The 221,851-nt window shown below is 34.7% G+C and overlaps 4 protein-coding genes and 42 non-coding genes across 46 annotated transcripts; 2 read left to right on the forward strand and 44 right to left on the reverse strand.

Annotated features, from left to right (window-relative positions):
- Positions 1–204: 204 nt before the first annotated feature.
- On the reverse strand, positions 205–1,977 carry LOC137393462 (potassium voltage-gated channel subfamily A member 1-like). The gene has a single exon (XM_068080031.1). It carries the CDS (start codon positions 1,975–1,977, stop codon positions 331–333), a length of 1,647 nt encoding a protein of 548 aa, XP_067936132.1. The 3' UTR covers positions 205–330.
- Positions 1,978–4,683: 2,706 nt separating this feature from the next.
- LOC137405924 (U1 small nuclear ribonucleoprotein 70 kDa-like) lies at positions 4,684–34,199 on the forward strand. The gene is made up of 11 exons (XM_068092750.1): positions 4,684–4,793; positions 14,730–14,884; positions 15,944–16,006; positions 16,906–16,960; positions 20,496–20,560; positions 20,729–20,791; positions 22,242–22,323; positions 25,286–25,387; positions 28,050–28,223; positions 28,350–28,501; positions 33,795–34,199. The coding sequence occupies exons 2-11, from the start codon at positions 14,741–14,743 to the stop codon at positions 33,933–33,935; spliced, it is 1,041 nt and encodes a 346-aa protein (XP_067948851.1). The 5' UTR covers positions 4,684–4,793; positions 14,730–14,740; the 3' UTR covers positions 33,936–34,199.
- A 31-nt stretch (positions 34,200–34,230) lies between these two features.
- Positions 34,231–35,969, reverse strand: LOC137406787 (ropporin-1-like protein). The gene is made up of 6 exons (XM_068093632.1): positions 35,910–35,969; positions 35,644–35,785; positions 35,398–35,521; positions 35,011–35,172; positions 34,733–34,908; positions 34,231–34,366 (listed from the first exon to the last, which is right to left on the reverse strand). Exons 2-6 carry the CDS (start codon positions 35,775–35,777, stop codon positions 34,300–34,302), a joined length of 663 nt encoding a protein of 220 aa, XP_067949733.1. The 5' UTR covers positions 35,778–35,785; positions 35,910–35,969; the 3' UTR covers positions 34,231–34,299.
- Positions 35,970–55,217: 19,248 nt separating this feature from the next.
- Positions 55,218–119,925, forward strand: LOC137397177 (vacuolar protein sorting-associated protein 41 homolog). The gene is made up of 22 exons (XM_068083468.1): positions 55,218–55,307; positions 55,798–55,917; positions 56,738–56,896; positions 58,536–58,664; positions 61,020–61,148; positions 61,995–62,068; positions 63,437–63,585; positions 65,700–65,800; positions 67,069–67,201; positions 67,615–67,730; positions 69,418–69,618; positions 73,520–73,612; positions 73,989–74,179; positions 106,242–106,380; positions 107,204–107,254; positions 109,773–109,965; positions 111,483–111,623; positions 113,373–113,509; positions 113,814–113,913; positions 116,703–116,747; positions 116,848–116,927; positions 119,716–119,925. Exons 1-22 carry the CDS (start codon positions 55,275–55,277, stop codon positions 119,767–119,769), a joined length of 2,568 nt encoding a protein of 855 aa, XP_067939569.1. The 5' UTR covers positions 55,218–55,274; the 3' UTR covers positions 119,770–119,925.
- Positions 119,926–122,965: 3,040 nt separating this feature from the next.
- On the reverse strand, positions 122,966–123,049 carry Trnal-cag (transfer RNA leucine (anticodon CAG)). Its single transcript has one exon. It is a non-coding gene; the product is annotated as a tRNA-Leu (tRNA).
- Positions 123,050–125,710: 2,661 nt separating this feature from the next.
- Trnal-cag (transfer RNA leucine (anticodon CAG)) lies at positions 125,711–125,794 on the reverse strand. Its single transcript has one exon. It is a non-coding gene; the product is annotated as a tRNA-Leu (tRNA).
- Positions 125,795–126,490: 696 nt separating this feature from the next.
- On the reverse strand, positions 126,491–126,574 carry Trnal-cag (transfer RNA leucine (anticodon CAG)). The gene has a single exon. It is a non-coding gene; the product is annotated as a tRNA-Leu (tRNA).
- A 1,878-nt stretch (positions 126,575–128,452) lies between these two features.
- Positions 128,453–128,536, reverse strand: Trnal-cag (transfer RNA leucine (anticodon CAG)). The gene has a single exon. It is a non-coding gene; the product is annotated as a tRNA-Leu (tRNA).
- Positions 128,537–129,231: 695 nt separating this feature from the next.
- Trnal-cag (transfer RNA leucine (anticodon CAG)) lies at positions 129,232–129,315 on the reverse strand. Its single transcript has one exon. It is a non-coding gene; the product is annotated as a tRNA-Leu (tRNA).
- Positions 129,316–130,010: 695 nt separating this feature from the next.
- Trnal-cag (transfer RNA leucine (anticodon CAG)) lies at positions 130,011–130,094 on the reverse strand. The gene has a single exon. It is a non-coding gene; the product is annotated as a tRNA-Leu (tRNA).
- A 691-nt stretch (positions 130,095–130,785) lies between these two features.
- Positions 130,786–130,869, reverse strand: Trnal-cag (transfer RNA leucine (anticodon CAG)). The gene has a single exon. It is a non-coding gene; the product is annotated as a tRNA-Leu (tRNA).
- Positions 130,870–131,564: 695 nt separating this feature from the next.
- Positions 131,565–131,648, reverse strand: Trnal-cag (transfer RNA leucine (anticodon CAG)). The gene has a single exon. It is a non-coding gene; the product is annotated as a tRNA-Leu (tRNA).
- Positions 131,649–132,338: 690 nt separating this feature from the next.
- Positions 132,339–132,422, reverse strand: Trnal-cag (transfer RNA leucine (anticodon CAG)). Its single transcript has one exon. It is a non-coding gene; the product is annotated as a tRNA-Leu (tRNA).
- Positions 132,423–133,876: 1,454 nt separating this feature from the next.
- Trnal-cag (transfer RNA leucine (anticodon CAG)) lies at positions 133,877–133,960 on the reverse strand. The gene has a single exon. It is a non-coding gene; the product is annotated as a tRNA-Leu (tRNA).
- A 682-nt stretch (positions 133,961–134,642) lies between these two features.
- Positions 134,643–134,726, reverse strand: Trnal-cag (transfer RNA leucine (anticodon CAG)). The gene has a single exon. It is a non-coding gene; the product is annotated as a tRNA-Leu (tRNA).
- A 692-nt stretch (positions 134,727–135,418) lies between these two features.
- Trnal-cag (transfer RNA leucine (anticodon CAG)) lies at positions 135,419–135,502 on the reverse strand. The gene has a single exon. It is a non-coding gene; the product is annotated as a tRNA-Leu (tRNA).
- A 695-nt stretch (positions 135,503–136,197) lies between these two features.
- Trnal-cag (transfer RNA leucine (anticodon CAG)) lies at positions 136,198–136,281 on the reverse strand. The gene has a single exon. It is a non-coding gene; the product is annotated as a tRNA-Leu (tRNA).
- Positions 136,282–136,976: 695 nt separating this feature from the next.
- Positions 136,977–137,060, reverse strand: Trnal-cag (transfer RNA leucine (anticodon CAG)). The gene has a single exon. It is a non-coding gene; the product is annotated as a tRNA-Leu (tRNA).
- Positions 137,061–137,751: 691 nt separating this feature from the next.
- Positions 137,752–137,835, reverse strand: Trnal-cag (transfer RNA leucine (anticodon CAG)). Its single transcript has one exon. It is a non-coding gene; the product is annotated as a tRNA-Leu (tRNA).
- A 695-nt stretch (positions 137,836–138,530) lies between these two features.
- Positions 138,531–138,614, reverse strand: Trnal-cag (transfer RNA leucine (anticodon CAG)). The gene has a single exon. It is a non-coding gene; the product is annotated as a tRNA-Leu (tRNA).
- Positions 138,615–140,841: 2,227 nt separating this feature from the next.
- On the reverse strand, positions 140,842–140,925 carry Trnal-cag (transfer RNA leucine (anticodon CAG)). The gene has a single exon. It is a non-coding gene; the product is annotated as a tRNA-Leu (tRNA).
- A 695-nt stretch (positions 140,926–141,620) lies between these two features.
- Trnal-cag (transfer RNA leucine (anticodon CAG)) lies at positions 141,621–141,704 on the reverse strand. The gene has a single exon. It is a non-coding gene; the product is annotated as a tRNA-Leu (tRNA).
- Positions 141,705–142,395: 691 nt separating this feature from the next.
- Positions 142,396–142,479, reverse strand: Trnal-cag (transfer RNA leucine (anticodon CAG)). The gene has a single exon. It is a non-coding gene; the product is annotated as a tRNA-Leu (tRNA).
- Positions 142,480–143,174: 695 nt separating this feature from the next.
- Positions 143,175–143,258, reverse strand: Trnal-cag (transfer RNA leucine (anticodon CAG)). The gene has a single exon. It is a non-coding gene; the product is annotated as a tRNA-Leu (tRNA).
- A 3,773-nt stretch (positions 143,259–147,031) lies between these two features.
- Trnal-cag (transfer RNA leucine (anticodon CAG)) lies at positions 147,032–147,115 on the reverse strand. Its single transcript has one exon. It is a non-coding gene; the product is annotated as a tRNA-Leu (tRNA).
- Positions 147,116–148,576: 1,461 nt separating this feature from the next.
- On the reverse strand, positions 148,577–148,660 carry Trnal-cag (transfer RNA leucine (anticodon CAG)). The gene has a single exon. It is a non-coding gene; the product is annotated as a tRNA-Leu (tRNA).
- A 692-nt stretch (positions 148,661–149,352) lies between these two features.
- On the reverse strand, positions 149,353–149,436 carry Trnal-cag (transfer RNA leucine (anticodon CAG)). The gene has a single exon. It is a non-coding gene; the product is annotated as a tRNA-Leu (tRNA).
- A 695-nt stretch (positions 149,437–150,131) lies between these two features.
- On the reverse strand, positions 150,132–150,215 carry Trnal-cag (transfer RNA leucine (anticodon CAG)). Its single transcript has one exon. It is a non-coding gene; the product is annotated as a tRNA-Leu (tRNA).
- Positions 150,216–150,910: 695 nt separating this feature from the next.
- Trnal-cag (transfer RNA leucine (anticodon CAG)) lies at positions 150,911–150,995 on the reverse strand. Its single transcript has one exon. It is a non-coding gene; the product is annotated as a tRNA-Leu (tRNA).
- A 1,829-nt stretch (positions 150,996–152,824) lies between these two features.
- Positions 152,825–152,908, reverse strand: Trnal-cag (transfer RNA leucine (anticodon CAG)). Its single transcript has one exon. It is a non-coding gene; the product is annotated as a tRNA-Leu (tRNA).
- Positions 152,909–153,600: 692 nt separating this feature from the next.
- Positions 153,601–153,684, reverse strand: Trnal-cag (transfer RNA leucine (anticodon CAG)). Its single transcript has one exon. It is a non-coding gene; the product is annotated as a tRNA-Leu (tRNA).
- A 692-nt stretch (positions 153,685–154,376) lies between these two features.
- Trnal-cag (transfer RNA leucine (anticodon CAG)) lies at positions 154,377–154,460 on the reverse strand. Its single transcript has one exon. It is a non-coding gene; the product is annotated as a tRNA-Leu (tRNA).
- A 692-nt stretch (positions 154,461–155,152) lies between these two features.
- On the reverse strand, positions 155,153–155,236 carry Trnal-cag (transfer RNA leucine (anticodon CAG)). The gene has a single exon. It is a non-coding gene; the product is annotated as a tRNA-Leu (tRNA).
- A 1,846-nt stretch (positions 155,237–157,082) lies between these two features.
- On the reverse strand, positions 157,083–157,166 carry Trnal-cag (transfer RNA leucine (anticodon CAG)). The gene has a single exon. It is a non-coding gene; the product is annotated as a tRNA-Leu (tRNA).
- A 600-nt stretch (positions 157,167–157,766) lies between these two features.
- Positions 157,767–157,850, reverse strand: Trnal-cag (transfer RNA leucine (anticodon CAG)). The gene has a single exon. It is a non-coding gene; the product is annotated as a tRNA-Leu (tRNA).
- Positions 157,851–158,542: 692 nt separating this feature from the next.
- Trnal-cag (transfer RNA leucine (anticodon CAG)) lies at positions 158,543–158,626 on the reverse strand. The gene has a single exon. It is a non-coding gene; the product is annotated as a tRNA-Leu (tRNA).
- A 694-nt stretch (positions 158,627–159,320) lies between these two features.
- On the reverse strand, positions 159,321–159,404 carry Trnal-cag (transfer RNA leucine (anticodon CAG)). Its single transcript has one exon. It is a non-coding gene; the product is annotated as a tRNA-Leu (tRNA).
- A 695-nt stretch (positions 159,405–160,099) lies between these two features.
- Positions 160,100–160,183, reverse strand: Trnal-cag (transfer RNA leucine (anticodon CAG)). The gene has a single exon. It is a non-coding gene; the product is annotated as a tRNA-Leu (tRNA).
- Positions 160,184–161,651: 1,468 nt separating this feature from the next.
- On the reverse strand, positions 161,652–161,735 carry Trnal-cag (transfer RNA leucine (anticodon CAG)). The gene has a single exon. It is a non-coding gene; the product is annotated as a tRNA-Leu (tRNA).
- A 2,551-nt stretch (positions 161,736–164,286) lies between these two features.
- On the reverse strand, positions 164,287–164,370 carry Trnal-cag (transfer RNA leucine (anticodon CAG)). Its single transcript has one exon. It is a non-coding gene; the product is annotated as a tRNA-Leu (tRNA).
- A 695-nt stretch (positions 164,371–165,065) lies between these two features.
- Trnal-cag (transfer RNA leucine (anticodon CAG)) lies at positions 165,066–165,149 on the reverse strand. The gene has a single exon. It is a non-coding gene; the product is annotated as a tRNA-Leu (tRNA).
- Positions 165,150–166,631: 1,482 nt separating this feature from the next.
- On the reverse strand, positions 166,632–166,715 carry Trnal-cag (transfer RNA leucine (anticodon CAG)). The gene has a single exon. It is a non-coding gene; the product is annotated as a tRNA-Leu (tRNA).
- Positions 166,716–168,210: 1,495 nt separating this feature from the next.
- On the reverse strand, positions 168,211–168,294 carry Trnal-cag (transfer RNA leucine (anticodon CAG)). Its single transcript has one exon. It is a non-coding gene; the product is annotated as a tRNA-Leu (tRNA).
- Positions 168,295–168,988: 694 nt separating this feature from the next.
- Positions 168,989–169,072, reverse strand: Trnal-cag (transfer RNA leucine (anticodon CAG)). The gene has a single exon. It is a non-coding gene; the product is annotated as a tRNA-Leu (tRNA).
- Positions 169,073–172,882: 3,810 nt separating this feature from the next.
- Positions 172,883–172,966, reverse strand: Trnal-cag (transfer RNA leucine (anticodon CAG)). Its single transcript has one exon. It is a non-coding gene; the product is annotated as a tRNA-Leu (tRNA).
- A 2,617-nt stretch (positions 172,967–175,583) lies between these two features.
- Trnal-cag (transfer RNA leucine (anticodon CAG)) lies at positions 175,584–175,667 on the reverse strand. Its single transcript has one exon. It is a non-coding gene; the product is annotated as a tRNA-Leu (tRNA).
- Positions 175,668–221,851: the final 46,184 nt, after the last annotated feature.

Consider the following 221,851-nt stretch of genomic DNA (forward strand, 5'->3'; position numbering starts at 1 on the left):
TCCATGAATTGTTAGCCCATAATCAAAGGGACCGTTTGTGTTTACACCTCGTCGACCTCTAGCCGATATTCTGCAAGCCTTCATTTTGCGCGATGCCGTTTTTACGAAGAGTAACTTCCTTAGCTTAGCATTTGGAAAATGCAGTAAAGTATGGTGGAAGTATGCAAAAGTAGCTATTCCTTTTGCGAATAGAGATTCTAGTATTCCTACAACTTACAATCAAATTGTTAGTATAAATAGGCCTGTAGCTACGGTCCAAACTATTATAAGCATACAATGTTTTGCTATACATCTGTCTCCAAGCCGTTGCTTCGTCTATCTAATGTTTTGTTATACATCAGTCTCCAAACTATTTACTGAATTCGCTTGTCGCCGGTTTACACTGCTGTTGTGATTCTGCATTATGAAAAGTTGATTATGTTCATCTCTTCGCAAAGGTATAGTAGCGTGGTCGTCATCATCGTGGTCATGCACCGAATGCACCGATGAGGAGGATGCTGCAGATTTACTGGAGAAGTTTGGGCAGGCAGGCATAGGTTGAGCGGCTGGCTTGTCATCGCTATCCGTTTCACGATGATAGAAATAATTGAAGTTAGACACGATAACTGGTACAGGAAGAGCGATCATCAAGACACCTGATACGGCGCAGAATGATCCTACCAGCTTACCCCAAGGCGTAGTAGGGCGCATATCACCATAGCCAACTGTAGTCATTGTTACTACTGCCCACCAAAATGCGTCTGGAATACTTTTGAAGTAAGTTTCTCTGCTGTCTGCTTCGGCAAAGTAAACAGCGCTTGAGAATAAGACAACACCTATGATGAGGAAGAATATCAGCAGCCCCAATTCTCGTAAACTCGCCTTCAGAGTCTGCCCAAGAATTTGTAGACCTTTTGAATGGCGGGAAAGTTTAAATATCCTAAAGACACGAACCAGTCGTATGACTCTTAAGATGGCTAATGACATGGCTTGATTGCTGCTGGTTGCTTTCTGGTCATCGGCGATCACTGTGCCTAGCGTGATGAAATACGGCACAATAGCCATAATGTCTATCAAATTCATAATATTTTTGAAAAATCCAAGTTTTCCTGGACTAGATGCAAATCTGATAAGCAATTCGGAAGTAAACCAGATAATGCAAGCAGTCTCTATTGCAAAAAAAGGTTCTTTGAAATTGGGTACATCGTCCTCGAGTATCGTTTCTCGAAATACTGTAGTGTTGACATCAATGTCGGTTTTGTTAACAACTTTATAATGTTTGAACTCAGGCAAGGTTTCAAGGCAGAATGTGACGATGGACAGGAGGATGATAACTACGCTTAAAATTGCTATGCATCTCGCAGCCATTGAGCTTTCTGGGTACTCAAACAGCAACCATATTTGCTTTTGAAAGTTGTTTCCCGGCAAAACTCTTTCTTCTTCTTTGATAAAGCCTTCGTCTTCTCGAAACTTTTCGATCGCAGTTTCTCCTAATTCATAAAATTTTATTTCTTCTAAAAATACATCTAATGGTACGTTCACTGGTCTCCTGAGCTTGCCGCAGCTCTGATAATAGTATAGGATAGCATCAAAGCTCATTCTGTTCCTGTCGAAAAAGTACTCATTTCTAAGTGGATCATAGTATCTGTCTCGTTTATCGGCATTGCCTAACAAAGTCTCTGGAAATTGCCGAAGAGTTTTAAGTTGTGTCTCGTACCGAAGTCCACTTACGTTGATTACCATACGTTCCTGTCGACCTTGTATATATTTGAGTCCTGCATTGTCATGTTCCTCGTCTGGAAGCCTGGTAAGGGACCTGGAATGAGAGATAGTGATATAGCTGTTATTTGCCTGCTCTTTTGAATTCTGCTTTGCTTTATCAATCTTGTGATGAACGCTTCTCGGCGTTGCATATCCGACCCTGTGTGAGCGAGGTCCGACATCATCTACACTTTTCTCTACTCCGTATCCTGCCATGGACGATTCAATAACCTGCATATTTCCCCCGTTACTACCGATTTACATGACAATATGTTGCTGACTTTACTATGAAACCAGCTCCGTTGCCAGCTGGCAGCAACTGCCTGCAAGACCAACAAGTGGACTCTAATTAATCCTCATAACTTGTACTAGAAGCGAAGATTATGAGCGAATGAGCTCACCGCAGCGGCGCTAGAGCAGCGATAGAGAGCGCGGTTCATTGTGCCAATCAAACAGTCGAGCAACAATGGATTTTTCTTTACAGCTGATAATGTTATGCATTAAGCAAAGGAATTCTGCCGTCTACAGCTGCTGTGGGTTGCTGAATGGATTATTAGCTGTATCTCATAGACTTAAGCTAAGCAATCAATCGCAGCATTTGACAGCGGCTTGACAGCAGCATCACGTCACATAAAATTGAATGTGTTAATCTCTTCTATCATCTTGTGGATATAAGTTAAAAGCAGCCTCTCATAATCTTATTGTTCTAAAAAGTCTAAATGCCCTTCAGATATTTCACATACTTGGTATAGCTCAAACGCTAAAGAACCACAGCCAATATGAACTCAAGAAATTTTAACTACAAAATTTTGATACTTTGGAAAACAAAAATATTTTGTTTGTTGGAGGCGCATGGTCTGGTGTGACACAGCAATACTATGACTAATTTCAATGAACTACGAAAAACCAGGAAGTTGCATATTAAAGGGACAAGTGTAAAATTAGAGTTGAAAAAATTTATAAATTGCATTTGTAAATGCAAGAATTATGGCTAATCGTACTTTATAAAGAACACTTTGAGTAAAATATTTTTCTTGATGTTTTAACATAGTCATATATCTATATGTACATAGATATATATAGTCATACATCTAGAACTAAACTGAAGGTCATCATTAAAAGCTTATGTTCTTTATGTATGATCTGATTTGCATGAAGTTAACAGACTAGCAGTATATTCACATATCTTATCGAGCGAATAGCAGTGATAGTTTTTAGGGCTAAACAATAACCGCCAAACCAAAGAATTAATTTGTTATTTTGACTTTAGCTGTAGTGACTCACATAGGTGATTCTACCTTTCCATATTCTACTCTATAAAAGCATCTTTGTTCTTTTGTTCAATAAGAGAAAGGCGCTAAAATTTAAATATAATTTAAAAGTTCTTCAGCGAGAATCTTTATTGCCACAATTTGGTAGGAGTTATGTAAAGCTTTTACTGTCATGAAGTAAACTTGGACCAGCAAGGAAATTTTTAGAACTGATTAAAATGCAACTGCGTGATTTTCTTAGCCGTTTCTCAGCATGGCGACTGCAATAGTATCTTAGCTATGCAGTGTAGACGATACTGCTATGACAAATGATACAGCGCTGCCAAGATGCTATCTATTATACTAAGAAATAGATAGTTACCATCCATCTGCTGCCCTAATTATCAGCCCATTGCCATTACTGCAATCTTGCGTAATCAATTCTAATTAGCCATTTGCTCCAAGGTGTCAGCACCGGCTGACGCAAAATTCGCATGACGAAATGTTCTACTTTAATAAAATTCATCACTTTGGTGCTTATTTGGCTTTCAAAATTTCACTTAGCCGATACTCTCCAATTGTGTTTAAACTAAACTAAATCTGTTATCTTATGTATGCAATACTATGTTTTGTATTTGATGTTATTTTGAACTGTGTCACAAAATTGCTTTTAATTTTTTCTTAAACTAGCGTTCTACAATCCAGCTAAAAATAAAGTACATGTACATAGTTGCCCATAAAAAGGTTGCTACAATTGGGATTTTGGGCTACGTTTGGGATTTGATTCTTCAACAATAAAAAATTCAGACCATATTTCACCTTGTTTTGCTCAAATTATTTGTCTTTACATTTCCTTCTTAGAGCTGCTGCTCTATTCACGACTAACTGCTTTTTAAGCATTTTTTTGTTTAAAATAACTGATGACATGTTTACTTAAAATTGTCATGCAACCCTTTCTTAGTGTAGAAAGCAAAGACCTATTAATAATTTTTTCTACGCTCAAGACTCCATAAACTCCCTAAGCTTCTCTAATGGTGTGAAAAGTCATAAAAAGTCAAAGGACAATAAACTGTTTTGTTAAATTTGAAATTGATCAACTTATATTTTTCGTGAATGCTAAAAGTAGACATTTTGAGCAAACACTCAATGCAAAAGTAAATATTCCTTGATTAGTGAAAACGCTGAGTTAGCTAACAGATTTGGCACTGTGTAGGCACTGGTAAGCTCAAATTTAATCGAATTTTAACTGAACTAACTCAATTTTACAAAATACACAACCTCATGCTCCTAAAAGACAAGTGCATTTCCAATAGAAGATAACTCCCTTTCTTGTTAACACTACACCATCTCGAGTTTAAAAACGAGTAGACAACTTTTAACCGCGTGGAAATGCTTTTTTGCAGATAAAAAAAAGTTTCAAATATTTTTATGACAGTGGTTTTGAAAATTACAAGTTTTCAGAAAAAATATTTACGTGAATTTCTAATTAAATGTATTTAATAACAAAAGCCTTCATTTGACAAAATATATATACATATACATAATAGAAATATAATTATAGATTATTTTTATTTTTGCCTGCCAATAGAGACGCAAATAATATTATATTTTATGTTAATATTATTTCAATAAAGAGTAACTAACATATACATGTACACCCTATGTACGCACATTCATGCGCGCAGTCTGTATTATCGCGGATAAACATCCTACAGGCGATTACGCGTACTTAAAGATGGCTCGCGGTAATCTTTAGAATCGATGTGCCAGTAGTCCTGACAATAAATTTAAAAGTTCTCAAAGGTCTGACAATATTAAATGCCATGTATCTTGTAATAGTTCTTTTATATTTTTTGTGTTTGAAGAACCGTAGTAATAAACGCTTGTCGGCACATCTATGCCCTTTGGTACAGGTTTTTTTATTTACGCCGACTTTTATTTTAAGTGTTTTTGCGGTTGCCTGGTTCTTTTGTAACCAATACCTTTTGATAAACACTGTTCTTTATTTATGCTTGAGGCTAGGGCTGTTCTGTATTTTTGTATTTTACATGAGCTGGTATGAAAAACTATAATTCTTACCTATTAATATATAACGTGAGTGTTTAATGTCGGTCGCTACATGGTTTTAAAGCGTTAAGCAACTACATTTGAAGGTAACTGTAAACATACATTTCATTATGTGTAAGGTTGCCGCTTTTAGATACACCTATGAATTGTCCTGCATTTTACATTTCAGAATGATTTTCTTTAGTGTTATAGCCATTTTTATCCGTATTATCTGAAGTTACCAAATTTTTTATTCACATTAAATGGTCACACTGGTGCATTTTGTTATTTTTAGCTTTTCATGTTTTTAATAGATTAAGGAATATCTAGCACGGCACAGTGCTTCATCAGCCATGTTATCATATCAAAGCAATATGGAAAACACGGATATAGACCAACATGATGCAGATTTTACTAATAAACACCAACACATACATGTTAAACCTCATGCTGTTGATAGTAATAAGCGTGCTTGCTCTTATTGACTCAAATTTGATCAAATGGCGATAGTTTAATGAAACTTCTTTTGTTTGAGTTCAAGATATGAGTTGTTGTAAATAATCAGCAAATTTGAGCATATTCATACACATTAAATCAATTAACCTAAACATAAAAGTTGACTTGCAACAAAATTCGCATTGCAGTTATTTAGTATCAAAAGATTCACCATGTCTTACTCTGCTGTGTTGTAGGTGCAAAATATATGGAAATGTGATTACAAGCTCCTAAAAGCTTAAAACGAACAGTTAATCGCCGCCATCACGAAACCGCCGTAGATGGAAATCAGTTTATTTCTCTGACGTTGTCATTACATTTGGTTATTGTTTTGTCACGTGATGTTCTCACATAAACTGAAAGGCCAATAAAAGGCTCAAAATAAAACTTCTCACAGCACTAGTTTATGACCACTTCTGGTTTTACCGAAGAGCCCTTACTAAATATAGATGCTCGCTACTTTACAGTTTTGTTTCGGCTTGGTCTAATTGTTTAGTCGTAATCTGGTCATGTGACCCATACTTCCTGTCGAACAGCACGAATAATTTCTGCATTATTTTTCGACTGTCACAGGTGACCAACAGGCTCGTCATGTTTATCAGAGAATGATATGTACTCCTTCGAGCTAAAGTTAAAAAAATTAAACAAATTTTCACTGTAGGCTTTAGGATATCAGTGCTGAAAGTGGCAGCATTACAACGACGATGAAATAGACGCGTAAGAACAAGAGACATAGTTTTATTGAATGCGTGAAGTATATTTGTGAAAATATTTTGACGAATGAGGTTGCATGAAAGTGTAAACAGAAGCCATCTTGTACAACTACGTCCCACTTGAGCCGTTTTGAAAAGAGAATCAAACTACGGCGGTCTCGTGATGGCAGCGATTAACTGTTCGCTTTTGAGTTTTTAAGAGCTTGCAGTCACATTTCCACATATTTTGCACCTACAACACAGCAGAGTAAAACATGGTGAATCTTTTGAGACCGAATAACTGTAAAGTGAATTTTGTTGCAAGTCACCCTTTGAGAAATTTAGTTGTTTTCTCGTTATAGCCCAGTTGCAATGTTGTTTTTGTGTTAGAATACATGCAAACATTAATCATGTGCTATTTTTAGTGTAGCTGAAAATTATGAAATTTGGATGTGATATTTTTGTAATTATTCAAGCATTATTTTCATTGAAAACTTAATAATTAGGTATAAGTAGTTATTAACTTGGCTAAATTGTAAAATATTGCCATAGTTATTAGAGGTGGAACGAGACACGAGACATCTCGAGTATCGACCTGTCTCGTATCGGTCTCGTCTCGACCTAACTATTACCAAACTTGAGACAGGAAATAGAACTAAAGCGCCTGCGCACGGCTGTATAAACATGGCTTTCGCGGTAACAAAAATTCCATATATTGTAATGGATTGCGGGCAACTGCCTTTAAACTTATACCAGGTTCGTTACTACCTGTTGTTATTGATTGAGTTGGCCGCCGAGTCTAATCATGTAGTCCGGACAACGGCTCTGTTAATATATTCCAGTCCGGTTGTGTGTCCTTAAAACAGATACCGGGTCGTATCCAATTACCCTCCAGATAATTCGATTTAATAAATAAGACTTGCGGGTAAAATATCTGTATTTTATCGTATCATGTCCAAACACCATTTGTGCCCTTCATAAAATTCGGTCCTCTTTTGTATACTACCAATTGTGGGTAAAACCTTCCCGTACATGGAGGAACAAACTAAAGGCCGTGTCGACCATAGTCCGTGTTCGGGTAACAATGACATTATCGTTAGTTCAATATAAGAATATATACAGTAATTCATATAATTGCATGAGTACTAGTGCTGGGCACGGGTAGTAATACTCGTTGAACTCGTGGGTTTATCTTCTCTTGAGTATCGGGTAATAGAGATTTCGGGTATTCCGGTCCTTCGGGTTCGGGTTTTGACTTTCGAGTTCGGGTTTTGGTACACGGATCCGTCGGGTAGTGTTGACAAAAACTCGGTCTATTGCACCCTGCGCTCTTAGTCTGGGACCACAGGGCATTTCTGTGTCATTTTTGCTAAGGAGGCATGACAATGGGGTTTAACGAGTCTTTAATTTAATGGATAGAATAAAATATATCATACCTTATTTACTATGCCTACTAGAAATATTGTAGTCAAGCAGTGATTACTTGTCATTAAAAGGTGAGAAGAAATACTTACATCAAGTTTTATTTGCGCAATTAGCCAAATCGGCTTCATAAACAAATCTATGCCATTTTTAATACGGCGCGTATTCGCTACCACCGATAACACATAGGTCCTTAGTCTGTTTCCTCTATCGCCTTGTTAGAAACAGCTATCAGCGTTGATAGTAGCAGTGAAAGTTTAATAACTCTGTTTAAATTGATTACCACAACTAGCTATTATGGATTACATAATTCATTATAACCAAGTTTTACTAAGCCAACAAGCCTTACTAACGGACAAAGCCGATAATGTAAAGTTTTTTATGATGTTTGGAGCACCATCTACAAAAAGTCAGAGAGGTACATAGAACATGCTTAAGTATTAAGCTACCATAGACCCTATCTTCTGCCACCTGTTGACACGAAAATTCCCTGTAGCCCCAGACTATCTTGACTGTTTAACAATCCACCTGTTAACGCGGCGAGTACGAATGTCAGTCAATGAAAACTGAAAAATGATAAATAAATAAAAAAGAAATATAATTGCTTTGTAAATTTGAAGATATATCTGTTTAGAAAATTTAAACATAAAATCCATATCAACAAACCCGATACCCGAAAAACCCGTAGGCAAAGAAATACCCGAGCCTAGCACTACTAGCTACCCGATACTCGAAAAACCCGAACAAAAGGGGACGGGTCTAAACTCGTTGACCAAGAAGTACTCGTGCCCAGCACTAATGAGTACAATTTAAATATAATTCACATACTGCAGTTAATACACAAACAAAACTTAAAACAAATGTACATGTACAAAGCAATATGTTTATAATAATTAGTATCAATCAAGCTCAAAATTATTAGAAATATATAACTTCGCTATTTTAGAGGTGTTTGTGTCACTTGTTTACAAAAATTACATTCATATCGCAATTAAAATGTTGTATTTAAATCGTTTACACCAGGTGAAAATTCAATTTAAAAAGAGGTTTATCAATTTTATATATTGAGTACGCTATTCCTTGTGTAGTGAAATCATCGCCAAATGCACATTATTTTACTTTCTCGTGTCTCGAGTCTCGAATTTTTACAAGACAGTGTCTCGAGTCTCGTCTCGAATTTTAAAAACCTGTCTCATTCCACCTCTAATAGCTATGTAATGTTGCTTGTAAAGACAAACTGTCTTAATTTCCTAGCCTTGTTTATTTGAGAAATTAGGTTAAATAACAAAATGTCCATGATTATCCTTGGAGTAGGGTTAGTTTTTGTGACTGATATTAGGCTATTTTAAACACACTTCTAACCAAGTCTTCATTAAACAAGTGATTTGGTAATAATGTTTGACACATAGTGTAAAGTTTGCATGTGGACCTGGTTGACCACTCAACTATTATAATATTAGTACCGTAAATCCTCATGCTCAAGCCGCGCGGCTTGTGCTCAAAAACAGATGACTCACGAAAGAAAAAATAATCCTCCCACAAGCCGCATGTGCCCACAGACCGCGGCTAATGACAGGTTTTGTCGTCCTTGACCCCTTCAGACGCGAGAGTGTTGAGACGGGTTTCGCTATACCCCTGTCCTCTTGAAAAAGAAAACAGGCTGCATCAGTACACGTGAAAATAATTTTCTTTTACTTCCAAGTTCAAATTAAAATTCCTTAACCCTTGCATCAAGAACTTACTTGACATGTCTCAGCTAGATTTTTATTGCGTTGTTAGAGTGTTTCACGTTTATGAAAAGATGTCGGTCAAGAATGAAAAGGTGTTAATAACCTATGACTGGTGAGTTAAACATGAGCGATAAATTCTTCTTTAGTCTTAAGTATTCCATAAACATGACCTTGAAAATAAACGAGTAGGTCGCCAAATCCCTGCACATAAAAGTGTATCATGACTGTGATTCTATGGTTATAGCGCGAAACTGGGCAGAAACCGCATTTATCGAGAAGTCGCCCTGAGCCCCACGTAAGTTTTAAAAACTTGGCTTTAGCCGCGGCCTATGACCTTGAACCAGAAGCCTCGCCCAATGTCAAGCCGCGCGGCTTGAGCATAAGGACAAACAATCTTGCTCTCGAAGGGATCAAGGACGACTAAACCTCAATCAGTCATTAGCCGCAGTCTGTAGGCATACGCGGTTTGTTGGAGGATTATTTTTTCTTTCGTGAGCCATTTGTTTTTGAGCACAAGCCGCGCGGCTTGAGCATGAGGACCTACGGTAGTAAACTAAATTTATTTAAGTTAGATTCAGCGTTTATATCACACCTCTTCTAAAATAAAAACTTTCCACATAGTACATTGTAATGTTATATTATCTTGGGCCTGCAGATCATAACCACAAAATGCACTAAAGTCATTGTAGGTACCTATAGTTACTAAGGTCAACATAGTATTTTGGTTATATTTTCAATGATGAGGATTTTACCATTTTTACCAAAAAATGATTGCATTAGATAATGACTACGGGTTTCTATACCACTCTATGTACGTCTATAGCCCACGATCTTAGTCTACATGCCAATTTTTGCATGCCAACACTGAAACGAACTAAAATCATATAATTGTATACCAAATAATTTTTGATTGTAATCGTAACGAAATAGACTATATTTAGCCATTACTTGCTAATGATTTCACATTTACATTTGAACACCTTTACATTTTTGTTTTTCCTTCCAATTTATTTCAACGAAACACTTGTTTCAAGCTATGAAATTTTAAATCTACACTTGTTTGAAAACCTTTACAGTTGTTTTATTTATTTTTAATTTAGTTGTCCTGCACAAAACCTTTTTCTCATGATATGATGTTTCAAAGTTACAGTTGTTTGACAAAGTTTGAAAACCGTTATGGTTGTTTTTATTTTCTCTCTTAATTTATTTCGACTATGCAAAACACTTGTCTCATGGTATGTAGTTTGAAAGTTAGAATGGCAAATGTTATTATATGTTAAATACAAATCAATTTTCTGTTCAAAGACTTTTTTATTACCCGCGCAACGCCGGGTAGCAAAGATAGTTTTTATATATATATAGTATAGTAGCACAGCTAGTATATATATATATATATATATATATATATATATATATATATATACACTAGCTGTGCTACCTGGCATTGCCCGGGTACTAAAACATTCTTGTCATTTCTTGGGACAGAAAATTGATTTGTATTTAACATATAACAACATTTGCCTTTCTAACTTTCTCACTACATATCATGAGAGAATTGTTTTGTGTAGTTGAAATAAATTGAAAGAGAAAATAAAAACAACTGTAGAGGTTTTCAAACTTTGTCAAATAACTGTAACTTTCAAACTTCATATCATGAGGTAAAGGTTTTGTCCAGGACAACTAAATTAAAAGAAAATAAAACTACTGTAAAGGTTTTCAAACCACTGTAAATTTGAAATTTCATAACTTTTAGTGATGTATATCTTTTAATAACAGTAGAATAACGATAAAACAGTGGAACCTCGGTTCTCGAACATAATCCGTTTCAGGTTGTTAGAAAACCTAGTTGTTCACGATCCGAAACGATTTTTCCCCTTATAATAAATGTATGTAAATTTTAATTCGTTGCAAGGCGAGAAAACAACTTTTGTAAAGTATTTTACATTTTACACCATAAACTGTACTGTATACCGCATACTATAAATAAAAATGAGTAGATATAGATCGTGTTTAATTTTAATAAAAGGTTTTCTATTTATGATGATGGAAAAAGAAAACAAAAGTAAACATTTCGTATGTTTTGCTCTTAAAACACCAGAAACACTAAAGGGTAAGATACAATAACAGAAATTGATAATGAAACAGCAAAAAATGCAACACATCAGTTACATAAAAAATCGTAGGAAAAATAAATTATAACCAGCTTTGGCACGTTTACTTCACATCTTTGAAAGAGAATCCTCCTCCAAAACAATTCAGGGTAACTCGACGGGAGGGGTTATCTCCCTAGCAAATATCTTCGGTAAAGGTGACGTCGTCCCAGATGGTTCCTCCCTTTTTGTAAAGAATTTATGAAGCGTAAATTGCTTCTTTGTTTCTTAACGAATGTTTGCATGCCGTTTTCGGAGGTATTCTAATTCCTATGCGCATGTTCTGGTTTGGTCAAGATCCGATACGAACAAAAATCTCAAATTCTTTGGATGGAAACCAAGTTGGTCGAGAACCAAAGCGTCCAAAAGCCGAGGTTCCACTGTATATAATCAGTACACAAATCGCCAAAATTTAAGTTCAAGATAAAGTATTGTCGATATTGTAGAGCCGAATAAATTAGTCCTAACAGAAAAAGACGCAGAAGCATCGCGTTGCATTTACTTAGGTCCCAAAATATTTCTGAACAGGAGCATCGTAACTCGTGGATGCATGGCCAAAATAATTAACACGGGCGTGGTGTATTTGGTATATGAAAATGTATGAGAGCACTATGCCGTTGTAGCTCAGTGGTAGAGCGTCTGGAAAAGAAACATGTCAATTTTTGTCGTGAGTTCAAATCCGTCAGAATGCGGAATTTCAATATAGAGATTTTAATAACTATAGACGGAATGCATACAGACATACTTTATATACAACATACTTTATATACAACGTAATTTATATATAGACATATATATATATATATATACACTCAAATTCGCCAATAATGTTTAAATGGACAAGCGATGACCTAATATATCCTGTAAGTATAAGAAAGTTCATTTCTTCTCGACATGAACATGCGCCACTTCCATAGTTAGCTATCAATTATTGTTTTGTTGTAGAACACTATCCTGTATGCAAACTGAGAACTAAGCAATTATATGCAGTATCACCTCTGTTTTATGAATAGCTTTGTAACGTTTTAGTTCCTTCTAACTACAGTAGACGTTCCTATAACGTATACCTCCTATAATGTATACCCCTGTAATGTATACCTCCTATAACATATACCTCCAATAACGTATACCTCCTATAATGTGTACCTCTTATAACGTCTACCTCCTATAACGTAGACCTCCTATAATGTATATCTCCTATAACGTATACTTCCCATAACGTAAACCTCCTATAACGTGTACCTCCTATTACGTATACCTCCTATAACGTATACCTCCTATAACGTATATCTCCTATAACGTATACCTCCTATAATGTATACCTCCTATAACGTATACCTCCTATAACCTATACTTCCCATAACGTATACCTCCTATAACGTATACCGCCTATAACTTATACGTCCTATAACCTAAATTCCAGATAACGTAAAAAAATCATGTGAAGTATTTGCTTCATACTACACAAATAATTCCATATAATGTAAAATGTAAAGTCAGGTAAGTTCTCAAATTTGATTTGAAATTTAATCTATTTCGCCACACTTGCAAAAAAGAAAAAATGACGTGCGTATAGCATTCTAGCTATTAGAACAAATTCAAGACATTCTAATTCGTCGGGATAGTTTTGGGGACAAAACGGAGAATAAGTAGCTGAGCAATTGTTCATAAATACTTAACCCTTTGAACCCTAACCGTTCTTGTCAGTGTGTGTCAGTAACCCTGGGCAATTTGTCAGATGATCCGAAGTTTGTAAACTTTTATTAAATATAACTAAATATGCTCATAATAAAATGACATTTGGCAAAACACTAGTAAAAATTCATACGATTTTAAAAACTCGTAAAAACATTTGCGGTGGTATCATATCCATCAAGCACACGTTCTTCATCATTTCATGACTCAAAATGAACTGGAAAATTATGGTTAGTGTCATAAAATTCTTCATTGGCATTACAATAATCAATGACCTACCAACGAACAAGTCGCATTGATTTTTTTTCGTAATATTATTGTAATATTTGTTGTTGTAACGAAGGAAGTAGACAAAGATATTTGAAAACTTACAAATGGAAGCGAAATTTTTGGTCTAACATCCTGTGCAAGAATTAATTTGATTGGTTTACGATGTTACTTGGAAACAGCTTCTGTAAACAAAGCCATGTGAATACCGGTATTCTGGTCGCGAGGGTTTCTGACACACCTTACACAATGTCGGGATACCGGCCAATAGGGTTCCAAGGTGAAAAGGCAGTCGATTGGTACAAGTGATCGATCCATCAATCTGAATGTCACAAGTTTAAGTATCATCAAAATTTATCTGTTATTCTAACCTTGACCTCCTAAATACAGTACCGCTTTTTTATAGTTGAAGTATTTTGTCGTTTTGCTTTATTGTAGACACACAAAATATTTGTTATTAGATTTACTTTGCAGAATAAACTTTGCTGTTTAAAAAGAAAAAAGAAAATCGCGAATGAAAGTTTAAGATGGGCCCTCTCCATCAAATTATTGTAAAATTACAGTAATCATGGTCAATAAATATTCAGTGAGATTGATCAGGAAAATATTGTTGATGCAAGCTCATAATACTGCAGTTAAGTTACAACCAACAAATTAAAAAAGTTGAGTCAGGTTTTCCCTTTTTGTCTGGCCAAATGGGTGAGTTTGGAAAGATTTTGGATCGGATTAGGCAATTTACATGTATTTTATTGTTCTTATAATGTAAAATCCCTGTAGGGTAAACGGTCCTGGAACGAATTATTTACGTTGTAGGAGCGCCTACTGTATTGCCTTTCATCTTTTGTTATAAAAATAATGACAACTTAGCAAGTGTTACTCAGCAATTATTTACCAACATATTAGAGACAAAACTTTATAGCTGTTGCCTTTGTTCCAGGAAATGGTCAAAGTAGTCCAAGATAGTCCTAATGAAGAAACATTGTAACGTTCCTATGGCTAAAGCTTCAATCCTTGATTGAAGCTTTAGCCTTAAAGCTTTTGTAAAAGTTCCTAGAGCCATCAAACTCTTTATTGGCTATTATAGCTCATTGATATCAACTGATATCTTAAAGCAACATCCTCCCTGCATAGCTGGCCGATCAAAAGTTTAGAGCATCCCTAAAAGGGTAAACATATTATCCTTTGGAGCTTTGCGAAATGCAGATCTGTTGCTAAGTATTCATGCACATTATTATATTGTAGTGTAGCGCACGATGACGCAGTTCCTTCCACCAAACCTGCTTGCTCTATTTGCTCCGAGGGATGCTATACCATACCTACCCCCTGTTGCCAAATTACCACATGAGAAGAATAACCCCGGGTACACAGGTGTGGCGCAGTTCATGACAGACTTTGAGGTTCGTACAATTGCAATATGTCATACTGCTAATATAGCACTTCTCTTATGCCTTGCATAATTGGACTGTCATTCACAGGTGCTCATTTTCAACGTATTTTTTGTAATGGATTTGGGGCATAAAAATATTAGATAGTTTCCGTTAGTTGTATTTATGATTAGTATGTTAGAAACCAAACATCTCGATGTACAATAGTATTAATACATACGCTCATCGGAAAGGAAATTTCGAAAAGGATATTTCGGAAAGGACGTAAAATATTATTTCAGTGTTTTAGATTTATTTAAAATCTTAGTTTGTGTAGACGATAGTTATGTAATAGTGATGAGTTAACTTGATCAACTTTCATTTGTTCCATTGTTGCTGATCATGGTTGTTATATGTACTTGAAGTTTAAAAATGATTATAAATAGCAGACACCCACCATGTGTTGTAAAAATAGCTGTAATCCACAACATTTATGACTCTTGAGAACATGCTCACCTCTTGACGCTTGCTATCTCACCTGTCATCTATTTTCATTCTAATTCCACTCCCCGTTGGCGATACGTTCCTTTGGTCATAATTCTCTCTTTCTGATTTCTCTTTCCCCATCTCATCCATAGCCATAGCAGACTTGCTCCACCTGTTTCTAAGAAGCCTGCTGAGTTGTCGCTGTTGGTTCTGCAAAAACATAACCGCTGTGCTACTGCTTCTCCTCTCTTGCTGCCTTCGGATCTTTTTGCCAGTCAATTTTCTCTCATGCATAAATGCTTGCTTTGCCTCCAGATCTCGTAGTCGCATCATTCCTGCGTTTAGCTGAATTTGTCTGGCATTACATGTATCGACAGCAACTGACAGAGTAAGTTGTGTGTGGCAGCAACCAGCACTATTACTGCGTCTCTCAGACTCTTCATATTCCTCTGCTTGTCTGCATTTGTTTATTTATAAGTGAACTATAAACTCGTTCACCTTTGTTGGTTACAGATCTGTGCTTGTGCGCAAGGGAGGTATCTTAGAAGTTAAGTGCTGTGTAAGTAGCAGCTGTTAATTGGCTTACTGCAACTTTTTCTCTTATAGGATCCGAAGGAAACACCAGCACCTACTCGAAGTGAAACTAAAGATGAGAAGAAAGACCGCTTGGTATGAGCCATATCACGCTAGTTAGTGCAAACGCCTCCGATTTGTTGTTGAGGATCAGTGATTCCAGCAAAACCAAAAGGGTTTTGGCTTTGATCGAACTGTTGTCAGCTGTGTGCTGAGAAAGCAAATGGTGTTGTGTCGAATGTTAGAAATTGTTAGTTGCCGTTTTTCAAACTAAAACTAGAGCTCTAGTCTATCATAACACAAAACTGAACGAAAGCCGATTAGTCTGATTTTTATATGTTCTCTACTATTATTATAACTGGTGCGCTGGCAGTCCCATGCACTGCGCAAGATCGTCATGTGTAATAAGTATGTGCACAGTTATTCTTAGATGAGGAAAGGTGATGCAGTGGTAGTGGGCCTAGTTTTGAATCGGTATGTCCATGTTCGATTCCTGTGCGATTGAATCTTTTTTTCTAATGTTCTAATCTCGGCTTCAGACTGTTGGACAGACAGACACAGCTCGTATTATAGTAAAGACTAACTGTGAGATTAATAGCGTAACCATTGAAGCTTGTGAGTTCCTATTTCGCTAATATGATCCAATTGTCTTGCTGTTTGGGTCTTTCCTTTGCATTAGTATTGCAGTAGCATTGAAGCCATTTGAATATGTTTTAAAATGAGAATATAAATTAATTTTTATAAACACCTCATATAGGCTGCTCATTTTATACCAAGTTTATACCCAAGTTGAATTGAACATTTCGTAGCATAAAATTAACCTCAACTTTGATGTTATGAGCCTTGCTCTGTTCTCAAATAAATTGGAACACCAGCCAAATTCTTATTGGTCGGTAAAATGGTTACTTCACTCTTTGGTGACCATTAGCGTATGTTTTGAAAAGTACTTATGTGTGCATCCATTACATCTAATTTCACTTTTGTTTCTGTTTTAGAGGAGGGAAAAGGCAGAGCAGATTCTATATAAATTAGAGCAAGACCTCGCCTTATGTAAGTCACAGTTGAAGACATGCCTGTTCTGGTTATATTTATCCTTCAAATTCGAGGTTGTCTGGTCTTGTCGTGTGTTAAAGATGTGGTTGCGTCAAATTTGAGTTGCTTTTAAAAGAAAGTATTTTTCTTTGTCTATCAATTGATATGTTGTTTGTTGTGTTAGGCGATCTCATTGCCAAGATATTTGAAGATTAAAATCGAAAAGATTCGATCGCGATAAAAATGCTCAGGCCAAAAAACATGCCCAGACTTGCCCAAAATGATGTAACGGGTTATACAACCTGTCTCTATCTCTTGTATGCACATCGGCTATTGCGATAAAAGTCTAGTCCTACGCCGCTCTATTGGCATATATTTTATCTTGTATTTGGTCGTGTTGGCTAGAATAAAATTTTAAATTCAGCTACAAATACATTATTACCAATGTCTCAAAGGCTTCAAACAAGGAAAATTAAAAACTAGTCATATTAGCTTCTTCTAAATGCTGTGTAAACATCTTTGTACCGACTACCATATCACCATATCTACCGGTCTATGTTAATGCTGTCAAGCAAACTATGTAGAATAAGGTCTTTGTATCGGCACATTTCCATCGCTACCCACACTAACGATATGCAGCCTCCTAAAAGCTCCGCCCACATTATGCCCGTCGCCTATCCTGGGGTGGGGCTGTATATCATTGCCCACACCGAAAACTAGTTTCTTACTACCATAAGTAAAATAAGCAAACTACATCTTTGAAAGGAAAGTGACGAAACCAACTACATCCCTAAAAGTCATGTACTTTATATAGTCGACTGCCAACGTTATCGAGTCATTATTAGTTTCAATGTGTAGAAAAAAATTCACTGGTCTCATTTGATTAGTTGATTCAAGTGCTAAACAAATGGTCGAGCTATGCAAAAGTGCCTGTCCATGCAGTTCTGATTGCACTTTATAAATCCATCTATCAGAAAGGATTTCAGCACAGGTGTCAACAGGGCTATGATATATTCAATGTTCTGCAAATCATGTTTTGCATTATCTTCAACAATGTTATTTTATTATATAATTTTTACAAGCAAAAAATTTTCATTTCGGCATAAAGCTTTTATTAAAAATATCCATCAAGTTGTGGCTACTCACATAGTTTCAGCTGATACAATAAGACAAATTCATCTACTGCAGCAAACTCAAAAAAACAAAACATGATTTATGCAGCACACATTCAAGTCTCTCTTTTCCATTTATGGCAGTTTCCACACTGACAGAGCTGCTTTTGCTGGTGGGACTACATAAACATCCTGTAATCAGTAAAGCAAATGCAATAAATATATGTTATTCATAGATATGTCATTCTAACGCGTATCTACTGAAGCTTTCAAATTGGGAGTTAGATAGATTGCGAGTGTAATTTTAAAAACGAGTAAATGTTTAACAAAGCATAAGTACGCCAAGCCAATGGTTCGAAGCTTTGGTTCTGGAAGTTAAAGATTTGCATTGATCAATCGATTTTCTTCACTTTCTACAAGTGAGAAGTGAGCATCTAAAGTCAAATCATAAATCTAATTTACAAGATGAAACTGCCACAGAAAATTTGAAGCAATTATAGCTCGGTGAAGCAATAAAAAATTATAAAACGGTGATTGGTGATGGCAAGAAGTTATAATTTTATTAATTAGTACATGTATTAATGAGTACTAAAATATTACCTTTAGTATATTCATCAATCTAAGCCATTGTATTGCTAGATGCTATGGATTAAAAAGAAGCCGTCAAGAACTCACTGTACATACGTATCTTGCATGCGCAGGAAATTACATTATAACCAGAGATGCCCCGATTCTAATTTCACCAGCCGATTCAGATACCGATTCGATATACCGATTCTTATTGAAAAATAATTCGATTCAGATACTGATTCAGATCTTTTAGGTTCCATAGATAATTATTAATTTTATTATGCAAATATAAATATAATGCAAAGAAAATATAAATATTGATGTATTATTTGTTTGTATTTATGAAAAAAAGACATGCATGTATATACATTCACATACTGCCATACCGTGCATCTAGTAACAAAACAGTCCATGGTTCTTGAAATCTGTTATTAGTTTATTACTAATGGTAATTAATGTTAGTGGTACAGCTTTATTTGTGATAATTAAGTCTTCTACTGCTGAACGAACTGCTGCGCCTGCACTGTTTAGAGCAAATAACTATTTCGTTTAATTACCGTTAGTGATTCAATTATCTCAGTGCGACGTCTTTATCTTCTATCACTATCGATGTAGCCAGTAGTACCGAAGGTTCACTTGCCACAGATGATGGAGGTCAGGCTAAATACCGATAAGCCACTGAGGTTATTTTATGCGATACAAACGATACATCATATAGTCAGGATCAAGTGAGAGATAGATAACTTTATGCATCAGCTGCTCAAATTACTTTCGTAATGCTAGTAAATAGAAACATTACACCGCATTCTTGTTTCTCATGATTGCTCTTTTGTTCGTGATTGGCTGCAATAAATCAATCGCTGTAATTGGGAAATACAGCACTTTGTGATTACGTCCTGACTAAAGCCAAAATATTCCTCAGCTGTGTGAATGTTTATTAGGCTATAGACATGAAATAGACTGTGTGACAGGCTCGGAATTCATTAGGTAAAAAGAAGGAACTTGCAGCTGATGATTTGTTATTAGTGTAGCAGGCTAAAATGCGGTTTTCTGCTAAATGGTTGACCTGTAAAAATTATTTGAAGTTTCCGATTTTTTAAGAAAAGATCGGCCGATACCGATTCAGATACTTAACACCCATATTGGCACCGATACCGATTCCGATATTAGAATCGGGGCAACTCTAATTATAACCTCAAACAGGGAAATATAATCTGAATGTAAACTCAACAGTATATCTACTTATAGGAGACTCAAAGTAAAAGATAAATTTACCTCCATTCTCCTATCTTCCTCCGTAGCACTTTAACCACCTGATGCTCAGAAAACTCGGAGTCACCTTCGCAGTAACTTTACAGCAATTTTTACAATTCTGTTGTTCGTCAATAAAACGTGTCGATCGAGTAATTCATTAAAGTAACGATGTTAATTAATTTTAGTAAATATCGATGTCCATGCGATTTAATAATATAGTAAAATCCCTAAATTTGAGATAACAGACAACGCGTTTTACGAGTGATAACATTTATTACGACCTATATAAAAATTTCGTGCGGATGATTGGCTAATGAAGCGACCTTATATTTTTCGCTCGTGGACTCTTTTCAGATGTATCACTAGTTACGTCACGAATGAAGCACCCGCTGGAATGTGAGCTTTTTAAAATATGGCCTCATTCAAACGCATATATCTCTGGACAGGATTGGTCTACAAAGACAAAAATGACATCAAATTGTAGCTGATGTTTTAGCCTTTTTTTGGTATTAATTTCATTAAATCTACCTTTTTGACGCAACCACATCTTTAAACCACTAAATAGACTATCCACCCATTCTGTAGCTTCTTTTTATAGAGCACTTTATTTGTTTTAGGGGACCCTCATGCTAATGTGTCTCTCACTGAGGATGCCTTCAAGACACTTTTTGTATCTCGAATTGTAAGTATTCCTTTCTGTATCTGTCTAGACATCCTATGTCCTATAACCTATTTGCCTTACATCTCTTCTACCTTTCGTCTCTTGGCTTGATTTAACTTGTTTATCGGTGCTGTCTACGCTTGGTTAGCGCTCAATACCTTGCTACACGCATCAAATTGTGTCTTTCAGAATTACGATACAAGCGAGTCTAAACTACGAAGGGAGTTTGAAGTTTATGGACCCATTAAATCTGTAAGTTGATATCTCTTGCTAGATTACCATCTTAATGTATATCTACTAGTGCACGGGGCGGGATCGCTAAACATATTATGGAAATGTTTACTTTTCCATATCCATAAACATAAATATTTCCATAATTTTATGGAAATGGATATATAAATTTTATTTTAGAAATATGGGAATGTCATGGAAATGGAAATAATAGGGAAAAGACTTATGGAAATGTTATGGAAATGGAAATAATATGGAAATGTTATGGAAATGTTATGGAAATGAATGATGGAAATGAAAATAATATGAAAATGAATTATGGAAATAATATGGAAATGAATTCTGGAAATGTTATGGAAATGGAAATAACATAGAAATGAATTATGAAAATGTTATCAAAATGGAAATAATATGGAAATCATATATGGAAATAGTATGGAAATGGAAATAATATGGAAACGGATTATGGAAATGAAAATTATATGGGAATCAATTATGGAAATGAATTATGGAAATGGAAGCAAATTAAGAAAATGAAACTTGTAACATACACGTAATCCAAGATATAAACAGAGGCAAGTTATACTGGCTAATACGTCTATATAGGTGTGTATTCAAACGAAATAATATTTAAAGTGCTAAGTGTATACATATTTAATATGTATACACTTAGCACTTTAAATATTTTTGCTAAACATATTATGGAAATGTTTACTTTTTCATATACATTTCCATAAACATAAATATTTCCATACTTTTATGGAAAGAGACTTGGAAATTTTATTTTAGAAATATGGAAATGTCATGGAAATAATAGGGAAAAGAATTATGGAAATGGAAATAATATGGAAATGAAATAGGGAAATGTTATGGAAATAATATGGAAATGAAATAGGTAAATGTTATGGAAATGGAAATAATATGGAAATGAATTATGGAAATGTTATGGAAATGGAAATAATATGGAAACGAATTATGGAAATGTTATGGGAATGGAACTAATATGGAAATTAATTATGGAAATGGAATAATATGGAAATTAATTACGGAAATGGAAATAATATGGGAATGAAATAGGGAAATGTTATGGAAATGGAAATAATATGGAAATTATTTATGGAAATGGAAATTGTGACATACACGCAATCCCTGGCACGGGCAGTCCTGTGCGCAATTAAAAATGGCAATTGTAATGAGTATTTGCACATTTTTTACATAATATGGCAAGGTGGCTGTGTGGCACAGTGCTTAGCGCGGGCTGTTTACAATATCAGTGGTCGTAAGTTCAATTTCAGTGTAAGTTGGTTATTTTTCTAATGCTTTTAGCCAGTCTTTGGACGGATACGGCTCTTATTATAGTAAAGATTGGACCACTATTGAGTATTGTCACACTCACACTAGAATTGGTTGCCTTTGTATTTTGTTATAATTTAAATTAACTCGTTTGGGTAATGTGACTTTATATTGACAGATAAGGATGATACACGATGTGGACACAAGTAAACCACGCGGTTATGCTTTCATAGAATATGAGCAAGAACGAGATATGCACTGTAAGTCTCCTTGTCTTGCCATCTTGCTCTTTGGGTTACGAGTTCGCTAATCTATGATAACAAGGGTTGTTTTTTTATTCGTTTTCTTTCCCTGCTCTCAAAATTTGATTCCATGACTCCTGGCGCTGCTCTGTATGTGAGGCTGAGAGTATTCTGGTAACGCAATATACTCATCAGTATTCCTAACCTTTTGTTTATATTCATCAATTTCCCCATAAGTACTGCTTTATTCAATAGCATTAACGAACTAGCGAACTAGCTCAGTTTGTTTGTATGTTATCATGCTCCTCCGCATGCAAGTACAGCTTCTGGTGTAATGATGTAAAGTGGCTCAGGTTAAAAAATTTTTATTTCAAAAGAACAGTTCAGTGATATCTTTGATTAGATCATAACTGAATTATGTTTGCCTACATGACATGCTCTTTGTCCAAAGTTCCTTGGACAAGGAACTTTGGACAAAGAGGACTTTGACAAGGACTTTGACAACTCTTGCCAAATGCACTATCTGCTGCCGATGCGAGGATTAGTGTAAGCCCACATCCTCGGAATTTAAGTGTTCTAGTTAGCTGAGAATGGGTATTACTGGCAAACATTTGAAGGTGAACTAACTTAGAATGTGAGTTATAAGAGTGGCAAATGTTTGAAATGTTATGCGACATTCTTTGCTAGGATTTGCCATTCAGAGTAAACCTGAATTTTTGAGCAATACGAAGCTAAGACTGATGTTGGTGTAGTAATAAGGTATCAGAAATAGACGTATGCTGCTTGACTTAGCTTTAGTAATCACATAGAGGGCGATAGCTGCGCATGTGTCAATGTACCAGGTAGTTTTAAAATGGTTCTACAAAAAATAATTTCAAGTTGATGCGTACTTCTCTGCTCATAATTACCTTCAGAAATTCATAGTATCTCTGCTCTCACTTTTAATTTATTAAATATGTGCTTGAAAAAAATCTTCAATTGTTTTCGCACACTTGTTATTCCACGTTATTAAGTGTAGGTCAGGAACATGAAAAAAATCTCACAAATATTTTTATGTTTTATGCTGAAATCGTGTGTCAATATTTTTTTAACGTAGGCCACTGTGGCGTAAAATGGATGTTTATTTCCTTTGACATGCATTCACTAAGGGTATGTTAACATTGCAACATTTTATTAATTTTAAAAATTCATATTACTGTTACATTTTAATGGGTGGTTGTATGACAAAACTGGCCTGTTGCAGTATAAAGAGGTGACCATATGGTAACTGAACTGACACTGTCTATGACTCCATATCCACATTGATGCAATGGGAAGTTTGTGATAAATTGTTGCACAAAATTGAAATGAAGAGAATTCTTAGTGACCAAACAGTAATATGGAAAGTACGATTTAAAGTGTGATTTTCTGTATTTCCACCTTCGCTGAATTAACAGAGTAAATAAATCATTAATAAAGAAAGGAATACATTGAGAGTTTGATTCACAAATACTAGATTGTTTTATCAAACTTGTTGGATGCTGCCTGACGGAATCGAATTGGACATAACTGAAACAGTTTGGCAGAAAGTTTCTTTGTTTAGGTTGTAGCAGCTCCTCTCTGAACCCAGTTTTTGCCTTAGCTGCTGTGTGGCCACTTTTTAAACCTGATTAGAAAATTATGAAGCACCGCATGACAGTCAGTTGCGGTTGTGAATATCGGTCGGTACAGGTTTGTAATAGACAACTTTTTGATGTCTCTTTACAACGTTAACTCATTTCATTAAACTTTTTTGTTTTTAATGAAACAAAAAAGTTTCATATTTTTTTGTTTCATTAAAAACAAAAAAGACATGACATGCTCATGTCTTTTTTGTTTTTAATGAAACAAAATTTAACTATGCTTTCTGGTTTAATGTTTTTTAGGATTTGCAACTTTTTTCAAGCTTTTAGTTAGAAAAAAACCCATCTGTAAGGGACCTTGGCTCAACTGTTTTTAACCACAAAACAAAGATGGTAACAGATTTTAGTACGAGTAGTAGAGGATTGGGCATTGTGTTGATCTGTAGATGGAGGTCTGGCTTAAGACTGCCAGTACTAACTTGGTCTTTTTGTTTTACTGCAGAACTGTCCATCTGGCGAGCGTGCCTGGACGCAGGCACTGCTCTCTCCTGCTCGAATCCCATTGTAAAACTACTAGACAATTCATGATGCTCACTGTTGCTAGGTTTGTATGTGGTTGGTAAGACATGCAATGCTGCCACATTACAACATTGCCATTTTTATATTTTATATATTCGACATAAAGAAATTAAAAAGAACTGAATTGAAGCAAGCAAGTTTTCTTGACAAAAGTTTTAGGGGAGAGTGCGCTTATTTGACGGATATTACTGCAGCGCACCCGTTTGTCTGCGCTAAGTTTATAGATCAAAGATCAACTGCCAGTAACTGGGTGAAATATATTCTTTTACTCTTAAGTTCCATGAATTAATGTTTCATCCCAAACCCAAATTCACTTGAAGTATTTTTCTGGCAGAACTCTAGTGTGGCAATTCATCTTTTTATGCAGCAGATATAATTAATATTCAGGAGTTGCAAAACAAACCGTTTTTGAATTTGATCTTTTGATTAGACTTAGGCTAAACGTTCGGGTAAGTCGGGTAAGTAGTTAGAGGAGTCCTCTAGCCTACTGACTGACAGGCGGATTGAGCAAGTGGATTGAAACTGTACAACTGTAAGTTGGAGACTATAATAAATTGTTGAAAATTATATCACCACCGTGTTCAGATGGCTTATGAGGGCGAGACAATTCTCTCTCTCCCTTCACATTTCTCTTGTTGATCTGTAGCGGTCTCGCTGGATCACCCGATGCTGCCTACAGGACAGTGTAAATTTGCGACCTCTGAACAAGGCATTGAGTAAATGATAAGGTTTGGATGACGGAAACTGTCCTGGGGGCATCGCCAACCTGGTGGATTTTTGACACTGATTGGTATTTGTAGCCGCCTACAAGCATGCGGATGGTAAAAAGATTGATGGCAGACGAGTTTTAGTGGATGTTGAGCGAGCAAGGACTGTGAAGGGCTGGAGACCACGACGTCTAGGTTTGTGTCGTATTAATTTAAACTGAGCTGACTTCCTTTTTGTCACAGTGGTCACCTCACGCTAGCCATTCTTTTTAACCTCTATTTAATGGTTTGGCTATTAAATTATGTGACAAGCGAGTGATTCCAGTACTTAGTCTTTATATATGAATCTCAGTGTTTGTCATTCATTAGTCCAGCGTTAGTGACAAAGTGATAGCAAAGAGAAATCACCTTCGCACTGGCTTTGAGGTCACAACACTCAAATGGCAGGTCTACTAACAGACGCACGTAACCACAAAGCTAAGCCGTTCTTCTCGTCCCCATCGCTCTTACTATATACTGTATATCTTTTTCACAATTGCACACACTAAATGTGCATTTTTATTATTAATTGATATTACCTTTTGCGTTTGTTTTACTTTTTAAAAAATTTTAAAAGCCATTTCAAAATTCATTACGTATTTTTTATTTGTAATTTTCAAATATGACAGTTCAATTTGGAATGTCTTATTACCAGCTCCAGTTTCTGGTTCCTCCTCGTGGCGATTGCTAAAAACTATTAAATTGTTAACTTGCGCATCGACTGTTCTATTATCTTGAATAGGAATTGCATCTACATTCTATCTCCGTTCAGTCAGACAAAGCATCCGATCAAAACAGTCTCATATCTCATTCTCACGTTTGTACCAGTATAATAACAGGTACCAGTATAATAACAGGTACCAGTATAATAACAGGTACCAGTATAATAACAGGTACCAGTATAATAACAGGTACCAGTATAATAAGAGGTACCAGTATAATAAGAGGTACCAGTATAATAACAGGTACCAGTATAATAAGAGGTACCAGTATAATAAGAGGTACCAGTATAATAACAGGTACCAGTATAATAACAGGTACCAGTATAATAACAGGTACCAGTATAATAAAAGGTACCAGTATAATAAGAGGTACCAGTATAATAACAGGTACCAAGATCGTCGTATTTAAAGGTTGATGGAGATAGCTTTGGTTACTACGGTAACCTTGTTGTACACACACTTTTATGGAATCATTGTTATGATTAATTCAACATATTCTTTTTCTTGGTTGGTAATAATTGTATCAGTGTCAAATCATTTTTCATTGTAATCATTGTACTGATTGTAGCAAAACAGACTATCTAGCCATTACTTGCTAATTATTTCACATTTAAAACCCTTTACAGTTGTTTTATTTATTTTTTTGATTTATTTGCACTGCACAAAACACTTCATGATATGTTTAAAAGTTAGAATGGTAAATGTTGTATATGTTAAATAAAAATAAATTTTCTGTCCAGCGACTTTTTTATTACCCGTGCAATGCTAGGTATTCATCTAGTCTTTTATGAAAGCAACTCATTGTGTGAGTGAATAACTTGCATATATTGCTGTTACTAGAAGCTGTCAAATCACATTTCGGCATCTCAACATCATGAACGCAAATAGTGCAAAAGAGCCATACGATTAAAAACTGATTCTGCTACAATCAAGGCTTCAACCGTTACCACACTTGGACTTTTCTTGCCTAGGTGTATATTATTATATTTGAGCTATTGCACTGTTTTAGGGATATAATTGATGCAAAAACTGAATGGTTGATTCTTGCACTACCGTAAGCCGATGTATCGGCTTTTCAATAGGGTTTCACTTTTCTTTTTATCACGAAGCCCACACATTAGCTAGATCAATCAAATTTTGTCTCCAACGGCACAACTTTGTTGCCAATCGTGTACAACCAATCGAAAATCTTTTTGCTAAGCAATTCCATTTCTAATTATTTTTCAAGACAGAAAAACCAAATCGCTATTGTCATGGCAATAAAAAAATTCACCGCGTTCTTTCAATGCGAAGACAACGTCAGATATTTTTCGAGAGTGGGATTTACAAAACAATTTTATACTTATCTTGTAGAGGATTTTGTTCTGAATAAGAAGCATTTTACAGTAAAACAATATCTGCATTAATTCTCGAGGCATTGCATAAATACTATCGGGTATATCGAATTTTTGAAAATCCATTTGAACTAATTTGGTCAGAATAGCGATTTTAGCGCAGTAGCGGAAGAGTTCAAACTTTCTGTTAAGTTGCATATTTTGTACAAATATCAAAGATTCTTACCATAACTTTTGGAAATTTCATGGGTAAAGACAGTCGGAATGTTTTGAAATTTATTTGAGAACAATTTCTAGCAGTATGAATGAGATGACAGATCTTTAGATTTCACAATTGTTACCTTTGCAGGTATTATAAACAAATGTCCCCACATTTTGTTTTGACCAAAAAAATTAATACTGCTGGAATGTTAGCGAGTTGCTCAGAGCTGTTACGGAATAAAATATTTGAGGCTTTTATGCCATTTAGTCATATTCAATTTAGTATTTTAGGTTATCATATCTTTTTGTTATTTGTAACCCGTTGTTAATGTATGGTGTCGATAACTGTCCACTGACATACTTTGATAGTCGCTGTGTCCAAAGTATTAAATTTACGTTTTTATTTTTAGCCTGGCAGTTGATGTACGGTACTTTATGCATGTTAAAAATTTTGAATTTCCTAGTTATAAGTCAAATATAAAAAAAGCCTATTTTTGTTCTTTTTTCTTATAGTTCATTTCAAACTCATTTAATGACTGCTCTTTTGTGGTTGGGTTCTAGGTGGTGGTCTGGGCTCGAGCAGAAAAAGTCGTGATGAAGAGTCGAAGGATGATGCAACTGGTCCGGCGAGAAGAGAACGCTCGAGATCGAGAGAGAGAAGGCGCAAGTCAAGAAGTCCGGTTAGACGCAGATCTCGAAGTCGCGAGAGGAAGAGAAGCAAGGAAAGAGACACAGGTATGCTATTACTACTTTGCAGAAATGGGTGTACTGGTGTTTGGATGCATATAATAGAATTGTGCGGGACAAATGCAATCCAAGCGACTAGTTTATTATTGTCTTTGTGGTACTTCACTCTTCTAGAACGCAGACGGAGTCGCTCGAGAGAGAGGAAAAGGGTGAGGAGAAGCAGGTCTAGGGACCGACGGCGAAGCAGATCAAAAGACAGAAAAAGAAGTCGGCGTTCAAGGTCGAAGGAGCGTCGCAGGGATGATGTTAAAATTAAAACAGAAAAGGTAAGTTACCGTACCCTCTCATGTATTCATCCTCGGTTCTGTAGCATGCCAGTCACTCTTAGCATTTCCAATTGATTTGTCAGTTTAGTACTCCAGAGATGCAACTGTTCCAATTGACTTGTCAGTTTAGCACTCCAGAGATGCAACTGTTCCAATTGACTTGTCAGTTTAGCACTCCAGAGATGCAACTGTTCCAATTGACATGTCAGTTTAGTACTCCAGAGATGCAACTGTTCCAATTGACATGTCAGTTTAGTACTACAGAGATGCAACTGTTCCAATTGACATGTCAGTTTAGCACTCCAGAGATGCAACTGTTCCAATTGACATGTCAGTTTAGCACTCCAGAGATGCAACTGTTCCAATTGACATGTCAGTTTAGTACTCCAGAGATGCAACTGTTCCAATTGACTTGTCAGTTTAGTACTCCAGAGATGCAACTGTTCCAATTGACATGTCAGTCTAGCACTCCAGAGATGCAACTGTTAGGCAAATGCAAGAGCAATGTGCATTCATGTAAAATGTACATTATCAATTTTGTCCCCTGATATGTGGGTTAACCATGTAACTACAGTATTTTTGGTAAACGTGTTTTAGTCGATCATTTATACTTGCAATGAAAACAATATGTAGTATGGGCCAAACCTTTATGGCACTGCAAAAGCTGTATATTTTTATCTGGAGCAGAATCTTCGTTATGCTGAAAATTGTTGATTGACAACCAAGTTGCTCAGATAAGATCAAATGATTCAATTGTATATGTCAAGAATAGTTAATGGATGTCATTTCAACAAGCGTTGCTAATTCGCAAGTTAAAAATTGCCTGCAAGATCTTCTCTTTGCTTATAGCAATCCTTCGTGTTTTTCGTGACGTCATTTTATCGTTGTCGGCCATCTTTATAGACAATTTCATTGTCAAAAACACGAAGCTTTTGCAATGAATTTTTGAAAACGATGCTTTTGTTTACAATTTTTTTATTTTAGTATCAAAACAACACCAAAAAGTATTAAATGAAGGAATAATGATCGTTTTCTACAAATATTTCGGCTTTTTCGTGAATGAGCGCATGTGCAAACGGCTTGATGACGTCAAAAAAACGATGGATTGTGAAAAAATTGACAACTATTTAGTCATCGCTATAGGATAGTTATAGTGAACAAAGGCATAGATGATGATTTTCATATATCTATGATTAAACACAACAAAAACAAATACACCATGTCCACCTTATGTAACCGGTAAAAGACTGCATCACCTCAAGTTGTAAAAATTGATAATAATAATAAGATAGCGCAACTCCACAAACCATTCTGTGACGTAACAGTACAGTAATACTTCAACTTACGAGTGCTCCAACGTACCAGAAACTTGAGATACGAGCCAGCTTTTAAACAAGTTTTAGCACTAACATACGAGCCATGTTTGAGATACGAGCACGTGAGTCAGTTGCCAAGTATGCCGGAGGTGTTTTATGAGAACAGCATCACTCTGTATTTTTCCACTGCTCAGATTATACTTTTGTACCGTGTTTTTGTGCGTGATTTTTAGTGCAGAATTATGTGAATTAAAAGTACAGTGCGTAGACCGAAAGTTTGCCAGTAAAATGAAAGATGAAATGCAAAGAACAAGCAAATGATAACAATTGATATTAAACAGAAAATTATTGAAAAATATGCGAAATGTGTATGCGTGATTGAGCTAGCTCAGCAATATGACAGAAATACATCCACAATTATCAAACAGAAGGATTATATTCAGGGCACTTATTTAGTTCGCAAAAAGACTAACCATAGTTTCTAAACGGCGCAGCGATCTTCACGACCGCTGATGGAAAGACTGCTCAGGCATTGGATAAAAGATAAACAATTGGCCGGTGACAGCGTAACTGAACGATGCTATATGAAAAGGCCAGTGCTATCTATCAAAACTATAAACATTCGGACAAGTTGACTAGTGGTCGTACATTAACCGTTTGTGACGACACCTGTGTTCGTCTTAATCACAACATGTTGAAAGGGCGACAAAGGCAAACGTTCTCAGATAGGTTTATCTTAAAATGGCCGGCTAGTCGTGAAAGCGAAACAAACGAAAATTAGTTAACCAGCGAGAAACTTCTAACTATGAACGCCGAAGAGATTTTAATTACGTTAAGTTAAAAATGACAGTTTGCTTTTAGGTTTGCTTCTAAGTTTGTTTTTTAAAACTGATAAAATCCAAATTTATCAAAGTCAACTGTTGTAATGAAGGATAACTCTCTATATAACTCTCTAGGATATCTCCCTCTCTGGCAAATGCTAGCGTTAGCTGCTATTGTATGTATTTAATTTTACATTTTAATTAATCACATTTCCTTGCATTATTTTTTATTTGTTGCTTTTTAAAAGTTTGTTGTAAGTTAGGACAATAACCAACATGTTCTTTCCGTTACAATATCTTGTTTTGCGTGTTTTATTTGCATTTTTAGAGTATGAAAACTAGTCAATATATATTTAATTCTATATAAAAATAAATTGCACCAACACGCGAGTAAATTAACATACGAGCTCAGTCTCGGAACGCATTAAGCTCGTAAGTAGAAGTATGACTGTATAGGCCTATAGGGTGTGATGATCCTACCTGACAGCTGGCCTGCACACCAGTCAGGTTCTAGGCTGATAGTGCATAGGGATTCCTGAGCATATTCTCCAATTATTTTATTGAATTAGAAGCGATGTATTATGCTCAGTTAACCACCCCTTTCACATCTACTAACGAAAAAATAGCTTTCAGCTCTTTATTATAAAATCACTTAACTTTCAAGTTTGTATTTTTACTAGGCGAATTACTAGGCATTGCACGGGTAATAGAATATTTAACTAACCTAATTGAGTAACTTACCTGGAAAGCTTTATCTTTACTAAAAAATACCTGCTGGGCAAATTTACCCAAATACATTTTTGGGCCAGCTTAGTAATCGTTACACGTAACAGTCGACAGTGCTAGTTATTAACTCCATGCAAATGCTTCAAGCGTCAGTATCTAAACCAATGCAATGACTATTTGCCCACTAAAATCATTGTATTCCATGTAGCTTATTGGTTAAGTTCGCTGCTCTAGATATGGAGGTCTCGAGATCAGATACAGTGATGTGCGTATTGTCCATTGCTAGGATTTGATTGCTATAACTGGACACAGTGTTGCACAAAAAGATAAACACCGAGATTTATGTATATAAAGATTATTATTGGTTGATATGTTTAATTTTATTCAGAGCAACCAATTTTAACTAAGGTAATAATGTAACAGTCACAGCAGCACTTATGGAAAGCCAGTTATACAGAATAAAAAAGAAGATCGACTCTTTTCGTGTAAGATGGATTGGTCACTCCTGCAGTTTTAAACTGTCCAAACGCATCAATAATAATTGTATTGCAATTACCTATTAATGCATTGTAATCACACTATCTTACTTGGTTTTGATTGTAACCAAATGTACACTAAATGCATCACTGAAAGTCTTCATGAAGTATGGTCTTTGATTAGCTGTGAAGGCTTTTAATCACTTTCTGTTAACATTTTATGTCATTTATTCTAGTAGTGTATGGTTGATATTTATTTTGTGCTACTGAAATACCCTAGGACACTTATATTTCGCTAGTATTTAGTTTCGTGAGTAGCTCACAGAGTAAAATTTCGAAGCAACTTAATTTCGCAGCTCTGATGAGTGCGAAAATATAGTGATGTGAAAATAAATGCAGTGGAACAAACATAATTATATTCCTCAGGTTCGGTTCACCGATAAAAAAATTCAATTTGCGACTAGTTTGTAATTGTGAACCGCAGGTAGAATGGTGTGGGCAAGGTCGATAATGCAATTTGATCGCTTGCTGCCATTTGTTTCTTGGACTATCAACAGGCCAGTTTTCACCGGGGCAGCTGGCCGGCTGAGCCGCCCCAACTTTTTTGGAATTTTTTACGGTAAGTACAGTCCAACTCGAAAAACTCGCCCTCAGATAAAATGTAACATTTCATCTCAAACACAAGGTCAACTCAAACGGATTTGTTTGGTCAGTTCCAACGCAATGATAAATTCCTTCAGATAACTCGACCTCAACATCCTTTATTCGAAAAGTTATTTGCCCAACGGCCATGGACGCGGTTTTTATCGCTGTAGAATGTCACTTCATTCCAAGCCATAGAGACAAACATCATCTTCTAGTAGTTCTTAGGCATCATTATTATCATCATCAGAGGCAAAATATTTTTGTTAACGACTTTTATAAAGGTTTGCAAAAGATTCAGTTTTATCAATCACCCGCTTGGCCGTGTCCCATCGAAAGCGTAAAAGCCTCCGAATGAACTTAAAATAAAATCCGCAAAATTGATCTTTGTTAAAACGCTCAAAAGGAAAAGATGTTTTTTTCTGAGCGTATTAACTGCGGTCATGTTATGCCTATTTTAATTTAAAAACGTCTCGTCAGTCACATCACTTAAAACAAAACAAATCTAAAAAAATTACAAGTTATTGAAGAGGTGTCAGTGGTGAATCCAAACCTTTCCAGAGCCATGCTGCTTGTGTAGTACTGCGAGTGTCAGTGCATGTGTCTTATTTTCTTTCAACACACGGTGCTCACTGCATTGATTGATGTCCCCAGCAAACGATAACGCTAACTAATGCATGAGCATTGACATCAAATTCCTATCATTATAAATCATTCCTAATGGGAAAATAATCCTAAATAATTGCAAAATAATAACGTAATAAATTTTGACAGTCAAATTATTTTGTCGTTTTATATTTTAACGATGCTATAGTGGTCGTTTTTAACGTTAAAATAAATGTCGTTATAAAATTCAATTATACAGTATCAATGAACAAAGCTATTTAGTTTCGCTTTTTCGCTCTTTTGTTATGATAGTTTAGTTTCGCACATGAAACTTTCGCGAGAGGATGACACCGCGAAAACGCGAAAGTTAGATGCCGCGAATACATAAGTGTCCTAGGGTATGCGTAATCTGGCAAGGTTGCTTAATGATCTCCATAGTAGTTTACTGATTGTATGATAATGATCATCAATAGTTAGTAGATGTCTTTTTTAACCGTGTAATGATACTCATGAACTTTCATGTTTGCTAGATTTGTCAAATATGCGCCTGAGGTGTGGTATAATATTGCCAGGAATTACATGCATGTAAAATTTATAAAAGTTATGCACAGTCAGCGGTCATGTTTGCTAGCCGCCTAGCGGTCCTAAATGGGTAATTATTTAGAGTTGGTGGCTTATTTATTCATAATATACGTGTTCTATGTAGCTGGATGATGGCTTTCCACCTGTTTCTGACAATGGAGTAGGCGCTCCCATCATGGCCGAAGGTGAAGCGCAGCGGCTGACAGAATACCCAGCACCGGAAGCGATAAAAACTGAGGACCAATTGGCTAATGGTGACAACTAATGACACACATTTGATGCTGGTCTAGATGTATATAGTCTACTAGAGCACTACATTTCCCTGGTAGCATGGTTTAGTCAGTGTTGTAACCATGGCTCATTTGAGTATGATGTAAAAATTTTCATATATTTCATACATGGTTTGCAATAGCATGTTGTGGAGCAAGGATGATACACACAGTATTACAGCTGTACAATATTTTGCATCTCGCTTGCATCTTGAATGCTAACTTGAATATGAATAAAATTGTAAATATGACACTTGTGATAGTAGCAAGGCGTTATGAATTAGCTTGGTTGAATGTCTGTCATAAGGGCTTCCTCCATTTGAACTGTGCTAACACTGGCCTCTCTCAACCAAATCTGTGTCAGTTGAGCTTGGGGCAGTCTGAACTGAGAAAGTTCCTTGGCTGCACAAACCCATCCTGCTTGTCCCTGTCAAACCGAAATAGCTATGCAGTTTAACTCTTTAAAGAAACCACCAGTATTGGTCATGTTGTGATTCCAATAAATAAAGTTCGCTTGGGGAGTAAAGGCTATCTCAAAAAATAATTCAAGCTGGTAAATCGGTACAAGCTGACAAAAATTTCTGGTAAGCATCTGTATGATTCACATCATGAAACCAATATCTAATGTTTGAGATGTGATGTAATGTTGAGATGTGTCCACAAAGTCATTTGTCCAGAAACAGGTTATCATGCTTCAAGTCCTCGACACTCAACCTTTTCTCAGAGCCAATCGTTTAATCAAAGCACACTGGGAAGCATTGCTTGTAGACAACCTATTCTCTGTTATACTTACACATCATACTGGAGGTGTGATATAACTGACTGTATGTGATCTGCTGATATCTCGCCATCTATTTGGGCTAAATATGAATAGAGATCCTTAAAGAGCTGAAAGTGGATCCTTGCTGCTCCACCCTCTGGGTCAGCTGTCAATACTTCACAGATGGTTTTCATAGTTCCAGTCAGATTCTACCAGCAAAGATGAAAATGATACAAAACTCTGTTATAGTGTTGATACTATTTTTTGTGTAGTCTCTTGAGAATTCATTTGTTTGGTTGGTTATGACTTACATCGTTTAAAGCAGAGGCAGCGAGTGAGAAAAATTTTAACCATTCTGTGTCTCCACTGAAGGCGCCTATCCGAACCAAATCGTCGAGCTTTTCCTGTGGTAAAGCTAGTGCTTTCCATTTATCTTCAATCAGTTCTACTGGAATGACTTTCTTGGGTCCAAGCTGTAAAATATTGTTAATCTTCATAGCATGGCCAATGTGTTGGTATCCAGATGCTACATCTTTGGTCAGAAAAGCCTACATACAATTGCCTTAGGCTTCTACTTAACTGCAAAACCAGTTCACAGTTCTGAAGATCAATGTAGTAATATAATCTAGTGATTATGCTAATAATAGTCATTTAATTACGCCATCAATATAATTGCGTGTGTAACAAATTTGGTATACCTGCTTGTGCAACACCTTGAGGAGACCAGGTGTGAGACCAGTGTCGGTTTTTTGTGTAGCAACTGGCATTTCTAGTCTTTCTTTTACTGGTGGAGTTTCACCATTGGCCATTGCTCGAAAATATCTATAATCATTGGCATATGCAGTATGTACACGAACTACCAGTAGCTTGCATTACATGTTCGAAGAGATCGTGATTTTAGCGCAGAAAATACGTTGTCAAATACTCATTGTGTTTGTACTTACGCAGCTGACCAAGCAAGAACATCTTTTGGCTGAGTTCTTATAGCAGCTTTCGTAAACTGTTTGAGTATGTCAGGAAGCTCTGGTGGAATGTTTATTTGTTGTGAGCAGTAGTACGGTTCGTCCAAATGAGGCATCTTTATATCTGCAGCAGACAACATAATGGCGAATACTTTTGTCGTAGTCTACATTCATTATACAAAATTAAATTGAAATAGCAATCATTAGTTCTGCGTAAAAGCAAATATCAAATAAGGTAAGGTACCTACCTTGTAACTACTAAACCAAGGTGCTGTAAGAAAAATCCTCGACACTACAACAGACAAATGATCGCCGTTACTATAACGACAGTTTTGACGCACGCAGTTTCGAATTAATAAACTAAATAATTTATACATTCACTTTTAGATTGTTGCAATAGAATAAATAATAATTTAAATAAATAAAAGTTAAAAATTTAAATTTTATTTAACGCACCGTCAAGGCTATGTCTAACACAGGGTATAGAAACAACAGCATTGTTTCTGCCTCAAATAACGAACTGGCGCCATTTTGATGTGCGTTTAAAAAGCGTGTACACCTGAGTTTACGACTATGAGAATTTAGACAATGACGTCATAGCTAGTTAACCGTGGCGGCGAAAATGCTACGCCTCCAAATGAGAACATATTATTGAGACATCAACTTTGACCCTCCAAAACCCACTTTAAAAAGTAGCTAGGGTTACGTAACCACAACAATTCCACTTCTTCAATCTTTATGCTGTTGTTGACTGCCTTATATTGGGAGTTTTCCTTTCTTAGATGTTTAAAAAAGATAACTCCAAAATTGTATACCGAATAATTGTTAAAATCCGTTTTTTGAATAAATAAATTGCAAACATTTTGAGAACTACTTTGACCTAATAAGTTGTAGATGTCTCAAACCTCTTGCTTTGGCTACACTAAAAAATTGCAGCAGAAATAGTAATCAAGTATTATTTTAATAATTGATAAATTAAAATGTTAATCTCACAATTTTAAAAGTATGATAGAAAAAACTGAGACATCTTCTACTTATTTGACTATGGAACTTTTAGTGCTGGTGGTACATCAATCAAATTTATGATATAGTATACAAGTGCAATGTACAATATCCAATTTACAAATATTTTGCATATTTACTAGCAAAACCAAAAACTCAGTTTTCAGATACAGACGCACATCTAAAAAATACATACAAAATATGCATAAAGTCATAAAACATAAAAAAATGTAATAATCTAATTACCAAGGCAAATATAGTGAATCTACAATACAGACATTAACAAAGCAAATGTACAATACTAAAATGACGAAATTGCAGAACTCTGTTCACCAGATCACGCATAGCCATGGATTTTGAATCCATGTGTGTGTGAATTTTTCCCACAGCAGACTTGGTCTTTTTTTTACAATAAATGTAAAGCTTAAGTCGTAGGAATTTCTTAGGACTGCTCGCTAATTTCTTAGGGCTGCTCCTGTCTCAAAGCTTGCGTGTGTCAACTTGTTCAACGAAAAGTCCGTCAGTGAACCTTGGGTTTCATCTAGTGCTGGAGCCCAAGGTCTGAAGATTTTTCTACGGACTCGAACGCCGGGAAAACCTATTCGCAGTGCTCCTTCGCAATACTTTTTTCTAACAATGTGCAAGACCACCTCTCTAAGGGCTGCAACAGGTTCCTTTAGTGTTGTTATCATGCAGCAATCTGTACACGATTCAATGGCCTTCAACGCCTAGCCAGACATATAATAAAGATAAGATTTCTCCACCATGATAAGCTCATTGACTGGCTCACCCCTTAGCACTCAGATTCGTCAAGATTTTCATCGTTATCATCTTGCTGGCTAAGCACTAAGGTTAAATAGTCAGCCAGATAACTAGAGTCGTCTTTGTCATATGAAGAATGAGTATAAGTTTTCAAGTACTGACTAGTGGCCACAATCTTTAGCAGCCGACGGAATTCTACCGGTGATGGTGTTGGAGTCTTTAATCCCAGTGTTCTAAAGAGATTTTCAAGGCAGTCCTGAGTAAGTCTGCCTGTCATAAGACATTGCTTGTCAGTAGATAAAACCTCATCTTTTAACTCCAGAACTGCTTGGGTGCAAAGCAGTATATGGTACCTGCTTGGAAAGGCTTCCATCTTCCATCTCCTCTAGTCATCAACTTTACTTTGTTCTGGACATCCTTAAGAAAAGAGATGATCTCCAGATACTTGAGGATGTTGAACTTTGTGAGACGATTCCAGCATGTCTACTTGCCATCAAATCAAACCATTTGTTAAACATGGCCACAGATGCAAAGGTGTAGGATTAGCTGTAGGAAAATTAGCTGTAAAAATGAGCTCTGAATGCATAATATCTTGCTCAACCAATGTAGTTAACCCACAAGCCACACTGTTGAAAATGACATAGTTAGCGCTGGATACCTTCATCTTGTGAGAAGTGACCAAACATTCCTTACGAAGCTTTGGAGCAACGTTGGAACACTTTTCTCATCTAGTTCGGCTAGTTTATTGATGGGTTTAGAACTAACAACTTGCCCATCAAAAATAATGCCTTTTCTAAGCAGAGCTGGCGTCAGGTTCTTGATAATGTGTGGAACATCATCTAGGAAGTAAAGTTTCTTATGACTCACTACCGGATGGGTGCATGAAGCGACTGTTTCGGCTTGTGTGCTAACTATTCGGAAAGTCCTCCACATCGCCCTATTAGCACTACCCATGTCCGAAGTGACTGAGATTACATGTAGGCGAATTTCATGTGCTCTCTTTATAATTGATATTGTAATATCATGGAAGACCTGTTCCTTCACACTAGCACCTGTAGCATAGCAAATTGATTTTATTACCTCATTTGGCAAAAGATAGAAAATGCATTACATTCATGAATGAATGAAACATTATATTTAGATTTTCATATGATGAATTTATTTTGTCATAGAACAGTACAAAGGTTCTTTTACAAAATTTTTTTTTTTTACATAAAACCTCAAAAGGTTGTAATCAGAAATCTATTGACAACCATGTCGCGTGTATGGTCTAGATGGAACAATCAACTGTTACACTCACTTCTACACCAGTGAAGATTCTTCTACCAAAAAATTCTTTCAAATAGAGTAGCATTCGTGCCCTGAGCAAACAAACTACTGCTGCGGCAGTAGTTTGTTTGTTCCACTAACATTCCACTACTGCGACAAAATGCTAAAGATGATATTTAAAGCAGAGAGGAAAGCCAGCAGTAAACATTCTGAACAACTAGCTGTAAAAGCTGGAACATTATAAAGCTGGAACATTATAAAGCTGGAACATTATAAAGCCGGAACATTATAAAGCCGGAAAATTATAAAGCCGGAACATTTTAAAGCCGGAACATTATAAAGCCGGAACATTATAAAGCCGGAACATTATAAAGCCGGAACATTATAAAGCCGGAACATTATAAAGCCGGAACATTATAAAGCCGGAACATTATAAAGCCGGAACATTATAAAGCCGGAACATTATAAAGCCGGAACATTATAAAGCCGGAACATTATAAAGCCGGAACATTATAAAGCCGGAACATTATAAAGCCGGAACATTATAAAGCCGGAACATTATAAAGCCGGAACATTATAAAGCCGGAACATTATAAAGCCGGAACATTATAAAGCCGGAACATTATAAAGCCGGAACATTATAAAGCCGGAACATTATAAAGCCGGAACATTATAAAGCCGGAACATTATAAAGCCGGAACATTATAAAGCCGGAACATTATAAAGCCGGAACATTATAAAGCCGGAACATTATAAAGCCGGAACATTATAAAGCCGGAACATTATAAAGCCGGAACATTATAAAGCCGGAACATTATAAAGCCGGAACATTATAAAGCCGGAACATTATAAAGCCGGAACATTATAAAGCCGGAACATTATAAAGCCGGAACATTATAAAGCCGGAACATTATAAAGCCGGAACATTATAAAGCCGGAACATTATAAAGCCGGAACATTATAAAGCCGGAACATTATAAAGCCGGAACATTATAAAGCCGGAACATTATAAAGCCGGAACATTATAAAGCCGGAACATTATAAAGCCGGAACATTATAAAGCCGGAACATTATAAAGCCGGAACATTATAAAGCCGGAACATTATAAAGCCGGAACATTATAAAGCCGGAACATTATAAAGCCGGAACATTATAAAGCCGGAACATTATAAAGCCGGAAAATTATAAAGCCGGAACATTTTAAAGCCGGAACATTATAAAGCCGGAACATTATAAAGCCGGAACATTATAAAGCCGGAACATTATAAAGCCGGAACATTATAAAGCCGGAACATTATAAAGCCGGAACATTATAAAGCCGGAACATTATAAAGCCGGAACATTATAAAGCCGGAACATTATAAAGCCGGAACATTATAAAGCCGGAACATTATAAAGCCGGAACATTATAAAGCCGGAACATTATAAAGCCGGAACATTATAAAGCCGGAACATTATAAAGCCGGAACATTATAAAGCCGGAACATTATAAAGCCGGAACATTATAAAGCCGGAACATTATAAAGCCGGAACATTATAAAGCCGGAACATTATAAAGCCGGAACATTATAAAGCCGGAACATTATAAAGCCGGAACATTATAAAGCCGGAACATTATAAAGCCGGAACATTATAAAGCCGGAACATTATAAAGCCGGAACATTATAAAGCCGGAACATTATAAAGCCGGAACATTATAAAGCCGGAACATTATAAAGCCGCAACATTATAAAGCCGGAACATTATAAAGCCGGAACATTATAAAGCCGGAACATTATAAAGCCGGAACATTATAAAGCCGGAACATTATAAAGCCGGAACATTATAAAGCCGGAACATTATAAAGCCGGAACATTATAAAGCCGGAACATTATAAAGCCGGAACATTATAAAGCCGGAACATTATAAAGCCGGAACATTATAAAGCCGGAACATTATAAAGCCGGAACATTATAAAGCCGGAACATTATAAAGCCGGAACATTATAAAGCCGGAACATTATAAAGCCGGAACATTATAAAGCCGGAACATTATAAAGCCGGAACATTATAAAGCCGGAACATTATAAAGCCGGAACATTATAAAGCCGGAACATTATAAAGCCGGAACATTATAAAGCCGGAACATTATAAAGCCGGAACATTATAAAGCCGGAACATTATAAAGCCGGAACATTATAAAGCCGGAACATTATAAAGCCGGAACATTATAAAGCCGGAACATTATAAAGCCGGAACATTATAAAGCCGGAACATTATAAAGCCGGAACATTATAAAGCCGGAACATTATAAAGCCGGAACATTATAAAGCCGGAACATTATAAAGCCGGAACATTATAAAGCCGGAACATTATAAAGCCGGAACATTATAAAGCCGGAACATTATAAAGCCGGAACATTATAAAGCCGGAACATTATAAAGCCGGAACATTATAAAGCCGGAACATTATAAAGCCGGAACATTATAAAGCCGGAACATTATAAAGCCGGAACATTATAAAGCCGGAACAATATAAAGCCGGAACATTATAAAGCCGGAACATTATAAAGCCGGAACATTATAAAGCCGGAACATTATAAAGCCGGAACATTATAAAGCCGGAACATTATAAAGCCGGAACATTATAAAGCCGGAACATTATAAAGCCGGAACATTATAAAGCCGGAACATTATAAAGCCGGAACATTATAAAGCCGGAACATTATAAAGCCGGAACAATACAAACTAAAACTGGTTTTATTACAAAAAGCAGCTTCAACAAGTTATAACCTGTATAATAGTAAGCAACTGTTTGCTTGCATCGTTCACATAAACCAGAGAGTATAAAAACTAGTGCCATAGTAGCTGGAATATGAGGATGGTCAGGCAAATAGACATAACTGACAATTGACCCTGATGCCCTCTCATATTCTAGAACAGTTTTAATGCTCATCTCATCTAGCCGTGAGATAACATGTTTTGTTGCGATCATTCATTGCATCCTGTGAAACATTTGCTTGGTAATGTACCATCAAGCTAGTCACTCTTCAAAATAATGTCATTCTGAGCTCCTGCTAAACAGTATGATAATAATCTATATTTTGCCAGATTATGTCTAGAATGTTCATCATACTGAAAACATCTGACAGTGTGCCTGGAGTAAACTGTATTGTAGCTAGTCTACTGAGTGTCCTTTCACTGGGGAAAGGGAGACCTTGGTGCCGTAGAGCCCCGTAGTCTGATCCACACCTAAGTGCATTGCTTTCTGTATAGTTTTATCTGACCAGGGCACGCCCTTTGTTGACTTCCTAAAAATAAATTCACTTTCAAATATGAGCAAGTGTACAAACAGAAAAATGTTTTTACAACTTTGCAATCAAAAGAAAGTTTTTTATTTTCCAAGTAATAAAGATTAATTACCAAACCAGTAAGCTATAAAACATTGATTGTATTTTTTGACACAAAATATATTACATTGCAGTTAACAGCAATTAACTAGCCCAATTATTTCTTTTAGAGCCGCTATAGGTAATCACAAAGAGCAGTCGTAATCCCTGGTGCAACCTTACAGCTAACAAAAATCACTATATTGTTTGGCCATGTAACTAAAGCAGAAAAGAATAATGCAAAAGTGCCTAGGCAATCGAATACAATATAACAACCTATGTCTATACTTTACACTACCTTTCTAAAGCCTTTAACTGGTCAGCATTAAAGATGTTCATTATTTCACTTTGTAGCTGGTCATTTCGCTGCTGTCGTTTTTTGTATGCTCTCTGAAGTTGCGTGTCACAGAACAGAAATATAATTTGAAAGTTTTAAGTCGAATGCAATAAACAAAGTTCTGCTCATACAATATACCACTGTAAATCACTCAAATTTAAAACTCTACAAATATTACACGACAAGCATTGGGTGTAAATTATTTAGTAAAATTAGATTGCTTGATTCAGATACAAGTTAAAATCAAACATTTTGTGTAACTCCTTATTGTCAATGCAATGTTATATATTACTCCTCTCATCTCTTCTTTATATCAATGATGATAAATTTTAGCATTGTTGGAGTTTGTAAGTTTCAAATCTCCTAAAACATCATTTAAATCTCAAGCTATTTAATTATATGATTAACAAACTTACGGAATCATAGTTACTTTTAAGGCTGTCATGAGAACCATGGCTAGTAGTTGTGTCATGAGAACTGTTTCAAAGAATTGGCTCGTGTAGGTGGCTGCCACTGTTAGTACTGGAAAAGACATCTGCAAAGCAACTTATAACATAGGCCACAAATACCTTATTGATGTTACAGCGCTCCATAGCATTACATTAAGCCACGACGTGTTAATCCGAGCTATGCATATAGGCTATACAATGCCATTAAAATTTAGTGAATGTAATAAATAATTGACTACTAGGAAATACTTACTCATAGATATGGAGCTATGGTCGATATGCAGGGCTACAGATGTACTCCCACTCTCATCGCCAGCTACAGGCACTTGTTCTGTAATGACAACATGGAAACCTTTAAGCACTTTAAACTTATACCTATAAACTCAACTAGTAAAGAGGGTGAAATTGCCAATTGGATATTTCAATATTGCAAAAGGGTCTAACATGTTTTCGTCTTGTCATTCAACAGCTTCATCATGTTACAGCAAATTAAACTAAGCAGGAACAATGTTATTACGATTACCAAATGAATTCACTAAATCAAAGTGCGCTCTTCTCTTTGGCTGTGATTTTGCAGGTGCAAAATTAAACACTGTAGAAAATGCATCTTTCTTCAAGATTTTTATGCCTCTCACTTCTGAATAGCAGTTATCAGTAAAGTGCGCCTTGAATAAAAATCAAATCAGAGATATACATTTACAGTAACATTAACAGAAGTAATACTTACATCTTTTCATAACAATAGATCTATCTAGAAAAGTTCGCACAATGTGCTGGAAATATAGCACTGCACAAGGATGATAAACCTAACCAACCCAGAAGCAAACAAACCAGTTGAAGTGGCGCAATGGGTGATGACATGAGTTGCTTACAAAGACTAAGATTTCCTCCAAACTTATGAACTTTTAGTCCTGTAGAAGATTCCTTTACACTAAGCGACAGCTTCTACTTTTACTAGCAGCGTTATTGTTAAGACTCATTAAATAGGTGGTCTTTTGTACTTAGTACTTTATACTAAACTTAATCTCTTTATAAAATGTTACAACTTACTGAGCCACAGTTTGTCCCCTTTATCATAGTTGAAAGAGGAGAGACGTTTCGTATTTACCAGCCATTGGTTCCGTAGTAAGTCAGTCTTTGGTTCCGTAGTAAGTCAGTCTTTGGTTCCGTAGTAAGTCAACCATTGGTTCCGTAGTAAGTCAGCCATTGGTTCCGTAGTAAGTCGGTCTTTGAGAACGATGGAATGCAAACCCTGAGCCTCGATTAGTGCAAAGACATGCTGCACAATTGCTTGGCAATAAAACCAATTTAAAAAGGTCAGCAAGATGTGAATTAAATGTAGAATTTTTAGGGGAACATTGAAGTAAACCTTTGCAGGCCTGTAGTAGTAGATTGTTGTTTGCTTGGTGGGATTGGAGGTGAAGAGAGCAGCATTTCATGACTTTAAAAAAAACTGACACAACATTTTAAGTATACCTACATGTAAGTCTATGTTAAAATTAATAATAATTTGAAACTCGCTGCTGCACAACCAGCCTTTGGAAAAATAAACTCTTGAATGTTGGTGCATGCATGATGTATTGTTAAACTTCTCTTCCTTTTTCACTTCCCATGAAAATTGAATTTTGAAAGGTAATGTGTGATCCTCTACATAAACAGCAAACTCAGATCCATAACCAACCATGGGCCTCCATCTAAATCATTGCAACAGTAGTATTATAAAACTCATGATTGAAGTGATTTCCAAGGTTACTACTACTGTACAATTTGTGTACAACAATGACTAATCATATACGCCTAGCTCATAATCAATATGCTGTGAATCTTGGTAATGATTCTATAAAAAAAGTGAAACTTTGTTGAAAAGGACAAAGTAGTGATGTATCATAAAATTGTATTGCTTATATTCAGGCTGCAAACCTACTTTTTTGATCAGGACCAACATAAATTCTCATCAACTTCTTTCCATCATGTGAAGTTCCAGCGCAGGCAGGCTGTATGCTTAAACAATACAAGTTAATCTATTTAAGTAATTTTACCTGCAGCTTAATAGAATTTAGACTTCTTTGCTAGTTTAGACTGATATAAAAGTCCTCCGGTCAATATTTTTCTTTTTAACACTGGTTCTAAGCTTCAAAAAGTGTAAAAGAAATTCAGCTCAATGCAAACGTATGTAAATTTTGTAAAACGATGTTTACACGATTGTCTAAGCTTTTTTATGTTCTACTCAGATTTACACCAGGCTGATTTATCGGAGTTGTTTCAACTCCAAAAGTTGGAACCGCTTCTAGCCTGTTTACGATTTGAAATACATTTTACAGAGCTACGGCTTTTGGTTTGGATATTAGCAGACGCCTGTACATATATCCATACAAAATTGTATTTAAGTCTTATTTAAGCCGTCGTATAAAACAGATATTCATAACATGGTTAATGTTCTCAACACATTGAAACCCAAATTCAGTAAACTACCATGTCATAATCAACGGTCAATGTCCAACTAGAATTCCAATTGTAGCAAAATGATAGGAACAAACGCTAAATACTCTGTCAAAAGCCAACTGATTTTGCTACAAAATAAAAGTTCCGTTTTGTGAAAAACGTGTGGATTATTTACAGTTTCAACCAACAAAATCACTGAAAACAATATGAAAGAGATTTGGTCATTGCGGAAGTTTTCAAATCTATAATAATATTCTGTTTTACCTTTGAAAATGAGTTTTATGTGTAAAAAACTTGCTGGCACAAATATGAAAAAAAGTTTTCATCTCTAAAACTACAGAACAATTAATTATGTATTGTTGGCGTTTCGAAGTATTTGGCCTGCAGGCTCGATAGCTAGGTAGAAGGACAAGTCAAGGCGCCTGAAAGAGTCTACGTCACTAAAGCTGGGCAGCGCTTACAGAAGTGGTACTTATCTACTGACTTGAAACAGCAAGATGTTGGGGCTTCTGCATTTTCGAACAACAATTCGTCTTTTGAAAGCTTTTCAGGAATGTGGAGATATTCGGTTGTGCTCGACACAGTTTGTGCACCAAGCAAATGTCTTTAGATCAACCCTAATAAGTGCCATTCATTCGTTTGTTGGATATAATGACGATAGCATATATGGGTGCATTCATAACATTGAAAAGTCCTGTGTTTGTGGACTGAGAAGTCACAGAGTTTGCAATGCAAATTGCGAAAGTTCTTGAGTTTTGAAAGTTAACTCAGTAGACGACACGCCGTGAAAAAATTAAATTACTAGGAAGTCAAGTCATCCAATAAAACAAATATAAGCTCTAAGGCACACCTGAAAAACATACCAATGATATTCGCTATTTCAAGAGTCTAGCAGCCAAAATAAAGAAAGTAAATAACATTCTTTATCTTGCTTATATTTGTTATTGCTTTACTTTTTTTATTTTTGTATTTTGTGCCACTATAATTACAGTTTTCATTTTTTTTAAATAAACTTGCAATAACCTCGACGATGTACAAGATTTATTTCTTTTTGTTAACCACATTTCTGTTTAAGCAACCAGCACCAATAAAGCATCACTCATAGTACAGCAATGATGCGCTTGATAGTTGCAAAGATTACTGCACTGTATCATGTAACAATGATTATCTGACAATCTGTTTATCAGGCATCTAAGATTAAAGATGATGCAGCCGTGACATGTAGAGAGAGAATTTGACAAAGAACTATGACAATGTTACGATTTAAGAAACAAGAAAACTAACAATGCCCAAAATTTTATTTTGATGAAGGTAACACAACTGTTTGTATTTTATGCAACAATATTAATACAAATTAATGCAAAAATATTTTACACAATTACACAACGATTTTGTACAAACCACCGGAATCTCTATTGACTAAATCTTTTATCTTCTTCCTCCTGGCTCATAATCAATATCTTGACTTTTTGGACAACTAATTATAGACTTTTGTGAGAGAAGACATTAATTTTAAAAAACGTAAAAAAGTGCATGAAGCAAGGTAAAACAATGCAAAAGTTTTAGCACTGTAATACAAACTGTAATATACACGGCTATACATCCTCAATAACACCCTTGAATGATTAAGTAATCACCCAACTTCTTGAATAATAGAAAATAATATGCATGCACTGATTTGGCCATTAGGAAGTTCTAGAATAGCTAAAGTAGGTAAAATACTTTTTATCAGGCTAGCAAGATTTTAACCATTTGCACATGTGTCACACTCTCCTGTAGGCTTTGTACAAAAGCTCGCAAATCTCTGAGGCAATGCTTTCTAGAAGACAGTAGAGGATGCCGCTTTATCAATAGAACAATATCAGCTTATAAACTTAGTCTGGAGAATTGATTTTTTACAAAGTTCAGTCCAGCTTACACTTCTAGCTAACATAGCGAAAAGTTCACATAAAGCTGTGCGGAATGTTACAATTGTAATGGTTGAGTAGACAATTCCAAGTTTCTTTGACACCTCCTTGGATGCATAACTGTACTTTCATTTTTAAGCTAATGGCAATGAAATACAAAGCATATCACAAATACATAACAGATCACGCAGTCTAGTCACGTGGAAGTTGCTTAGGTTTTGCACTAGTTTATATTTATAGAGGAAATAATATTATAAATATGCTATTTACATGTAGTTGTCCTTTCTACACAAAAAATTAGAGAATGGTAACCAGTAGACTCAATCCGAGTCAACAGACAAATGCTAGCTGCTCTGCCTATAAGTGGAAAACTGAAACGTAGCGAGACTAAACTTGTTGGACAAGAACTCGTGTCTGACGCTAATTCAGTAGGAAGAGTATAGTTCCTCTTGATAAAGTTTTGTTTCTGGTCACAACGGTTCGTTAGTTGACTCGTTGTTCCTAGTTGTTATATATACCTGTATATCACCGCAAAACGTGAGCTGAATTGAAATTCACTGTTACTAATCTTTTCTTATGGTGTTAATTGATTGTTGTTTCTTATAGCGGACACTATTCTTGTTACGGCGATTTTTAATTTTAGAAAGAATTGTTTGAAAATTAAACCAAAAATGTGTGCTTGGCTCCATGTATTGGGCTCAACAATAAGTTTAACAGGTTTCTGAAAGTAAACGAGCTCCCTTTATTTTGTAACACAAAACTACTATGTACTACCTATTAAAGTAGTTAACAACATAGTACAAAACAGTAGTAGGTGTAAAACAATACAAAGTATGTGATAACTATTCACATTTTTGTTTCAACACACAAAAGCAACATTTTGTAATGTAAAAAGACTATGTGATACTCATTAGTAACAGTTGGCGTGCAACAGAACAGAGTATGTGATATATGTTCACTGTATGTGTACAATGCAAAGTAGGTGGTACTTGTAACAATTGACAGTAGATCTACAACACAGAGTATGTGATACCTGTTCACAATGGATGTGCATGCACAACACAGAGTATGTAATCACCCTTTACAGTAGACATACAACACAATGGAAACTTATTATCAGTGGGTATTCGAGACAGAGTATATGTAATCTGTTTCAACAAGAAGACAAGCATAAAAGTATGGATTAGAGAGAACGACGAGAAATCCGCCAACTGAAATGAAAACATGTACTTCAAGCACCTGTCCTTGTTAATATGGGGTTACAGAAATAATCATCAGTTAATTTGTTAGTGAAAAGGTGATGATATCTGTTGGAGAGTTATACATCTCCGGTAGTACCACTTCTCGCAAGTATTGCACTGAACCATGGATATGCTATTCTATGATATTCATTCTCAAGCTGATACTTGTTGTATGGCCAGTGACACGCAGTAAACCTACAACAAACCAGGCGCACAATCTGTGAACTGCACCAAATAATCTCTTCATCCATGTGTTTCCAAATGGATGTCATTGTGAGGCATTCAACATGCACACAATGGAAAAAAACTGAGGAAAAGCCAACTTGTTAACAGAAATCTAGCCTCTTACAGTAAAGAAGTAGTAAGGGAAAATCTTTCAAAATAAATAATTCTTTCAGTCTCCAGTTGTGTTTTATAAAATGTGCCACCTTGACCAATGGCTGTGCTTATGTCAGCAAAAGCGTGCTGTAATTATTCACTATGATTCATTCAATACTGTCTTACCTCTTCACTGATGGAAAATTTTAGATCCTATTGGAAAATCGACGTTTCCGGTTACAATAATATTTAGCCGGCTCGCTGAAAATCGAAAAACCCAAACTGATGTTGTTTGCATGTTTGCACTGAAGTCTCATTCATCTACATGTAGTACTGTCTAATAGTCTCCTACTATATCCAATTCTACCATCCAACTAAATATTTCCAGTATCCATAAATGTTTATACTCTTGACCATAGGACTCGTTAGCTTTGGTAGAAAGTGAAAGGTAGAAGAGAAAGATGTAAGGTGAGTACAATTTCAGGTCCGTATTTCGTAATGAGGGCGACTCAGTCGCCCTGCCGCCCTAGGGAATACGGGCCTATGCAGGGAAGGTGCATCACTAGTTCATAATCATTGTCAACACAACACGTAGTATCTATATAACAATGACAGCACAATAAATCAGCGAGTCAAACAGGAAACTCACTCAATCGGAAACATCGATTTTCCAATAGGATCAATAATTTTCTTTCACTGATAGTGTAGGCTCTGGTCTGCCTGACCTTTGGCCTATGAACTCCTGAAAGCAAATTCAAATCAGATAGCTATAAATTATATCATCAACAGAAGGTTGCATTCTCTTTTACCTCACAACAAACTACTCTCTCAAACTGTTTGATAATGTCTCTGAACATTTAAAAATGTGCTCAATTAGTATAGGAGGAATTTTAGGATAAAACTGATTGCCTACAAGTTTTCTGCGCGCTTCCTTTAGGAGATATGATAATAAATGTAGATCCCACATAAGTCAAATATTTCCTTAAACAATAACACTATCAACTGATTGATTGTTGTATTAAGCATACCATATCAAGCTGTAGTTTTTCTCAGCTGATTGCTGAGAATGCATGATGACAGCTGATTGCTGTCTTGCATGCAGCAGCAAGTATTTTGTGTGCAACAATGTTAACTGGTCACTTCTGTGATGCAGCAATTCCATCACGCCCAATCCACTCGAGTTCAATCCATTTTTGAGTATCATTGCCAGCTGGCTAAGAAATTTACGCTTTATTATCCTCGTTGGATGATTTTTGAAAAATGAATACTAAATTAACGGATCTTGGTCTATCTTGGTCACCAAAGCAAGGCTTTCCCCAAACTTTCATAAATTTTCAAGCTTTGAATGAAAAAATGGCAACATGCTGGATATGCAGGTAATATCAGCATGGTATGAAGTTATTGGGTGATTTAAAGCTTGCTTTGTAGGAGTGGTTGGGTTGTGAAAGTCGCCGTTTTCGTAGTGTTAAGACTCATGGTTGGTTCTCCATTTTCTCTGTTGACATTTATTCCTACCGTTCTGATGCTTGCAGCCGCACTCTATCACCTCAAGGCCTAGGCCAAAATTTCCCTTTTTCCGCAGACTTCAAGCTTTCTTGCAACTTTGTCAAACAATTTTTAAACTTCATCATGAGGAAAATGTTGCGTGCAGGTCGAATATATTCAAAAAAAAATTATAGAAGGGTCTAGATGTAAATGTGAAATAATTAGCAAGCATGTAATAGCTAAATTAAATCCGTTTTGCTACGATTACAATATAATATGATTCGGCAATGATACAATTAATACAAACTGAGAAAACAAAATAAAAATGGTGAATATGTTGAAGTAATGACAATTCTTGATTAGAAGTGCGTGTGTATAAAACAGGTTAGTGTTTCACCAGCAGCTATCCAACAAAACGGAGACAATATACTTGTCCGCGTAAGAAGAATTGGCCTTAACCCCAGATATAGTGAGTGAACCTTACGAAAAATATTTCTTAACAGGGGCATCGTAACGCATGGCCGCATTAGTAAAATAATCAGCAAGCGCTATGGCTATACCTATATAGCTGGACGCACCTACACACCATCGGTTAGAAATAGATAGATACTCACTGTCACTGCTATCATTGCCCAATAAATAATCATGAGAAGGTCATTGATCTACAATTTGTGAAACCAACGGAGCTGTAATGCATCTGATCATTGTGAAGAACGAATGGCTATAAAAATGTGTTTTCGCAAAGCGAAACTAAGGTCAGTATGGGATGCAAACTTGTTTTCCATTGGCTCAACGCAAACAAATGATTGTTTCCTTTCGATTAAGTGGAGACACGATAGGCTAATTGTATAACTACTCACCAATCAAAAACGTCTCGTACTAAGTCTAAAAAGCCACTCCATTTCCGCAACCTTTTTCTTTCATAGGTATGTACAGCGTGTTAAGATTTATAGGGTCGGCCTACTGCGCAGTAGGCTTAAATGCGGCGGTATACAGTGACAATTTCCCATTCCAATGTAGAATTAATTCCTTAGCCTACAAATATTGTAACACCATTCAATGTTTCACAATAAAACCCAGCAAGATATTATACATGTTGTACACCCCTGCACAAAAATATAAATACCCAAAAGCCTAACAACTATCATACCTTCCCAGTTGGGTGCATTCTGAGATTTGAGATTTCATTGAAACGGACTTCAGAGACCTCCTCAATCTTAGGCTGTTTGGCAGTTTGCAATGAATTGAGTGCTTTACAGTGCGACTGATATTCATTGGTATTTTCTGTGACCTGCAAAAATAGAATAGAACAGTTTTTTAATTGTAAGATAGCCTGCACGGTACAGTGACATGAATATTACATACATCAACAAAAATGTTTTCTATTTCTAACAGCGGCAGGTCTAATGCAAAAAGTGAGCTGACCTATTTACATTTCCTAGGGAAATCCTAAGAGATAATATTACAAATCTTACTAGCAGACAAATTAAAAACCTTCTATGGCTAGCAAACCTGTTATGGGTCTCTCTTATTTAAAAAACCATTATAAACACTCACTTCGTGTTCCGGGTAACACACCATCCTTCTAACACAGTGTTGCAGAACAAATCATCTTCACTGGAGTTTGACATATATATATATGTTTTGTGGATGGATGTTCAGATAGTTCTTTTTGCAGAAAATAACATGATAGCATTTTTTGTATTAATTTTGCATTAATACATTGTGCATTAATCTTTAAGTTGTTTTGCTAGATAGACTTCTGATAGAATGTTGGAAGAATAGGTTTAGTTTTATTCTCAACTAGCTGTACTACACGCCGTTGCCCGGGTAATAAAAAAGTCTTTGGATAGAAAATTGATTTGTATTTAACATATAACAACATTTGCCATTCTAACTTTCAAACTACATATCATGAAAAAAAGTGTTTTGTGTAGTTTTGTTTGTGTTCTTTCACAAACCTTTTTCCATTTTTCTTATCTTTTCTATTCAATGTAAGTCTTCTTCTTCCCACTAATCGCATCCACTCGTGTGCAGAAGCCTTATTGTGATATCCTATAGAACTAGAGATTGGGGACAATAGTTTTTAGCAAACCTTTAGATTGCCAGATGGTGTTAGTGACGAGTATACAAGTGGTTAGAGACTGTAAAATAAGACAATATGTTTTAAGCATGCAGTTCGATGAAAGAAGAAGTTTTTCTTAGTCCCTGTATTTGTATGGGATTTAATTCCACCTACACGAGTAGATGTTGTGATGGTGATGGTATGCCTCACAATGCTGCACAGAAAATTCAGTATCCACTGAAACAGATTTACTTAGAATTTTTTCCCTAACTGTTATGTCAGTAAGTCTGCGACGCCATTCAAGAGAAGGCCAGTCATCTATATCCATTTGATCAGTGATTTTATCATACTTTCTTTTGCGGAAGGCCCAACAATATGCTTTACGGTTTATCGTTTCAAGTTGTTTTATATGCTTTTGAATGTATGACGACCACATTACTGAGCTGTATTCAACAATGGGATCGTAAAATAGGCAACAGATTTTGTTTTAGTAGCAGCTGATTTCAAGGATCGCATGAGCATGTGGAGTGTGCTATTGGCTTTAGCACAAACATGGTTAATGTGAAAGTCTGGTTTGAGCTGATCACAATGCCCAAGTATGTAAAACTTCAGATTTGAGACAAATTTGATTTATATAGTATTTGCAAGCTAATGTAGATTCATTGGAGATTCGCATAGATTGGCATTTACTAGAATTGAAACTCATTTGCCAGTCATTAGCCCAAGAAACAAGACTGCTTAGATCAGTCTGAAGAGCAAGACTACCACTGTTGTTTCGTATTATTCTGTACAGTAGTGCATCATCAGCAAATAAACTAAGCTGACTATCCTTGGATGTTGAGCTAGGCAAATCGTTAATAAATATAAGAAAAAGTAGGGGTTGTTGAAAACCAGAGATGTTGTAATTTACAACATCTCTAGATTTCAATGAGTGACAGAAGAAACTGTTGTATTAGTCAGTCAGAGTAGTATTTGTTTCTTCTTCATCACTAGAGCAAGCAATTATGACTGCAGTTCCTGAATAATAAATACCGGTATATGAGTTTCGTTTTACATACTGGAACTTGTTATGCCCACTCAGTGTTGTAATATTATTTACTTACCTACATAGAAACTTTAATAACATGACAGGCTTTCTTCACCGGCTTTCCTCAATCATTTACAACTTGTAAATGATTAACCACTGCTTTCACCTCGTCGAAAGATGATACTCTCGCAACCGTCACCTTGCTAAAATAAAATATATTTTTGATTAGGAGAGGAATAATTTGCCGATATAAAAAGTGACTTATGTATGCATGTATACAGGTCTATACGTTAATCTTTCAAATAAAGGCTTAGCAAAAACACGTTTAATTTTCATAATATTGGTACCTAATGAATGTTGGTTTAGTTTAGTATTAGTTTACAGATATGTACTGTACTTACACGGGAGTTACACAGTAACTTACACCAATAATATACAGCCCCCCAGGGGCTGTATGATATGATGATATAATGATATACAGGGGGCTCTATATCATCGCTTACACGCACTACTCATGCGAATATTTTATATTTCCCGGCAAACAGTGAGTCAACTAACGAACCGTTGTAACGAGAACGAATATTTTGCAAAAGGAACTACAGTACGTACATGTACAAGACTCTTCCCTTATTTATTTTTCGAGCGCACTGCATCAAGGCTAACTTTTTATCTGTTAAAACGCGACTCGCTAGTGGTATTGTATCACATGGTTTAGCTCACATTCTGTAAGCCCAACAAAAAGGAACTGCTTTTGCGTCGTCGGTATTCCCCTTTCAAAAAACTCGTAGGCTAGTTAGAAAAGATTCCGAAGAATAGTTAAAAAACTGAATAAAATATACCAAAAAAACATTAAACTGGAATTTCCATTCTACAGAATCATAAGAAACTACATGAGACAGTAATAAATAAATAAATATGGTTGACTGTTAAGATAGCAAAATGTTTTATTTGAAATCTAAACTTCAGTGAGTAGCTTTGATTGTTATTTTTTGAAGTGAGGATAGAACTGCAAAAAGACATTTATTATTTGTTGAAGATTAAATTATTGTAAAACTGCATCAGCTTTTGTCGATGTTCGGACCAACCTTTGTCTAGATTCGAACCAACCTCTGTCGAGATTGGGACTTGTCTAGGTTCGGACTTGTCGATGTTGGGACTGTTTCCCAACGTTACTATAAATGCTAACGAGTACGTTATTTTTAACACGAGTGATAAATAATCATTAGGTTTTAATAATCCATAAACAGCTGTAATACTACTATTGAAACAGCTTGGATTTTAGCAAAACCACACTGGCCCATTTCAATATTGTATTATGTATATATACAGCAAACTTGATTAGGATTAATGCCTCTTGAAAAAAGAAATTATGTCGACTGTTGCATATCTTACATCTTGTACTTTAGAGTTTTTGGAATCTACTTATTTATACTACGATTAGGTACTAGGTAGGTGGAAAGATTTTTCACTGGCAACAGTTAGACATACTGTTACGCTCCGAAAGTAAGCTAAGCGAGTTGAATCCAATAACTGAAAAATGTGCTAGCAAAATGATATCGCAATTGTTGAGATGTTTTAAAAAAAAGAACAAGGAATTGATAAGGATAAAAATATAGTTCAATAGAGGTTGACACAGTTTTTGTACACTTTATGAAGTATTATGTGCATTTATTTACCTTATAGGCAAATTTTTTAAAAGATTCGTAGTTTTAGATTTTGTGACGTTCTAGTGACTGAATTGGCAAGTGTTTAAGTTTTCATTATATTTCAGACGAGAATGTCACAAAAGATCATTAAAGTTGTGCTAATCATATAGGAACATTTCGTCAGTATAGTTGTAGGAGTGTGAGTGCTTCATCCGCCTGATGCCATGTTTAATCTTTCAGATGAGAGACAGCTGACCAATGGTAACTCTTGTGTGCAGATATTAGTTTCAGGTGGAGATGGCAAAAGAAGAACTTACAACCCCTTCATTGGTAGGTCGTAAAAATTGTAACTCTCCTTGCTAAAGTAACAGGCAGCATTGTTTGCATTAGCAAGGCCTCTGTAAGTGATTTATCTTTGTATAAGGCTTTACGATTTCCTATGTTGATCACTTTTTCTTGCCAAATCAAATGAGAAACAATGTGCACCTCATAATCAACTCTGTCACGCTTGCACACGCTGACTGTGTTATTATTGTAGTTATAATCATTATTATACTGTTGTTCTATTAAAAAAGGACACCTTATCGCTGATATAGATGCCTGAATTACTGAGCGATTGACTTTTGGTAGAGAATGGTCCTTATTGAACGTCAAAACTAGCACTAAATGTGGTGGAGCTAATATCGCTGTAACTTTTTTATTAGGCAGTGTGTTGCTGTCAGCTTATCTCGGTGCACAAAACATACTAAGTAATTGTACATTATATCAAAGCAACTCTAGTAAAATATTATTGGGCAGCGCTTACTGTATCTTATTTCAGACTGGTGATGCTGGTGTTGAAGAAGAAGTAGAGCCTTTGCTCAAGTACAATCGTCTTGCTAACGACTTGAAGAAGGTGTTGAAGGAGATTCCAGCTAGTTGCCTCGCTGTGCACCCCAAGGTTAGTCCATGCTTTAACTTATGTAATGTATTGATTTGGTTAGTTTGTAGGCCTGTTCCGTGATGTCATACCTTTAACCTGATCCTCCCACTTTGATGTCTGGTAGAACTTTATCAGCTTTATTTTGACTTGTTTTTCAAACCTCACTAAACTGTTGGTTGGAGACGCTGTCATATTTTATTCATAACATGCACTAGGCTGCCAGCCACCTTTAGTTGTGTTTTACGTTATTTCTTTTGTCCATTTAGTGCGGTATGTGTTACTTGAACTTGAAGGATATGTTTTTATTTCACTAGCCAGCACTCATTTTTTCTCTCACATGTTTGGGAACTGTTGATGTGCATATAGAAAACTGCTGAGCACAGTTTGTATTTACATGCAACTGTTTTTATCTATGAAACAATTCTCGGGTAATTGTTGAAAAAGGTTAGATGGTTAACAACACCATTAACATAGGAAATAGACATTGAACTTGCTAGGCTTGTAAATTGTGACCTTGGCTACAAGAAAGGTTTGTCTTCCTATTTGTTATGTTTCGTGATGTAACGTCACGACAGTCGTCTGGTTAAGTTTTCTACATAGTGTAAATTCTGGAATGCAATTGGCACAGGCATTGCCCATAGTATGAATGAGTGTGGTTTTGTTTCCCCATGACTAGCTCTTCGCTTTAGGATGATATTTCAGCTAGTCTTTTTGAATAAAAGTGACTGAAACAGTAAAATGGTTTTAAACTGTTTAACGTAGATATTTAAACACAGACTGTTTAAGAAGTTGCTAAAATCCTGCAAATTGAAAATCATCAGTAAGTAATTCGTTGCAGTTCCTCGCCATCGGCAGTCATGAAGGCACCATCCATATCTTTGACCATGAAGGAAACTGCGTTACGGACAAACTCTTCACCTCCCACACCGCTACTGTCAATCAGATCTGTGTGGATGCTGAAGGAGAGTACATCGCAAGCTGTGCTGATGATGGAAAGGTTACTTTCTGTCTTCTTTGTAGCTACAAAGTTAACGGATTAACCCTTTCACCGCTGTATAAATCGGTCGCAACTTTTGTATCAAATTACATTTTTAGGCTTTTGGAAGTACCATTTTTCACTTGATATTAAAGTTGATTGAACTCGAGCTTTAAACTATTTCAAATTTAATCTGTCTCAACCTAAGACATTTTCAAATCTTGCATTAGTTCTATTTTACTCTCTTGCAAGTCAGTTAGCACGCTGATAATCTAATTACAAAACGTATTTAACTGTCATGAGTAATCAATAAACACGGCTGCAATACAAAAGTGGTTTTTGTAATTCTTAATCCTCCAAATTTCAATTACAAATCATGATAAAATATTAACCAATTATTATTATTTTATTATTACTATTATTGCTATGAAATTGCAAAGAAATTGACTCGGGATAAATCTCAGAGTATTAGTAAGTTTTAATGACTTATTCATTCTCTGGGAAAAATATGCTAAACCAAATGATCGACATAAGATCCAAGGCATCATTTGTATTCGTTATTAGTGATCGATTAAAAGATTGTCTAGTCATAAAAATCCTGTTTTTATAGGAGAAAATCTTCATCTAAAACTTTATGTTTTCCATTTGTCAAGTTTCTGGGGCTGTTTATGAAGAATGTTACCAGTGTAAGTTGAACGTCGACTGAATGTAGTGAAACCAATAAAATGATTTTTTAAGCGATAATATTCGAAAGCCTTGCCAAATTTAAACAACGGCAAAAAATTGGGGTCCAGATTGTTAATTAGCAATGCTAAAGCTTTGCATCGCGATTGGAGTAGCTAACTTTATCGATTAAATGGGATTTTTTAAAAGCAACTGCAACCACATGTGGCCTGTTGCTTTAAGAATGCAACAGTGAATAGTTCAAACTTTCAGTGGAGAATTCGGAAGTCAGAGCACTGCTGCACAATGGCATCATGCAGGCTTAGAAACAGTTTCAGCAGGTCGTTTTGTTTCTCTCCTTTGTAAATTTAGCTGGTATCTTTATAAATGTCTGTGAAGGTGATCTGCAATAATCAGATATTCAGAATCGCTGTGTTTCCGTGCTTTAAAAATATTATTTATTGGTGCCATTATTCCTTTGAAGATGTAATTATAGGCGGTTTACTTGGTCAATGAAGACCATAGATAACCATCTTTGATAAATGTTATATGTAGCAGAACTTAATAAGGTATTTTACAGGATTATTAATCTATGTTGTTGGGTCATTGCTAATGCTCTACAAACTCAAGGACTATTTTAAGGTTGTTTACATTGAAAAGTTTTGTAACAATAAAGCTGTAATGGAAAAGGTTTAACAGTTTTTGGTTTAAAAGTTACAACTATTTTAGTTTATTTTTATGTTAGTGAACTGCCAATTTATTAAAAAAACTGCAATAAACATAATTACATTGATATGAAAGAAACATGAGTATTGAATACAAACTGGGTATCGCTCTTGGCAGGTGAAGTCTTGCAGGTTTCAGCAAAGTATTTTTCATAGATTGGTTTTCCGAAGGAAAAAAATTTAAAATCACGCTTCGAATGTTCAAATCTCCATAGTTTTGCGCTGTTTCCAGACATCAAACTAATCTTTATGACTTATCACTGTTGTTTTAGACTGTGATCAACGGCTTGTATAGTCATGAGCATGAACAAGTTATAGAGTTTGATCGACCTGTGAAGGCAGTGGCAATAAACCCTCAATACAGCCGACATGCCAAACAGTTCGTGACCGGAGATGACAAGGTATGTAAAGCATTACCATTCATAAACAAGAACTTTGACGAGTGATACATAATGCTAGGTTTCCATGAATCAGTCTGGACCATCCATAGACATGCCGGATGAGTGACACTCAGCCTGGTCCATAGGCAAAAGGAAGTACAATGGACCCCCCCGGCATATAACATTAGTTCGTGTTGGTGTTGGCGACAATATCATATGGAAGGGCATAAAGACCTATAGTAGTTATCTAATGCACCCCTCCTGGTGAAAATATCAAAATCTTTTAACTTATATGAAAAACTACATATTGAAAACTTCTAACAAAATAGTATAGTAACCTTAGTAACTACAGTACCCATTTAGTGGTTATGATGTGCGATAAAATGTAACATTACTATGCACATTACTGTATGGAGTTTTTACCTTTAAGACAGATGAAGTCGCTAACTATAGTGTGAGAGAGACTTGACAACAATGCATTTGGTACACTAGACTTTTGTAATGCTACACAACATAACATAAACTTTGAAGTTAACTAAAGTGAATTTAGCTCACTAAACACACACTTAAAGCTAAGTTTTAATCTTTTACTAAACTTGACTTAAATTTATCATCATCTTAATTCTTGGTACCATGTATAGGGCGCATTGGATATTTGACCTAAAAACAATGGTAAAACTGTGTATAAGACGCATCCTAATTTTAGTCCTAAATTTTCATTAATTTTTAAAGAAACGGTGGGGTTTCACATAAATCTTCGTGAAATCATTGGATGAATGTCAAATGATTTCACAAAATTATTCGACATTCATCCAATGATTTCACGAAGATTCGTGAAATCATTGAATGAATGATTTCTCGTGAAATCATTGAATGAATGATTTCATGTCGAATAATTGGTGACAGCGAAGGATGCTGGTGTTAGACGCCTTCCGATGCCATACATCCAACCATGTCAAATCAAAATTGAAACGGCACTATACAGACTTCGTCGTCATCATCGGCGGCATGACCAGTATTCTGCAACTGATAGATGTCGTTGTCAATAAGCCATTCAAAGCAGCATTAAAGCAGAAATGGGCCGAATGGATGATTATTGGTGAGCATACTTTCACCAAGGGCGGCAACATGAGGAACGTCGACATGCCTACGATCTGCCAATGGATAGTAGACGCCTGGAAAGAATTGCCAATCAAGACCGTGGTGAAGGGATTCAAAAAACGTTCTATCAACAACATGTTAGATGGCACAGGAGACGATATTCTTTGGATGCACGACCCAGAAAACGATGATGACGACGAAAGGGAGGAAGAGATGGGCTATCATGATGATTGCATAACACAACAGAAGTGGCCTGCTTTGTTGAATGAGGATAGCCACGACGAGGATAAATATTGATAAACATTCGGAGTTTGAAATTTTTATAATAAATTTTTGATATTATGATAAATGCATAATTTTTATAATAAAAGTATCTATGGATAAGACCCACCTGGGTTTTTAAGTTAACTTAAAAAAGAAGCGTCCTATGCGCGGGTATATACGGTACCTATCTGTTTCTGATTTGGCGCTCTTCGCTTTCACTATAACTTTAAGCCGACCTTATTGAAACTGTTTTCAAATTAATTTGACAATAAAGACCGAGTGATGCTGCTCAAATTTGAATTTCGGAGAGACATTGCTGTTGATGCTATATGATGGGGAAAATGCAGTAACAAGGGGCTGAAAAAACTGTATTTTACTTGGTAAGGGTAAAAACCTTAAGGCGTCTCTGCCTTAAGGTTTTTTAACTATAAGGCAGGGACGCTGTAACCTGGGCTTCGTTGTTATTACTAGTCACACTGTATAGCAGCTTGTAATAATAATTGACATTCACTAAGTAATGACATGTAATGACAGTGACACTCAGCATGGTGACAAGACATGATACTGTAAGTGACATTGAATATACAGTTATTTGCAATGATGTTACATAAGTGACAATCAAAATACAATTATTTACGATGACTAGACAGCCTTTTTATTGCAATTGTTATGTCATTGTTTTAGCGAGTCCAAAAGTGGGACATTCTATTTATAGCATTGGTTTTCAAATTGCCTTAGGGTGCTCAATTTTAGGCCATATTGGGTATTATTTGCAATTACAGTTCCATTACAGTCTTCTTAGAGGTCTACCCATAATAGCTAAAACTTTTTATCTTTTTTTTTTAATGCAGCCCAAAATTTCCAGTAGAGGCCGAAAGTTACTAATGGATGGCACTAATATGGGCACTAATGATGGGGAGACAATCCAATATCTGAGAAAAAATTATTTCAGTAGCTTATATTGACAGTTGTTTATGTGAGAGTTCGCTCAGTAACTTGCTTGTGTTGTAGCTGATAATCTCAACAAAGACCATGGGACTGTTTGGGAAGAGCCTGAAGCGCACATGTCTTCACCAAGGAGAAGGTTTAATCAACTGTATCAAGTGGAGCTCGACATTTATTGCTTGGGCCAATACTCTGGTACTTTCCCTCTGTTTTTCTTTGGCCAAATAACTGTCAACATTTGAATGCTGTCTTTACGATTGGTAAATCTTCATGAGCTGATATTGAAACAGTTCTTGTGCTTTACTAGGTTAGATGACATTTCTATTGTTGACCCTAGTAATGTGACCCTAGTAGGAGAGTTGTCTGCTCTCGGTAAGTTACCGTATTAACACCAGTGGATTTGCAAAATTCCGGTAAATGTACTTAAACCTTTTTTGACTATCACTACAACTTTTATTGCTGTCATTTTTAAACACATTTTCTATTAACCTAGCTTGGGTAAAGCTCTTAAATTTTGTCTTTTAAAATTTGCACTGCGAAGCAATAACTCCCCAAGACAAATATAAAAAGGTATGGGCCTAGGAACCCTTGCTATAGATGCACACAATGGATAAGGTCAACTCAGGCTTTCATCAACCCTGAAAAACAGCTGAGTTTTAAGAAATATTTAAAATGTGATACAGAAAGGGTTTTTAAACAGATTCTTGGCTTTACAAAACAATCAGTATTAGCGCATAGGCCTTGTGGATTATAAGCCATGATACTCGACTCACTGTGAAATTACATAAATATTTTCTAATGGTTTGTTTTATCAAAAACTGTATAAAAGTTACCCATTAAAGATAAAGGTGAAGCTAGTGTTTGTTTTCATTTTCATGAGTATGTCTTTAAATGTGAATAATTACACTATCCTGTATGGTTATGGTTTTAATCAACAGAAAAAATTATCTGAACTTCGTATTAATGTGTGAATTTTGTTAAGCTTTATACATCCCAGTATGATGTGTATTGTTTAGCTTGTATGTTTTGTTTGCTCTCTAGGGAGTGAAGGTGTATGACACGACATCACAACAACGAATTACATCCATAAAGTTCAGCTTCCCTCCTGAAGCGAAGTGAGATAATAGATTCTCTCTAACACCTGCTACATGTATATTATCTCTAACACCTGTTACATATACCGTAAAACATCTATTTGAACGCCACCTTTATTTGAACGCCACCTTTATTTGAACGCCACCTTTATTTGAACGCCACCTTTATTTGAACGCCACCTTTATTTGAACGCCACCTTTATTTGAATGCCACCTTTATTTGAACGCTACCTTTATTTGAATGCCACCTCTAATAGAACGCCACTATGGAAGTTTGAAAAATACAATGCCACCCTTGAGGGCTATCTCTATTTGCTCGCCACTATGACATTCTTTGATTTTTACGAAATCATAATAGAAAGTGATTAGTAGAAAGGTATCCACAAAATAGTGTTAATCTCGATTTGGTTACATCAATAAAAATTAATTTTGTTGTTGTTGCTGTAGTGGTTGCGATGATTTTTGTGACAGTGTACCTGAGAAAATCGATCGTCACAGTCATCAGAACTACACTCTGATTCGAAGTCACTTAGGTCTATATAGTATCCATCATTTTCAAATTCGTCCCTAATATGGTTTGCAATCTAACATAAAGACTTTAAAGTATTTTGATGAATGATGAGAATATATTTCAAGAACACTGTACGACGTAATAGCAGCCATTGTTATGGGGCATTCGAACTTCAAGTATTAAAAACGCCTTTAAAAGTTATAAACGTAATTTCTGTTTTCTAACTCCAAAGCTTTAAGGTTTGTTCTTTAAATCTGAAAGCAACACCATTGAAATACTTAATAACAGCACCACGCTAATATGTTATAATCAAAGTAGTTCCTTGCTTCCTTGCTTAACTCGATTGGATACTTCGACGTATATGAAGAATGGTTTAGGAAAGTGCTGAAGCTGACGGCATTAATGTTGATCCGCCTAAAAGAGATTGTAAAATATAGGTCACATTAGCATCGCTTCACTCATAAAATTGTTAAATTTTTCTTCCCAAAATTCTCATGAGCTACTTGAAAGATACAGTACCACCCTTTATTTGAACGCCACATCTAATTAAATGCCACTGCAAGAGAAAGGTTGAAACATCGAGTGCCATGGCGTTCAAATAGAGGTTTTATGGTATGTTCTCCTTAGTACCTATTTGTGAATTCATACCACCGAGTAAACCCTTACATAGGGGAACAAAAGTAGAACTTTTTGTTATATAGAAAGGTAATTCTGTCTTCAAAAATGATATAATACGGTATAATAAATCATCATCATCAATGTTTCACTTATTTTTCATTTCCTGTCTCCTGCAGGACGGCATCCAGTCCTGTCACTGTTTTGGTTTTACTAATGCTGACAGCTTTTATTGACATCACATTTTAATGATGATAATTTAGGCAACGACCAGACCTGTATAAGTGCAGCATGTGCTGGCGGGATGAGTCGACACTTCTGATTGGCTATGGCAATGAGGTGAGGGTGTGTGAAATAAAGACACGGTACACACCGGATGCAAGAGACTTGCCATCTAAATATGCCCAGATTAGTGAGTACATGAATACTCTTTTCCTATACGTTTGAATTGATTTGTACCTGTACAGTTAAGGATCTATATAGTATAGCTGTACAATTGAGAATCTATATAGTATAGCTGTACAGTTGAGAATCTATATAGTATAGCTGTACAGTTGAGAATCTATATAGTATATCTGTACAGTTGAGATTCTATATAGTATATCTGTACAGTTGAGAATCTATATAGTATAGCTGTACAGTTTTGAATAGTTCCTCAGATCATGCTATTTGTACGATGTGATTACATTATAATGAAAATTAATAACAAAAATGCTTCAATTATTTGTATATTTATATTTATTTACATTATAGGGAATTTATGTTATAAAAACAGTAAAATACATGTAAATTGCCTAATCCGTTCTAAGATTTTTTCAAACTCACCCCTTTGGCCATGTAAAAAAGAAAAACTTTACTTAACTCTTTTAAATTGTGGACTGTACCGTAACTGCAGTATTATTAGTTTGCATCGACAACTTTTCTCCTTTTTATGATCAATTTTACTGGTTTTATAGACCATGGTTGCGGTTATTTCACAAGTGGATGGGGACTACACATTTTCACGGCCATTTACAACAATTTTATTATTTTTTCTAAATTTTTTGTACATCTAAAATAAGGCAAAACAACAAAACCTTTTTACTATAAAAAGCAGTTCTGCCTTCTCGTCGTTTATCTGTATCCAGGGGGTCAAGGTTAAGGTAATAGATAACATTCGATGACACTCCAACTCATGACATTCAGATTCGTAGACTGATGCTGTAACACCTGCACCCATCGATTGCCTTTGTATTTAGGAACAATTGCGCAGCTATCCTATTCTTCTTTTTGTCGATACATTTAGTGATCTATTACGACGAACTAGAATGTCGCGAAAGTTATATATAATAGATATAACGCTATACGCTCAGTGTTTTTTTCCGCAAGTGCGGTGAGATAAACTAACATTCAAATCAAATTTGAAAACCCGCCCGACTTGACACATCACTTTGTGTTTATTTTTTATGTAGTACGAAGCAATAACTTTACATAAATTTTCTACGTTATCTGGAATTTACGTTATAGGAAGTATATGTTATAGGAGGTATACATTTTAGGAGGTATATGTTATAGGAGGTATACATTATAAGAGGTATACGTTTTAGGAGGTATACGTTTTAGGAGGTATACGTTATAGGAGGTATACGTTATAGGAGGTATACATTATAAGAGGTATATGTTTTAGGAGGTATACGTTATAGGAGGTATACGTTATAGGAGGTATATGTTTTAGGAGGTATATGTTTTAGGAGGTATATGTTATAGGAGGTATACGTTATAGGAGCGTCTACTATACTGTTACATGTAGTTGACGAAATGCAGCTTTAATAGTTATTTTTAATTTCCCAAAGACATCTTTAGTGTAGTTACCACAGTAGTTACCAGGTGTTATAATAACAGCATGCTTGCAGAACAAATAGAAACGCATGAGACACTGATCTATGCCTTGTGTTCACGTGACACTCGTACATGCCTTGTGTTCATGTGACACTTACCCATGCCTTGTGTTCATGAGATACTCATACATGCCATGTGTTCACGAGACACTCACCCATGCCTTGTGTTCATAAGACAGTCACCTATACCTTGTGTTCATGGGACACACACCCATGCCAATATTCAAATTCGCCATTTTCTCAACTTATTGAATTACCTTCAAATGGTATCTAATTTTTGATATGTTTTAATATATTTCACATTTGTTCTCTATTCGTATGTTAACTCATTTGATGAGTGACATTTAAGAGCTGTTATAACCTTCACGGCTGTAAACTGCTGTCTTCAGTACAATTGTTAAAAGTGCTCTAGAATGTTCTGTTGACATGATGAAGGTAGTGGAAGTATACCAGAGCTGTTAACTCCCACCTATTCCCATTTTATGTCTGAGACAATTTAACAATCCACTTTTTAATTGTGCCAGCCTCTGTCACACCTGCCACTCGTGCTCTTGGTATCCCTATACGCTTTAGATACCGAGGGATTTGATTACAGCTCCATTTGCTCGCAAAGGTATTTTTAGTTTATGTTATATGATGTGTTTTGCAGCGGCCATGTTTAAAACAGATTACTTCATCGCTGGCATTGGACCCGCTTCAGATGGTAACTTAGTCCTCTTGTCCTACAGCGAATCAGAAGTGAAAGTAGAGGTAATGCTGCCTGCATCCTTTATGAGATTATTAGACTGTTTCATCCTTCTGTGTAGTTGTAAACTCTATTCCTCGAGAATGTTTTGGCTCTCTACACAGCACATTCTGCAACATCAGACTTAATGTATGTCTTCAGCTTTGAGATAAATACATTTATCTCTGAAGTCTAGTGCTTTGTTTCCAATAATTATAAGCAACTGTTGAAAAACAACAAAGCAGGAGTTTTGTGTCAACTAAAAATAGAAAAATTGACTTTTGCAAAAAAGAAATCATGGCCTTTGTTTAACATCATGAGTGCTTGTTTGATTAGAGCTGGACATCAATCTATTATAAACATGTCCTTAAATTCTGTTGTGTGTTGACATTATTAAATTGCACGAGTAATCTTTGAGATATGAGCCATATCTCGATGGCCACCATATGGCTAAGAAAGAGGCTGCTTTTGAAAACAGCATCTTTTGGTCCTTCCTTTCAAATCAGGTTGAAAAAAGCTTTTAAAAGGTATGCTAAAAGTTATAGTGAACGCAAGACAAAAAGCGTCAAACCTTAACCAGTTAATGAAAAATTAAGACGATAAAATTAAAGAAAGTTTTGTAAAAGATTAAAACCCAGTATTAAGTGTGTGTTCAGTAAACTAAATTCATTTAAATTAAATTCAAAGTTTCTGTTACGTAATATCACAAAAGTTTAGTGTAGTGAATGTGTTGCTGTCAAGTCTCTCATACCGATGTTAGCCACTACTCTGTCTCGAAGGTAAAAATCTACAGCGGTGTATATAGTAATTTTACATTTTATTGCAGATTTTAACAGCTAAATAAGTATTTGTAAACTTGGTTAGCATAGGTACTGTATTACAACAAGTACAAACACATTTTTTAGCCAATATATTCTGTTTTATATGGTTTTTTCATAGTGTTGTAATGGATTAATTTGTATTTAGTTATTTTATATAGTAAATAGTGCTTTGAGACATGAGTAAATTGACATATGAGTTTAGTCCCAGAACGCATTAGGCTTGTATGTTGAGGTATGACTGTATCAACTTCATTTTATTGCGAAGTTGCAGCACACAGGCAGCTTCTTTTTTTTCAGTGTAAAACAATTAATTGCGAAATAACGTTTTAGGAACTTTTTGCTTGTTAGTCTTTTCTTTCTTATGACAATTGAATGCAGACTTATTCAAGCATGGTTGTGGCTCCCGTGATGTCCTTGGCTGTTACTGCTATAAAGCTGAGTCGGGCAATTAAATACTATTTTGCTTTTTTCAGGGTAAGCGAATAGTAAACCCTCGGCCTCACGTTCGCTTGGTCCAACCTTGCATGGACTATTGTGTGGAGAAATCTAACGATGCTCTTGATGTTCGTAACTATGAGATGTATGGATGCAATCTGTATGCCTTGGGTAAGTTTATCGCTTGTCCTTGAAGTGGGGTATTGAGTCTGTACATATTGGTACATACATATATGTGACTTGAAATAAATATAAATGCGCGTGCTGTGATCATATCTGTACAGATTGTTATCTTCAGCCATTAAAAAATGAAATGCTCAGAATTTAGCCTATATAATCATTCAAAAACGTAATTTGACAGCTCGCCGGTTTACATATTTGAAAAAAGGACAAAATGAGGACTAATTTAATATATAATTTAGAACTATTAAATATATTTACGAGGAGTAACAATGTTATAAAGGAAAAATTTAGTTTTCTAACAGAGGGGTGGAGTTTACTTTGCACACCGCTGTAGGCTTCATGGTTTGCTTTGGCAAATTTTTGCAATTCATGAGGTTAGCCTAAGTTACCCACCTTTGTAGAATGGGTCCCAGGAGAGAATTGTTTCTTTGTGGTTAGCCCCAAAGACGTCATTGCTGCCAAGCCAAGAACGGAAGAAGACCACATCAACTGGTTGGTTGAGCGCAACAAATTTGAGGTATCGCTTCACTTGACAAACATTCAAACTGAAAAGCTAACCACAAACTAGTTTTTTGGTCTCTATTACATTTTTGTTTGTATTATCAGTAGATTACGGCGTTACACTCTTTTTAACACAAAGTTTTTGTGTATAGCAGTGTTCCTGAACAAATAACAAATTTGTGACAGTGCATTGCTTGAGATGGGCCAAAAATGCCATAAACCGGAGGCTAATTCACATGATGATATTATTGGTTATGTGAGATTTCTATCCCAATAGTGTGAGATGCTGTGATTCTTTTACATGTCACACTTCACACTGTTCCTCACTAAACATGACATTTTATCTGTGATCTGTGAGAAATTGCTATAGAATCTTAGTTTCCTGGTCCTATTTTAGAGTTTTTTCTGAATTAAAAATTTGCAAATGCTGTCACTTGTGAACCAAAAGAATTTTTTCTCTGTAGAACACGTTTGATACAGTTCTAGAGTACATTAGATACAGTTATAGAGTATGTTAGACACAGTTATAGAGTACGTTAGATACAGCTATAGAGTACATTACGCACAGTTATAGAGTATGTTAGATACAGTTATAGAGTATGTTAGATACAGTTATAGAGTATGTTAGATACAGTTATAGAGTATGTTAGATACAGTTATAGAGTATGTTAGATACAGTTATAGAGTACGTTAGACAAAGTTATAGAGTATGTTAGATACAGTTATAGAGTATGTTAGATACAGTTATAGAGTATGTTATATACAGTTATAGAGTATGTTATATACAGTTATAGAGTATGTTAGATACAGTTATAGAGTATGTTATATACAGTTATAGAGTATGTTATATACAGTTATAGAGTACGTTAGATACAGATATAGAGTATGTTAGATACAGTTATAGAGTATGTTAGATACAGTTCTGGAGTATGTTAGATACAGCTATAGAGTATGTTAGATACAGTTATAGAGTATGTTAGACACAGTTCTGGAGTATGTTAGATACAGCTATAGAGTATGTTAGATACAGTTATAGAGTATGTTAGATACAGTTCTGGAGTATGTTAGATACAGTTATAGAGTATGTTAGATACAGTTATAGAGTATGTTAGATACAGTTATGGAGTATGTTAGATACAGTTCTGGAGTATGTTAGCTACAGCTATAGAGTATGTTACATACAGTTATAGAGTATGTTAGGCACAGTTATAGCGTATGTTAGATACAGTTATAGAGTATGTTAGATACAGTTCTGGAGTATGTTAGATACAGTTATAGAGTATGTTAGATACAGTTATAGAGTATGTTAGATGAAGTTCTAGAGTATGTTAGATACAGCTATAGAGTATGTTAGATACAGTTATAGAGTATGTTAGATACAGTTATAGAGTATGTTACATACAGTTATAGTATGTTAGGCACAGTTATAGAGTACGTTAGATACAGTTATATAGTATGTTAGATACAGTTATAGAGTATGTTAGATACAATTATAGAGTACGTTAGGCACAGTTATAGAGTACGTTAGGCACAGTTATAGAGTATGTCAGACACAATAATCGGTATGGAGATTCTTAATAGGTTCATTAAAACTCTAAAAATGGTGCTATATATTCATATACATATTGTGTATATATTATTCTTATTATTCCTCATATTATTCAACTATAATGATATATATAATAATAACATGTGTTTATCAGGAGGCGATGGCAGTTGTGCAGAAGAGCCAACAGGTGCTCAACAATCACACATATGACAAGATTGGCTTCATGTACCTTGACCACCTGTGTGAGCTTGGCAAGTTTGAAGAGGCTGCCAGGAAATCTGTTTCCATTCTTGGCACCAATAAGCAGGCATGGGAGCTATACTTCTACAAGTTTCGAGACAACGGAGCTGTTAAGGTGAATACATTGGACAGCAGTTGCTTATGGCTAGTATTAATCCTTTGGAAGCCATTTTCGCACCTCTCCACAAATGCTTGGGTAACCCGAGCGTCATTTTCGCATTTCTGTGAATCTAAAGTGGCTCAGAATCGGCGAAACTTCACGACTGGTGAATGAACATAATACGTTTAAAAAATATCTACAAATCTGATACATTCACAGTAAAAATATATTTGGATTGTCCATGAAGCAGTTTTAGGCAGTTAGGTCATATTGGTACAGTGCACCCTCAGGGTACGAGTACCCTGATATACGATTTTTTCACCTTACAAACCGGAACAAGATGATTTTTTCACCTCACCATACGAATCTTATTTCACCTTACGAATTCGACAAAATTTTTGCCCGAGTTAAAGTTTGGCAGTCAGTGTACTTATTACGCAACAAAATAACAAAGATGCCAAAATGCTGTTTGCCAAAGATATTTTTACGCCGCTTGAAAGATACATGGTGACCGATTTCTTTCAGTTCACCAATTTTAGTGTGTAAAGCGGCAATACTTTCACGCTAAACCGGATACTTGAAGTTGGAGTTGCGATCTCCTCAAATAAAAGGTCAGCCAACTTCTGTTAACCTGCCAAAAAAATCCTCTTCATTACGAAAAAGCATCGTTAGAGCTTTCTTGTCGAATTATGTTGAAAAATGTGTTAAACAGATTCGCTAAAAGTTATAGTGAAAGCGAAAACCGAAACTGATAAGTGTTAAAATTTTAGTGATAAAAAGCTGAAATTCAGTAAAATAGTTAAAAATGCATACTAAAACTTAGCTTTAAGTGTGTGTAAGTAAGCTAAACTTATTTGATTTCAAAGTTTATGTTATATGTACGTCTGTCTTGAAGGTAAGAACTCCCAACGGTACATTATAATGTTACACTGTATTGCAGATCATAACCACTAGATACGCTAAATAGAATAAAGTTTCTGTAGGTAGCTAAAGTTACTAAGGTTAACATACTATTTTGTTACTAGTTTTTAATATGTACAGCACTTACATAAATTTTTGACGATTTTTACCTGGAGATGTTGTCATTGTATAATTACTTTAATTTCTATACGATTTTTTCACCATACGATGCCAAGCCTGGAACGAATAAAAATCATATCCTGAGGGTGCACTGAAAGAAGGGATAACAGCAAAATAGCACACATTTCATTGCAATGTTGCAAACGCTTTCTAAATATTTATCATGACTTTCAAAACTTCGCGACAACTTCCTTAACCCGAGTTCCAACACGCCATAAACCTCCATATACCTATAAAGTATTAAAAGGAAATGCTTTATTTGCTGGTACTTGCTTATCTAACCAATAGGAAAGACGATGTCTTGCAAATGTCAATGATCCAAAATCTTCCTTTGTTGAAGCACTCAATGTAATTTATTTTAGGTTTCTGTTATCGATAATATTTTCTATGATACAAATTTATTTGTTAGTTGATTTACATTTTTTAGAACTCCACTTCCGGTGGGTTTTATATTCATATTATGTTATATAACTCTGCATTAATTTATTCTAGTTTTCCCCGTCTTCCTTCACGTTATCTTAACACATTCAACAGCAAAATCAAATGGCTAGCATTTATGCAATATGCAACCGGAGCCGAGACAGTTATAATTTTATTTCAACAAAAAAGTTTTTTGTATTCAACATCATATGGTTTGCTATATGACAGGTACTATTGGTCATATTCTGTTGTTTAAAGGGTTCTCATGTTGTAATGTTAATTTGGGCTAGATAGATCAAGTAATAACAGAGCAAGAGCCAGAACAAAATGCCATGTTTTTGAGTGAAAACATGAACAGTTTTAGTCATGAGGAGAAGACAATAGCTGTAGCGAAGCAGTGATAGACATTCCGCATCAAACATCATATTAGAATATCTTATAATGTCTACAATGGTGTATAAGTAGAGTGACTAGTTGGTTGGTCATATGTACAGCGGTTATCAAGTATTATTTATAAATACTTGATTGCTTTCAAGTGCTCATAAATTAGAGCATTTTCTTTTCTATTTCATATTTTCTATTGAGGTAGACTGTACTTGTCTCTGGACTTTGGAATCACTGCTCTCTCAGACTGTACTGTCTCTGTACTTTGGAATCACTGTTCTCTCAGACTGTACTGTCTCTGTACTTTGGAATCACTGCTCTCTCAGACTACTTGTCTCCGTACTTTGGAATCACTGCTCTCTTAGACTGTACTTGTCTCTGTACTTTGGAATCACTGCTCTCTTAGACTTTACTTGTCTCTGTACTTTGGAATCACTGCTCTCTCAGACTACTCGTCTCTGTACTTTGGAATCACTGCTTTCTCAGACTACTTGTCTCTGTACTTTGGAATCACTGCTCTCTTAGACTGTACTTGTCTCTGTACTTTGGAATCACTGCTCTCTCAGACTGTACTTGTCTCTGTACTTCGGAATCACTGCTCTCTCAGACTACTTGTCTCTGTACTTTGGAATCACTGCTTTCTCAGACTACTTGTCTCTGTACTTTGGAATCACTGCTCTCTTAGACTGTACTTGTCTCTGTACTTTGGAATCACTGCTCTCTCAGACTGTACTTGTCTCTGTACTTTGGAATCACTGCTCTCTCAGACTGTACTTGTCTCTGTACTTTGGAATCACTGCTCTCTCAGACTGTACTTGTCTCTGTACTTTGGAATCACTGCTCTCTCAGACTACTTGTCTCTGGACTTTGGAATCACTGCTCTCTTAGACTGTACTTGTCTCTGTACTTTGAAATCACCTCTCTCTCAGACTGTACTTGTCTCTGTACTTTGGAATCACTGCTCCCTCAGACTACTTGTCTCTGTACTTTGGAATCATTGCTCTCTTAGACTGTACTTGTCTCTGTACTTTGGAATCACTGCTCTCTCAGACTACTTGTCTCTGTACTTTGGAATCACTGCTTTCTCAGACTACTTGTCTCTGTACTTTGGAATCACTGCTCTCTTAGACTGTACTTGTCTCTGTACTTTGGAATCACTGCTCTCTCAGACTGTACTTGTCTCTGTACTTTGGAATCACTGCTCTCTCAGACTACTTGTCTCTGTACTTTGGAATCACTGCTCTCTTAGACTGTACTTGTCTCTGTACTTTGGAATCACTGCTCTCTTAGACTTTACTTGTCTCTGTACTTTGGAATCACTGCTCTCTCAGACTACTTGTCTCTGTACTTTGGAATCACTGCTTTCTCAGACTACTTGTCTCTGTACTTTGGAATCACTGCTCTCTCAGACTGTACTTGTCTCTGGACTTTGGAATCACTGCTCTCTTAGACTGTACTTGTCTCTGTACTTTGAAATCACCTCTCTCTCAGACTGTACTTGTCTCTGTACTTTGGAATCTCTGCTCTCTCAGACTACTTGTCTCTGTACTTTGGAATCACTGCTCTCTCAGACTGTACTTGTCTCTGTACTTTGGAATCATTGCTCTCTCAGACTGTACTTGTCTCTGTACTTTGGAATCACTGCTCTCTTAGACTACTTGTCTCTGTACTTTGGAATCACTGCTCTCTCAGACTGTACTTGTCTCTGTACTTTGGAATCATTGCTCTCTCAGACTGTACTTGTCTCTGTACTTTGGAATCACTGCTCTCTCAGACTGTACTTGTCTCTGTACTTTGGAATCACTGCTCTCTCAGACTACTTGTCTCTGTACTTTGGAATCACTGCTCTCTCAGACTGTACTTGTCTCTGTACTTTGGAATCTCTGCTCTCTCAGACTGTACTGTCTCTGGACTTTGGAATCACTACTCTCTCTCAGACTGTACTGTTTCTGGACTTTGGAATCACTGCTCTCTCTCGGACTAGAAATAGTAGTGGTGCCGACTTTCAGGGTATCTGTTAATTCTATTACAGGAGATTGCACGCTACTTGCCTTGTGAGAACCCGATGCTGAGCCAAACTGTTTATGAGCTGGTGCTGTATGACATACTCCACTCAAGTGTTCATGTATGTTCATATGAATTGGCACCATATGCAAATATATATGCGGATTCGTGTGACTTGGAGCATCTGTCTGTTTGTAGGTTCATACAAGGGATAGTATATTTTGTGCATGTAGTTCTTATGGCTGGGGGCTAACTTACTGAGAGTGGGGCTCACATGACTGGCAGGGTACCATGTAAATTGCATCATCATCTTGCCATCATATTGTCTTCATATGAATTATATTGGGTTTATCATCAATACATGGAATATATCCAGTGTACGTAATGTATTAGACGTCTGTACAACTAGTACATAGGGATTTGACTATAGCTAGTAGCTTTGTATAAACTTTTCATAGTTATCTGTGGAGTTTTAAGTCTTTTGGTTTTGCTCTCAGGGTTTTAAACACTTAGTGGAATCATGGGACAGCAGTTTATACGATGCTCAAACTATCGTCAACGCTGTCCTGGAATACATAAAGACCAGTGATGACATCACGGAAGAGGACAATCGACTTCTTTATGAGTCACTCGCTCTCCTCTACACTAGTCAGGCCAACTATTCTGAAGCTCTCTCTGTCTACCTTAGGTATGACCTAGGCTTGCTATAATAGCATATATAATAGCATATATTACAGCATTTGCTGCAATAACTTATAGAATAGAGAAAACAAAATTACACTTTTGCAAAGAACAAAAAATAGTTTTGGCCGTTTTATTGGCGCATAAATTGTTATAAGGTGTACTATCTGTATTAGTGTTGTTGTTTGTAAGGAGTTTTGTTGATGATATTGCGGCCCTAAGTGGCTGGCCAGCCTTACTAAATTACTATTACTAATTGTTTAACCCCGTTTGTTGACATAATATTTGAAGGTATCTCGTAGCGATCTGGCCCTCTGCGCGAATCCGGTAGTACGTTTTTCTGCACTTTTATGTTTATGTTAAAGCCACGTGACAATCATGTGATAAGGTACTAATAATATGGTAAATAATGACGCATAACAAACGTCAGTGTTTGATTTATCACCAAAATTACATTTAAAAAAATTATATTACAAAATCTAGTGATAAAATTTCGAAAGTTTTATGAATTACTTGGCATAGGGTAGAAAAGGAAAAAAATCCAAAGTCAGAGGGAGCCGCAGCGAGGGGATGAAAAAGCCGCATGCGGCTCCGGAGCCGCAAGTTGCCGACCCTTGGTCTAAACATTCCTAAATTCCGTTCCTAAAAAGCTAGGTTACGTCACGTATTTATGGGCGGAGCTTGTTGTGCCGATCGTGCTGTTTTCAAGACCGATATTAAAACGCTGTGAAACAGCCTTCTATACTCTGAAAGTTAGTAGACCAATCTTTATTTTGAGTACAAAATCGGAATCGGCATGTCTGATTTACCTAGTAAATACGATAAAAGTTGTACGTGAAAGTTATGGTTTAAGTCTAACACGTCTTTCTTGTTAGAAATATTGATGAATTGGAACATGCTTTGAATGAATGACAAGTAAACATGGTGGTCATCCTTATCTTTTAGCAGATTGCTGATAGGTGTAAATTGTAGGAATTGTGTGATACTCAATTAAACTCAATTGTGTGATGCTCAATTGAACTCAATTGTGTGATACTCAATTAAACTCAATTGTGTGATACTCAATTAAACTCAATTGTGTGATACTCAATTAAACTCAAGTGTATGATACTCAATTAAACTCAATTGTGTGATACTCAATTAAACTCAATTGTGTGATACTCAATTGAACTCAATTGTGTGATACTCAATTAAACTCAATTGTGTGATACTCAATTAAACTCAATTGTATGGTACTCAATTAAACTCAATTGTGTGATACTCAATTAAACTCAATTGTGTGATACTCAATTAAACTCAATTGTGTGATACTCAATTAAACTCAATTGTGTGATACTCAATTGAACTCAATTGTGTGGTACTCAATTAAACTCAATTGTGTGATACTCAATTGAACTCAATTGTGTGATACTCAATTGAACTCAATTGTGTGATACTCAATTGAACTCAATTGTGTGATACTCAATTAAACTCAATTGTGTGATACTCAATTAAACTCAATTGTGTAATACTCAATTAAACTCAATTGTGTGATGCTCAATTGAACTCAATTGTGTGATACTCCATTGAACTCAATTGTGTGATACTCAATTAAACTCAATTGTGTGATACTCAATTAAACTCAATTGTGTGATACTCAATTGAACTCAATTGTGTGATACTCAATTGAACTCAATTGTGTGATACTCAATTAAACTCAATTGTGTGATACTCAATTGAACTCAAATGTGTGGTACTCAATTAAACTCAATTGTATGGTACTCAATTGAACTCAATTGTGTGATACTCAATTAAACTCAATTGTATGGTACTCAATTGAACTCAATTGTGTGATGCTCAATTAAACTCAATTGTGTGATGCTCAATTAAACTCAATTGTATGATGCTCAATTAAACTCAATTGTATGATACTCAATTGAACTCAAATGTGTGGTACTCAATTAAACTCAATTGTGTGATACTCAATTAAACTCAATTGTGTGATACTCAATTAAACTCAATTGTGTGATACTCAATTGAACTCAAATGTGTGGTACTCAATTAAACTCAATTGTATGGTACTCAATTGAACTCAATTGTGTGATACTCAATTAAACTCAATTGTGTGATGCTCAATTAAACTCAATTGTATGATGCTCAATTAAACTCAATTGTATGATACTCAATTGAACTCAAATGTGTGGTACTCAATTAAACTCAATTGTGTGATACTCCATTGAACTCAATTGTGTGATACTCAATTAAACTCAATTGTGTGATACTCAATTAAACTCAATTGTGTGATACTCAATTGAACTCAATTGTGTGATACTCAATTGAACTCAATTGTGTGATACTCAAACTCAATTGTGTGATACTCAATTAAACTCAATTGTGTGAGACTCAATTGAACTCAATTGTGTGATACTCAATTGAACTCAATTGTGTGATGCTCAATTAAACTCAATTGTGTGATACTCAATTAAACTCAATTGTGTGATGCTCAATTAAACTCAATTGTGTGATGCTCAATTAAACTCAATTGTGTGATGCTCAATTAAACTCAATTGTGTGATACTCAATTAAACTCAATTGTATGGTACTCAATTAAACTCAATTGTGTGATACTCAATTAAACTCAATTGTGTGATGCTCAATTAAACTCAATTGTATGATACTCAATTAAACTCAATTGTGTGATACTCAATTAAACTCAATTGTATGATACTCAATTAAACTCAATTGTATGATACTCAATTAAACTCAATTGTATGGTACTCAATTAAACTCAATTGTGTGATACTCAATTAAACTCAATTGTGTGATACTCAATTAAACTCAATTGTGTGATACTCAATTAAACTCAATTGTGTGATACTCAATTAAACTCAATTGTGTGATGCTCAATTAAACTCAATTGTGTGATGCTCAATTAAACTCAATTGTGTGATGCTCAATTAAACTCAATTGTGTGATGCTCAATTAAACTCAATTGTATGATACTCAATTAAACTCAATTGTATGGTACTCAATTAAACTCAATTGTGTGATACTCAATTAAACTCAATTGTGTGATGCTCAATTAAACTCAATTGTATGATACTCAATTAAACTCAATTGTGTGATACTCAATTAAACTCAATTGGGTGATACTCAATTAAACTCAATTGTGTGATACTCAATTAAACTCAATTGTGTGATGCTCAATTAAACTCAATTGTGTGATACTCAATTAAACTCAATTGTGTGATACTCATTTAAACTCAATTGTATGGTACTCAATTAAACTCAATTGTGTGATGCTCAATTAAACTCAATTGTGTGATGCTCAATTAAACTCAATTGTGTGATGCTCAATTAAACTCAATTGTGTGATACTCAATTAAACTCAATTGTGTGATACTCAATTAAACTCAATTGTGTGATACTCAATTAAACTCAATTGTATGGTACTCAATTAAACTCAATTGTGTGATACTCAATTAAACTCAATTGTGTGATACTCAATTAAACTCAATTGTGTGATACTCAATTAAACTCAATTGTGTGATACTCAATTAAACTCAATTGTGTGATGCTCAATTAAACTCAATTGTGTGATGCTCAATTAAACTCAATTGTATGATACTCAATTAAACTCAAATGTGTGATACTCAATTAAACTCAATTGTGTGATGCTCAATTAAACTCAATTGCGTGATGCTCAATTAAACTCAATTGTATGATACTCAATTATACTCAATTGTGTGATGCTCAATTAAACTCAATTGTATGATACTCAATTAAACTCAATTGTGTGATACTCAATTAAACTCAATTGTATGATACTCAATTAAACTCAATTGTATGGTACTCAATTAAACTCAATTGTGTGATACTCAATTAAACTCAATTGTGTGATACTCAATTAAACTCAATTGTGTGATGCTCAATTAAACTCAATTGTGTGATGCTCAATTAAACTCAATTGTGTGATGCTCAATTAAACTCAATTGTGTGATGCTCAATTAAACTCAATTGTGTGATGCTCAATTAAACTCAATTGTGTGATGCTCAATTAAACTCAATTGTGTGATACTCAATTAAACTCAATTGTATGGTACTCAATTAAACTCAATTGTGTGATGCTCAATTAAACTCAATTGTGTGATGCTCAATTAAACTCAATTGTGTGATGCTCAATTAAACTCAATTGTGTGATACTCAATTAAACTCAATTGTGTGATACTCAATTAAACTCAATTGTGTGATACTCAATTAAACTCAATTGTATGGTACTCAATTAAACTCAATTGTGTGATACTCAATTAAACTCAATTGTGTGATACTCAATTAAACTCAATTGTGTGATACTCAATTAAACTCAATTGTGTGATACTCAATTAAACTCAATTGTGTGATGCTCAATTAAACTCAATTGTGTGATGCTCAATTAAACTCAATTGTGTGATGCTCAATTAAACTCAATTGTATGATACTCAATTAAACTCAATTGTATGGTACTCAATTAAACTCAATTGTGTGATACTCAATTAAACTCAATTGTGTGATGCTCAATTAAACTCAATTGTATGATACTCAATTAAACTCAATTGTGTGATACTCAATTAAACTCAATTGTGTGATACTCAATTAAACTCAATTGTGTGATACTCAATTAAACTCAATTGTGTGATGCTCAATTAAACTCAATTGTGTGATGCTCAATTAAACTCAATTGTATGATACTCAATTAAACTCAATTGTGTGATACTCAATTAAACTCAATTGTATGATACTCAATTAAACTCAATTGTGTGATACTCAATTAAACTCAATTGTGTGATACTCAATTAAACTCAATTGTGTGATACTCAATTAAACTCAATTGTGTGATGCTCAATTAAACTCAATTGTGTGATGCTCAATTAAACTCAATTGTGTGATGCTCAATTAAACTCAATTGTATGATACTCAATTAAACTCAATTGTGTGATACTCAATTAAACTCAATTGTGTGATGCTCAATTAAACTCAATTGTGTGATGCTCAATTAAACTCAATTGTATGATACTCAATTAAACTCAATTGTGTGATGCTCAATTGAACTCAATTGTATGATACTCAATTAAACTCAATTGTGTGATACTCAATTAAACTCAATTGTATGATACTCAATTAAACTCAATTGTATGGTACTCAATTAAACTCAATTGTGTGATACTCAATTAAACTCAATTGTGTGATACTCAATTAAACTCAATTGTGTGATGCTCAATTAAACTCAATTGTGTGATGCTCAATTAAACTCAATTGTGTGATGCTCAATTAAACTCAATTTTGTGATGCTCAATTAAACTCAATTGTGTGATACTCAATTAAACTCAATTGTATGGTACTCAATTGAACTCAATTGTATGGTACTCAATTAAACTCAATTGTATGGTACTCAATTGAACTCAATTGTGTGATACTCAATTAAACTTAATTGTGTGATGCTCAATTAAACTCAATTGTGTGATGCTCAATTAAACTCAATTGTGTGATACTCAATTAAACTCAATTGTGTGATACTCAATTAAACTCAATTGTGTGATACTCAATTAAACTCAATTGTGTGATACTCAATTAAACTCAATTGTGTGATACTCAATTAAACTCAATTGTGTGATACTCAATTAAACTCAATTGTATGGTACTCAATTAAACTCAATTGTGTGATGCTCAATTAAACTCAATTGTATGATGCTCAATTAAACTCAATTGTGTGATGCTCAATTAAACTCAATTGTGTGATACTCAATTAAACTCAATTGTGTGATACTCAATTAAACTCAATTGTGTGGTACTCAATTAAACTCAATTGTGTGATGCTCAATTAAACTCAATTGTGTGATGCTCAATTAAACTCAATTGTGTGATGCTCAATTAAACTCAATTGTGTGATACTCAATTAAACTCAATTGTATGGTACTCAATTAAACTCAATTGTGTGATGCTCAATTAAACTCAATTGTGTGATGCTCAATTAAACTCAATTGTGTGATGCTTAATTAAACTCAATTGTGTGATACTCAATTAAACTCAATTGTGTGATGCTCAATTAAACTCAATTGTATGATACTCAATTAAACTCAATTGTGTGATGCTCAATTAAACTCAATTGTGTGATACTCAATTAAACTCAATTGTGTGATGCTCAATTAAACTCAATTGTGTGATGCTCAATTAAACTCAATTGTGTGATGCTCAATTAAACTCAATTGTATGATACTCAATTAAACTCAATTGTGTGATACTCAATTAAACTCAATTGTGTGATGCTCAATTAAACTCAATTGTGTGATGCTCAATTAAACTCAATTGTATGATACTCAATTAAACTCAATTGTGTGATGCTCAATTAAACTCAATTGTATGATACTCAATTAAACTCAATTGTGTGATACTCAATTAAACTCAATTGTGTGATACTCAATTAAACTCAATTGTATGGTACTCAATTAAACTCAATTGTGTGATACTCAATTAAACTCAATTGTGTGATGCTCAATTAAACTCAATTGTGTGATGCTCAATTAAACTCAATTGTGTGATACTCAATTAAACTCAATTGTGTGATACTCAATTAAACTCAATTGTGTGGTACTCAATTAAACTCAATTGTGTGATGCTCAATTAAACTCAATTGTGTGATGCTCAATTAAACTCAATTGTGTGATGCTCAATTAAACTCAATTGTGTGATACTCAATTAAACTCAATTGTATGGTACTCAATTAAACTCAATTGTGTGATGCTCAATTAAACTCAATTGTGTGATGCTCAATTAAACTCAATTGTGTGATGCTTAATTAAACTCAATTGTGTGATACTCAATTAAACTCAATTGTGTGATGCTCAATTAAACTCAATTGTGTGATGCTCAATTAAACTCAATTGTATGATACTCAATTAAACTCAATTGTGTGATACTCAATTAAACTCAATTGTGTGATACTCAATTAAACTCAATTGTGTGATACTCAATTAAACTCAATTGTGTGATGCTCAATTAAACTCAATTGTGTGATGCTCAATTAAACTCAATTGTATGATACTCAATTAAACTCAATTGTGTGATACTCAATTAAACTCAATTGTATGATACTCAATTAAACTCAATTGTGTGATACTCAATTAAACTCAATTGTGTGATACTCAATTAAACTCAATTGTGTGATACTCAATTAAACTCAATTGTGTGATGCTCAATTAAACTCAATTGTGTGATGCTCAATTAAACTCAATTGTGTGATGCTCAATTAAACTCAATTGTATGATACTCAATTATACTCAATTGTGTGATACTCAATTAAACTCAATTGTATGATACTCAATTAAACTCAATTGTGTGATACTCAATTAAACTCAATTGTATGATACTCAATTAAACTCAATTGTGTGATACTCAATTAAACTCAATTGTGTGATGCTCAATTAAACTCAATTGTGTGATGCTCAATTAAACTCAATTGTATGATACTCAATTAAACTCAATTGTGTGATGCTCAATTAAACTCAATTGTATGATACTCAATTAAACTCAATTGTGTGATACTCAATTAAACTCAATTGTATGATACTCAATTAAACTCAATTGTATGGTACTCAATTGAACTCAAATGTGTGGTACTCAATTAAACTCAATTGTGTGATACTCCATTGAACTCAATTGTGTGATACTCAATTAAACTCAATTGTGTGATACTCAATTGAACTCAATTGTGTGATACTCAATTGAACTCAATTGTGTGATACTCAATTGAACTCAATTGTGTGATACTCAAACTCAATTGTGTGATACTCAATTAAACTCAATTGTGTGATACTCAATTGAACTCAATTGTGTGATACTCAATTGAACTCAATTGTGTGATGCTCAATTAAACTCAATTGTGTGATACTCAATTAAACTCAATTGTGTGATGCTCAATTAAACTCAATTGTGTGATACTCAATTAAACTCAATTGTATGGTACTCAATTAAACTCAATTGTGTGATACTCAATTAAACTCAATTGTGTGATGCTCAATTAAACTCAATTGTATGATACTCGATTAAACTCAATTGTGTGATACTCAATTAAACTCAATTGTATGATACTCAATTAAACTCAATTGTATGATACTCAATTAAACTCAATTGTATGGTACTCAATTAAACTCAATTGTGTGATACTCAATTAAACTCAATTGTGTGATACTCAATTAAACTCAATTGTGTGATGCTCAATTAAACTCAATTGTGTGATGCTCAATTAAACTCAATTGTGTGATGCTCAATTAAACTCAATTGTATGATACTCAATTAAACTCAATTGTGTGATATTCAATTAAACTCAATTGTGTGATGCTCAATTAAACTCAATTGTGTGATGCTCAATTAAACTCAATTGTGTGATGCTCAATTAAACTCAATTGTATGATACTCAATTAAACTCAATTGTGTGATACTCAATTAAACTCAATTGTGTGATACTCAATTAAACTCAATTGTATGGTACTCAATTAAACTCAATTGTGTGATACTCAATTAAACTCAATTGTGTGATGCTCAATTAAACTCAATTGTGTGATGCTTAATTAAACTCAATTGTGTGATACTCAATTAAACTCAATTGTGTGATGCTCAATTAAACTCAATTGTATGATACTCAATTAAACTCAATTGTATGGTACTCAATTAAACTCAATTGTGTGGTACTCAATTAAACTCAATTGTGTGATGCTCAATTAAACTCAATTGTATGATACTCAATTAAACTCAATTGTGTGATACTCAATTAAACTCAATTGGGTGATACTCAATTAAACTCAATTGTGTGATACTCAATTAAACTCAATTGTGTGATGCTCAATTAAACTCAATTGTGTGATACTCAATTAAACTCAATTGTGTGATACTCAATTAAACTCAATTGTATGGTACTCAATTAAACTCAATTGTGTGATGCTCAATTAAACTCAATTGTGTGATGCTCAATTAAACTCAATTGTGTGATGCTCAATTAAACTCAATTGTGTGATACTCAATTAAACTCAATTGTGTGATACTCAATTAAACTCAATTGTGTGATACTCAATTAAACTCAATTGTATGGTACTCAATTAAACTCAATTGTGTGATACTCAATTAAACTCAATTGTGTGATACTCAATTAAACTCAATTGTGTGATACTCAATTAAACTCAATTGTGTGATACTCAATTAAACTCAATTGTGTGATGCTCAATTAAACTCAATTGTGTGATGCTCAATTAAACTCAATTGTATGATACTCAATTAAACTCAAATGTGTGATACTCAATTAAACTCAATTGTGTGATGCTCAATTAAACTCAATTGCGTGATGCTCAATTAAACTCAATTGTATGATACTCAATTATACTCAATTGTGTGATGCTCAATTAAACTCAATTGTATGATACTCAATTAAACTCAATTGTGTGATACTCAATTAAACTCAATTGTATGATACTCAATTAAACTCAATTGTATGGTACTCAATTAAACTCAATTGTGTGATACTCAATTAAACTCAATTGTGTGATACTCAATTAAACTCAATTGTGTGATGCTCAATTAAACTCAATTGTGTGATGCTCAATTAAACTCAATTGTGTGATGCTCAATTAAACTCAATTGTGTGATGCTCAATTAAACTCAATTGTGTGATGCTCAATTAAACTCAATTGTGTGATGCTCAATTAAACTCAATTGTGTGATACTCAATTAAACTCAATTGTATGGTACTCAATTAAACTCAATTGTGTGATGCTCAATTAAACTCAATTGTGTGATGCTCAATTAAACTCAATTGTGTGATGCTCAATTAAACTCAATTGTGTGATACTCAATTAAACTCAATTGTGTGATACTCAATTAAACTCAATTGTGTGATACTCAATTAAACTCAATTGTATGGTACACAATTAAACTCAATTGTGTGATACTCAATTAAACTCAATTGTGTGATACTCAATTAAACTCAATTGTGTGATACTCAATTAAACTCAATTGTGTGATACTCAATTAAACTCAATTGTGTGATGCTCAATTAAACTCAATTATGTGATGCTCAATTAAACTCAATTGTGTGATGCTCAATTAAACTCAATTGTATGATACTCAATTAAACTCAATTGTATGGTACTCAATTAAACTCAATTGTGTGATACTCAATTAAACTCAATTGTGTGATGCTCAATTAAACTCAATTGTATGATACTCAATTAAACTCAATTGTATGATACTCAATTAAACTCAATTGTGTGATACTCAATTAAACTCAATTGGGTGATACTCAATTAAACTCAATTGTGTGATGCTCAATTAAACTCAATTGTGTGATGCTCAATTAAACTCAATTGTATGATACTCAATTAAACTCAATTGTGTGATACTCAATTAAACTCAATTGTATGATACTCAATTAAACTCAATTGTGTGATACTCAATTAAACTCAATTGTGTGATACTCAATTAAACTCAATTGTGTGATACTCAATTAAACTCAATTGTGTGATGCTCAATTAAACTCAATTGTGTGATGCTCAATTAAACTCAATTGTGTGATGCTCAATTAAACTCAATTGTATGATACTCAATTAAACTCAATTGTGTGATACTCAATTAAACTCAATTGTGTGATGCTCAATTAAACTCAATTGTGTGATGCTCAATTAAACTCAATTGTATGATACTCAATTAAACTCAATTGTGTGATGCTCAATTAAACTCAATTGTATGATACTCAATTAAACTCAATTGTGTGATACTCAATTAAACTCAATTGTATGATACTCAATTAAACTCAATTGTATGGTACTCAATTAAACTCAATTGTGTGATACTCAATTAAACTCAATTGTGTGATACTCAATTAAACTCAATTGTGTGATGCTCAATTAAACTCAATTGTGTGATGCTCAATTAAACTCAATTGTGTGATGCTCAATTAAACTCAATTTTGTGATGCTCAATTAAACTCAATTGTGTGATACTCAATTAAACTCAATTGTATGGTACTCAATTGAACTCAATTGTATGGTACTCAATTAAACTCAATTGTATGGTACTCAATTGAACTCAATTGTGTGATACTCAATTAAACTTAATTGTGTGATGCTCAATTAAACTCAATTGTGTGATGCTCAATTAAACTCAATTGTGTGATACTCAATTAAACTCAATTGTGTGATACTCAATTAAACTCAATTGTGTGATACTCAATTAAACTCAATTGTGTGATACTCAATTAAACTCAATTGTGTGATACTCAATTAAGCTCAATTGTATGGTACTCAATTAAACTCAATTGTGTGATACTCAATTAAACTCAATTGTGTGATGCTCAATTAAACTCAATTGTGTGATGCTCAATTAAACTCAATTGTGTGATACTCAATTAAACTCAATTGTGTGATACTCAATTAAACTCAATTGTGTGGTACTCAATTAAACTCAATTGTGTGATGCTCAATTAAACTCAATTGTGTGATGCTCAATTAAACTCAATTGTGTGATGCTCAATTAAACTCAATTGTGTGATACTCAACTAAACTCAATTGTATGGTACTCAATTAAACTCAATTGTGTGATGCTCAATTAAACTCAATTGTGTGATGCTCAATTAAACTCAATTGTGTGATGCTTAATTAAACTCAATTGTGTGATACTCAATTAAACTCAATTGTGTGATGCTCAATTAAACTCAATTGTGTGATGCTCAATTAAACTCAATTGTATGATACTCAATTAAACTCAATTGTGTGATACTCAATTAAACTCAATTGTGTGATACTCAATTAAACTCAATTGTGTGATACTCAATTAAACTCAATTGTGTGATGCTCAATTAAACTCAATTGTGTGATGCTCAATTAAACTCAATTGTATGATACTCAATTAAACTCAATTGTGTGATACTCAATTAAACTCAATTGTATGATACTCAATTAAACTCAATTGTGTGATACTCAATTAAACTCAATTGTGTGATACTCAATTAAACTCAATTGTGTGATACTCAATTAAACTCAATTGTGTGATGCTCAATTAAACTCAATTGTGTGATGCTCAATTAAACTCAATTGTGTGATGCTCAATTAAACTCAATTGTATGATACTCAATTAAACTCAATTGTGTGATACTCAATTAAACTCAATTGTGTGATGCTCAATTAAACTCAATTGTGTGATGCTCAATTAAACTCAATTGTATGATACTCAATTAAACTCAATTGTGTGATGCTCAATTAAACTCAATTGTATGATACTCAATTAAACTCAATTGTGTGATACTCAATTAAACTCAATTGTGTGATACTCAATTAAACTCAATTGTATGGTACTCAATTAAACTCAATTGTGTGATACTCAATTAAACTCAATTGTGTGATGCTCAATTAAACTCAATTGTGTGATGCTCAATTAAACTCAACTGTGTGATACTCAATTAAACTCAATTGTGTGATACTCAATTAAACTCAATTGTGTGGTACTCAATTAAACTCAATTGTGTGATGCTCAATTAAACTCAATTGTGTGATGCTCAATTAAACTCAATTGTGTGATGCTCAATTAAACTCAATTGTGTGATGCTCAATTAAACTCAATTGTGTGATGCTCAATTAAACTCAATTGTGTGATACTCAATTAAACTCAATTGTGTGATACTCAATTAAACTCAATTGTGTGATACTCAATTAAACTCAATTGTATGGTACTCAATTAAACTCAATTGTGTGATACTCAATTAAACTCAATTGTGTGATACTCAATTAAACTAAATTGTGTGATACTCAATTAAACTCAATTGTGTGATACTCAATTAAACTCAATTGTGTGATGCTCAATTAAACTCAATTGTGTGATGCTCAATTAAACTCAATTGTATGATACTCAATTAAACTCAAATGTGTGATACTCAATTAAACTCAATTGTGTGATGCTCAATTAAACTCAATTGTGTGATGCTCAATTAAACTCAATTGTATGATACTCAATTATACTCAATTGTGTGATGCTCAATTAAACTCAATTGTATAATACTCAATTAAACTCAATTGTATAATACTCAATTAAACTCAATTGTGTGATACTCAATTAAACTCAATTGTATGATACTCAATTAAACTCAATTGTATGGTACTCAATTAAACTCAATTGTGTGATACTCAATTAAACTCAATTGTGTGATGCTCAATTAAACTCAATTGTGTGATGCTCAATTAAACTCAATTGTGTGATGCTCAATTAAACTCAATTGTGTGATGCTCAATTAAACTCAATTGTGTGATGCTCAATTAAACTCAATTGTGTGATGCTCAATTAAACTCAATTGTGTGATACTCAATTAAACTCAATTGTATGGTACTCAATTAAACTCAATTGTGTGATGCTCAATTAAACTCAATTGTGTGATGCTCAATTAAACTCAATTGTGTGATGCTCAATTAAACTCAATTGTGTGATACTCAATTAAACTCAATTGTGTGATACTCAATTAAACTCAATTGTGTGATACTCAATTAAACTCAATTGTATGGTACTCAATTAAACTCAATTGTGTGATACTCAATTAAACTCAATTGTGTGATACTCAATTAAACTCAATTGTGTGATACTCAATTAAACTCAATTGTGTGATACTCAATTAAACTCAATTGTGTGATGCTCAATTAAACTCAATTGTGTGATGCTCAATTAAACTCAATTGTGTGATGCTCAATTAAACTCAATTGTATGATACTCAATTAAACTCAATTGTATGGTACTCAATTAAACTCAATTGTGTGATACTCAATTAAACTCAATTGTGTGATGCTCAATTAAACTCAATTGTATGATACTCAATTAAACTCAATTGTGTGATACTCAATTAAACTCAATTGTGTGATACTCAATTAAACTCAATTGTGTGATACTCAATTAAACTCATATGTGTGATGCTCAATTAAACTCAATTGTATGATACTCAATTAAACTCAATTGTGTGATACTCAATTAAACTCAATTGTATGATACTCAATTAAACTCAATTGTGTGATGCTCAATTAGACTCAATTGTATGATACTCAATTATACTCAATTGTGTGATGCTCAATTAAACTCAATTGTATGATACTCAATTAAACTCAATTGTGTGATACTCAATTAAACTCAATTGTATGATACTCAATTAAACTCAATTGTGTGATACTCAATTAAACTCAATTGTGTGATGCTCAATTAAACTCAATTGTGTGATGCTCAATTAAACTCAATTCTATGATACTCAATTAAACTCAATTGTGTGATGCTCAATTAAACTCAATTGTATGATACTCAATTAAACTCAATTGTGTGATACTCAATTAAACTCAATTAAATGATACTCAATTAAACTCAATTGTATGGTACTCAATTAAACTCAATTGTGTGATACTCAATTAAACTCAATTGTGTGATACTCAATTAAACTCAATTGTGTGATGCTCAATTAAACTCAATTGTGTGATGCTCAATTAAACTCAACTGTGTGATGCTCAATTAAACTCAATTTTGTGATGCTCAATTAAACTCAATTGTGTGATACTCAATTAAACTCAATTGTATGGTACTCAATTGAACTCAATTGTATGGTACTCAATTAAACTCAATTGTATGGTACTCAATTGAACTCAATTGTGTGATACTCAATTAAACTTAATTGTGTGATGCTCAATTAAACTCAATTGTGTGATGCTCAATTAAACTCAATTGTGTGATACTCAATTAAACTCAATTGTGTGATACTCAATTAAACTCAATTGTGTGATACTCAATTAAACTCAATTGTGTGATACTCAATTAAACTCAATTGTGTGATGCTCAATTAAACTCAATTGTGTGATGCTCAATTAAACTCAATTGTGTGATGCTCAATTAAACTCAATTGTATGATACTCAATTAAACTCAATTGTGTGATACTCAATTAAACTCAATTGTGTGATGCTCAATTAAACTCAATTGTGTGATGCTCAATTAAACTCAATTGTATGATACTCAATTAAACTCAATTGTGTGATGCTCAATTAAACTCAATTGTATGATACTCAATTAAACTCAATTGTGTGATACTCAATTAAACTCAATTGTGTGATGCTCAATTAAACTCAATTGTGTGATGCTCAATTAAACTCAATTGTATGATACTCAATTAAACTCAATTGTGTGATGCTCAATTAAACTCAATTGTATGATACTCAATTAAACTCAATTGTGTGATACTCAATTAAACTCAATTGTGTGATACTCAATTAAACTCAATTGTATGGTACTCAATTAAACTCAATTGTGTGATACTCAATTAAACTCAATTGTGTGATGCTCAATTAAACTCAATTGTGTGATGCTCAATTAAACTCAATTGTGTGATACTCAATTAAACTCAATTGTGTGATACTCAATTAAACTCAATTGTGTGGTACTCAATTAAACTCAATTGTGTGATGCTCAATTAAACTCAATTGTGTGATGCTCAATTAAACTCAATTGTGTGATGCTCAATTAAACTCAATTGTGTTATACTCAATTAAACTCAATTGTATGGTACTCAATTAAACTCAATTGTGTGATGCTCAATTAAACTCAATTGTGTGATGCTCAATTAAACTCAATTGTGTGATGCTTAATTAAACTCAATTGTGTGATACTCAATTAAACTCAATTGTGTGATGCTCAATTAAACTCAATTGTGTGATGCTCAATTAAACTCAATTGTATGATACTCAATTAAACTCAATTGTGTGATACTCAATTAAACTCAATTGTGTGATACTCAATTAAACTCAATTGTGTGATACTCAATTAAACTCAATTGTGTGATGCTCAATTAAACTCAATTGTGTGATGCTCAATTAAACTCAATTGTATGATACTCAATTAAACTCAATTGTGTGATACTCAATTAAACTCAATTGTATGATACTCAATTAAACTCAATTGTGTGATACTCAATTAAACTCAATTGTGTGATACTCAATTAAACTCAATTGTGTGATACTCAATTAAACTCAATTGTGTGATGCTCAATTAAACTCAATTGTGTGATACTCAATTAAACTCAATTGTATGGTACTCAATTGAACTCAATTGTATGGTACTCAATTAAACTCAATTGTATGGTACTCAATTGAACTCAATTGTGTGATACTCAATTAAACTTAATTGTGTGATGCTCAATTAAACTCAATTGTGTCATGCTCAATTAAACTCAATTGTGTGATACTCAATTAAACTCAATTGTGTGATACTCAATTAAACTCAATTGTGTGATACTCAATTAAACTCAATTGTGTGATACTCAATTAAACTCAATTGTGTGATACTCAATTAAACTCAATTGTGTGATACTCAATTAAACTCAATTGTATGGTACTCAATTAAACTCAATTGTGTGATGCTCAATTAAACTCAATTGTATGATGCTCAATTAAACTCAATTGTGTGATGCTCAATTAAACTCAATTGTGTGATACTCAATTAAACTCAATTGTGTGATACTCAATTAAACTCAATTGTGTGGTACTCAATTAAACTCAATTGTGTGATGCTCAATTAAACTCAATTGTGTGATGCTCAATTAAACTCAATTGTGTGATGCTCAATTAAACTCAATTGTGTGATACTCAATTAAACTCAATTGTATGGTACTCAATTAAACTCAATTGTGTGATGCTCAATTAAACTCAATTGTGTGATGCTCAATTAAACTCAATTGTGTGATGCTTAATTAAACTCAATTGTGTGATACTCAATTAAACTCAATTGTGTGATGCTCAATTAAACTCAATTGTATGATACTCAATTAAACTCAATTGTGTGATGCTCAATTAAACTCAATTGTGTGATACTCAATTAAACTCAATTGTGTGATGCTCAATTAAACTCAATTGTGTGATGCTCAATTAAACTCAATTGTGTGATGCTCAATTAAACTCAATTGTATGATACTCAATTAAACTCAATTGTGTGATACTCAATTAAACTCAATTGTGTGATGCTCAATTAAACTCAATTGTGTGATGCTCAATTAAACTCAATTGTATGATACTCAATTAAACTCAATTGTGTGATGCTCAATTAAACTCAATTGTATGATACTCAATTAAACTCAATTGTGTGATACTCAATTAAACTCAATTGTGTGATACTCAATTAAACTCAATCGTATGGTACTCAATTAAACTCAATTGTGTGATACTCAATTAAACTCAATTGTGTGATGCTCAATTAAACTCAATTGTGTGATGCTCAATTAAACTCAATTGTGTGATACTCAATTAAACTCAATTGTGTGATACTCAATTAAACTCAATTGTGTGGTACTCAATTAAACTCAATTGTGTGATGCTCAATTAAACTCAATTGTGTGATGCTCAATTAAACTCAATTGTGTGATGCTCAATTAAACTCAATTGTGTGATACTCAATTAAACTCAATTGTATGGTACTCAATTAAACTCAATTGTGTGATGCTCAATTAAACTCAATTGTGTGATGCTCAATTAAACTCAATTGTGTGATGCTTAATTAAACTCAATTGTGTGATGCTCAATTAAACTCAATTGTGTGATGCTCAATTAAACTCAATTGTGTGATGCTCAATTAAACTCAATTGTATGATACTCAATTAAACTCAATTGTGTGATACTCAATTAAACTCAATTGTGTGATATTCAATTAAACTCAATTGTGTGATACTCAATTAAACTCAATTGTGTGATGCTCAATTAAACTCAATTGTGTGATGCTCAATTAAACTCAATTGTATGATACTCAATCAAACTCAATTGTGTGATACTCAATTAAACTCAATTGTATGATACTCAATTAAACTCAATTGTGTGATACTCAATTAAACTCAATTGTGTGATACTCAATTAAACTCAATTGTGTGATACTCAATTAAACTCAATTGTGTGATGCTCAATTAAACTCAATTGTGTGATGCTCAATTAAACTCAATTGTGTGATGCTCAATTAAACTCAATTGTATGATACTCAATTATACTCAATTGTGTGATGCTCAATTAAACTCAATTGTATGATACTCAATTAAACTCAATTGTGTGATACTCAATTAAACTCAATTGTATGATACTCAATTAAACTCAATTGTGTGATACTCAATTAAACTCAATTGTGTGATGCTCAATTAAACTCAATTGTGTGATGCTCAATTAAACTCAATTGTGTGATACTCAATTAAACTCAATTGTATGGTACTCAATTGAACTCAATTGTATGGTACTCAATTAAACTCAATTGTATGGTACTCAATTGAACTCAATTGTGTGATACTCAATTAAACTTAATTGTGTGATGCTCAATTAAACTCAATTGTGTGATGCTCAATTAAACTCAATTGTGTGATACTCAATTAAACTCAATTGTGTGATACTCAATTAAACTCAATTGTGTGATACTCAATTAAACTCAATTGTGTGATACTCAATTAAACTCAATTGTGTGATACTCAATTAAACTCAATTGTGTGATACTCAATTAAACTCAATTGTATGGTACTCAATTAAACTCAATTGTGTGATGCTCAATTAAACTCAATTGTATGATGCTCAATTAAACTCAATTGTGTGATGCTCAATTAAACTCAATTGTGTGATACTCAATTAAACTCAATTGTGTGATACTCAATTAAACTCAATTGTGTGGTACTCAATTAAACTCAATTGTGTGATGCTCAATTAAACTCAATTGTGTGATGCTCAATTAAACTCAATTGTGTGATGCTCAATTAAACTCAATTGTGTGATACTCAATTAAACTCAATTGTATGGTACTCAATTAAACTCAATTGTGTGATGCTCAATTAAACTCAATTGTGTGATGCTCAATTAAACTCAATTGTGTGATGCTTAATTAAACTCAATTGTGTGATACTCAATTAAACTCAATTGTGTGATGCTCAATTAAACTCAATTGTATGATACTCAATTAAACTCAATTGTGTGATGCTCAATTAAACTCAATTGTGTGATACTCAATTAAACTCAATTGTGTGATGCTCAATTAAACTCAATTGTGTGATGCTCAATTAAACTCAATTGTGTGATGCTCAATTAAACTCAATTGTATGATACTCAATTAAACTCAATTGTGTGATACTCAATTAAACTCAATTGTGTGATGCTCAATTAAACTCAATTGTGTGATGCTCAATTAAACTCAATTGTATGATACTCAATTAAACTCAATTGTGTGATGCTCAATTAAACTCAATTGTATGATACTCAATTAAACTCAATTGTGTGATACTCAATTAAACTCAATTGTGTGATACTCAATTAAACTCAATCGTATGGTACTCAATTAAACTCAATTGTGTGATACTCAATTAAACTCAATTGTGTGATGCTCAATTAAACTCAATTGTGTGATGCTCAATTAAACTCAATTGTGTGATACTCAATTAAACTCAATTGTGTGATACTCAATTAAACTCAATTGTGTGGTACTCAATTAAACTCAATTGTGTGATGCTCAATTAAACTCAATTGTGTGATGCTCAATTAAACTCAATTGTGTGATGCTCAATTAAACTCAATTGTGTGATACTCAATTAAACTCAATTGTATGGTACTCAATTAAACTCAATTGTGTGATGCTCAATTAAACTCAATTGTGTGATGCTCAATTAAACTCAATTGTGTGATGCTTAATTAAACTCAATTGTGTGATGCTCAATTAAACTCAATTGTGTGATGCTCAATTAAACTCAATTGTGTGATGCTCAATTAAACTCAATTGTATGATACTCAATTAAACTCAATTGTGTGATACTCAATTAAACTCAATTGTGTGATACTCAATTAAACTCAATTGTGTGATACTCAATTAAACTCAATTGTGTGATGCTCAATTAAACTCAATTGTGTGATGCTCAATTAAACTCAATTGTATGATACTCAATTAAACTCAATTGTGTGATACTCAATTAAACTCAATTGTATGATACTCAATTAAACTCAATTGTGTGATACTCAATTAAACTCAATTGTGTGATACTCAATTAAACTCAATTGTGTGATACTCAATTAAACTCATTTGTGTGATGCTCAATTAAACTCAATTGTGTGATGCTCAATTAAACTCAATTGTGTGATGCTCAATTAAACTCAATTGTATGATACTCAATTATACTCAATTGTGTGATGCTCAATTAAACTCAATTGTATGATACTCAATTAAACTCAATTGTGTGATACTCAATTAAACTCAATTGTATGATACTCAATTAAACTCAATTGTGTGATACTCAATTAAACTCAATTGTGTGATGCTCAATTAAACTCAATTGTGTGATGCTCAATTAAACTCAATTGTATGATACTCAATTAAACTCAATTGTGTGATGCTCAATTAAACTCAATTGTATGATACTCAATTAAACTCAATTGTGTGATACTCAATTAAACTCAATTGTATGATACTCAATTAAACTCAATTGTATGGTACTCAATTAAACTCAATTGTGTGATACTCAATTAAACTCAATTGTGTGATACTCAATTAAACTCAATTGTGTGATGCTCAATTAAACTCAATTGTGTGATGCTCAATTAAACTCAATTGTGTGATGCTCAATTAAACTCAATTTTGTGATGCTCAATTAAACTCAATTGTGTGATACTCAATTAAACTCAATTGTATGGTACTCAATTGAACTCAATTGTATGGTACTCAATTAAACTCAATTGTATGGTACTCAATTGAACTCAATTGTGTGATACTCAATTAAACTTAATTGTGTGATGCTCAATTAAACTCAATTGTGTGATGCTCAATTAAACTCAATTGTGTGATACTCAATTAAACTCAATTGTGTGATACTCAATTAAACTCAATTGTGTGATACTCAATTAAACTCAATTGTGTGATACTCAATTAAACTCAATTGTGTGATGCTCAATTAAACTCAATTGTGTGATGCTCAATTAAACTCAATTGTGTGATGCTCAATTAAACTCAATTGTATGATACTCAATTAAACTCAATTGTGTGATACTCAATTAAACTCAATTGTGTGATGCTCAATTAAACTCAATTGTGTGATGCTCAATTAAACTCAATTGTATGATACTCAATTAAACTCAATTGTGTGATGCTCAATTAAACTCAATTGTATGATACTCAATTAAACTCAATTGTGTGATACTCAATTAAACTCTATTGTGTGATACTCAATTAAACTCAATTGTATGGTACTCAATTAAACTCAATTGTGTGATACTCAATTAAACTCAATTGTGTGATGCTCAATTAAACTCAATTGTGTGATGCTCAATTAAACTCAATTGTGTGATGCTCAATTAAACTCAATTGTATGATACTCAATTAAACTCAATTGTGTGATACTCAATTAAACTCAATTGTGTGATACTCAATTAAACTCAATTGTGTGATACTCAATTAAACTCAATTGTGTGATGCTCAATTAAACTCAATTGTGTGATGCTCAATTAAACTCAATTGTGTGATGCTTAAATAAACTCAATTGTGTGATACTCAATTAAACTCAATTGTGTGATGCTCAATTAAACTCAATTGTATGATACTCAATTAAACTCAATTGTGTGATGCTCAATTAAACTCAATTGTGTGATACTCAATTAAACTCAATTGTGTGATGCTCAATTAAACTCAATTGTGTGATGCTCAATTAAACTCAATTGTATGATACTCAATTAAACTCAATTGTGTGATACTCAATTAAACTCAATTGTGTGATGCTCAATTAAACTCAATTGTGTGATGCTCAATTAAACTCAATTGTATGATACTCAATTAAACTCAATTGTGTGATGCTCAATTAAACTCAATTGTATGATACTCAATTAAACTCAATTGTGTGATACTCAATTAAACTCAATTGTGTGATACTCAATTAAACTCAATTGTATGGTACTCAATTAAACTCAATTGTGTGATACTCAATTAAACTCAATTGTGTGATGCTCAATTAAACTCAATTGTGTGATGCTCAATTAAACTCAATTGTGTGATACTCAATTAAACTCAATTGTGTGATACTCAATTAAACTCAATTGTGTGGTACTCAATTAAACTCAATTGTGTGATGCTCAGTTAAACTCAATTGTGTGATGCTCAATTAAACTCAATTGTGTGATGCTCAATTAAACTCAATTGTGTGATACTCAATTAAACTCAATTGTATGGTACTCAATTAAACTCAATTGTGTGATGCTCAATTAAACTCAATTGTGTGATGCTCAATTAAACTCAATTGTGTGATGCTTAATTAAACTCAATTGTGTGATACTCAGTTAAACTCAATTGTGTGATGCTCAATTAAACTCAATTGTGTGATGCTCAATTAAACTCAATTGTATGATACTCAATTAAACTCAATTGTGTGATACTCAATTAAACTCAATTGTGTGATACTCAATTAAACTCAATTGTGTGATACTCAATTAAACTCAATTGTGTGATGCTCAATTAAACTCAATTGTGTGATGCTCAATTAAACTCAATTGTATGATACTCAATTAAACTCAATTGTGTGATACTCAATTAAACTCAATTGTATGATACTCAATTAAACTCAATTGTGTGATACTCAATTAAACTCAATTGTGTGATACTCAATTAAACTCAATTGTGTGATACTCAATTAAACTCAATTGTGTGATGCTCAATTAAACTCAATTGTGTGATGCTCAATTAAACTCAATTGTGTGATGCTCAATTAAACTCAATTGTATGATACTCAATTATACTCAATTGTGTGAGGCTCAATTAAACTCAATTGTATGATACTCAATTAAACTCAATTGTGTGATACTCAATTAAACTCAATTGTATGATACTCAATTAAACTCAATTGTGTGATACTCAATTAAACTCAATTGTGTGATGCTCAATTAAACTCAATTGTGTGATGCTCAATTAAACTCAATTGTATGATACTCAATTAAACTCAATTGTGTGATGCTCAATTAAACTCAATTGTATGATACTCAATTAAATTCAATTGTGTGATACTCAATTAAACTCAATTGTATGATACTCAATTAAACTCAATTGTATGGTACTCAATTAAACTCAATTGTGTGATACTCAATTAAACTCAATTGTGTGATACTCAATTAAACTCAATTGTGTGATGCTCAATTAAACTCAATTGTGTGATGCTCAATTAAACTCAATTGTGTGATGCTCAATTAAACTCAATTTTGTGATGCTCAATTAAACTCAATTGTGTGATACTCAATTAAACTCAATTGTATGGTACTCAATTGAACTCAATTGTTTGGTACTCAATTAAACTCAATTGTGTGATACTCAATTAAACTTAATTGTGTGATGCTCAATTAAACTCAATTGTGTGATGCTCAATTAAACTCAATTGTGTGATACTCAATTAAACTCAATTGTGTGATACTCAATTAAACTCAATTGTGTGATACTCAATTAAACTCAATTGTGTGATACTCAATTAAACTCAATTGTGTGATGCTCAATTAAACTCAATTGTGTGATGCTCAATTAAACTCAATTGTGTGATGCTCAATTAAACTCAATTGTATGATACTCAATTAAACTCAATTGTGTGATACTCAATTAAACTCAATTGTGTGATGCTCAATTAAACTCAATTGTGTGATGCTCAATTAAACTCAATTGTATGCTACTCAATTAAACTCAATTGTGTGATGCTCAATTAAACTCAATTGTATGATACTCAATTAAACTCAATTGTGTGATACTCAATTAAACTCTATTGTGTGATACTCAATTAAACTCAATTGTATGGTACTCAATTAAACTCAATTGTGTGATACTCAATTAAACTCAATTGTGTGATGCTCAATTAAACTCAATTGTGTGATGCTCAATTAAACTCAATTGTGTGATGCTCAATTAAACTCAATTGTATGATACTCAATTAAACTCAATTGTGTGATACTCAATTAAACTCAATTGTGTGATACTCAATTAAACTCAATTGTGTGATACTCAATTAAACTCAATTGTGTGATGCTCAATTAAACTCAATTGTGTGATGCTCAATTAAACTCAATTGTATGATACTCAATTAAACTCAATTGTGTGATACTCAATTAAACTCAATTGTATGATACTCAATTAAACTCAATTGTGTGATACTCAATTAAACTCAATTGTGTGATACTCAATTAAACTCAATTGTGTGATACTCAATTAAACTCAATTGTGTGATGCTCAATTAAACTCAATTGTGTGATGCTCAATTAAACTCAATTGTGTGATGCTCAATTAAACTCAATTGTATGATACTCAATTAAACTCAATTGTGTGATACTCAATTAAACTCAATTGTGTGATGCTCAATTAAACTCAATTGTGTGATGCTCAATTAAACTCAATTGTATGATACTCAATTAAACTCAATTGTGTGATGCTCAATTAAACTCAATTGTATGATACTCAATTAAACTCAATTGTGTGATACTCAATTAAACTCAATTGTGTGATACTCAATTAAACTCAATTGTATGGTACTCAATTAAACTCAATTGTGTGATACTCAATTAAACTCAATTGTGTGATACTCAATTAAACTCAATTGTGTGATGCTCAATTAAACTCAATTGTGTGATGCTCAATTAAACTCAATTGTGTGATGCTCAATTAAACTCAATTGTGTGATACTCAATTAAACTCAATTGTATGGTACTCAATTGAACTCAATTGTATGGTACTCAATTAAACTCAATTGTATGGTACTCAATTGAACTCAATTGTGTGATACTCAATTAAACTTAATTGTGTGATGCTCAATTAAACTCAATTGTGTGATGCTCAATTAAACTCAATTGTGTGATACTCAATTAAACTCAATTGTGTGATACTCAATTAAACTCAATTGTGTGATACTCAATTAAACTCAATTGTGTGATACTCAATTAAACTCAATTGTGTGATACTCAATTAAACTCAATTGTGTGATACTCAATTAAACTCAATTGTATGGTACTCAATTAAACTCAATTGTGTGATGCTCAATTAAACTCAATTGTGTGATGCTCAATTAAACTCAATTGTGTGATACTCAATTAAACTCAATTGTGTGATACTCAATTAAACTCAATTGTGTGATACTCAATTAAACTCAATTGTGTGGTACTCAATTAAACTCAATTGTGTGATGCTCAATTAAACTTAATTGTGTGATGCTCAATTAAACTCAATTGTGTGATACTCAATTAAACTCAATTGTGTGATGCTCAATTAAACTCAATTGTGTGATGCTCAATTAAACTCAATTGTGTGATACTCAATTAAACTCAATTGTATGGTACTCAATTAAACTCAATTGTGTGATACTCAATAAAACTCAATTGTGTGATGCTCAATTAAACTCAATTGTGTGATGCTCAATTAAACTCAATTGTGTGATATTCAATTAAACTCAATTGTATGGTACTCAATTAAACTCAATTGTGTGATACTCAATTAAACTCAATTGTGTGATGCTCAATTAAACTCAATTGTGTGATGCTCAATTAAACTCAATTGTGTGATGCTCAATTAAACTCAATTGTGTGATACTCAATTAAACTCAATTGTATGGTACTCAATTAAACTCAATTGTATGATGCTCAATTAAACTCAATTGTGTGATACTCAATTAAACTCAATTGTGTGATACTCAATTAAACTCAATTGTGTGATGCTCAATTAAACTCAATTGTATGGTACTCAATTGAACTCAAATGTGTGATACTCAATTAAACTCAATTGTGTGATACTCAATTAAACTCAATTGTGTGATGCTCATTTAAACTCAATTGTATGATGCTCAATTAAACTCAATTGTGTGATACTCAATTAAACTCAATTGTGTGATGCTCAATTAAACTCAATTGTATGGTACTCAATTAAACTCAATTGTGTGATACTCAATTAAACTCAATTGTGTGATGCTCAATTAAACTCAATTGTGTGATGCTCAATTAAACTCAATTGTGTGATGCTCAATTAAACTCAATTGTATGATACTCAATTAAACTCAATTGTATGATGCTCAATTAAACTCAATTGTGTGATGCTCAATTAAACTCAATTGTGTGATACTCAATTAAACTCAATTGTGTGATGCTCAATTAAACTCAATTGTATGATGCTCAATTAAACTCAATTGTATGATGCTCAATTAAACTCAATTGTGTGATGCTCAATTAAACTCAATTGTATGGTACTCCATATAACTCAATTGTGTGATACTCAATTGAACTCAATTGTGTGATACTCAATTGAACTCAATTGTGTGATACTCAATTAAACTTAATTGTGTGATGCTCAATTAAACTCATTTGTGTGATACTCAATTGAACTCAATTGTGTGATACTCAATTGAACTCAATTGTGTGATGCTCAATTAAACTCAATTGTATGGTACTCAATTAAACTCAATTGTATGATGCTCAATTAAACTCAATTGTATGATGCTCAATTAAACTCAATTGTGTGATACTCAATTGAACTCAATTGTGTGATACTCAATTAAACTCAATTGTGTGATACTCAATTAAACTCAATTGTGTGATACTCACTTGAACTCAATTGTGTGATACTCAATTAAACTCAATTGTGTGATACTCAATTGAACTCAATTGTGTGATACTCAATTAAACTCAATTGTGTGATACTCAATTGAACTCAATTGTGTGATACTCAATTAAACTCAATTGTGTGATACTCAATTAAACTCAATTGTGTGATACTCAATTAAACTCAATTGTGTGATGCTCAATTAAACTCAATTGTGTGATGCTCAATTAAACTCAATTGTATGATACTCAATTAAACTCAATTGTGTGATACTCAATTAAACTCAATTGTATGATACTCAATTAAACTCAATTGTGTGATACTCAATTAAACTCAATTGTGTGATACTCAATTAAACTCAATTGTGTGATACTCAATTAAACTCAATTGTGTGATGCTCAATTAAACTCAATTGTGTGATGCTCAATTAAACTCAATTGTGTGATGCTCAATTAAACTCAATTGTATGATACTCAATTAAACTCAATTGTGTGATACTCAATTAAACTCAATTGTGTGATGCTCAATTAAACTCAATTGTGTGATGCTCAATTAAACTCAATTGTATGATACTCAATTAAACTCAATTGTGTGATGCTCAATTAAACTCAATTGTATGATACTCAATTAAACTCAATTGTGTGATACTCAATTAAACTCAATTGTGTGATACTCAATTAAACTCAATTGTATGGTACTCAATTAAACTCAATTGTGTGATACTCAATTAAACTCAATTGTGTGATGCTCAATTAAACTCAATTGTGTGATGCTCAATTAAACTCAATTGTGTGATACTCAATTAAACTCAATTGTGTGATACTCAATTAAACTCAATTGTGTGGTACTCAATTAAACTCAATTGTGTGATGCTCAATTAAACTCAATTGTGTGATGCTCAATTAAACTCAATTGTGTGATGCTCAATTAAACTCAATTGTGTGATACTCAATTAAACTCAATTGTATGGTACTCAATTAAACTCAATTGTGTGATGCTCAATTAAACTCAATTGTGTGATGCTCAATTAAACTCAATTGTGTGATGCTTAATTAAACTCAATTGTGTGATACTCAATTAAACTCAATTGTGTGATGCTCAATTAAACTCAATTGTGTGATGCTCAATTAAACTCAATTGTATGATACTCAATTAAACTCAATTGTGTGATACTCAATTAAACTCAATTGTGTGATACTCAATTAAACTCAATTGTGTGATACTCAATTAAACTCAATTGTGTGATGCTCAATTAAACTCAATTGTGTGATGCTCAATTAAACTCAATTGTATGATACTCAATTAAACTCAATTGTGTGATACTCAATTAAACTCAATTGTATGATACTCAATTAAACTCAATTGTGTGATACTCAATTAAACTCAATTGTGTGATACTCAATTAAACTCAATTGTGTGATACTCAATTAAACTCAATTGTGTGATGCTCAATTAAACTCAATTGTGTGATGCTCAATTAAACTCAATTGTGTGATGCTCAATTAAACTCAATTGTATGATACTCAATTAAACTCAATTGTGTGATACTCAATTAAACTCAATTGTGTGATGCTCAATTAAACTCAATTGTGTGATACTCAATTAAACTCAATTGTATGATACTCAATTAAACTCAATTGTGTGATGCTCAATTAAACTCAATTGTATGATACTCAATTAAACTCAATTGTGTGATACTCAATTAAATTCAATTGTATGATACTCAATTAAACTCAATTGTATGGTACTCAATTAAACTCAATTGTGTGATACTCAATTAAACTCAATTGTGTGATACTCAATTAAACTCAATTGTGTGATGCTCAATTAAACTCACTTGTGTGATGCTCAATTAAACTCAATTGTGTGATGCTCAATTAAACTCAATTTTGTGATGCTCAATTAAACTCAATTGTGTGATACTCAATTAAACTCAATTGTATGGTACTCAATTGAACTCAATTGTATGGTACTCAATTAAACTCAATTGTATGGTACTCAATTGAACTCAATTGTGTGATACTCAATTAAACTTAATTGTGTGATGCTCAATTAAACTCAATTGTGTGATGCTCAATTAAACTCAATTGTGTGATACTCAATTAAACTCAATTGTGTGATACTCAATTAAACTCAATTGTGTGATACTCAATTAAACTCAATTGTGTGATACTCAATTAAACTCAATTGTGTGATACTCAATTAAACTCAATTGTGTGATACTCAATTAAACTCAATTGTGTGGTACTCAATTAAACTCAATTGTGTGATGCTCAATTAAACTCAATTGTGTGATGCTCAATTAAACTCAATTGTGTGATGCTCAATTAAACTCAATTGTGTGATACTCAATTAAACTCAATTGTATGGTACTCAATTAAACTCAATTGTGTGATGCTCAATTAAACTCAATTGTGTGATGCTCAATTAAACTCAATTGTGTGATGCTTAATTAAACTCAATTGTGTGATACTCAATTAAACTCAATTGTGTGATGCTCAATTAAACTCAATTGTATGATACTCAATTAAACTCAATTGTGTGATGCTCAATTAAACTCAATTGTGTGATACTCAATTAAACTCAATTGTATGATACTCAATTAAACTCAATTGTGTGATGCTCAATTAAACTCAATTGTGTGATACTCAATTAAACTCAATTGTGTGATGCTCAATTAAACTCAATTGTGTGATGCTCAATTAAACTCAATTGTGTGATACTCAATTAAACTCAATTGTATGGTACTCAAAAAACTCAATTGTGTGATACTCAATTAAACTCAATTTTGTGATGCTCAATTAAACTCAATTGTGTGATGCTCAATTAAACTCAATTGTGTGATATTCAATTAAACTCAATTGTATGGTACTCAATTAAACTCAATTGTGTGATACTCAATTAAACTCAATTGTGTGATGCTCAATTAAACTCAATTGTGTGATGCTCAATTAAACTCAATTGTGTGATGCTCAATTAAACTCAATTGTGTGATACTCAATTAAACTCAATTGTATGGTACTCAATTAAACTCAATTGTATGATGCTCAATTAAACTCAATTGTGTGATACTCAATTAAACTCAATTGTGTGATACTCAATTAAACTCAATTGTGTGATGCTCAATTAAACTCAATTGTATGGTACTCAATTGAACTCAAATGTGTGATACTCAATTAAACTCAATTGTGTGATACTCAATTAAACTCAATTGTGTGATGCTCAATTAAACTCAATTGTATGATGCTCAATTAAACTCAATTGTGTGATACTCAATTAAACTCAATTGTGTGATGCTCAATTAAACTCAATTGTATGGTACTCAATTAAACTCAATTGTGTGATACTCAATTAAACTCAATTGTGTGATGCTCAATTAAACTCAATTGTGTGATACTCAATTAAACTCTATTGTGTGATACTCAATTGCGTGATACATTGGAAAGCTTGATAAGGAAACATCAGTGCTATATCATTGATTATATACTTTTTTTTTATATGATCTGCCCCTTTAGTTAAAGTGTTAATACATTAGATAGCACAGCACTTCTCTATTTGTTTCATCGCCGCTCCCTACGACTGATGAAGGCGATCTCACACCCCTTTGTTTTGAATGAAACGAAAAGGCTCAATATATCACGAAAAACAGACATAATCGGAATATATGATAACAGTATGTTACTGGAAGGTCATTCTAAGAAGAGTCACATTTTTATGCAGCAGCAAAAAGTTAAAAACAACCCACTTTATGATCTTTCACTTTTTTCCTGCCTCTTTTCTACTGTTGTGGTAGACCACCGCCGAGATCAGAGCCAGATCTGAGAAAGTAGCCAACCCTGAGGAGAAATATACCGTATACATAAATTATAAATATATATACATTACATGAATATAAATTTGAGAAATATATACACTTTTTGCGTTGCCCTCAAGTAGTTAGTTTCTTTGTGGATCAAGCAGAGGAACTCGGTTGGTTTCTTGACACTATTATCTGATCGAAACGTGGTTGCTTGCGGGTGAGTGAAACTCGCAGGTCATTTTTTGGATCGACAGCGTTACAATGTTTATTTTTGATGTATAGAAGTGATGAAAATTGATTCCTACACCCTGAAGAACAACAGCTCGCATCCCTTATGGTGAGAGCACCTGATCAGGAAGCCTTGAGATACTATTATTATATACTTTCTACTTCGCTGTAGCTATCAATAATTTATATCAACTAGAAATTCCTCTGTCATACAACCCATGACCAAAGTGATATTGGAAAAAAGAAAGGGTACTGATGGCTGAGAAATGCAATATTAGCAGTCAAATGGCACTGCAGTGCAATAGGATAACTGCAATGGTAGCTGTAATGTACCGGGTGTTATTATGTACAACAAACAGCAATAATGAAAGGAAAAGATTATACGTGCATATCTCTCCCCCGCAATAGGAGAAATGCAATATTAGAAGTAAAATGCACTGATATTATTAGAATAACCAATATTATTAATATAGTAATACAGTAATAATAGAAAACCAATGCACAATTTTGTTTACATTTCAAAACGTCATAGCTAACAATATCAAAAGGTTGTGATATTTATATAGATTTTTAGAAAATCTATTTAACAAAACTATTTAGAAAAAATAATAACAGTAAAATATTGCCCAACATCGGTCACGATATATTTCGATCTTGTAAATTCGAATGCTTATTCTTATAATTAAATCTTATAAAATTGAATAATTATTCTTATAATTAAATATTGGAATAATTTCATAAGAATCGTTAGAAAAAATATCATCGTCATCTCCTTTACTTTCACTGCTTTGGAAATCAGTTGGAATACCAAAGGACTCATAAGTGTCCAAAATGTCAGTTACTTATAAATCGGCAAAAAAGAAACGATTACTTTTCAGTACTTCTACATTAATTACAGAAACCTTCGGCAATTGGACAATGCTATAGACTGGTGAAATGTGCACGCTTTTGTGTGAAATGCGCACGACTTAATGGTTCTATTCTCTGTCGTTCGGCGTTTCGTTTGCCGGTCTTAATTTTAATAAAAATAAGGCTTGTCAAGTTTAATAACGATTTTATGCCGAATAAATCTGTCAATTTATGTATAATCTGATCAGGTCTGTAAGGTTTAGGAAATTTTCTACAAATAATAAAGACTTGGTAACCTATTTAAATAGGTTTATAAGTGTTTTGTATCGTTATTATACTTAAACGACTCTATTAAAAAATGGTTAATTTTGTTGATGAGATTTCGGTACAAGGGTTTGCGACGGCCATTAATAAATAATTTTCCTGAGTTGTGTGCACATATGCATTTGTCATAAATCTCCCAAACAATCGCTTCGCTCGTGTTTGGTCGTGGGATTATCATAAATCTCCCAAACGATCGCTTCGCTCGTGTTTGGTCGTGGGATAAGGATCTCATAAGCCGTCAACTGTTAATACCTCTGGTTGTAGGCTAAAGCATGATGATGTGTTTCCATTTATCCGCAAGCACAACCTATTCTCCTCCATCAGCACACAGATAGTTCTTCTCATGGAGTTTAACACTGAGCTCGCACTCGAGCTCCTCTTAGGCAATATGGAGTGCATACCAGTGCGTATACATTCCTTTCTAAGGCGTTATCATTGCGATTAGCTTGTTCTTTCCAAAGTTAACTTTACCTAGCGCAGCTTGAAGCATTTGCGGTTTGTGTCTTGTTCCAACATAATTATCTTGACCTGCCTGTGAGCTTCTTGTATTACAGTTGTAGGTTTATTAGTATTCAGGGTTGCTGAGCTTTTGATCGGTTTGTGAGTGTCGTGGTAGACGTGACAGAGCTACAACTGTTACCCTCCCTTGTGAGTGTGGTGATACATGTGATTGAGTTATGACTGTTACCCTACCTTGTGAGTGTGGTGATACATGTGATTCAGTTATGACTGTTACACTACCTTGTGGGTGGCAATACATGCGATTGAGTTATGAGTGTTACGTTACACTTCCCAGAGTCTGACTCGTAAAGAGCCAATTCTATTACGTAAACCTGTGTTTAAGCAAACAGCATACTCAACAAACTGGGAGGAGTGTCAAATAAAAACTTAAGGGCTGAGACATTGTGTGAGGAGCTTATTTGTCCGCGTAAAGTAGCGCACGCGCCATGACAAGGCCGGTGGAGGATGAACAAAGAGAGCATGGGTGATAAGTTTATCTGCTCATAGTGGTCGGCTGTGAATGTATAAGCAGTGCATTTAGTCACCTGTTTTAAGGAATTCAATAGTGGTTAGCTTGTATAGGTAGACTAAATACTAGCTCACCGATCCACATGTTTACCGCAAGTCTGTAGATTTTCATATCCGTAATTTATTACGACAAGAGTTGATGATAATTGTGTTAATCCTTTCCACCAGCTATCTCTAACTGTCTGTCTTGTTTGTAGCCACAGAAAGTCGTCCCTCAACTCGCAAAGCATAAGAGGTTTCAGTTCCTCGTGAGTAGATATTCTATTCTTAAATATTCCATTTGTTAATGTGACAACTACAGTGAAAAAGGGGAGACAACTCTTGTTTTCACATAAATTTGTGCTGTTTACAAAAATTTAATTGTTGCTTTAAAATTTATTTTGTGATGAAATTGAGTTTTGTTACTTTTCTAGTGACATTAAAATGATTGAGCTTGACTGGAGACAGGGAATATTACTAGTGAATTAAGGTGTTAGAATAAGTAGTCAGTTGCAGCTAGTAGAAGGCCAGACTTCTTAAAGATGAACTTGAACCAGATTTTAGTAGATTTTATCAGAAAGTATCAGTATTGTGTTTGTTTTTATGTTTGACGTGGTCTGACTGCGAGGATGTTTCAAGATTAAAATCGACAAAACCTGATTGCGGTTAAAATGTTCAGCTAAAGCGAAAGTGCGATTATGACATCTGTAGTTGCAAAGAGACCAACGGAATAGAGACACATAATGCTGTATTTTGAACACAATGTGTATGTTTCCATGGTGCGCAGTACTGCGAAGCAGCCCCCTCCGAAGTCGAGGGATCGTACGTTTCCATGCTGCGCAGTGGTTTTCAGCAAATTAGCCAGAAAAGAGAAATTGTGTAAATCGAATCGCTGGATGGATACATGGAATCGATTATGCGTACCGAACGTCAGAAAAGGTTTTTTTATGCTTTTGTCATCATTATACTTTTATTTACAATACACATTCACAATGTTTTACAAACCTTAACACATTTTTTACAAATAATATATTTTTAATAAATATTTATATAAGTAATAGATTATTGAAATGTTACTTTAGGGCTTGCCACCTATTTTTTGAAGTGTTGGTATCGATAACAAAGTCCAGGAAAGTAATCACTTCATCAGCCTCGTAGGTGCAGACCATAAGTAAATTTAAGTGAAAAAAATATCGGATGAATAGCAAAAACAAAGATTAGCAGGATAACTTTTGTACTATTTCATGGTGCTCGAAGAATCTGTTTCTACGGCATGAGAGCCATGCGCAGCCACTGCGCAGTCGCTGTTTCCTTGCTGCGAATTTGCACTGGCTTCGCACTGATCAGTGCGCAGTGATTTCAGTGCGAAGACGCCGTTTCCATGATTCGGAGATAGCGCAACTTCGAAGCACTGCGCATCATGGAAACTTAGTGAATATCCGATAACAACTATAGTAGCCATAGCAACTAGTGACATCATTTTTTGTATTTATCTCTTTAGCGTTTTAACTGCCATCAAGTTTTGTCAATTTTAATATTGAAACATCCTGGCAGTCAGATAACCTCAAACATCAAAAACAATCACAAATGATAAAAAATACTGATATTTTCTGATAAAATCTACTAAAATTTTGCGCAAGTTCATCTTTAAATCTAGCCCCATGTTGCTAATGTATGCATATGCAATAGTGTTGGGCCGGTATATAATTTAGTGCCGGATAGGACATCCTTGCACTTTTTATGAGTTTTCCCGGTGTCGGTATTATCCTTTACCATCTTCGGTATCCTTTGCCAAGTAAGAAAGTTCGGTATTGTCGGTATTGTAGTTCGGTATATGGTTTTCAGTGTGTGTTTAACTTCAGCTTACCTACTGCCCATTTTTATATAACGCAGGTGGGGGATAAATCAAATATAAAACGTATGAATATATCAAACGTATCAAATATCAAACGGGGGTTTTATCAAATATAAAACGTAATATACGTTTTATATTTGATAAAATATAAAATATCAATGTAAGATGTAACATAATACTAGATACCTATAGGTAAGCATGGTAATGTTCGTTGAAGAAAGAGTTATAATATAATTCGCATGTGTTGTGTTTTCAGAATGTCTGAGAAAAAAAGTTGTGATTGCCAATGTGCACTGAGCGTCTCTTTTTGATTAGCGTGTTCCTCAAATATGTGTTGTTGCTATTAACCATAACATCAATTGACGCGCGATTTTTTGATTTCATTTTTCTCATTTCTTTCTCATTCCGTTACATAGCGATTGTGGGTGAGACGTCAAATGAGCTATTTCATAAGCAGCTCATTGTGCAGGAGATTCTCCCGCGCACACGTCGCTGGTAATGCTGTAGCCTGTCAAATACAAAAATCTTTCCGGATAACCAATTACCGATAGGCTTTTATGGATAAATACTAATCATATCAAACCGGTCGCGGATAACTAGCTGTCACCGAAAATGATTGGTTTTCCGGATACCGATAATGACTCGGTGTCGGTAAAAGTGGATAACTCCTTACTAATATGCAACCTATCGCTGACTCAATCATCGTTTTATCTCTGGTTCTGTTATAAGGAATCATCTCCATTGCTGATTGTCCGTGACAATCATATAAGACTTACTGGTGTAAGTCTTATATGAGACTTAATGGTGAGACTTACTATAAGACATACACAAGTAAATTTAGGCTCAGCGGACGGTAGAATCCAGTAAATCTCAACTCTGTGGTACGATTGCTCTCTGTAGAACTGTGGCTGATTTTGCTAATGTTATTGCAGTATCTCGATCAGCTGTTTAAGAAGATGCCAGACGAGTGTAGCACGTACCACAACACCATGGTCTTCCTTTATGCCGAGCATAGTCCGAAAGAGCTGCTCGCCTTTCTCAAGAAGGCCGATGGGTATGACCAGAGCGCTGCCGTCAAGTTCTGTGAGCAGCGTGAACTGACGAAGGAGAAAGTTTATCTTTTGGGTGTGTAACAAGTTCAGTAGTAAAAGGCTATATGTGTATGTGATAGCTATAATAAGGCTATATTTATATGTTCTAGCTAGAATAAGGCTGTGTATGTATGTGATAGCTAGAATATGGCGATTTGTACATGTTATAGCTAGTATAAAGTTATGAATGTATGTTAAGCTATAATAAGGATGTATGTTATAGCTACAATATGGCTATATAGCTAGAATGAGTGGAAGTTGCTTACAGTGAGTTGTTGGAAAGCTGTAGGCAAGCGTGTATTGAACTCTGAGTTAGGGTACGGTGGCCTGTACCTGGTACAGACTCGCTGGTCTTTCCTAAGTCTTTGTTACTGTGATGAAGTGGTCTTGCAATGGTACATTGACCAATGGGATAAATTCCATACACACTTCTTGGTTGGTGTTCTGTTGAAGCATAGCTAACAATCAGTTTGCTAAGAGTGTGTAGAAGGGCTTAGCCTATTCCACAACAGGAAGTCAATATTACTCGAATGAATTTATCGAAATTAAAAGATAAATTTATACAAAAATATAAAATATAGTAGTGATAGATTGCTCCGATTCCTTCTATCATTTGAAACCGAATTCGATGTCGGATCCAACTCACACAACTTGGCACATTCCCCCAACTAGATATCGTCATTGCTATGAGAAGAGATGGATATCATGCTATTGTGAGCATGAAGCTGTAGACCCAACCAATATTACACCCTCCATTTCTGCTGTCATACAACTAGAAAACTAAAGCACCACTCATTCTAAAAGTGCATTTATGTTTAAGATGTGTTTAAATACAGCGTCTAAAATTTAAAATGCTGAAGTTTAGAAAAATTTGGAAAGCCATTATTTAACTGGTCAAATAACACTGTTTCACTGATATAATAAATTAAGGGTTTCTTTCTTTGAGTGGAAACATTGTCCTACTGAATATCAAACGCTACTTATTGTCTAGTAATTACAAGTAACCCAGTAAACACAGTACAGTAAACACAGTACTAGAACTATAGCCCTGATTGGTCAGTTCACATACATGGCATCTTGTGCCAAACAGTTTGTTTCTTATCTGCATTATTACATGTGTAAAGAAGGTATCTCAAGTTGTTTTTTCATATTTTTAAATTATATTTTTCTTCAATCAATTTATTTTTCTGACAGATTTTTATTGTCATAAAATGTTTCATATGCGTTTCTCACAACCTCTATCTGGAAATTGCGTTATGTTTCTCTTGCTTGTTATACGCAATATTGGCAGTACAGATGGTGTTGGCTCATACATTATACATTGACAGTATGAAAGTAGCATAGACATCTAGATTTTATATAAAAGGGAAGCAGTTTTCTTTGTTAGTCTTGAAGGAGAATCATTTTGCTGTTTAGAGCCATTATTGAGCCATCTTCTCGGCTGATCACACCAAGATACATGTTAATACAGGAACTCACCCTATAACATTCCGTGTCGTATCCGTACAAATTATCGGTCGCTACACATAACAACTGTTTTATGTATTTCAGGTAAGATGGGCAATCATCGGCAAGCCCTACAGCTAATTGTCACGCAGTTGCAGGATGTTGAGTACGCTATTGATTTCTGCAAGGAGCACAACTACGAGTCTCTCTGGAATGAACTTATAAACTACTCTCTTGAGAAGCCAAGTTAGTACAGCTAGCTCTAGTCTCATATTATTATATTTGACATTTTAACTTCATAATATTTTATAAACATCTAAACAGAACTCAAAATTAACATAAACATACCGCTGGACCAGATAAAACTCATTGCGCATGCAAATGCTGAAGACTCACAGATTCTGTTGAACTCTGGTGAGGTGGAACAGTCTGGTAACACCACCTCATGCTGCTGTCTTCTACTTCTACTCACCATATTTCAGACCATTTGAGTCACTAGTCTTATAACTAGATAAACATGAATACGTCACTAACCTTAACACACATCAGGCTGGGTCTCAACAGGCCCATGGGTGTCTGCATACTCCCATGTGCTATTGTATATGTCAGCTGACCAATTAATTGACCACAGTTCAACCTTAAATATAGAACAATCATGTACAACTTATTAATATATAAAGTAAAGTCATACATGCAGTATGTAATTTGGATACAATGTATCACAGGCTCTAATCTTTCATATGCTATTTTCATAAGTTGAACTCTAAAAGCTTTCACTTTTATTGATAATATATGTTGGTTAAAGAAACAATCATTAAATACTGTTACTAGCTAAAGGTTGTAGCAAAACCTAGGCCATGGCTCTGGTCAGAGCTACTTAGTAGCTTGTGTAACGTCGTAATGTCGATCTCATCATCTGACATCTCATGCTTTATTAATTTTCAACATTACATTTTGCTTAATATTTAAAGGTTGACTTGCAACAAAATTCACATTACAGTTATTTGGTATCAAAAGATTCAACATGTCTTACTCTGCTGTGTTGTAGGTGCCAAATACGTGGAAATGTGATTACAAGCTCTTAAAAGCTCAAAAACGAAAAGCCGCCATATCTCCTATGCCTCTCCTATGCCTATCTCCTCGCCGGCTATCGTCTTTTCGAATTGAAAGGCCAATAAAAAGCTCAATATAAAACTTATTGTAGCACTAGTTTATGACAAACACTTCGGGTTTTACCGAAGACCCCGTATCAAATATAGATGCTTGCTACTTTACAGTTTTGTTTCGGCTTGGACTAATCGTCAAGTCGTAATCTGATCATGTGACCCAACACTTCGAAAATAATTTTTGCAGCACTTTTCGATTATCACAGGTAACCAACAGGCTCGTCATGATTATCAGACAATGATATGTACTCATTCGAGCCAAGGTTGAAAAGTTTCACGATTTTTTACGGTATTTTATAAGATATCAGTGCTAAAAATGACAGCATTACAATGACGATAAAACAGACGCGTAAGAACAATAGACATGGTTTTATTGAATGCGCGAAGTATATTTGTGAAAATATTTTAACGAATGAGATTGCATGAAAGTGTAAACAGAAACCATCCTGTAACAACTACGTCCCATTTGAGCCGTTTTGGAAAGCGAATCCAAACTATGGCGGTCTCGTGTGGCTGCGATTAACTGTTTGGTTTTTAGCTTTTAAGAGCTTGTAATCCCATTCCCACATATTTGGCACCTACAACACAACAGAGTAAGACATGGTGAATCTTTTCATATCAAATAACTGTAATGTGAATTTTATTGCAAGTCAACCTTAAACATTTGGTTGACTGTTTTACAATTTTATATCTGAGTTAGTTCTTTCTGTGTGGTTTTTGTATACACAAATGTTGGTAGCCACTAAACATACAGATATTATTATGAATTATCGTAACTCTTTCTTTCACCCTAAAAACTCCATTTGAGAATAGAATGTTTCCCTTACAGAGTTTATAAAGGCACTGCTTGATAACATCGGCACCCATGTTGATCCACTGATTCTTATTCAACACATTCCTGACAGCATAGAGATACCAAACCTTCGCAACTCTCTTGTCAAGATACTACAGGACTATAACTTGCAGGTTTGTGCTCTAGCTTGTCTATGAGTTGTTCTATGTGTTCTGATCATCCGCTATAAAATAACATTGATTCTAATCTGGTATCATGGCCTTCAGGTATTTCTGCAGGAGGCACAACTTGTGGTCACACTCCAAGTTAGTATGGCCTTGCATTTTCTAACATTCACTACTCGCTAAGTCACATCATCACAGTGTAGCTTCGAATTATGCGCTAGCATTGTGTGATAGGGCTAATACCTGTTTCCTAGTCTCGTTTGCCAGTATCTCTCTTATCAAACATCCTTCTCACTTCTCTATTCTTCTTTAGATATCATTGAGAGAGGATTGTCAGAAGATTCTTGCAGCTGACAATTTAAACTTGCTTGCCCAGCATATAAAGCTGCAACGTAAAGGCTTCTACATAGAGGGTGTGTATCGTTCTATTTCTATATATAAATACGTTCTATTTTTATCATTATATTTCTAAATGGAGGGTGTGTATCATTATATTTCTAAATAGAGGGTGTGTGTCATTATATTTCTAAATAGAAGATGTGTATCATTATATTTCTAAATAGAAGGTGTGTATCATTATATTTCTAAATAGAGGGTGTGTATCATTATATTTCTAAATGGAGGGTGTGTATCATTATATTTCTAAATGGAGGGTGTGTATCATTATATTTCTAAATAGAGGGTGTGTATCGTTATATTTCTAAATAGAGGGTGTGTATCATTATATTTCTAAATAGAGGGTGTGTATCATTATATTTCTAAATGGAGGGTGTGTATCATTATATATCTAAATGGAGGGTGTGTATCATTATATTTCTAAATAAATGGTGTGTATTCTTATATTTCTATATAGAGGGTGTGTATTAGGGTTGCACGATAGCTCGATAGTTGACTGCGATAGGCGATAGTTGTCTTCTCGATATGAATATGCTACCTATTTTAGCCTATCGAAACATCCTAAACTAATACAGTCAAACATGGATGACTCGAACTTCACGGGACCGAGTGAAAGTGTTCGAGTTATCAGAGCGTTCAAGTTATCAGAGCACTGTCACAAGTCCATGTATTTATTTATTTATTTATTAGTAGATACATGTACATATACAAACTATAATATAAATCAAAAGCATAAATGGCTTGTTTCAAATTGAATGCTTCTAAGGTAAAGTTTAAAAATTTTTTATCAAAAAGTATAGAGATTTTTCTATCACTTGAGATTGGTTTGTTGTTTGAGGTGATGTTATTGCCAGGACGTTTTTTAGATTAAAATTGGCAAAACTTAATCGTTGTTTAAATGCTCAGAAAAAAATACATTTTTATCTTTTGAGTGTTTTAACCAAGATAAATTTTGCCGATTTTTCTTGAAGTTTATGCAAAAGTTACCTCACTTTTCCTTGCTTCTGAAGGGCCATCGCTAAGCGGATGTTTGGTAAAAATCAAATTTCACCAAACTTTAGAAAATTTGTTGACAAGAATATTATGCCGATGGTGGTATTAACCGCGCCTATGAACTGCGAAAAGTTGATGTTTACCTCTATGGCTTGGAATAATGGTTTTCTAAAGCGATAACAACCGTCGTAGTAGCCGTTGGGCAAAAAACTGTTTGAGTTAACCAAGTTGAGGTCGAGTTATCTAAAGCAGTTTATCATTACTTGGGAACGGACCAAAGAAACCGTTCGAGTTAACCAAGTGTTCGAGCTATCTGAGGGCGAGTTATCTATGTTTGACTGCATATCGTTATTGAATAATAAAAAGAATATAACCCTATAATTTTGGAGTCAAACTTGGATCACTCGCCCTTGAATAGCTCGAACACATGGTTAACTCGAACAGATTTGTTTGGTCCGTTCCCACGCAATAATAAATTGCTTTAGATAACTCGACCTCAACTTGGTTAACTCGAACAGTTTTTTGCCCAATGGCTACTACGACGGTTGTTATCACTTTAGAATACCATTATTCCAAGCCATAGAGATAAACCTCAATTTTTAGTAGTTCTTAGACGTCCGTTATTACCATCATCGGCAAAATATTTTGGTTGAAGACTTTTCTAAAGGTTTGCAAAAAAATCAAGTTTTGCCAAACATCCGCTTAGCGATGACCATCCGAAAGCTAGGAAAAGTGAGCTAACCTTCAAATAAACTTAAAGAAAAATCGGCAAACTTGATCTTGGTTAAAACGCTCAAAAGAAAAAGATGTATTTTCTTCTGAGCATTTCAACAGCGATCAAGTTTTGCCAATTTTAATCTGAAAACGTTCTGGCAATCAGATCACCTAAAACAACAAACCAATCTCAAGTGGTAGAAAAGTTTTTATACATTTTGATGAAATTTTTTTTAAACTTTACACTAGAAGCCTTTTAATTTGCAACAAGCCATCTATGCGTTTGATTTATATATAGTTTGTATATGTAAATTTATCTACTAATAAATACATGGACTTGTGACAGTGCTCTGATAGCTTGAACGCTCTGATAACTCGAACACCTTTTTCTATCCTTTCCCACAATCCTCGATCTTTTCAGGCATGATAATATGATAGTTTTACCAGCTGCCAAGTCACGCGATAACTATCGATGAACTCTGTCTGCTCATTGATAATTCGATACTATCGCTATCGGTGGGATAACTCCAACGAAAGTCGATAACACCTTTTCAAACAACAAATGCCATCCCTAGTGTGTATCATTATATTTCTATATAGAGATTGTGTATCATTATATTTCTATATAGAGGGTGTGTATCATTATATTTCTATATAGAGATTGTGTATCATTATATTTCTATATAGAGATTGTGTATCATTATATTTCTGTATAGAGGTTGTGTATCATTATATTTCTATATAGAGGGTGTGTATCATTATATTTCTAAAAAGAGGGTGTGTATCATTATATTTCTATATAGAGGGTGTGTATCATTATATTTCTAAATGGAGGGTGTGTATCATATTTCTAAAAAGAGAGTGTGTATCATTATATTTCTATATAGAGATTGTGTATCATTATATTTCTGTATGGAGGTTGTGTATCATTATATTTCTAAAAAGAGGGTGTGTATCATTGTATTTCTATATAGAGATTGTGTATCATTATATTTCTGTATAGAGATTGTGTATCATTATATTTGTAAACTGCGAGTATTCATAATTATGGATTGCTCACAAATTTCTACCGAAAATCTAATATCTTTGGTGTTTGTAGACTCTGCTAAGTGTGCCATATGCCATGGGAAAGTCATTGCCAGCGGTAAGACAACCAGACTGACTCAGTAAATACCAATACTGCTTTCTGATGGAAGTCGCAGCACTAACTTCAAGTTCTGTGATGGTTGAATATCTATTTGTAGATTTGAGATGCAGCGCAGATATCACAGTCTTTTACTGTCACCATGTTTTTCATATGGATTGTCTTCCAGTCACTTGCTCAGTAAGTCACGCGCGTGGTTACACCACAAACTCACATCTATTTTCACCTGTTTTATTCTCCCCAACCCGGAGGTGATGATAATATCAATTCGATATTTTAGTTGCCTGGCTGCGTATGCAAAGGGAGGTTAGAATACATTTTTGTTGCACTGGCAGTTCAAACTACTAGTGCCTAGAATCTACTAACTGCCTACCCTATCTGCCTAACCGATCTTCCTCACCTATGCACCTAGCCTATGTACCTTCCCTATCTGCCTAGCCTATCTTCCTCACCTATGCACCTAGCCTATGTACCTTCCCTATCTGCCTAGCCTATCTTCCACTCTTATGCACCTAGCCTATGTACCTTCCCTATCTGCCTAGCCGATCTTCCTCACCTATGCACCCAGCCTATGTACCTTCCCTATCTGCCTAGCCGATCTTCCTCACCTATGCACCCAGCCTATGTACCTTCCCTATCTGCCTAGCCGATCTTCCTCACCTATGCACCTAGCCTATGTACCTTCCCTATCTGCCTAGCCTATCTTCCTCACCTATGTACCTTCCCTATCTGCCTAGCCGATCTTCCTCACCTATGCACCTAGCCTATGTACCTTCCCTATCTGCCTAGCCTATCTTCCTCACCTATGTACCTTCCCTATCTGCCTAGCCTATCTTCCTCACCTATGTACCTTCCCTATCTGCCTAGCCGATCTTCCTCACCTATGCACCTAGCCTATGTACCTTCCCTATCTGCCTAGCCGATCTTCCTCACCTATGCACCTAGCCTATGTACCTACCCTATCTACCTAGCCTATCTGCCAAGCCTATGTACTTCACCACATTTTTCTTAGCAAACAATGAATGCAGTTAGTCTCTCTCCACTTTAGTCACCGCTGCAACTGATAATTGCTTATACTATGAGTTGTTACTCGCCGTACGAGAGAAAAAGTCGTGCACTGAGACACATACTCAAAGATTCTACTATGCAGTGTATTTCATAGGAAGATACACTCAAAAATTCAATCTCTTCTAACACATAACATGCAGATCTCGAAACTAATTATCTGCCTAGTTTTTGTATTTATAGATCTCTGCTTTTTTAATCATTTAGTTTACCAGGTTTATATATACATGCATATATATATATATTTATATATATATATAATTTGTATATAATATATATAATATATACATAATCTATATATATTATATATATATAAATCTCAAAGTTTGTATGTGTGTGTAGTATGGTATGGTATGTCCAGCTATGGCTATTAAGTCTTGGAATTAAAATCTCGCTTTCTGCTGGATTTGAACTCACGAAGATCGTAATCGCAGGTTTGTAATCCAATTGTCTAACCATGAGTTTACGAAGGCTCTCACAATGCATACATGTAGATCTTACTATATACTTTATACACCTTTTCCGATTTCACGTATTTTCCGATTTCACGTAATTGAAACTCTATTGACTCTTTGAAACGCGATGCTTTTCCATCCTCGCCGTACTAGGGCTAATTCGTTTTCCGCGGAATGATATTAGCAAAGATTTATCTCGAAATTAAAGTTTGGCGATTATATCTCAGTTCAGCATCATCCGTTATAATAAAAACACAAACGCGAACAGATTAGTGATAAAATTTTAGTTAAAAAGTTACTAGTAAGCGTACTAAAATTTTCTTCGAGTATGCTTTTAGTAAGTTAAATTCATCTAAGTTAGATTCAGCGTTTATGTTACACGTCTGTCTAGAAAGTAAAAACTCTGCACGTAGTACATTGTAATGTTACATTTTCTTGCAGATTTTACAAAATACACTAAAGCTATTGTAGGTAACTATAGTTTCTAAGGTTAATGTATTGTTTTGTTACTACTTTTTAATGTTGATGATTTTTAATAGGCAGTGATTGCATTAGATAATCACTTTGGGTTTCTATACCACTCTATGCGTCGATCCAATATTTTTGCCTTATGATGCCAACACTGAAACAAACTAAAATCATATAATCGTATGCCAAATAATTTTTCATCGTAATCGTAGCAAAGCAGACTATATTTAGCCATTACTTGCTAATGATTTCACATTTACATTTGAACACCTTTACAGCTTTACTTTTCCTCTTAATTTATTTCAAGTCTTCTTTCATGATTTGAAATTTAAAGTTACAGTTTGAAAACCTTTAGTTGTTTTCTTTTTTCTCTTCACTTGAACTGCCCAAAAAAACAACTTCTGTCATGATATGAAGTTTAAAAGTTAGAATGGTTGTGTTGTATATGTTAAATAAAAATAAATTTTCTGTCCAAAGACTTTTTTATTACCCGGGCATTCTACTAGAATGTATATAAAAATCGCCCTTGGTCGATCTGGTCAACAAAGAAAAGCTAGACGTCAGAAGTGGTATTCGATCCCACGCCTAAAGATGTAAACTGGAACTTGAATGCATATTTATACAGTATATATATATATATATATATATATATATATATATATATATATATATATATATATATATATATATCTATATATATATATATATACGGTGTATTTATACACCATATATATATGGTATATGTATATGTGGTATATATATATGGTATATATACGGTACATTTACAGTATATATATATGTATATATATGTACAGTATATATACTATATATACGATATATATATATATGGTATATATACCTATACCATATATATATATACGGTATATATGTACGGTATATACATGCGACATTAAAAGATATTATTTTGTTTCAGGATGCTTGTATCGATGTAGATTGAAAAGAATTGCTGTTTTTTGCAGGAAACGTGCGCCATATGCAATGCACAGAAACGCTCACCTGGATTGTCAAGTTGAACCTATTAGGGACAAGCTGGCTAACGACTAATGTGATATATCGCTATATTTTATGAGAATCTACATCTTTATACTGATGACATTACCAATTCATTTTATGTTATTTTTCCAACATTTTCTTTTCTACCACATCAACGCCTAAAATGATAAATGTCAGCCTTTATGTCTTGGTGGTCGCATTCAGTGATCTCCCGTCTCTAGAGGTAGCTTTTCTGTGCAGTGATTCAGTAGAAGTCATGGTAATTTATTAGCCTTTCCTATGAATTTATCCCAGTGTTGAAAGTGTTAAAGATGTCAAAAGTGGGTAGCTTCAGCCTTTTCACAACATCATGTATTCATGGTATTCATTAAGTTATGTGTTCCTTTACTTGTCAAAAGTAAAATTAACAACCGTCATAAATAGCAGACCTCTGAGGTGTATTACAATGTAGCACAGGCTATGTGCTAATTATTGTACAAGCGAAGCGTGTACCCTTGCCAAACTTGTGCACCTTTGAACTGAGTGCATCTAGTAATTATATGTGTAACCATTCAAACGAAGCCTAAGATCATCAGTCAACTTATTCAGTTTGAATAGTTGCTGTGGAGATAATACGATCAAGAATTCATCGGTGAGGAACAATTGGTTGATATGATGTTGTTTGATATGATACATACATGTGGTTTTACAACGATGAAAGACTTCCTTTTTCACACATCAATCACCCAGATGATGAAGCCAATGCTAGCGCATGTATATACATGTATGACAATGTATAAACATTCTTTCTTTTTCATTGCCCAATTTTATGAACTATTTTGAATATTTTTTAGTTTTATTTACGTTATCTTGATGTCAAAAAGTGAGCATACCAAGTAAGGAGGCGCAGGTTGATGTGTTACACGATAAATTTTTATTTAGGTAAGCACAAGTGCTTACAAGGGGACAATTCACTCAGACACAATGTTGGAAGTGAGGGCGCAGAACACTTTTCAACAATAAATCAGAAATATGCACCATTAGAATGCCAAGGAAAAATTAGTAGTGTATCCTTTGGACTGGTGACTCGGAAACAATAAAATTGAGGTGGCAAAATTGAAATCCTATACTAATATAATAGAAAACTAAGAAAACTCAAATCTGCTGAGAAGACATGCTCGCTCTAATTGGGCAACAAGAAAGTAACTGCTTTTAAGAAGTTAGAAGCGAAACCACTAAAGGAACTTGAATCTGCCCAAAAAACACGCTAGGTATATTTAGTTGGGCAAAAAAAGCTAAATGTCAGAAGTGGTATTCGAACCGACACATACGAATGTGGTCTGAGACCTGAATGCAGCGCATTCGACCATCCTGAACCAGTAGAGCTTTGTGAATAAAGGATTTTTACCTCAAATCTTTGAAATATAGATCCAATCATGATACAACACCATCAAACATTGTGTTGAAATAATGAAATGAAAAATTACTATGACTAAGAAAATGAAATAGTACTATGGAGATACTTACGGCCAAGTGATAGTACAAAGTCAAGTGAAATGGTTAAACCTAGAAACACTGAGATGATGGACTTAGTCTAGTTAAATCGAAATATACGCTAATATAACAGAAAACTAAAGCGAGTCAAATTTTCTGAGAACACAACCTTGTTCAATTTGGGTAACAAAAGAATGCCTGTATATCAGAAGTGGGATACGAACCCATGCCTACAGATGTAAACAGCATTCTGAACGCAGCTCCTTAGACCACTCAACCATCCTGACCATGTAGAGCTTTGGGAATAAAAAATTTGTCGATCATAACTCTGAAATATAGATCCAATCACGATACATCACCATCGACTTTGTTTAGAAACAAAAAAAGGGAAATTTAGTAAGGAAACACTAGAATGAGACGCATATGACCAACTGATGTGAAATTTCAAGTGAAAAGGTTTAAGCTAAAAACACTGAGATGATGAGAATAGTGTAGTGAAGTTGAAATATACGCTAATATAACAGAAAACTAAAGCGAGATAAATTTGCTGAGAAAGCGACCTTGCTCAATTTGAGTAAGGAAATAATGTCTGTATGTCAGAAGTGGGATTCTAACCCGCACCCACAGATTTAGACTGCTGCCTGAACCCAGCGCCTTGGACCATTCCCTGACCCCATAGAGCTCAAGAAATAAAAAGATCTGTTGATCAGAGCTCGGAATTATAAGTCCAATGACGATACACCGCATATCAAAGATTGCGTTGAAATAATGAAATGGAAAATTACTATGTAGACGCCAGAAAGAGACACATACGACCACGTGATGTATAATTTCAAACAAATTGGTTTAAGCTAAAACATTGAATTAGTAAAATTAAGGTAGTAAAATGAAAAGTCCTGTACCAGTGTAACAGTAAACTAAACGAACTTTCATCTTCCAAAAAGCACGCTTGCTCAATATGATAAAAAGCGGTTATAAGTCAGAAGTGGGATTCGAACTCCCACCTACAGATGTGGACTGAAACTTGATTGCAGCGCCTTAGACCACTCGGCCACCCTGACCATGCATAACTTAATTACCAACGATTTTTTTCTGAAATGTTATGAAATCAGATTATAACCGCATTAAAATTCCTCCAAACGTTGTATTGATATAAAAAAGTTACAGTACTATGGAGATACTTACGGCCAAGTGATAGTACAAAGTCAAGTGAAATGGTTAAACCTAGAAACACTGAGATGATGGACTTAGTCTAGTTAAATCGAAATATACGCTAATATAACAGAAAACTAACGCGAGTCAAATTTTCTGAGAACACAACCCTGTTCAATTTGGGTAACAAAAGAATGCCTGTATATCAGAAGTGGGATACGAACCCATGCCTACAGATGTAAACTGCATTCTGAACGCACATCCTTAGACAACTCAGCCATCCTGATCATGTATAGCTTTTGGAATAAAAACTTGTCAATCGGAACTCTGAAATATAAATCCAATCACGATACAACACCATCAAACTTTGTTTTGAAACAAAAAAATGAAAATTTTGTAAGGAAACACTAGACTGAGTTGCATATAACCATGTGATGTAAGATTTCTAGTGAAATGGTTTAAGCTAAAAAGACTTAGTTATTAAAATTAATGTAGTACAATGAAAAATCCTGTACCAGTGTAACAGTAAACAAAACGAACTTTCATCTGACAAAAAGCACGCTCGCTCAATATGATAAAAAAATGTTTACATGTCAGAAGTGGGATTCGAACCCACGCCTACAGATGTAGACTGCGACCTGAACGCAGCGCCTTAGACCACTCGGCCATCCTGACCATGTACAGGTCGGAGAATAACGATTTTTTGTCTCAAAACTCTAAAATATTCATCATATCAGGTTGCAATGCCATCAAACATCGTGTTGAAATAATAGAATGAAATGTTACTATGGAAACACTTGAACGAAACACATATGACCATGTGAGGAAAGAAATCAAGTGAAATGTTTTAAGCCAAAAATACAGAAATGATGAAATTAGTGTAGTGAAATTAAAATGTACCCTAATATTGCAGAAAGCAGAAGAAAGTCAAATTTGCTGAGAAACCAACCTTGGTCAATTTGGGTAACAAAAGAATGCCTGTATATCAAAAGTGGGATACGAACCCATGCCTACAGATGTAAACTGCATTCTGAACGCAGATCCTTAGACAACTCAGCCATCCTGATCATGTATAGCTTTGGGAATAAAAACTTGTCAATCAGAACTCTGAAATATGAATCCAATCACGATACAACACCATCAAACTTTGTTTTGAAACAAAAAAATGAAAATTTTGTAAGGAAACACTAGACTGAGTTGCATATGACCATGTGATGTAAGATTTCTAGTGAAATGGTTTAAGCTAAAAAGACTTAGTTATTAAAATTAATGTAGTATAATGAAAAATCCTGTACCAGTGTAACAGTAAACTAAACGAACTTTCATCTGCCAAAAAGCACGCTTGCTCAATATGATAAAAGTCCGTTTACATGTCAGAAGTGGGATTCGAACCGACGCCTACAGATGTAGAGTGCGACCTGAACGCAGCACCTTAGACCACTCGACCATCCTGACCATGTACAGCTCTAAGAATAAAGATTTCTTTCCTCAAAACTCTAAAATATACATCAAATCAGGTTGCAATACCATCAAACATCGTGTTGAAATAATAGAATGAAAAGTTACTATGGAAACACTGGAACGAGACACATATGACCATGTGATGAAAAAAGTCAAGTGAAATGTTTTAAGCCGAAAATACAGAGATGATGAAATTAGTGTAGTGAAATTAAAATATACCCTAATATTGCAGAAAGCTGAAGAGAGTCAAATTTGCTGAGAAACCAACCTTGGTCAATTTGGGTAACAAAAAAACTGTATGCCAAAACTGGGATTCGAACCCATGCCTACAGATGTAAACTGCATTTTGAACGCATCACTTTAGACTAATCAGTCATCCTGATCCTGAGGACCTTTGGGAATAAAAGTTGGTCGATCAGAACTGTGAAATATATATCCAATCCTGGTACAACACCATCAAACATTGTTTTGAAACAAGAAAATGAAAATTTGGTAAGGGAACACTAGAACGAGACGCATATGACCATGTGATGTAAGATTTCTAGTGAAATGGTTTAAGCTAAAAAGACTTAGTTATTAAAATTAATGTAGTACAATGAAAAAACCTGTACCAGTGTAACAGTAAACTAAACGAACTTTCATCTGCCAAAAAGCACGCTTGCTCAATATGGTAAAAATCCATTTACATGTCAGAAGTGGGATTCGAACCCACTCCTACAGATGTAGACTGCAACCTGAACGCAGCGCCTTAGACCACTCGGCCTCCCTGACCATACATAACTTAGTTACCAACGATTTTTTTCTGAAAAATTATGAAATCAGACTATAACTGCATTAAAATTCCTCCAAACTTTGTATTGATATAAAAAAAGTTACAGTACTATGGAGATACTTAAGACCAAGTGATAGTAAAAAGTCAAGTGAAATGGTTAAACCTAGAAACACTGGGATGATGAACTTAATCTAGTTAAATTGAAATATACGCTAATATAACAGAAAACTAAAGCGAGTCAAATTTTCTGAGAACACAACCTTGTTCAATTTGGGTAACAAAAGAATGCCTGTATATCAGAAGTGGGATACGAACCCATGCCTACAGATGTAAACTGCATTCTGAACGCAGATCCTTAGACAACTCAGCCATCCTGATCATGTAGCGCTGTAGGAATAAAAAATTTGTCGATCATAAGTCGGAAATATAGATCCAATCACGATTCAACACCATAAACGTTGTTTTGAATAAATAGAATGAAAAGTTATTATGGAAACAATAGAATGAGACACATATGACCATGTGATGTATGAAGTCAAGCGAAAAGGTTGAAGTTAAAAACACTGAGACGATGAAATTATTGTAGTGAAGATGAAATACTGAAAACAGTCTAGCTAAATCGAAATATACACTAATATAACAAAAAACTTAAGTGAGTCAAACTTTCTGAAAGGGCATCGTTTCTCAATTTGAGTAACAAAATAATGCATGTATGTCAAAAGTGGGATTCAAACCTACACCTACAGATTTGGACTGCTACCTGAACGCAGCGCTTTGGACGACTCGGCCATCATTACCACGTGGAGCTCAAGGAATAAAAGAGTTGTTGGTCAAAGCTTGAACTTATAGGTCCAATTATGATGCAACGCATATGAAACATTGCGGTGAAACAATAAAATGATAAATTACTACAAAGACACAAAAAATTGACACATATGACCATGTGATGTAAGATTTGTAGTGAAATGGTTTAAGCTAAAAAGACTTAGTTATTAAAATGAATGTAGTGCAATGAAAAATCCTGTACCAGTGTAACAGTAAACAAAACGAACTTTCATCTGCCAAAAAGCACGCATGCTCAATATGATAAAAGTCCGTTTACATATCAGAAGTGGGATTCGAACCCACACCTACAGATGTAGACTGCGACCTGAACGCAGCGCCTTAGACCACTCGGCCATCCTGACTATGTACAGCTTTGAGAATAAAGATTTTTTGGCTCAAAACTCCAAAATATTCATCCTATCAGGTTGCAATATCATCAAACATCGTATTGAAATAATAGAATGAAATGTTACTATGAAAACACTGGAACGAGAGACATATGACCATGGGATGAAAGAAGTCAAGTGAAATGTTTTAAGCCAAAAATACAGAAATGATGAAATTAGTGTAGTGAAATTAAAATGTACCCTAATATTGCAGAAAGCAGAAGAAAGTCAAATTTGCTGAGAAACCAACCTTGGTCAATTTGGGTAACAAAAGAATGCCTGTATATCAAAAGTGGGATACGAACCCATGCCTACAGATGTAAACTGCATTCTGAACGCAGATCCTTAGACAACTCAGCCATCCTGATCATGTATAGCTTTGGGAATAAAAACTTGTCGATCAGAACTCTGAAATATGAATCCAATCACGATACAACACCATCAAACTTTGTTTTGAAACAAAAAAATGAAAATTTTGTAAGGAAACACTAGACTGAGTTGCATATGACCATGTGATGTAAGATTTCTAGTGAAATGGTTTAAGCTAAAAAGACTTAGTTATTAAAATTAATGTAGTATAATGAAAAATCCTGTACCAGTGTAACAGTAAACTAAACGAACTTTCATCTGCCAAAAAGCACGCTTGCTCAATATGATAAAAGTCCGTTTACATGTCAGAAGTGGGATTCGAACCGACGCCTACAGATGTAGACTGCGACCTGAACGCAGCACCTTAGACCACTCGGCCATCCTGACCATGTACAGGTCCGAGAATAAAGATTTTTGGCTCAAAACTCTAAAATATTCATCCTATCAGGTTGCAATGCCATCAAACATCGTGTTGAAATAATAGAATGAAATGTTACTATTGAAACACTTGAACGAAACACATATGACCATGTGATGAAAGAAATCAAGTGAAATGTTTTAAGCCAAAAATACAGAAATGATGAAATTAGTGTAGTGAAATTAAAATGTACCCTAATATTGCAGAAAGCTGAAGAGAGTCAAATTTGCTGAGAAGCCAACCTTGGTCAATTTGGGTAACAAAAAAACTGTATGCCAAAACTGGGATTCGAACCCATGCCTACAGATGTAAACTGCATTCTGAACGCAGATCCTTAGACAACTCAGCCATCCTGATCATGTATAGCTTTGGGAATAAAAACTTGTCGATCAGAACTCTGAAATATGAATCCAATCACGATACAACACCATCAAACTTTGTTTTGAAACAATAAAATGAAATTTTTGTAAGGAAACACTAGAACGAGACGCATATGACCATGTGATGAAGGATCTGAAACAAATTGGTTTAGGCTAAAATGACTGAATTATTAAAACTAATGGAGTAAATTGAAAAATCCTGTACGAATGTAACAGTAAACTAAACGAACTTTCATCTGCCAAAAAGCACGCTTCCTCAATATGATAAAAATCCGTTTACATGTAGGAAGTGGGATTCGAACTCCCACCTACAGATGTGGACTGCAACCTGAACGCAGCGCCTTAGACCACTCGGCCACCCTGACCATGCATGACTTAATTAGCAACGATTTTTTTCTGAAATGTTATGAAATCAGATTATAACTGCATTAAAATTCCTCCAAACGTTGTATTGATATAAAAAAGTTACAGTACTATGTAGATACTTAAGACCAAGTGATAGTAAAAAGTCAAGTGAAATGGTTAAACCTAGAAACACTGGGATGATGAACTTAATCTAGTTAAATTGAAATATACGCTAATTTAACAAAAAACTAAAGCGAGTCAAATTTTCTGACAACACAACCTTGTTCAATTTGGGTAACAAAAGAATGCCTGTATATCAGAAGTGGGATACGAACCCATGCCTACAGATGTAAACTGCATTCTGAACGCAGATCCTTAGACAACTCAGCCATCCTGATCATGTAGAGCTGTAGGAATAAAAACTTGGTCGATCATAACTCAGATGTATAGATCCATTCACGATTCAACACCATAAACGTTGTTTTGAATAAATAGAATGAAATTTATTATGGAAACAATAGAATGAGACACATATGACCATGTGATGTATGAAGTCAAGCGAAAAGGTTGAAGCTAAAAACACTGAGACGATGAAATTATTGTAGTGAAGATGAAATACTGAAAACAGTCTAGCTAAATCGAAATATACACTAATATAACAAAAAACTTAAGTGAGTCAAACTTTCTGAAAGGGCATCGTTTCTCATTTTGAGTAACAAAATAATGCATGTATGTCAAAATTGGGATTCAAACCCACACCTACAGATTTAGACTGCCACCTGAAAGCAGCGCCATGGACGACTCGGCCATCATTACCACGTGGAGCTCAAGGAATAAAAGAGTTGTTGGTCAAAGCTTGAACTTATAGGTCCAATTATGATGCAACGCATATGAAACATTGCGGTGAAACAATGAAATGATAAATTACTACAGAGACACAAAAAATTGACACATATGACCATGTGATGTAAGATTTGTAGTGAAATGGTTTAAGCTAAAAAGACTTAGTTATTAAAATTAATGTAGTACAATGAAAAATCCTGTACCAGTGTAACAGCAAACAAAACGAACTCTTATTTGCCAAAAAGCACGCTTGCTCAATATGATAAACAAAAGGTTACATGTCAGAAGTGGGATTCGAACCCACACCTACAGATGTAGACTGCGACCTGAACGCAGCGCTTTAGACCACTCGGCCATCCTGACCATGTACAGGTGCAAGAATAAAGATTTTTGGCTCGAAACTCTAAAATATTCATCATATCAGGTTGCAATGCCATCAAACATCGTGTTGAAATAATAGAATGAAATGTTACTATTGAAACACTTGAACGAAACACATATGACCATGTGATGAAAGAAATCAAGTGAAATGTTTTAAGCCAAAAATACAGAGATGATGAAATTAGTGTAATGAAATTAAAATGTACCCTAATATTGCAAAAAGCTGAAGAGAGTCAAATTTGCTGAGAAACCAACCTTGGTCAATTTGGGTAACAAAAGAATGCCTGTATATCAAAAGTGGGATACGAACCCATGCCTACAGATGTAAACTGCATTCTGAACGCAGATCCTTAGACAACTCAGCCATCCTGATCATGTATAGCTTTGGGAATAAAAACTTGTCGATCAGAACTCTGAAATATAAATCCAATCACGATACAACACCATCAAACTTTGTTTTGAAACAAAAAAATGAAAATTTTGTTAGGAAACACTAGACTGAGTTGCATATGACCATGTGATGTAAGATTTCTAGTGAAATGGTTTAAGCTAAAAAGACTTATTTATTAAAATTAATGTAGTATAATGAAAAATCCTGTACCAGTGTAACAGTAAACTAAACGAACTTTTATCTGCCAAAAAGCACGCATGCTCAATATGATAAAAGTCCGTTTACATGTCAGAAGTGGGATTCGAACCCACGCCTACAGATGTAGACTGCGACCTGAACGCAGCGCCTTAGACCACTCGGCCATCCTGACCATGTACAGGTCCGAGAATAAAGATTTTTGGCTGGAAACTCTAAAATATTCATCATATCAGGTTGCAATGCCATCAAACATCGTGTTGAAATAATAGAATGAAATGTTACTATTAAAACACTTGAACGAAACACATATGACCATGTGATGAAAGAAATCAAGTGAAATGTTTTAAGCCAAAAATACAGAGATGATGAAATTAGTGTAGTGAAATTAAAATGTACCCTAATATTGCAGAAAGCTGAAGAGAGTCAAATTTGCTGAGAAACCAACCTTGGTCAATTTGGGTAACAAAAGAATGCCTGTATATCAGAAGTGGGATACGAACCCATGCCTACAGATGTAAACTGCATTCTGAACGCAGATCCTTAGACAACTCAGCCATCCTGATCATGTATAGCTTTGGGAATAAAAACTTGTCGATCAGAACTCTGAAATATAAATCCAATAACGATACAACACCATCAAACTTTGTTTTGAAACAAGAAAATGAAAATTTTGTAAGGAAACACTACAACGAGACGCATAGGACCATGTGATGTAAGATTTCTAGTGAAATGGTTTAAGCTAAAAAGACTTAGTTCTTAAAATTAATGTAGTACGATGAAAAATCCTGTACCAGTGTAACAATAAACTAAACGAACTTTCATCTGCCAAAAAGCACGCATGCTCAATATGATAAACAAAAGGTTACATGTCAGAAGTGGGATTCGAACCCACGCCTACAGATGTAGACTGCGACCTGAACGCAGCGCCTTAGACCACTCGGCCATCCTGACCATGTACAGGTCCGAGAATAAAGATTTTTGGCTCGAAACTCTAAAATATTCATCATATCAGGTTGCAATGCCATCAAACATCGTGTTGAAATAATAGAATGAAATGTTACTATGGAAACACTTGAACGAAACACATATGACCATGTGATGAAAGAAATCAAGTGAAATGTTTTAAGCCAAAAATACAGAGACGATGAAAATAGTGTAGTGAAATTAAAATGTACCCTAATATTGCAGAAAGCTGAAGAGAGTCAAATTTGCTGAGAAGCCAACCTTGGTCATTTTGGGTAACAAAAAAACTGTATGCCAAAACTGGGATTCGAACCCATGCCTTCAGATGTAAACAGCATTCTGAACGCAGCTCCTTAGACCACTCAACCATCCTGATCATGTAGAGCATGGGAATAAAAACTTGTCGATCAGAACTCTGAAATATAAATCCAATCACGATACAACACCATCAAACTTTGTTTTGAAACAAGAAAATGAAAATTTTGTAAGGAAACACTAGAACGAGACGCATATAACTATGTGATGTAAGATTTCTAGTGAAATGGTTTAAGCTAAAAAGACTTAGTTATTAAAATTAATGTAGTACAATGAAAAATCCTGTACCAGTGTAACAGCAAACAAAACGAACTCTTATTTGCCAAAAAGCACACTTGCTCAATATGATAAACAAAAGGTTACATGTCAGAAGTGGGATTCGAACCCACACCTACAGATGTAGACTGCGACCTGAACGCAGCGCCTTAGACCACTCGGCCATCCTGACCATGTACAGATCCAAGAATAAAGATTTTTGGCTGGAAACTCTAAAATATTCATCATATCAGGTTGCAATGCCATCAAACATCGTGTTGAAATAATAGAATGAAATGTTACTATGGAAACACTTGAACGAAACACATATGACCATGTGATGAAAGAAATCAAGTGAAATGTTTTAAGCCAAAAATACAGAGATGATGAAATTAGTGTAGTGAAATTAAAATGTACCCTAATATTGCAGAAAGCTGAAGAGAGTCAAATTTGCTGAGAAACCAACCTTGGTCAATTTGGGTAACAAAAGAATGCCTGTATATCAGAAGTGGGATACGAACCCATGCCTACAGATGTAAACTGCATTCTGAACGCACATCCTTAGACAACTCAGCCATCCTGATCATGTAGAGCTGTAGGAATAAAAGTTTGTCGATCAGAACTCTGAAATATAAATCCAATCACGATACAACACCATCAAACTTTGTTTTGAAACAAAAAAATGAAAATTTTGTAAGGAAACACTAGACTGAGTTGCATATGACCATGTGATGTAAGATTTCTAGTGAAATGGTTTAAGCTAAAAAGACTTAGTTATTAAAATTAATGTAGTACAATGGAAAATCCTGTACCAGTGTAACAGCAAACAAAACGGACTCTTATTTGCCAAAAAGCACGCTTGCTCAATATGATAAACAAAAGGTTACATGTCAGAAGTGGGATTCGAACCCACGCCTGCAGATGTAGACTGCGACCTGAACGCAGCGCCTTAGACCACTCGACCATCCTGACCATGCACAGGTCCGAGAATAAAGAATTTTGGCTCGAAACTCTAAAATATTCATCATATCAGGTTGCAATGCCATCAAACATCGTGTTGAAATAATTGAATGAAATGTTACTATGGAAACACTTGAACGAAACACATATGACCATGTGATGAAAGAAATCAAGTGAAATGTTTTAAGCCAAAAATACAGAGACGATGAAAATAGTGTAGTGAAATTAAAATGTACCCTAATATTGCAGAAAGCTGAAGAGAGTCAAATTTGCTGAGAAGCCAACCTTGGTCAATTTGGGTAACAAAAAAACTGTATGCCAAAACTGGGATTCGAACCCATGCCTACAGATGTAAACAGCATTCTGAACGCAGCTCCTTAGACCACTCAACCATCCTGATCATGTAGAGCATGGGAATAAAAACTTGTCGATCAGAACTCTGAAATATAAATCCAATCACGATACAACACCATCAAACTTTGTTTTGAAACAAGAAAATGAAAATTTTGTAAGGAAACACTAGAACGAGACGCATATGACCATGTGATGTAAGATTTCTAGTGAAATGGTTTAAGCTAAAAAGACTTAGTTCTTAAAATTAATGTAGTACGATGAAAAATCCTGTACCAGTGTAACAGTAAACTAAACGAACTTTCATCTGCCAAAAAGCACGCTTGCTCAATATGATAAAAAGCGGTTATAAGTCAGAAGTGGGATTCGAACCCACACCTACAGATGTAGACTACGACCTGAACGCAGGGCCTTAGACCACTCGGCCATCCTGACCATGCATAACTTAATTACCAACGATTTTTTTCTGAAATGTTATGAAATCAGATTATAACCGCATTAAAATTCCTCCAAACGTTGTATTGATATAAAAAAGTTACAGTACTATGGAGATACTTATGGCCAAGTGATAGTACAAAGTCAAGTGAAATGGTTAAACCTAGAAACACTGAGATGATGGACTTAGTCTAGTTAAATCGAAATATACGCTAATATAACAGAAAACTAACGCGAGTCAAATTTTCTGAGAACACAACCCTGTTCAATTTGGGTAACAAAAGAATGCCTGTATATCAGAAGTGGGATACGAACCCATGCCTACAGATGTAAACTGCATTCTGAACGCACATCCTTAGACAACTCAGCCATCCTGATCATGTAGAGCATGGGAATAAAAACTTGTCGATCAGAACTCTGAAATATAAATCCAATCACGATACAACACCATCAAACTTTGTTTTGAAACAAGAAAATGAAAATTTTGTAAGGAAACACTAGAACGAGACGCATATAACTATGTGATGTAAGATTTCTAGTGAAATGGTTTAAGCTAAAAAGACTTAGTTCTTAAAATTAATGTAGTACGATGAAAAATCCTGTACCAGTGTAACAGTAAACTAAACGAACTTTTATCTTCCAAAAAGCACGCATGCTCAATATGATAAAAGTCCGTTTACATGTCTGGGATTCGAACCCACGCCTACAGATGTAGACTACGACCTGAACGCAGCGCCTCAGACCATTCGACCATCCTGACCATGTACAGGTCCGAGAATAAAGATTTTTGGCTCGAAACTCTAAAATATTCATCATATCAGGTTGCAATGCCATCAAACATCGTGTTGAAATAATAGAATGAAATGTTACTATGGAAACACTTGACTGAAACACATATGACCATGTGATGAAAGAAATCAAGTGAAATGTTTTAAGCCAAAAATACAGAGATGATGAAATTAGTGTAGTGAAATTAAAATGTACCCTAATATTGCAGAAAGCTGAAGAGAGTCAAATTTGCTGAGAAACCAACCTTGGTCAATTTGGGTAACAAAAGAATGCCTGTATATCAAAAGTGGGATACGAACCCATGCCTACAGATGTAAACTGCATTCTGAACGCAGATCCTTAGACAACTCAGCCATCCTGATCATGTATAGCTTTGGGAATAAAAACTTGTCGATCAGAACTCTGAAATATGAATCCAATCACGATACAACACCATCAAACTTTGTTTTGAAACAAGAAAATGAAAATTTTGTAAGGAAACACTAGAACGAGACGCATATGACCATGTGATGTAAGATTTCTAGTGAAATGGTTTAAGCTTAAAAGACTTAGTTCTTAAAATTAATGTAGTACGATGAAAAATCCTGTACCAGTGTAACAGTAAACTAAACGAACTTTCATCTGCCAAAAAGCACGCTTGCTCAATATGATAAAAAGCGGTTATAAGTCAGAAGTGGGATTCGAACCCACACCTACAGATGTAGACTACGACCTGAACGCAGGGCCTTAGACCACTCGGCCATCCTGACCATGCATAACTTAATTACCAACGATTTTTTTCTGAAATGTTATGAAATCAGATTATAACCGCATTAAAATTCCTCCAAACGTTGTATTGATATAAAAAAGTTACAGTACTATGTAGATACTTACGGCCAAGTGATAGTACAAAGTCAAGTGAAATGGTTAAACCTAGAAACACTGAGATGATGGACTTAGTCTAGTTAAATCGAAATATACGCTAATATAACAGAAAACTAACGCGAGTCAAATTTTCTGAGAACACAACCTTGTTCAATTTGGGTAACAAAAGAATGCCTGTATATCAGAAGTGGGATACGAACCCATGCCTACAGATGTAAACTGCATTCTGAACGCAGATCCTTAGACAACTCAGCCATCTTGATCATGTATAGCTTTGGGAATAAAAACTTGTCGATCGGAACTCTGAAATATGAATCCAATCACGATACAACACCATCAAACTTTGTTTTGAAACAAAAAAATGAAAATTTTGTAAGGAAACACTAGACTGAGTTGCATATGACCATGTGATGTAAGATTTCTAGTGAAATGGTTTAAGCTAAAAAGACTTATTTATTAAAATTAATGTAGTATAATGAAAAATCCTGTACCAGTGTAACAGTAAACTAAACGAACTTTTATCTGCCAAAAAGCACGCATGCTCAATATGATAAAAGTCCGTTTACATGTCAGAAGTGGGATTCGAACCCACGCCTACAGATGTAGACTACGACCTGAACGCAGCGCCTTAGACCATTCGACCATCCTGACCATGTACAGATCCGAGAATAAAGATTTTTGGCTCGAAACTCTAAAATATTCATCATATCAGGTTGCAATGCCATCAAACATCGTGTTGAAACAATAAAATGAAATGTTCCTATGGAAACACTTGAATGAAACACATATGACCATGTGATGAAAGAAGTCACGTGAAATGTTATAAGCCAAAAATACAGAGATGATGAAATTAGTGTAGTGAAATTAAAATGTACCCTAATATTGCAGAAAGCTGAAGAGAGTCAAATTTGCTGAGAAACCAACCTTGGTCAATTTAGGTAACAAAAAAACTGTATGCCAAAACTGGGATTCGAACCCATGCCTACAGATGTAAACAGCATTCTGAACGCAGCTCCTTAGACCACTCAACCATCCTGATCATGTAGAGCTTTGGGATTAAAAACTTGTCGATTAGAACTCTGAAATATAAATCCAATCACGATACAACACCATCAAACTTTGTTTTGAAACAAGAAAATGAAAATTTTGTAAGGAAACACTAGAACGAGACGCATATGACCATGTGATGTAAGATTTCTAGTGAAATGGTTTAAGCTAAAAAGACTTAGTTATTAAAATTAATGTAGTACAATGAAAAATCCTGTACCAGTGTAACAGCAAACAAAACGAACTCTTATTTGCCAAAAAGCACGCTTGCTCAATATGATAAACAAAAGGTTACATGTCAGAAGTGGGATTCGAACCCACACCTACAGATGTAGACTGCGACCTGAACGCAGCGCTTTAGACCACTCGGCCATCCTGACCATGTACAGGTGCAAGAATAAAGATTTTTGGCTCGAAACTCTAAAATATTCATCATATCAGGTTGCAATGCCATCAAACATCGTGTTGAAATAATAGAATGAAATGTTACTATTGAAACACTTGAACGAAACACATATGACCATGTGATGAAAGAAATCAAGTGAAATGTTTTAAGCCAAAAATACAGAGATGATGAAATTAGTGTAATGAAATTAAAATGTACCCTAATATTGCAAAAAGCTGAAGAGAGTCAAATTTGCTGAGAAACCAACCTTGGTCAATTTGGGTAACAAAAGAATGCCTGTATATCAAAAGTGGGATACGAACCCATGCCTACAGATGTAAACTGCATTCTGAACGCAGATCCTTAGACAACTCAGCCATCCTGATCATGTATAGCTTTGGGAATAAAAACTTGTCGATCAGAACTCTGAAATATAAATCCAATCACGATACAACACCATCAAACTTTGTTTTGAAACAAAAAAATGAAAATTTTGTAAGGAAACACTAGACTGAGTTGCATATGACCATGTGATGTAAGATTTCTAGTGAAATGGTTTAAGCTAAAAAGACTTATTTATTAAAATTAATGTAGTATAATGAAAAATCCTGTACCAGTGTAACAGTAAACTAAACGAACTTTTATCTGCCAAAAAGCACGCATGCTCAATATGATAAAAGTCCGTTTACATGTCAGAAGTGGGATTCGAACCCACGCCTACAGATGTAGACTGCGACCTGAACGCAGCGCCTTAGACCACTCGGCCATCCTGACCATGTACAGGTCCGAGAATAAAGATTTTTGGCTGGAAACTCTAAAATATTCATCATATCAGGTTGCAATGCCATCAAACATCGTGTTGAAATAATAGAATGAAATGTTACTATTAAAACACTTGAACGAAACACATATGACCATGTGATGAAAGAAATCAAGTGAAATGTTTTAAGCCAAAAATACAGAGATGATGAAATTAGTGTAGTGAAATTAAAATGTACCCTAATATTGCAGAAAGCTGAAGAGAGTCAAATTTGCTGAGAAACCAACCTTGGTCAATTTGGGTAACAAAAGAATGCCTGTATATCAGAAGTGGGATACGAACCAATGCCTACAGATGTAAACTGCATTCTGAACGCAGATCCTTAGACAACTCAGCCATCCTGATCATGTATAGCTTTGGGAATAAAAACTTGTCGATCAGAACTCTGAAATATAAATCCAATAACGATACAACACCATCAAACTTTGTTTTGAAACAAGAAAATGAAAATTTTGTAAGGAAACACTACAACGAGACGCATAGGACCATGTGATGTAAGATTTCTAGTGAAATGGTTTAAGCTAAAAAGACTTAGTTCTTAAAATTAATGTAGTACGATGAAAAATCCTGTACCAGTGTAACAATAAACTAAACGAACTTTCATCTGCCAAAAAGCACGCATGCTCAATATGATAAACAAAAGGTTACATGTCAGAAGTGGGATTCGAACCCACGCCTACAGATGTAGACTGCGACCTGAACGCAGCGCCTTAGACCACTCGGCCATCCTGACCATGTACAGGTCCGAGAATAAAGATTTTTGGCTCGAAACTCTAAAATATTCATCATATCAGGTTGCAATGCCATCAAACATCGTGTTGAAATAATAGAATGAAATGTTACTATGGAAACACTTGAACGAAACACATATGACCATGTGATGAAAGAAATCAAGTGAAATGTTTTAAGCCAAAAATACAGAGACGATGAAAATAGTGTAGTGAAATTAAAATGTACCCTAATATTGCAGAAAGCTGAAGAGAGTCAAATTTGCTGAGAAGCCAACCTTGGTCATTTTGGGTAACAAAAAAACTGTATGCCAAAACTGGGATTCGAACCCATGCCTTCAGATGTAAACAGCATTCTGAACGCAGCTCCTTAGACCACTCAACCATCCTGATCATGTAGAGCATGGGAATAAAAACTTGTCGATCAGAACTCTGAAATATAAATCCAATCACGATACAACACCATCAAACTTTGTTTTGAAACAAGAAAATGAAAATTTTGTAAGGAAACACTAGAACGAGACGCATATAACTATGTGATGTAAGATTTCTAGTGAAATGGTTTAAGCTAAAAAGACTTAGTTATTAAAATTAATGTAGTACAATGAAAAATCCTGTACCAGTGTAACAGCAAACAAAACGAACTCTTATTTGCCAAAAAGCACACTTGCTCAATATGATAAACAAAAGGTTACATGTCAGAAGTGGGATTCGAACCCACACCTACAGATGTAGACTGCGACCTGAACGCAGCGCCTTAGACCACTCGGCCATCCTGACCATGTACAGATCCGAGAATAAAGATTTTTGGCTCGAAACTCTAAAATATTCATCATATCAGGTTGCAATGCCATCAAACATCGTGTTGAAATAATAGAATGAAATGTTACTATGGAAACACTTGAACGAAACACATATGACCATGTGATGAAAGAAATCAAGTGAAATGTTTTAAGCCAAAAATACAGAGATGATGAAATTAGTGTAGTGAAATTAAAATGTACCCTAATATTGCAGAAAGCTGAAGAGAGTCAAATTTGCTGAGAAACCAACCTTGGTCAATTTGGGTAACAAAAGAATGCCTGTATATCAGAAGTGGGATACGAACCCATGCCTACAGATGTAAACTGCATTCTGAACGCACATCCTTAGACAACTCAGCCATCCTGATCATGTAGAGCTGTAGGAATAAAAGTTTGTCGATCAGAACTCTGAAATATAAATCCAATCACGATACAACACCATCAAACTTTGTTTTGAAACAAAAAAATGAAAATTTTGTAAGGAAACACTAGACTGAGTTGCATATGACCATGTGATGTAAGATTTCTAGTGAAATGGTTTAAGCTAAAAAGACTTAGTTATTAAAATTAATGTAGTACAATGGAAAATCCTGTACCAGTGTAACAGCAAACAAAACGGACTCTTATTTGCCAAAAAGCACGCTTGCTCAATATGATAAACAAAAGGTTACATGTCAGAAGTGGGATTCGAACCCACGCCTGCAGATGTAGACTGCGACCTGAACGCAGCGCCTTAGACCACTCGACCATCCTGACCATGTACAGGTCCGAGAATAAAGAATTTTGGCTCGAAACTCTAAAATATTCATCATATCAGGTTGCAATGCCATCAAACATCGTGTTGAAATAATTGAATGAAATGTTACTATGGAAACACTTGAACGAAACACATATGACCATGTGATGAAAGAAATCAAGTGAAATGTTTTAAGCCAAAAATACAGAGACGATGAAAATAGTGTAGTGAAATTAAAATGTACCCTAATATTGCAGAAAGCTGAAGAGAGTCAAATTTGCTGAGAAGCCAACCTTGGTCAATTTGGGTAACAAAAAAACTGTATGCCAAAACTGGGATTCGAACCCATGCCTACAGATGTAAACAGCATTCTGAACGCAGCTCCTTAGACCACTCAACCATCCTGATCATGTAGAGCATGGGAATAAAAACTTGTCGATCAGAACTCTGAAATATAAATCCAATCACGATACAACACCATCAAACTTTGTTTTGAAACAAGAAAATGAAAATTTTGTAAGGAAACACTAGAACGAGACGCATATGACCATGTGATGTAAGATTTCTAGTGAAATGGTTTAAGCTAAAAAGACTTAGTTCTTAAAATTAATGTAGTACGATGAAAAATCCTGTACCAGTGTAACAGTAAACTAAACGAACTTTCATCTGCCAAAAAGCACGCTTGCTCAATATGATAAAAAGCGGTTATAAGTCAGAAGTAGGATTCGAACTCCCACCCACAGATGTGGACTGAAACCTGAACGCAGCGCCTTAGACCACTCGGCCACCCTGACCATGCATAACTTAATTACCAACGATTTTTTTCTGAAATGTTATGAAATCAGATTATAACCGCATTAAAATTCCTCCAAACGTTGTATTGATATAAAAAAGTTACAGTACTATGTAGATACTTACGGCCAAGTGATAGTACAAAGTCAAGTGAAATGGTTAAACCTAGAAACACTGAGATGATGGACTTAGTCTAGTTAAATCGAAATATACGCTAATATAACAGAAAACTAACGCGAGTCAAATTTTCTGAGAACACAACCCTGTTCAATTTGGGTAACAAAAGAATGCCTGTATATCAGAAGTGAGATACGAACCCATGCCTACAGATGTAAACTGCATTCTGAACGCAGCTCCTTAGACCACTCAACCATCCTGATCATGTAGAGCTGTAGGAATAAAAACTTGTCGATCAGAACTCTGAAATATAAATCCAATCACGATACAACACCATCAATCTTTGTTTTGAAACAAAAAAATGAAAATTTTGTAAGGAAACACTAGATTGAGTTGCATATAACCATGTGATGTAAGATTTCTAGTGAAATGGTTTAAGCTAAAAAGACTTATTTATTAAAATTAATGTAGTATAATGAAAAATCCTGTACCAGTGTAACAGTAAACTAAACGAACTTTTATCTTCCAAAAAGCACGCATGCTCAATATGATAAAAGTCCGTTTACATGTCTGGGATTCGAACCCACGCCTACAGATGTAGACTACGACCTGAACGCAGCGCCTTAGACCATTCGACCATCCTGACCATGTACAGATCCGAGAATAAAGATTTTTGGCTCGAAACTCTAAAATATTCATCATATCAGGTTGCAATGCCATCAAACATCGTGTTGAAACAATAAAATGAAATGTTCCTATGGAAACACTTGAATGAAACACATATGACCATGTGATGAAAGAAGTCACGTGAAATGTTTTAAGCCAAAAATACAGAGATGATGAAATTAGTGTAGTGAAATTAAAATGTACCCTAATATTGCAGAAAGCTGAAGAGAGTCAAATTTGCTGAGAAACCAACCTTGGTCAATTTAGGTAACAAAAAAACTGTATGCCAAAACTGGGATTCGAACCCATGCCTACAGATGTAAACAGCATTCTGAATGCAGCTCCTTAGACCACTCAACCATCCTGATCATGTAGAGCTTTGGGATTAAAAACTTGTCGATTAGAACTCTGAAATATAAATCCAATCACGATACAACACCATCAAACTTTGTTTTGAAACAAGAAAATGAAAATTTTGTAAGGAAACACTAGAACGAGACGCATATGACCATGTGATGTAAGATTTCTAGTGAAATGGTTTAAGCTAAAAAGACTTAGTTATTAAAATTAATGTAGTACAATGAAAAATCCTGTACCAGTGTAACAGCAAACAAAACGAACTCTTATTTGCCAAAAAGCACGCTTGCTCAATATGATAAACAAAAGGTTACATGTCAGAAGTGGGATTCGAACCCACACCTACAGATGTAGACTGCGACCTGAACGCAGCGCTTTAGACCACTCGGCCATCCTGACCATGTACAGGTGCAAGAATAAAGATTTTTGGCTCGAAACTCTAAAATATTCATCATATCAGGTTGCAATGCCATCAAACATCGTGTTGAAATAATAGAATGAAATGTTACTATTGAAACACTTGAACGAAACACATATGACCATGTGATGAAAGAAATCAAGTGAAATGTTTTAAGCCAAAAATACAGAGATGATGAAATTAGTGTAATGAAATTAAAATGTACCCTAATATTGCAAAAAGCTGAAGAGAGTCAAATTTGCTGAGAAACCAACCTTGGTCAATTTGGGTAACAAAAGAATGCCTGTATATCAAAAGTGGGATACGAACCCATGCCTACAGATGTAAACTGCATTCTGAACGCAGATCCTTAGACAACTCAGCCATCCTGATCATGTATAGCTTTGGGAATAAAAACTTGTCGATCAGAACTCTGAAATATAAATCCAATCACGATACAACACCATCAAACTTTGTTTTGAAACAAAAAAATGAAAATTTTGTAAGGAAACACTAGACTGAGTTGCATATGACCATGTGATGTAAGATTTCTAGTGAAATGGTTTAAGCTAAAAAGACTTATTTATTAAAATTAATGTAGTATAATGAAAAATCCTGTACCAGTGTAACAGTAAACTAAACGAACTTTTATCTGCCAAAAAGCACGCATGCTCAATATGATAAAAGTCCGTTTACATGTCAGAAGTGGGATTCGAACCCACGCCTACAGATGTAGACTGCGACCTGAACGCAGCGCCTTAGACCACTCGGCCATCCTGACCATGTACAGGTCCGAGAATAAAGATTTTTGGCTGGAAACTCTAAAATATTCATCCTATCAGGTTGCAATGCCATCAAACATCGTGTTGAAATAATAGAATGAAATGTTACTATGGAAACACTTGAACGAAACACATATGACCATGTGATGAAAGAAATCAAGTGAAATGTTTTAAGCCAAAAATACAGAGACGATGAAAATAGTGTAGTGAAATTAAAATGTACCCTAATATTGCAGAAAGCTGAAGAGAGTCAAATTTGCTGAGAAGCCAACCTTGGTCATTTTGGGTAACAAAAAAACTGTATGCCAAAACTGGGATTCGAACCCATGCCTTCAGATGTAAACAGCATTCTGAACGCAGCTCCTTAGACCACTCAACCATCCTGATCATGTAGAGCATGGGAATAAAAACTTGTCGATCAGAACTCTGAAATATAAATCCAATCACGATACAACACCATCAAACTTTGTTTTGAAACAAGAAAATGAAAATTTTGTAAGGAAACACTAGAACGAGACGCATATAACTATGTGATGTAAGATTTCTAGTGAAATGGTTTAAGCTAACAAGACTTAGTTATTAAAATTAATGTAGTACAATGAAAAATCCTGTACCAGTGTAACAGCAAACAAAACGAACTCTTATTTGCCAAAAAGCACACTTGCTCAATATGATAAACAAAAGGTTACATGTCAGAAGTGGGATTCGAACCCACACCTACAGATGTAGACTGCGACCTGAACGCAGCGCCTTAGACCACTCGGCCATCCTGACCATGTACAGATCCGAGAATAAAGATTTTTGGCTCGAAACTCTAAAATATTCATCATATCAGGTTGCAATGCCATCAAACATCGTGTTGAAATAATAGAATGAAATGTTACTATGGAAACACTTGAACGAAACACATATGACCATGTGATGAAAGAAATCAAGTGAAATGTTTTAAGCCAAAAATACAGAGATGATGAAATTAGTGTAGTGAAATTAAAATGTACCCTAATATTGCAGAAAGCTGAAGAGAGTCAAATTTGCTGAGAAACCAACCTTGGTCAATTTGGGTAACAAAAGAATGCCTGTATATCAGAAGTGGGATACGAACCCATGCCTACAGATGTAAACTGCATTCTGAACGCACATCCTTAGACAACTCAGCCATCCTGATCATGTAGAGCTGTAGGAATAAAAGTTTGTCGATCAGAACTCTGAAATATAAATCCAATCACGATACAACACCATCAAACTTTGTTTTGAAACAAAAAAATGAAAATTTTGTAAGGAAACACTAGACTGAGTTGCATATGACCATGTGATGTAAGATTTCTAGTGAAATGGTTTAAGCTAAAAAGACTTAGTTCTTAAAATTAATGTAGTACAATGAAAAATCCTGTACCAGTGTAACAGCAAACAAAACGGACTCTTATTTGCCAAAAAGCACGCTTGCTCAATATGATAAACAAAAGGTTACATGTCAGAAGTGGGATTCGAACCCACGCCTGCAGATGTAGACTGCGACCTGAACGCAGCGCCTTAGACCACTCGGCCATCCTGACCATGTACAGGTCCGAGAATAAAGAATTTTGGCTCGAAACTCTAAAATATTCATCATATCAGGTTGCAATGCCATTAAACATCGTGTTGAAATAATTGAATGAAATGTTACTATGGAAACACTTGAACGAAACACATATGACCATGTGATGAAAGAAATCAAGTGAAATGTTTTAAGCCAAAAATACAGAGACGATGAAAATAGTGTAGTGAAATTAAAATGTACCCTAATATTGCAGAAAGCTGAAGAGAGTCAAATTTGCTGAGAAGCCAACCTTGGTCAATTTGGGTAACAAAAAAACTGTATGCCAAAACTGGGATTCGAACCCATGCCTACAGATGTAAACAGCATTCTGAACGCAGCTCCTTAGACCACTCAACCATCCTGATCATGTAGAGCATGGGAATAAAAACTTGTCGATCAGAACTCTGAAATATAAATCCAATCACGATACAACACCATCAAACTTTGTTTTGAAACAAGAAAATGAAAATTTTGTAAGGAAACACTAGAACGAGACGCATATGACCATGTGATGTAAGATTTCTAGTGAAATGGTTTAAGCTAAAAAGACTTAGTTCTTAAAATTAATGTAGTACAATGAAAAATCCTGTACCAGTGTAACAGTAAACTAAACGAACTTTCATCTGCCAAAAAGCACGCATGCTCAATATGATAAAAGTCCGTTTACATGTCTGGGATTCGAACCCACGCCTACAGATGTAGACTACGACCTGAACGCAGCGCCTCAGACCATTCGACCATCCTGACCATGTACAGGTCCGAGAATAAAGATTTTTGGCTCGAAACTCTAAAATATTCATCATATCAGGTTGCAATGCCATCAAACATCGTGTTGAAATCATAGAATGAAATGTTACTATGGAAACACTTGAACGAAACACATATGACCATGTGATGAAAGAAATCAAGTGAAATGTTTTAAGCCAAAAATACAGAGATGATGAAATTAGTGTAGTGAAATTAAAATGTACCCTAATATTGCAGAAAGCTGAAGAGAGTCAAATTTGCTGAGAAACCAACCTTGGTCAATTTGGGTAACAAAAAAACTGTATGCCAAAACTGGGATTCGAACCCATGCCTACAGATGTAAACAGCATTCTGAACGCAGCTCCTTAGACCACTCAACCATCCTGATCATGTAGAGCATGGGAATAAAAACTTGTCGATCAGAACTCTGAAATATAAATCCAATCACGATACAACACCATCAAACTTTGTTTTGAAACAAGAAAATGAAAATTTTGTAAGGAAACACTAGAACGAGACGCATATGACCATGTGATGTAAGATTTCTAGTGAAATGGTTTAAGCTAAAAAGACTTAGTTCTTAAAATTAATGTAGTACGATGAAAAATCCTGTACCAGTGTAACAATAAACTAAACGAACTTTCATCTGCCAAAAAGCACGCTTGCTCAATATGATAAAAAGCGGTTATAAGTCAGAAGTAGGATTCGAACTCCCACCCACAGATGTGGACTGAAACCTGAACGCAGCGCCTTAGACCACTCGGCCACCCTGACCATGCATAACTTAAATACCAACGATTTTTTTCTGAAATGTTATGAAATCAGATTATAACCGCATTAAAATTCCTCCAAACGTTGTATTGATATAAAAAAGTTACAGTACTATGGAGATACTTACGACCAAGTGATAGTACAAAGTCAAGTGAAATGGTTAAACCTAGAAACACTGAGATGATGGACTTAGTCTAGTTAAATCGAAATATACGCTAATATAACAGAAAACTAACGCGAGTCAAATTTTCTGAGAACACAACCCTGTTCAATTTGGGTAACAAAAGAATGCCTGTATATCAGAAGTGGGATACGAACCCATGCCTACAGATGTAAACTGCATTCTGAACGCACATCCTTAGACAACTCAGCCATCCTGATCATGTATAGCTTTGGGAATAAAAACTTGTCAATCAGAACTCTGAAATATAAATCCAATCACGATACAACACCATCAAACTTTGTTTTGAAACAAAAAAATGAAAATTTTGTAAGGAAACACTAGATTGAGTTGGATATAACCATGTGATGTAAGATTTCTAGTGAAATGGTTTAAGCTAAAAAGACTTATTTATTAAAATTAATGTAGTATAATGAAAAATCCTGTACCAGTGTAACAGTAAACTAAACGAACTTTTATCTTCCAAAAAGCACGCATGCTCAATATGATAAAAGTCCGTTTACATGTCTGGGATTCGAACCCACGCCTACAGATGTAGACTACGACCTGAACGCAGCGCCTCAGACCATTCGACCATCCTGACCATGTACAGGTCCGAGAATAAAGATTTTTGGCTCGAAACTCTAAAATATTCATCATATCAGGTTGCAATGCCATCAAACATCGTGTTGAAACAATAAAATGAAATGTTCCTATGGAAACACTTGAATGAAACACATATGACCATGTGATGAAAGAAGTCACGTGAAATGTTTTAAGCCAAAAATACAGAGATGATGAAATTAGTGTAGTGAAATTAAAATGTACCCTAATATTGCAGAAAGCTGAAGAGAGTCAAATTTGCTGAGAAACCAACCTTGGTCAATTTAGGTAACAAAAAAACTGTATGCCAAAACTGGGATTCGAACCCATGCCTACAGATGTAAACAGCATTCTGAACGCAGCTCCTTAGACCACTCAACCATCCTGATCATGTAGAGCTTTGAGATTAAAAACTTGTCGATTAGAACTCTGAAATATAAATCCAATCACGATACAACACCATCAAACTTTGTTTTGAAACAAAAAAATGAAAATTTTGTAAGGAAACACTAGACTGAGTTGCATATGACCATGTGATGTAAGATTTCTAGTGAAATGGTTTAAGCTAAAAAGACTTATTTATTAAAATTAATGTAGTATAATGAAAAATCCTGTACCAGTGTAACAGTAAACTAAACGAACTTTTATCTGCCAAAAAGCACGCATGCTCAATATGATAAAAGTCCGTTTACATGTCAGAAGTGGGATTCGAACCCACGCCTACAGATGTAGACTACCACCTGAACGCAGCGCCTTAGACCATTCGACCATCCTGACCATGTACAGATCCGAGAATAAAGATTTTTGGCTCGAAACTCTAAAATATTCATCATATCAGGTTGCAATGCCATCAAACATCGTGTTGAAACAATAAAATGAAATGTTCCTATGGAAACACTTGAATGAAACACATATGACCATGTGATGAAAGAAGTCACGTGAAATGTTTTAAGCCAAAAATACAGAGATGATGAAATTAGTGTAGTGAAATTAAAATGTACCCTAATATTGCAGAAAGCTGAAGAGAGTCAAATTTGCTGAGAAACCAACCTTGGTCAATTTAGGTAACAAAAAAACTGTATGCCAAAACTGGGATTCGAACCCATGCCTACAGATGTAAACAGCATTCTGAACGCAGCTCCTTAGACCACTCAACCATCCTGATCATGTAGAGCTTTGAGATTAAAAACTTGTCGATTAGAACTCTGAAATATAAATCCAATCACGATACAACACCATCAAACTTTGTTTTGAAACAAGAAAATGAAAATTTTGTAAGGAAACACTAGAACGAGACGCATATGACCATGTGATGTAAGATTTCTAGTGAAATGGTTTAAGCTAAAAAGACTTAGTTATTAAAATTAATGTAGTACAATGAAAAATCCTGTACCAGTGTAACAGCAAACAAAACGAACTCTTATTTGCCAAAAAGCACGCTTGCTCAATATGATAAACAAAAGGTTACATGTCAGAAGTAGGATTCGAACCCACGCCTACAGATGTAGACTGCGACCTGAACACAGCGCCTCAGACCACTCGGCCATCCTGACCATGTACAGGTCCGAGAATAACGATTTTTTGTCTCAAAACTCTAAAATATTCATCATATCATGTTGCAATGCCATCAAACATCGTGTTGAAATAATAGAATGAAATGTTACTATTGAAACACTTGAACGAAACACATATGACCATGTGATGAAAGAAATCAAGTGAAATGTTTAAGCCAAAAATACAGAGATGATGAAATTAGTGTAGTGAAATTAAAATGTACGCTAATTATGCAGAAAGCTGAAGAGAGTCAAATTTGCTGAGAAACCAACCTTGGTCAATTTGGGTAACAAAAGAATGCCTGTATGCCAAAACTGGAATTCGAACCCATGCCTACAGATGTAAACAGCTTTCTGAACGCAGCTCCTTAGACCACTCAACCATCCTGATCATGTAGAGCTTTGTGAATAAAAACTTGTCGATCAGAACTCTGAAATATAAATCCAATCACGATACAACACCATCAAACTTTGTTTTGAAACAAGAAAATGAAAATTTTGTAAGGAAACATTAGAACGAGACGCATATGACCATGTGATGTAAGATTTCTAGTGAAATGGTTTAAGCTAAAAAGACTTAGTTCTTAAAATTAATGTAGTACGATGAAAAATCCTGTACCAGTGTAACAGTAAACTCAACAAACTTTTATCTGCCAAAAAGCACGCTTGCTCAATATGATAAAAATCCGTTTACATATCAGAAGTGGGATTCGAACCTACACCCACAGATGTGGACTGAAACCTGAACGCAGCGCCTTAGACCACTCGGCCACCCTGACCATGCATAACTTAATTACCAACGATTTTTTTCTGAAATGTTATTAAATCAGATTATAACCGCATTAAAATTCCTCCAAACGTTGTATTGATATAAAAAAGTTACAGTACTATGTAGATACTTACGGCCAAGTGATAGTACAAAGTCAAGTGAAATGGTTAAACCTAGAAACACTGAGATGATGGACTTAGTCTAGTTAAATCGAAATATACGCTAATATAACAGAAAACTAAAGCGAGTCAAATTTTCTAAGAACACAACCCTGTTCAATTTGGGTAACAAAATAATGCCTGTATATCAGAAGTGGGATACGAACCCACGTCTACAGATGTAAACTGCATTCTGAACGCAGATCCTTAGACAACTCAGCCATCCTGATCACGTATAGCTTTGGGAATAAAAACTTGTCGATCAGAACTCTGAAATATAAATCCAATCACGATACAACACCATCAAACTTTGTTTTGAAACAAAAAAATGAAAATTTTGTTAGGAAACACTAGACTGAGTTGCATATAACTATGTGATGTAAGATTTCTAGTGAAATGGTTTAAGCTAAAAAGACTTAGTTATTAAAATTAATGTAGTACAATGAAGAATCCTGTACCAGTGTAACAGCAAACAAAACGAACTCTTATTTGCCAAAAAGCGCGCTTGCTCAATATGATAAACAAAAGGTTACATGTCAGAAGTGGGATTCGAACCCACGCCTACAGATGTAGACTGCGACCTGAACGCAGCGCCTTAGACCACTCGGCCATCCTGACCATGTACAGGTCCGAGAATAAAGATTTTTGGCTCAAAACTCTAAAATATTCATCCTATCAGGTTGCAATGCCATCAAACATCGTGTTGAAATAATAGAATGGAATGTTACTATTGAAACACTTGAACGAAACACATATGACCATGTGATGAAAGAAATCAAGTGAAATGTTTTAAGCCAAAGATACAGAGATGATGAAATTAATGTAGTGAAATTAAAATGTACCCTAATATTGCAGAAAGTTGAAGAGAGTCAAATTTGCTGAGAAACCAACCTTGGTCAATTTGGGTAACAAAAAAACTGTATGCCAAAACTGGGCTTCGAACCCATGCCTACAGATGTAAACAGCATTCTGATTGCAGCTCCTTAGACCACTCAACCATCCTGATCACGTATAGCTTTGGGAATAAAAACTTGTCGATCAGAACTCTGAAATATAAATCCAATCACGATACAACACCATCAAACTTTGTTTTGAAACAAAAAAATGAAAATTTTGTTACGAAACACTAGACTGAGTTGCATATAACTATGTGATGTAAGATTTCTAGTGAAATGGTTTAAGCTAAAAAGACTTAGTTATTCAAATTAATGTAGTACAATGAAAAATCCTGTACCAGTGTAACAGCAAACAAAACGAACTTTTATTTGCCAAAAAGCACGCATGCTCAATATGATAAAAATTCGTTTACATGTCAGAAGTGGGATTCGAACCCACGCCTACAGATGTACACTACGACCTGAACGCAGCGCCTTAGACCACTCGGCCATCCTGACCATGTACAGGTCCGAGAATAAAGATTTTTGGCTCAAAACTCTAAAATATTCATCCTATCAGGTTGCAATGCCATCAAACATCGTGTTGAAGTAATAGAATGAAATGTTACTATGGAAACACTTGAACGAAACACATATGACCATGTGATGAAAGAAATCAAGTGAAATGTTTTAAGCCAAAAATACAGAGATGATGAAATTAGTGTAGTGAAATTAAAATGTACCCTAATATTGCAGAAAGCTGAAGAGAGTCAAATTTGCTGAGAAACCAACCTTGGTCAATTTGGGTAACAAAAGAATGCCTGTATATCAGAAGTGGGATACGAACCCATGCCTACAGATGTAAACTGCATTCTGAACGCACATCCTTAGACAACTCAGCCATCCTGATCATGTATAGCTTTGGGAATAAAAACTTGTCGATCAGAACTCTGAAATATAAATCCAGTCACGATACAACACCATCAAACTTTGTTTTGAAACAAGAAAATGAAAATTTTGTAAGGAAACACTAGAACGAGACGCATATGACCATGTGATGTAAGATTTCTAGTGAAATGGTTTAAGCTAAAAAGACTTAGTTATTAAAATTAATGTAGTACAATGAAAAATCCTGTACCAGTGTAATAGTAAACTAAACGAACTTTTATCTGCCAAAAAGCACGCATGCTCAATATGATAAAAGTACGTTTACATGTCAGAAGTGGGATTCGAACCCACACCTACAGATGTAGACTGCGACCTGAACGCAGCGCCTTAGACCACTCGGCCATCCTGACCATGTACAGGTCCGAGAATAAAGATTTTTGGCTCAAAACTCTAAAATATTCATCCTATCAGGTTGCAATGCCATCAAACAGCGTGTTGAAATAATAGAATGAAATGTTCCTATGGAAACACTTGAACGAAACACATATGACCATGTGATGAAAGAAATCAAGTGAAATGTTTTAAGCCAAAAATACAGAGATGATGAAATTAGTGTAGTGAAATTAAAATGTACCCTAATATTGCAGAAAGCTGAAGAGAGTCAAATTTGCTGAGAAACCAACCTTGGTCAATTTGGGTAACAAAAGAATGCCTGTATATCAGAAGTGGGATACGAACCCATGCCTACAGATGTAAACTGCATTCTGAACGCACATCCTTAGACAACTCAGCCATCCTGATCATGTATAGCTTTGGGAATAAAAACTTGTCGATCAGAACTCTGAAATATAAATCCAGTCACGATACAACACCATCAAACTTTGTTTTGAAACAAAAAAATGAAAATTTTGTAAGGAAACACTAGAACGAGACGCATATGACCATGTGATGTAAGATTTCTAGTGAAATGGTTTAAGCTAAAAAGACTTAGTTATTAAAATTAATGTAGTACAATGAAAAATCCTGTACCAGTGTAACAGTAAACTAAACGAACTTTTATCTGCCAAAAAGCACGCATGCTCAATATGATAAAAGTCCGTTTACATGGCAGAAGTGGGATTCGAACCCACGCCTACAGATGTAGACTGCGACCTGAACGCAGCGCCTTAGACCACTCGGCCATCCTGACCATGTACAGGTCCGAGAATAAAGATTTTTGGCTCAAAACTCTAAAATATTCATCCTATCAGGTTGCAATGCCATCAAACAACGTGTTGAAATAATAGAATGAAATGTTACTATTGAAACACTTGAACGAAACACATATGACCATGTGATGAAAGAAATCAAGTGAAATGTTTTAAGCCAAAAATACAGAGATGATGAAATTAATGTAGTGAAATTAAAATGTACCCTAATATTGCAGAAAGCTGAAGAGAGTCAAATTTGCTGAGAAACCAACCTTGGTCAATTTGGGTAACAAAAAAACTGTATGCCAAAACTGGGATTCGAACCCATGCCTACAAATGTAAACAGGATTCTGATTGCAGCTCCTTAGACCACTCAACCATCCAGATCATGTAGAGCTTTGGGAATAAAAACTTGTCGATCAGAACTCTGAAATATAAATCCAGTCACGATACAACACCATCAAACTTTGTTTTGAAACAAGAAAATGAAAATTTTGTAAGGAAACACTAGAACGAGACGCATATGACCATGTGATGTAAGATTTCTAGTGAAATGGTTTAAGCTAAAAAGACTTAGTTCTTAAAATTAATGTAGTACGATGAAAAATCCTGTACCAGTGTAACAGTAAACTAAACGAACTTTCATCTGCCAAAACCACGCTTGCTCAATATGATAAAAGCGGTTATAAGTCAGAAGTGGGATTCGAACTCCCACCTACAGACGTGGACTGCAACCTGAACGCAGCGCCTTAGACCACTCGGCCACCCTGACCATGCATAACTTAATTACCAACGATTTTTTTCTGAAATGTTATGAAATCAGATTATAACTGCATTAAAATTCCTCCAAACGTTGTATTGATATAAAAAAGTTAGAGTACTATGGAGATACTTACGTCCAAATAATAGTAAAAAGTCAAGTGAAATGGTTAAACCTAGAAACACTGAGATGATGGACTTAGTCTAGTTAAATCGAAATATACGCTAATATAACAGAAAACTAACGCGAGTCAAATTTTCTGAGAACACAACCCTGTTCAATTTGGGTAACAAAAGAATGCCTGTATATCAGAAGTGGGATACGAACCCATGCCTACAGATGTAAACTGCATTCTGAACGCAGATCCTTAGACAACTCAGCCATCCTGATCATGTATAGCTTTGGGAATAAAAACTTGTCGATCAGAACTCTGAAATATAAATCCAATCACGATACAACACCATCAAACTTTGTTTTGAAACAAAAAAATGAAAATTTTGTTAGGAAACACTAGACTGAGTTGCATATAACTATGTGATGTAAGATTTCTAGTGAAATGGTTTAAGCTAAAAAGACTTAGTTCTTAAAATTAATGTAGTACGATGAAAAGTCTTGTACCAGTGTAACAGTAAACTAAACGAACTTTCATCTGCCAAAACCACGCTTGCTCAATATGATAAAAGCGGTTATAAGTCAGAAGTGGGATTCGAACTCCCACCTACAGATGTGGACTGCAACCTGAACGCAGCGCCTTAGACCACTCGGCCACCCTGACCATGCATAACTTAATTAGCAACGATTTTTTTCTGAAATGTTATGAAATCAGATTATAACTGCATTAAAATTCCTCCAAACGTTGTATTGATATAAAAAAGTTACAGTACTATGTAGATACTTACGGCCAAGTGATAGTACAAAGTCAAGTGAAATGGTTAAACCTAGAAACACTGAGATGATGGACTTAGTCTAGTTAAATCGAAATATACGCTAATATAACAGAAAACTAACGCGAGTCAAATTTTCTAAGAACACAACCCTGTTCAATTTGGGTAACAAAAGAATGCCTGTATATCAGAAGTGGGATTCGAACCCACGCCTACAGATGTAGACTGCGACCTGAACGCAGCGCCTTAGACCACTCGGCCATCCTGACCATGTACAGGTCCGAGAATAAAGATTTTTGGCTCAAAACTCTAAAATATTCATCCTATCAGGTTGCAATGCCATCAAACATCGTGTTGAAATAATAGAATGGAATGTTACTATTGAAACACTTGAACGAAACACATATGACCATGTGATGAAAGAAATCAAGTGAAATGTTTTAAGCCAAAAATACAGAGATGATGAAATTAATGTAGTGAAATTAAAATGTACCCTAATATTGCAGAAAGCTGAAGAGAGTCAAATTTGCTGAGAAACCAACCTTGGTCAATTTGAGTAACAAAAAAACTGTATGCCAAAACTGGGATTCGAACCCATGCCTACAGATGTAAACAGCATTCTGATTGCAGCTCCTTAGACCACTCAACCATCCTGATCACGTATAGCTTTGGGAATAAAAACTTGTCGATCAGAACTCTGAAATATAAATCCAATCACGATACAACACCATCAAACTTTGTTTTGAAACAAAAAAATGAAAATTTTGTTAGGAAACACTAGACTGAGTTGCATATAACTATGTGATGTAAGATTTCTAGTGAAATGGTTTAAGCTAAAAAGACTTAGTTATTAAAATTAATGTAGTACAATGAAAAATCCTGTACCAGTGTAACAGCAAACAAAACGAACTCTTATTTGCCAAAAAGCGCGCTTGCTCAATATGATAAACAAAAGGTTACATGTCAGAAGTGGGATTCGAACCCACGCCTACAGATGTAGACTGCGACCTGAACGCAGCGCCTTAGACCACTCGGCCATCCTGACCATGTACAGGTCCGAGAATAAAGATTTTTGGCTCAAAACTCTAAAATATTCATCCTATCAGGTTGCAATGCCATCAAACATCGTGTTGAAATAATAGAATGGAATGTTACTATTGAAACACTTGAACGAAACACATATGACCATGTGATGAAAGAAATCAAGTGAAATGTTTTAAGCCAAAAATACAGAGATGATGAAATTAATGTAGTGAAATTAAAATGTACCCTAATATTGCAGAAAGCTGAAGAGAGTCAAATTTGCTGAGAAACCAACCTTGGTCAATTTGGGTAACAAAAAAACTGTATGCCAAAACTGGGATTCGAACCCATGCCTACAGATGTAAACAGCATTCTGATTGCAGCTCCTTAGACCACTCAACCATCCTGATCACGTATAGCTTTGGGAATAAAAACTTGTCGATCAGAACTCTGAAATATAAATCCAATCACGATACAACACCATCAAACTTTGTTTTGAAACAAAAAAATGAAAATTTTGTTAGGAAACACTAGACTGAGTTGCATATAACTATGTGATGTAAGATTTCTAGTGAAATGGTTTAAGCTAAAAAGACTTAGTTATTAAAATTAATGTAGTACAATGAAGAATCCTGTACCAGTGTAACAGCAAACAAAACGAACTCTTATTTGCCAAAAAGCGCGCTTGCTCAATATGATAAACAAAAGGTTACATGTCAGAAGTGGGATTCGAACCCACGCCTACAGATGTAGACTGCGACCTGAACGCAGCGCCTTAGACCACTCGGCCATCCTGACCATGTACAGGTCCGAGAATAAAGATTTTTGGCTCAAAACTCTAAAATATTCATCCTATCAGGTTGCAATGCCATCAAACATCGTGTTGAAATAATAGAATGGAATGTTACTATTGAAACACTTGAACGAAACACATATGACCATGTGATGAAAGAAATCAAGTGAAATGTTTTAAGCCAAAGATACAGAGATGATGAAATTAATGTAGTGAAATTAAAATGTACCCTAATATTGCAGAAAGTTGAAGAGAGTCAAATTTGCTGAGAAACCAACCTTGGTCAATTTGGGTAACAAAAAAACTGTATGCCAAAACTGGGATTCGAACCCATGCCTACAGATGTAAACAGCATTCTGATTGCAGCTCCTTAGACCACTCAACCATCCTGATCACGTATAGCTTTGGGAATAAAAACTTGTCGATCAGAACTCTGAAATATAAATCCAATCACGATACAACACCATCAAACTTTGTTTTGAAACAAAAAAATGAAAATTTTGTTACGAAACACTAGACTGAGTTGCATATAACTATGTGATGTAAGATTTCTAGTGAAATGGTTTAAGCTAAAAAGACTTAGTTATTCAAATTAATGTAGTACAATGAAAAATCCTGTACCAGTGTAACAGCAAACAAAACGAACTCTTATTTGCCAAAAAGCACGCATGCTCAATATGATAAAAATTCGTTTACATGTCAGAAGTGGGATTCGAACCCACGCCTACAGATGTACACTACGACCTGAACGCAGCGCCTTAGACCACTCGGCCATCCTGACCATGTACAGGTCCGAGAATAAAGATTTTTGGCTCAAAACTCTAAAATATTCATCCTATCAGGTTGCAATGCCATCAAACATCGTGTTGAAATAATAGAATGAAATGTTACTATTGAAACACTTGAACGAAACACATATGACCATGTGATGAAAGAAATCAAGTGAAATGTTTTAAGCCAAAAATACAGAGATGATGAAATTAGTGTAGTGAAATTAAAATGTACCCTAATATTGCAGAAAGCTGAAGAGAGTCAAATTTGCTGAGAAACCAACCTTGGTCAATTTGGGTAACAAAAAAACTGTATGCCAAAACTGGGATTCGAACCCATGCCTACAAGTGTAAACAGCATTCTGATTGCAGCTCCTTAGACCACTCAACCATCCAGATCATGTAGAGCTTTGGGAATAAAAACTTGTCGATCAGAACTCTGAAATATAAATCCAGTCACGATACAACACCATCAAACTTTGTTTTGAAACAAGAAAATGAAAATTTTGTAAGGAAACACTAGATCGAGACGCATATGACCATGTGATGTAAGATTTCTAGTGAAATGGTTTAAGCTAAAAAGACTTAGTTCTTAAAATTAATGTAGTACGATGAAAAATCCTGTACCAGTGTAACAGTAAACTAAACGAACTTTCATCTGCCAAAACCACGCTTGCTCAATATGATAAAAGCGGTTATAAGTCAGAAGTAGGATTCGAACTCCCACCTACAGACGTGGACTGCAACCTGAACGCAGCGCCTTAGACCACTCGGCCACCCTGACCATGCATAACTTAATTACCAACGATTTTTCTCTGAAATGTTATGAAATCAGATTATAACTGCATTAAAATTCCTCCAAACGTTGTATTGATATAAAAAAGTTACAGTACTATGTAGATACTTACGGCCAAGTGATAGTACAAAGTCAAGTGAAATGGTTAAACCTAGAAACACTGAGATGATGGACTTAGTCTAGTTAAATCGAAATATACGCTAATATAACAGAAAACTAACGCGAGTCAAATTTTCTGAGAACACAACCTTGTTCAATTCCGATAACAAAATAATGCCTGTATATGAGAAGTGGGATACGAACCCATGCCTACAGATGTAAACTGCATTCTGAACGCAGATCCTTAGACAACTCAGCCATCCTGATCATGTATAGCTTTGGGAATAAAAACTTGTCGATCAGAACTCTGAAATATAAATCCAATCACGATACAACACCATCAAACTTTGTTTTGAAACAAAAAAATGAAAATTTTGTAAGGAAACACTAGACTGAGTTGCATATGACCATGTGATGTAAGATTTCTAGTGAAATGTTTTAAGCCAAAAATACAGAGATGATGAAATTAGTGTAGTGAAATTAAAATGTACCCTAATATTGCAGAAAGCTGAAGAGAGTCAAATTTGCTGAGAAACCAACCTTGGTCAATTTGGGTAACAAAAGAATGCCTGTATATCAGAAGTGGGATACGAACCCATGCCTACAGATGTAAAGTGCATTCTGAACGCACATCCTTAGACAACTCAGCCATCCTGATCATGTATAGCTTTGGGAATAAAAACTTGTCGATCAGAACTCTGAAATATAAATCCAATCACGATACAACACCATCAAACTTTGTTTTGAAACAAAAAAATGAAAATTTTGTAAGGAAACACTAGACTGAGTTGCATATGACCATGTGATGTAAGATTTCTAGTGAAATGGTTTAAGCTAAAAAGACTTAGTTATTAAAATTAATGTAGTATAATGAAAAATCCTGTACCAGTGTAACAGTAAACTAAACAAACTTTTATCTGCCAAAAAGCACGCATGCTCAATATGATAAAAGTCCGTTTACATGTCAGAAGTGGGATTCGAACCCACGCCTACAGATGTAGACTACGACCTGAACGCAGCGCCTTAGACCACTCGGCCATCCTGACCATGTACAGGTCGGAGAATAAAGATTTTTGGCTCGAAACTCTAAAATATTCATCATATCAGGTTGCAATGCCATCAAACATCGTGTTGAAATAATATAATGAAATGTTACTATTGAAACACTTGAACGAAACACATATGACCATGTGATGAAAGAAATCAAGTGAAATGTTTTAAGCCAAAAATACAGAGATGATGAAATTAGTGTAGTGAAATTAAAATGTACCCTAATATTGCAGAAAGCTGAAGAGAGTCAAATTTGCTAACGCACATCCTTAGACAACTCAGCCATCCTGATCATGTATAGCTTTGGGAATAAAAACTTGTCGATCAGAACTCTGAAATATAAATCCAATCACGATACAACACCATCAAACTTTGTTTTGAACCAAAAAAATGACTATTTTGTAAGGAAACACTAGACTGAGTTGCATATGACCATGTGATGTAAGATTTCTAGTGAAATGGTTTAAGCTAAAAAGACTTAGTTATTAAAATTAATGTAGTATAATGAAAAATCCTGTACCAGTGTAACAGTAAACTAAACGAACTTTTATCTGCCAAAAAGCACGCATGCTCAATATGATAAAAGTCCGTTTACATGTCAGAAGTGGGATTCGAACCCACGCCTACAGATGTAGACTGCGACCTGAACGCAGCGCCTTAGACCACTCGGCCATCCTGACCATGTACAGGTCCGAGAATAAAGATTTTTGGCTCAAAACTCTAAAATATTCATCATATCAGGTTGCAATGCCATCAAACATCGTGTTGAAATAATAGAATGAAATGTTACTATTGAAACACTTGAACGAAACACATATGACCATGTGATGAAAGAAGTCAAGTGAAATGTTTTAAGCCAAAAATACAGAGATGATGAAATTAGTGTAGTGAAATTAAAATGTACCCGAATATTGCAGAAAGCTGAAGAGAGTCAAATTTGCTGAGAAACCATCCTTGGTCAATTTGGGTAACAAAAGAACTGTATGCCAAAACTGGGATTCGAACCCATGCCTACAGATGTAAACAGCATTCTGATTGCAGCTCCTTAGACCACTCAACCATCCTGATCATGTAGAGCTTTGGGAATAAAAACTTGTCGATCAGAACTCTGAAATATAAATCCAATCACGATACAACACCATCAAACTTTGTTTTGAAACAAAAAAATGAAAATTTTGTAAGGAAACACTAGACCGAGTTGCATATGACCATGTGATGTAAGATTTCTAGTGAAATGGTTTAAGCTAAAAAGACTTAGTTATTAAAATTAATGTAGTATAATGAAAAATCCTGTACCAGTGTAACAGTAAACTAAACGAACTTTTATCTGCCAAAAAGCACGCATGCTCAATATGATAAAAGTCCGTTTACATGTCAGAAGTGGGATTCGAACCCACGCCTACAGATGTAGACTGCGACCTGAACGCAGCGCCTTAGACCACTCGGCCATCCTGACCATGTACAGGTCCGAGAATAAAGATTTTTGGCTCAAAACTCTAAAATATTCATCATATCAGGTTGCAATGCCATCAAACATCGTGTTGAAATAATAGAATGAAATGTTACTATTGAAACACTTGAACGAAACACATATGACCATGTGATGAAAGAAGTCAAGTGAAATGTTTTAAGCCAAAAATACAGAGATGATGAAATTAGTGTAGTGAAATTAAAATGTACCCTAATATTGAAGAAAACTAAAGCGAGTCAAATTTTCTAAGAAACCAACCTTATTCAATTTGGGTAACAAAAGAATGCCTGTATATCAGAAGTGGAATACGAACCCATGCCTACAGATGTAAACTGCATTCTGAACGCACATCCTTAGACAACTCAGCCATCCTGATCATGTATAGCTTTGGGAATAAAAACTTGTCGATCAGAACTCTGAAATATAAACCCAATCTCGATACAACACCATCAAACTTTGTTTTGAAACAAAAAATGAAAATTTTGTAAGGAAACACTAGAACGAGACACATATGACCATGTGATGTAAGATTTCTAGTGAAATGGTTTAAGCTAAAAAGACTTAGTTATTAAAATTAATGTAGTATAATGAAAAATCCTGTACCAGTGTAACAGTAAACTAAACGAACTTTTATCTGCCAAAAAGCACGCATGCTCAATATGATAAACAAAAGGTTACATGTCAGAAGTGGGATTCGAACCCACGCCTACAGATGTAGACTACGACCTGAACGCAGCGCCTTAGACCACTCGGCCATCCTGACCATGTACAGGTCCGAGAATAAAGATTTTTGGCTCAAAACTCTAAAATATTCATCATATCAGGTTGCAATGCCATCAAACATCGTGTTGAAATAATAGAATGAAATGTTACTATTGAAACACTTGAACGAAACACATATGACCATGTGATGAAAGAAATCAAGTGAAATGTTTTAAGCCAAAAATACAGAGATGATGAAATTAGTGTAGTGAAATTAAAATGTACCCTAATATTGCAGAAAGCTGAAGAGAGTCAAATTTGCTGAGAAACCAACCTTGGTCAATTTGGGTAACAAAAGAATGCCTGTATATCAGAAGTGGGATACGAACCCATGCCTACGGATGTAAAGTGCATTCTGAACGCACATCCTTAGACAACTCAGCCATCCTGATCATGTATAGCTTTGGGAATAAAAACTTGTCGATCAGAACTCTGAAATATAAATCCAATCACGATACAACACCATCAAACTTTGTTTTGAAACAAAAAAATGAAAATTTTGTAAGGAAACACTAGACCGAGTTGCATATGACCATGTGATGTAAGATTTCTAGTGAAATGGTTTAAGCTAAAAAGACTTAGTTATTAAAATTAATGTAGTATAATGAAAAATCCTGTACCAGTGTAACAGTAAACTAAACGAACTTTTATCTGCCAAAAAGCACGCATGCTCAATATGATAAAAGTCCGTTTACATGTCAGAAGTGGGATTCGAACCCACGCCTACAGATGTAGACTGCGACCTGAACGCAGCGCCTTAGACCACTCGGCCATCCTGACCATGTACAGGTCCGAGAATAAAGATTTTTGGCTCAAAACTCTAAAATATTCATCATATCAGGTTGCAATGCCATCAAACATCGTGTTGAAATAATAGAATGAAATGTTACTATTGAAACACTTGAACGAAACACATATGACCATGTGATGAAAGAAGTCAAGTGAAATGTTTTAAGCCAAAAATACAGAGATGATGAAATTAGTGTAGTGAAATTAAAATGTACCCTAATATTGCAGAAAGCTGAAGAGAGTCAAATTTGCTGAGAAACCATCCTTGGTCAATTTGGGTAACAAAAGAACTGTATGCCAAAACTGGGATTCGAACCCATGCCTACAGATGTAAACAGCATTCTGATTGCAGCTCCTTAGACCACTCAACCATCCTGATCATGTAGAGCTTTGGGAATAAAAACTTGTCGATCAGAACTCTGAAATATAAATCCAATCACGATACAACACCATCAAACTTTGTTTTGAAACAAGAAAATGAAAAATTTGTAAGGAAACACTAGAACGAGACGCATATGACCATGTGATGTAAGATTTCTAGTGAAATGGTTTAAGCTAAAAAGACTTAGTTCTTAAAATTAATGTAGTACGATGAAAAATCTTGTACCAGTGTAACAGTAAACTAAACGAACTTTCATCTGCCAAAACCACGCTTGCTCAATATGATAAAAGCGGTTATAAGTCAGAAGTGGGATTCGAACTCCCACCTACAGATGTGGACTGCAACCTGAACGCAGCGCCTTAGACCACTCGGCCATCCTGACCATGTACAGGTCCGAGAATAAAGATTTTTGGCTCAAAACTCTAAAATATTCATCATATCAGGTTGCAATGCCATCAAACATCGTGTTGAAATAATAGAATGAAATGTTACTATTGAAACACTTGAACGAAACACATATGACCATGTGATGAAAGAAATCAAGTGAAATGTTTTAAGCCAAAAATACAGAGATGATGAAATTAGTGTAGTGAAATTGAAATGTACCCTAATATTGCAGAAAGCTGAAGAGAGTCAAATTTGCTGAGAAACCAACCTTGGTCAATTTGGGTAACAAAAGAATGCCTGTATATCAGAAGTGGGATACGAACCCATGCCTACAGATGTAAACTGCATTCTGAACGCAGATCCTTAGACAACTCAGCCATCCTGATCATGTATAGCTTTAGGAATAAAAACTTGTCGATCAGAACTCTGAAATATAAATCCAATCACGATACAACACCATCAAACTTTGTTTTGAAACAAGAAAATGAAAATTTTGTAAGGAAACACTAGACTGAGTTGCATATGACCATGTGATGTAAGATTTCTAGTGAAATGGTTTAAGCTAAAAAGACTTAGTTATTAAAATTAATGTAGTATAATGAAAAATCCTGTACCAGTGTAACAGTAAACTAAACGAACTTTTATCTGCCAAAAAGCACGCATGCTCAATATGATAAAAGTCCGTTTACATGTCAGAAGTGGGATTCGAACCCACACCTACAGATGTAGACTGCGACCTGAACGCAGCGCCTCAGACCACTCGGCCATCCTGACCATGTACAGGTCGGAGAATAAAGATTTTTGGCTCGAAACTCTAAAATATTCATCATATCAGGTTGCAATGCCATCAAACATCGTGTTGAAATAATAGAATGAAATGTTCCTATGGAAACACTTGAACGAAACACATATGACCATGTGATGAAAGAAGTCAAGTGAAATGTTTTAAGCCAAAAATACAGAGATGATGAAATTAGTGTAGTGAAATTAAAATGTACCCTAATATTGCAGAAAGCTGAAGAGAGTCAAATTTGCTAACGCACATCCTTAGACAACTCAGCCATCCTGATCATGTATAGCTTTGGGAATAAAAACTTGTCGATCAGAAGTCTGAAATATAAATCCAATCACGATACAACACCATCAAACTTTGTTTTGAAACAAAAAAATGAAAATTTTGTAAGGAAACACTAGACTGAGTTGCATATGACCATGTGATGTAAGATTTCTAGTGAAATGGTTTAAGCTAAAAAGACTTAGTTATTAAAATTAATGTAGTATAATGAAAAATCCTGTACCAGTGTAACAGTAAACTAAACGAACTCTTATTTGCCAAAAAGCACGCATGCTTAATATAATAAAAGTCCGTTTACATGTCAGAAGTGGGATTCGAACCCACGCCTACAGATGTAAACAGCATTCTGATTGCAGCTCCTTAGACCACTCAACCATCCTGATCATGTATAGCTTTGAGAATAAAAACTTGTCGATCAGAACTCTGAAATATAAATTCAATCACGATACAACACCATCAAACTTTGTTTTGAAACAAGAAAATGAAAATTTTGTAAGGAAACACTAGAACGAGACGCATATGACCATGTGATGTAAGATTTCTAGTGAAATGGTTTAAGCTAAAAAGACTTAGTTCTTAAAATTAAGGTAGTACGATGAAAAATCCTGTACCAGTGTAACAGTAAACTAAACGAACTTTCATCTGCCAAAACCACGCTTGCTCAATATGATAAAAGCGGTTATAAGTCAGAAGTGGGATTCGAACTCCCACCTACAGATGTGGACTGCAACCTGAACGCAGCGCCTTAGACCACTCGGCCACCCTGACCATGCATAACTTAATTACCAACGATTTTTTTCTGAAATGTTATGAAATCAGATTATAACCGCATTAAAATTCCTCCAAACGTTGTATTGATATAAAAAAGTTACAGTACTATGGAGATACTTACGACCAAGTGATAGTACAAAGTCAAGTGAAATGGTTAAACCTAGAAACACTGAGATGATGGACTTAGTCTAGTTAAATCGAAATATACGCTAATATAACAGAAAACTAACGCGAGTCAAATTTTCTGAGAACACAACCCTGTTCAATTTGGGTAACAAAAGAATGCCTGTATATCAGAAGTGGGATACGAACCCATGCCTACAGATGTAAACTGCATTCTGAACGCACATCCTTAGACAACTCAGCCATCCTGATCATGTATAGCTTTTGGAATAAAAACTTGTCAATCAGAACTCTGAAATATAAATCCAATCACGATACAACACCATCAAACTTTGTTTTGAAACTAAAAAATGAAAATTTTGTTAGGCTGAGTTGACTGACTGAGTTGACAAACACTAGACTGAGTTGCATATAACTATGTGATGTAAGATTTCTAGTGAAATGGCTTAAGCTAAAAAGACTTAGTTATTAAAATTAATGTAGTACGATGAAAAATCCTGTACCAGTGTAACAGTAAACTAAACAAACATATATCTGCCAAAAAGCACGCTTGCTCAATATAATAAAAATCCGTTTACATGTCAGTAGTGGGATTCGAACCCACATCTACAGATGTAGACTACGACGTGAACGCAGGGCCTTAGACCACTCGGCCATCCTGACCATGTACAGGTCTGAGAAAAAAGATTTTTTGGCTCAAAACTCTAAAATATTCATCCTATCAGGTTGCAATGCCATCAAACATCGTGTTGAAATAATAGAATGAAATGTTACTATGGAAACAATAGAATGAGACACATATGACCATGTGATGAAAGAAGTCAAGTGAAATGTTTTAAGCCTAAAATACAGAGATGATGAAATTGGTGTAGTGAAATTAAAATGTACCCTAATATTGCAGAAAGCTGAAGAGAGTCAAATTTGCTGAGAAGCCAACCTTGGTCAATTTGGGTAACAAAAAAGCTGTATGCCAAAACTGGAATTCGAACCCATGCCTACAGATGTAAACAGCATTCTGAACGCAGCTCCTTAGACCACTCAACCATCCTGATCATGTAGAGCTTTGTGAATTAAAACTTGTCGATCAGAACTCTGAAATATAAATCCAATCACGATACAACACCATCAAACTTTGTTTTGAAACAAAAGAATGAAAATTTTGTAAGGAAACACTACAACGAGACGCATATGACCATGTGATGTAAGATTTCTAGTGAAATGGTTTAAGCTAAAAAAACTTAGTTCTTAAAATTAATGTAGTACGATGAAAAATCCTGTACCAGTGTAACAGTAAACTCAACAAACTTTTATCTGCCAAAAAGCACGCTTGCTCAATATGATAAAAATCCGTTTACATATCAGAAGTGGGATTCGAACCCACACCTACAGATGTAGACTACGACCTGAACGCAGGGCCTTAGACCACTCGGCCATCCTGACCATGTACAGGTCGGAGAATAACGATTTTTTGTCTCAAAACTCTAAAATATTCATCATATCATGTTGCAATGCCATCAAACATCGTGTTGAAATAATAGAATGAAATGTTACTATGGAAACACTTGAACGAAACACATATGACCATGTGATGAAAGAAATCAAGTGAAATGTTTTAAGCCAAAAATACAGAGATGATGAAATTAGTGTAGTGAAATTAAAATGTACCCTAATATTGCAGAAAGCTGAAGAGAGTCAAATTTGCTGAGAAACCAACCTTGGTCAATTTGGGTAACAAAAAAATGCCTGTATATCAAAAGTGGGATACGAACCCATGCCTACAGATGTAAACTGCATTCTGAACGCAGATCCTTAGACAACTCAGCCATCCTGATCATGTATAGCTTTGGGAATAAAAACTTGTCGATCAGAACTCTGAATTATGAATCCAATCACGATACAACACCATCAAACTTTGTTTTGAAACAAAAAAATGAAAATTTTGTAAGGAAACACTAGACTGAGTTGCATATGACCATGTGATGTAAGATTTCTAGTGAAATGGTTTAAGCTAAAAAGACTTAGTTATTAAAATTAATGTAGTATAATGAAAAATCCTGTACCAGTGTAAAGCAAACAAAACGAACTCTTATTTGCCAAAAAGCACGCTTGCTCAATATGATAAACAAAAGGTTACATGTCAGAAGTGGGATTCGAACCCACGCCTACAGATGTAGACTGCGACCTGAACGCAGCGCCTTAGACCACTCGGCCATCCTGACCATGCATAACTTAATTACCAACGATTTTTTTCTGAAATGTTATGAAATCAGATTATAACCGCATTAAAATTCCTCCAAACGTTGTATTGATATAAAAAAGTTACAGTACTATGGAGATACTTACGGCCAAGTGATAGTACAAAGTCAAGTGAAATGGTTAAACCTAGAAACACTGAGATGATGGACTTAGTCTAGTTAAATCGAAATATACGCTAATATAACAGAAAACTAACGCGAGTCAAATTTTCTGAGAACACAACCCTGTTCAATTTGGGTAACAAAAGAATGCCTGTATATCAGAAGTGGGATACGAACCCATGCCTACAGATGTAAACTGCATTCTGAACGCACATCCTTAGACAACTCAGCCATCCTGATCATGTATAGCTTTTGGAATAAAAACTTGTCAATCAGAACTCTGAAATATAAATCCAATCACGATACAACACCATCAAACTTTGTTTTGAAACAAAAAAATGAAAATTTTGTTAGGCTGAGTTGACTGACTGAGTTGACAAACACTAGACTGAGTTGCATATAACTATGTGATGTAAGATTTCTAGTGAAATGGCTTAAGCTAAAAAGACTTAGTTATTAAAATTAATGTAGTACGATGAAAAATCCTGTACCAGTGTAACAGTAAACTAAACAAACATATATCTGCCAAAAAGCACGCTTGCTCAATATAATAAAAATCCGTTTACATGTCAGTAGTGGGATTCGAACCCACATCTACAGATGTAGACTACGACGTGAACGCAGGGCCTTAGACCACTCGGCCATCCTGACCATGTACAGGTCCGAGAATAAAGATTTTTTGGCTCAAAACTCTAAAATATTCATCCTATCAGGTTGCAATGCCATCAAACATCGTGTTGAAATAATAGAATGAAATGTTACTATGGAAACAATAGAATAAGACACATATGACCATGTGATGAAAGAAGTCAAGTGAAATGTTTTAAGCCTAAAATACAGAGATGATGAAATTGGTGTAGTGAAATTAAAATGTACCCTAATATTGCAGAAAGCTGAAGAGAGTCAAATTTGCTGAGAAGCCAACCTTGGTCAATTTGGGTAACAAAAAAGCTGTATGCCAAAACTGGAATTCGAACCCATGCCTACAGATGTAAACAGCTTTCTGAACGCAGCTCCTTAGACCACTCAACCATCCTGATCATGTAGAGCTTTGTGAATAAAAACTTGTCGATCAGAACTCTGAAATATAAATCCAATCACGATACAACACCATCAAACTTTGTTTTGAAACAAAAGAATGAAAATTTTGTAAGGAAACATTAGAACGAGACGCATATGACCATGTGATGTAAGATTTCTAGTGAAATGGTTTAAGCTAAAAAGACTTAGTTCTTAAAATTAATGTAGTACGATGAAAAATCCTGTACCAGTGTAACAGTAAACTCAACAAACTTTTATCTGCCAAAAAGCACGCTTGCTCAATATGATAAAAATCCGTTTACATATCAGAAGTGGGATTCGAACCCACACCTACAGATGTAGACTACGACCTGAACGCAGGGCCTTAGACCACTCGGCCATCCTGACCATGTACAGGTCGGAGAATAACGATTTTTTGTCTCAAAACTCTAAAATATTCATCATATCATGTTGCAATGCCATCAAACATCGTGTTGAAATAATAGAATGAAATGTTACTATTGAAACACTTGAACGAAACACATATGACCATGTGATGAAAGAAATCAAGTGAAATGTTTAAGCCAAAAATACAGAGATGATGAAATTAGTGTAGTGAAATTAAAATGTACGCTAATTATGCAGAAAGCTGAAGAGAGTCAAATTTGCTGAGAAACCAACCTTGGTCAATTTGGGTAACAAAAGAATGCCTGTATATCAAAAGTGGGATACGAACCCATGCCTACAGATGTAAACTGCATTCTGAACGCAGATCCTTAGACAACTCAGCCATCCTGATCATGTAGAGCTGTAGGAATAAAAGTTTGTCAATCAGAACTCTGAAATATAAATCCAATCACGATACAACACCATCAAACTTTGTTTTGAAACTAAAAAATGAAAATTTTGTTAGGCTGAGTTGACTGACTGAGTTGACAAACACTAGACTGAGTTGCATATAACTATGTGATGTAAGATTTCTAGTGAAATGGCTTAAGCTAAAAAGACTTAGTTATTAAAATTAATGTAGTACGATGAAAAATCCTGTACCAGTGTAACAGTAAACTAAACAAACATATATCTGCCAAAAAGTACGCTTGCTCAATATAATAAAAATCCGTTTACATGTCAGTAGTGGGATTCGAACCCACATCTACAGATGTAGACTACGACGTGAACGCAGGGCCTTAGACCACTCGGCCATCCTGACCATGTACAGGTCCGAGAAAAAAGATTTTTTGGCTCAAAACTCTAAAATATTCATCCTATCAGGTTGCAATGCCATCAAACATCGTGTTGAAATAATAGAATGAAATGTTACTATGGAAACAATAGAATGAGACACATATGACCATGTGATGAAAGAAGTCAAGTGAAATGTTTTAAGCCTAAAATACAGAGATGATGAAATTGGTGTAGTGAAATTAAAATGTACCCTAATATTGCAGAAAGCTGAAGAGAGTCAAATTTGCTGAGAAGCCAACCTTGGTCAATTTGGGTAACAAAAAAGCTGTATGCCAAAACTGGAATTCGAACCCATGCCTACAGATGTAAACAGCATTCTGAACGCAGCTCCTTAGACCACTCAACCATCCTGATCATGTAGAGCTTTGTGAATTAAAACTTGTCGATCAGAACTCTGAAATATAAATCCAATCACGATACAACACCATCAAACTTTGTTTTGAAACAAAAAATTGAAAATTTTGTAAGGAAACACTAGACTGAGTTGCATATGACCATGTGATGTAAGATTTCTAGTGAAATGGTTTAAGCTAAAAAGACTTAGTTATTAAAATTAATGTAGTACAATGAAAAATCCTGTACCAGTGTAACAGCAAACAAAACGAACTCTTATTTGTCAAAAAGCACGCTTGCTCAATATGATAAACAAAAGGTTACATGTCAGAAGTGGGATTCGAACCCACGCCTACAGATGTAGACTGCGACCTGAACGCAGCGCTTTAGACCACTCGGCCATCCTGACCATGTACAGGTCCGAGAATAAAGATTTTTGGCTCGAAACTCTAAAATATTCATCATATCAGGTTGCAATGCCATCAAACATCGTGTTGAAATAATAGAATGAAATGTTACTATGGAAACACTTGAACGAAACACATATGACCATGTGATGAAAGAAATCAAGTGAAATGTTTTAAGCCAAAAATACAGAGATGATGAAATTAGTGTAGTGAAATTAAAATGTACCCTAATATTGCAGAAAGCTGAAGAGAGTCAAATTTGCTGAGAAACCAACCTTGGTCAATTTGGGTAACAAAAGAATGCCTGTATATCAAAAGTGGGATACGAACCCATGCCTACAGATGTAAACTGCATTCTGAACGCAGATCCTTAGACAACTCAGCCATCCTGATCATGTATAGCTTTGGGAATAAAAACTTGTCGATCAGAACTCTGAATTATGAATCCAATCACGATACAACACCATCAAACTTTGTTTTGAAACAAAAAATTGAAAATTTTGTAAGGAAACACTAGACTGAGTTGCATATGACCATGTGATGTAAGATTTCTAGTGAAATGGTTTAAGCTAAAAAGACTTAGTTATTAAAATTAATGTAGTACAATGAAAAATCCTGTACCAGTGTAAAGCAAACAAAACGAACTCTTATTTGCCAAAAAGCACGCTTGCTCAATATGATAAACAAAAGGTTACATGTCAGAAGTGGGATTCGAACCCACGCCTACAGATGTAGACTGCGACCTGAACGCAGCGCCTTAGACCACTCGGCCATCCTGACCATGTACAGGTCCGAGAATAAAGATTTTTGGCTCGAAACTCTAAAATATTCATCATATCAGGTTGCAATGCCATCAAACATCGTGTTGAAATAATAGAATGAAATGTTACTATGGAAACACTTGAACGAAACACATATGACCATGTGATGAAAGAAATCAAGTGAAATGTTTTAAGCCAAAAATACAGAGATGATGAAATTAGTGTAGTGAAATTGAAATGTACCCTAATATTGCAGAAAGCTGAAGAGAGTCAAATTTGCTGAGAAGCCAACTTTGGTCAATTTGGGTAACAAAAAAACTGTATGCCAAAACTGGGATTCGAACCCATGCCTACAGATGTAAACAGCATTCTGAACGCAGCTCCTTAGACCACTCAACCATCCTGATCATGTAGAGCATGGGAATAAAAACTTGTCGATCAGAACTCTGAAATATAAATCCAATCACGATACAACACCATCAAACTTTGCTTTGAAACAAGAAAATGAAAATTTTGTAAAGAAACACTAGAACGAGACGCATATGACCATGTGATGTAAAATTTCTAGTGAAATGGTTTAAGCTAAAAAGACTTAGTTATTCAAATTAATGTAGTACGATGAAAAATCCTGTACCAGTGTAACAGTAAACTAAACGAACTTTCATCTGCCAAAAAGCACGCTTGCTCAATATGATAAAAAGCGGTTATAAGTCAGAAGTAGGATTCGAACTCCCACCCACAGATGTGGACTACGACGTGAACGCAGGGCCTTAGACCACTCGGCCATCCTGACCATGTACAGGTCCGAGAATAAAGATTTTTTGGCTCAAAACTCTAAAATATTCATCCTATCAGGTTGCAATGCCATCAAACATCGTGTTGAAATAATAGAATGAAATGTTACTATGGAAACAATAGAATGAGACACATATGACCATGTGATGCAAGAAGTCAAGTGAAATGTTTTAAGCCTAAAATACAGAGATGATGAAATTAGTGTAGTGAAATTAAAATGTACCCTAATATTGCAGAAAGCTGAAGAGAGTCAAATTTGCTGAGAAGCCAACCTTGGTCAATTTGGGTAACAAAAAAGCTGTATGCCAAAACTGGAATTCGAACCCATGCCTACAGATGTAAACAGCATTCTGAACGCAGCTCCTTAGACCACTCAACCATCCTGATCATGTAGAGCTTTGTGAATAAAAACTTGTCGATCAGAACTCTGAAATATAAATCCAATCACGATACAACACCATCAAACTTTGTTTTGAAACAAAAGAATGAAAATTTTGTAAGGAAACATTAGAACGAGACGCATATGACCATGTGGTGTAAGATTTCTAGTGAAATGGTTTAAGCTAAAAAGACTTAGTTCTTAAAATTAATGTAGTACGATGAAAAATCCTGTACCAGTGTAACAGTAAACTCAACAAACTTTTATCTGCCAAAAAGCACGCTTGCTCAATATGATAAAAATCCGTTTACATATCAGAAGTGGGATTCGCACCCACACCTACAGATGTAGACTACGACCTGAACGCAGGGCCTTAGACCACTCGGCCATCCTGACCATGTACAGGTCCGAGAATAACGATTTTTTGTCTCAAAACTCTAAAATATTCATCCTATCAGGTTGCAACGCCATCAAACATCGTGTTGAAATAATAGAATGAAATGTTACTATGGAAACAATAGAAGGAGACACATATGACCATGTGACGAAAGAAGTCAAGTGAAATGTTTTAAGCCAAAAATACAGAGATGATGAAATTAGTGTAGTGAAATTAAAATGTACCCTAATATTGCAGAAAGCTGAAGAGAGTCAAATTTGCTGAGAAGCCAACCTTGGTCAATTTGGGTAACAAAAAAACTGTATGCCAAAACTGGGATTCGAACCCATGCGTACAGATGTAAACAGCATTCTGAACGCAGCTCCTTAGACCACTCAACCATCCTGATCATGTAGAGCTTTGGGAATAAAAACTTGTCGATCAGAACTCTGAAATATAAACCCAATCACGATACAACACCATCAAACTTTGTTTTGAAACAAAAAAATGAAATTTTTGTAAGGAAACACTAGAACGAGACGCATATGACCATGTGATGTAGGATCTGAAACAAATTGGTTTAGGCTAAAATGACTGAATTATTAAAACTAATGTAGTAAATTGAAAAATCCTGTACGAATGTAACAGTAAACTAAACGAACTTTCATCTGCCAAAAAGCGAGCTTCCTCAATATGATAAAAATCCGTTTACATGTCAGAAGAGGGATTCGAACTCACGCCTACAGATGTGGACTGCAACCTGAACGCAGCGCCTTAGACCACTCGGCCACCCTGACCATGCATAACTTAATTACCAACGATTTTTTTCTGAAATGTTATGAAATCAGATTATAACTGCATTAAAATTCCTCCAAACGTTGTATTGATATAAAAAAGTTACAGTACTATGGAGATACTTACGGCCAAGTGATAGTACAAAGTCAAGTGAAATGGTTAAACCTAGAAACACTGAGATGATGGACTTAGTCTAGTTAAATCGAAATATACGCTAATATAACAGAAAACTAACGCGAGTCAAATTTTCTGAGAACACAACCCTGTTCAATTTGGGTAACAAAAGAATGCCTGTATATCAGAAGTGGGATACGAACCCATGCCTACAGATGTAAACTGCATTCTGAACGCACATCCTTAGACAACTCAGCCATCCTGATCATGTATAGCTTTTGGAATAAAAACTTGTCAATCAGAACTCTGAAATATAAATCCAATCACGATACAACACCATCAAACTTTGTTTTGAAACAAGAAAATGAAAATTTTGTTAGGCTGAGTTGACTGACTGAGTTGACAAACACTAGACTGAGTTGCATATAACTATGTGATGTAAGATTTCTAGTGAAATGGCTTAAGCTAAAAAGACTTAGTTATTAAAATTAATGTAGTACGATGAAAAATCCTGTACCAGTGTAACAGTAAACTAAACAAACATATATCTGCCAAAAAGCACGCTTGCTCAATATTATAAAAATCCGTTTACATGTCAGTAGTGGGATTCGAACCCACATCTACAGATGTAGACTACGACGTGAACGCAGGGCCTTAGACCACTCGGCCATCCTGACCATGTACAGGTCCGAGAATAAAGATTTTTTGGCTCAAAACTCTAAAATATTCATCCTATCAGGTTGCAATGCCATCAAACATCGTGTTGAAATAATAGAATGAAATGTTACTATGGAAACAATAGAATGAGACACATATGACCATGTGATGCAAGAAGTCAAGTGAAATGTTTTAAGCCTAAAATACAGAGATGATGAAATTAGTGTAGTGAAATTAAAATGTACCCTAATATTGCAGAAAGCTGAAGAGAGTCAAATTTGCTGAGAAGCCAACCTTGGTCAATTTGGGTAACAAAAAAGCTGTATGCCAAAACTGGAATTCGAACCCATGCCTACAGATGTAAACAGCATTCTGAACGCAGCTCCTTAGACCACTCAACCATCCTGATCATGTAGAGCTTTGTGAATAAAAACTTGTCGATCAGAACTCTGAAATATAAATCCAATCACGATACAACACCATCAAACTTTGTTTTGAAACAAAAGAATGAAAATTTTGTAAGGAAACATTAGAACGAGACGCATATGACCATGTGGTGTAAGATTTCTAGTGAAATGGTTTAAGCTAAAAAGACTTAGTTCTTAAAATTAATGTAGTACGATGAAAAATCCTGTACCAGTGTAACAGTAAACTCAACAAACTTTTATCTGCCAAAAAGCACGCTTGCTCAATATGATAAAAATCCGTTTACATATCAGAAGTGGGATTCGAACCCACACCTACAGATGTAGACTACGACCTGAACGCAGGGCCTTAGACCACTCGGCCATCCTGACCATGTACAGGTCCGAGAATAACGATTTTTTGTCTCAAAACTCTAAAATATTCATCCTATCAGGTTGCAACGCCATCAAACATCGTGTTGAAATAATAGAATGAAATGTTACTATGGAAACAATAGAAGGAGACACATATGACCATGTGACGAAAGAAGTCAAGTGAAATGTTTTAAGCCAAAAATACAGAGATGATGAAATTAGTGTAGTGAAATTAAAATGTACCCTAATATTGCAGAAAGCTGAAGAGAGTCAAATTTGCTGAGAAGCCAACCTTGGTCAATTTGGGTAACAAAAAAACTGTATGCCAAAACTGGGATTCGAACCCATGCGTACAGATGTAAACAGCATTCTGAACGCAGCTCCTTAGACCACTCAACCATCCTGATCATGTAGAGCTTTGGGAATAAAAACTTGTCGATCAGAACTCTGAAATATAAACCCAATCACGATACAACACCATCAAACTTTGTTTTGAAACAAAAAAATGAAATTTTTGTAAGGAAACACTAGAACGAGACGCATATGACCATGTGATGTAGGATCTGAAACAAATTGGTTTAGGCTAAAATGACTGAATTATTAAAACTAATGTAGTAAATTGAAAAATCCTGTACGAATGTAACAGTAAACTAAACGAACTTTCATCTGCCAAAAAGCGAGCTTCCTCAATATGATAAAAATCCGTTTACATGTCAGAAGAGGGATTCGAACTCACGCCTACAGATGTGGACTGCAACCTGAACGCAGCGCCTTAGACCACTCGGCCACCCTGACCATGCATAACTTAATTAGCAACGATTTTTTTCTGAAATGTTATGAAATCAGATTATAACCGCATTAAAATTCCTCCAAACGTTGTATTGATATAAAAAAGTTACAGTACTATGGAGATACTTACGGCCAAGTGATAGTACAAAGTCAAGTGAAATGGTTAAACCTAGAAACACTGAGATGATGGACTTAGTCTAGTTAAATCGAAATATACGCTAATATAACAGAAAACTAACGCGAGTCAAATTTTCTGAAAGGGCATCGTTTCTCAATTTGAGTCACGAAATAATGCCTGTATGTCAGAAGTGGGATTCAAACCCACACCTACCGCTTTAGACTGCTACCTGAACGCAGCGCTTTGGACGACTCGGCCATCATTACCACATGGAGCTCAAGGAATAAAAGAGTTGTTGGTCAAAGCTTGAAATTATAGGTCCAATTATGATGCAATGCATATGAAATATTGCGGTGAAATAATGAAATGATAAATTACTACAAAGAAACAAAAAGTTGACACATATGACCATGTGATGTAAGATTTCTAGTGAAGTGGTTTAAGCTAAAAAGACTTAGTTATTAAAATCAATGTAGTATAATGAAAAATCCTGTACTAGTGTAACAGTAAACAAAATGAACTTTCATCTGCCAAAAAGCACGCTTGCTCAATATGATAAAAAACGGTACATGTAGAGGTGGAAATCGAACCCACACCTACAGATGTAGACTGCAACCTGAACGCAGCACCTTAGACCACTCGGCCATCCTGATCATGTACAGCTTAGAGAATAAAGATTTTTTTGCTCAAAACTCTAAATTATCCATCCAATCAGGTTGCAATTCCATCAAACATCGTGTTGAAATAATAGAATGAAAAGTTACTATGGAAACACTGTAACGAGACACATATGACCATGTTTTGTAGGATTTCAGGCAATTTGGTTTAAGGTAAAAAAACTGAATTATTAAAATTAATGTAGTAAAATGAAAAATCCTGTACCAGTGTAACAGTAAACTAAACGAACTTTCATCTGACAAAAAGCACGCTTGCTCAATATGATAAAAAGATAGTTACACTTCAGAAGTGGGATTCGAACCCACACTTACAGATGTAGACTGCGACCTGAATGCAGCGCCTTGAACCACTCGACCATCCTGACCATGTACAGTGTTTATGTTTATTTTGCTCAAAACTGTAAACATTACATCCAATCAGGTTGCAATACCATCAAACATCGTGTTGAAAAAATAGAATGAAAAGTTACTATGGAAACACTCGATCGAGACACATATGACCATGTGATGAAAGAAGTCAAGTGAAATGTTTTAAGCCAAAAATACAGAGACGATGAAATTAGTGTAGTGAAATTAAAATATACACTATTTTTGCAGAAAGCTGAAGAGCGTCAAGTTTGCTGAGAAACCAACCTTGCTCAATTTGGGTAACAAAAAGACTGTATGCCAAAACTGGGATTCGAACCCACGCCTACAAATGTAAACTGCATTCTGAACGCATCACCTTAGACTAGTCATCCAATTTGATCCTGAGGAGCTTTGGGACTAAAAGTCTGTCGATCAGAACTCTGAAATATAGATCCAATCACGATACAACACCATCAAACTTTGTTTTGAAACAAAAAATGAAAATTTTGTAAGGAAACACTAGAACGAGATGCATATGACCATGTGATGTAAGATTTCTAGTGAAATGGTTTAAGCTAAAAGGACTGAACTAATAAAATTAGTGTAGTACACTGAAAAATCTTGTACCAATGTAATAGTAAACTAAATGAACTTTCATCTGCCAAAAAGCACGCTTGCTCAATATGATAAAAAAATGTTTACATGTCAGAAGTGGGATTCGAACCCATGCCTACAGATGTAGACTGCGACCTGAACGCTGCGCCTTAGACCACTCGGCCATCTTGACCATGTATAGCTCCGAGAATAAAGATTTTTTGGCTCAAAACTCTAAAATATACATCCAATCAGGTTGCAACGCCATCAAACATCGTGTTGAAATAATAGAATGAAAAGTTACTATTGAAACACTTGAACGAAACACATATGACCATGTGAAGAACGAAGTCAAGTGAAATGTTTTAAGCCAAAAAGACAGAGATGATGAAATTAGTGTAGTGAAGTTAAACTATACCCTAATATTGCAGAAAGCTGAAGAGAGTCGCTTGTATATCAGAAGTGGGATTCGAACTCGCACCTACAGATGTAGACTGCGACCTGAACGCACCCCTTTGGACCAATCAATTTGAGTATCACAATAATGCCTGTTTGTCAGAAGTAGGCTTCAACATGACCGCAGCGGCATAGACCACCCGGCCATCCTGACCATATGAAGCTATGTGAATGAAGAAATCTTTTCTCATGAGACGCTTCAAGTAGCTCACAGTTGGTTTAGAATAGTAGCTAATGATTATTTCAAACTTAACTTGTGAACCATCATTTTAAATTGAAATATTATAAAGTAGCAGTGTCGATATATGAACTGATTGTGTTATTTGATGACTGTCACCAGAAACATGAAATTTATTCATAAGCCTTATTAAGCCGAACACTTCATGACTGCATTCTGGCATATCTTTAGCTATGTCAACATGAGAGCCAACCGTTGAATACATATCACCATACTTTTTTTACAAGGAGAGCGTCTAAGCAAACAGACATTAGTATACAGGTACATACACAACAGCCAGATCTATACACGCCTGTTATGTATTTGTTTTCTTTAGTGGAATCTATTAGAGAGGACCAACAGAAGCTTGCCTAATTAGCCACTACAACTAAGGATAGGTCGTTTGATCGAAACTCGATTTTGTAGTGATAACAACATGTTCTGTACAAATATATAGTTAAGTTAAGGCATGTATTCATGTACTCTGCAAGCACTTTATTATTGTTTATTTCATATACAGTAAAACATGGATAACTCGCCCACGGATAGCTCAAAAACATAGTTAATTCGAACGGTTTCTTTGGTCCGTTCCCACGTAATGATTAATTGCTATAGATAACTCGAACTGAACACTGTTAACTCGAACTGTTTTTTGCCTAACGGCTACTGAAACGGTTGTTATCGCTTAAGAAAATCACTTTATTCCAACCCATAGAGGTAAACCTCAGCTTTTCATAATTTATAAACGTCGTTATTACCACCATCGGCAAAATATTTTTGTCAACGACTTTTCTAAAGGTTTGGTGAAATTTGATTTATACCAAACATCTGCTTAGCGATCGCCCTTCGGAAGCAAAGTAAAGTGAGGTAATCTTTGCATAAACTTCAAGAAAAATCGGCAAAATCGATCGTGGGTAAAACACTCAAAAGAAAAAGATGTCTTTTCTTTTGAGCATTTCAACAACGATCAAGTTTTGCCAATGTCAATCTAAAAATGTCCTGGCAATAACATCACCTCAAACAACAAACCAATCTCAAGTGATAAAAAAATCTCTATACTTTTTGATAAAAACGTTTTAAACTTTACATTACAAGCATTTAATTTGAAACAAGCTATTTGTGCTTTTGATTTATATTATAGTTTGTATATGTACATGTATCTACTAATAAATAAGTAAATACATGGACTTGTGACAGTGCTTTGATAACTTGAACGCTCTAATAATTCGAACACTTTCGCTCGGTCCAGTGAAGTTCGAGTTATCCATGTTTGACTGTATGTAAAATATCACTTCTTATATATGGTATATACGTTTCTGATACATAATTAAATATATAAAATTTATTATATAAATATATATTTATATACATCTTGTAAGTATATATATCTTGTAAGTTTTACGGCAACATTTTAATTTGCTCTTTTCATCTCAAGTCAATAGTCACTGAATAGTTGCAGCTCTCAGGCTCATCTTAATATTGTACTGTAAAGTATACATTGAATATGTAGTATCAGGGCTGTAGAAGTCTGTTCATATAGTTTAGAATCTAATGATGATCACATACTTGTATTATTAATAGTAACGGATATTTTTGGAGAATTAGGGATTCGTGTAATCAGTAAGCACATAGACCTACAGGTTTCACTGTTGAATAAACATCTCTAAAGCAGATCTCATGTTTGAGTGAAGTTTGAGAGAGGACGACTTAATAGATTTGGTGGTAAAAAATTGTAAAAGTTTCTGAGTAATCCCGAAGATTAAAATTAATTTACATGTACAACTAACTTTAAAATCAAACCTCAATATTTTGAAATTAAATGATTCAAATTTTTTGTGTTTGCAACAAATTCATTGTTTGCCATTATCAAATATCTTTATAAAACAATATGTTGCGTTTCGTTTAAATTATTTCACACTTGAACAACAATTACGTCTAGTTTTCTATTGTTAAATTTATGATATAACTTTTAATCTGAAACGGTTCTACGACATCGGTTTACTTCTCCATGCTTGCAACCATAGCAATGACCATGTGTAGCGAGAGGACAGCAGTCATAGGAGATGAATCTAGCGCTGTTGTCTCCGTTTGTTTGGTTAAGAATAAATGATTTAAGAATGTAAGCAGAAAGATTCATTTACGTCGGCGCAAACTAGAAACCTGTTTTTCATCCTTCAGAAAATGCAGAATTTGAATTGATAGAAAATAGATTAGTTCTCTTCTGCATGTGATAACTTCAAACTATATAACAAACTGAAACAACTTGCTTGTTGTTTATAAACATTTGCTAGCAAATATAATGGAGTGAAATATGTTGAGTGAGATGTTATATATAGAAGTAAAATGTACTTGTAAACATACTTAACCTTGAATGTTAAAAACTGAATAATATTTAATAAACTAATCAATAGGTAATAATCAATCATAAAGAGGTTTTATATTGCTACAGCATGACCCTCTTTAGTAATCTATCTCTGTTGGATTAGTATAATTGGTTACATATGATTAATGGCTGTTTGTCAGCTACTTCTAGCTTACAATTTTGTTTGCATGTGTTTTGGCTCACTATAATTAATAAAAAAACAGTGGGTAAACTAACGCTTGGGGAAATTCTGTACTTGTTTACTGACTGTTGTCGAAATACTATTATTGAAATATTAGAATGAATAACCATTCATGTTAATTTTAAGGACCTACATTATCCCACAATATGAGTCACCTATACTGTTTTAATGATGTTGGGAGTTATAGAAAAGACGATTCCTAACCTCATGTTTTGTAATTAGGAGTGAGGAGTAGCTGATTATATATCCATAACTCACTCACTCACTCACTACTAATGAGTCTTTACTCAGCATTCAGCCAACAGGTCAAAGACTTGCTTTTTATACCAAAACTGGTACTATATATATTTAATGATAGATGACATAAATAAGCATATCACACTACTATTGGGTGGTCTCAAAGTTCCTTTTTAAGTTGCAGTTTTATGTTTCAATGATATTTGACTTCCTGCATAATTTTAGAGTTATTATCCCAAAGAGAGCATAACTGCTTTTAAAATACATCTATTCTAATTAATATTTTGTATAGCAATAGTATATAATTATTACTAGCCTGGATTGCAGTTTAAGGACCTCTAACTCTAAACTTATGCACTGCAACTGTCAAGTGTAGAGGTACCTTTCTGTTGTATTATGACTTCTCTCAGTCTACATTTACTATAATCAATATTGTTCAATAGTATATATTGCTGTCACCAAGAAGAACAGCGTCAGCTGTCAGCGTGAATTGACTAGAGAAGGAGTCAACTTAAAGACTACCAGTAGAGAGCATCCTAAGAGACTGCTAGAAGCAATGCTGCTGTTGGTGTTAACCATCTGTATGTATCCTACATGCATATATGTAATTATTTACGGTATACACAAGTTACATGTACAATTTGAAAATATCTTTACGAAGCCCTATATAATCATATTAATTCAAAGTCTATCACTATTACATAGAAGATAACATATCATTGTGACAGAAAGAACGTTATCTTTATGAAGATATGTGAGTAATGATCAATTACATGTAAAATTGCTATTATTTCTATTTATTAAACAGGCAGATAACTGTTATTATATCATTATAACTATATAAATCATTGCCATCAAATATTTGCGACTGATGATAAATTTTTTTAAATAACTATTTATTACCTTGAAAAAGACAATGAATTTTTATCTATTTTTAGTGCTTGTCTCTAGCAATACATATGGGCAGTTCTATACTCTGTATAACCCGGAGCCATCAACTGAAAACTACTACATCTCTCCGCTGACGCTGCCTGCCTATGATGTAACAGTTTGCTTCTGGTGGAAACCCACCAGAGAAGGACAAGAGAGACCAACTATGATTAGCATAGCCTCAGAAGGTATGAACTGATGTTTATAAATTCACTGTATATTCACTCTGAGGTCAATTACTTGTACTAGTATTTTATGTATGTGTACCTTCGGTGCTCTGCTAGCTAACTATCAGCTTGCCTTCGATATACCTTTTGTGCAAGCTTAGGCTCTGCTTCTATCTCTGAGAGGCCACCTTCTATCAGCCAGGCAGCTTGCCAACCTATTTGGTGCCAGCTCGGTGGGTGGTCGGTCCGTTCTTAGTCATCTGACAGCCAGCTGGTCAAACTTCCAGCTGGCCTGGTCTCTTTTTAAGCTAGGTTTGGCAAGGCTGGCCAAAGTCCCACTTGGCTTGTCCGGGGCAAGTCTCTCTTTGATCGGCTTGTCTGGGGCAAGTCTCTCTTTGATTGGCTGGACCGCGCCGTCCTTCTGACCATCGATTGGCCTGCTGGCATTCAACTGGCTGGCTGTTTCCCTTGTTTTGTCCCTTGTTTTGTCACTTGGCCATACACGCGATCACTCTGTTGGTTAGTGTTGGCTCTGCTGGTTGGCGAGTTGTTAGGGAGCCCAGCTGGCTTACTGGGCAGGTTTTAACTACAAAACATGCTGAAGTAGCCTAAATTTTGTTTCTATAGACGCACATTCATGTACTGGCTAGGTAATTGACGCGCTAATGGCAGTACGACAAAAGTAGTCTGACCAATAGAGGTTATCTATCAGTATTCAATAGGTTTACTAAAGCATAGAGCGTTAGACATTACATGGTAGTCAACAAGTTAAAACAAGACGAAAATGTATAGACAAACGCTTGTCAATTCTGATTGCTATGTGTTATAACAGTTTGTAGTTATTGTACGCTAATTTCAATCATCTGTAAAGATGATTGCTTGGGTTTCAATATCTTTATATTGATATGATAAGTAGATGGTGCAGTGTTTAGTCAGAGAGTGTAATTTAGTACTGCTTGTACTTTGTATGTATTTATTTACACGTACTATTAGATCTATTTCGTGTTGTAATGATAAATACATTTTCTGTAGAACTCAAAACTAAAGACTAGCATAGTAAGGCCTACTTTCTACAGCTCATGAATGTTGTCTCACTTCTACGATGTGACCAGTAGTGTTTTAAACCAATAGAATTATGCATATTATGTTGAAGTTCAGAAACTTCCTAAGCAACAATACATTGCTTATTGTATAACAATTTTGTAGAATCAAGTAACCACATCATGATAACATCAGAAGAAGGTGGATTGAAAATTATTGTTTTCAAACATCACACACTAACAGTGGATCACTTTGTGTCTGAAAGCTGGCAGTTTCAATGCCTTATCGCATTGTTTGAAAAGTTCTTTTGGCATTTTGAGGTAAGCCTACCTGTTTTACTTCTTGCACTACATATATATGTTTACATGTGTATGCTTTATATGTTTGTCAATTATTCTAGTCAATTAAAAAGTTTGTATCTTTAGCATGGCAATTCTATTATAGCTTAGCTGTTTTAAATGATATACAATAGATAATTTTTATTATTTTCTTTTAGAATAGTTAAAAGTTGGTTTAGTGTGCTCTCTTAAAAGTGTTTTGTTACCTGTAAATCGATGGTAGATACATAAACTTCGTAGTGTGTAGAGCATAAATTTGCAATACAAATGCTCAGTATGGCAATATAAGAATGTAGGATGTTGTATGAAAGTATATAAGGGAACCTACATGTATGTCATAGTGTCATAGTAGTCATGGCAATACAATAGATAGGGTTGTACTGTTGATGCATTTTAGACTTATCTATCTATATATCATACACAGAGATATTTCATAGCAGTTTATTGATTCCAATAACATATTTTATCTTTTAGTTAAAATTAAACTTGTTAAGTGTTGACGGTCAAAAGATTGCTGACACGTGTATTCACTTTAACATCGATTTTCATTACTTTTTTTGTCATTCTGTAATTATTATGATTAGTTTTAACTCATCTGACGAATGCAACTGAGTTTTTAAAGGAACAATTTGAGAGATTGCTAATATTACAAAGTAGTTATGTTTATTGATTATAGCCACATCTTTTAGAACCAGACAAGCTTTGATCAGAAAGTAAATCCGGACCAAGAAACTATCATGTCCAACAAAGTCTTGTGAAGCTTTTGTGATACCCTTTAGCTAAAATTCATTGAAGTTTGTCTTATACCAAGATTGATTAAAACAGCAGATATTGGCTGTCTACAATTTTAATTACTTCTGTGCAGTTACATTTGCTCCATGTACCCAGCATACAAAGTCTCATTTACACAGAATGTACATGATTTCCGTTATTCAATTTGCATGAAGGAAAGAATCAAAGCTACAGGAGCAACATTATGTCATAAACCTCGATACTCCAAAGAAATACGGCTCAAAGTAGAGAGTTTCAGGTGTTTGTCTGAGTCTAATAAGCTATTTTCTGGCTTGGTGAAACTGCTGTCAAGATCGGCAAAGGGTTTTGTTTGGTCAACTTGTATATAATATAGCGTTTTCATCTGATTGTTGCAGATTTAGTTGTGTATAATATTAGCTTAGCTTTAGATGGCATTGCATAATATTTAGTTGTTTAAAACGGATCAAGTGTTGCGCCCTTTTTAGTTTGATATTTTGCAGCATCACAATACTAACATATTATAAAAAAGGGATGAATCCGAATGATCACTTTACGATGCACAACACACCAAATTTTGACCAACAACAAGCTTGTGTTCAAGATTACTAAATGCATATTTGTATATATAATAAAACAAAGCATTGGACATATAAGCAAGGCGCAAATGTACTTTGTCTTATTTTTGTTGTGGGTCTCCTTATATACTGTTTTGGCTCAACCTTGATTTAAGCCATTTGGCTGACTTTTAAGAAATTTAATCAAATGGATTAAGTTGAGCCAGACCGAGCTGAACAGAGGGTTAGCATGCAACACAGGGCCAACTGTCTCTCACCACACACTTCCCACATTGAGTGCTCCAATCTCTAAACAGAACTCTGGTGGGAGAGTCAGCTGAGCTCCGGCCATGTGCCCCCAAAGGTGGCGGAACCTTTGGCTGTACCAATCTCCATTTATCTGAAAAGAACTGGTCTCAACAAACATGCTGCCAGCCACATCAGTTTCTAAACAAAGCAAACTGTTGCATGACATGGTGCTTGCTTTTCATGTTGCTTGTAGAAAAGTGACCGATGCTGCGCTGGTTCTTAGCATTGTCCAGAGTGGGGGTCAAGAGCTTTAGTGTCTGGGATGAAAGATATTTGCTTGTCCTCACGACCCTTTTCTTCTGTCTATCTTAGGTGGCAGAGAGAGTTGGCATCAAGAGCATATCTAGTCTCAGTACTTTCACTGAGTGTGGTTGAATCGGCAAAAGAGGCTCTGCTTTCTTTTTTGACTGAGTCAAACCTTATGACGGACACCCAGCAAGTCTTGGCTGCTTTAGTTCCAGGGTCATCTTCCACTATTAAGGCAGAATTTTCTGCGGGAGCTTCTCCTAGCCAGTTGAGTTTGTCATGTAATCAAGGAGAGTAGTTTTGGCAGAAATTTTCTCTTTGCTGATCGCCTCTTTTACAAAGTTTCATCCATTGTTGTCCACAATCTAGACTAGCCTAAGCTGAGTTGAACTTGCTGCCACTTTTAGGACTGCTTGAACCGGTTTGGCAACTCAGGTTTTGGTGGGCTTACTTTGCGTGGCAGGAGTAGAAGTGTCTGCTTGTCTCTCAGTAAGTGTACTAAGCCGGCTCAGAAGTTCTTACAGAAATGAACCAAGTTTGTCGCTCATCATATGGAAATAGACGTCATGATTAGCAGTGATCAAGTACGGCATTTTTCAGGTTCACAGAATAACTGCGCAGTAGCCATAGAAGAACACTGTTTAATTCTTTCTTCCTCGGTGTCGGGATTCAGCGAACTACTCCAAGATAGTGTCTCATCGAAAAGAGAGTGACACTTTCTCTCCTTTTTTTTTGGTAGTCTGTGCCGGCCTCGGGTTATGCCGGAACGACTCAGTTGGAGCTATGCAGAGCAGTCCTACTTTTTACTGGCTGATTCTTTTGCCTCAGCGGTTGTGAGAGTCACCAGCCTCTGGACTACCTTTCCCTACCTTTTGGGCTTCCTCAGCTGGCTTTGTGTATATCGCCAGCTTAGGAATGATTCACACTGCTCCTGTTTACTCTGTCATTTTTGGTTTTCTCCTGTGCTCTGGAGTAACCCACATTTAGCTTACTTCTTCCAAACAGGCATGGTAAGGTTTTAGCCGACTTTCACTGTGAATGGAAAATTCTCCGCCCATTTGAGTGAGTACATGTGGCTAGCCCAGACTTTTATGACCTGATACAGTTTCACAAATTTAAGCTGCACCTTTGGATTGTCTCCTCTCTTCTGGTAAAAGTAGGTTCACCAAACTCAGTTGCCAGGGGCGTTGAGAGGTGGCTCCTTTCTGTCTTCTGCTAGATCTCTTTTTGCACTGGCTGGAGCGGTACATGCACGAGACTTGGATGCTCCTTCAGCCAAATAACATGTTTGTGATTTGGAAAGAACTCTGTAGAAGAATCTCAAGTCAAACCGACCCAAGCTGCACCAAGTGTCGGTCCAAACACATGACTGGCTGGCTAGCATGTCAATATTTTAATTCAGTCCTTGTCCGTTTAGCTTAATTTTTAGTGTCATTATTACCATTTTCTGCTTGTGTATATTTGTTAGTAATATATAATGTTATCTGATTTAACTTCACAACGTCATTAAGCCTATGATAACTTAGTTGAAGTTTGAATATATAATTTTATTGATGGTAGTTTGATTGTAGTTAGTTATCTAGATGCTAATAAGTTACTTGAGGTACATTTGAGTAATTGTAAACTCGTCTTATTGTATTTCTTATGGGATGACAGTGTTTTGCAGTTTAGTGATACAAGCTGAAATCAATCAAATTACCTGGTTTAATAATTCTGTGATGATAAAAGAGATCACGATGCAGGAATTCTGGATTTAATTTTGCGCAGACCCTTTTCTAGCAAGTCAATTCTACTCTTTATATGACGAGTTTTGCATATTTTGATGAGGAGATTTAACACCTCCAATATTTTCTGGCTCGAGTTATTGACCTAAATGAGCAGCTGGAGTGGTTTGTTAACCACATCTTTGCTTCCCATGGTGATCAGATTTTCTGTGTTATAATAATGCATATGATCTATTTTTAGATTTCTATATTACAGCTGTAATTTTAATCTAGTAGGTAGTCTACATTTCCACTCAGTTTTCTCTTTCAAAGTGCTCGGCTCAAGTAATCTTTCTAGAAATCCTTTGAGTGTTTAGTATGCACTGTCTGTCTAATTTGCATTTGGAGGTTTTTATAGTTAAGCCTTTTCAATATCTAAAACGTTCTAGGCACCCCTATTTAGCTATGATTTGTTAGAAAGTGTTAGCTGTTTCTCATGTGCTCTCCTGTCTTTATTTTGACTTGGCAGTTGTTTACATTAAACACAGCATTTTAATATCTGTTTACAAAATATTTGTTATATTTTATGCTTCTAGAATTCTTATTATTAGTCTTCGAGGATTATGAATCAATGAGCTTTCATGTAATAGACTATTTTTGTATATCCAGGCTGTTGTCCTGTCTAAAAATAGCTCACAAATGATTTGATCTAATGAACACTGTTGTTAAGTATAAATTAAACGGAAGAACACCAAGTAAGCCAAAGGGCTCAATATGTAATTGTGGTGGTTCAAACCAATTTTCAAAACGATAGCTATTTTCGTTTTTTAAGCCTCCTGTTCATGACATTTAAAATAAACTATGCCTATTATGTCCTAATAATAGTTTTTTAAACTTACTTTTAGTATTTTGTGAAAGACCAGAACTCAGCTGAGTGGAATATGAGATACATTTCTGAGACGTATGCTGTTAGTCCAAGGAACAGTATGGAGGGCACTCTAGTCCTATTTAATGAGCAGGATTCAGTTGGAGGTTAGTGAGACTATCCAGCTACTGCTGTAGCTTTTCACATACTTTTTCTAATCATACTGAATCCATTCTTTACTATTGTTTGTAAAATTTCGTACTAAGATCGGCAGATACATGAATGTGAGTGCTTCTTTAGTCTTTTACGTTACCCTCTTACCTCTAGCTAGTGTTTCTGCACTATTTCATAGCTATTTACCTTCATGAATGTTTAGTCAAGTTAGTTCTTAGAGCTTTACTTCTATTAACCCTTTTTGCTGAGTCAGAGTCTCCAAAAACATCCGAAAGTCATGTAATTTTTTTAACAATTCAATTAAATCGGTATTCTATGAACATGCATGACTTCGGCTGATATTTATGAATGGTTTTTGATGCTATACTTTCCATTAAAGTTAATTAGTTTGGAGCTTTTCAAAAACTGTCTTTTAGACACAGTCCAAAAGTTACCCTGCATTGCTCCACTGTAGCACTTTCCCATAAATGCAGTTTAGATTGTGGTTGCACAACTCTTATTCTTGCACGTGTATAATACTCATAAGCATCTACGAGTTACTTCTACATTTCAAATTAACAAGGAAGAAGTAATCAAGATGCTCTAACAATGGAATATTGGCAGGTTGGGTGAAGCTAGGCCTTGAGTGAGAAGAAAAATTGTAGAGTGATCAATGCTTGTCACCATTAGTTTGCTGACGAGTTTTTCAATTTTACATTTTGCGATGGAATCGCGATTTCGCATTCATTTGGCTTGTAGCAAAAAATACTTTTCAGATAACGTTTCATGTTTTAATTCATAGATAATTATCCTGCTGAGAATATTTAAAATTTTAAAGTGTATATATAAATTGTCATTGTTGTCAGACAACGACCTTATAAACTTCTACCAGAAACGGCCCTTATGTCAGCTCTCCCATATAACCGATAAAGGACGCCTATGTCATTTACTGCTTATGTCAGCTCCACCACATGATCAATAAACGACGTCTATGTCATTTTCCTAGCAAAAGGGTTAACATTCAAACAGTGTGCCGTTTGTACAAATTGTAGTCTTCGACGTAATGCTAAATATATATATATATATATATATATATATATATATATATATATACAGTATATACTGTTAAGGCGCGATTCACAAACCATGAAGCGTCTTTTAACCATCCATCTAAAAGGAACTCTAGTATATTAAGCAAATACATATGGTCACTAAAGGACAATGGTACTAAGTACACAATATCATGGAAAACTCTACGAAATGCTAAAGCATAAAACACTATCTACAACAAGTGCAACTTATGCTTGTGGGTGAAGTTCTATATTATTTTCAGGCCATCACTAGGCACTCTTAATAAATGTAATGAGCTATTGTCATCATGCAGACATTCATCTAAGTTTTTGCTATGCAATTGTATCACTTAACTATTTGGCTTTTGGCTTCTATACCCCCACCCATCATTAGCTTATCTAACTCTGTATAACAGCACATTACTGGTGTATGAGATTCATTTTATACATTTTATCTGAAGAGTGTAGTACTTATTGTACCACATGAAACTATTAGTAATAAAACTTTTATCTTATAGAGTGAAGTTTTACTTTTAAATATTATATATATATATATATAATATCTGTGCTTCCCGAAGTTGCCCGGGTATTAAAAATCAGCTTTTAAACAATGAGAAGTAATGAGAGTTGCCCGCCACTTGCTATTAGCCTGGCGCAATGCCAATAGAAAATTCCAGTAAGCTAGTTAATGAGCGCTATGCTTCTAATGACGGTATGCCATGACATTGCATCAGTGTTGTCCAGTTACAGCTATTCTAATAATAGCTATAGCTAGAGGGACACACATACATACATGTACTTTGAGAAATATATATATAGATATATATGAAGTTCATTAAAAACTACAGGTTAAAATCATTACTACTATTAGTTTCATGCAATCGTGTTGCAATCTTCAGGTAGAATCTACCTGAAGATTCGACCAACTGACAAAAATGACAGTTTGTCAAGACAGGCTAAATATCTGGCTGCCAGTAGGACAGTAGCTTGATACCGATCTCTTTTAGGAATAGATACTGTAGACTAAGGCATAAGTCTTAGTGATTTATTCTGCCAAAATAGATTGTAGTGCTAGATTAATATCTTCTAACAGCTTCTTAGGTGAGAATCTCCTGACTCTTTGGTATTCTCTAATGGTATCCTGCTTTCATAGTCAAGAACAGCTGAGAGCTCATCGATGATGTTATCTCTAAGATCTTTTACCCTTATGTCAAGAATATCTGGTTTAAAGTACATGTCAACACAACAATGTTGTGGTGTATGTCACCTTCACGGCGTGCTTAGGCATATATTCCTCATTAGTAGAGATCAGTCAGGTCTTCCATTGTCTTATTTCACAAAAGCGAAGTTGTGATATCGGCTGCTCTCACCATGTCGCTTCCTTTTGCAACCAGTTGTTTTACAGTTACGGACAATTCAGGGTGAATATCTATCTAGTTTTATGCACTCTTTATGTCACTACTCTTCTAAGGTTCACACATAAGTTAGCACTGTATGAGGTTTGTGTTACTAGCCAGGGTCCATTTTATTCATTTTCAACCAGAAACCCATTCAACACTGTTTTAAAGCTCAAGGCATTGAGTACTTTGTTTGACTGGGTAGCGTCTGCTCTGCATGGCATCGTTTTTCATGCTCATCGAAGAGATATTTATCGATAATTTAAGTCCTTAACGTATTGCTACCACATCTTTTACTAAAATCTTGTAGGTCCATCATTGAACACGTGCTGATGTAGTACTAGCTAATACATGCAAATGCTAAAAAATAAACTAATTTTAACTATTGATTGATCACACATTAAAACTTTAGTTTGCAATGGAACCTTAGTAATTGAATTTTTAAGCATGATTATCAAGTACCACGTTGTTAAGGAATTTTGAAATTGCGTTCTAATATAAGATATTTGATTCTTACTCATTGTGATTTTTTTAAATCTCACAGACCAACACTGATACCTTGTATATGATTGTAGGATCATTTGACCTAAAGCAATCGAGTGCTGGCTGGATAGCTTGTCTCAACATTTATGGGCGCAGCATTTCACCCTCCGACTTACTTGACTTATCTTCCTGCACAAAACCAGGTGACGTGTTTTCTCTACAGAATGGAGTTGGACAGATGAAGGGATCTGTAGAAACGAGCTGCTCTGCAGGCTTACTCAAAGGTGAGAACATATTAGTTCAGTAATCTGTTGAGTAAACCACAGTACCCAAGAATTTTAGTATGTTAACGGTAGCCTATACATGTATATTATACAGACAAAGAACTATAATAACAGTAATAATAATAATAATCAAATCTAAGCTAAGAGAAGAATAAAGTTGGACCTGGAAAGGAAAGAGTTAAAAAGAGCACAGTTTTCTGCTCTGTTCGGGGGGGGGGGGGGGGGCAAGAGTATTACGAAAAGTACTTGATATCTGAAGAAAGGGGATCATGCCGAATATCAGTATACTACCAGGCAACAAGCTGGGAAAAATCAAACAGTAACTATGATAATATTAACAATAATAATAATAATTCACCGAACTTCAATCTGCCGCCTTGCAGAATAGACCATTGTGAGGGTAAAAGGTTAAGGGAGAAACCCGACAGAAAACCTTTGTTGTCCAATGGGAATTTAAACAGCTAAGAGAGCTAACCTGAACAAAAACTACACTCATGCTTCTGACGAATACACGAACAAACAGAAACACCTACGGCGCAGAGAGGATCTGTAACACAGATCAACTTTTGCCGGCAGTTCTCATGTGGGAGACCAGATATAGAGCGGTAATCAATCTGCTACTGAAATTGATACTACTACTAAAAGCCCCATAAAGAAATGGATCACACATTATAACATCAGTGCAATGGAGTGTTACTACCTCAGCAAACCTGGGAGAAGAATGTATATGAAGAAAATGCATCAGACCTGGAAGGATGGGAGACTGTGCAGCAGATCAAAGGAAATGTACTACTGTCAGACTCAAAAATGGAAGGAATCAATAACAGAGTTCTGAATATCATACCAATTGAGACTGAAAAACCAGATAAAATTAACACCACACACCAGGATCAAACAGAAGAGACTATATAAACACCAGAACAGAAAATAGCAGAGAACAGATATAAGCATCCAAAAGAACAGGAGAAAAAAGTTCTTAAACAACTGGATGATATCGTGGCAAAGGTTGAAGAAAAATTCACAATTCATAAATTACAAGTTGATAGATAGAAGATACCAAAAGAGAAGCTACATAAAGAAATGGCAGAGATCAACAAATTGATGAGGTTCATGGCAGCTGCCGACATTAGCGAAACCACCAAGCTTGTCTTTGCTGGAACTTACCTTGTGCTAAGATGCTTGAAGGTGAAAAAACCAGCTGAAAACAATAACAAAAGGGAGATATTATAAAGAATAAGACTGCAAAGAAAAGTGGAAAAAATAAAAAACAATCTTGGAAAATGATAAAAAAGCTGGCTAAAAAACCTTACTAGCCTACATGCTAGAACTGTGAATCAGCTCAGTGAATGCTTAAAAGAAGGAAAACCACCAGAGTGGATGACAACTCGTATGACGGTGTAAACCTCCAAAGATGCTAGAAAAAAAGTACCATCTAATTACAGACCGATAGCATCCTTGCCCATATTGTATAAGGGGCTGACTGCAGTGATCTCAGAAAGCATATACAACAACCTAAACTTACAGAACATAATATCACGGAAACAGAAAGGCTGTGAACGAAAGAGCAGAGAAATGAAAGACCAACTGATAATCGATAAGAATGTTATGAGAGATTGTAGAACAAGAACAAGTAACCTAGTATTGAACTGGATCGACTACAAAAAGGCATATGACATGGTTTCCCATTCATAAATAATATCAGTGTTAGACTTATGCAAAGTCGCAGAGAATACTAATAAACACACCGAGAGCAGTATGAAAATGTGGAAAGCTATCTTACAAAGCGAAGGAAAAAAATTGGAAATGTTAGTATAGAGCGTGGGATCTTTCAGGGAAATATTTGGTCACCGGATGATGTCATTGACACTTGTTCTAAGAGGACTAAAAGCAGCATATAGTACAAAGAAAAAAGATGTAATCAACCACCTAATATTCCTGGTCGACCTAAAGGTTTACGGAAGATCGCAGAATAATATAAACACACTAATCAACACGGTTAGAATATGCAGCCATGACATCGGGATGAAAATCGAACTATACAAATGTACCACCATTACTATGGAAAGAGGGAAACTAACTGCAGGGGCGAGAGTGGAAATGCAAAAAGGAAAAGACATTAACCTCCTCAAAGAGGATGAAGAATACTAATACCTTGGAGTGCTGCAAGCAAATGACGTAAAGCATAATGAAATGACCAAGAAATTGATTGCCATGCATTGTGGAACGCACCCTGAATTGGAGTTAGACAGGATCTATGTAGAAGGGAAGAAGGAAGAGAGAGAGGCCTTACTAGTATTGAGGAAACAGTGAAGTATGAAAGCCATAGCCGAAAGAAATATACAGCCACCAGCGTGGTGGGAACAATACGTAACTCAGGTGAACTGATAACTACCGATGAGGAAGACATGTCAAAATCACATTGTAGAGAGAAACAGAAAAGCTCACAGCTAGATGAATGGACACAGAAGCCGATGAATGTGCAATATCAAAAGCAAACAAATGAGCAGGCAGCACTAGAGACAAGAGGAAGCCTAAAACGAACAACAGAGTGTCTGATAATACCAGCACAACACCAAACCCTGCGAACCCATTAAAGAAAAGCAAGGATTTAAAAGAGCACGAATGATGCTAAATGTAGACTGTGTAAGACAAAGGATGAAACAGTCACTCATTTTGTAAGTGAATGCTCAAAGATCGCACCAGCAGAATACAAACATCAACATGATAAAGTGACTCTAGCAATTCACTGGAGTATCTGTAAGAAGCACAACTTTCCACACACAGGGTGAAGCCAGTGTTTGAGAATAACGATGTGAAGCTGTTATGGAACTTCTAAATTCAGACTGATAAACCTATCGAGGCCAGGAGACCAGACTTAGCACTAATCAACACAGAACGAAGAGTGTCACATTATTGATATATCAATCACAGGAGACGCCAGGGTAGAGAGGAGAGAAGATGAAAAGAAGAAGTATGAAGAACTGAGATTTGAGCTACGAAGGCTGTGGAATGTCCAACCAAAAATTGTACCTGCAGTGATTAGAGCGCTTGAGACAACATCCAGCCAGCTTATTTCATATCTCGCTGAGGTTGACACTGAACTGTCTTTTGAAGTAATTCAAAAACAGCACTATACTAGGATCTGCCCAGATTCTACGGAAGCCTCTTCAATAGAGAGAATCATTAAAGTGATAACCCTTTTGCTTTAAACTAAGGCCTGGAGTCCCTCAATACCAACCACGTAGTTGTGAAGACAGTTTCTATAATAATAATAATAGTTATTATATTATAATAATTAATAATCATCTAAACTGTTGGATGGCTGTCTATACAGAAGACAGCCATCTTAGGAACAGCTCACATATTGAAGAAGGTCCTCTCTTAGTGGAATTGAGGAAGATGTTAGATCCTTTGGCCTTTTGTTAAGACCAGGACTCAATACGGACTAAAAACAGTCACCTACCACCACACAACTGTGAAGAAAAAGTTTACAATAACAATAATAATAAAACTGGCATATGCATACTCAATGCAGACTAACTATTGTTTTATAGGTTGCTTAGGCTACAGAGAGAAAGAGGGAAGTCAAGTGCTTGTTTTTACCAAAGTACTATTTATTAAACTATCTACAATTTTTAGTTTGTAAAATAAACTTGCTCAAGTCTTATTTTCAAATTATGATATCATTGTTGTGTTATGTCACATCATGTAACAAAAGCTATAGCAAAGAGTTTGCTATAGCTTTTGTTATAATATGTGCATAACATATATTTAGAGTAAAGATTGATTACTTTTTTTCTAGGCGAGTCAACCAGCCTTTCAACGTACTACTGCATCTTCAAAGATCAAGCACTTTCTTTTGTTAACCCAACTGTCCACCTCACCAACAGCCAGTTTCACTGCATCGCGTTGTGCACGGGCACTTCCAAATGCTTGTCAGTCAATTTTGAAATGCAAACTATGGTCTGTTAACTTGGTGTGAATGAGCAGTCAGCCGCATTGGAACCAAAAAAGGGCTGGGTTCATGTTTCATGTAGTTTGTGCTTCCTCAAGTTTTGATTATCGGTCTCTTATTATCTTTGATTAGTTTATAATCTATAAAAAATATGAGTTATTTTTCTTCCTCAAATCGTAAGTTAGATTTTTTAATAACTGGATCTTCTCATTTCAAAGCTTCTATCATTCTTCGTGTATAATAGATTTTGTGTTTTTTTATTCAACTAACTGTTCTACACGTAAAACATCTGACTATTGTCATAAACTTCCCTAACATCAAACCTATTTCACTGTAAAAGAAGATTTAGGATGATTACTACTCTAAATTACCAATGTGTTTTACTATCGAAGATTATTTAAAAAGTCCAAACCCTTCAAAAAACTATACTCAGCTGTATCCTTATTATTTACATCTGATTAAAACAACAAAAGTAGCTGGAAACAGTTTTCAGTTGAGAGAAACCCATGGTGAACTAAAAAAAACAATTTAATAATGCTTGTAGCAGCTTTGGCAAGTCCAAAAACACGATTGTAAACTAAGTTGTTACCAGGTACTTCAAAAAGAAGTATTATGTTTTATTTTAATGTCGACCAATGTTTGTGACATTGTTGTAACTCACAAATATTTTTAACAAATGGTTTGCTTCCACAAGAATTTGAGAAAGAACGATCTCTTTTATGCTTGATTAAAAAGTATTGCTTCTAAAAACATTTAATATTTTTTATCAAATCTGCCAAATTATTTTCTGTCTCTGAATTAAATGCCAAGTGTATATTACATCTTTTAAAACTGCTCACTTGTTGAGAGTGAGAAATTGGGAACTGTTTCCATGTTGTTAGATTTCAAACTAAACCCTAATATCTGCGCTACTTCTGTCAACTAATCATCCCATCAAATATTTTGAAGCTTGTGAAAGATATATGGGAATTCTTATAAAATATCACTTACACTAACTAGATGAATCTGAAGGATCTGTTGATCTAGTGATTACAACTTGGGTTTACCTTATTTATATTTATTTCTTCTTTCTGTTAGCAACTTTTTTTCACTTTCTATTTATGGTACACACATCGTGTCTGTATACAGTCCGGATATATTGTAATAGTCATCTAGCCACAAAAATATTATTTTTCTTCAACTTCTTCAAATCAATTTTCTTGTGATGTCATGGTTATTGTCATTACAAGCAAATAACTTTGAGGTAAAGAAAGTGCTAATGTTTAAAATAAATGAATAAATTGTAACGTTAAACTTAGGTGATATCATTCTTGAATTATTTTAGGATATCTGATCTGTTGTTACCTACATGTTTATAATTGAAATTTTTAATTGTTATTTTGTTTGTCATTGTGTTCTGGACCAATAAAATAAAAATGTATGGTATAAAATGTTTTAATATCTACTCTACACCACTATACAGAACAGACTTTAATGTTTCCTTGTTATATGCATGGCTGCATGACTGCAACCTGCAATCAGGGAATACCGGCTTGGAGATATGTATAGTAGCTCTATGACAGTATAAATATGAATAGTATTTCTATGGCAGTATAGATATGAATAGTATTTTTATGACAGTATAGATATGAATAGTATTTCTATGGCAGTATATATAGATATGTATTATAGCTCTATGGCAGTATAGATATGAATAGTATTTCTATGGTAGTATAGATATGTATGGTCTATGACAGTATAGATATGAATAGTATTTCTATGGCAGTATATATATGTATGGTAGCTCTATGACAGTATATATATGTATAGTAGCTCTATGACAGTGTAAATATGAATAGTATTTCTATGGCAGTATAGATATGAATAGTATTTCTATGGCAGTATAGATATGAATAGTATTTCTATGGCCGTATATATAGATATGTATTATAGCTCTATCACAGTATAGATATGAATAGTATTTCTATGGCAGTATAGATATGAATAGTATTTCTATGGCAGTATAGATATGTATGGTAGCTCTATGACAACATAGATATAAATAGTATTTCTATGGCAGTATATATATGTATGGTAGCTCTATGACAGTATAAATATGAAAGTGATAGTCAATAACCAATAGTCAATGACCAACAAAAAGTCAACAGTAATCACTCAGAAAACTAGACTAGAGTCAAGCAACAAGAAATATTTATTATTAAACAGAATAAATATTTACATAAAAGAATAACTGCTGCACCGAGCAGCAAATTTTAAAGTATAATATATACAAGGAATCCACTCATAGGATTATAAATAAGAACTGAACTGTTCTTTATAATGCTATATACATGAGTTTATGTAGATGTAGAGAGTCTTATCTGTTGATAGTCTGCTCTACTTGGTAGAATTGTAAGTGGTCTCAACTCTTTCCAATATAATACCTCTTTTTTCTACAATGTTAAATACACCTCTAAAATTTTATATAATCTAATCTCATGAAGTACTCTTTAGTAATACAGCTTGTATATTCAGAATTATGATAGCCTCTGTTTATTAATTATAGTAGTGAGACTATAATTATTCCAGACTACAAATATGCTTGAAAATATTAAATACTGTTGTTTGACTAAATTTTGGTTTACTCACTAAAATCCCAATTTGTCAAAGTTATCTGCTACCTGAGATCAGGAAGGAGTTGTTTACTCAATATTCTCATTGATAAGCGGACTATCAGCACAAAATTTACATGAGCAAGAAAAGAGTATGCTTTTAGTTGTGGCACTTATGATCAGCAAGCAATTCTTTCTCAGTCCTTCAGTGACATAACTACTGTATATGCTGTGTTAGCAAAGAATGAAAATGAATCAAGTATAACAAATTACATATATGGTAGATGGAGTCGTGTACTCTCTGCCGCCGAGTATTGATCTTCTCAAGATCTTTGTCAATATGTTTAGCCTCTGTTTATTAATTAGAGTAGTAGGACCAGCCTATAAATATTATTGAAAAATTTAACTTTATTGTTTGAAAATTTTTATTTTCTTGATTAAAAAGTCTAATTCATCAAGGTTGTCTACTACCTGAAATCATTGTGGAGTTATCTACTCAATGTTTTCAATGACATGAACCATAGGCACAACAGAATACATGAGCAAGAAAGGAGCATGTTCTTAGTTCTGACTTGGCTGATCAGCAAACAATTCTTTCTTCAGTTTATTCAGTGGCATAATTTTGCGGTGTTAGCAAAGAATGAAAAATGAATTAACCATAACCGATTACATACATGATAGATGGAGTCATGTGCTCTGTGTCGACTAGTATTGATCTTCTCAACAACCTCCTCAATATCACTAACAGCTTTAGTATAAATAATTTTAACTTGTTTTCCTTTCTACAAATACAAATTAACTAATAAACAACCCAAATATAGGATTTGCTTACAAACACCGTTTAATTACCCAAACCTTATCAACAACTACTCAGGGAATCTTCCACAATCTTTAGTAAAAATGTGGAATCTTTAGGGAATCTTCCAGAACCTTTAGTAAAAATGTGGAAGCTCACATATAATTAGAACAATGAAAAAAACAAAGATATTATTGATGCAAATACAACCTATAATCATTATTGAGTTGATGACACTTAAGGGCTACTTAAGAGCATTAAGATATGTTATCAAAATTGTGGTTATTTTTAGTTCGGTAAAGGTGCAAACAGTTAATTTATAATAAAAAGGTTGCGCAGAAAACTCCAAAACATGCATTTCTCACTCTTCACACATTTATTAGTGATTTGAATAGAAGTAAAACGGCATATTTGCCTCGGTCATCGAGATATTATGGATTCTATGCATCTGAGCCTTGGTAATATATCCTTCAGCATGGACTTTCTCCACTGCCTTTAATTCAGTAATTATCTCCTCTCTTTCTTTCTAAAAGTTTAGTTAATAGTTTTATAAACTGCATCCACTAGATAAAGTGAGACATCAAAAGTATTCCTAGAGCTGATAAAATTCATTCACCTTCCTGCACTATTGTTATATTCGATTTCGGTAGTTTTCAATTGTCACTTAAAACTTGGAGTTGTCATTTTGCTTTGGACTGTTCATAGAGCGATGCGCAGTAGCCGGGTTAATTCGCGTCGCACGCTCTGTGTTACGATATTGGTACCTATCCGTCTCACATTGTGACTGGCGTTTGAATTGACCTAATGGTGGCGCTGTTTGTCCTCAGCCAATAGAATGACACCAGCGGGCCTGGGTCATGTATGATAGCCAAGTTCTCTTTTGATAGGGAAGTCTACCGATACTCCCCACTCCTTGATCGTGAAGCATTGAGTGATCCTGTCTACTCCTTCTCCGATGCTTGCTGACTAGACGTGAAATCTTGCTGCTGACTTGACTACATCAAAACCAAAAATCCACACTTGTCGTGGCGGATTGCGTACATCCCAGAAGAAGGGACCAATTCGCAGTGCGTGCTCACTACAAACAGCTACAATAAAATAACCAGCTCAAATTTATAATTGTAACTATATTTACGGGTCTGAGCATCAAACAAGGATTTTCTAAAAGTGTATTTTTACTAAAACTCAATCTAACTTTTTAACTTGTTTTAGGAAAACTTTTAAACTATTCATGCCTTTTCTTTATATTGCTGTATCATGAGCTCTACAAGTGAATTGTTCTATAGGTCTGTTTAGTATTTAGTATTGGTTCTAGTTCGAGTAGAAGTTCTAGTTCTCGTATGTATGATGAGAGTATATAGGATATGAGTATGAATATTATAATTGTATTGCTAGTCTAAGTTCTATGATGGATGACTTGTTTTAAATTTTAGACCAATTTTAGACCGCTCTCTCCGTGACCAACAACAGTTGGTCACGGAGAAAGCAATCTACACCCCTACGTCGCTCAGCATCCCACCCTCACGTACGCACTCACGCGTCGTACCAACGTTTGAACTCCGATTTTTGTTCGAACTACGAAGCAAGAATTTCTCGAGTTTTTTGTTCGGACTCCGATTTGTTCGAACTGCGAGTCGTTCGAAAACCGAGGTTAGACTGTATTACTATCAAAGTACAACATTATAAATTGTTTCTTCATTTATTTCAAAAAATATTAGAAAAAGAGAAGGCAACTTTGATGCACCTACTCAGTCATAGAAATTGATTTAACAGAAATATAGTAAATTGTTTTGAAGGAAACCATGAAACTTTTGCAATCAAATTTTCGCAATTTTAACGACAACTCCCAATATGTCTTAACTTTTGTATCAAATTGTAATATATATATATACACCAGTAGCAAACCTACAGAAAGTTATATTGGCCTCACAGAAAATACCTTTAAGACAAGATTCAGCGGCCACATATCATCTTTCAGGCACCAGGACAAGCAATCTGCCACAGAGCTTAGTAACTACATCTGGCAGCTAAAAGACCTGAACACACCGTATACAATTAAATGGAAAACCGTTCAACACGCAAGGCCATACGACCCAGCCACCAAGCGTTGTAACCTGTGCATATCAGAAAAGTACATCATCCTCACAAAACCAGAAATGAGCTCACTCAACAAGCGTAACGAGCTAGCTTCCACATGCCGACATTCTGCTAAATACACACTACGAAATGCAATTACATAGCTATCAGTCGTTATAGTAATTACACCTCTCTTACATATATAACTCAGTTGGACCAAAACAATTTTATCTGATGATTGTCTGCGTAACAGACATGAAACTAATAGTAATGAAGTTGTTTTTTATCTAAGGTTTTACATGAATAAATTTTATATATATATACAGTTAAACATGGATAACTCGAACTTCACGGGACCGAGCAAAAGTGCTCGAATTATCAGAGCATTCAAGTTATCAGAGCACTGTCACAAGTCCATGTATTTACTTATTTATTAGTAGATACATGTACATATGCAAACTATAATATAAATCAAAAGCACAAATGGCTTGTTTCAAATTAAATGCTTCTAATGTAAAGTTTAAAATGTTTTTATCAAAAAGTATAGAGATTTTTTTATCACTTGAGATTGGTTTGTTGTTTGAGGTGATGTTATTGCCAGGACGTTTTTTTAGATTGACATTGGCAAAACTTGATCGTTGTTGAAATGCTCAAAAGAAAAGACATCTTTTTCTTTTGAGCGTTTTACCCACGGTCAATTTTGCCGATTTTTCTTGAAGTTTATGCAACTTCAAGAAAAAGTTACCAAAGAAAAAGCCCTTACTTTACCTGGGATTCGTTAAGAGCAACACTCCGAGGCAGTTCAATTAAAAGTTTTACGAGGTTTAACGGTACATTGCATATCACTCACGCTTTTTGAATGGATACTTATTGAATGTACACACGTATTCTGTGTTTAGGTCAAACGATGAATAGTTTTTTTAGCTAAGACAACGTATACGTTTAATAAAAACAATTTTAAGACGTTTTAAACATTCAACATTCCAACGTTGATTCAACACGGAATCAACGTCGGAAAACTATTCGTCACGGGCTAGCCGGGTCACGCACTCAAGGATTTTCGCCACGCACATACAAAACAACAGGCTGTTTTTGTTTTGTACAATTAAACAATTTATATGTATATATATATATATATATAAATATTTTTTTATTTATATTATTTCCTCAAAAGTTCCACTATATTTTGCCTAAAGATTTACACAAGCACTTCAAACAGTGGAGTACCAGCAATAGATGGTATTTTACAAGTATTTCTGTAATGGAGTAGTTCAGTGAGTCCTCAAAATTAATTGTTTGTATGTGATGAACTTCATTCTTTCAACGAAAACATTTTGATATGATTCCTATGTTTTGCAATGGCTAGAGTATCTGTTTGTGTATTGGCATTTTATATCCTAAAACCTAAACAGCATTCAGATCCAGAACTATCATGCTGGCAATAAAAATATTTGTTGTCAGTTTATGAATCTACTGGGATGTTGAATAAATTGTGGTACAAATGCTATAACTAACTGTTCATCAAGGAATGCAATTCCATATTCAAGCAGGAGATACATTAATTTATCGCAGTCAATAGTTATTAGTTGATAATGAATAGTCAATGACTAAAAAAGTCAAAAGTACTTATCCAGACCAAAAAACTAGTTTACAGTTAAACAACATGAACTATTTATTATTAAACAGAATAAATATTTACATAAAATAATAACTGTGCACTGAGCAACAAATTTTAAAGTATAATATATACAAGGAATTCACTCATAGGACTCTACATAAGAACTGAACTGTTCTTTATAATGTTATATACATGAGTTTATGTAGATGTAGAGAGTCTTATCTGTTGATAGTCTGCTCTACTTGGTAGAATTGTAAGTGGTCTCAACTCTTTCCAATATAATACCTCTTTCTTCTACAATGTTAAATACACCTCTAAATATTTATATAATCTAATCTCATGAGGCACTTTTTAGCAATATAGTTTGTATATTGTTAGCTACAATACCTCTGTTTATTAATTATAGTAACAATACTAACCTATAAATTTTAGTGAAAAATTTAATTTTATGGGTTGACATATTTTATTTCCCTGATTAAAAAGTCTAATTCACCAGTTGTCTACTACCTGAGATCAATGAGGAGTTGTCCACTCAATATTCTCAATGACAAGCTGTCTATCAGCCCAACATGTACTTGAGCAAGAAAGGTGTACGCTTTTAGTTGCGGCACTTATGATCAGCAGCAATTATTTCCTCATTTTCTCAGTGACATAAATCTGTGCTGTGTTAGCAAAGAATGGAAAAGGAGTTAATTATAACTAATTACATACATGATAGATGGAGTCGTGTGCTCTCTGTCGTCGAGTATTGATTTTCTCAAGAGCCTCTTCAATATCACTAACAGCTCCAGTATGAATAATATGAACTTGTTTTTTTTTCTACAAATATAATGTAACTAATAAACAATGTAAAGGTAGGATTTGCCTTCAGAATGTATCCTAATTACCCAAGCCTCATCAACAATTATTTAGGGAATCTTTCTACGATCTTTAGTGAAAATGTAGAAGCTCACATATAATTTGAACGGTGGAAAAACAAAAATATTATTGATGCAGTTACAACTTTTAATCATCAATGAGTTGGTGATGAGCTACTTATAAACATTAAGAGATATTATCACTATTGTGGTTACTTTTAGTTCAGTAAAGGTGCAAAGAGTTAATTTATAATAAAAAGGTTGCGCAAAAAACTCCAAAACATGCCATACTTACTCTCCACATACTTATTAGTAATTTGAAGAGAAATAAAATTACATGTTTACCTCTGTCAGTGAAACATTATGAATTCTTTGCATCTGAATCTTAGTGATATATCCTTCTGCATGGGCTTTCTCAACTGCCTTTAGCTCAGCAATTATCTCCTCTCTTTCTTTCTAAAAGTTTAGTAAATAGTTTCATAAACTGCATCAACTGGATAAAGAGAGAGACAGCAAAAGTATTGCTAGAGCTGACACAATTCATTCACCTTCCCACACCCTAAATTCAAGATTACAACGTTATCAGTTTTGATGTCCTACTTAATCTGAATATTGTGAAAATATCTTTATTAGGAACAATCCGTCTTTTTGAGTATCATATATTATATAGACAGTGTAGTAATAAACTATTTAATGTATTATAGATATAATCCATCTTTGTAGTATGTAATTTCTTGTTTAGAATGCTTCACATCACAAATTCACGGTGTTTGTATATTGCAGTCCAACTATCCTACAAGTTACAGCTACTTGCTCAGCCACAAGAGAATCACAACGTAATGGTATGCATAACTAGTTACTTACCGTAGGCTTGTTCTGAAGTACTCTCTTTGCCCACATACGATCTCCTTTTGATAAACATCTCATATCAACAATACTAGCGGACATGATAGCGACTTTGAAAACAGTTTCAGAGAAGAAATGGAGTGATACAGAGCAGCCAGCTTTTACTTGTACAACCAAATCAGTGACATTGCGCTCTTGGAGTTATGCAGTTTGATTGTTGGAGCAATGTTGTATGGCCTAAATATAATACACTATAAGCTGTTTTAAACAGCCGCTTGATCTACCAGAGTTTTTTATTTATTGACAAGAAGTACAGAAATTTTATATTTTTGGGAAATCAAATTTTACACAGGTTCCCATAAGCTACTTTTGTGGCATAGTTGGGAACCTTTGGCTATTACATATTGTTAATGCTTTACAAACTTGAAATGCGTTGCAAATAACTGCCACAATAAAATAACCAACTCAAAATTATAATTGTAACTACGTATATTCACGGGTCGTGAGCACCAAACAAGGATGTTCTAAATTTGTACTTTCACTAAAACTCAATCTAACTTTCCAACCTGTTATAGGAATTCAGTAAACTATTCATATCTTTGGTTTTTATTGCTGTGCCATGAGCTCTCCAGTAAGCTGTTCTATGAGTCTGTTTAGGATCTAGCATTGATTCTAGCATGTATGATTGGAGTGATGCAGGATATGAGTATGACTATTATAATCATATTGTTAGCCTAAGTTCTCTGATGTATGACTTGCGTTTTATTTAATCATACCATTCAATAGGTATGCTTAGCCTCAGTTCTAGAATGTCCAAGGTGAGTCCGATAAAGTTAATCTAAAAGTTTATCTAATGATTGGCTTAGCCTACAAGCAAGCTCTTCTATAGATATGCTTAGCCTCAGTTCTAGAATGCATAAGATGAGTTCTATAAATAAATTAGTGTAAAGGTATGTTTGGTCTCAGTTATGGAACTTAGATAGAACTTAGATAGTCAAGACAAAACCCCATGGAGTCATTTCTGACAGCGCTAGAGTTTTACCAGTAGTTTTAATCACAAGTTGTCTCCACTTGTATAATGAGCAGCTATATACTATAAGAGCACAGGTCAATACCAGTTTAGAGTCTCAGCAACGGTGTAATTATAGAATCATTTAATAAAATAATTAAAAAAAATTTTGATATTTTGTTTCTCAAAATTTAAAAAAATAAAAATTTGTGAAATAAAGTCTCCTAAGCCTCACATGGCTGTTCATTTACTGACTAGTTAGTAGATATATGAGTCGAGTGAGATTGTGGCTGAGAAAACACTGATAGAAGGCTATTCAGAGAACCTCAACATTCTCTTTTTCAAAAGAAGTGGTGAAAGAGCCCTTAAAGACAGGAGTAGGCCTTATGCCAACTATTCCACTCAAGCCATAGCTTTATAATAGATGATCAGACACTCTTCTTACAGTGTTTAATGATGTCATTGACCAACACACCAACGTGTATGTTATCCTCTGGTACCTTCTGCATACTCACTGTTGTACTGTAACTACAAGTCTCAAGGAAGTTGTTGCCAATACATGCATTTAGTTTCCCATTTCGACTATGGTTAACACTATTATCTCACTGTGTAGTCTTTTTTATATTTCCTTGAGTAGACTCATTTATGCTTTCTTAGCTTGTTGTTTGGATTTACAAACTCCCACGTAGGGAACTGGTATAATAACATTGTAGACATGATTGTCACTCAGAATATTTGATGAGAAAGGATGAAATGAGAACCATCCTTTATCACTCTCTATTCAAGTCTATGAAAGTAAGCCATAAGAAATGTACAATTTCTACCTAACCTTTGCATCTTCAGATTCTATTTGACACTAAAGTTGGAATTGTCTCCCTTAGCTTGAAACGTTTTATTGATATCTCAAAGTGAAGACAACTACTGATTAATCCTGTAGTTCATGCAATCTTTGTAGTAATAGTAGCCATGTCCATCCGTTTGTCCAAAGCTACTTTTGGAGGTTGGGTAAAAGATTGCATCAAACAGGATTCGAACCCCCAACTCTCAGTATGACAACCAACATTTTAACACTTGCTGCTACCTTTCACTTTCTAGGGTTTTGTATTAATTGTACACATACTTATATCTATACTTTATTGGCACTCCTGATGATCTCTCACAGCACACTAGACTGCTGAGGTGCTAGTAATATATAATTACAATGTGCAATAGAAAAGTTTGTTATATTCATGTTTCTAGATATATGTTGTATGCTGTATGGAGTCTACCCAATCCCTTTTTATGTTTGGTGGTTGCCCTTAATGTCTAGAGTATACTAGGGTTGACAATGCCCTGTATAACTTGCGTGCATGTATTAATGTTAAAAGTAAATAACATTTTAGATACTCACAGGTTGGTTGCTAAGGTTACCATAGAGTTAGTTCTTAGTAACTTTGTTAGTAGTAAAATGATTACTAGTAAATTGAGTAATAACATCCCTTCATATTAGGTTGTAAGGTTTTGATCTGACCAATCAAAGCTTCAATATGACGCTAATGCTTCCAATTTCCCTGAAAATAGTGTCATATTTTGTTGTATACATAATGTTATAAATTCTATTGTACACTAGTTTAGATAAAAATACGTGCTGAAGCTAAAAGGTTAAAGGTCATGAAACCAGTTGTCTAACAGTCTGTACCTCATTAATTGAAGATGGAAACATTTGGAGATATAGAAAAGCATCTGTTATTTAATGAGTTCATTGAAACATCCTCTGAGCATGTTCATCAAATGTTCTGGCAGTTATAATTGTGGCTAAATTGAGTTACTAATAGTAGTATGTAGAGAGCAGATCTACACAAAAAAGTGACGGATCCAGCGGGGGGATAGAAAAAGGGGGTTGCGAATTAAATTGGCTAGGGGTGTAGATTGAATTGCGTGGAGTTGAATGAGATGTTGGGGTTTGGGGGGAAATTGTGGTGTAGAGTAGGGGGTTGAATTCGAGGGGGTATGGATCCGCTCTCGGCGTAATCGGCGGATTATCTGTGGATGAGTCATCCAATTAGTGGGGGATGAGTCATCTGATTAAACGTGGATTATCGCGGGATTAGTCGGGGGAATCGTTGCGGATTAGTCGGCCGAATCGTCGCGGATTATCGGTGGATTAGTGGGGGGGTGAATATCTGGGACATCGAGGGCTGGTTGGTTTTCCGGAGTGGATCTCGCGGATTATCGAGGAGAGCGAGAGATTACCGGATGAGTGAGGGGGTTAATATCTGGGACACCGAGGGGTTGATTTTCCGGAGAATGTTATATATTTGGTTGAATGAGAGATAAGTTTTTATTATAAAATATAAACTATAAATATTACAAAAAAATTCAAATGCGAAATTCGCTTTCGCGAAATTCAATTTCACGAAAGTTGACTATATAACATATAATGTGTAATTTCGCGAAAGTTGACTATATAATATATATAATGTGTAATTTCGCGAAATTGAATTTCGCGGTTGGAGCTCGATATTCTCGATAGGGTTTACAGACGGATTAGATAATTCGGTTAAAGTAAGAACCTCTTATTATTCACTTCGATTGTAAACTTCATAAATTTCTGAAAATTATCCACCACTGTTATGGATCCACCACTTTTTAAAAAAAAAATATATAAATTCACGATACGTTACTAGTCAGTGCTGAATGTTATTGGAGCTTCCGAGGACTCAACTTCACGTACTATGAAATTCGACAATATTTCTGAAAGAATATCCCAATTGAATATAAAACAAAGACGATGTAGAAGACCAACCAAGTCTAGATCAAATAAACCTATGTTATTACGAAGTTCACTCAGGAAAAGTTCGGTAGTAAAGCGGTTATTTGAAACCGAGGATAGCTATACGGAAGGTGTGAAGAAAACATCGTCACCCACTTCAACAGTTTTTAAAACCGAGAACGTGCAAGAACCATGGAAATGGGTTGATCTAAAAGAGTTGGATATTCCAGCCTCTTTAGAAGTAATACAAGCAAATAAGACTGACGAAAATAACAATAATGAGATTGCTTTGCAATTCGTTATCGAGTGCAAGGGGGAGCGTGTGACATTATGTTCAATCATCAATCCTCAAATGTATAACATTTCCTCATCGTTTCAATGGAGCGTACCAGCTCTCATGATCTTGGATCGAAATAAGATTTATAAGGAGTCTAGGTCTTCTTCAGAATTGAAACTATTTAAGATTGATGGAGCCTGCAATCTGAAGGAATTTAGAGAGAAAATAAGCAAGGATTACAATCTCTGTATATCAAGACATTGATTACTTGAGGAAACTGTTCGGTGATATAATTTTGGGGAAGGAATTGTTAATATGATTGAATTTTATAGTGATTATATGTTGTTATATCGTACAGGATTGAATTTACTATTAACGGATGATTTACCGAATATAAGTTTTGTATAACTTACAATATTTTGCAATTTCGCATGAGATGAATCTAAGAAAGATTCGGTTGATTGTACAATTCTCAATGTTTTAAAATGTTGATTGGAATAAATTTACAAAAGATTCAGTTACTCTCACTACGAAGTCTATATACAACACAATTTTTTTTTTGATTTTCGAAGTTGAGAGATCATCATGAGTAATCAGTATATTGAGAATTATTCCATGAAGTGGTAAAGCACCCATGGATCTTTTAATTAGATTAAACTAGTAGACTCGCTAGTTCCATGCACTGTGAGAGATCATCATGAGTAATCAGTATATTGAGAATTATTCCATGAAGTGGTAAAGCACCCATGGATCTTTTAATTAGATTAAACTAGTAGACTCGCTAGTTCCATGCACCGTGAGAGATCATCATGAGTAATCAGTATATTGAGAATTATTCCATGAAGTGGTAAAGCACCCATGGATCCTTTAATTGGATTAAACTAGTAGACTTGCTAGTTCCATGCACCGTGAGAGATCATCATGAGTAATCAGTATATTGAGAATTATTCCATGAAGTGGTAAAGCACCTAAGGATCCTTTAATTAGATTAAACTAGTAGACTTGCTAGTTCCATGCACCGTGAGAGATCATCATGAGTAATCAGTATATTGAGAATTATTCCATGAAGTGGTAAAGCACCCATAGATCCTTTAATTAGATTAAACTAGTAGACTTGCTAGTTCCATGCACTGTGAGAGATCATCATGAGTAATCAGTATATTGAGAACTATTCCATAAAGTGGTAAAGCACCCATAGATCCTTTAATTAGATTAAACTAGTAGACTTGCTAGTTCCATGCACTGTGAGAGATCATCATGAGTAATCATTATATTGAGAATTATTCCATGAAGTGGTAAAACACCATAGTTCCTTTAATTGGATTAAACTAGTAGACTTGCTAGTTCCATGCACTGTGAGAGATCATCATGAGTAATCAGTATATTGAAAATTATTCCATGAAGTGGTAAAGCACCCATAGATCCTTTAATTAGATTAAACTAGTAGACTTGCTAGTTCCATGCACTGTGAGAGATCATCATGAGTAATCAGTATATTGAAAATTATTCCATGAAGTGGTAAAGCACCCATAGATCCTTTAATTAGATTAAACTAGTAGACTTGCTAGTTTCATGCACTGTGAGAGATCATCATGAGTAATCAGTATATTGAGAATTATTCCATGAAGCGGTAAAGCACCCATGGATCTTTTAATTAGATTAAACTAGTAGACTCGCTAGTTTCATGCACCGTGAGAGATCATCATGAGTAATCAGTATATTGAGAATTATTCCATGAAGTGGTAATGCACCCATGGATCCTTTAATTAGATTAAACTAGTAGACTTGCTAGTTCCATGCACTGTGAGAGATCATCATGAGTAATCAGTATATTGAGAATTATTCCATGAAGTGGTAAAGCACCCATGGATCTTTTAATTAGATTAAACTAGTAGACTCGCTAGTTCCATGCACCGTGAGAGATCATCATGAGTAATCAGTATATTGAGAATTATTCCATGAAGCGGTAAAGCACCCATAGATCCTATAATTAGATTAAACTAGTACACTTGCTAGTTCCATGCACTGTGAGAGATCATCATGAGTAATCAGTATATTGAGAATTATTCCATGAAGTGGTAAAGCTCCCATGGATCCTTTAATTAGATTAAACTAGTAGACTTGCTAGTTCCATGCACTGTGAGAGATCATCATGAGTAATCAGTATATTGAGAATTATTCCATGAAGCGGTAAAGCACCCATGGATCTTTTAATTAAATTAAACTAGTAGACTTGCTAGTACCATGCACTGTGAGAGATCATCATGAGTAATCAGTATATTGAGAGTTATTCCATGAAGTGGTAAAGCACCCATAGATCCTTTAATTAGATTAAACTAGTAGACTTGCTAGTTCCATGCACTGTGAGAGATCATCATGAGTAATCAGTATATTGAGAATTATTCCATGAAGTGGTAAAGCACCCATGGATCCTTTAAATAGATTAAACTAGTAGACTTGCTAGTTCCATGCACTGTGAGGAATCATCATGAGTAATCAGTATATTGAGAATTATTCCATGAAGTGGTGTTAAATGAAGTCGAACATTCTAAGCAGATATATTTATTAGCTGAAACGGATGATGCACTTCTTTCCCTACTTCTGCTTCTTTCTCTATTATCAATTGAAGTGGAAGGAGTAGAATTTTCCGATGAAATTAAATTATGCTCTCGTGAAAGCTTGAACATCTTTGAGGAAGATTTCCAGCTGCCAAGAATTAAAAATCTCATTTTACTATTCTCTCTACATTTATTCATTCATTAAAAAATTTTTTCCACCAATTATTGTAAATCAACTTACCTCATCAGATTTGCTCCAGTCTCCTTCTGAATGGGAAGATGCCGGATACATTTCCTTGTTGTATTCAAATTTCGGAGATATATAATCCGGTGAAACAGAGATAATCCAAAGTTCTGAGAGAAGATTATACGTAGATATCCAAATTGTAGAATTAATCCAAACTTTTGTGAGATATATAATCCAGTTAGGTATAGAAATAGTTCGAAGTTCTGAGAATTTCATGTATAATAACTCCAGGAAAAAAAAAGTCTTGATAATGGTGAGCCCATCAAACTTGGCTGTATTTATACTAGTCAAGTTCAAGGAGGTGGAACCCGGACAAAAGCTATAAATCACTTCTAATCCATCTTGTCTCACTCAACTTTCGCGAAAATTGAATTTTGCGAAAGTGAATTTCGTGAAATTGGATTTCGCGAAATTACACATTATACATATTATATAGTCAACTTTTGCGAAATTGAATTTCGCGTTTTTCAGTTTCGCGAAAAGTCTTCTGATATTATGGATGATGCAGCTAAATTTATCAAAACTCATTAATCATTTGATGAGGAGAATTGTATATAACCAGCAGAATTTTACTAAAACGATATCAATTCTTCATTCAATCTCAGAGAATTATCACACTACACAACTATGGAGGATAATACTCAATCTGGAGTGATAAAACCTGGATCGAATAGTTCAGTGAAGATGTCGAAAAAGAAAATTTCACCTGTAACTCTTTCTAACAGGATTCCTCCAACGAAGAAGAAGACATCCGACCAAATCGTAACGAATTTGGAGCAAAGGGCAAAAGATATGGCAGACAAGTTAAGAACATTAAGTAAGGATACTTTAATGGAAGCAAAATCACTGCAGAAAATGACAGACCTTTCAGTAGGATTGATTATGGAGGTGACAAAAACGGAAGAAGCTCATTCGATCCATGGAGCGTGCTGTATCATTCACTTCAACTATGTGGAAAATGGGATTAGTAAATCTACTGCTGTATTTGCTCCAAAACGATTTTTAGATGAATCGCTGTCTTATCCAAGTATTATGGTATATCTTGGATTAAAACCTAAGAGTAATGGACAGGGAAGTTACCATGACTTAAGACGAGTAACAGAAGGAACCTCAACTCCCTTGGAAATGAAACGCACTCTAGCCAATCTGAGAACGAAGAGACTTGAAAAACTTATACAACTTTTCGAGAGTCGTCATCTCAAGGAGTTCAAAGCACCATCTATTTTCTACTATCACAATGTTGGAACAAGTGAATACAAAGATGCTGAAGGCAAGGTGAATGTGGTACCAACTGTAGCATTTTCAACCAAAGTTGATGGAGAGGAAGTTCAAGGAACTTTAACGATGCCTTCGAGATATGCCCTTTCGTTGAAAGAAAATTATCCGGGTATCATTATATACAAGGGACTAGTAACATCTCACAATACTCGCGAATACTACGATGTAGTAGTCATGGGATATGAAGAAGCAAGCAGTTTTTACGAGAGTTCACAATGCAAAAAGGAATCTGCTATCATAGATATTTCCGATGACGATGAGTGAATGATAAACAACTCGATACAAACTTCGTTATAAAGATTGTACATGAACATTTTCTCATATATATATTCAATGTTTCATTTATACTATATTATCTTTATTGTGTCCTATCTACTTGAACATTTTCATATATTTCAAGTTAAACATAAACTATTTTATTTTTATTGAAACAAAATGATGATGGAAATAATGAATAATACATATAAATATATCTTTTAAAGTGAATAATTTTGTAATAAAACTGATCTTTCATTCAACATATTAATTTCTCCAACAAATTTCAATCTTACATACAAAAAAATACAAAAAAACCGAAAATAAATTCCTTAAAATTCTTAACCATTCAAGAGCTTCAACATTACAAAATCATCAAATCTTCAAAAAATAACTTTGTACATAAACACTTTCTCATATATATTCAATGTTTCAAATATATAACAATCTCCGGAAAATCAACCCCTCGGTGTCCCAGATATTAACCCCCTCACTCATCCGGTAATCTCTCGCTCTCCTCGATAATCCGCGAGATCCACTCCGGAAAACCAACCAGCCCTCGATGTCCCAGATATTCACCCCCCCACTAATCCACCGATAATCCGCGACGATTCGGCCGACTAATCCGCAACGATTCCCCCGACTAATCCCGCGATAATCCACGTTTAATCGGATGACTCATCCCCCACTAATCGGATGACTCATCCACAGATAATCCGCCGATTACGCCGGGAGCGGATCCATACTCCCTCGAATTCAACCCCCTACTCTACACCACAATTTCCCCCCAAACCCCAACATCTCATTCAACTCCACGCAATTCAATCTACACCCCTAGCCAATTTAATTCGCAACCCCCTTTTTCTATCCCCCCGCTGGATCCGTCACTTTTTTGTGTAGATCTACTCTCTACATACTACTACTAATGAACAAGCTATCAATGTTTTACAAAAAATTGTCTATTACTATCAAAGTACAACATTATAAATTGTTTCTTAATTTATTTCAAAAAATATTAGAAAAGAGGAGGCAACTTCGATGCACCTACTCAGTCATAGAAATTGATTTAACAGGAATATAGTAAATTGTTTTGAAGGAAACCATAAAACTTTCGCAATCAAATTTTCACAATTTTAACGACAACTCCCAATATGTCTTAACTTTTGTATTAAATTGTAATATTTATTTATTTATATATAGATATATATACATGTATATATAATTATGATACATGATTATGCCGCTCAGTGCCGCTCATTGCACTGAGCGGCATAATCATTTCGCAGGTGTTGTGTATAGAAGTCTATGTGACGAGTATCATGGCCTTAATAAACCCCAGCACTGGTGGGAAGCTCCTAGTAAGGTGAATGAAAATGACCACGCTAAGATCCTCTGGGACTTCTACATCCGGACTGACAAGCATGTCCTAGCAAACCAACCAGATATAGTGGTGGTGGACAAGGAGAACAAGAGAGCTACTATAATAGATATAGCAGTACCCAATGACTACAATATAGCCACCAAAGAAAAAGAAAAGGTAGAGAAATATCTCCCTCTTGGAGAAGAGATTGAAAAATGCTGGAATGTAAGAACAACTGTAATCCCAGTAGTTATTGGAGCACTGGGCGCAATAACACTGCCGCATAAAATGTGGCTTGCCCAAATACCAACAGCCATCAACTCAGGCGAGTTGCAGAAAAGTGCGCTATTGAGAACAGCTAAGATCTTGAAGCGAGTGCTCAAACTCCCAGGTCTCTGGTAGGAGACCCGAGTTAGAGCAGAAATTACTACCCATACGGGGTATCCGGGGTGAGGAAACAATTTATATACATATATATATATATAAATACTTTTTTATTTATACTATTTCCTCAAAAGTTCCACTAAATTTTGCCTAAAGATTTACACAAGCACTTCAAACAGTGGAGTACCAGCAATAAATGGTATTTACAAGTATTTCTGTAATGGAGTAGTTCAGTGAGTCCTCAAAATTAATTGTTTGTATGTGATGAACTTTATTCTTTCAACGAAAACATTTTGATATGATTCCTATGTTTTGCAATGGCTAGAGTATCTGTTTGTGTATTGGCATTTTATATCCTAAAACCTAAACAGCATTCAGATCCAGAACTATCATGCTGGCAATAAAAATATTTGTTGTCAGTTTTTGAATCTACTGGGATGTTGAATAGATTGTGGTACACATGCTATATCTGCTCATCAAGGAGTGCAAATCCATATTCAAGCAGGAGATACATTAATTTATCGCAGTCAATAGTTATTAGTCGATAATCAATAGTCAATGACTAAAAAAAGTCAAAAGTACTTACCCAGACCAGAAAACTAGACAAGAGTTAAACAACATGAACTATTTATTATTAAACAGAATAAATATTTACACAAAATAATAACTGTGCACTGAGCAACAAATTTTAAAGTATAATATATACAAGGAATCCACTCATAGGACTCTACATAAGAACTGAACTGTACTTTATAATGTTATATACATGAGTTTATGTAGATGTAGAGAGTCTTATCTGTTGATAGTCTGCTCTACTCGGTAGAATTGTAAGTGGTCGCAACTCTTTCCAATATAATATCTCCTTCTTCTACAATGTTAAATACATCTCTAAATATTAATATAATCTAATCTCATGGAGTACTTTTTAGCAATATAGTTTGTATATTGTTTGCTACAATACCTCTGTTTATTAATTATAGTAACAAAACCAACCTATAAATTTTAGTGAAAAATTTAGTTTTATGGTTTGACATATTTTATTTCCCTGATTGAAAAGTCTAATTCACCAGTTGTCTACTACCTGAGATCAATGAGGAGTTGTCCACTCAATATTCTCAATGACAAGCTGTCTATCAGCCCAACATGTACTTGAGCAAGAAAGGAGTACGCTTTTAGTTGCGGCACTTATGATCAGCAGCAATTATTTCCTCATTTTTTCAGTGACATAAATCTGTGCTGTGTTAGCAAAGAATGGAAAAGGAGTTAATTATAACTAATTACATACATGATAGATGGAGTCGTGTGCTCTCTGTCGTCGAGTATTGATTTTCTCAAGAGCCTCTTCAATATCACTAACAGCTCCAGTATGAATAATATTAACTTGTTTTTTTTTCTACAAATATAATGTAACTAATAAACAATGTAAAGGTAGGATTTACCTTCAGAATGTATCAAACTTCATCAACAATTATTTAGGGAATCTTTCTACGATCTTTAGTGAAAATGTAGAAGCTCACATATAATTTGAACAATAAAAAAAAAAAAATATTATTGATGCAGTTACAACTTATAACCATCAATGAGTTGGTAATGAGCTACTTATAAACATTAAGAGATAGTAACCCTATCGTGGGTTATTTTTAGTTCAGTAAAGTGCAGAGTTAATTTATAATAAAAAGGATACGCAAAAAACTCTAAAACATGCCATGCTTACTCTTCACACATTTATTAGTAATTTGAAAAAAAATAAAATGACATATTTACCTCTATTAGTGAGACATTATGAATTCTATGCATCTGAGCCTTGGTAATATATCCTTCTGTGTAGGCTTTCTCAACTGCCTTCAACTCAGCAATTATCTCCTCTCGTTCTTTCTAAAAGTTCAGTTGATAATTTTATAAACTGCATCAACTGGATAAAAAGAGACACAGCAAAAGCAATGCTAGAGCTGAAACATTTCATTCACCTTCCTACACCATAGATTCAAGATTACAATGTTATCAATTTTGATGTCCTACTTAATCTGAATATTGTGAAAATAACTTTCTTAAAGATAATCTGTCTTTTTGAGTGTCATACATTATGTAGACAGTGTAGTAATATACCATTTAATATATTATAAATACACTCTATCTTTATAATATGTCAATTCTTGTTTAGAATGCTTGACATCACAATTTCACGGTGTTTGTATATTGTAATCCCACTATCCCTACAAGTTACAGCTACTTGCTCACCCATAAGAGAATCACAAAGTAATGATATACATAACTAGTTACTTACCGTAGGCTTGTTCTGAAGTACTCTCTTTGCCCACATACGATCTCCTTTTGATAAACACCTCATATCAGCTATACTAGCAGACATGATAGCGACTTTGAAAATAGTTTCAGAGAAGAAATAGAGTGATACAGAGCAGCCAGCTTTTACTTGTACAACCAAATCAGTGACATTGCGCTCTTGGAGTTATGCAGTTTGATTGTTGGAGCAATGTTGTATAGCCTAGATATAATCCACTTTAGACTATTTTAAACAGTAGCTTGATCTACCAAAGTTTTTTATTTATTGATGAGATGTACCGACATTTTATATTTTTGAGAAATCAAATGTTACACACTTTCCCATAAGCTACTTTTGTTGCTTAGTTGGGATCCATTGGCTATTACATATTGTTAATGCTTTACAAACTTGAAATGCGGTGCAAATAACTGCCACAATAAAATAACCAACTCAAAATTATAATTGTAACTACGTATATTCACTGGTCGTGAGCACCAAACAAGGATGTTCTAAATTTGTACTTTCACTAAAACTCAATCTAACTTTCCAACCTGTTATAGGAATTCAATAAACTATTCATATCTTTGGTTTTTATTGCTGTGCCATGAGCTCTACAGTAAGCTTCTTTATAGGTCTGTTTAGGATCTAGCATTGATTCTAGCATGTATGATTGGAGTGATGCAGGATATGAATATGACTATTATAATCATATTGTTAGCCTAAGTTCTCTGATGTATGACTTGTGTTATATTTAAATAAACCATTCTTTAGATATGCTTAGCCTTAGTTCTAGAGTGTACAGGACGAGTCCAATAAAGTTATTCTAAAAGTTTATCTAAAGATAGGTCTAGCCTACAAGCAAGCTCTTCTATAGATATGCTTAGCCTCAGTTCTAGAATGCATAAGATGAGCTCTATAAATAAATTAGTGAAAAGTATGTTTGATCTCAGTTCTGAAATGTCTTAGGCCTATGCAATATCTATAAAAGAACTACTCTAAAAGTATGTTTAGCCTAAGTTCTAGAGTGTAAATGTATGACATAGATTCTATAAAAAGACTATTCTCAGAGCTTGGTTAGTTTTAGTTTTAGGGTGCATAACATAGACTTTATACGAAACTGTTATAAAATTATTTTTACTTCTATAATGCATGATATATACTGAAAATTGGATTTGAATATATACTTGTTCACCGGTTTTTTGCCGAAAGGAATAAATCAAAGAAAGGCTGTCATTTAGAAGTAAGATATTCAAGACAGAACCCCATGGAGTCACTTATGACAGTGGTAGAGTTTTACCAGTAGTTTTAATCACAAGTTGTCTCCACTTGTAGAATGAGTAGCTATAAACTATAAGAGCACAGGTCAATACCAGTTTAGAATCTCAGCAACGGTGTAATTATAGATTCATTTAATAGAATAATTAAAAAAAAATTGAATTTTCATGTTTTAAAATAAAAAAAAAAAATTTGTGAAATAAAGTTTCCTAAGCCTCACATGACTATTCATTTACTGACTAGCTAGTAGAAATATGAGTCGAGTGAGATAGTGGCTGAGAAAACAATGATGGAAGGCTATTCAGCAAAACTCAACACCCTCTTTTACAAAAGAAGTGGTGTAAGAGTCTTTTAAAGTAAGAGCAGGCCTTATGGCAACTATTCCACTCAAGCCATAGCTTTATAATAGATGATCAGACATTTTTCCTGCAGTGTTTAATGATGTCATAGATCAACACACCAACATGTTTGTTGTCCTCTGGTACTTTCTGCATACTCACTGTTGTACTGTAACTACAAGTCTCAAGGAAGTTGTTACTCCTACATGCATTTAGTCTCACATTTTGACCACGGTTAGCACTATTATCACACTGTGTAGTCTTTTTTACATTTCCTTGAGTAGACTCCTTTATGCTTTCTTAGCTTGTTGTTTGAATTTACAAACTCCCACGTAGGGAACTGGTATAATAACATTGTAGACAGAATTGTCACTCAGAATAATTGATGAGAAAAGATGAAATGAGAACCATCCTTTATCACTCTGTGTTCGAGTCTATAAAAGTAGGCCATAAGAAAGGTAAAATTTCTACCTAACCTTTGCATCTTCAGATTTTAATTGTCACTAAAGTTGGAATTGTCTCCCTTAGCATGAAACGCCCTATTGATATCTCAAAGTGAAGACAACTACTGATTGTTCCTGTAGTTCATGCAATCTTTGCAGCAATAGGAGTGATATCCATCCGTTTGTCCAAAGCTATCTTTTGAGGTTGGGAAAAAGATTGCATCAAACAGGATTCGAACCCCAAACTCTCAGTACAACAACCAACATTTTAACACTTGCTGCTACCTTTCACTTTCTAGGATTTTGCATTAATTGTGCTCATACTTATATCTATGCTTTATTGGCACTCCTGACGATCTCTCACGGCACACTAGACTGTTCGGTGCTAGTAATATATAATTAGAATGTGCAATAGAAAAGTTTGTTATATTCATGTTTCTAGATATATGTTGTAAGCTGTATGTAGTCTATGCAATCCGTTTTTATGTTTGTTGGTTGCCCTTAATATCTAGAGTATACTAGGGTTGACAATGCCCTGTATAACTTGCGCGCATTTATTGATGTTAAAAGTGAATAATATCTTAGATACTCACAAGTTGGTTGCTAAGGTTACCATAGAGTTAGCTATTAGTAACTTTGTTAGTAGTAAAATGATCACCAGTAAATTGAGTAATAACATCACTTCCTATTAGTTTGTAAGGTTTTGATCTGACCAATCAACGCTTCAGTACGACACTAATGCTTACAATTTTCCTAAACATAGTGTCATATTTTGTAGCATACATATTGTTATAAATTCTATTGTACACTAGTTTGGATGAAAATATGTGCTGTAGCTAAAAGGTTAAAGGTCATGGAACCAGTTGGCTAGTAGTCCGTACCTCATTAATTGAAGATGGAAACATTTGGAGATATGGAAAAGCATCTGTTCTTTAATGAGTTCATAAAGAGATCCTCTAAGCAAGTTCATCAAATGTTCTGGCAGTTATAATTGTGGCTAGATTTAAGTTCCAATGAACAAGCTATCAATGTATTAAAAAAGTTTTCTATTACTATCAAAGTACAAAATTATAAATTGTTTCGTCATTGATTTCAAAATATATTAAGAAAAGAAAAGGCAACTCAGACGCACCTGCTCAATTATAGAAATTCATTCAACAGAAATATAGTAAATTGTTTTGAAGGAAACCATAAAACTTTTGCAATCAGAACTTCACAATTTGAATGAAAATTCCCAATATGTCTTAGCTTTTGTATTAAACTGTATTTCATTTCCTCAAAAGTTCCACTATATTTTGCTTAAAGATTTACACATGCACTCCAAACAGCAGCGTACCAGCAATATATGGTATTTTACAAGTATTTCTGTATCAAATTAGTTCAATGAGTCCCTCAAAATTAATTGCTTGTATATGATGAACATTATCCTTCTAAAAAAACATTTCGATATGATTCTTATGTTTTGCTATGATTAAAGGGTCTCTTTGTGTATTGGTATTTTATGTCCAAAAATCTAATCAGGATTCAGACACAAAATTATTATGCTGGCAATGGAAATATTTATTGTCTGTTGGAACCTATTGGGATGTTGAATAAATTGTAGTACGCATACTATAAATGCTCATCAAGGAGTGCAAATCCATTATAAAGCAGGAGATACATTGGTTTATCACTGTCAATAGTCAATAGTCGATAGTTAAGGACCAATTAAAAGTCATCAGTACCCCTGCAGACCAAAAAACTAGTTTACAGTTAAACAACATGAACTATTTATTATTAAACAGAATAAATATTTACACAAAATAATAACTGTGCACTGAGCAACAAATTTTAAAGTATAATATATACAAAGAATCCACTCATAGGATTCTAAATAAGAACTGAACTGTTCTTTATAATGTATATACATGAGTTTATGTAGATGTAGAGAGTCTTATCTGCTGATAGTCTGCTCTACTCGGTAAAATTGTAAGTGGTCTCAACTCTTTCCAATATAATACCTCTTTCTTCTACAATGATAAATGCTCTTCTAAATATTTATATAATCTAATCTCATGGAGTACTCTTTAGTAATACAGTTTGTATATTGTTTGCTACGACACCTCTGTTTGTTAATTATAGTAACGAGACCAACCTATAAATTTTAGTGAAAAATTCAATTTTATTGTTTGACTGAATTTATTTCCCTGATTAAAAAATCTAATTCACCAGTTGTCTACTATCTGAGATTAACGAGGAGTTGTCCACTCAATACTTTCAAGGACTACCTGTCTATCAGCGCAACATGTATTTGAGCAAGAAAAGAGTATGCTTTTAGTTGTGGCACTTATGATCAGCAACAGTTATTTTTTTATTTTTTCATTGACATAATTATGTGCTATGTTAGCAAAGAATGGAAAACGAATTAACTATAACTAATTACATACATGATAGATGGAGTCGTGCGCTCTCTGTCGTCGATTATTGATTTTCTCAAGAACCTCATCAATATCACTAACAGCTCCAGTATGAATAATATTAACCTGTTTTTCTTTCTACAAATATAAATTAACTAATAAACAATGTAAAGGTAGGATTTGCTTTCAGAATGTATCCTAATTACCCAAACCTTATCAACAAATACGATTCTTTGTACAATCTTTAGTAAAAATGTAGAAGCACACATATCATTTGAATGGCAAAAAAACAAAGATATTATGGATGCAAATACAACTTATAACCATCAATGAGTTGGTGATGCGCTACTTATAAACATTAAGAGATATTATCACTATAATTGTGGTTATTTTTAGTTCAGTAAAGGTGCAAACAGTTAATTTATAATAAAAAGGTTGCGCAGAAAACTCTAAAACATGAAAGACTTACTCTTCACATACTTATTAGTAATTTAGTAATTTGAAGAGAAACAAAATGACATATTTACCTCTGTCAGTGAGACATTATAAATTCTATGCATTTGAGCCTTGGTAATATATCCTTCTGTGTGGGCTTTCTCAACCACCTTTAACTCAGCAATTATCTCCTCTCTTTCTGTCTAAAAGTTTAATAAATAGTTTTATAAACTGCATCAACTGGATAAAGAGAGACAGCAAAAGTAATGCCCAAGCTGACACAATTCATTCACCTTTCCACACCATAAATTAAAGACTACAACGTTATCAGTTTTGATGTCCTACTTAATCTGAATATTGTGAAAATAACTTTGTTAAAAATAATCTGTCTTTTTGAGTATCATATATTATGTAGACAGTGTAGTAATATACTATTTAATATATTATAGATATAATCCATGTTTATTGCATGACATTTTCTGTTTATGATGCTTGATATCATGAAGGCACTGTGTTTGTATATTGCAGTCCAACTATCCCTACAAGTTACAGCTACTTGCTCAGCCATAAGTGAATCACAACGTAATGTTATACATAACTAGTTACTTACCGTAGGCTTGTTCTGAAGTACTCTCTTTGCCCACATATGATCTCCTTTTGATAAACATCTCATATCAGCAATACTAGCAGACATGATAGCAACTTTGAAAATAGTTTCAGAGAAGAAATGGAGTATTACAGAGCAGCCAGCTTTTACTTGTACAACCAAATCAGTGACATTGTGCTCTTGGAGTTATGCAGTTTGATTGTTGGAGCAATGTTGTATAGCCTATACATATAATACACTATAAGCTACTTTTAATAATCAACCAAAATCTATGTATTATTTACAGGTTTTGAAATTTTCAATTTTTGACAAACAATCCTAAAATCTTTAAAAAATAATATATGAAAGTTATTTCTGTTTGGTAGTTGATAACCTCTTGCTATTATTACTCAACCAACCAAAGAGAAATATAGCTAATAACTACAAAGACATCAGTGACCCTGATTTTGAATTGGATATCTAGTTAAATTAAGTTGAAGTTAAGATATTAGATCGAGATCTAGTAAAAGGTGGCAGTGCTGGTCAGCCACCCTCTTACCACAGTGCCAGTGAAAACAAATTCTAATTTTGTCAACAATTACTTAACATTCCAATGAATCATTGTTTGAGGCTTGTAAATAAAGCTACAATATAGTTAATAAACTTTTAACATATTTTATGGCTTTTTAAAGAACTCATATCTTCTCTAGATATGAATTTTACCTTTCCTCATGCCTTCGTGCTATTCTGACGGTCTGTTTAGCTTTGGTTTTAAGATTACCGATGGGTGTAATGTAAAATATTAATACTATATAGAGACTTTTATTTTAGTATCTTTTACCTGAATTCTGCAAAGTTTGACATGCACTCTTTAAACTGGCTATTTTATAAACACACTTAGCCTCAGTTCCAGAAGGCTTAATGTAGATTTTAAAATGATGCTATTCTGAACGTTTGTTTAGCTTCAGGTCTCGAATGTATTATTTGAGTTTTGCAAAATGATCACTGCAAATGTATGCTTAGCCTAAGATCAAAGATGTAGGATAGGAATTTATAAAATAGACTATTCTCAAAGTATGGTTAGTGTCAGTTCAATGAAGCATAGCAAAGTCTTGATATAGAAACTATTATAAAATCATTATTAAACTCAGTTTTATGATGTATGACATCAGTTCTATAAAAAGATTATGTCATGGTAAATATAAACTTGGAACTTAAAATTTTAGTTTGTAACTTTTCACTAACTTGTGTAAAGATAAATAAATCAAAACAGTGTTGTCATTTGGAACTAAGATAGTCAAAACAGACCCCCATGGAGTCCCTTATGACAGCGCTTGAGTTTCACCTGTAGCTTTAATCACAAGTTGTCTCCACTTGTAGAATGAGCAGCTATATACTACTATAAGAGCACAGGTCAATACCAGTTTAGAGTCTCACCAATTATAGTGTGATGATGCAATCAAAGATAAAACCACAAAACTTTATTAGATTTGTCTTAAGTTATGCAGAGAACTAAGGCTAATTGCTGTTTATGTCATTCCTTTTTTAATATTACAACTGGAAGTCAACAGCAAAAATCCTTCAAAATGATTTTAGAGCATTTTGTTGATTGATTGATTAGTTGTTGATTGATTGATTAGCAACATGTTGGCTGCTATGATTACCATAAGGTTAGTTATTAGTAACTTTGTTAGCAGTAAAATGATTAGGCTACTAGCAAATCGAGCAATAACACCAATCACTCCATATTAATTCTTATGTTTTTATCTGACTAATTAGAGCTTTAATATGAAACTAATGCTGACAATTTCTCTGAACATAGTGGCATATGTTGTTGTATACATAGTGTTATAAGTTTTATTTCACAATAGGTTAGATAAAGATATATGCTGTTACTAAAAGGTTAAAAGTCATGGAACCAGTTGGCTAGTAGTCTGTACCTCATCAATTGAAAATGGAAACATTTAGAGATATGGAAACGCATCTGTTCTTTAATG

This window comes from Watersipora subatra, chromosome 1 (genome assembly GCF_963576615.1).
Source record: "Watersipora subatra chromosome 1, tzWatSuba1.1, whole genome shotgun sequence".
Lineage (NCBI taxonomy): Eukaryota > Metazoa > Bryozoa > Gymnolaemata > Cheilostomatida > Watersiporidae > Watersipora > Watersipora subatra.

Excerpts from the sequence above, each read along its gene's own strand:
- LOC137405924 (XM_068092750.1), top strand. The coding sequence starts at position 14,741 with ATGACGCAGTTCCTTCCACCAAACCTGCTTGCTCTATTTGCTCCGAGG. Across the intron at positions 22,324-25,285 it reads GCAAGAACGAGATATGCACT|CCGCCTACAAGCATGCGGAT; the intron begins GTAAGTCTCCTT and ends TGGTATTTGTAG. Across the intron at positions 25,388-28,049 it reads CTGGAGACCACGACGTCTAG|GTGGTGGTCTGGGCTCGAGC; the intron begins GTTTGTGTCGTA and ends GTTGGGTTCTAG.
- LOC137397177 (XM_068083468.1), top strand. The coding sequence starts at position 55,275 with ATGGCAAAAGAAGAACTTACAACCCCTTCATTG. Across the intron at positions 67,731-69,417 it reads TTGAGCGCAACAAATTTGAG|GAGGCGATGGCAGTTGTGCA; the intron begins GTATCGCTTCAC and ends TGTGTTTATCAG. Across the intron at positions 107,255-109,772 it reads ATAAGAGGTTTCAGTTCCTC|TATCTCGATCAGCTGTTTAA; the intron begins GTGAGTAGATAT and ends ATGTTATTGCAG.
- LOC137406787 (XM_068093632.1), bottom strand. The coding sequence starts at position 35,777 with ATGCCTCATTTGGACGAACCGTACTACTGCTCACAACAAATAAACATT. Across the intron at positions 35,173-35,397 it reads TCAAGGTGTTGCACAAGCAG|CTTGGACCCAAGAAAGTCAT; the intron begins GTATACCAAATT and ends AATATTTTACAG. Across the intron at positions 34,367-34,732 it reads TCACACCTCCAGTATGATGT|GGACAAGCAGGATGGGTTTG; the intron begins GTAAGTATAACA and ends TCGGTTTGACAG.
- LOC137393462 (XM_068080031.1), bottom strand. The coding sequence starts at position 1,977 with ATGCAGGTTATTGAATCGTCCATGGCAGGATACGGAGTAGAGAAAAGT.